At 45.2% G+C, this 288358-nt stretch overlaps 1 protein-coding gene and 1 pseudogene across 1 annotated transcript in view; one reads left to right on the top strand and one right to left on the bottom strand.

Moving 5' to 3' along the window:
* Positions 1 to 113832, top strand: part of LOC147725092 (uromodulin-like) — a 124283-nt gene extending 10451 nt beyond the window's left edge. Inside the window, exons 2-8 of the mRNA XM_086966539.1 lie at positions 4921 to 5138; positions 6207 to 6367; positions 31013 to 31255; positions 47340 to 47499; positions 104216 to 104285; positions 112277 to 112309; positions 112933 to 113832. Coding sequence (XP_086822665.1) covers positions 4965 to 5138; positions 6207 to 6367; positions 31013 to 31255; positions 47340 to 47499; positions 104216 to 104285; positions 112277 to 112309; positions 112933 to 112997 — 906 coding nt within the window. The 5' untranslated portion in view covers positions 4921 to 4964 and the 3' untranslated portion in view covers positions 112998 to 113832. The remainder of the gene's footprint in view (positions 1 to 4920; positions 5139 to 6206; positions 6368 to 31012; positions 31256 to 47339; positions 47500 to 104215; positions 104286 to 112276; positions 112310 to 112932) is intronic.
* A 6709-nt stretch (positions 113833 to 120541) lies between these two features.
* Positions 120542 to 268658, bottom strand: LOC147725091 (uncharacterized; annotated as a pseudogene).
* Between the last annotated feature and the right edge of the window lie 19700 nt (positions 268659 to 288358).

The raw sequence follows: 288358 nt of genomic DNA, 5'->3' as shown, positions 1-288358 counted from the left end.
TGGTCAGGTCATTGGCGACCTTTGCATAGAATAACATGGTCAGATCATTGGAGGCCTCAGCATGCAGTGACATAGTCAGATCATTGGAGACCTCAGCATACAGTGACATGGTCAGATCATTGGAGACCTAAGAATACAGTGACATGATCAGATCATTGGCGACCTCCATATACAGTGACATGGTCATATCATTGGAGACCTCAGCATACAGTGCCATGGTCAGATCATTGGAGACCTCAGCATACAGTGACATGATCAGATCATTGGAGACCTAAGTATACAGTGACATGGTCAGATCATAGGAGACCTAAGAATACCGTGACATGATCAGATCATTGGCGACTTCCATATAGAGTGACATGGTCATATCATTGGAGACCTCGGCACACAGTGACATGCTCAGATCATTGGTAACCTCTAAATAGATTGGCATGCTCAGGTCACTCGCGACCCCCGTATTTTGGATGTTCATGTCCTTTCCTGGAGATTGAAATATAGCTTACATGATAAGCTAATTGACAAGCCCTTAAAGGAAAATATGAAAATGACTAAAAGGGTGCAAGCTGAGTACCTCACTAATGAAATCAGAATGAATGCAACTCTCCTAGTGAAAGTTTCAAAGTGGTTAAAGCATTCCTGAAACCAAAAGCATATACACTTAGCATTTCCCCTTCCCAGAAGTTGTGTGGCAAGTTATCTTGTTATTATAAGACAACTTTGCGTCCATTCAAGGTAGCTTCACACGGGAAAATATCTGGCTCTTCTGTTCCCTAAGCTTTAGAGACCTGGGTGGCTCAAGCACAAACTGCTAGCGGCCTTCTCAACTTCTAGGAGATTTTTCTGGAAGAAAGGTCTTGAGCCATGTATCAGACACCTCTTGGAGCTGTCCTTTATGTCAGGAACGGTGCCAAAAAGATGGAATGAAGCAGTTGCCCTTCCACTACCTAGGAAACCACACAATAGTCTAGATCAAATAGATAATCTGCGTCTAATTTCCCTACTTCCTTACTTCGCAAAAGTTGCGGAGAAGGTATTTAATATGCAACTTCCAGCGCATATCGGGAAACACAATCTCCTTCACCCCACTCAGTATGGTTTTCGGGCCCTCCACTCCACAAAATCGGCCCTGATATTTTCTACAGAAACCATTAGAAAACATGTGGATGCGAGACAGACAGCGAACTTAATTCTATTAGATTTAAGTGCCGCTTTTGACACTGTTGCCCACCATACCCTGTTGCACTGTTTGAGTAAAGGAGGTGAATCAGGCAGCTCTTTGAGTTGGATGGAATCCTTCTTTTCGGAGCCCAGTTTTCAGGTGACGCAGGGCTCCTACTATTCCAAAGTTATCAAATTTAAACAGGGGGTGCCTCAGGGATCTACCCTGAGCCCGACCCTGTTTAATCTCTATGTTACACCTTTGGCGGAGATTGCAGAAAAATTTGGAATCATGGCTGTGTTCTATGCCGATGACACTCAACTGGTGGTTTCACTCACACAGGCACTGAATACGGCAGCTGCCAACTTTGTGTCATTTATGCAAGAACTAGCATTGTGGATGGCTAATAACTGCCTGAAATTGAATGGTAATAAAACGGAGGTACTTGTGGTAGGCAAAGCTCCATCAGTGTGGTCATCACATGGTGGCTCCAGAGTCTGGGACCCACCCCCTTGTCCTGTGCACAGGCTAAGAACCTTGGGGTATGGCTGGATACCAAGCTTGATTCCGGTCCAGGGAAGACATGGCTTGGCAGTTTGGTCTGGACTGTTCCCATGAGGCAAAGGGTCAAGACTGATTTGCATATGGCCATGTCTGAACTGGGGTGGCTTGATGAGCAAAATAACGATGGAGTAAACCCAGATCTGTGACTGGGGGTGAATGTTTTGCCATAGTGCAACATTCCGTCCATCATCTTGTGTGTTTTGCTGGATACCAAGCTCTCCTTTGAGCACCATACCAGGCGGGTGGCAAGCGCCTGTTGTGGAATCCTGCGGGGCCTTCGGAAAACCTTGGATGTGCTGTCTACTGCAGCCAGAAAGGCCTTGGTGCATGCCCTGGTGACATCGCACCTTGATTATGGTAATATATTGTACCTCTAAATGCATGCAAATACTCCAAGGTATCCAGAATGCAGCAGCTTGATTGGCTCTTATGCTTCCAAGGAGAGCCTCTTCTAAGAGGGCGCTGGCCTCCCTCCATTGGTTGCCTATTAGGGAGAGAGTTCTGTTCAAGGCACTGTGCGTTTGTCACCGGATCATACAAAGGACTGGCCCCTCCTATTTGTTTGATTTACTCACTCTCTGAGCACCAACCCGGCAACTCAGATCTAGGGGGACGGGTCAGGTGTGTGTTCCTACCATAAAGAGAGCAAGGATGGGAGGCCGTTCCTTTCGTTATGTGGCTGCACAGCAGTGCAACAAACTCCCCCTAAGCCTCCAGCGGGAGTTACTTTCCGAAAAAAACCTGAAAACTTATCTTTTCCCTTCTGTATAACCCCCCCTCTAGGATAGGTTTTAGCTGCCATATGCAGATTGTACCAGAGTGCGGGAACACACTGGCCTAGTGTACCCAGGCGCTTTATAAAATGTGTAATTGCCAAAGCTGTCGACTTTGGACCTGGGGGACCGGATTCGAGTCTGTGCTGGTTCAACATCCTGTGACTCTTAGCAAATCACTTAATTTCCCAGTGCCTATAAAAAATGAATGATTCCTTGTGTAAAGCGCTCCAACACCTTCGGGTCAAGTGCACTCTATATAAAAGCTGCAACAAAAACAAAAGTCAGAGGTTGGGACAAAGAATTCTGACCTTCTGGCTCATTTGTAGTGCTGGGTTGGGGCACAGCAATGGAAGGGAGGGGGAACAAACAAACACAGACAACGGGGGGGGGGAGCAAACAACAGAGCCACTCTATAGAGTGGCTTAATAAAAAGAAAAAAATTAGCTCCCAAAAGCACAAGCATAAAAATACAAGTTCTTGGGCCATGCCTTAGGAGAGTGTCACGTGCAAGAAGAGAGAAGTGCAACTGCAGAGCTAACCAGCAAGAGCTCAGCAATTGAGAGTGAATTTGAACTAATGTGCAGCCTCTAAGTTCACTAACAGTAAACAACATGTCTCACCTAGACAGCACTTTAGCTTTCTAGGTGATACCCAAAAAGCCTACTTTGCACGGGAGCCCCCTAAGACTTTGATACACCACCAGCATCACACTTAGTGCTCTGATGTCCAGAGTTATAAAGAATGAGGGGGCCAATTCACAGAACAAATCTGAGATAAACTTACTAATTTTGGTATTCACAGAAGACATTTAGTAGTAGTAAAGTTAGGAGTCCTAACTTTACTACTACTACATGCCTTCTGTGAATACCAAAAGTAGTAGGTTTAGGATTTTATCTCAGATTAGTTCTGTGAATCGGCCCTACTGAGATTCAGCTTTACTTGGGCTGAGTCTGGGCCACTGGAGTTGAAAAAATATGGCCTATTTAGTGGCAGCAGAATAAGGAGCCAGGCCAATCAGAATTGCTGGAAAGTGTGGGCCTGTATTGTATCAGTGGCATCTGTTGTATTCCTGACATAATGATTGCACTGCCCCTGTGTACCTGCACCAAAGAGCTGGTTGCCCAGGTAACATAGAGGCTCTCCTAGCACCCACTATGTTGGTAGTCATGGCTACCAACTACCGGGGCAGGAACCGATTAGCTGGTGGAAGAATGGGAGAGGGATGCAGCAGTTTAAAGGAATGGACGCCTTATAAGGGCCTGATTACGAGTCTGACAGTCAGAGGATTGCCAGACTCTTAGTGGCACAGTGGTGGCAGGTGCAGCCACTGCTGCTCCGACGGTCTGACCGCCCCATTAGGAGTTGGCCAGTTGGACCACCCTGGGACCACTGTAGCAGCTGTCAGAGACTGCAATATGCTTGGTGGGACAGACACGGTCCCGCCAAGCTTATTACAGGTTTCCTCTCCAAGGTTTACATGGAGGTTTTTCCTCCATGTAAACCTTGGAGGAGAAGAAACAAAGGGGGGCCTACAGGGCCCCCCTGTGCCTCAATTGCATGTGGATGATCACAGGGAGGGCATTTCAGGTGCCCCCCTGTGTGCATGTACATAAGTTCCTGCACAACATGGACGTTCAAATTCATGCCATGCAGAAATCTTGTAGTGCTGTCCCATTGCTGTGCTTTTCAAAAACACTGCCACCTTAGAAGAGGCACCGCCACGCCGCCCGCCTGCCAGACTACTTGAAAGTAGTAATCTGGCTGGCAGGAGAGGCGATCTTCGGCGGATCTGAGGCAGTGCTGTTTGCACCGCCACGCCACCATTCCACCGTAAAGTCATAATCAGGGCCATAAGTGTTACTGCCATGGCCGCCATTTCCCTCGATCCTTGTAGGGGAGTGGTGAGAGGGAGGTACTTCTTACCTCAAATATTGATCTTCTAAATCGCAAGGGCTGACATAAATTGTGAAAGATTGCACAAGGAGCTAAAGCCTGAAACACTGCCTCATTCAAGAAGATGGAAATGCCCGAAAGCCCATGTGTGTATGTCAATGTATATGTATGTGAATACATGCAAAGTGTGTTTTATAGGGTGCAAAGTGTGTGTGTGTGTGTTTGTGTCGATAATAGGCCTGCCCACATAGCTAAAGCTTCCTGTAGCAGGACCTAAAAAGAGGCAGTGAACAGTGCCCTGTAGGGGTGATGTCTGTGATGTACTGCTAGAATGGGCACCAAACTTTCAGACAACTGCAATGAAGCTGAAATATTCAACCAGGAAAAAACTGTACATTTTATGTTTATTGTGTTTCCATGTTTGCTACCCATTTAAATGAGATGCCTTGCAGAATGCTACGCTCCTGGAGTGGTAAATAGGCTGTTCGTGCATGTGAGTATTTCTCAACAGGTCTTGTTCTGGTGCAGGTCGCAGTGACATCACTCCCACTGTGCAGTGTGAAGGTTCAGCAATGACATTGTCTCTCAACAAGTGCCTCCTGGAGAGGTTCAGGTACAGCCTCACACAGATGCATTTTGCGGATACGAACTGCACAGTCACAACTTCGATGCTGGTGGTGGGAAATGAACGGGTGATCCAAGTTAAAGCCATTCCACAGGCAGGATGGTGTGGAAATGAGATGAAGGTAAGAAAGGACACACTCTCTGCACTTCAGGACTGTCAGCTAGTAAAGGAGGTGGTTGTCATATAGAAACTTACTTCATAAGCTGGAAATAAATGAGAAGGAATGCTAACTCAACTCTGGACTCCTCACAGTAGGATTCAGTACTTCACAGTCAATGAATCTTCAGCATGTATGTATGTATGTATGTATGTATGTATGTATGTATATATATCAGTGGCTGCTCCTCTGGTAAGGCGGAGGAGCATCGCCCCACTACCAGGAGCAACAAATAAAGGAAAAAATAAAATTCTAATAACAGAATGGTATTATCATTTAATTTTTTCCTCCTACTGCGGCAGTGCGTGAGGGGGTGCGGAGCTGCCTGGGAGGAGTGGAATACACTCCTGTGAGCAGTGACTCTTTGGTCGACCCTCTGGGGCCCCCAAAACAGTCTTGCACAATCACCTGTTCTCCATGCAGGCTGCAGTGCAGCCTGCATGGAGAAAATACCCACCCTACAGCCCCTGGCTGAGCGCCGTGTCACGGCGCTCAGACCAATCACAAGAGCATTATGATAGGCTCAGGGGTGGGGGCCTGACTGCCTGCTTCCTGTTCCTACCTGGAGTCAGATACTGGCAGCAGGAGAGAAGACGCAGGACCTGGCGGCAGCAAGGTACGTTTGAAAATGTATTTATTTTTAAGGCCTCCCGTGAACACCTTCCACTCTCGCTCCTCCACCTACGAGCTGTGCCGACCCCCCTGATATATATGTGTGTGTGTTCATGTTTGTGCGTGTGTACATATGTGTATATGTATATGTATGTTCATATATATCTATGCATGCATGTCATGATACTGCTGAACCTAACAAAAAAATCTTGTCCAATGCCCATCTTCACTTTGACTGCTGTTGTTTATTTTCTTTAAAGATCTTCAATGATTTGTTTCTATAAATAAAGTTGTAATTTTAAACAATGCTGAGCATTTTATTCTTCTGAGAAAATAAAATATGAACATGAGTAGAAGTTTGTCTGATATGTTTCACAAAAATTATCTTTATTATCTCTATTCCTGTCATTTCTTTTCTAGATACATAATGATAAGACGATGACTCTCTACAATGTCCTCTATATTCCCCCTGACAATTCAAGTGGCATTTTAATTAGCAGCATCCTGATGTTCACCTTCTCTTGTACATATAACATGACAATGCAGACCAGCCTGCTCACGGCGCTACATCCTATTATCGGGTAGGTGTCTCTGGAAAGGGCTGAATGTAGAAATATAGCCATGAGTATTTGTCGATCTTCAGATTTTTTTTATGTAGATTTGTAAACCTCCTTTACTCTTCACCCAAAATTGCTGTTACTTTCTCCTTCTGCTCTATTATGTTTTGTCTCTTTCCATTTCTTTTTATCTGAAGCATTTCCTATGGCAATGTAGGCACTGTGCATTATGTTTAATGGCAGAATAGGGTCCTCTCAGGAGTCCACAGACTGTAGTTTCCCAAGACTGGTAGCCAATGATGCTAACATTCAATATTAAAAAGAAAATGTAAAAGAAAATACTGTGGCAGATCGCTTTTAAATGGATGATGACGAGACAATGTTAGCATGATTCAACAATGAATATGCAGTGCAAGAAAACTACCTTGGATCATTTTTATCCATCAGATGCCTCTGAGCATGCCTAAGAATAGGGAGGAGGGTGGGATTGGTGAGGAATCTGCAGGTAGAATATCCACCAGAATTGTTGGTACCATAGGTAAGCTTCTTTATATTCTGATGGATACTTCTACCCGCAGATTGCTCACCTTCTCAATAGATACCTTAGCAGCACCCAATCCTAGGCGGTAGGTCTGAAAGAGTAGTAATATCAAGAAATCCTGATGCATTGAACATGCAAAATGCTCATCCATTCTCACTATCCGATCCAAGCAAAAATGCTTTGTGAATGTGCATGTGAAGGGAAGGTCTGGTCACCACGCAACATTTATCTGCTATGGGCACTCCTGTGGCATCGCTAGGGTAGACGTCTTTGCTCTGTTGGAATGAGCCTCAATTCCTTCTGGTGGATCCTTTTATTGCAATGCAGAGGACATCCCATGGTAATAGGCTACTCTTTTAGAAAGCCTTGTTGTTCTAGTTGGCCACATAAAAGACAAAGAGCTATTTTTTTTATCTAAATGTTTTCATCCTGTCCAAAACTGACCACGCTACAAAGATGTAACCTCTCCTCCTCTTCCGTGGGATGCAGTGATTGAAAAATTTAGAATGTGTGGTGAACGGCCCAAAATTCAGTAGTTACCTTAGTGCTCAGAAATAGCTTGTTTGAGTGACAGTAAGTAACAGGTAGTGATGCAGAATGCCCCCCTTGGCCAATAGGACAGCCACTAAGAACATGGGGCCTATTATGATGGCGGTCGGATGAGTATCCAAACCCCATTATTGCGGGAACTGGACCGACCAACAGGTAGTCGGTGGTTCCGCCCTCCATGGTGGTCAGAAACATGCCTATTTTTATTGAGACTTATTCTGTAGCCTGGAAAAGGGCAGCGGCACAAGCCCCAGTGCAAAGAGGCATGTGTTCAAGCATCCCTGCATCCCTTGGCAGGCACCATGCGCTACCTGCCACACGATGCCCCCCAGGTCCCATAGCGGAGGGCCACGGGGGACAGGGTCCCTGCTAGGGAACCCAAAAAAAGCTTTCCCGCTGGCCTTTTTACTTCGGAAGAACCGACGTGAAATGGCTGGAGGAATGGTGGATTGGAATCCCCACGCTGGTGCTTAAAAAGTCACTGTCTCCAAGCTGGAATAATAAGGTCAATAACCTCCAGCAAAGATTAAATCTGTTCAACAGTCCCTGATCAGTCACTGATCTTTCTCCATGCATGAAGGTGGAGGCTCTGGATAATGGTGAGCTGCCTGGATGAATGAGAGAGGAGGTCAGCTCTGAAATACTACTAGAGCAGGGGATACAGAGAGAGAGTCTCAGGGGTCTGCACACCTTCTTTGACCAGTCCGGAGTGATCAGACTACCTTGGACCCAGTCCTGCAGCTGCTTCCTCAACATTCAATGACTCAAAGTATGAGGAAAAATGCATAAGGGAGTAGAAAAACCAACATCAAACCTAACGTGTCCCACAAGGGTCCCTGTAATAGTAAATGTATTGAAGGCACAGACCTGTGGGCAATGTGCAAGGATGGGATAAGATGTCTTGAACCACCTACTGTTATACACATCACACATGGTCTGCAAGATGACACCGACTCAGGCTGCCAGTTCTCATTTTCAGGAAGCCTGCCATATGGTTGATGACCAGCCAGGTGCATCCATCTTCACTCAGGACAGGAGACTCAAAGCTTCCCGGTAGGGAAGACAGGACTCCACACCTCCATGTTTATTGTTAGAACACATTGCCTTTTTGTGGTCTCTCAACATCTGGATGAATCACTTGTGATTGGTAGGCAGCCTCTAATCCCCTGGCGCTCACTCTACCCTAAGATGGAGGCAACCATCACTGCTATGGTGACTGCCGGTGATGGGCGAGTTCTCCTTTGCCAACCACTGGAAAAAAACTGAAACAGTGTCTTAGGAGACCCCTATGGTGTTTGTTATAGTAACTCATGTTGGAACAACTACAGACAGAAGCCCCACTGGAAAACCATAATGTGCCAGCACGCTTGGGTTACCAGTAGAATGCAGGAAGTCAGCATACCTAGCATATGAAAATGAACCAGGGCTGGGACATTTGGTCCCTCAAAAACATCCGGATCATATCCACAATCCCCCTTATCCTCTAAGAAAGAAGGATTATCAGAGGGTGTTATGTCTGGTACAGCCCTTATGAACAGGCATTGCTTAGAAGTCAGTAGGTGACACTTGGGCAGGTTGACGTAAAAGCCTAAGCCAAACAACAGAAATACATTGGCCTACAGATGGTCTAACATCAACTACTGCATGCTCCCTATGAGCAACCAATCACCCTGGTTAATAGATAACTGAATGTAGATGTGCCATCACCATCCCCTTGGTGAAGACCCTGGGGGCATATATCAGTCCAAATAGGAGAAGTGTCATAGATTGAGCCTACATTTAGGTTCAGGTATCTGTTGTACACATCCTGAAAGTTGGGGGACACCATTCAGTCTTCTACTTTCAGAACAAAATCAATTGAACTAGGGATAGCATATAGTACAGTTTCTAAACTTCTATTAAGGGAAAGTGGACATAACACAGAAGGGAATATCTATTTTGTTGTCTTCCACCTGGACTATATTATATTATTTTAGTCCTTCTTCCCCATCCTTCCCAGGACTCTTATTGACTATTGATGACACTTCTCCTCATTCCTGACATCATGCTGGTGAGGTCAAGCAACCGGTACTGAAAACTCATATTGAGGAGGCTGTACTCCACAAATCTTATAGCGCGGGGATGCCCTTGGGTCACCAGGCGCTTTAGAAATTGTTATTAAATTAAATTAAATTAAATGTGGAGAGGTTGGAGCAGCATCATTTTTAGGTTAAACTTTCTCCCGGCAACAAGAATGTTACAGTCACATCTGAAAGCTTTGCCACAGAAAACCACAAATGAGCAACACTGTTCCTGGACTTTTGTATGCACGAAACATCAGTTCATGAGAAAAAGTAGAGAGTCTGGGATATGGAAGTCCTCCAATGTCAAATATCCCTCAAAATTAATAGGTGCCTTGATATTGAACTAGAAATCTTGGTATCTCTTGATATGCCTGTGAATCTTGAAGTTGTGTTCCTCACCATCAACCTTCTGCTCAAACTTGAGTGGCTCAATGTTGACCACCTGCATGTCAATAAGAAGTGCCTGTGGTGACATGTTGCTACCCAAAGGCATTCAGAAGTTGCGTACTGGGTGGATGAGAGGGCGAAATAGTGGCCTTAATGCCTGAAATAGATGTGCACACAGTAGGTGACATGAGGCTCCCAATTTCCCCTTACTGAACACTAAGGGAAACCCCCTTGCAGTATCGCAGCCTCCCCAAATGACATATTTTTTCAAGTGCCACAATACATGATGGGGTGAGAGTCAGAATTCAAGAAGACACACCAAACTGACATCATGGTTGTCTTTCCTCAAAATCCCTCACCCCAAAACTCCAGGCCTAGCACTTATCAAAATGTTCCTTTATAGTGGTCAGAAAGAACAGGGAGGTGATGACAAAACAAGGGAATTCAGGCGAAAACATATTTTCTAGAAAAGTCTTTATGTACAGGTAATGTTCTAAGACATTGATTGAAAGCTAAATACATTCAAATATGTGGTTTTAGTAGCCCAAAATACTTACAGTAAAGTAGGATTGTTGTTAGAAATTTGGTGTCTGGGGGCAGAGGTATACACCCTTTCCAAGTAGGAACCACAATCCTAGTCAGGGTAGGTTACTTAAGAGGCAATGTATCAAGTATTTGTGCAGTTTTATTATATTTTCTGAACTAAAAAAGACAACATTTCTATATGTATATACAAGGTTATGCATTCTTAAACATTAAATGAAAATGTAGTGCTTAAAATCTTGATACACCAACCGGGACTATCTAGTTACACTAAACTGAGGTAAATCCAAAAGTTCAGGTTGACCATGATGGAGCGTGGGTCAGATACAGGGCCCAGCATTGGACTGCAAAAAAATAGCTTAGAAGAGGTGTTGATGGAGCTGAACTGTGAGAAGGAAACAGGCGATACGTCGTCGTTTAAGCACAAGCTTGAGGGCAATGCTTCAAAACCAAGCTGCACAAAGTCAGATATGCATCGGAACCTGGAGGTGATGCATAAGACAGTCAGTTCTGCGGTGTCCATGGTCCTAGCTGCAGCAGCAGCAATGCATCGATATCGAGGGCGGCAGTCTCCGATGGTGTGTTCCCAGCCCATGTAGCAGCAGAATGCGTTGGTGTAGAGAGTGATGCACTCGTTTCGATTGGCACAAGGGAGTCGATGCATGGGTTCTGTTTGTTGCAGCACTTTATTCTGACTTCCAAAAGTCCAGGGCTGCATTGGCACCACTTGACAGGGCAAGACTTGCAGCAAGCAAAGTCAAGACTCCGTTGTGCGTTAATGGGAAGTCTTTGATGTCAGTGAGAATTACAATAGTGGGCAAGTTAGCAGAAGGGGACGCACAAGCATCTGCGGCACCTTCTGTAATTACAAAGTGCCCCGGGGGTAGGAAAGCCAGTGCAAACGCCTGTTGGACTCCCTGGGCACTTATGTAAAATGGCCGCTGGTGTCCTAAGTACATCCCAGAACCCTACCCTATGTGGCATCTGCTGGCCTTGATAGTCAGGCCAGCCTTCTGCAGGGCCTGAAGCACTTTCTGCAGGTGAAGAGGTGGTCTTTCCAGCTGCTGCTGAAGACAGCTATGTCAACCACCAAGGCAGCACTGAAGGCCTTCATAGCAGCCAAAACCTGTTTTGTCAGTCTCTGAAAGGTAGCAGGGGCAATCTTTAAACCAAATGTATCACTCTTATTTTGTAGTGGCCCTCTGGAGTGCAGAAGGCTGATCTCTCTTTGGATTCTGCAGTTAGGACAATCTGCCAGTACCCTGACCTAAGATCAAATAAACTCAGGAACTGCGAAGACCCTCCCTAAACTACCAATTAGCTCATCAGCCGGGGGATGGGCTGAATTGAGCAGAATCTGAGTTTAGGTGTAATGCACAGGAGGGCAACCTTTGGTATCAGCACCACAGGGCTGGACCATGGGCTACTGAAGGATTCAACCCCCCTCCCCCCCAACTCAAGTACTTTAGAAACCTCATGTTTGATGCTGGCCCTCACTTTGTCAGACAACCTATAGAATTTTTTTCTTGACAGGGAGGCTGTCTCATGTGTCCACATCATGGATAAACAGATAGGTAATCCTGGGAGTAAGGGAAAGATGGAAGAGAACTGCCCCAGTACCTGGTGACAGTCCATCTGCTATTCTGAAGTTAGGGTAGAGGAAATGTTTTTTGGATAGGATGTGGCATAATGACCTGAGCTACAGATTGTGGAGCTGGTAGAGCCTTTTTGAAATTGTGGCATTGGCAGCAACGTCCTGTGAATCTAGCAAATCACAAAATCTCCCTGTGCCTACAATTCAGCATTCTGAGACTCTCACAGGAGATTTGCCAAGCCTTACAAATACTAGTTTGATTGGATTGACCTTCCACTGACCCACCCTTCTCTTTAGAGGCTATTCTTTTCCTCTCCTATATCTGTGCACCAGTGACATGGGGACCTCAGAGCTCTCAATGTATTGGTTTAGGTGGTTGATATGGAGCACCCTCTTGGGTGCTTGGGGGTCTTGAGGTCCACCAGGTGGGTGGACTCCACCTTTCTCTCAAAAATTCTCATAGGGCCAAGTCTAATGGTCTTGAGGGCCCAGAGCTCCACGGGTCCCATCTCCATATTTTCTACCCAGGCTGAAATTGCACAGGCATAGCCACTTGTTCATGCCACTGCTTCAATATTTCCTGGCTGGCCTCCAAGTTGTCAGAAGCTTTTTTCCTTACCTTTGCCATCTGGCTCAAGAAGGCCAGCATGTAGCTAACTTCATCATGGGGAGGTTTCCAGGGAGCTTGCTCCCACTCATTGTCACCAGACTGAGAGGCCTCCTTACAGAATGACCATACAAAAACTCAAAGGGTCTAAATCCTGTCATGTGGTACCTCTCTGTAAGCAAAAAGATGGTCTAGCAAGAGGGTGTCCCACTTATGCCTTGAGTTCTTAGGCAGGCCCTTGATTAAGTCTTTGAGGGTCTTGTTCAATCTTTCAACAAGTCCATTAGTTTGTGGATGGTAGTGGGGTGGAAAACTTGTAAGTTACTTAACACTCCTTCCACTTTGACTGCAGGTATGAATTTGAAAGCAAGGGTGCGTCCTTGCACCAATGTTGTTTAATGAATTAATGGCAGACATGTCCAGGGCTCTCAACAACGCTAACCCAATCCCTCAAAACTAAGATCACAATATTACAGTACACGGATGACATAGTTCTGTTAAACAATTCAAAAATAGGACCACAGAGAGCATTAAACTCTCTGCACCAATACAACATAGCAAACAAAATGATAATAAATGCCTCCAAAACAAAGGTGTTATCCTTCGGAAGGACGCAAAAACACGTAAGTAGCAACTGGTCTCTGGGTCCCTTAAAAATCTCAGGAGCCAAATCCTACAACCACTTGGGTACATGGGTCTCTGCAAATGGTGCATTTACAGCACACAAGTGCCACTTAAAGGATAAGGCGGCATTGATAACAACTAGACTCTGCCAATTACAAACAGACCTTGAAAATCCCACTTCAGCCCCAATCAGAAAAGTGCTCAGGGCCGTATTACCATCTGAACTCACGTATGGCAATGAGGCCTTCCCAGGCCAACTCATTAAAACCATCGAAAAACTAAACCTAAAAGTCTAAAAAAAGAATGTTCAAAATCCATATTACATTAGGGGATCCCTGGTGAGACTTGAATTTGGCCTGGAGGGTATTGCATGGTCCAGTATGGGGTCCTTTCTAAAGTACTTCTACAGATGCATCAGGCACCCTGAAATTTATTTTGCAAAATATATTCAAAAACAATAATAAACCGTGGTCTATCTACCTAACAACGCCGGCAGCCACCCTTCTCATCGACTTGAACACCCCACTACTTACGAATACTGCAGTACAAAGCATATTAAAAAAACAGATCAACTTCCTCTCAAAGTCTGCAGACCTAGAAAATATTAAGTCCACCTTGCCACTAAGGGCCCTGGCACTATCATACAATAACGACAGCCAAGTCGGTCTTCAGGCTCAATCATATCTCAATTGCACAATCGGAAAAGCCTGCTTGACCCAAATTCTGGCAGTAAGGATGTTGGCTTTACACATTAAAGACTTCAACCCCAACTGGCCAATGCTTTCCAAGATACTCAAGTGTATACTTTGTGGCTACAAATCCGAAACCTTTTTACATTTACTTTGCAGTTGTCCGGTGTTGCTCGAGCCCGAACGAAAATTATTAAAGCCACTTTTATTAACCCATGGTATAAGAACATGCAACAATGCAATGAACTGGATTTTTAGTACCATGGTTCCCCTTCAATTGGCAAGAATAGGCAAATTTTTTAAAGCTGTGCAGGACCTTGTTAAAAACACACAAGTAAGCAAAGAGATGATTGTGGATTGACACATCTTATTTCTTGCACCTCGGACATTAGGCATAGTATTGTTTGACCTCCTTGCACTTGAGTTTTAATGTCTGTCATGCATTCACCTTACTTTGTGGTTGATATAAAAACATTTTGTTTTACTTCTTGCATAACAATTTTTTAACTAGCTTTCTTATAACAGTTTTTAAATAGTCAAACACCTTAAATTAAATTAAAACTGTCTGCATACCTGGAATGTTACGTTTGGGCACCAAGTGCAAGCCACTGCACGGACCCATCATTCTCCTTTTTTCTTAGCCTAATATTTGTTTTAAATGTTTTATATTGTCTTAGTTTTAAGTAATCCACACAATAACCTTTGAATTGAGTTGAAGTTGATTCCCCTGTCAGATACTGCGTCCTTGGGGAAATGTCAGAACTCCTAAACTGACAGTTAATGCTACCTCAACCTTCAAATGCAAAATGCGCTGGTTTAACAAGAGAAAAGGTTCCTTGAACAATGCTTGGAGGTCTCTGACTCATCGGCAGAATTCCAAGATGGCAACCGATAAAGTGACGGTCTAGTTGTTATGTCTCTCACAGGTGTTTGAGCTACGGTGATGCGCGCGAGCACAAACTAATGCGCACTTCACTAAAGAATTGGTCGGGCAAACGTTATATGAGCTCTGAGGCAAATTTCTTCGTTTCTGGGGGAAAGCGGTATTTCGACCTTCTCCTTTTTTGCGCATATAGAGAGAGCGCGAGTAGAAGGAGAATTTCTTGAGAAAACTCAGTGTACCTGTTGTAGGAAATGTGTTCTTCTGAGCAGCATCTTCAACTTGAGGCCTCCACCGGCAGCTGACCCTCAGGAGAAGAAAATAAATTGAGATAAGTGAATTGATTCTATTTCCAAAGACAAATGACAATGATAATTGAATTTCAACGCCATAAAAGATTAAAAAGGAAGAGACTTTCTTGAAGAAGAATACTTACCTGAGAAAAGTCAATTCTTGAATACCCTAAAGAAGAAAGAAAGAAAAAAGCATAATTGTTAGAAAATTCCAAGTTAAGGACACAGCACATAAGTCAGGTACATTAAGGTATTTAGATTAGATTAGTTAGCCCGCATAGTAAAGATTTAAATAGGTAATTAGGATAATTTATTAGGCTCACTTAATCCTAGTAATTGGTTTAGTGTTAAAAAATCTTATACTTTCAGACCTATTTAAAAAGAATATAAATTGAGGAAAGGTCTACTAGCAAACTACATGGTAAGAGTACTAGTAATAAGATTATTCAAAAGGGCAAATTGAAGGTAACCCTGAAGTAATTATTATTTGTTAAACAGCTGTCATCATTCAAGAAGAAATGAGAAAGACTAGAGAGAGAGCGAATAATAAAAGGAAGAAGAGAAGCAAGTTATCTGGAACATAAGGTATAAATAGATAAGATAAGAGATAGAGAGTAGTGTAGATCAGGAAATATGTTAATGTTATTTCTTTAATATTATTCAAGGTTTGTCCGAAGTTTATGTCTGCAGCACGGACTAAGCAAGAGAAGCAGTAGAACAATTTTAGTGCGGTCTCTTCTTTTATTTCTTATTTTATCCACTCCCCCTTCCCCCTGAGGGGTTCCAAAAGGTCACGTTTTATAACGAACTCTGGGACATCCCTTTAAAGGAGTTGGAAACTAGCGACTATGTTCCTGTGCAAGTCTTGGCGGTAAGAGTTTCACTTAGACCTTTGCCAGAGTGAAGTGCACACGTTTAATATTTGCACCCGCACAGAATGGCTGAGGGCATTAACTTTCAGTCTTAGAGGCTTTTCAAAAGGAATTGGTAGCAGTTAGAGAATATAATTGGAGTCTTAGACAAAAGATGATGAATTCCAGGAAAGAAACCGCTGAGTTAGCTCAGAGAGTAGGACAACCACTAGGTTCAGGAAAGGAAAATGTGAATACCCTAGCTGAAGGTTCCAATAGACTAACTACACAAGTAATTAATTCCTTATCCCCAGTTATTCCTTTAGCGCCTCCCAAACGATTTAGGGGGGACCCCCAAAAGGCACAGATATTGTTGACTTAATACTCACTTCACTTTATGTGCCGTCCTTCCATTTTCCCCGATGTGTAGTCCAGAGTGGCGTTTGCTTTATCATATCTGAGCAGTGACGCAGTGTCATGGTCAATGCCATTGATTTCCAGAGATGACCCCATTTTCCATAGTTATGATGAGTTCAAAAAAGAGTTTCTGTGAATTTTTGACAGACGGAGAATCTCTCAAGCCGTCAACAATGAGTTACTGAAACTGCGTCAAGGTAATCGTGATTTAGTGGCCTACTTGGCCCAGTTCAACAAACTGGTAGTTGAAACAAATTGGCCGGGGAGTAAGAGGGCTGCAGTGTTTTATCGTAGACTGCGTGACGAACTCAAGGATTTCCTAGCCCAAATACTTAACAGACCTACTGACATTTCCGAATTAGTGGATTTGATATTAGAAATCGATTTAGGCCAAGGAGAAAAAGAGGCGAAAAAAGAAAACATTTTAAAGCAGTTATACCAAGATTTGTTAGAGCAAGAAGTGAGAGTAATTGAACCGGAGATGAACCATCCAATCCAGAGCCGATGCAGATTAGAACGATCAGGGGTCTGTTAACCAAAGAGGAAAAAGAGAAAAGAAGAGCTGGAAATCTGTGTATGTATTGTGCCTCCAACTGACATTTCATAAGAAATTGTCCAAAGAAACCCAAGACATCATTTAAACCAAAGGAAAACTTGCAGTACCACCTGTAGGAGGAGTTGGACAGGTGGATGCTGATCTAAAATCAACTCAAAAAGAACACCGGTTGGCGAATACCTTGCAGTCCTCTTCACCCCACTTAATTATATCCGTGATAATCAAATTTCGACAAATCACCTTGACTGAAGTTTCCGTGATGATTGACTCCGGAGCTACCGGGAACTTTTGTGATTTAAATTTGCCGCTAAGATTGGATTGAGAGCTATAGAAAAGGATAAGAGTGGACATGTGCAAGCAGTTGATGGTACTAACCTCTCGTCCGAACCAATTGTCAGCCATACTGAACCGATACAAATGATTTCAATTGATGGCCATGAGGAGATAATCCAATTCAATTCAATTGACCCACCACAATTTCAGCGGAATCTAGGATTACCATGGTTAACGGGGCACAACCCTACCATCAATTGGAGTACAGAACAATAACTTTGGACTCTACTCACTGTAAGGAGAATTGTTTTGGAGAAAATGAGAAGTGTTGCGAGATTAATCCTGCGCAATCCTTATGCATGACCGGGGCATCAGTGTGCATAATAAACTCCCAGGAAATTCCTCTGGAATACCAAGATTTTTCAGATATCTTCGATGAGAAAGAAGCCGAACAATTGCACCTCCACCAAGCATACGACTGTAAAATTGACTTGGAGCCTGGTGCCAATCTGCCATGCAGCCGAGTCTATGCATTAACAGAAAAAACATCAGCACCTGAAGGAATATTTGGATAAGTACTTGGTGAACAGCTTTGGTGTTCCCGTGCTTGTTTTTCGTAACATAGAAGGAAGGAGATCTAAGAACCTGCATAGATTATCGTGCCATAAATAAAATCATGAAGAAGAACCGTTACCCACTCCCCCTCATCTCAGACTTATTATAGCAAGTCAAGGGAGCTCAAATCTATACTAAATTAGACCTAAGAGGAGCCTACCATTTGATCAGAATGAGAGAGGGTGACATGTGTAAGACCGCCTTCAGAACAAGGTTTGGGTTATATGAATACCAAGTCATGCCATATGGTCTGTGTAATTCCCCAGCGGCTGTTCAGCATTTTATCAATGATGTCCTCAGAGAATACATCGACCAATGTGCAATAGTATATATTGACGACATTCTAATTTACTCTAGTGACAAATGCATGGACCTAGAAAAAGTGAGAAGAATTTTGCAAAGGCTCAGAGAGAATAGACTATTTGTGAAATTGGAAAAGTGTGTGTTTAATGTCTCCAAGGTCGAATTTATGGGATTCGTTCTTTCACCAACTGAAATGAACATAGACAAGAAAAAGATCAAGGCAGTAATTGACTGGAATTACGCTGCAAGTGTGAAAGAGGTGCAGAGTTTTATTGGCGTCACCAATTTTTATAGGAGGTTTATCAGTGAATTTTCATGGAAGATACTATCTCTCACAAAATTGTGAGGAAAGGGATTTATTTCAAATGGACAGAAGAAGCTGAAGAAGCCTTTAAATTGTTGAAGAAAGGTTTCACCTCGTCTCCAGTACTTCTGCATGCGGATCCATCAGAACCATTTTATGTAGAAACTGATACTACGGACCAAGCTATTGGTGGAGTATTATCCCAAAGACACAAGGAAACAGGACAACTACATCCAGTTGCCTACAGATCAGGAAGTTAACACCAGCAGAAGTGAACTACACGATAACTGAAAAGGAGTTACTAGCAATTAAAGATGCATTCAAGGAGTGGCAACATTATCTTATGGGAGCTAGGCATCAGGTAACAGTCTTTACCGATCATCGGAATTTACATTTTTGGAAATCAGCCAAAACTCTAATGCCCAGGCAACTCAGGTGGTCACTGTATTTTTCGGAGTATGATTTCGTTATCACCTACCGACCTGGGGCTCAGAATGGAAAAGCAGATGCCTTGTCCAGGTTGGGAAGGAACATCAACAAGCCTCGAGGAGAAAGTCAGACAATAATACCAGATTAAAGAATCATTTGTACCACTACACCCGTCACGGTGAAGGAACAGATTGTCCACACCATGAGCCCAGAGGATATGCAGAAGTGGGTCAAGGAAGTACCCAACAGAGAAATTCAAAACCAACTCCCTTATCACAAAGGAGCCCTGTACATACCCACTAAAGAATTACAACATCACATACTGCACGATTGCCATGACAACCTCTTAGCCGGACATAGAGGTGAATCTAAGACTAGTCAAGAGACACTATTGGTGGCCTCAAATGGGAAGAGATATTGAGAATTATGTGAAGACCTGTGAAGTCTGGTCTGCGCACAGGGAAAATAGGTCAACAACAGACCCCGAAAGGGTTGTTACAGCCCTTGCCCACCCCTCCAGGTCCCTGGTATACTATCACGTCAGATTTAATAGTTGATTTGCCTTCCAGCCAAAGGTATAATACGATTTGGGTGGTGGTGGATACATTTTCCATAATGGCACATTTTTGGGCCTTAAAAGGGGTCCCAACTGCTAAGCAGCTAGCCAATCATTTCAGTAAACACATAGTCAAAATTCACGGTATTTCAAGGGTGATCATCTCAGACCGAGGTTCTCAATTCTTGACTCATTTTTGGAAGGCCTTTCTGATGAGTTTAGGAATTGCGGCTCGTTATTCCACCAGTTAACATCCCGAGATGGACAGTCAGACAGAGAGGGTAAACCAAGAATTAGAGCAGTATCTCAGGTTTTTCCTTTTGCAACAGGATGGTGATTGGTCAGATTACCTCTGGGCGGCTGAATTTGCACACAACAATGCTAGAACAGACACTGCCTTGCTGGCAGTAGTGGAGGAGGCAAGGAGCACTCTAGATACAGGAGGGTCAGTGGCAGTGATCCTCCTGGACTTGAGTGCTGCCTTTGACACTGTGAGTCACCAAGTGCTCCTCCAACGTCTGTCAGAGGTAGGTGTCTCAGGGACGGCCCTGAAATGGTTGGGATCTTTTCTCTCTGACCGTTTCTACCAAGTCTGGGAAGGGTCAGAGCAATCTGCCCTAATCCCTCTTCAATGTGGAGTCCCGCAGGGCTCATCGCTGAGCCCTACTCTATTTAATATATATATGACTCCACTTGAAAGAGTGGTCGCCCCCTCGGGGGTGAAGATCATCAGCTATGCTGATGATACTCAGCTGGTGGTCGGCCTCACTCAGCTGGCGGAACAACCTGAGGTTTTACACGACTGCCTCGCCAATGTTTATCGTTGGATGTCTATCTCTGCCTTAAAGCTCAATGGAGGTAAAACCGAGCTGATGCTCCTGGGCAATCCCAGTCCCTCCATTATTGCGACCTGTTGGCCCCGGTCTCTTGGTGACCCACCATCCCCCAAGAAGGAGATCAAGTCCTTGGGAGTATGGTTGGAAGAAGATCTGTCCTTCAGGACTCATGCCAGGAAGACCGCAGGGGTTTGCTTTGGCTTACTGAAATCAGCCCGAAAGGTGCTACCTTTGCTTCCTGATCCAGCAAGGAAGCTGTTGATACGTGGCCTAATTCTATCGAGGCTCGATTATGGGAATGCGCTGTTTCTCGGTGCCCCCGAAGCGACCTTCAAAACCCTCCAACAGGTGCAAAACACAGCTGCGAGAATCCTTATGGATGTTCCCAGAAGGCAGTCTGCTGCTCCTGCCCTCAGAGCGCTTCACTGGCTCCCCGTGAAGGAGCGGGTGAAATTTAAAGCGCTATGTACAGCCCATAAAATTTTACATGGCAAAGGCCCCCCTATCCTTGCTAATATGGCCCGTCCCTATAAACCTCCACGTCTGCTGCGCTCGGACCAAAAACACCTTTTGCAGTCAGCGAGAGTAAGAAAAGCTCGTTCTGGGGGCAGGCGTTTCTCGGTGCAGGTGGCGTCTCTTTGGAACTCTCTGCCCCACAGGATTCGCTCAGAGCCCAAGATCCTACCATTTAGGAAACTTCTTAAGACCCACTTGTTTCCACAGTAGTGATTAGCTGAGTCTCCCCTTCTGGTCTGTTGCGCCGGGACGCCCCTGGGTAAGCTGAGCGCATTATAAATTTCATATTATTAGAAATGTTTCTACGGGTTACTCTCCATTTGATCTAAATTATGGTAGGCATCCCATTTCTACTGTGATCCATACCGAAATCTCTGTTCCAGCAGTAAGCGATTTAGTAACTCATTTGAAAAAGATTCATCAGGCTGCTTCCCAAAATGTAGAACTTGCTAAAAAGAAGTACAAGGTTTATGCAGACAAAAAGAGAAGTCAATGGCCTAAATTACAAGAAGGTGATGATATTTGGTTAAGTAATAAAAATCTGAGGTTAAAAGGGAACAGAAAGTCTCTACATAGATTTATAGGTCCATATCCAATCGAGAAAAAGATAAATCCTGTAACCTATCGTTTGAAACTACCAGCTAAATGGAAAATTCACCCTGTTTTTCATGTTTCCTTGCTAAAAAAGACATCACCCAAATCTATGAAAAAGCTTACCATCAAAGCCTATCCAATTTGAGTCTGGAGTTGAAAATGAAGTCAAGGAAATTCTGGATTCCAAGAAGGTTCAAGGACAGGTGTATTATTTGGTGGATTGGAAGGGTTATGGGCCTGAAGAACGGTCTTGGGAATGCTGGTCGGATGTCCATGCTCCCAGATTAGTGAAGGTTTTCCACCAAAGATTTCCAAAAACGCAGAGAATGGAAGGATCTCCTTTGTTGGGGAATACTGTCAGAACTCCTAAACGGACAGTTAATGGTACATCAACCATCAAATGCAAAAAGTGCTGGTTTGACAAGAGAAAAGATTCCTTGAACAATGCTTGGAGGTCTCTGACTCATCGGCGGAATTCCAAGATGGCCGACGATGAAGTGACGGTCTAGTTGTTATGTCTTCCACAGATGTTTGAGCTACGGTGATGCACGTGAGCACAAACTAATGCGCACTTCACTAAAGAAGCGTTCAGAATCAAACGAACATTAACTGAGCTCCGAGGCAAATTCCTTTGTTTCTGGTGGAAAGCAATATTTCGACCTTCTCCTTTTTCGCGCATATAGAGAGAGTGCGAGTATAAGGAGAATTTCTTGAGAAAACTCAGCGTACCTGTTGTAGGAAATTCGTTCTTCTAAGCAGCATCTTTAACTTGAGGCCTCCACCGGCAGCTGACCCTGAGGAGAAGAAAATAAATCGAGATAAGTGAATTGATTCTTTTTCCAAAGACAAATGTGAATTCTTGAATACCCTAATAAAAGAAAGAAAAAAGCATAATTGTTAGAAAAGTACAAGTTAAGGACACAGCACATAAGTTAGGTACATTTAGGTATTTAGATTACATTAGTTAGCGCGCATAGTAAAGATTTAAATAGGTAATTAGGATAATTAGTTAGGCTCACTTAATCCTAGTAATTGGTTTAGTGTTAAAAAATAATATTCTTTCAGACCTATTAAAAAAGTATATCGATTGAGGAAAGGTCTACTAGCAAACTGCATGGTAAGAGTCCTAGTAATAAGATTATTCAAAAGGGCAATTTGAAGAGAACCCTGAAGTAATTATTATTTGTTAAACAGCTGTCACCATTCAAGAAGAAGTGAGAAAGACTAGAGAGAGAACAAATAATAAAAGGAAGAAGAGAAGCAAGTTATCTGGAACATAAGGTATAAATAGATAAGATAAGAGATAGAGCGTAGTGTAGATCAGGAAAAATGTTAATGTTATTTCTTTAATATTATTCAAGGTTTCTCCGAAGTTTATGTCTGAGGGACAAACTAAGCAAGAGAAGCAGTAGAACAGTTCCAATGCGGTCTCTTCTGTTGTTTCTTATTTCACCCACTCCTTCTTCCCCCTGAGGAGTTCCAAAGGGTCAAGTTTTATAACAGACTCTGGGACATCCCTTGGAGGTAGTTGGGAACTAGCGACTCTGTTCCTGTGCAAGTCTTGGCGGTAAGAGTTTCACTTAGACCTTTGAGAGGAAACTCACTCTGGTAAAAATACCTATTAAGGCTTTAGCCACTGCAGGTGCAGCTGCAGTCCTTAGAGGTTGTCTGGGGATCCATGGGCCTTACAATGTCAATGCCATATCCTTTTATGGCCTTCCCTCTGGCCTGGCAAGTCTAAAACATCCTATAGAAGGTATTTTAGGAAATCTTCATCAGGGACCAATAGAAGTAGGGGACAATCCTCGTAAAGGTCTTCTCCTCAAATATCCTGCCTGGGGTATCTCATGAGCCAGATCCAGTAGGAAGGCCTTGTAGCAATGGCGAAGGACCAGTCTCTTTGTTGCCCCATACATAGGTACCTTAGTCTCACTGTACAGTAGGTTACCCCCCTAGTAAATGTGGTGATTTGTAGAAGCATCACCTGCTGCCTTGGCTTCAAACTCTTGCCTCATGCTTTCCAGAGTTGGGCACTCCTTCTTGTGCATTGCAGAACTCCTTCCTGGTGCCCCCCCTTCTATTTGACATCCAGCAAGTTTAGATAGGTTACCAAGGGAAGCAATGTCCTCTTCAGTGGGCTAGGGTTGTCCTCCTCTGGTGTCTAATCCACCTCAGCTGGAAGAAATTTTGGGGCTAGTTTCACACTCCCCGTACCCTTCTCATTTGTGGCAGCTATCTTGGTAATTGGTCAGGCTCCAGACTTTCTTAACTCCATTCCTGGTCAGCCATCGACCTGGTGGTTGCACAAATCCGCTCAGGCAACCATAACATTTCCAGATGTGACTTAGGCCCTCCTCCCTTCTAGGTAGTGTGCTCAATATCATTACCTACCAAAGCAGTCTGCAGGCATGGCAGGGGTCACAGGAACTTTCAGAAAACATGAGGCCTCCACACTCAAATAGAATAAGAGCCACTGAATAGTGACCCTTGTGGTTGTCAGCTACCAGAACCTGGTGAAATGCATTGGATACAACTTGCTCTTGGACCATAAGCAGAGACTCCTTACCATAGTCATACTGGCTTAAATGTCCATCAGAGCCTTACCACCATGCCCGGTTATGGTAACCCACTGCCCATGTGGGTTGAATGCATCATCTCAATGTCAACCTGTGACACTAGGTTAACCTCACTGAGTTGCCCCCACTTCCTGGTACGAACCCATCCCCAAGCACTATGCTCAGCACCTCTGGTGTCTTACCTGCAGTGGGAGACTGTGCTGTTTTTTGGCACTTGGGATCCCCCTTTTAATGCCCCTACATGAGACTTTCACAGCATTAGGAAGTTTTGTTCTGACTCTTGTCAGGAAAGCTCCTTTTCTGGTAACCAGGTTGGAAATATCACTCGTTTGCCTGTGAACTGTTTTAGAGGCCATGAGAGAAGTCCTTCTCTTTATCTCCCCTCTCTTTCTTCTGTTGGGATCCCTGACCACCCTTTCCGGGTTTTGCTACAGCTCTGGAGAACAAATATCAAGCTAGTGCTCCTTCACAATTATGTTGTGCAGCCCAGTATAATCATGTATCTTGCTGCCCCTCATCCAGCCCGTCAGTGCTTTACTGGCATAATTTAGAAAACCCACCAAGGTGTGTGATGAAATTGCGGGGCTGCACCTGAATCTTTGCCTATACCTCTGAGGTGCCAGCCCAAATTAGTTGACAGCCATGGCTTTCATGGCAATGTAGTGTTTTGTCTTTCTCTTCCAGTGTTAAGACTGTGTCCCTCCCCACTGTTAGCATGCACCTCGACAAGCTACCCACAGGACTCCTCTGGAACCTTGTGCACCCTTACAGCCACATAACTTGGTATCAAATATTTTGGGTTGTGGACTCTTCATCCACCAGTGGGCACCCTAGAAATGCTGCCATAATTGCTTCTGTATTCCATCTGTTTAGATCTGGGATCCAGCTCCCTGAGACTGACCTTATGAGCCATTCTGTGCTTTTCTATGACCATTCTCTTCGCCACTGGAGCCTGCTCCTTTTCCAATTGTGCAAGCTCTAGTTTTAATTTTCCCTCTTTTCCCCTGTCCTTTAACTCATCAGTGGACAGGTTCCTAGATGACACACTGCTTCCTGCATGTGAATGAACTTCCAGTCTGAGAGGATGTTTCTGCCTTCACCAGCAGGTCGCATGTCAAGCCCCTCAGGCAGGTCTTGTTGTAATTGCTCCTCAGATTCTGACCCTTCCTCCTTATTGTTTGTGCGGGTCTTTTGGACCTCTACCCATACTCTTAGTCTTTTGGGGCTCTGATTTGTTAGCGCTTGCTTCGGTAAGCACCCTCTTCTCCTGGCAAAATCCCTTAATGTGGACTATAGTGTAGCTCTCTAAGTTGGCCAGCTCAAATCCCATCTTGGCAAGTGAAGTCACAGACGTAACAGAAAATATGGGATTTGGGAGAATTTGGGGAAAAATCAAAAAGTGTATATCAGAGAGAATTTAAACTCATGGTGGTTCCTGTCCAAGCAGTAACCATAAACCTAGTTAGGGTAAGTCAGATACGCACCATAAATTAACCAGTGCCCACCCTTTGATAGCTTGGCTCGACTTAAGAGGCAATGTGTAAAGTATTTGAGCAACACTTCAAACAGTAACACAGTGAATACACCACAAAAAGACTCCACATCAGGTTGAAAAATTGCTTATATTTTTATGAACAAAACAAGATCAAAACAGAAAAAATCCAATAAGTATACAGTAGTTATGATTTTTTAAAGATTAAAAGAAAATGTAGTGCTTAAAAGCTTGAAGCGCCAACCAGGGCATTATGATTGGGCTAGGCCAGGTTAAATACAAAAGTTCATGCCAACTGCTATGGAATATGGGTCAGATTAAGGAACCAGCCTTGGCCTCTGGAAAGCACCTTAGATGCATTGTAGACACAGTCAAAATGCTTGAAGCAAAAGGCAATGCATTGTTGTCAAAGCAGAGGGTTGAAGGCAATATGTCGACGCTTAGCCGTGCAAAATTAGAGATGCATCAAAACCTGTAGAAATTGGAAAATGTCTCAATAAAAATCTTAAATTAATACATAACCTGTAGGAAATGCAATTTGCAGTCTTTGGTACAGTGTTAAAAGTCCTCGCAGCAGTGACTGTCATCAATGCAGAATTTGGGATCCTTGCAGCAGCAGCGATGCGTCTAGGGTGGCAGTCATCGGTGCAGTGTTTATGGCCCTCGCAGCAGTGGGGATATGTCAGTGTCAAGGGAGAAATGCCTGTTCCGATACAGCAAGCAAAGTCTTAGAGACTTAGAACAGGGGGCAAGCCAGCTGGCCCTGGCCATTGGGGTCACTCTGGATTCAAGTAAGATGGATCCAGTCTTTCCTCAGCAGGGCAGAGGATAGCAGCCAGCAGGGAAGCACAGCAAAGCACAGCAGAAAAGCAGTTCTTCCACAGCAGAATTCCAGCAGAGTAACATACTAGTCCTTCCTCCGGGCAGAGTTCTTCACTGGTCCAGCAGTGAACTGATTTGGCAGTGTCAGAGATCCAGGTGTGCCTTTGAAGTGGGACAACTTCAAACAAGGACTTTGAAGTGCACTGATGTCTTCCCTCCCAGCTCTAGCTCCAGACTTACTAGATGGGGGTATGCAGCACTTTTGTGCGAGGGATAGGACAAGTCCTCCCTCTCACCCAGCCCAGGATGGCCCATCATGATGCAGATGGCCACTTAGTCATACCTAATCTCCCTTTGTGTGTGGCTCTTTAGAGGTAATGCACAAAGTCTATCTGTGACCCACCCAGATGTGTATTGGAGGCAGGCTGCAGGCATGCCAGGCTCAAAGCAGAAAAATGCCAACTTTCTAAAAAGTTGTAATTTCTAAAAGGGTAATGGTAAATTAGTCTTTACCAGCAAAGTGAATGTATCATCACTATTCCAGTGATATGAAACATGACAGACCTACTCCTTTCCAATTATAGCTTATAATGTTTTTAAAGGAATTCCCAATGCTAAAATAGGATCTAGGTAGGCCTCACAGTAGTAAAAAATGAATTTAAATGTTTTTCACTACCAGGACATAAGAAACTTAAACATACTTGTCCTATGTTTTGATTACACAGCACTCTGCCCTATGGGCGACCTAGGACTACCTTAGGGTTGACATATATGTAATAAAATGTCTGTTTAAGGCTTGCTAAGGGGTTTTAAATGCCACGTCGCCATAGCAGTGTAAACTTCACACACAACATCTGTAGTGTCAGGCCTGAGGCATGGTTAATAATAATAGTAATAATAATACAGACACTTGTAAAGTGCAACAGCTACCTCGAACAGAGGTGTCCCGGCGCTAAAGCAGACAGTAGTGCAACAATGGACAGCTAAAGGTCAAGCCATCGGGCTTTTAGTCTGCCCTGAAGAGCCAGGTTTTAACTATTTTCATGAAGAGGGTCTCAGTTTATAAGGTGCGGAAGTTACTAGGCAAGGAGTTCCACAGATTTGCTGCACCTAGCGTAAAAGATCTACCCCCATTCAAGCCTTCTTGAAATGGGGAATGCACAGTAAATGTCGTGAATTGGACCTCAAGGATCTAGACTGCTTATATCCACGTTGTCTGTTTTTTAGGTAGCTGGGACATTTGACATGCATGACTCGGAATGCCAGCGTCAAGGCCTTAAATTAAATTTGCTTGGCAACTGGGAGCCAATGAAGCGCTTTTAGATGCGGAGACATATGCTCGCGAATGGACACTCACCTGATCAGTCTCGCAGTCGCATTTTGCATCATCTGCAGGCACTTACTCAGGTATTTAGGCTGACCCAGGTAAAGGCTGTTAGCATAGTCCATCCTGGATGTCACTAAGGCATGTACTATGCTTTTCCGTCAATCATCAGGCAGCAGATGCAGAAATTTCTTCAAATTTCTCAGTTTACAGAAGCAGGTAGCCGTCACCTGACCTATCTGCGCCAAAAATGAGAAGTCAGCCTCCCACTTCACAGCCAGGGTTTTTATACAATCTTCTGGGGAGGGAGGGGAACCCATTTCTATAGGCCACCAGAGATCCGGAGCTGGCAGTGGCTCTTTCCTAAAGAACAGCAACTCTGTCTTTCCTGTGTTGATCTTGAGTTTCTTGTTGTTCATCCATAACGCAATGTCTTTCAGACACCCTTTGAAACTCTCAAAGGCGACCTTGGTCTGTTCTTTAATAGTGAAGACCAACCAGGTGTCACCGCATAGGAGATCGTTTTTACCCCCCAGTTGGCTATCAGGGTGAGCCAGGTACATATTAAACAGGAGAGGGCTCAGTGCTGACTCCTGGGGGTCTCCAGACCAGAGCTGTTTTGGCTTAGACATAAATGGTTGGAGTGCAACCTTCTGTGTGCGATTAACCAGGTAGGATTTCAGCTAGGCCTGAACTGTGCCTCCAATGCCCATTTCCTGCAGTCTCTCAGACAGCAAGGTGTGGTGAAAAGTGTCAAATGCCATCGACAGATCCTGGAGCACCAACATCGTAGAAGCCCCTAAATCTGCCGCCTGATTCACCTGCGCTTGCTTCCTCAAGCACCAGTAGCTGGTTGTTGGTCGCATCTCAACTACCCGGATCCACTCCATCTCAGCTAACTACACTCCCCACCCATGCAGTCTGGAATAGCCTGATTGAATTCATGGAATCCCAGCCCTAATCCGATCCCTGTTTTCTCTTACAATTGCCCCCGGTGATTGAATGCAAGGATTTCTTGATTGAATACTGGATATCCAGCCCATAAGCATCATAGAAACTGTGGACCTTTTCCACATCCTACCGGCTCACACGTCTTTTTGTCCTGATGATGATCTCTTATTAAGGAGATCGGAACGCCGGTTACTCTCACACCTAAAACGCCTCTAACATAACATAATTCTGGAGTTTTTTACAATGGTGTTAATGTGACGTAAATGTTAAGTCACCGGCACCTATCACTTCACACACTTTTCACTGTTTATGTGTGAGTATCAGGACTAGCTACTTAATAGTGGATGATACTCCATTTATGATGTTAATAAATGCAATGTCATTCGTACAACCTTGCGTCCCTGCATACATTGTTTTTCCGGTTCTACCTGAACTCCCTCTTCATTATTAAAACCTAGACGTAAGCTACACTTTAAATAATAGTAGCCCAGGCTACCTGAGGAGCTCTGTGGCCTCTCCCAGACCTTTGTCCTTTCAACTACATTTGTGAACTTTGGTCCTAATAATGGGGTACCTTTGTTCTCTTCACTATGCCTAAAAAACTCAGCCAACTCCAGGAGGGGTGTCTCTGTACATAATTCCAACCTAAAGCCGGATTGGGTATCGTGTAAGATGCCCTCCCTCTCTATAAAGCTGGACATTTGCCGCTGCATCAATTTTTCCAACATCTTTGCAGGTGCTGGCAGCAAAGAGATGGGCCTGTAATTGGTCGGATCCCCAGGATCCCCATTCGGTGTTTTCCTCAGCAGGAGGAGAGTAGCGTGTTTCCAGATATCTGGAAAAGTGCAAGACATCAGGGAAGAGTTCCAGATATGTGTCAGTGTGTGCGATAGGCAGTGAGCCCACATATTCCAAAGTTCGGGGGGGTCAAGGATCATCATGTGCCCCCGTCTTACATCTAAAATTTCTGCTAGGGCGTCCTGTTGGGAGATAGTGGTAAACTCCGTGAGAGACGGCTCGGTAACTTGTGCTTCCTTATTGTCACATTTCTCCGTCCCCGACGGAACTGAGAATGATTTAGACACTTCCTGATTTTTTTTGTCAAAGGAGACGGCGATACTTACGCACAGAGGGAGTGAAGGGTGCACAGTGGTATCTATATCTACAGCTCTGGGTTTGAGGAAGGAGTTGATCAATGTGAATATGTCTTTAGTAGGGTTGTCAGCCTTGTAAATGCAATCAGCCAGGTTCTCCCTTCTAGTTACACTAATCAGGTTATGGAGTTTTTTCAGAGCATTTCTATAGATGTTCTTGGCGGACTCACAGTAGCCTGACCACCACTGCCGATCAAGCTTAAAGTGTTACTTGTCTCATTGCACAATCAGTGCAGCAGGACCACTAATAGCATTTAATTTATATGCCATTGGCACATGTAGTGCACTCTACTAGGGTCTTATAAATACATATATGCCAATTGTGTATAGGGCAATCAAACCATGATTAGGGGAGAGAGTTCACGCACTTTAGCTCTGGTTGGCAATGATAAGGTACTCAGAGTCCTAGGGTCAACAAAAAGAATTCATCAAAATTGGAGGCAAGCAGGCAAACAGTTATGGGGAAGAGCATCCCGAGGCTAATAGGTCTAACAATTGTGTTGAAAACAAGGTAATGCCGAACTATAACCCTGCAGGTCATGATAGGAAATAGACAAAGATCATCCTGCCGGTCATGAAAGGAAAGCAGTGGAATCTAGGGTTCTTAAAAGGTTCAGTTGTGTTTGTGCTAGGTGTACTATTTACATTGCAACACCACTAAATGTTTTTTTATTTTGTGTTACTTGTCTTATTTTGAGTGGATTTTTTTTAGCCGATTGCATTGCTATTGTACTATTTTCTCTTACTGGATTGAAATAAAAATAATAAATGTAGCTGTGTAGCTATTAAAGTATGTTTTCGTTTATTGATTGCGTTAAAAATATGAGAAACTATCTTTATATTTGTGTATTCCTGTATCTTGCACATGCTCTGAAAAATCCCGCCATTCATTAATATGAGAAGAAATCCCCTGGTGAAGAACTAGTTTTATAATAATGTGGGAAATGTTGCATGCAGCAAGGAATCTCTTTACAGCAAAGACATCTAAATGCACCAGTCAAATATGTTGTATGATCTGGTCTTATATTTCATAAATTCGAATGAGAATAGCACAGTTCTTTTAATCCTCAAATGTATGACTTCCCTTGCCCTTCTGTTAAAATCAGCACAAAAATCTCCCTTGAAATACCTCAGGGTCTGTAACTCCCCTGAATCAGGTGCATCATCAATAGTCGCGTAAGTTGTCCTCAAGCCTCTTTCTTAAGAACTAAAGCGAATAACACTCAGGGTGTGTTAATCAATAATTCAAATTAATAAATCATACATCTCTTTATGTAATTTGCATAAACTCTCTTGTACGTATTCTGAAATCTCTGTTTTCTATATCCAGCATAGCGACTCTACCATCAGTGAATGGCTCTGGACAAACTACTGCCACCATGGCTGCCTTCAAGTCTAATTCCTTTACTGATCCGCTCACAGAAGATGACACCCTGACAGTGGGCACACCGCTTTACATTGGTATTTCAACTACATTCCCTGAGGGAGACAAATTCACATTAAGGGCAGAGAGGTGCGTAGCTGCACCTAGCAACAACCCGGCTGATCCCAGCGTTGAACTCATTGCAGGCGGGTGAGTGACCATTTCTCAATACTGTTCTACCTCTCTTCTTCTTCTTCAATAACATATTCACTGTCTGTGCCCAGTGCAATGTGAGCACCACAGTATGATTGCAATAACCCGAGTTTCAGCAGTGAATGTTCTGGATTAAATAAAAGAGGACAAATGATGAACAAGGGATTAAAGGAGAAATAAAATGACAGTAAAATGAAGGAAAGTGCAACTAATGCGTGTATGTAAATATTATCAAGAACGATGAGTCTTGTTTTATAATGGAAGTAGAAAGCATGAACTTTGAGTGAGATAAGATTGCTGATATACATGATGGTGGGTTCATGAGGGTAAATCATCCCTTTGTGTGAGGGCAGGACACAGTCTATACAAATGTAAAGTGTGAACCCCCCTCTCTCTCCCAGTCCAGGAAGAATATCAGTATGCAGATGTAAACCTGTCACGCCCAACCCTTCCCGTGTGAGGGCTGTCCAGAAAGTATGCACAAAATGCAGCTGTCACTCTGCCCTCGACGGGGATTGGAGTCAGATTGCAAAAAGACTAGTTATAAGCACAGATAAATGCCCACTTTCTAAAAGTCATCATGATGGGGCACCTTCGGGCCCCAACTCGCGGCACAGCATTATTCTGAAATTGCTTTTGCAACATATTACATCCTCAATCGCTTATAACTTATTGTCTTCTGTTTATCCGTTTTTTTTCCTCCATTTTTATAAGTTCATCACATCTTAACATCCACATGCAAAGAAAGGCAATTTCCAAAGTTTCTCATGCTCCTGTGGGGCCATCCAAACCTCTCCCAAGAACACGTGCCAAAGCCAGGTCCGTTAAAAAGCAGTTTATTAAAACCCAATGCCTTTTAGACCTGAACGGTTCTTCGTCAGGGGTAACTAAAAAATGGACAATTAAACACGTATTAATTCATAATGCACTAATGTTGAAAGCACAATCTCAAACATTTAACAATTTGCTTATTGTTATTAACTTCACAATACTCCATCAACTGACTGTGGGCGATCTCTTTCCGATGCTTCCCTCTCCCTTGTAATTAACAGAATATTTTGTCATAAACTACTTCTTCCTGGAAACTATCAAAGCATATATATGTCACTATCACGCTTATGTTATTCTCTTCATTACCTCCCTTGAATCCCCCTTCTGCATCTCACATTATCGTACCTGCTCATAGTTTCACAACTTCCTCGTGCTCGATCAAAAACAGAAATGCCGTTCCCTACGCATTCACCCTGCTTTAAGTTTCACTCTTGCTCCTCCTCCCATCATCTTACTGACTTCCTGCCACATGATCGCCACCTGAAACTTATTTCACCTCCCATGTTTGTCCAAAAATCCTTCAAATCCCATAATGCTGTTCGTGACTGTTTCTTTTTGCCCAACAGATACCTAAGTCGAAGTTTGTTAAATCAGATTTGTAAATCCATGATACAACAAGAATTTCTAAAAATGCTAATCTTAATGTTTGTATTGCTTCTTAGAATGTTCATCTTTTAAATTTCAATCTCCTTCCGACTTTCCAAACAATAAACTTGCTCCTTAGACCACGATGTTTGTGCTTTGCAGGCGGCGACTATCGTATTTCTTTTTGTTGTCCTCTGCATGCTGCATGCAAAGCACAAACATCTTGGTCTAAGAAGCGAGTTTATTGTTTTGATGATTTAAGGCATAGAATGAAAATGGTTAATTAGAACAGATGTGCTACCCCACTTATATGATGTTGACCACTTTCTAAAAGTGGCATTTCCAAAAAAGTAATGTACACCATTAAGCAGGATTTCTCACTACCATTCTAAACATACCAAACATGACAGCATCCCTATTTTCATTTCTGGAATTACCACATAAGCATATATAAGGAAATGCCCAATGCTTGCCAATAATAGGAGTAGGCCTCACAGTAAAGAGAAACAAAGTAGGCTGTTTGCCACTACTAGGACATGTCACACAATAAGGAAGCATGTTCTAGCTTTAACTTACACAGTACCTTGTCCATAGTAGTTCCTAGGGCTTAACATATGTAATAATAGGGAAGTTTGAGGCTTAGCAAGTAGTTTTGAATACCAAGTCAAAGTGGCAGTAAACTGTGCACCCTGGCTCTGCAGTGACAGGCCGGAGTCAGGTTTGAAAAGCTAATTCTGTGTGTGGCCAAGTAGTGCTGCAAGCCCACTTCTAGCATTTAATTTATAGTATAGGGGATACCACTGTACAAGAGACTCACAAGCAAATTAAATATGCCATACATTTTCAAACCAATCATATGATGTTTAAAGGAGTGAACACGTGCATTTTAGCACTGATTAGCAGTGGTAAAGTGCCCAGACTACGGAAGTCTACAACAAGAGGGACAGAAAAATAGGAGGAGAATGGAAAAAGGTTAACCCTGCAAAAAGGGCCAGGTCCAACAGCCTGTGTCAATAGTTTATTAAACTATGGCCTGGGATACCAAACTACCCCTATACAGTGACTGTTCTATTCCCTTCTGCATCTCAAGAAAGGAAAGAGCCTGGTACTAAACTGTACTCCGCTTGGGTTCATGATAACAGAAAAGTACATGTGCATCAGGAGGACATCTTCAAGGCAAGCTGTAATGAGTTAACCAAAGTGTCAAAATGTTGAATTACTAGCTACTGCACAACACTGGATTATGGTCAAAATTTACAAAGGATATTGTGAAGTTCCTGAAAGTGTTGCTAGTATATTCCAACCAGCATACTAAGATATGATAGGATAGGATAAAGTTTATAAAGCGCTCTAAAACCCAAGGGTGTCAAGGCACTAAACAGGCGGAGGTGAAGGGATGAGCGTAAGACAGCCAATAAAAGCCATGTTTCAGCAGCTTTCTAAAAGTGGAAAGAGAGTCCGCTTTGGAAATGGGGGAAGGCAGGGAGTTACAAAGTTTAACAGCCGCTACCAAGAAGTAGCTCCCACCCCACCTGGCCCTGTGGTATCTGGAGAGATCAATTTTTTTAGGTTGGAGGATATCCGACCTCTCCTGGGAGTATGCCATTGGAACATTCAACATTTCGACTGCAGCAAGCCTTTACTATGCATGGCTTTGTAAACTGTGCTCAGAACCTTGAAGGAGATATCCGGCTTAATAGGTAGCCAGTGCAAGGCGTGAAACCCCCTCCCTGGCAGATAGTAGCTTTGTAGTGTTTAGGATCAGCCTTGCTTCTGCATTCTGAACAACCTGGATTTTGTTCAGAGAAATTGTATTGATAATGTGTAAAGCATTGCAATAATCAAGACGGGTGGTGATAAGTGCCATGATGGTCAACTGATTTAAATCAGGTGGGATACAGGGTAACACCTTTCTGAGTATCTTTGGTATATAGAAACATGTGCTGACTGTACTTTTGACCTGAGTATCAAAGGTTAGACTCATCAAAAATGACCCCTAGATTTTTTTACTTTCTTAGCTGAGACAGGAAGGGGGCCACAATTTGCAGGGTACCAGATATTTGACCAGATAGAGTTCTGTAAGCCAAAAACCAGTATCTCGGTCTTTTCAGCAGTAATCTTAATGGAGTTACCCTTCATCCAGCAGATAATGCATGCCTTAAACTGGTTGAATTGAAAACCATTAAAGATGGAAGCAAGGATTTGAGTTTCGTACGAGATCACCTGAAACCCAAATAATCTCACCAGCTCATCCAGGGGATTCACATAAATGCTAAATAAGGTTGGGCTCGAGGAGGAGCGCTGAGGGAGCCACATGGAAGGCTGAAAGCCTTGGCTCTAAATCCTCCACAGCTGATGATATTCCTTCTTCCCGACATGAATGAATGGAGGAGCTGAAGAGCTTTATCCCCAACTCCCACTTCCTGCAGACGCTGGACCATGCGCATCAGTGAGACTGTATGGAAAGCTTCCAATAGGTCAAGCATAATCAGCACTGCAAAGTCTCCCTGATCCACCTGCTTGCGGATATGGTCAGCGGCTATAAGGGCGGACCTGGTGCTGTGACCGGCACAAAACTAATTCTGAGAGAGGTCTAAGCAATCCGGGGACTCCACATGGATCTTCAGAAACAGTTTTATGAATTCCTCTGCAATCTTGGCGGGCGGGGAGAAGGGAAATAGGCGGAACATTTTTCACCTCTGAGGGGTCGAATTTTTTTTTTTTTGAGTGATGAGACAATAGTCTCCTTCCAGTTGTCCGTATGATTCCTGGATAGAAGACTGTTGATAACCTGGCACAGGAAATTGGCTACTGGTTCAGAAACCAATGTAAAGAAGGAGGGCATACAGGGGTCTGAGGGAGCACTGGATTTAAGGCCCATTAGAAGATGTTTGGTTTGCTGAGCAGTAATTTGAGGGAAGGAAGGGCAAGCTTCTCACTGCCCTGAGTGTGTCCTCAGCATCATTTGGAGGCTGGGTTGTGGAAGGAGGGCAGGAATTAACTACATGCCTCTCGCAGGCCTGAGAAACCTCTTTGTCCTTAGGGTCTTCAGTTTTAGTAGGATTAAACTCCTGGAAGATATTGAGAACCTTGTCTTGAAAGTAGGTAGCTACGCTATCACAGAAATCTTGGGAGGGGGTTAGCGACAGATTTCCTGGTGGCTCAGAGGTCTCCTTGATTACCTCGAAGAGCATACTAGGTAGAATCTTTTCAGGAAAGAAGCAGGATTTGGCTTGAAAAATTGCATATTTGTATTTCTCTAGCAGGGATTTCTGCTTAGCCTTTTCCCTAGAACAGGTGTCCCTACGTCATTTATGTTCTTGCCTCCAGCACTCCTGCCTAAGGGATCTGAGCTCTTATGAGAATCATGGGACTGATGGGGCTTTGAGAGATGCAGTTTTTAAAAGAGGCAGCAATATCAAGAGCCTTGTTTGTCCAGTTGTCGAAACCCTCTGCAGTGGAGGGGAGCCGAGTATGCTTCCTCTCCCAGGCTGTACACAAAGCAGCCTCCCATTTAGTAGCTGTGAGCTTGCTCGACCCCTATAATGAAAGGTCCTCAGAATAGAGCTCTCCTTCCCAGTAATGGGAAGGGTGGGACAGACTCTAAATTATATTAACCAATGATCCACCCAGCTGGGAGGCTGAACAGCCTCTATCCCTAAATTGTTGTGGTTGGTGAAAATGCCGTCCAGATTGAGGTCGGTGGTGTGGGTTGGAGATTTATTTGCTCAAATCCCGGAGATATCATGAGCTCAATGAGGAACGCTGAATCTTTATCTTGTTTGTTTTCTAGATGGGAATTAAAATCCCCTAGTATGGTAAGATGAGGGGAGGTTACAAATGGTTCCAATATTTTACACCATGACTCTGTAAAACCTGGTTCTAGGGCCAGGCGGGCACAGGGCCAGACTGGGAACCAAAACCGGCCCTGGGGGAGGTAGGTTGGGGGTGCGACCTCGCTCCTTGCCAGGGCTGGTTTTTCTGCTGATTTTGTTACAAATCAGCTCTGCTGTATAAACGGCCCTTTAACAAAAACGGCCCCCAGGGGCCCAAAACTGGCCCCCACCCGTGCGGCCCACTGGGGGATTGCCCGGTGCCCACAACGGCCAGTCCGCGCCTGGGAGGGCGATATACAAGGAGTCCTGAGAAGTTATAATTATTGGATAGCTTAATCCTGAACAAAACTACCTCCAGTGGCGAGCCAGAGTCACCATCCATCATGCACAGAGTGCATCTAAGAGAACTCTGAGCTACCAAGGCCAGTCTGCCACCTCTACGGTCAAGGTGGTCACATCTGAGAATGATATAGCCAGGTGGGACAGCATCTACCAGGTCTGGACCAGAGTTCTCCCTGGCCCATTTCTCAGTGACAAAGAGGCAGAATAAGTCAAGAGTTTTAATAATCAAAGCAATTTTGGTTTTGTGTTTAGGCAAGGAGTGTGTGTTTATTGACGCTTCTCGAAAAAGACTGGATTTGGAACCAGTTTTGACATTAGTCCCAGAGACAGAGACCGGACCATGTGTGGGTCTGAAATTGCAATGCTGACAGTGTTCAGCCTCCCCAGTAGTACAGACAAGTTTATTTGCACACCCCCACCTGGAGTGGTTTGGAAAGTAGTATGCCTTGGAACATTGTCGTGCTCATACTCTATAACTTTCAGTATATAGTTCTCCTGTGAGCTAGTTGATGTGGGATGTTGTTTAATGCTTTAATAAAGTTACCTTGATTTTGAAAGAGACTCTGACTCCGTTTTTATTACCAGGTGTAGGTAAGTGGAGTATTATGTCCTAGTGTTGTAGCAAATAGCAGCTAGGCTTTACTAGAGGAAAATGTGTTAGGATTTCGGAGTACCATAATGGCTATAAGTAATTGACATGTCTCAAAAGAAATCTGACACCAATTCATAAAAATGAGGCATATTTGAATATATTTTTAGACACTAAAATACACACAGTTGGATGCCTATAACCGGACTTTACCATTGCGGTCAATGGGAAAAAGCAGTAGTACACTAAGCACTAGTGATAATCGGTCACTTGTAGGCTGAGTTATATGGAACACACAGAGGGTTAAGGCAACGTGGGTTCTAAAACGAAGCCATAACAGTCAGTTCAATTTTATCTGGCGCAAAAGGCCTGGGTGCAGGGTTGTCTTGGCTCGCCTTGCTGCTGAAGCGGGAGCCGTGGGAGAGCTGGGTTTACCTCTTGGATGACAACGGTGTTGCATGGTTCCCTCTTATTGCAGCGTCGAGTAAAGGAGTTGGTAACCGAATAGTCACCAACCATTCTTTGTAAAGGTAAGTCCAGAAAGATGACATTTGAATGTCTGGAGGTCTGGGAAAAAAATGGTACCTGCCTGAAACTTGCTGGACCGCAGGAATACTTTCCCTACAATGTGCTGGACCATCTTCTTTTAGGCAATTCCTCAGAGGGCCCCAAGGTCAGTGATTCTTGGGTTTTCTTGTAGGGGATTTCTATGTATAGTCATAAGTCACCATTTTGCAGCCCTTCTTCTGCCGGGGCCACCCAAGGCTAAAGACTGAGCCCTGGTAGAGGATTGACCCTCTCTTCCTTTGAACTCCCACTTGAAGACTTGGCCTGCAGTTTTTTATGTTCGTCTGCTCCTTGATGCCTCATCTTCTCTCTGTCATACAGAGTACGCTTAGAAAAGGTTTTACTGATGGAACAGGAATCATGAATATGAGAAGCAGGAGGATAAATTAAGTACACTTTGTAAGAATCGATCTTGGCCTTCTTCCTACCATATTCTGGACACTTGTCAGAAAGAGATGGCATTTTTGAGCGATAAACTGCAAACTTTCTGTCAGAAAAACAAAGAGTAATACCAAAGTCATTAAGTGTAGTAGTTATCAGCTAAATTCAGAAATGAATTTCTGAAGAAAAACATCAAATTGGTAGAGCTCAAAGCTCTGGGGTCCTTAAAGCAGGAGCCGAAAAAATGAGCTGAGGTAACTGCCACTGGCTGGGCATGATGGGATACTGGTGGTCTCTGGATTCTTAAAGAGACAGCTTCTATTTTCAAAGACAAATAATGGCAGCCTATGGGGCTTCTCTGTTCTTTCTCTTCAGCTCTATAATGAAAAAAGAGGTTTTGTGAAGGAGATTATTCTGTGTGTTTAATACTACAAACAACTACACAAAATGTAGTATACTGGCTTCCTTTCTTCAATTCTAGTGATAGTGGTATTAAGCTTTATTATTCAATTACTTAAAATCGTTACAATATACTATCAATATAAAATGGAAAAAGAGTAAAAATCCCACACAAATTGCTACAAACTAGAAGGGAGTAAAACATTGAAAACTGATGTCCAAACTGGCAGTAAAGTGGAGGTGCAAAAAACTTAGAGGGGAGTTCGTCCAAGTCTCTCTTGCTTGCAAGCCGGGTAGTTTCTTTTTGTAACTCAATTTTCTGTGTCAGTGCGGCCCGGATTGATTCTGTAAATTTCCTTAGCCGCACAACTGTTTCAGCTGTTTAGCAGAGAAACACAAGTCTGATGCTTCTTTGCATCTTACAAGACCGTGAGACCGGAATATGGGAAGTACAAGTCGGTGCCGCTCGCTAGCTAACTTTGGGCAATAGCACAGCAGATGGAGCCAGGATTCATGGTGGTAAGTACAAAGTCAACTGTCAGTACTTGCTCAAAGTAGGTCAGTGGTTTTCCCACTATGTAGGAGGTGTCCCGTGATGAGAGATTGGGTTGATGGTTTAAGCTTTTCAGGTCTCTTTCATGGGATATTTTCTTGACCTGTGTATTCACTGATCTTTTCCATGCAGCTGTAGAAATGTTTAAGTTGTGCAAGTTTTGAACGTCTATGTCTAACAATTTTATGACTGCTGCCAACTGAACCTGCCATGGAAATCCACCTTCTTCGAAGACTGTTTTAATTTGTGTTTTCAGAGAGGTGCTGGAGCATGCAGGGTGCTAATAAAGTATTTTAAAATGTCCCCTGAACAGGTAATGTCCGGAAGGGTGAGTCCCAGCTCCAACCTTACTCTTGCTTTCCTGGCCTGTTGTGGGATGCCTAAAACCTTGTATGGAGAAATTTGGTTGTTCGTAAGGAACTTGGTGAAGGCTCCAGGGAAGGCTGGATGGCCGTAGTTAAGAGTGGGAACTAGTTTTGCTTTTAAGACTTTCTGGATGGGTTCTGCAGTCGGACTGTGTAGTATTTGATTGAGATTTCTCAAACTGTAGATGATGCAGGCCCCCTTGCTTCTTAGATGTTTCAGATGGGCTTTGGGTTTGGCCCCTTCCGATAGCCTGAGACCCAAATAGTTATAACTTATGCATGTTCTAATTTGCAGGTCACCTAGGCGCCATTGTGCTGTCTTCTTTTGGTGGTACTTCCCAAAGATAATTATCCTGGTCTTCTCCTGGTTCACCAAGATATTGTTCTTTTGGTTAAACCTGTGCAAAGCTTCTAAGGCTTTCTGTAGGCCTGTCCTAGTGTGATCCATTATAACTATGTCATCAGCGTATTGGAGAATTTAGAGCGGCACATCTCCCAGCCTTGGTGTTAGTAGATTTGCCCCCTCCAGGGCTTTTCCCAGGTTGGCTGTATAGAGATTAAAAAGTAAAGGGGCAAGAACGCTCCCTTGTTTGTCCCGCAAGAACATTTTTTAATTCAACGAGAGTGCTTTCCAGAGCTCCAAGGGGGATACAGTACTTAGGTCTGTGGAGCTCGACTCTTTATGTATGATCCACTCCAGGAGTTTTGGATCTAGATTTGTTCACCATTTTATTCTGCTCAAAACTTTGTGGTGCTCTTCTCCAGTTGGAACACCCAATGTTTCCAGTTCTTTTGCAGATTACCCGTTTAGCTGAAGAGATACCCTCAGTGGTCTGTGATCGCTCTCGTCCCTATTTCCCACTTCAAATTTGTTAAAAAAATTTATCAGGTTATCCGAGAAAAAGATGTAATCAATTATGGACGTACCCCTGAAGGTGGGGAGAGGAAACCAGAGAGGATCCACAGCTTTTTTGATTGTGTGGGCAGAAACCATATTTTCCGTGAAAAGGAGCCACTGAACAGGGGCTGATTCAGTCTGTTTTTTAAAGTCTGTTTTTGAATGCCCCAGCTCCCTGGTGTTCATGTCCCCGACAATAATTGGAAAGTGTGAGACATATTTATTTATGAGGTGGTCCATATTTGCTGTCAATATTTTTAGTACTTGTGTTTTTTTGCTGAGAGGCAGGGTTGACATAGCAATTAGCAAAAGACAAATTGCAATGTTGTTGCTTTTTAATTCGCAGATCAGTACCCCTTGCAGATTGGCGGTGTTTGTTGTTAATAATGTTGCCTCTATTCTGCGGGCTTGATTAATAAAGATTGAGAGCCCACCAGATGCTCTCCCAATGATGTTATGTTTTATGGCTGCAGAGTGAAATTCGTAAAAACCTAGGGGTTTGGTGGCCCATGTCTCTTGTAGGCTTAGGATGTAATTTTCTTGAAGGTAATTGCTTACTGAATTGCACCCAAGCAATCTTTTTAGCCCAGCAACTCTCCAGGATGTGATCGACAGCTGAATATTGTTTACCGGTGTTCTGTTTGTGATCTGTTGATGAGCAGCATTTATTGTGTTAGAATCGCCGGCGTGGTGGCTGTCCTTCTGGACCAGTCCGAGTGCCATGCGTGAAGATAGTCTTTGGCCCACTGATGTGGACTGTCCTGTGGTCAAGCCTACTTTTTATCCTGTAGGCATTGTAAAGACTTGGCTCTGCAACTGAGCTTTTCCCTGGTTCATTGCTCGCTGTCCTCCTTAGAACCAAGTGAACCTCCTTCGTTGGCAGTGATGCTGCTAGTACGTGTGGGTATTTCTCGTGTATTAGGAAAGTGATGTCAATGCTTCAATCAGACATTTGAGCTATTTCTTCTGGTTTTAGCCCCACCTGGGAGTGGCAACTCAACCCTATTGAGGTTGATTCCCTGGAGAGACTCAGGAACTTAATCCAAGCTAGGTTGTCTGAGTGTGTTTCTGTAAGGGTCGGGATATGCTTAACTAGTTGAAGTATTGCCCCTGTTTAGGATGTCATGTTGGCATTTAATGAAGTATTTAGGGGTAAGGATTAACTCATGAGTAGTTTTACCGACTTGGTTGCTTTGGGCTGGATACTTAGACCTGTCTGTACAATACTTAAATTAAGTCTTGGGGAAGGGTCCCGTTGTGGTGGTACTGGATGGTAAATCGGCTCGACCTCTGGGAGATCGAGGGTAAGACTCCCTGAGATATATTGTTCCGGATATCGAGTCCTTGTTCCTTGGTTGAGAATAATAGACTTCTCTGCTTCTCTGGTGAAGTACTACTATTGTTTGTCGGGCGATGGTGCCTCCTGTTTGAACTTTTAATGAGACTGCTGGGTCTGTAAAGGTTTTTGGCAGTGTTGCCCATTTATCCATGAGATCTACACACAAACAGGTGAGAAGCTGGTTATTCTGATTGACACCAAGCGTGTTCTTTATGAAGTCCACCTTGTTGCTCAAGTCCACTAGAATTTGTGCAGTGGTGGTTAGCTGGTCGATTTGCATTTCCATTTTGTTTGATTGCCAGAGTAGTACCCTGACCATGGTGCTCGCGGCTGACTTACTGACTGATTTTCCCTGGGAGCGGCAGTGGAGAGGAACCAAACTCCAACACGACGGTTCACGGTTGAATGGTCCCCGCTTGCTGGCTTGAATCTGCTTCATTGACCAGCCGTCCCTCGAATTCTATTTTGCAAGACAGCCTGCAGCACCAGAGCCAAACATGTGAGCCGCCCTTACAACCAAGATTGCACCGCGTCGCGGGCATCGTGCCTTCTGTCAATTACCTTGTCCAGCACAGACTTTCATTTTGAACTGCGGTACACCTACACTCCGGCAGCCTCCGTGCCCGCTGTGCAGATTAATCCCTTCCCAGTTCCTGTCCTGAGGAGAACCTATTACATCCAAGGTTCGAAACGCGTTGACATCCCCAACCTGTGGCAAAAGCAAAGGGTGCAGCTAGGGTGTAAATCATACCACTTCTGCGGGCCCTAGCTGTAAAATCCTGCAAACATTCGATCACAGGTCCTGTGAGACAGGCAGGCACCTTCATTCCACCTCAGTTCCGCCTGTCCATTGGTTTTTAGTTCTAAGGACTGGTTTTCTTTTCCTTTCATGCCCAAATAATGCACTTTCCTTAACAGCATTTTGTACTTTGCAATCGATTTGGATGGTTATGCGTTGTATCTTTTTTGGTGTGATAACATGTTCATTGTTTGATTCTTCACCTTAATTGTTTGTATATTTGTATATCTGTATATATCGTATACACAATTGCATGTTGCTGAACTAACTGTACTGACAGTCTTCCGTTTATATCTGTTGTTTTTGAAATTAATGAAATTTAAGTTTAAATGATAATAAATTCTTTTGGAATACAATTCTATTGGCCACGTAGTACACATTGGCTGCGTGGGTCCAAATCTTTTTGCTAATCATCTTGACCAGCCAACTTGTTCTGTTTTTCCACTTGTTGAGATCCGGGCTGGCCAGTTGTAGGATCCAGTACCTTCACTGTTCCACACTTCCTTGAGTTGGAGCAGTGGTGTCAACAGGTGGGTCACTTGCATGTCTATGTTTAATTCCTGGGGGGCTACACGGCCCAGAGCATGATTGAGACAGGCGTCTTTCGATGTTTATGCTTCCGATTTATGTACTTTGCACTTGTATTGCAGGGAACGAGGTTGCTCTCATCATTAGGAGGAAGTTTATATAAAAATTAAGTTATGAGACATGCTGCTGGGACGTTAAAAAGTACTTTTTGTCAGAGACTGCGTCTGCTCTCCTTGAGATTCTGGGTGATACTTTAGGCGGGGAAGGACTTTACGGGGGCGTTTCTTGGCGCTGAGAGGCTTTTTCTTCTTTTGTCATCTTTCAATAGGGGTGCCCGGTTGTCAGTGGCCTTATAGTCCCTCGGTAGACTTAAACTAACTCCTTTGGTAAGGCAAGTATCAGTGCCCTGGGTCCTAGCGGGGTGGCTGAATGATCTTTGGGCCACTGTCTTTGCCTGCTGATTACCATCTTAAGCCACACCACCGCTAGCCACACCACCACCCAAGGACGGGGATGCCAACTGTTCACCCGGCATCCCACACCGGGGTCCAATCCTTGTCCCTTGATTTCATGCGACCTCTGGCCCCCTGCAGCCCACCCAAACTATTAGCCCTCAGGGTGTGAGCCATACAGGATTTACCTCAACAGGGGCTCTGAAAAGCCCCGTGAGGGCACGAAGATTCAGAGAGAGTCAGTCCTGCTTCCCATGACATGCAGAGCTCATTTAATTTGAGCATACCTCTCTGCTGGTCACCATCAAAGTGCTGCACCTCTCTGCCACGGTGACAAGGACGGCGGATAATGGACCCAAAAGCCCCTGCTCCTGGCCCCGGGTGCCATTAATGCTCCCCCACTGGGGCGGCTCCAACCAAGATGGCCACCAAAAGTCCGATGGCAGGGGCTGTGGGCCACACCAGGCCTCACCAGGGTCTAAGTGGACCTGGCTTCTATTGCAGCAGTGGCTGCAACGAGACATGGGGTTGATTCCGGTCACTGTTTATAGAGATTGCAGGAAGAGCAACAGTTTGTGGCAGTCTGGGCATGAAGGGGGGAAGAGCGGAAAGACCAGGGGGCAGTGCTTGAGCCTTGTTGCTGCATCGGTCGCGGTCGGTACTAATTCACTGACCACTGGAGGGGCCCTTAAAATAACCACTGGGGCCGCGGGAACTGTTGGGCTGCAATGAGGCCCGGGCAAACCCCCTCGTTAACATCTCCGCTCTTCAGCTACCATCCACCTCTCCGCCTTCTTGTTTCCGCCTCTCTGTTTCTGACTCCCTCTCGCAGCTCACTCTGAGTGGTACGGGGTGGTACAGTGCAATTCGGTACCCCCACCTACTACCGCTGCTGCTACTCACGTCCTGCCGCCGCCACTGCTGCTCTGATGCGCCGGGAAACCTGGACTGCATCATAAAGCAAGGAGTGCAAGATGAAGATGTGGCCAGTGTAGCCTACGTATTTAGGCTGCATTATTGTCTTTCTATCTCTTAAGTGTCTTTGCAGGCCTTCCTGAAAAACCCAAACCATACAAAAAGGGCATTGTCTTACCCTGGGTAACTACCAGAACCTGCCAACCAATGAAAACGCTTCTGGAGACTTTCTGGTCCCCTACATGTCAATACAATATGACAAAACTCTTTTTTATCTCGTTCTTGAGTAAAAAACAAGGTTTATCAAAGATGAAAACTTTCACTGGATGTCAGCATCAGTGCCACTCCGCTTGCATGACACTGCCCAGGTGAGTGCCTCAACCTCTTCCAGTGACTGCAGTTGTGCTTCCCGTGCTAGCATTCAGAATCTGAGTTTTTCCCCTGTGGATATTGAGGCTAAGTTGTGCTCATTTGATTTGTCGGTCTTCTCTTGCATCTGCTGATGGGTATATGAGAGTAGGACCAGGTCATCTGAAAAGTCCAGGTCATCGAGCTGTGTCCAAGGTGTTCCCTGGATCGCCTTTATTTTTCTTGCTGCGGATGTATTCATGATCCAGTCTATTGCCAGCAATAATAGAAAAGGCAAGAGCAAACAACCCTGATGGACTCCGCTTCTCACTTTTAAGGTTTCTGTGAGTTGTCCTCCATTGACTATCTAGCAGGTCATTCCCTGGTAAAAGTTCCTAAAGATTCTTAGGAGTTTATCTAGTACACCATAGTAGCGGAGGAGCCTCTAGTAAGTCCCGCTGTCCATTATGTCGAATGGCTTCTTGCAGTCAATGAAGAAGACATAGATGGAGGAGTTCTATTCCATCGACTGCTCAATGAGGATGATATGCATGACTATACACAAGGTCAAGATACCTATCATGGAAAATCGACGCAACATACACTGTCACTGCACAACTATCTAACTCACTACATACATTTTGGAACAAGGGCACAATGGGAACATAATGAGGGGGCGGAAATTGAAAACCCCAAATGAATCAAATTATTCCTGATTTAAGTTGGCTTTCTCCTACTGAAAGAACAGCAGTGGGTGTTTGGACTCAAGACCCACATAGTCGGACTCAATAAAAAAAATCTTGTGGGGGATGTTGTCACCAACATAACTCCTTCACATACAGGGAGGTATCCAGACTTCCTCTTCCATGTATATGGCCTGCCTCTGGTTCAGAACCTCTGCAAACTCAACCCGGCCCCAAGGTTACCCCTTGTTTCAACATTTACCTACTCTGTTTTGACAGATAGTATGTACTTGGCCTTTTTGATTATAATATCTATGAAGGTCTACTTATTTTTTAAATGATTTTTGTATACATTATGGAACATATATTGAATAGTCACCTTCCTGCCATGAGATGGATGAAAGAGAGTGGGTAGGAATGTGCAATATTTAATGTTATTCAGCACATTCCTGCTCTCTGACTGTGCTGGTGCACAAACTGATGCCAGCGCCAATGCAGGTACCTTTGCACCATGGTGCAAGGGTGCCTGCATTGTAGGCAGGATTTGTTTTGTGCAGGAACGAATACCTTCCTGCACAAAAACAATCCTCTACATATTTCTTCTCATTACGCTTCCACTGTGGAGGTGCAGTATTTTGACACATTTCCAGGAAAACTACTAATGGTAAATCTAGGAATGCACCAACATCCATTGTTGGGAACATGGGAACACCCGCGTTCCACCTATGGAACGCCTGATGAGGCAGAGTAGCACCAAGTAGTGAATTGTGCTGCCTTGCATTACTCCACATTTACCACAAGGTGGCCCTGTGAAGCTTGGTAAATACAATTCTGGAATTTAAGGCATCCTTGCACCCCCTTTTGTTAGAAATATGGTGCTAAAATATTAAGAACTGTTTAGTACCCTGATCTCCACCCTTTCCTCCCCTTATATTCTATCCTCCTTACAGTAAGCCCTCAATAACCAATGTAAGTTACATAGCCTGCTCCTTGTAGCATGCTACGTTTTCGCCTTTAAATTATGAAACAAACTGCCATGGTAACACATAGGCATGGGACTACATTTCCAGTGGGCCATAGATGCTGATGCAATAGTGACATCACCCTGTGCAATCAGCATCTTAGATTCTAACTGGATGGGAGCCTCTGTGTCTCCCCACCCAGGTGAGACTCATTTAAACACAGTGGAATTGCAGGCAAGCTGCAACAGTGCTTTTGGCGGCAGCCCCATGAGCCCAACTGACTACAGAACCCCATCAATACTATATATAAACCCGGAAGGAGCAACACATTAATAGAATGATTGTTAACACACATGCTGGCTTTAAGTCCCCTTGTGCCATTAAAGTGGAACTAGAAAATGGAAAGTGAAATTTGTTTATACATTATTCAGAAGCAAATAATCTTATAGTCATGTCACTAATAAAAAACGGAAAACCAAACGCACCCTGAGAACTTATTACTTTGTTGGACATCAGTTTTGATTTTATAAAAAAGACTGAAAATCTCTTTCACTTTCATACACTCACACAATATCTGTGCAAGAAGGACATCTCACCCAGTGCCCTTGTAGGGCAATTAAGCACACATCGTGGGTCATCTACCTTTAGGTATGTTGTGCTTTCTAAGCAGGCATTTAATTTTACCTTCACAATGCTCTTCTCTTTACAGCTGTGCAGTGACCCAGGATGTGAACGTACATGTGATTCAAAATGGCCACTCCCTGCAAGTCATGTTTGAGATCGAGACCTTCATGTTTAAAGACCAGTCTGAAGTATATATGAAATGTGATGTGTCCCTGTGCCCAATCTCACGATCAAATAACTGCCTGGTAAGTGATGGGGGTTGATGCAGAAAAAGAATGTAAATTCTTTTTTAAACAAGCAGATGCAAGAGCCCAACTTGAAGTAGGTGTGAGAACAGTCAGTGAGCTACTGGCATGAACGGTGGGACTTTTCTCAGTGAGGAGTTTGCGTGAGTACAGAGAGACATGAATGGTCAAACAGAATCAACGTATTCATTATTTTCCTAATTTGGGTTGGGGTTTTTATTGTGTTGGTTCATGACTTTACTACAGTTTGGTACTGCATAAATACTTTCCTTCAAGTTAAGCCTGACTGCACTACCATGAAACAAGCTCAGTTATTTTTGTTGACTTTAGTAGTTCACCCTGACAAGGAATTCAATTATAACTTGAACTAGGTACTCCACCACCTCAACTAATGTGTCACATTGTGTAATTGGTTAATAGGTAGTAATGTTTTCAGGAATTGAAATTTGATGAGATATAACCCTTAAGCAAAACACTGGGTGGAAGACTATGCGCCCCATTAGGATGGCGGGCGGATCGCCCTCGCCGGGCCGGTGGTAGCCACCCCCGGTTCGGTGGGGGAGATCCGCCCGCCATCCTCACATTAAAGACCCCGACATATTACCATGGTGGGGGTCTGTGGCGGACGCTTTTCCGCCCGGTTGAGAAGTCGACCGGGTGGAAAAGGCTTTAATATGGTGGCGGTGTCTGAAAGACACCGCCAGCCATATTATGATGTGGGGTTTGAAATACCTTTCCGTGGCGGCATTGCCGCCACAGAAAGGCATGCGGAGTCTGCTTGGGGGGCCTGTTGCGTGCCCCCAGGGACTCTGGGGGGGTCGAGGGTGCACATGGGGGGTACCTATGGTACCCCCCTGCACTTCCATAGGCAACATGGCAGGCACCGCGCGATGCCTGCCATGTTGTGCATGGAAGTGCACAACATACCTTCCTGGCATTGTGGTGGACGGTGCTGAGTGCAACGCCCGCCACAATGTCAGGAATGCTGGATGCGCTCGCCACTGTGGCAGGCGCATCCTAATGACAGCCATGGGACCCCTGACCTTATGGCGGGCGGTCTCTTTGTACGACGGGATGGCGGACAGACAAAGTCCGCCCACCATCCTAATGTGCCCCTATGTCTTAAGGGTGTTTGGACAAAATATTGAAAAAAAACCTAAGGAAAATAAAAATATTGTGTCTAGAATATCTGCATGCAAAAATATCAACAAGAATACATTTGAAGATAAAACAATTCTTTTAAGAGATGTTTGTAATATTTGTATGAAAAATGTCAATTTAGCAAATATAGCTTTATGTAATATCATTTGTAGATTGTAATTAGTATGTAATTTATTGTAGTGTGTTGGTTTTTGCATGTTTACACATTTTTTTATTGTTTTCTTTGAAAGAAAATATATGAATCATGAAATTTTGGAAATTTGTACTTTATGTTGTAAAAATAAAGGTGTTCTACATGTTTTTGAAGTGGCACATTCGGTTTTTATGGTATAAGGTTGGGGCAAATTAGTGAATTTTCAAAAGTACATTGTAGATGAATTTTTATAATGATATGCAAATTAATATTTTACTCAATTTTACATTTTTTATTAAACTGATTATTGGCATTTATTAGAATCACATATTTCAATGCAATTAACTTGTCCGATATATATCCTGAACAGATGGTACAGTTAAGCACAATACTTTTCCTATAGCACCCTCCCTCACTCTTGGATTGTATTTGGAGTTAGCCTTGTTGGCCCATGCTCTAGCATCAATGGGGAGGAGCAAGTATTGCTTCAATATATATTCCATTTACCCCACATCTTGTCCCACTGCTTAGGGCATCCTCTATTTGTGTAGACTGCGCATTCAGCCAACATGCACCCATCAAAATCCTGTTTCGATCCAACTATATCTAAAGACTATATTACGCTTCGTTAACATAAAGTCAGTGGCTGCCCATATTTGGTCTATTCGATTGAAGTCTGCGGCGTCCCACGTATTGAGCAGACATTACTTGGGAGATAGTTCTAAGGCTATCCTACAGACTTCCCTGATACATTAATAATTTTGAAAAATTATAATTTTTAATGAAATAAACTACATATGAATGGCTTGACATTTAACAAATACATGAAACAAAATACAAAATTTAAAAATATATGCAAAATTATTTGAAAAAAGTAAAATAATCTTACATTTTCCTATATAAGATATTTACATTTTATAATGTATTTTTTTAATTGAATGTATGATTTTGTGTTGTTATGATTGTTAATTATGGATTATTATTTTATTTTTTATTTTATGGTGTTAAATTTATTAATGTTAGCAGATATGTTTGGTAATATATAAATGATTATTAGGAATAATACATATCTTATATATGTTAATTTTTAAATATGAATATGAAGTATTGTAGTTCCGGTTATCGTATTTTTAGATTATATTTATCTTATTTTATAGATACAAAATTGAGCAGGGAGTATTAATTGTGCATATGACGTTTTTAATTGTTTTACCTTTTTTATATTGCAGTGGAAATAGTACATTTCACCTTTTTAGTGTCCAATACCTTCTTCAAATTGGCTTAGAGTGGAGTGGGAATAGGTAATTTCACCCCTTTAGTGTTCAACACCTTCCCTCAATATGGTTAGATTGAAGTGGAAATAGTAAATGTCACCCCTTTAGTGTCCAACACCTTCCCCAAATTGTACTAGAATAGAGTGGGGATAGGAAATGTCACCCCTTTAATGTGCAACATTTTCTTAGAACTGGTTCATGTTATAGTGTAAATATTACATTTTTTAATTTTAGTCTTGAATCCTTTGTTTTAATTTTTTTTGTATGCAGTAGAAATAACTGTTGGTCTATCGAAATACCATTTTTTAATTTTTATGTTTGTAATCATTAATATAATGAAATACATTTTATGGAAGAAATACATGTATCACATTTGTCTTGAGTTGTTATTGTTTTCAAAGTTTATTTAATGTATAATTTTACATTTTTAAACATGAATATATCAGCTTAAAAATAAACATTTACATGTAGTGAAATTACGAAAAAAAAAAAAATGATGTTTCAATAGTATTGTATGTTGTACATGTTTCACTTTTTCCATTGATTAACAGTTTTTAAGCTGCTTTAAATACATCTTTCCAACATAATTCTAACATACATTTTTCAGTTCATATTGCATAATTGTATCTTTTATGATTTATATTTCTATTTTGTTAACATGTTTAATATTATTTTACATTTTTCATACATTTATTAAAAATTTTAATTACTCATTAGGCTGCAATTTTTATTTTAAAACTACCCTTTATTTTGTAATCTATGTGTGCTATTTTAAATCTATGTTCTTGCGTTATTTTGTTGGATTTTTTACACTTTGGTATATTAGTAGTACTGTTTTTCACAAGTTTGTAGTTTGGGGTTTTAGTGATGTATTGTTATGTTTTGTTAAATCGTGTTATGCTACTTATATTTTGAAAATTAAAGGCCTGATTATGATAACAGTGGGACCGCCACCAACAGCCCATCATTAGCAGTCCTATCACCATCCCAATGAGGTTTCCCGCATGCCACATACCCAGAAATCGTATCGGACACACTACGATCCTGGAACCACAGTCCATTGTGGCTGAACAAATCAAGGGAACATTAGCACAGCTACGGCTGTAGCGTGCTGTAACAGGAGTGACCAGCCCAACATTATATAAAGTGCACGCCATGCCTCACATAGAGAACCCGGCCGGTTGCTCATGAGAGTCACTTTTATTTCACTTTTCACTGTGGCACACTTTCACCAAGGCTGCGCATTTACAAAGTCTGATGTCCCTGCAACCTTAGTCCTGAAGAGACCCCCCACCCACAAAGGGGTCGAAACGCCATCGACAATCACAAGAGAATGAGTCACTACCCAAAGTGTATCATTGTATACTAATGCTGTCAAATATGGATGTATAAATGGTCGTTCTTGGAACTCTTGGAAACCTTGTATATAATGGACCACGTTATGATTCACATTTAGGTTCCATTTCACATGGGGTCAAAATGCACCAATGTTACTTTATTCTTAATTGTAAAAAATGTATATAAGACTATAAATCTTGTTATAGCAACCTTCTGTGTGTATGTTTTCTTGCCCCCTGACATTACTGTACCTTACATACTGCCATTGAGAATTTCTTTTACATTAGAATGGCGGTCAGATGGGTGGCACGGATCCGACGGGCTCGACCATCGGAGAGAGTTGAATTACCTACAATAGTGGTGGTGCCTGCCAGGCACCGCTATAGAGATTACGACATCCCTTTCTGCCCGCCGTTTCATTGCGGTCACCCTGCCATGAAAAGGCAGGGGGAAAGGGACTTGGGGGGCCTGTCTCCTTACCCCTGGACCACAGATGTGGATTCTGTGGGGTACCTATAGTTCCCCCCTACATGCCCCTGTACCATGTAGCAGGCACTGCATGGTGCCTTCCACGCAGTGCAGGGATATGTGTAGTGTTCCCTTTTTGTACTGCGGTATGTCCTGCAGCCAGCAGCATCCGCTCCAATGCAAAATATAGGCATTGTGACCCCCGTGATGGCGGTCTCATCCTACTGCCTATGGCGGAATTGCCGACAGCCTGTTGGTCGGTCCCATTTGCTAAAGGTTGCTACCCTAATCAGACTGTAAGTGTGATGGCTATATATTTTTCTAAATGTAATGTATTCTGGGGGTGGGTTTTCATGTTTTTTTCAGAGGTTTATGTCTACAAATGCGTCCTATGGGAATTGTTAGTTTTCATTTTTTTGTTTAAAAGGAAATAACTTTTCGTTTAGAGTAACCCAATGTTAAAAGAGCTTTTATTCATTTAAAGACTTTTTTGTTTTTTGTCCTATGGATCCTAGGTACTTTGGATTGCTTCTAGAGATCCCTATTGGATCATTTTTTTGTTTGGGGGGTGCATTTTGGACAAATTTATTCCCATTTTTGGTGGAATATTATTTTTGACTATGTCCATACAGAGAGAAATTTGCAACTATAGAACAGAAAGTTATATTTATTTAATTTCTTTTGGGTAAGAAATGCTATATATAATTGTTTGTTCATATATTATGTGATTGTTACTTGAAATTGTGAGGTTTATGTGTTGCATGTATTTTATGTGATAGAGTAAATTTGTTTTCCAGTTGGGAATGTTTACATTTTTTGTTTAAATCATGTACATGTTTAAGTTGTATTTAATTGTTAGACTGATGTACTACAATAAGATTATTATTTATATTAAAATATTTTGTTTACATTTTCAGGACTTTGATAGGTTACTATTGATTTTATAGTATGCCTTTGGCTATTATTTCTAAGTAACCTACTTCTTTGTTGCATTTGATGAGTTTGACTTTAAATTGTAGAATGTCGTAAAATATTTGCTAAGTTTAGGTGCAATTTGTTTTAAAAATTCCTCCAATCATAGTTGTTGGTAGCTGAGGTCTCTTTATAATGCTTTTATAAATTTATAGAGGGTATGTTGGGTTCTGCCTAGTGTAGACTGTGAGAAGTTGGCACCTTGCACCAGTCTAAATGACCCTTATTGATGGTAGCTTAAAGACAACCTTTATAAAAAGTTATCCAAGTGGTAGCTTTGGAGAGCAGCCTTCAGGCTAAGTCTTGAAAGAATTTAAAGTCGCTTGTTTTACCAGTCTATAATCTCGTGAATGACCAAATGAAAGGAGAACCACACCAGCTATATATTTAAAGTATATGTATTTATTCTAAACACTTCCCACTAGTCTCTATTGAGGCTAGAGGCAAAAGTACATTCAGTAAACTTAATATCACACAGTAAATTAGCACAATATATGTTGAGCCCTAGCGGCGTACCATACCATATATTAAGAAAATGCTATAAGAACCACCACTTGCATAGACACAAGGCCTAGAGCCTTTAGAACCGCTGGGGCCACCAGGAACCACCCAAGGTAGTGACACAGGGGTCCCACGGGGGACACGTGCAGTGAGTGAACACAGCCGCGAATCGCCATTAACTTCTAAGGGAAAAGTTGCAGTTTGAATTTTAAAGATAAAGGACACTGAGAAGAGGACTTGGAGAAAACCACTTTAGAACTAGGAGGTTCTAGAGGCAACACCCACGGGAGCACCAGAGTACTCGAGTTACCTCACCCAGGGAAGACAGGTGCTTATAGGTCTTTTGGTGTGTGTTTTGTCGTCCTTTTCAATGGCAATCTGCTGCAAAGTGTTGCTGGCGTCCAAGTGGAAAGTGTCCGGTGTGATTCAAGCCTGGAGTGAAGATGAGAAGAACATGAAAGCAGAGGGGACAGAGTCTGGGTTACTTGCCAGTGACCAGGGGCGCGATAGTCGAATGCCCACCAATATTGGGTGAATTCAGGTGAAGAAGGTGAAGCTTGACTCTTCAGCCATGAGGACCATAAGGCATCGGCGAAGACTAGGACCTGGAAATAAGCTGCCCCACAAACGATGTCGAGTGCTGCGGTGTCGGTTTCCAGATTGGACCCAACAAGCCTTTGCAACAGCAACCCACACAGAAAGCAGAGATAGGCTTCGGTGCAGACCAGCAAGGTCTGAGGGACTCACCACTTGGTAGGGAGTGATGGCATGTCTGGAGCAACCAGGACAGCCCAAGGAAAGGTAGAGTCTTCTTCGAGGGGACCCACCAGTTGACAGACCATGGATCGTGAAGGAGCATCATATGGAATTGCAAGAAGCGGGCTCATGGAACACACATGGAGTGTAAGCCCACAATCTTCTGTGCAGATGACTTCAGGAAAGCTCATAAAGTTAATGCACTTAGCAAATGTGCAAGGTGTCCAGGGGTTCTGGTTCCACATCACTCGTTAGGGCTGCGAGTCTCAGCTTTGCTGGGGACTCAGATCTGCTTTGGAGTGCCTGCTTGAGTGGATGAGTCACTCCTTGACCCCAAGGGAGATTCTTCCGTCCTCTAGACTTTAGTGGTAAGGTCAGCTGTCATCAGAAGCTAACCTCTTTGTTTTTTAGCTGTTTTAAATCAGATTTATTTTTTTGCACTGCGCCATAGTACTTAACTATTTGGGGGGTTAATCAGTTCTAAAGGTGATTGCGAGTATCATTTGTGTACTTTGAAGCTTTTGAAAGGGTGAAATAGGAAATCACAAGAACGCCTACCTCATTCTTTGTCTGGAAATTTCAGCATTTCCTGTGTCTGCTCCCCGGTCCACCACAGCTTTTGCTGATTGTGTGGAGGGAGTGCTGACGCGATATTTTCCCCACTTATGCCGAAGTCGCACCAAAGGCAAGCCCATCTGCGCCGTCCGCGCCCGAAACGTAACGAGTGCCAGCCACGCTGCCAGTTTACAGCCAGGTGGAATGCTTCCAGCCACGTATTTGCATGAATTAAATCTCAATAAATATTGTGAGCACTATATAGATGTGGATAGAATTAAAGGCCCCATATCATGTTATAAATGCAAAGCTCAGATATAATTATTTGAGTCGGAAAAAGTAAAAGAAGAAGTAAAGGGAGATAGATGCCAGCTGCATAATAGAGGAGGTATGATTAACTCACGATCATTAGGCCATCATGCCCTAGATGTCAAGGAATTGATTATGGATAATGACTTAGACTTTTTATGTGTAACAGAATCCTGGTTAAAAGACGGTTCTAACCTGGATATCCCGGTTGCTCTGCCACTTGAATTTACAATATGTAGGGTATACAGTGAATGTGGCGGGTCGGAGGGGTAGCCATTTTACATAGAAAGACCTTACAATGGAAAGTCTTTATGCTACCTGGACTTAGAGGGGCAGAACATATGGAGTTTTGCTGCACTATCAATAATTCCTTTTCCTTCTCTGGGATGTTGGTACATCACCCTCCAGGCAATAGTAAGGCATTCCTGGACTTACTTGTAGATGCACTTAGCAAAGCTATGCTTAGATATGCAAACTTTACGCTACTTGGGGATGTCAAGCTCCATTTAGAATGCTTTGACAGCCCAAGGGTTACATCCTATCTGGAAACGGTTCACTTGTTGGGTATGAAGCAAATAGTCTTGGGGCCGACACACAGGGCTGGGCATACCCTGGATGCCGTTTGAACCAACTTTAGCCCACTTCAGACAGGAACTTTAACTCCACAGGTCTGGTCTGACCACTGCTTCATTCCATTAGATATTCCGATCCCTGACAAGGATAGACAGAAGTAGGGGCCCCAAGGAAGGAGTGGCATCGTCTAATTACTAATGCCTCATTGCAAACAGTCGGACATGATAAGGTCACAATTCTCATAGGTGAACCAGGAGAGGACTTCCGCCGGTTTCACAACTGGATATTGTCTATAGGTGAAGAACTGCATCTTACTGAGCGTCCGGTCAGATTGAGTAAAAGAAAAATTCATAAGGACCCTTGGTTCTCAAAAGAACTAGAAGGAATTCACCTGTAGTCTAAACAGTTGGAACGCAGATGGAGAAAGGGAAATAATATATCTAATCTACTTTTTTTTAAAAACGTTTTAGGAAAAGATACCATTCAGCTATCAAATCAGCAAAAAAAGAATATTTTCATCATCAAATAACTCTGGCAAAGCATAATCAAATAGAGATTTTTACAATTGTAAAATCCTTTACAGATCCCATGGGCATACATGTAGAAATCCCTCCTTCCCAGAAACTATGTGATAAAGTCGCAAAATACTTCAAAGATAAGAGCAAGGCCATTCAAAAGAACTTTTTGACCTAGGCCTACTCAGAGCTTTTTGAGGGACAGGTGTCAGAAAAAGGAGGTGATAGATCTGGCTTTCAAGCCTTTTGACTGGCCACTCTCTCCCAGACCAAGGAGGCAATATTTGCCTGTAAATAGGGCTCTCCATTGGACGTCTGCCCTCCAACGTTATTACATCACATCATCGACATTGTCAACCCGGTGATCAATGATATTGTGAATTCATCACTTGCCATGGGGACTGTGCCAGATGAGTGGAAATTTGCTACAGTAAAACCCTTGAAGAAAAAATGTAACATCGATCCCTCAAATCTTACTAATTACAGTCTTATATCTCTTTTACCTATTCTAGGTACAATTACAGAGAAAATTGTATACAAGGAACTTTCGAGTTAGTTAGAGTCAGCACAGATTTTCCATCCCTGACAATCTGGTTTTTGACCAAAACATTTGACCGATTCGGCGCTACTTGAGATATCAGACACCATAAAATTCATAATGGATGATGGCAAGAAGGCAGTCTTAATCCTTTTAGACTTGTCTGAAGCGTTTGATTCCATATCACATACCATCCTGCTAGCCAGACCGAGATCTTGCGGTATATCTGATTCTGCACTGTCATGAATCACATCTTTCCTGTCAAATAGGAAGCAGGTGATTTCCTTGGAATCCTCCCTGTAACCAGCACGAGCCAACTCCATGAGTGTACCTCAGGGGGCATCTTTAAGTCCTCTCCTATTTAACATATATATGGCCCCTCTTATCTCGTTGATTTCGAACTATGGGATCGAAATCACGTCGTACGCCGATGATACCCAATTGATCCTGTCTCTAGACAAGAACTCTACCAATGTGGGAGAAAACTTTTAATCCTGTTTTACAGCAGTAATAAAATGGATGAAGGATAACCATCTCTGCTGTAACACTGATAAAACAGAAATCCTACCCATCGGCAAAAATAACCTTTTTCAGCCAAAGGACTGGTGGCCAGATAACACCACAGCCCCTCCATCGACGATGAAAGTTGCAAAAAATCTAGACGTGTTGTTCGATTCCGCCCTCTCATTTAAACCTCATGTTTTTAAAATAACTGGGACCTGTTTTAGGCTTATAAAAACCTTGAGAACGTTTTTTTATTTGATCCCATTGGCTAAGAAGACAGTGGCGGTGGCTCTTACGTTATTGCGGCTGGACTACTGTAATAGTCTCCTTGCAGGAATTAAAAAAAAACATCCTAAGGACACTTCAGGTAGTCTAGCACATTGCAGGCTGACTTGTCCTAGGACTGCCATGTAGGTTGTGAGCTTTGGCTGCATTGAAGACCTTTCATTGGCTTCCAGTCCATTAAAGAAGTCTGTTCAAACTTTTACTGACGACATTTAGAGCACATTGTCACCTCGGTCCAACATATCTTTCAGTAAGATGTAGGCCTTATAACGCTGTAAGAACACTGAGGACCAGCACTGCAAGCTTTGCTCAAGGGGCCTGTATTCAAACTAGCTACCAGAGGCGGAATATCAGCCACTGTTCTGGGAGCAAAAGCCTGGAATCGTATGCCAAAAGAACTTAGAGTAATTGAACAGGAGGGGCAGTTCAGAAAAGCATTAAAGACGTGGATCTTTGGCATACCGGATGCCTGCTGTCTAGACCTTATTTAGGTCTTGCTCTATAAAGCTGATTCTTGTCACTTACAGCGCCAGGAGACTCCAGTAGTTGTGGCAGTTGCGCTATAGAAAAACGTACTTTTCGTTTCATTTTATAGTAGAGCGTCGAAGTTCCAGGATTCAGTTTCAGAGTTTCATCAAGGTTTAACCTAAAGTCCTGTTGCCAGGGTTCCCTTACTTATACTAAGAAAAGGGGTTGGACATACTCTGGGGACCTACCTATGAAGGGTCTGGAAAAAGGGGTAGCTACACCCATTTCCTTTGTCCAGTTTTGCACCAGAGCAGGGGCTGGTAGACCCTGCAACTGGTTTGAACTGGTCTATGCACAGGGACACCAAATGTGCCCCCAGTGCAGACTTGAAAACAGGGTGCACCCACCAAGCCCCAATACACTAACGTCTGTCTGGGAGGGGGTTACACCTTCCTGTAACAGAAAACCTATTGTCCAGGCCTCCCCTGCTGGAGTTTTGGTCAGCAGCAGGAGGCCAGACTCATGTCTGTGGCCGCAGCATCCATTTTGTGATGTCAGGCCTCTTTTAAACTATTACCGGGCAGACCAATGTGTACATGTCTCGCCCTCTAGAAGGGTGGAATGCTATCCCTGCTGCCAGGACTGGTGGGGGGGGTAGGATTTCAAAGTGTTTAACACCAAAGACAACATGTTTCCATGCAGCCATTCCATAGTTAGCATTTACCACGAGGTTAAAATGCATTTAAGAGTATATGGTCTGGCTGCATCACAGAACAGCCACAGATTATAGGCTCAGAAAGCTGCAGAGGGGCTCTGCTCATGCATGGGCACTCTCTCACACAAAACCAAGCACTCTGCTTTCAGGATTGATAAGGCTTGCCATAGGAGTGGCTTACATGTGTCAGTGAATAAAGGTAGATTTAGGTAACCTATATCTTAGTAAAGGGTGCATGCACCTTACCCAGGCTGCAGTAGAAGTCCTGTGGTGCCATTTTGAATGGCTTCCCAGGGGTGGCATATTACATGCTTCTGCACCTGGTAGGCCTCTGGGGTACATATACCCTTAGTACCTAGCGTACCATATACTAGGGACTCACAAAGATGCCTCAGTATCCAAACTGGAGTGTAGCTAAAGTACAGGTAATCAATTTAGGGAGGAAGCAGCTAGGCTGGGGTCTTGGATAGCAGGCCCCTGCTAGACTAAGGTCGAAAAACAGTGAAACACCATCAAAAAGTGGGGGCAACCATAGTAAGCAGATCCTATCTCCTACATGGACTGGAAGGCATAATGCCATCCTTCCCCTGCTTTATTTGATTCTTTTTAATGTGAAAAGGTGCTGTCATAGACATTCCACCATGGTATTTGGAATTTCAGTTGGCATCTGTGTCTGATGTGATGCAGTCTGCCAACTCAAGTGTATTCAAAATAATCCATTAGAGGGCATAGTTTTTTTCATTTTGTTGGTAGAAAAGGATTTCTATTAACAAATTGTTTTGGTTGGCTATCTCTGTGACAGAGGCATAGACTAGTGCTATCATGTTCTTTTATTTCAAAAGCAAATTGGCTGTTTGTAGAACCTTGTACACTTAATGCACATTGGTTGGAGGTATTTCCTAATGCTTTGAGTTAAATGATAGTCAAAGACGTGCATGGCTTTGTCGGGTGCATATTTTAAATGATTTTACTCACGACTTGCTCAAAGTCCATGGTTATATTTTGTGGTTAGTAGTCATTTCTTTTAGGTCTAAAGTTTTGTAAGTTATGCTTTGTGTATTTCATTCTACTGCCTGAAAAAAGGGGTATTTGTATTTTGACATTATATGGTGTATATCTGAGTGAATGATTTGAAACACATTTTGAAGGTCCTTTCCATCATCCAGGTATTACAATGGCTTAGGCTTGGTAAGTTATTTGATGTAGAGAATTTTAACATTCAATCTTCATTGTTTAGGTTGACATATAAAAGGATCCTCATTATGGGCCTGATTCGATGCCCGTTGGACTGACTTCCACGGTCCTATTAGAGGTGGTTAGACCGCTGCTGTCTCATTAGAAGCAGTCGATGATGTATTGATCCAATATTCTAACTGACCACTGAAAGACTGCAGACTCCGACAACCTTTCTCCGACCTCGCAGATTGTTTTTGGAGGAAAAACAGCATGCGTTGAGCAGTACATGGATCTCCTACAGCTGTCCGGATTCTGATGTGTGTTTCCGATGACCCAACCATGGCGGTCCGACTGACTGCTTAAGTCGTTAAGCAATGGATTTGTTATACATATATGTGGATCCCTTCCTCCAGGTCCCCCCTACACCTCAGAAGTTGTACCCCAATGAATACGATACTGAGGGTACCAGAATCCAGATAAGTCCCTTAGCAGTATATATCTCCATTAACTGGCATATTGCAGTCATGTGTGTACACATTTGTAGTGACATATTGGGGGATATGTGCTCCACTGAACATGTGACCGACGCAGTAGCAGTAGTTGAATTGTAATACTGCGGGGGAAACGTCCTGGCTTTGGCAAATCGGAAAACGCCCGCCAAGACATCAGTCATAAGCTCAGTGTGATCAGCATTGTAATTAAGCGATATGTGTCACTGTTAAATTTTAAGGTATTTCTGGGTGCTGGTGTTTTCTAGAGACAAGAGGAGTATCACTGCTGGCTTTTTTAGTTCCTGAAATTAAACATTTTAAAGTGTTTATAGGTGGTAGTTGGCCTGTGATGTGTTCAAAGACTTCAAGCATATATTTTTGGAAAATGATGATTGTTGTTTCCTGGGAGCTAATGCTTGCTTCTCTTATACCCTGCAACACCTCCCTTACTTCTATGTCTGTCACATTTGGTGGATGGTGGTGTTTTCTTACATGAATGACAACATCATCTTTTGCAGTTGCCCTCCCATATCATGCATTAGAATAATTTTTGGCACATTTCCTGTTACATTTTCTGTTGATACCGTTCTTGGTTATAGGTGTAGCCTATGTGACTTAGGGGCTTATTATGATTAGAGCACTCTTTGGACTGCTGTACTCCCAATGGCAGTTCAACCACTTCAATCAGACAGTGGTATTTATAGCACCATGGTCATATTGTGAGTTTCCGTTCAGCAAGCTTTTTCGAGGTTGTGATCCTGCCATGAAAAAGCTGGTGAAAAGACAAGGAAGGGGCCCTAAACAGGGTCCCCAGGCAAATCTGCTCTTAGGTTAGGTGGGGGGACACATGTTGTGCACCCCTACACTTGCCCTTTGGTGAGTGCACCGTATGGCGTGCATGGCAAGGTATATGCCACACATTGTATGTACATATGAAGCAGGCTCTCTCACAGCAGCAGTCTGCTTGTTAGGCTATCCTTAGAGCCAAACAGACTGTCGCCGCACTGCCCACCTGCCTTGGAATTAATTTAGAATCTGGTGGGTGGATGAATGACAGGGTTAGCGGTCTTCCTGAGACCATGGCGGTGACTATCCCAGCCGAAGAAGCCAACTCAGAATAAGGCCTTTAATAACTGCTTTCCTGTCTGTGATGTTATGTATTTGGCTCTTTCTGTTATTGTGTCTGAAAGTAGTACTATATTTAAAAGTTATTTTACACTGTTTTGCAGCTTTACTGTATTGAGATGTTCTAATGTGGAGCAGGTGCTTTAATTTCTGTTTAGAGGAAATAAAGCATCCATTTAATTTTAAATGTTAATTTCTTGTTAGTTTGTAGAGGTTGAGATTGTCAGGCTTATTTTTACTCGCTATTTGGATATGTTTATATTAATTCATATATACTTACTGTTTTTGTTGGTTTGTGATACTTGTATCTTTTCAGGCAGTATGTCACTTTTTTAAGGCATAGTGTTTTATTTCAGAGGGAAGTTAAAGAATGTTTTATACAGAATTTGCTATTTTACATTCTTAAGTTTATTTACAAAAAAGATGTAGATTAAATATATGTTTTGCTTACTTAGTTAGGTATTTGTTATGTTGTATATATCTTTTTTACAGCAAAAGCAAACTCATTCAGAGATATAAGTTCTAGTAGAGCCACACATTTTTAAGCTGGGAATACATTAGCTAAGAATAGTAATATGTAAAGTATTGGAATACACTATTTACAAAAGATTATTGTCCGTTCCTTTCCATTTGTTGAGCTTTCTTGGTGTGCCAGGAACACACCGGCCCCCACTCTCATATCTGTTCACTACTCTGGAGAGAAAGCAAGCAGCCTCATAATCTAAATATGACATTGTTTGAAGCCAAATGATCATCTCTGTCTAATTCATCAGCACAGATAAGATAAGAAAAGACAACCATCGCAGGAAAAATGTGTGTGTGCGTGTGTGTGTATATATATATATTACTTACTGGCGGTCACCAGTAAGTAGTTATAGTTAGGACCTATTTTCCATAGGAAATCCGCAACCTTCTATCTGGAATAATTTTGTCACCGGTTGACGAATCTTCGCAAAATGTTTAAAACTGGTGGGGCGCTCAGGTCCGCTCCTATCCTAAAAGTCTTGGGGTGATTCGTGAAGCGGGGGCTGAGAAAACAAGGGAATTCCCAAAACGTGTTTTCCCCATGCAATTTTCAATAGGTACTATTCATCGTGGCTAAAGCGGAATGACAACAAATTTGGCAAAGTTTTGGTTCAGACTCGTGCCTTTTGCTTATATGGAGTAAATCTGTTCAGTAGTACCAGAGAAAATTACAATTAAAAGTACATATATATCTATGGTGGATGCACAGATTATAAGCGCACCGTCCTGATCACGCACAGAATGCTGATTGGCTGTCAAGTGAGTGTCAACATTCCAAATCAGGAAGTGTTGGCAGCCATTCTGTGCCTCGGTAGAAGCGAGGATCTAGAAAATAGTGGAACAAGTGTTTAAAATATATATATTCGGGCAGGAAATAAATATTTTGGCCTCTAAACCTGCTTTGGGGGTCCCACAAGGACCCATAGGGCAAAAAAAAGATTTTTTTGTTGTTTAAAAAACAGAGAAATGTGTGGTGGTTGCATGGATCTGCTGTAAAAAAAAATTAAACGAAGCCCGGGCTCCTGTGCTTGTTTAAAAATAAGCTACGTGGGAAAGACAAATCTCGGGGTCTAAAATATTGTATTTGAAGTGGGGACAGAGAAAAGAAGGGGGGTCCAAAACGTGTTTTCCCCATGCAATTTTTCATCGGAACCGTTCATCACGGCTACAGCCCAAACAGGAGAATGGAATTACACCTAGTTCGGCAACGTGGTAGTCCTTGGTTCAGACTAGTGACTTTTGCTTAAATGGTATAAATCCGTTCAGTAGTTCCTGAGAAAATTACAATTAAAACGACATGTATATCTACTTCGGTGGATCCGCACATCTTGTGCGCACTCTAAACGCACTTTCCCGATCACGTACTGAATGCTAATTGGCTGTCAAGTGGCTGATAACATTCAAAACCAGGAATTGTTGGTAGCCATTTTGTGCCTCGGTAGAAGCGAGGATCTAAAAAAAAGTGGGACAAGTATTTAAAAGGTATAAAGGGGGCATGTAAGAAATTGTTATGGGGTCCCACAAGGACCCCTAGGACCCCTAGGGTCCCCCCCAATTTTTTTGGGGGGGGAATGGAGAAATGTGTGTTGGGTGCATGGGTCCGGGGTAATAAAAATAAAAACAAAAACAAAGCTGGGGCTCCTTTACTTGTTTAAGCATTAGCTACCTGGGAGGGCCAAATCCCGGGGTCTAAAATATTCCATTTAATGGGGGTCCAGAGGGGCCCTGTAGCTTGGGGACCGCCATTCCTCAGTGCTCCAAAATTAATGGGTGCGGGAGCTCAAAGTTTCGACTAAGCCCCGGGGGTTACCACCTTCCGGGGTTTTTTATATTTTGGGAGGGGGGCACGTGATCTCCATTCTGGGGCAGTCGTAAGACTTGGGGAACACCACCGCACAGGAGAGGCTCCTCAGGGACACCGCTGTTTGCTATGGCAGGACAGGAGTCGAGATTCCCGCTCTGTCATAGCAAACTTGAGGATATATTAACAAGGGCAATTTTGCTGCAATTATTGTAAAAAAGCCAGAAATGCAGTGAAAATGATATTGCCCTATTTACTAGGTGACGCTAAGATGCATTAATGCATGTTAGCAGCCGTTTTGCTCAGTGCTCGTATCTCAAATGAGTTGCAATGTAGGTGTTGTCAGTGGGAAGGTAGGTGTTTCTATGAGAATATAAAAAGGAAGAGGGATGTATGACAATTCTGTTGTATTTACAAGGCGACCCTGGATTTAAGGACAGATAGGAACCTCTTGCTAATTGAGGTTTATGTTGGATCCTAACATCTGTTCTGAAGCAGACTTAAGCATGTTTAATATGCAAGGTGATTTAGAAGTTCCTTGTGTCACGATTGCATCACTTTTAACATGGAAAAAGTGACACAAAAGTGGTGCAAGGGGCTTGTAAATTTGCTACAAAGTGTTCTGTCTTAGTTTGCTTTCCTTTCTGTCATGTAGAGAATCCTGGATAAATATAACGGTTTCTGTACAGCCAATACCTTCCATCCCTACCTCCAAACGGCTTACTGCCTGTTACCATAGTAACAGTTCATGGAACACTTAAGTGAGCACAAAGGTTACAAGTTCACCCCATAATGTTGCTAATCAAAACAGTTACTGTGCTGGAGTTTTTAAAATGTTCCATAGGCATTGTTAATCCCAGGTACAGACTCTGGTAAAGAGCTGGTAAAGAGTTAGCCTCAGTATTAGACTTCTAGTTAAAAACATTATTTCTATTTTAATTATTTAATGTTTTGTAAGCATATGATTATCACACTAAATAATAGTGAAATGTTGTCAGAAAAAGAAGACGTATATAGTTTTTTGAATTAACTTTTAATAAAACAACAATAAATAACTAGAAATTTAACTTTAAAATATTAATATAATAAATAACTAGAAACATAACTTTAACATAACAATATAATAAACAAAATGTTCGATGGACTCCAATGCAATGAAGGTAGGTTAACAGCGAAACAAAAATGAAAATAAGTGTTTAAAATTCGATCGATGTGACTGAATGAGGTCAAAGATCACAAATTAACGTAACACTTGTCAATATTTGTTAATTTGCACATCTGTAGAGTGCCTGATACATTCCACATCTCTCATAGGGCAGCGTTCAAGAGGTGTCTGTACAGAAGTGCCAACTGCGTCAGATTTACAGTATGGACCAACAGGTTTTAAAATGATTCAGTGAGGAGACAAAATTAGGTGAGAGATCACGTCATTATGCAGGTCAATATTCTTTATTTGGAACAGATTTAATCTGAGGCATTGTGGGGCATGTTATCAAGGGCATTACCACGGCTTTAGCTGGACTTTTTCCCGTTAGAGCGGTGATAATTTTATCGCCCTATAAGAAAGCTCTCGCTAACAGAAGTTAGCAACAGCTTGCAGACGATAGCGACCAGTTTGAGGCCCGCTTTGCATGTCAGCAAAATTTATCGCTAATGACATGCACATCGCTAACATCGCTATCGCCTATTATCAACGCAGGCAAAATGATAAAAACATTTGCGCTAAGCGCGAATATCTCCAAAACCTCTGCTCAGACCTCTTCGTAACCTGTATATCCAATGGGAGGTGGATATTCAGGTTAAAACCCTATTGGCCATGATGCCTGAATATCGCTGGATTTCCAGTGATATTCACGCATTGAGCCGCTATCGCTGGATACTTTATTGCTTTTGAGATAAACGTTGCTAATAGCACGTTATCTCTGCGATAAAATCCGGTGACAATAAAAAAAATCGCTAGTATGCCCCTGTGTATCTAGGCCGCTCTGCTTACCTTGTGTAAACACTGTAGTGAACAGAGTTCACAACTTCAACTCAGCTTTGGGTCTACACTGCAGACTGTATTAAATTCAGCCTTGAGATTTTTATCGGCAGAGTGGAAAGCAGCGTCCATAACTTTAAAAGAGAAAGGGAAACAATGTGAGAGAGAGAGTGAAAGAGACAAAGTAATATATAGAGTAGGGGAGGTAGTGTTAATACTGGAGCTCACTTTTTTGCCTCCGTTGGTTGTCCAAGCACATGCCAGTTCATAGTGCACCCGCAAATTTAGTGATCTGAAAGATAATATAGAGTTAACAATAGCATAGTACATACAACTGCACAAGTACATTTTTGCTTTATGTCTTTGTACACTCAGGATACTGTATTTCATCAACTTCCACTGCAAGGAGGTGTTTGTGCGATGTTTTTCTTCCAAAGTACTATACCCCATGCACTCCCACTGCATAGGGGTGATTTCTCATTACTGCGTACCCAGACTGTTGCATCCCATTGACTCCCAGAGTCCGGAGGTGATTGCTTCTTCTTGTGCACTCAGGGGCAGATTTATAAGCTCCTTGCGCCACTTTTGCGTCACTTTTCCCATTTTAAAAGTGATGCAAAAGTGGTGCAAGGGTCTTGTAAATCTGTCCCTCAGACTGTTGCAACCTATCCACTCCCAGTGCCCATAGGTAATTGTACATTCATACGCAGTCAAACTGCTACACACTACCCACTCTCTACGCCCTGAGGTGACTTCTCGTTGCTTCGGAAACAAACTTCTTTGCTTACCTTGTGCCATTGGTGTTATTCAAAGAGGGTGCACCAGTGTCAAAGCAGCCTTCTCAGATGTTGTTACGATGGCCACGCATCATCGCAGAATCCTCGAACGTTGAGCTTTGGAGGTGTTGAGGGGAATGACAATTTGTGAAACACAACCTGTAAAATAAAAAGGAAGTTAATATTGTGCTTTATTTCTTTATCAAAGCAGAGAGGAAGTGAAAGAGTGACTGAGAATAATATTCGTAGCTCACCTTTCTGTCACCGGTGTGTCTTTCACCACGTGCCGGGACAGAATGCACCCTGAAGCTTTACATCTGAAAGATAGTAAAAGAAAGAAGTTATGATTGGTGATTGTTACTATCTTAATGTGAAGTAGAATTACATCGCCCTTTCATACACCTTCCTTAAAAAACAACTATTTCTACAGTTCCAACTTGTTTAATAGGCTTCTATATTGGTAAAATTACTATAGTAGTAATGTTTTTTATCCGTTTGTGAAAGCAAGTGGTGCGCAGTGATACACGTGCTTTCGATCATCACATGCGATGGACTTTTGATCGATCATAAAAGCTTTCCTGCAATGGGAAAAAAATAGAAATGCAATAACATACGGTATATAAGACTGCGTACACGTAAATCGCTGTATCACCTGTTTGTATTCAGTCTACTGCACCCCATCTACTCCCTCTGTTGACCACCCAGGCCTCACTGCTCACCTTTTCGTGGACAGGGCGGGTTCCTCACCCGCTCAGTCCTTGCAGTACCACTAACTCACTGACCAAAGAGTCCACGCACGTTGTGGCGGGCCCATTGTTTATTAGTTTCGGGCCTACATGAGGCATCCGAACAACTATGACGGACCATCACAGCGCGTGCGATGGGAAGAACTCTAAAATGGTGTAGAGCTCGTGCGCCCCATCTTTTTTATTGGTAGGGTCATGTGTGTAGTGAAATATGTGCTGGATGGGTGTGGTGTGGGAGTATAGCAGCCATGAGGGAATGTGTGTGCTGGTCTGACAACTAGATCTGGAACTAAGAAATCACTACAATGGAAATCTGGGCCATGTACATACCGTTGTTGTGTTTTCCAGGAAGAGTAAGCGGAGTGGGCTGGATTGACGTTTGACCTTGCTGTGTGAGGCTGTGAACGATGACTCCAGAGCTATGGTTGCGGTTCTGTCATGAGTTATATGAAAAATCTACTGATTTAGGTATATTGTCAAACTTGGTGCTGGAAAACATTGTTCGAGGCTCGGAGTCACGTCCACTTCCTGTTATACATAATCAACGCGTGCCTGAAAATGTACTGTAAATATGGTGCTCATGTAAATTGTTGATATAGTTTTAGTTTTAGGTCGACTTTGCGCTATATAATTATGATTAAAAAAAATGAAATAGTACACATTTATAAATTGACTATACAGTTTCTTTGAAGTATTGAAATGATCCACTTTGTACCTTCATATTAGTAGAATGAGCGAGAGAAAGTTATATATTTTTGAAGTTTTTGTTATTGACTGAGGTAAGATGGTTGCATTCTCTATTTACGGCACAATATAATGTGGTAGGGCGCATTAGCAGCATTTTACAAACATAATAAGTATACAGACACAGATAGATAGTTGAAGTGGGTAAGGACACATGTGCTCGACTCCATTTTATTACGTTGCTGTTGGTAACAAGTAGAATAGTCATCATAATATCATACACAGATATTCAATCACAAACTGTTTATGACCTGCTGTACAAAGGTAGGAGCACTGTTTGTGAAATTATATACAGAAGTTTCGATCGTAAAGGGTTCATGAGTTGTGGTACACTGCGGTAGGGGCGGTTTATGTAGAGCCTGCTACGATGCGTGGTTCAAGCAGAACACACTGGTAAGAATGTCTTTTAGCAACTGAATTTTGCCTTAATAAGGCCACGTGGCAATTATTTATGGTGCACTGAGTTAGTGGTATGTCTGGTGCTCAGTGTGTTCTCACCCTGGGATGATGCGTGGTTCTAGCGGTCTGTACTCAAAGCATTGACTGTTGTATACTAGACTGCATGAACTTTAAGGGGAAAATAAAACTACTATCCATGGTTATCAATTGCTCTGCAAACTAAGTCTAGTGATTGCTCCCCATAACAAATTAAACAGTTTCACTTCACTCAGTGCATTATAACTTTCTCAAAATGGGGAAGTAGGTCTGGTGGCGATGTTAAAGGTGATGCCCAAGAGGTACTTGGTATTGCCGGTGGTGGGGGTACAGTTAGGCGCAGTGTTCTACATTCTTTGTGAGCATAGTTCACAGGATGCAGGGATTTAAGGTGCTTGTGGACACTAGCAGTGCCATAGGAGTATTTTTTGTTTGTGCCTTTAATAAATGAAGGCTAAATTCAGTACTGTCTGTAGTGTAGATAGAAAGCTGAATTCAAGTTGTGAATCCTACTGTCCACAGTGTACATTGAAGCCACTAGTCAGCACAGTTATAGAAGAATGCTTTTTTCACTTATTTTAACAAAATCTGAATACATACAATACAATTGTCTCTGCTTTAAGTAAATCAAGGCTGAATACTCTTGTGTCTATAGTGGAGATGCAAAGCTGAATGTAAGTTGTAAACTCTGCTGTCTGCAGTGTAGATGTTAGGGTGGACTGCATCATCTGCAATCATGATTGAAATGAAAGATAGAACATGTATAGAATACATTATTAATATATATATGTTTCATGGACATTTAAAAGGGACAGTATGTCTCACCGTGACATAAAACTGTTCACTCTTCTTTGCAATGATTTATGGTGCACTGAGTTAGTACTATCTTTGGCACTGAGCTTGTATGTATCATGCAATAATGTGTAGTGCAGGGTGGCTGCACTGAAAGCAATGTTTTTGCCTAGTGAATTCTGTCTTAATAAGGCTACGGGGAGATAATTTGTGGTGCAGTGAGTTAGTGGTACCGAAAGAACTCAGCGTGTGTGCACTCTGCGATGTTTCGTGGTTCGGGGGGGTCGCAGTGGTATAATGTCTCTTGTCACCTGGAATGCTTCATGTACAATCGCCATTCTACCTGAATTGTGAGGCCTCACAATGTAGATCGAAGGTAGTATTGATCACTGACATCAAGAAATTATTTTTGTCGTATCTTTTAACAAAATCTGAGGACATAAAGTACAATGATCTCTACCTTAAAAAATCAAGGCTACATTTCATGCTGTTCATAGTATAGATTCAAAGCTGAATTCAAGATGTGAACCCTGCTGTTCGCACTGTATATTGAAGGCAGTAGTCAGCAGAGATATTGACAAATGATTTTTGTCACTTATTTTAATAAAATCTGAACACATACAGTACAATTGTCTCTGCATTAAATAAATCAAGGTTGAATTCCCTACTGTCTGTGGTGTACATGCAAAATTGACTTCAAGTTGTGAACCCTACTGTCCGCAATGTGGATCAAATGCAGTAGTTGATATCGCAGGAATGCTTTTTCCTCACATACTTTAACAAAATCTGAGGACACAGTACAATTGTCTCTGCCTTATATAAATCGACACTGAATTCAATGCTGTCTGTAGTGCTGATGAGCCACAGGTAACAAGTGGTAAATTCTGTTTATAGCAGTGTACATTTTAAGGTAGTAGTTAGTATAAATATTGAACAATGTTTTTTTGTGGCATCCTTTTACAAAATTGTCTCTTCCTTACATAAATGAAGGATAACTTGAATGCTGTCCATAGTGTAGATGGAAAGCTGAATTTGAGTTGTGAATCCTGCTGTCCGCAGTGTAGATCGAAGGCAGTGGTTGACACAGACATGGAGGAATGCTTTTTGTCACTTATTTAAACAAAATCTGAAAACATATAGTAGAATTGTCTCTGCAATAAATAAATGAAGGAATTATTTCCAACTGTGCATACTTTAACAAAATCTGAGGACAAAGTACAATTGTCTTTGCGTTAATTCAATCAAGACTGAATTCAATGTTCTCTGTAGTGATGATGCACCACTGGTATCAAGTTTTAAAATCTACTGACTGCACGGTACATCGAAGGCACTAGTCAGCACAGATACCGAAGAAGAATTTTTTTAACTTATTTTAACAAAGTCTGAGGAAACAGAGTAGAATTGTCTCTGCCTTACATAAATTAAGGATAAATTCAATGCTGTGCGTAGTGTAGATCCAAAGCTGAATTCAAGTTGTGAAGCCTGCTGTCTGCAGTGTAGATCAAAGACAGTAGTCGATACAGACATAAGTTTGCGGTGCTTTCTCAAAATGGGGAAGTAGGTCTGGTGGCGATGTTAAAGGTGATGCCCAAGAGGTACTTGGTATTGCCGGTGGTGGGGGTACAGTTAGGCGCAGTGTTCTACATTCTTTGTGAGCATAGTTCACAGGATGCAGGGATTTAAGGTGCTTGTGGACACTAGCAGTGCCATAGGAGTATTTTTTGTTTGTGCCTTTAATAAATGAAGGCTACATTCAGTACTGTCTGTAGTGTAGATAGAAAGCTGAATTCAAGTTGTGAATCCTACTGTCCACAGTGTACATTGAAGCCACTAGTCAGCACAGTTATAGAAGAATGCTTTTTTCACTTATTTTAACAAAATCTGAATACATACAATACAATTGTCTCTGCTTTAAGTAAATCAAGGCTGAATACTCTTGTGTCTATAGTGTAGATGCAAAGCTGAATGTAAGTTGTAAACTCTGCTGTCTGCAGTGTAGATGTTAGGGTGGACTGCATCATCTGCAATCATGATTGAAATGAAAGATAGAACATGTATAGAATACATTATTATTATATATATGTTTCATGGACATTTAAAAGGGACAGTATGTCTCACCGTGACATAAAACTGTTCACTCTTCTTTGCAATGATTTATGGTGCACTGAGTTAGTACTATCTTTGGCACTGAGCTTGTATGTATCATGCAATAATGTGTAGTGCAGGGTGGCTGCACTGAAAGCAATGTTTTTGCCTAGTGAATTCTGTCTTAATAAGGCTACGGGGAGATAATTTGTGGTGCAGTGAGTTAGTGGTACCGAAAGAACTCAGCGTGTGTGCACTCTGCGATGTTTCGTGGTTCGGGGGGGTCGCAGTGGTATAATGTCTCTTGTCACCTGGAATGCTTCATGTACAATCGCCATTCTACCTGAATTGTGAGGCCTCACAATGTAGATCGAAGGTAGTATTGATCACTGACATCAAGAAATTATTTTTGTTGTATCTTTTAACAAAATCTGAGGACTTAAAGTACAATGATCTCTACCTTAAAAAATCAAGGCTACATTTCATGCTGTTCATAGTATAGATTCAAAGCTGAATTCAAGATGTGAACCCTGCTGTCCGCACTGTAGATTGAAGGCAGTAGTCAGCAGAGATATTGACAAATGATTTTTGTCACTTATTTTAATAAAATCTGAACACATACAGTACAATTGTCTCTGCATTAAATAAATCAAGGTTGAATTCCCTACTGTCTGTGGTGTACATGCAAAATTGACTTCAAGTTGTGAACCCTACTGTCCGCAATGTGGATCAAATGCAGTAGTTGATATCGCAGGAATGCTTTTTCCTCACATACTTTAACAAAATCTGAGGACACAGTACAATTGTCTCTGCCTTATATAAATCGACACTGAATTCAATGCTGTCTGTAGTGCTGATGAGCCACAGGTAACAAGTGGTAAATTCTGTTTATAGCAGTGTACATTTTAAGGTAGTAGTTAGTATAACTATTGAGCAATGTTTTTTTGTGGCATCCTTTTACAAAATTGTCTCTTCCTTACATAAATGAAGGATAACTTGAATGCTGTCCATAGTGTAGATGGAAAGCTGAATTTGAGTTGTGAATCCTGCTGTCCGCAGTGTAGATCGAAGGCAGTGGTTGACACAGACATGGAGGAATGCTTTTTGTCACTTATTTAAACAAAATCTGAAAACATATAGTAGAATTGTCTCTGCAATAAATAAATGAAGGAATTATTTCCAACTGTGATATACTTTAACAAAATCTGAGGACAAAGTACAATTGTCTTTGCGTTAATTCAATCAAGACTGAATTCAATGTTCTCTGTAGTGATGATGCACCACTGGTATCAAGTTTTAAAATCTACTGACTGCACGGTACATCGAAGGCACTAGTCAGCACAGATACCGAAGAAGAATTTTTTTAACTTATTTTAACAAAGTCTGAGGAAACAGAGTAGAATTGTCTCTGCCTTACATAAATTAAGGATAAATTCAATGCTGTGCGTAGTGTAGATCCAAAGCTGAATTCAAGTTGTGAAGCCTGCTGTCTGCAGTGTAGATCAAAGGCAGTTGTCGATACAGACATAAGTTTGCGGTGCTGTGGCGCTGAGTTCGCAATCGGCCTGTATCGAGGAGGCACGTGGTCATGGCGGCAGCCACGTGGCAGGGTGAGGACCTTCGCTGTGGCAGAGTCTTTTCTCTTTGCAGAAGTGAACCACGCTCAAAGCGTAGGCTAATTATTTATAATCTTATGCTGGAGCTGTGTACTTTTAATCAGCTCACTTCAGTACTGCTTCAAGGGGAGGGAGACAACACAACGACATGACTGAGATATTCTCCAGAGTCTGAGATAATATGGTTGCATCGACTGTGCAGTACACATGTATCAATGGTATATCTACACACAAAAAGTTTTTGGTTTCTATAGGGACTTGCGTATAGCATTTCACTGGTAGTCTTGGCAATGTGTAAATTATTGTTGATGTTAGTGTTCTTTCCCTTATGCATAGAAGGTTACCACATCTCTGAACATTGAGCTAGTGTGCTGTTGAGAGGATGTATTGTTTTGGGAAGGTTTATTGTCCTGTTTTTCGCTGCTTCTGAAGTAGTAGAGGGGGAGAGGTCAGGAGGGGTGGTTGTAGTGGTGGTAGCACTAGGTTTTGTGATTTTGTTGGCTGTTGGCAGTGTATAATTAGTACCTGTATTACACATTTGTTTTTATATATGGGTGTGAGGTAGATGTAATTCATGCAGTACATTCTCCACATCCTTACACTAGTTAAATGTTGTATCACTAGGAGACTCCACAGCCTGTATTTTACGATTCCCATTTTTGTATTTGTGTTATGTGAATGAATTGGATTTTTTACCCTGATTTTAATGCCACTTACTTGCACACTAAAAATCAACAAACACCGCGTTGGGGCGGCTCCTCTTGCCACTCGAGAAGCTAGCAGCTTCACTTCGCTTGATCTACTCGATCTACTGCCATAGCGGCGGACATCTTGGGTGGGAGCTGAGGCTCTGCACGGTCTAGTCGTCACAAAGGCGCTAGACCGGTACTTAAACCGACCATGCTCACGCGCAGCGGTCACGCGCTGCGGGATCGCCAGAGCATCACTGGAGTCACGCCAGAGTCCAGCCCGTCTGCGCCCGTCCGCGCACGGGCGGGCTCGGGGGCTCGGACTTCTGACCACCGGTAAATTTATACGTCAGAGGAGCTTCATAGCTTAGATAACGGTCAGCTGTTACCCGATCATGGAGTTATTGCTAGGCTAAAAAAGTATGCCATACTGCGAGCCTACAATAGAACTCCTAGAGCCCAATACCCTGTATTAAAGATAGCTAGTCTGAATACCATGTCTCTTCACAGCCATCATGTGGAGATCTATACACTACTTCAGGATAAGGACCTTGATGTCCTGACCCGCACAGAAACTTGGATGGGCGAAAACTCCATGCCGGACATTATTGCTGCCCTTCCAAATGTCTATGACGCAATATGGCAGAACCGCGCTGGGGCGGCACGGGGGGGTGGAGTAGCGATTCTATTTAAAAAAACTTTATCTGTGGAGAGACTACTATCAGAAACAGTGGATCTAGCTGTTGTAGTAGGAGTAAAGATTTCCCTGAATAACTCCTGCTGGGTGATTCTGTCGATTTACCGCCCGCCCAACTCAACCCCACTTTTTTGAACCACTTTTTAATGACTTATTTGCTCCCATTATATCAGACCTTTGCACAAGATATAAGAAAATCTTGATAATGGGAGATTTTAATTTGCATTGGGATAGCCCCCACAGGGACGTGCCCACACGCCAATTGGACACCACTATGTCCGCCTTGAGTTTTAGTCAACTCGTGGAAGTACCCACACACATCAATGGTCATACTCTTGACTTAGTATGGACCACAGACCCAAATGTTATTCTTAGGGATGTGGTCCCCTGTGTCTGGACTGACCATTATTTGGTGACCTGTGAGGTAAATGTTAAAGACCACTTAAAGCACCTACCCCGAGGTACTAGAAGGACCCGCAAATGGATCGAGGTTGACTTAAAAACCCTGACCTTGGTGCTCCCGAAAGAGGCTTGTCTGTCGAATTCAGATAAAAGCCTGGATTTAGAATATGCGGACCTAACCCGGAGCCTGAGCGAAGCTATTGATCAGATAGCGCCGGAAAGAACTCAGTTAATAAAAGGACCTGGTAAAGAGGTTCCCTGGTTTACCTCACTATTAAGGGAACAAAAAAGAAAACTCCGAGCTCGGGAGAGAACTTGGAGGAAAACTAAGCAGGATACAGCAAGGAACCACTATGAAGACTCTCTCCATCTGTATAAAAAACGTATTTCACAAGCTAAGGCGGAGTACTATGAGTCTCGCCTAAAGAAGGCTAGGAATACCCAGAAGGAGACTTTCCAAATCCTGTCGGAGCTGAGTAAAAAACAGGAGAATTTTGAGTCTCCCATAAACTGTAACACCTTCCAGGGGTATTTCTTAGAAAAAGTAAAGACCATCATCCTGGAAATAAAAAGTAGTACGGTGAATAGTGGTACTATACATTCTAATGCCTATAATCCTGCTCACTGCTCTATAGTACAGTTCCCTGAGCTGGATGAGTTGAGCCTAGAGCAGCTGATGGGTAAAACCAAATCCGGTTCCGTCTGGCACGGCCTCTATTGGAAGATCGGATCATCTCTCTCCTCAATAAGTCCCTAGAAACAGGGCATCTACCGGATGATCTCAAGGAGGCTCGAGTTAGGCCCCTGTTAAAGAAACTGAAGAACTACAGGACGATTTCCCAGTTGCCTTTCCTCGCAAAGATCTTAGAGCAACACGTGCTGAAGTCCTTGTCCCTGTACCTGGAATCCCATGGTTTACTACATGAGCGACAGGCGGGGTTTCGAGCCTACCATAGCACCGAGTTATTGATGCTCTCAGTGCTAGATGAATTAAGAGGCATGGCTGACAGCAAGAAACCGAGCGCCCTGATTTTATTAGATCTGTCAGCGGCGTTCGATACTGTCAGCCATGACCTGCTCCTGGGAAGACTGGAGGCCTTTGGGATCAGAGGCCTGGCCTTTAAGTGGCTGCAATCCTTCCTTTTGGGAAGGACACAGAGGATACAACTGGGGGACTTGATTTCAGAGGTGGGGCTCTTAGAGTGCGGGATACCACAGGGCTCCACACTGTCCCCACTTCTGTTTAATCTTTACCTACAACCTCTGATTGCATCCTTGGCCAAGATGGGCTGTAGAGTCTTTAATTATGCTGACGACACTCAGCTTGTGCTGAGTATCGATAACACAGGGACAGCACAAATCCAAGCCCAAAACATCTTGAGGTATACCGTAGGATGGATGACGGAAAACCTACTAAAGATCAACCCGGACAAGACCGAGGTATTGGTAATTCCATCTACCACCTCACCGTGGAGTGATCTGTACTGGCCTGCAGAGCTTGGACTAGCCCCAAAGCCAAGTGTAAACGTAAAGAGCTTGGGGATTAAACTAGACTGTGATTTGTCAATGTGCAGCCAAATATCTTCCATTGTTGGAAGCTGCACGAACATCATTAGACAACTGAGAAAGTTAGCCCCCTTCCTCTCTCAATCTATGATGCGCTCAATTGTAGCAGCAACTGTCATCTCACGGATTGACTACGGGAATGCCCTGTACCTTGGCCTTCCAAAAATGCTGACAAACAGACTCCAGGTCGTGATGAACGATGCCGCACAATTGATCTTTGGATTACCCAGAAGAACGAAGGCCTCCCCTCTACTACAAAATCTTCATTGGATCCCTGTTAAGAAGAGGGTTGAATTTAAGAGCCTATGTATAGCTCACAAGGCGATTTACGGCCATGCTCCTGCCTACATTAAAGATCATCTGGAAGTATACAACCCAAAGAGAACACTTAGATCATCGGATTCCCAGCTACTGGTCTGCCCCCGCTACAAATTAGTGACCAAGGGAGGGAGAGCCTTCTCCGTTTTGGCCCCCCAGTTATGGAACAAGCTGCCTGAGGGGCTACGCAGGGAGGTGAATCTTTTGCGGTTCATGAAATCATTGAAAACACTGCTGTTTGGTAGAGCCCTGAGCGCAATGTAAACTGGTGACTGTGTCTCTCTGAGGTGTTGAGCCAAGTTATTGTAATAACATCGATTTCCAAGCGCTTAGAGACCTGCAGGTGATTGGGCACGCTATAAATCCAAAATAACAATAACAATAACAATATTAATTTGATAGAGGTAAGTGAAACTATTGCCTGTTTTTTAGGTAGCATTACAGATTTGGCTTGCTGTAGAAAATATGGGGAAGTGGTGATCTTTTGTTTTTTTACAAACGGAACGCCTACTTTGTATATCATTAATGTTAGTTGTGGTTCTGGTTTGAGGCAATGTCATTTGAGATGTCATCAATGATGTCACTGACCATGTCATGAATTATGTATTATGTGACATCATCAGCTTTGGATTGTGGGCGCACGAGTTATAGTGACTAACACTAACTATAACGGAGGAATTTCAATGGTTTTGTACGAGTTAAATGTCGAGCTAACTACAACACCCCTAAAACCTATGTTTTTTTCATTGAATTTCTAAGGTTTTTTAAATGCTAAATCCTAACTATAACGTGTTTGAAACCTATGTTTTCTTCAGTGAATTTTAAAGGTTTTTTTAAATGCTAATTCCTAACTATAACATTTCTGAAACCTATATTTTTTTCAGTGAATTTCAAAGGTGTTTTTAATGATAAATGTTTTTAGTGTTATATTTTTCTCCATATTGTTTTACTACATTTTTTAATCTATTTATTTTTAGATATCTTATTTTTTAAATTACATCACACATATTTAATAAAAATATATATTTTTTAAATTAATAATATATATATTTATTATTTTATATTCTTTCAAATATATTTATATTATTTTCTTCATTGGTTTTTTTCCAATTTTTGGGGGGAGTCGCGCACCCAATGCACACTTTTCTCGATCACTGTGCAGAACCTAGCTGCCATTTTAGGATTGTTTTGTAGGATCCGCGTAGGGTGTGCAACGGGTACGAATTTTCCTACGCGATTGCTGTGCAACTGGTACGCGACTTGTGGCGCATACGCCACATGTACGTAATAAGTTACGCGACAGTTGCACAGTTCCGCGTGACGTCATATGCATGTTGGACACGGTGGGTGCCCGACTCCCGTGAAACTTTTTAATGTCTAAACATATATATATATATATTTAATATAAATAATAAGGCAAGACATTATCTGAGCTAATCATTTAAATAATATTCTTTTACTTTTAATAAAGTTACATTACTTTTGAATGCAATTCTGAAAAGTCACGCTGGTTGCGAGCTGCATACGCCCACCCTACGCGGACCCCATGTGACCAGAAAAAAAGAGATTTGATTGGTTCATAACACTTCCTATTCTAAGTATTGAAGCATTTCAATCATATGGCTGAGATACCCGCCACCCCCTCTCAACACAAATCCCCAAGGATGGGAAACCGGAAACAATTCTGAAGTTTTTGGAAGTCGGGAGGGAGTGACCCTCCCGGCCGTATTTATTAAAATATGAAACAAAATTAAAACAAAATTAACAGTTTCATATTATGTACAATTTCATAACCACATTGCGATGTTTGGCTAACCTTAACATATTCTCTAATACAAAGGTCCTCCTAGCCGAACTAACATCCTACAAAACATTTACTTGAAATTTTGAAATTGTACATCCTAACGTTTAAGGGCCAACGGCAAGGTCGTAACCGGTGTCAAGATCCCTAACCCAGAAATATCCCCCTCACTTGTGAGGGGCGGCACAGAGGCGTACCTCAAGTGCAACTTACCAATTTCCCTTGACTTGACGGGGGCCCCAATAAAACTCGACGCCACTTAAAGAACGTACGAGGACTCGTGTGAGGTATCTAGAAGGTAGCGTAGACCCCCCCCAAACCCCACACAACTTACCATATCTGCCGTCGCAGACGTCCTGGCCCCGGGAAATTCCCCAGGAGGGGGCTGTAACCCCTCCTACCCAGGAAGGGGTCTTGACCGCCTTTCCTTTCCTTTCGGCGAACCATCCTTAGAAGGGACCGCCTCCCCGTTGAGGGGCCAATGGCCACCTCCCCCGCGCGCTCCCATCCGTAATGGGTGACGCCCACTCATAGGGATCTTCCAATTAGTGCTCACCGATCATGACCTTACCGCCCGACCAAAATAAATACGACAATGCTAACTAAATTACAAATGACTAATTCTAAAAGACAGTAGCAACAACAACTTTATTAAATGCATGCTTACTCAGGGACACTAAAGCAGAATTACTTCATTTGCAAAACATAATACCAATCGACCATTCTTTATTGCATACTCAAAGTCATCACGATAATACGACAACCTGTAAACGAAAAATTCCGAATTAACATCAAACTTTATCCAAAACCAATCGCTGTCTTCAGGGGCTGGTGGGTGGGTCAAAATTGGCTCTTCGTTCCGTCTCGAGCTCACGTGCAGCGAGGAGGTGCAGCTTCAGAGCACAGGAACAAGAGGATGCCTTCTGGTCTTACTTCTCCTTTTATCCGTCTTCAGGGCGGGCGTAAACCCGCCCCTGCCTGCCCAAGGGCGTGGCCAGCCGCGTTCGTGTCTAGGCCAACCCACTCTAGGGCGGGAAAAAGGCGCGCCCCGGCTACGCCGCTTCGGGCATACCAGCCGAGACTCGCCTCCCGCCCAAGATGGCTTCCCGGGGGGATCGTGGTACTCTGCCATACGTTCGGGGGGACCGAATGGTCGCCCCTTTCCATATGGCTGAGATACCCGCCACCCCCTCTCAACACAAATCCCCAAGGATGGGAAACCGGAAACAATTCTGAAGTTTTTGGAAGTTGGGAGGGAGTGACCCTCCCGGCCGTATTTATTAAAATATGAAACAAAATTAAAACAAAATTAACAGTTTCATATTATGTACAATTTCATAACCACATTGCGATGTTTGGCTAACCTTAACATATTCTCTAATACAAAGGTCCTCCTAGCCGAACTAACATCCTACAAAACATTTACTTGAAATTTTGAAATTGTACATCCTAACGTTTAAGGGCCAACGGCAAGGTCGTAACCGGTGTCAAGATCCCTAACCCAGAAATATCCCCCTCACTTGTGAGGGGCGGCACAGAGGCGTACCTCAAGTGCAACTTACCAATTTCCCTTGACTTGACGGGGGCCCCAATAAAACTCGACGCCACTTAAAGGTCGTACGAGGACTCGTGTGAGGTATCTAGAAGGTAGCGTAGACCCCCCCCCAAACCCCACACAACTTACCATATCTGCCGTCGCAGACGTCCTGGCCCCGGGAAATTCCCCAGGAGGGGGCTGTAACCCCTCCTACCCAGGAAGGGGTCTTGACCGCCTTTCCTTTCCTTTCGGCGACCCATCCTTAGAAGGGACCGCCTCCCCGTTGAGGGGCCAATGGCCACCTCCCCCGCGCGCTCCCATCCGTAATGGGTGACGCCCACTCATAGGGATCTTCCAATTAGTGCTCACCGATCATGACCTTACCGCCACAGGACCGGATAGTTGACCGGCTATCCGGACCCCCCACAACACTCCTACCTAAAGGTCATGTTTTAACGTTTTTAACCAAGCTATGAAGTCTCCTATGAGTAACTCATTCCCCACCCGAGACAGATGCACACCATCACTCAAATACATACTGTCCCCATTAATACAACCATGCGAAATAGAATGCAGTGTACTGGAACGGAACAACCTACTCACTTTGTTATTAATTTTCCTTACAGAATGATTCAAAGCTGAAACAGAAAACGCCCCCCGCCACACTTTCCGTGGGATCATATGGGACCACGCAATCGTGCACCCTGGAACTCTCCTTGCTAACCAACTTACAGTGTAAAGCATTGCCTCAAGGAGAAGTCGTCTACCAGTGGTGACCAAATCATTGCCCCCAAGATGTACTATGACTACAGACGGCGGTGACCTCATCCGCCCTAGCAAACCCTCGAAAAACGATTGAAACTGGTCAATACAGAGACCGCCCCTTCCGTAGAAGGACACACTGTACCCGTATTCCCCAGCCACGTGAATCATGTCACCTGTCTTGAATACGTCCGCGGCACGCCTCACGTATGAGTGGCCCACGACCCACACCTCCCTTTTCACAGCCGGTGATGTCTGACCGCTGGCCCGGTGTTGGGTCGACTGCATAGTCCGCCCCGCCTCGTAGGCTTGCGTAACTGAAAACCAAACAAACAAGAAGCATGAGTACATCATTACAGCTTCACAACATGTGCAAACGCACATACCTCTTATAACAATTGGAGGACCAACGCCCCACCCGTTTAACTTGTTCCACATTCAGACCCCTGGCTGTAGCCTCTGTAGCAGCCCCTATCCGAAAGGAATGGGTCCCAAACTCGCCCGGGTTCAAGCCCGCAGCTGTAATCGACATTGCAAGCACCCGCTGAAACTGAAACCTTGTCAGTGGGGTGGCGTCAGCGTGTCTCAACAAGGTCCCCCCCCATGATGCCACCCTTCGTGTTAAATAATCCTCTAAACACTTCACCGGGCACATGGAGGACCCGGGAATCCTGCGTATGATTATGCAGTCACCCATCCCACTCTGATCGGTCTTGGACCTCACAAACGAGACAGTCATTGTCTCCCCTCTGATCTGTACGTGTTCTGCGCACAGCCCTCCCGTCACATCCTGCTTGTTCCTCGCCACTAATTCGCTTACCCGCATAGCCCCATGAAATGCCAGCGTAAAAGCGGCCCGGAATAACACTGTCTCAAACTGAGATGAACAAGTTGCAGGGAGTCTGGATAATAACTGGGCCAACCTATCCAAACCTATCGGGCGCCTTTCGTCTACTCTGCGACCCTCAAGGCGTTGCCACCCACGTAGCGCTTTTTGTACAACGAAAGACGCTGTCGGGTCCTGGATCCCATGAGCCCTAGCAACAAAGGAAATGGCCGCCCGATGCCTCTGGGCCGTGGCCACCGATTTCCCAGCCAGATGTAAAGACATCAGAAAGTTCACTACCCATTCCTCCTGACCCCAAAGCTCCTCTCTAGCAGTCCCCAAGAAGGCAAAATAGGACCGGAACGCCCCCTCATATGCCTTCCTCGTCCTGGGTGCTAAACTCTCTCCCACGAGGTTACGAAGTTCGGGGCACCGAGAGACCAGAGAGCTTCGGGAAAGGGTGCCGGCTCCGGGTCCGCTGCGGGAAGAAAACCCCAGAAGGCCTGCATACGAAAACGAGAAAGGGCATCAGCCGCCTGGTTCATTACCCCAGGGACATGTCTTGCTTTGAATAGCACATTCAATTGCATACACAGTAATACGATTTCCTTGAGCAGCCTCAAAATCCATTTGCATCGTGCTGCCTGGCTATTGATACACTCAACCACGGTCATATTGTCAGACCAGAATACCACAGAGTGATCTCTGAACCCTTCAGGCCATGTTCTCAGGGCCACCAAAATGGGAAAAAGTTCCAGGAAAGCAATGTTACTTGTCAATCCACTGTCATGCCACCATGCCGGCCACTTTTGTGCAGACCAACGAGTGCCAAAAATGGCACCAAAACCTATGCTCCCAGCCGAATCTGTCCACAGCCCCAGCTCTTCAGAGGACACGGCCGGTTTGCTCCAGACGACTCGACCATTGAAATCCGCCAGAAATGCCAACCAAATGCGCATGTCCTGGCGGACCTCTGCCGAGAGCCTTGTGCGATGATGGCCCTCTTTCAGGCCGACCATGGCTTGAGTGATCGAGCGGGAAAAGGGGCGGGCCATTGGTATAACTCTCAGGGCAAAATTCAACTGTCCCACTAACTGCTGTAATTGATGCAGCTTAACCTTAGATTCACTTATACACATTTGCAGGGATGACCTGAACCTTAACACTTTGTCCCCTGGTAAACGGAAACAACCTTCTCCGGAGTCCAACTCGATCCCCAGAAACTCGAGGCAAGTCGAAGGACCAACAGTCTTACCTGGTGCCAATGGCACACCAAACTGATTCATTAAGACACAAAATGCAGACAAAGCCTGCCCACATTCCGGATCCCCGGCTGCCCCCAAGAACAAAAAATCATCGAGATAATGCATCACATGTTGGAAACCCGTCTTCTTTGTGAAGACCCATTGTAGGAAACTACTGAATTTCTCGAAATAGGCACAAGATATAGAGCACCCCATCGGCATACACCTATCCATGTAATAAAGACCCTGAAACATGAAACCTAGGAGACGCTGATCGTCTAGGTGTACCGGGAGCAACCGGAACGCTGACTCGATATCAGATTTTGCCATCAGCGCACCGGGCCCCAGGCGATTCAAAATGGCTACGGCCTCATCGAAGGATGCGTACCGCACCGAACACACTTCCGGGTCTATCGCTTCGTTTACGGAAGCACCACGTGGGGCTGATAAATTATGTATCAGCCGAAACTCCCCCGGGTCCTTCTTGGGGACCACCCCTAAAGGAGAACAAACAAAGTTAGCCACCGGGGGTACACTAAACGGACCGGCGACTCGACCTCGAGTAACCTCCTTCCGGATCTTTTCCTGTACCACGGTCGTATGCTGCAAGACCGATATCTGATTTTTACATTTCTCTATTCCTTGAAAGTCCCCCACTGGGATGCGGAAACCATATGAAAAACCGTTTCGTAACACCCCAGCGGAAGTACGATCCGGGTATTCACTGAGCCAGGGAATCATTGCCAAGGTATCAATCGGGGTAGGTAAAGGCGCCCCTCGGACTATGTTAGACCTGTTTGGCGCTTCCTCTACCCCCGTTATCACCCGTTTTGGCTCTGCACGTGGACTCAGGATGGGATGATTGCCCACACCCACTACATTCGTGTCTAAATTTGCACGACCCCTGGGGCCTAGTACATTTACCTCTGTTAAAGTTCCAACAGACCCCCCTTATACCTGTATTGCCGGTAGGCCTCGAGTGACTGTCGGTACCCGTACCTGATCGAAAGGGCGTCCCCGCATATTGGCGGGAGGGTTCGCCAACGCTACTCCCTACCGATGGCAATTTCAACATACCAGTATCCTCCATTTTGGACCAGGACACAGAATCATAACAATCCCAAGTTAAATTCTTATCGTGTTCTTTTGCCTTTCTGAACAGATTATCATAGCAGAACCAATGATTACCCTCGTGTGATACAGAGTACCCCATGATCCGTGACTGATAAATCGGCAATTCGGGTAGCAATTCGGGCCTTCGTTCCCCCAAGATCGATGTAAATATCCCCCACGCTTTGCCCCAATTGCCAATGTTTTCATTTACCTTAAAGGCGGCCATCTTTGCGCGCCAAACACTCGGATGCATGAGGTCTTTCTGGCCCTTAACATGCTCCATCTCATAATGATCAGTAAGCAACGAGAAGATGTTTACATACTCCCCTGCCCATATCTTTTCCTTAATAGCTACAGGGACATGCTGACCCAACTTTTCCCTTCGAGAGGGTGCTGACTCATCCCTCGCAATCGGCAATGGCCGCTTACCTGAACCGGACACTGTCTCTGCGACCGAACCAGTCTCCTGTGACTTCTCTACTGCCGCAGCCGGCGTGGATACCTTCGCTGCTTCCCGAGTTTCACGCAGTTGCTTCATCAAGACCTGCGCGTCGGCAGCCGTGGCGCCCTCGCTACCTTTACCCAACCACGCTGCTAATTGTGCTGCCAGTTCGGGCGGCATATCTTCCCCGGACACGGGAGTGACCACTACGGGAATCGGGTTCCCTTCTTCCGGCACGGGGGTGGGTGCTTCGAGCGGGGTACTGGGACCCACGATGTCTCCCCCAGTTGCTCCCCTCCTGGGCCTCTTGCCTTTTCCTCCCGGGGCTGCTCCCGCCAAAGGACGTTTCGGCCCCCCTTCCTCGTTTGTATCCATTCGCCTCTTTAGGTCAGTCATCTCTTTCATGAGAACGCGCAGCATCTGGTCGGTAGTCATTCGCTTTCCCGCCTTCTTCGGCATTCTCCGACAGAGTATCTGAAAAACAAACAAGAACGATTACAACGCTCATAATTGGCTCTTCGTTCCGTCTCGAGCTCACGTGCAGCGAGGAGGTGCAGCTTCAGAGCACAGGAACAAGAGGATGCCTTCTGGTCTTACTTCTCCTTTTATCCGTCTTCAGGGCGGGCGTAAACCCGCCCCTGCCTGCCCAAGGGCGTGGCCAGCCGCGTTCGTGTCTAGGCCAACCCACTCTAGGGCGGGAAAAAGGCGCGCCCCGGCTACGCCGCTTCGGGCATACCAGCCGAGACTCGCCTCCCGCCCAAGATGGCTTCCCGGGGGGATCGTGGTACTCTGCCATACGTTCGGGGGGACCGAATGGTCGCCCCTTTCCATTCTTCTTAGACATTCTTTGGAGCAACAACTCTACTTGGAAGAACCTATTTTATTGCTGTTTGGAGACCTGATTTTAATTTTTATTAAACAACAATGGCTACTGGACAACAAGAATCATCTGATTCTGAAGAATCCAGCAATGAGGAATTTGTACCGGAGCCTGCATGTCGTGAGAGATACAGTTCGATCGTATGTAAATATTTTACATTTCCTGCAGGACTAAAACAAGTGAATGCAACCAAGGTCACTTGTAAGATATGCAAAGCCGTACTCTCACGTAGATTTGCAAATAAAAAGTATTCTTTCGGGACCCAAAGCATGCTTAAACCTTTAAAAAGTTTACATCCCTTAAATATATAACATGGGGAGTGCTGAAGACTGAGAAAAAATCCACCACCAAAACAGCAATAGCAAGCACTTCGGGGACATCTTCATCAAGTCAAAATCTGGACATACGTCCACATTTGGCCAATTCAAAAATACATTGTATTAAGTGTAATAGGCTACTCTACTATGGAGAGCAGTCAGTGGACTTGGTTTGCTAGGCTTTAGAAAATCATGACTGCTAGTTTTTTTTTTGTTTTACCCCCAGAAGTTCATTGTTTTGTTGCTCCAGTTCTCTTTTTTTCTTTAAAAAAAGTGCAAAAAACCGTTCAGAAAAACACAAAAGAAAATTAAAAAAAGAAAAAAGAAAGTTCTTTTCAGAACTTACTTCTCTGGTTAAAAAAATAGCGATATTTTTATTATATTGTGTGAAAGTTTGGTTGAATGTATGCTTACTGGATAATTGACTGAAAGAATGCATTTGTGGTGTTTGGTGAATGTATAAATAAGCTCTTTAGCTGCAGCATGAGGTGGTACTTCCGAAGCACAGGCATGCAACATATGTATATATATATGTTGCAAGTCTGTGCTTCCCTCTGCACTGCTGCTTAAACTGCAGCCATGTGGTGACACAGGCACCCTTGCACCATGATGGAAGGATGTCAGTGTCATGTGGAGTATGTTTTCGTGCAAAAATACACACCTTTCTGCATAAAAACAATCAGTTGAAGACATTTTTCTCCTTCAATGTATGCTGTGCATTTTAGCATATATTCAAAGAGAAAAAATGAGCAGAAATTTAAATAATTCTCCTTGTTGTGCTTTGCTACACCAATTGGAGGATTTTTCAGCATTGACACACATGTCCAGATGTATCATTTCTGATAAATCTGGAGATGTGTCTTGTTCTATGAGTGTTCTGTGCAAAAATGCTCAGAAACACCTATAAAATGCCATTTTCAACGCAAAGTAGTATTTACTGATGAGGTCCTATTTACATGGAAAATAAAAGGCACATATACGGACTTTTCCTCTGTTTGTAAATAGGAAAAAGTGTCTTGCGATATAACTATGTTTCAAAAAGTAACATATTGTTGGTACACAATGATTCTAAAAGTGATTAGGTAGTGGCAGACTGTGACAAGAACATATTGCTAGTTAATTGTTTGAAAAATTGCATGAGAGTGATAGGAGGTAAACATAGATTTATGTCTACAAACATGCTCAAAGAAGAATGATTGAAATGATTGCGGTTCTTCAATAGGTGCAATAAAAAATATTATGAACCAGTCATATCTTTTTTTTTCAGGTCACACAATATCCTATGACAGTGAGAATTCCAAAACTATATTTGTATAAACTGAGTGTTTTCAAGACTATATTAATACTTTGTAGCTTCTTGCAGATTTGTTTGCATAGTAAATAAATAAATGAATTAGTACTAGGATTAATAGTTAGACCAATCCTTAACTATACAAGTAATAAGTACAGTAATTTCAGTACTGCAAACAGAAAAGAAGATAAATGTATTAGTACTTACGTTTTGGCAAACTGATAAGAGACGTTTATAGATTAGTGAAGGGAAGGGATGGGGCCTGATGAGACATGTGCAAATACACTCTGTGACATGTTTTAAGTTAAGGAGTTTTGTCTCTTTTAATCCTGAAAGTACCTCAGCCCTACTATTCCACCATGCCTCTCTATTAAATACCATATAGGTGCATGCAGAGAGGTCCTCTGAAGCTGTGTCCTATTTTATACCTCTCTGCAATGCAGCTCTCTGTCACTTTTTACACATATCTGGTGGGTTAGTTTGCCCCCAATGACACTCAGTATTCATGCTAACTTTATCCTGCAACTTAAAACACCCACAGAGCATCCTTCCACACATATCTACTCCGTCCATCTCCCCTTTCTTCACCTGTGTGCAAACTCAGGCCATTGTGTAGTTCAATACTTACTATATGTAGCTGAAAGGGTCACTATGGGAATGCAAGAGCAGTAACAGGGTGTATGCTGGAGTGTAAGGATACCAACTGGGGAATTGTAGGCCTGAAACACAAGTGAAAAGATGGTTACACCACTACATGCATTGTGCATAGGAGTTTAAAGCAGTCCATGTTAGATAGGGAGGACGGTGGTAGAGTCTCCCCGACCCGCTTGTACATCATTTGCTGACCGTGAGTGCATGAGTGCGCACTGCTCCTAAAAACTGCCTGATACCTCTGAGCTGTGTTATTTTAAAAAATTCGCTCTTGTAATTTTATCGTTTTATTTGCATTCACCTCTGTTGCTGATACTAATTCAGGGGGCACTAGGGGTCTATTGGAGCTTTTCCAGTTGTGAGAGGGGCAGTGCTCGATCTTCCACCTGCCCGCCCCAGTCCGACTCGGCAACCAGTGCCGTTGAGCGTAGTTCGGGACAGGAAGAGCCAGTCACCCAACCCCAGCCTCACGCGCGGTTAGCGATCTAGTTGTGCAGCCGGCAGGGCTATTAAGGCGGCGAGGAGCTGCAGGCAAATCGTGGTAGGGAGGACGGTGGTAGAGTCTCCCCGACCCGCTCGTACATCATTTGCTAACCGTGAGTGCATGAGTGCGCACTGCTCCTAAAAACTGCCTGATACCTCTGAGCTGTGTTATTTTTAAAAATTTGCTCTTGTAATTTTATCGTTTTATTTGCATTCACCTCTGTTGCTGATACTAATTCAGGGGGCACTAGGGGTCCATTGGAGCTTTTCCAGTAGTGAGAGGGGCTGTGCTCGATCTTCCACCTGCCCGCCCCGGTCCAACTCGGCAACGAGTGCCGTTGAGCAGAGGGCGGGACAGGGAGAGCCAGTCACCCCACCCCAGCCTCATGCGCGGTTAGCCCTCTAGTTGTGCAGCAGGCAGGGCTATTAAGGCGGCGAGGAGCTGCGGGCAAATCGCGGTAGGGAGGATGGTGGTAGAGTCTCCCCGACCCGCTTGTACATCATTTGCTGACCGTGAGTGCATGAGTGCGCACTGCTTCTAAAAACTGCCTGATACCTCTGAGCTGTGTTATTTTTTAAAATTCGCTCTTGTAATTTTATCGTTTTATTTGCATTCACCTCTGTTGCTGATACTAATTCAGGGGGCACTAGGGGTCCATTGGAGCTTTTCCAGTAGTAAGAGGGGCTGTGCTCGATCTTCCACCTGCCCGCCCCGGTCCGACTCGGCAACCAGTGCCGTTGAGCGGAGGGCGGGACAGGAAGAGCCAGTCACCCCACCCCAGCCTCGCGCGTGGTTAGCGCTCTAGTTGTGCAGCAGGCAGGTCTATTAAGGGGGCGAGGAGCTGCGGGCAAATCACAGTAGGGAGGACGGTGGTAGAGTCTTCCGACCCGCTTGTACATCATTTGCTGACCGTGAGTGCATGAGTGCGCACTGCTCCTAAAAACTGCCTGATACCTCTGAGCTGGGTTATTTTTAAAAATTTGCTCTTGTAATTTTATCGTTTTATTTGCATTCACCTCTGTTGCTGATACTAATTCAGGGGGCACTAGGGGTCCATTGGAGCTTTTCCAGTAGTGAGAGGGGCTGTGCTCGATCTTCCACCTGCCCGCCCCGGTTCAACTCGGCAACCAGTGCTGTTGAGTGGAAGGCGGGACAGGGAGAGCCAGTCACCCCACCCCAGCCTCACTCGCGGTTAGCCCTCTAGTTGTGCAGCAGGCAGGGCTATTAAGGCGGCGAGGAGCTGCGGGCAAATCGCGGTAGGGAGGATGGTGGTAGAGTCTCCCCGACCCGCTTGTACATCATTTGCTGACCGTGAGTGCATGAGTGCGCACTGCTTCTAAAAACTGCCTGATACCTCTGAGCTGTGTTATTTTTAAAAATTCGCTCTTGTGATTTTATCGTTTTATTTGCATTCACCTCTGTTGCTGATACTAATTCAGGGGGCACTAGGGGTCCATTGGATCTTTTCCAGTAGTGAGAGGGGCTGTGCTCGATCTTCCACCTGCCCGCCCCGGTCCGACTCGGCAACCAGTGCCGTTGAGCGGAGGGCGGGACAGGAAGAGCCAGTCACCCCACCCCAGCCTCACGCGCGGTTAGCGCTCTAGTTGTGCAGCAGGCAGGGCTATTAAGGCGGCGAGGAGCTGCGGGCAAATCGTGGTAGGGAGGACGGTGGTAGAGTTTCCCGAACCGCTTGTACATCATTTGCTGACCGTGAGTGCATGAGTGCGCACTGCTCCTAAAAACTGCCTGATACCTCTGAGCTGTGTTAATTTAAAAAATGTGCTCTTGTAATTTTATCGTTTTATTTGCATTCACCTCTGTTGCTGATACTAATTCAGGGGGCACTAGGGGTCCATTGGATCTTTTCCAGTAGTGAGAGGGGCTGTGCTCGATCTTCCACCTGCCCGCCCCGGTCAGACTCTGCAGCCAGTGCCGTTGAGCGGAGGGCGGGACAGGAAGAGCCAGTCACCCCACCCCAGCCTCGCGCGCGGTTAGCGCTCTAGTTGTGCAGCAGGCAGGTCTATTAAGGGGGCGAGGAGCTGCGGGCAAATCGCAGTAGGGAGGACGGTGGTAGAGTCTCCCGACCCGCTTGTACATCATTTGCTGACCGTGAGTGCATGAGTGCGCACTGCTCCTAAAAACTGCCTGATACCTCTGAGCTGGGTTATTTTAAAAAATTTGCTCTTGTAGTTTTATCGTTTTATTTGCATTCACCTCTGTTGCTGATACTAATTCAGGGGGCACTAGGGGTCCATTGGAGCTTTTCCAGTAGTGAGAGGGGCTGTGCTCGATCTTCCACCTGCCGCCCCGGTTCAACTCGGCAACCAGTGCCGTTGAGCGGAGGGCGGGACAGGGAGAGCCAGTCACCCCACCCCAGCCTCACGCGCGGTTAGCCCTCTAGTTGTGCAGCAGGCAGGGCTAATAAGGCGGCGAGGAGCTGCGGGCAAATCGCGGTAGGGAGGACGGTGGTAGAGTCTCCCCGACCCGCTTGTACATCATTTGCTGACCGTGAGTGCATGAGTGCGCACTGCTTCTAAAAACTGCCTGATACCTCTGAGCTGTGTTATTTTTAAAAATTCGCTCTTGTAATTTTATCGTTTTATTTGCATTCACCTCTGTTGCTGATACTAATTCAGGGGGCACTAGGGGTCCATTGGATCTTTTCCAGTAGTGAGAGGGGCTGTGCTCGATCTTCCACCTGCCCGCCCCGGTCCGACTCGGCAACCAGTGCCGTTGAGCGGAGGGCGGGACAGGAAGAGCCAGTCACCCCACCCCAGCCTCACGCGCGGTTAGCGCTCTAGTTGTGCAGCAGGCAGGGCTATTACGGCGGCGAGGAGCTGCGGGCAAATCGTGGTAGGGAGGATGGTGGTAGAGTTTCCCAACCCGCTTGTACATCATTTGCTGACCGTGAGTGCATGAGTGCGCACTGCTCCTAAAAACTGCCTGATACCTCTGAGCTGTGTTAATTTAAAAAATTCGCTCTTGTAATTTTATCGTTTTATTTGCATTCACCTCTGTTGCTGATACTAATTCAGGGGGCACTAGGGGTCCATTGGAGCTTTTCCAGTAGTGAGAGGGGCTGTGCTTGATCTTCCACCTGCCCGCCCCGGTTCGACTCGGCAACCAGTGCCGTTGAGCGGAGGGCGGGACAGGAAGAGCCAGTCACCCCACCTCAGCCTCTCGCGCGGTTAGCGCTCTAGTTGTGCAGCAGGCAGGGTTATTAAGCCCTCTCGTCGCTTCAAACGCGCAGCAGTCATGTGCAGGGGAGCGCCTTAGGACGCGCCTGAGACGAGCCCGTCTGCGCCCATCCGCGCCCGGACGGGGCCAGGGGCCATGACCCCTACATTTCCTGCGCAATGCCCGAGCTCTCTTAGGAGGATAAGCTATCCTGCCCAAGAACTACATAATTTACAATCTATCTCTCTTTCGAGCTGTGTGGAGGACCCATGGTCTCTACCGTATGGCCCGTTCTCGTGCAAGATTTGTAAATATCGGTCCATCCTCAGTAAAGAGCGCTTGGATAAGAGACTGCTGGAGAACCTTAAGATTTCTTCCCCCATAGGCAACAGCTTTCTTTGTAATGTTAGGTCCTTATCCAAGCACTACTCTGAGGTTTGGGACCTGATTCATTCTGCTCCTCCAGATTTTTGTTTCTGTACTGAGACATGGTTAAAACCGCATTTGGTCCCAGCTATTACGCTTAGGATTTCAGTGGGATATAAAATATTTTGGCTAGATCGCCCCATGAAAACTGGTGGGGGGGTGGCCATTGTCTATAAGGACATTTTCACGATTACCATCTTGGACCAAAGCTGTACCAGCGACATTGAAATTTCGGTTTTTAAGATAAGCAGCCACATGGGGACCAGCTGGAAGGGGGCATTGGTGTATCGTCCCCCTGGCCCCTGTGTGGCTGCCTCCACGATATTAATGGAAACTTTGGCACCCCACATCTGTATGGGGACCAACTTCTTACTCCTCAGAGATTTTAACATTCATAGCGAATTCTTGGACAATGTAGAAGCTCAAACTATGTTAACAGATTTAGCCACTTTGGGCCTGAAACAGTGTAATAATGGCCCTACCCATCAAGCTGGACACACTCTGGATTTAATTCTGTGGAACTCCCACATGCTGACCTGTTTTCCTCCCAAACAGGCAGAATGGACGGATCACTCTGTGATAGAATTCATTTTACCCACCCTGATAGAGAAACGCCCTCAACCTGCCCTTCTACCACTCTGGCGCAGACAGTGGTACAAAGTGTCTTCAGAGGTTCTTAAGGACACTTTTAAATCCCCGGGCATTCTTACCTCTGATACCTCTGACATTGCTCTCTCCAAATTCAACATGGCTCTAAACACTGCAGTGAATTCTATCGCTCCTTTAAGAGCGTGTAATCAGCGGCCCAATCACTGCCAGGAATTGTGGTACTCGGACCTGCTGCGATCTGAAAAGAAAGTATGTAGGAAGTTGGAGAAGACCTGGAGAAATTCCCATACTATAGTAGATAAAACCTATTATCACTCTGCCTTGAGACTCTATCATAGAAATATTAGAGCAGCACGGAAGAATCACATTATCTCTCAATTGGCTGAGGCAGGTAAGGACCCGAAAGTATTATATCAGGTTCTTCAAACGTTTACCAAACCCATAGCTTGTGAAAGTCCTGAGACTGTGTCTCAACAACTCTGTGACGATACTGCCAGATACTTCCTGAATAAAATTGAGTCCATCTACGAAAAAATCGCTCAATCAAGAATTGTAGCCGACACCAGTGATCCTCCCCAGGGCTAACTACAGGGGACTGAAGACATTAGTTCCATAAAAATGTCCTCTATACCAGAGATCACATTGGCTAATGTCAATAATCTGATTAGCACAGTTAAATCAGGATGTCCAGCGGATCTTGTCCCTGCCCGAGTGATGCATCTAATAGGAGACACACTCAGTCCGACTATTCAGACACTGATCAATCTTTCTCTATCTGAAGGTTCAGTTCCATCAGAGTGGAAGAACGCCCTAGAAAAACCCATTAGGAAAAACACATCAGTCCCTTGGTCTGACATGTCTAATTTGAGGCCTATCTCGCTCCTGCCTTATCTTAGTAAATTAATGGAGAAGCATGTCAATTACCATCTCTCGAGTTTTATTGAGCGGGTCGGGTGCCTGGACCACTCCCATTCTGGGTTCAGGCCGAAATATAGTACCGAAACCGCCCTACTAGCTGTCATTGATAACATACGTATGTCCTTAGACAGAGGTTTGTCTGTGGTGTTGGTGCTGCTGGATTTGTCAGCAGCATTCGACACCATATCACATGCCATCCTTTTAAAGAGGCTGGAGGATATTGGACTACAAAAATCTGCTCTGGCGTTGTTTGCTAGCTTCCTGACGGATCGTACCCAGAGGATGAACATGGGGGCATTTAGTTCTGCCTCATCCAAAATCACTAAAGGAGTTCCGCAGGGCTCCTGTCTGAGCCCTACGCTGTGTAATGTTTATGTTGCCCCTTTGGCTGGAATCATGAGATCCTATGGGTTTGTACCCATATCTTACGCTGATGATACCCAGCTGTTGTTCACCTTTAAAACTTTTACTCCTGCGGTAAGGCAAGCCTTCTCGAACGGCATGAGGGCAGTCTCCAGCTGGATGGCCAATAACTTTCTCTAATGTAATGTGGGAAAGTCCGAAGTCATGTTGTTCGGGGAAGCTAAAATTCTGTGGACTCCAGACTAGTGGCCTGCTAGCCTAGGAGCGGCCCCCTCTCCTAAACAGGTGGTAAAAAATCTGGGAGTTCGTCTCAACCAGGACCTCACACTTCAACATCATACTAACATCACTGTGGGGTCCTGTTTTCACATCATCAGTCTTCTTCGGAAGGTATTCCCCCTCCTACCTGATAGCTCTAGGAAGACTCTGGTTCAGGCTCTCGTGCTGAGTCGCCTGGACTATTGTAATGGTCTTTTTATTGGCGGCTAATGAGGGCATTTTGAACAAACTTTCGGTAGTGCAGAACACTGCCGCACTACTGGTGGTAAACGTCCCTCCCAGAACTCCGTCCCGGTCCCCTCTTTACCAGTTACACTGGTTATCAATTCGGAAACGTATCGAATGTAAGACCTGCTGTGTGGTGCATAAAAGCTTGCATAATCTGGGACCGCTCTATCTGGCTGATAGATTTGTCCCTCATCGCCCCAAACGCAACCTCCGCTCTAGTAACCAGTTGTTACTACAGGTTCCCCGAGTCAGAAAGGCCAGACAAGGAGGACGCGCCCTCTCTGTCATGGGCCATCTGCTGTGGAACAGGCTCTCTTTCACCCTTAGACAATGTACCAGCCACTTAATTTTCAGGAAATTTTAAAAACAGTGCTGTTTCAATACTAACGTCTCATCCCATGGCACTCTCCCCTTACAGCATTGCGCGGAGATACACCTTCGGGTGTGATTCCAGCGCATTACAAACCCATAAATAAATAAATAATCTAAAGCCTATCTCCCTGCATGAGTACATAGATACTTACTGAATGATTAGAGTACTACAAGGAGATACACTGGGAAAATGTATAATTAGTTGAGTTTTACGTTAGTGAATGGATTAGTACATAGTACTTAAAGAGTGACTATGGGATTGCAAGAGCAGTCACAGGATGTTTGCTGAACTGCATGAATACTGACTGGGGAATTGTAGGCCCGAAACACAAGTGAAAAGGTAGTTAGACTACTACATGCATAGTCCATAGGAGTTTTAAGCAGTCCATATCCTAAGGTCTTGCTCACTGTATAAGTACATGGCTACTGACTGAATGATTAGACTACTACAAGGAGAGACACTGGGTGAACTTATGTTTGTAGACATTAAATGGATTGGACAGAGAGGGTTAAAGTGATACCAATTGATTCCATTGGTTAAATCCTTTTTGCATCTCCAACACCCTGACCTCATAATTTTGCACTGTGGTGGCAATGACCAAGGCACTTTGACTGGGGTAGGTCTGGAAAAGCTTATAAAGGACACCTTTACAGAATTGATGTCACTTTTCCCCCAAACTGCCTTTGTCTATTCTAACACATGCCAAAGGCAGAAATGGAACTGGTCCAATCAATTTTGTCTGCAGATTGAGAAAGCTAGGAAACATGTCAATAAATCTGATTCTGCTTTTCTCCGAGATTATAAGACGGAGTCCATTTACCACAACAATTTGCATTTCAATGTGGATGGCATCTATAGGAGAGAAGGTGTACATTTTACAGATGAAGGTAACAAAGTCTTCCTCATCAACTTTAGACTCTGTATAGGTACTTACATGTAGGTACCAATATTTCTCAATAAACACAAGGGCTCTTTTTGAAGCCACCCAAGATCCAAAGAGGTTAGAGGGGCGAGTCCAAAGTTAGGGGGTAACCATATATCCTGTCTGCTTTATGCAGACGATCTGGTGATCATGGACCAGACGCAGATAGGTTTGCAGAGGAAACTAGATATGTTCCATAAATACTGCCTAAATAAAAAATTGGTAGTAAATATGGAAAAGACTAAAATCCTATGTTTCGGCAAAAGTAAGACCCGGTTCCCTTGGTATTTGGGTACGGAACTTCTTGAGAGAGTATCGGAATATAGATATTTGGGTGTATGGTTCACGAGTAACCTGAATTGGACCACCCATCTGGAGGCTTTAAAAATTAGGGCAGCAGCTTCTATAAAGGGCTTAAAAAGGTTTAATAGCTTTTACGGAGATTTGTCAGACGGGCCGGTTATTAAGGCCTATCTGGCAATGGTCCCCGCGCAATTCCTATATGGATCAGAGGTTCTCCTCCTCAGTGGGAAAAAAGGTTGGGATAAAGAGGAGGGTATGATCCTGAAAAGCTTATTCTCGTTACCTAAATCAGCTATGGTACAGGCAGCAAGATTGGAGATGGGAGTCACTTCCTGGGCAATTACAACCAGGATGGCACTAATACGGTTTTGGCAGCGTCTGGAGATAGGGGAGGCGCCCAGAAAAATATCACAGTGGTGTAGAGAGGAAATTACCTCCAGTGAGTTATCATGGGCTAAAGAAGTCAGACTCTCATTAAAGGAAGCTTATGGGAAGTTAGGAATAGAACTAGATGCCCAGTTAGGACACACCAATATAGGCAAAAAAGAACTACGGTCGTTGGGAGCGGATGTGTCCCGTACTTGTGATCACGAGTACCTTCGGCAAAAAATATCAGTGTCCCATATGATCCAAGTATGGAATTCAGAAGATCATCCTTACCCGTACTTGGATAGGTTGCCGAATCAGAAATTAAGAAGAGAGGTTTTAAAACTGAGAATGGGTGTAAACCCCTGTTATGTAAATACCAGGGTTAAAAACCTCATGATTAATAGTAATGGTAATTGCACATGTACATTAGGCTCCACCTGTGACATTACTCATGTTTTATTAGACTGCAGGAGGACCCTTGATATACGTAAGGAGATTTTAGGCCCGTTATTCAAAAAATACAGGATTACGAATAGGAAGCAGGCTGCAGAGCTCCTGGTGGGGATGGGAAACCTGGATATAGCCTGCGCCTTGGGGAAATACATGATTCGAGTTAGGGAGCTCCTCCAGAATACAGAGTTATAGGCATATGTTATCGAGATTGTACTCTAATGTATGTATTATGTTTGGAAGGTCTAGTCAGATATGTTTTCTCATGTGTTTTTAACATCTCAGGAGGATACTGTTAGAAATAATGTTGCCAGGGTTATCCTCCGGGAAATGACTGAATTGCAATTTTATAAATTTTAACTCGTGTTTTTATAAAGTTTATAAATGTATAGTGTATACTTTTATGGTTGTAATAACTCAAATAAAGTTTTAATGACTGACTGACTGACTGATTAGAGTACTACAAGGAGATACACTGGGAAAATGTATAATTAGTTGAGTTTTACGTTAGTGAATGGATTAGTACATAGTACTTAAAGAGTGACTATGGGATTGCAAGAGCAGTCACAGGATGTTTGCTGAACTGCATGAATACTGACTGGGGAATTGTAGGCCCGAAACACAAGTGAAAAGGTAGTTAGACTACTACATGCATAGTCCATAGGAGTTTTAAGCAGTCCATATCCTAAGGTCTTGCTCACTGTATAAGTACATGGCTACTGACTGAATGATTAGACTACTACAAGGAGAGACACTGGGTGAACTTATGTTTGTAGACATTAAATGGATTGGACAGAGAGGGTTAAAGTGATACCAATTGATTCCATTGGTTAAATCCTTTTTGCATCTCCAACACCCTGACCTCATAATTTTGCACTGTGGTGGCAATGACCAAGGCACTTTGACTGGGGTAGGTCTGGAAAAGCTTATAAAGGACACCTTTACAGAATTGATGTCACTTTTCCCCCAAACTGCCTTTGTCTATTCTAACACATGCCAAAGGCAGAAATGGAACTGGTCCAATCAATTTTGTCTGCAGATTGAGAAAGCTAGGAAACATGTCAATAAATCTGATTCTGCTTTTCTCCGAGATTATAAGACGGAGTCCATTTACCACAACAATTTGCATTTCAATGTGGATGGCATCTATAGGAGAGAAGGTGTACATTTTACAGATGAAGGTAACAAAGTCTTCCTCATCAACTTTAGACTCTGTATAGGTACTTACATGTAGGTACCAATATTTCTCAATAAACACAAGGGCTCTTTTTGAAGCCACCCAAGATCCAAAGACATGAGCTTAATGTATATCTGAAAAGTATTTTTTTTTTGCTTGGAGTCGCGCACCCAACGCTTCAGAGTCGTGAACCTAATGCGTAGAAGTTGTGCACCAAACGAGCTGGAGTCACGCACCCTATATGTGAAGTAGTGTGGCTCACTGGTTAGAGGCGGCAGACCCGAGAGCAGAGGACGGCCCGGGACCAGGGTTCGATTCCCGGCGCGGCAGGTTTCTGGACCAGGGTCAGCAGACTCGATAATTCTCTCGCCTCGGTGCCCACTCTGATCAGCGATCACACTCGGCAACTCTGGGCATTAGCTTGCCTCATCTTCACTAACGGCCCCACCAGACCGCCGGGGATGCCTGGTCTCACCCTGGAGATACCCATTAAGGGACCATCTCTCAGGGAAGCCAGGAAGGGTTTCGCAGCGGTCGAAGCGCCTTGGGACCCTACGGGTAAGTAGTGCGCTATATAAATGCCTATACATTTACATTTACATTTACATTTACATTTACATATATGTTAGTAGTCTTGCATCCAACACATGCACACCAGGGGGCCACACTGAAAAAAAATAGCCCCTATCACTAATTTCTATTATCCCCAGGGACCCCATCACCCAGGGCTTATATAAAATGTTGGGGACCATGGTTGGAGCCCCAATTCCCCCACTGTACCAGCCAGCTCCCCGCGTCCTTCGGGAGCCAGCATTGCTTTTCCACATGGTGAGCTGTAACATGAAGCTCCCCATGTGGAAAAGCAATCTAGTTTGGATTTTGAAAGAGAGAACAGGTTTCCCTGCTCTCTCTTTCAAAATCCAAACCAAGTTTTCTTTGGGAGGGCGGGAGCCGCAAGTGTCCTGGGGTGGGCACCACGGGGCACTGCAGGAGCTGGTCCTGGGGGTGGCTATCCCCAGGGCCACAACAACGCTCCAGGAGGGAGGCCACTCATCCCTCCTACAACAATTCACAAAGCCCCGGGGGTGATGGTCCCCAGGACTTGGGGGTGCCATTGAGCCACCCCCTCTCACGTATTTTGCCGGGGGCCTCTTTGGCTCCCCATTAAATTTAATAATTTTGCCCCCAGGATTTGACCCCCCGGGGGCTAAATATTAAAGAAGGTCAGTTTTTTTTTTTTTTTTTACAGCAGGATCCACGCACGCTGCGCGCACTTTGCCGTTTAAACAAAATATTAATGATTTGGGCACTGGGAGTCCTTGTGGGACCCCCTAATCGGGTCTAGAGGGTCAGGGCATTAATACCCTGCCCCCTTTATATGTTTTGCACACTTATTCCACTAATTTCTTCAGCCTCGCATCTACCGAGGCACAAAATGGCTGCCAACACTTCCTGGTTCCGAATGTTGACAGCCAATTAGCATTTAGCGTGCAATCGGGACGTTGCGCTTAGGGTGCGCTCAGGATGCGCAGATCCACCGCTGCCATCAAAGTATATACATTTAAATGTCATTTTCTCAGGAACTACTGAACGGATTTACACCATTTAAGCAAAAGGCACGAGTCTCTTTGCCAAATTTGGTGTAATTCTGTTTAGTAGTTCGGGTTGTAGCCGCGATGAACAGTTCCTATGGAAAGATGCATGGGGAAAACATGTTTTGGAGCGCCCTTTTTTCTCGGCCCCCGCTTCACGAATCACCCCGAGATGTTCAGGAAAGGAGGGGACTGGAGCTGGCCATTAGTTATGAAAATGTTGCGAAGATTCGTCAACCAGTGCCAAAGTTATTCCAAATAGAATGTTGCAGATTTCCTATGGAAAATAGGTCCTAACTATAACTACCCACTGGCGACCGCCAGTAGGTAATGTACATATATATATATATATACATATATATAAAATCCCCCTGCTTTGCTGTTTCCTCTGCCTCTTGTGACAGCAGCCCCAGCATGCTGGCAACCCCCTTGAAATCACTCCTTTCTTTTTATCCTTGAGAAAAGACAGCCAGGACACAAATTTAAAAAGGCGTTTTATTAAAGCAACACAAAATTCTCCTGAAGCAAAGCTTCTTGGTCACGGGTCAGTTTACAATTCACCAATGACAGATATAGGTACGTCTGATCTACCAACACCATAGAGATAGGACTTTGCCGGGCAAACAGTATTTCATCACTTTGGCGGCCATATTTTAACGTGGGAGCATACATTAATCAAACATGTTTGCTTTATTGATGCTATTCTATTTCTGATACAGTTATTAATACCATAACTTGTAAATATCTGTATTGTTGACAAAAATGCATATTAAATATTGTCCATCGTGTATTGCCCCAGTGGGCATATGAGCTCACAACCATAAACAATGGTTGTCCAATACTGCCCTAGTTGGCTACATACAGACAAATATTGATGATCCATCACCTTCTTACTGCAGGCGAAAGTTCCAGCTCCGCTATTCAGTAGCTCCTACAGATTTAAGATCTCTTGCATACTTCATGCCCTTTGTATCCAACAAAAAAGTAAAATAATATTAAATCTTCATACTCTCTTAAAATCAAAAAAATTTACACATGTTTTTCTTAGAGACACAGGTCAATGTTATTTCAACTTCCAACTTTACAATTTTAAAGTATCACAATTTAATTCACCCTAGATGCACTGATAATTCTTCATCCCTCTTCAATCCTTTGGGAAACATGGTATTGTATTTGATAATCAGTTTGGATTCTAATCTACGCAAATGTTGTAACCTATACCCTCCTCTTTCTGATATTGGGATTCTGTCCAGAAAGAAAAATGTCGCCCAGCTTGTATCTTTATTGCAGATGTTTCAGCACACATCTTTTGGCCTTTTATATGGTACTGCCAATGTAGTAAATGGAGCATGGGCATTTTAGTCAGTAGACACAGTAATCTGAATTACACAATAAATGTTTGTATATTCTGTAAGCAGGTATCTCTTTAGGTAGTTTTCCTTCAGTTTGGTTCGTACTGAATTTGCAAGCTTTGAATGTAGAGAAAGTAAAGAACCCTTTAATATTGTCCTGCCTTTGCCTTTCTAGCACTGTACTGCTACACAGTACATCTTTGAGTGACATACACCTTTTAAAGGTGACCTAGGCATGGTCGCCTAGTGATTTAACTAGTGGTTTATCTGCCTGTAGCATATTCCAGAATTTTTTCAGGCTCTTTTTTATCTCACATGCTCCTGTACTAAACTCTGTTATAAACCTTATGTGTTGTTCCTCATTTTTTTTATCCCTTCTCTTCAACACTTCTTCTCGCTGTGTATTTCTGAATTTATTACATACCTGTCACTTTACATAAATCCTTCCTTCATTTCTGACATTTCTTGTTAAAAATCTTCTTCTGTGCTGCAATTACGTCTCTCTCTCTAAGTAATTCCCCATACAGAATACTTTCAATAAGGTTTTTAAACAAGAAATGTTAGAATTGAAGGAAAGATTTACCCCTCAGTCGGCATGTGTTGCCAAACTCACAATTCTTTTAATGTTTCAACCCTTCAGTGAGCCTTTCAAGGTTAAATGCCAGAAATATTTATTGTTAACCTGCTGTTCTGCATAGATTAGCTCCTCTCAGTCCAGAGCGGACACACACCTTTATTCTCATGGTGGTGCTGTCTTGAATGGCAGGACCGCTGTTAGTATCATTCCATGTGTGTCCACGACACAAGACGCACTCCCCTGCAGGTTAGCAGGTGGAACGTCGGCACGGTAGGCTAGCAATAAATATGTGTATAGTTATGGAAGTTCCCATTAAAGAGGAATACTGAAAAAAGGGGATCTTTGTATTGAAGGGAAAACAATTCTCAGAAACCAGATATAAATTATCTAAAGTAGATGTTTTTGTTATGATGGAGAAAAGATTAATTCCACCTAGTGTGTTGAGAGAGAAATTGATAAACTTTCAGAACCGGGTCTTTTGGAAATCTCGAAACCGAAATTGCGACTAAAAGGCAGATATTGGTAAACAGACATGAATTTCGAAACAGAAACATGAGTTAGAGAACATATTGAATACTTGAACAGTGACAAAGTACATAAACAGAGTAAACAGTAAACATAAGGGAGAGAATTAAATTCAAAGCCCTGTGCTTGGTGCACAAAACCCTGAACAACCAAGGCCCTCCAATTCTCCGAAACTTCATCACCCCTTATAGAGCCACAAGATCCCTTCGCTCTAATGCAGAAAACCTTATTAATGCCCCAAGGTTTAGGAAAGCACGGTCAGGAGGAAGACGGTTCTCGGTCCATGCGGCCCGTCTTTGGAACTCCCTCCCGCGAGATCTTCGTCTGGAACCCCAATACCTCCGTTTTAGGAAACGATTAAAGACACATCTTTTCCCCTAGCCTTTATGCCCTTCCCGTAAACTCAGTCCTCAGTCATGTCTCTAAGGTTCCTCAGCGCTGGGATACTTCCGGGTGACTACGCGCTTTATAAAAATAAATAATAATAATAATAATAACAGCGAATGATTATGAGAAGATTTCCTAGTCGTCCATGAGGAGACTTGGCTCTAGTTATTATGGAGCCACTATGCAGAAAGAGTGGTCAATATTATAATATTTTTTCAATCAATATGTGTTCCAAGTGGCCAGCAATATATTTATCAAGCAGTGTGGAAATTAAAACTGCAATCAAGCTTTTACATGAGATATTCGGTACAGAATAAAACCAAGAAACTATATGGACTGACAATAGACTATCATTAGTTTGCAGGGAAATGGAGGAGTTTCTGGATTCTAGGGGTATTAGAAATATATCATCCAAAGTAAATGGTATGATTGAAAGACTAAACAGAGTGTTAAAAGAGACCATACAACTTTCCAACTTTGTCTCATGAGAAAGATTGAAAAGTAAACTATAACAAAATAATCAATAAATATACACTTTTCTCATTTCATCAGTCGGTTAGGAGACAGAAAAAATAGAAAGTGTAGATGGGGAGATGCATATTAATGACATTAAAGGAAGCCTTTCATTGAAATAAAATAATTATTCAATCGAACACTGTCTCTCAATGGGCAGGATACATTTTTGGTTAGGTCTGTGATAGAGTGAGCAAAGGGCAATGTAAGCAACCATGTGTACAGTGCTGATTGTGAATAAACTAATATAAGTAACCTTATATATAATGCAAAGTGGTGTTATTGTAATATAGGTCAGCCTGTTGTTCAGTAACCCTATATATGGTACTAAGGTAGATAGCCAGGTATACTGTGTAGATTGTGTTAATGGATTATAAATAACCTTTGTATTATTCATCCTGGTTTTAAGGTTATTCACTGGGATGGAAGCGAATTCACCTCAAAGAATAAGAAGTCAACTTGTCGTATGAAAATCATTTTTAATTATTTAAACCTGGTATTAGCCTACTGCTAGCTATTACTTGAGCAGACAGGCCTAACTGGCGGATATGAAATATATTTTGCAGTACCAAAACAGTTAAAAAGACAAATCAGCATGTGAGAAGTTAGCCTTGCATATGATGTCCACTAGTTATAGTGGGCCCCTTGTACCAGTCTAATCAACCCTTATTGATTGTGGTTGTAAAGTCAACCTTAAAGTCAACCTTATAGAAAGCTATCCTAGTGGTAGCGCGGATCAACAGTCTTCAGGCTAAGACTTCGTAGGTGATGTTAAGCAAGTTGTTTTCCCAATTATAATCCCTTGAGTACCAAATGGAAGTACACCACACTAGGTATATATCAAATATATATGTAGTTATTCTAAACACAACCCCTCTGCACTCTTTATGAGGTCAGAGGTACAAGTACAATACAGGTTACTCATTTAGCTGAGGGCTATATTTGATAAGGTCCTCTCAAAGGTGAATAGCTATTGGATGAGGTCTCACTGAGGCCTTTGGGTTTGACAGGAAAAGCTCACAGTGGGAAAAATCCAAAGTTATCAGATGCCGCAGGTACCACATTGGCCGCATACTTTTCACACCTTTGCCTGGTCAAAAATTCTACCTTAAATTTTTATGGAGCTCTGAATCTTCCAATGCGGCAAGCCTCAAGATATACCTGGCGAGGTCCGGTGGAAATCAAATACCTTTGCCACAAGATCCCACTGACGCTTCTGACGTCCACACATTTCTCAAATCTCAGAGGTTCTGTTGCAGCCTCTTGGCCACTACGACGGCATCCAGGACCTCAGGGACAGCACTTATAGTTTATAGCTCAATCTAGTAGGGGCCACTAGCAGTGTTCAGTTATTACTACTCAACTTATCACTTCATGGCTTTTGCAGCTTTTTCTCTGCCAATAGCCACACCGAAGTTCAGCCAACTGACTGGGTGAGCCGCTTTTGAGTGAGAAGTTGTATCTCAATCCTCTGTGTCCCACTTGTAAAGGGCTTGGATGTGAGAAGGTGCTGAATATGAGTACCTGTTAAAGACAAATGGTGCTTTTCATACTGGACATGGTAGGAGCATTTAAATAGGTAGTGTTCTAGATATGAAGGTTAGGATCGGTAGGAATCCCAAATTTGAGGGGTATGCCGGGTCATGGTGCCAAATGTGATCTGATTACAGAAATGAGGGGTGCCAAAAGTGAGTGTGGTGTTGAGTGTTGTAGCTGAAAGAGAATTCCAGATGTGATGTAGGCTCCAGATGTGAAGTGAAAAGTTAAATGTCCTTCATTTTCTTTTATTCCCTTTTAGTGTTCATCTTCATCTCGTTCTGCTAAAGTAGACACTGTAACTATTGAAATGGCTCCAATTGGGATTTCAGGTATAAACCATTGCTTTCATATTGTGTTAAACTGCACTGCTGTGGATATTCGGTATGTTGTTTACATAAGAAGCCCACCCAAAACACCATACTCTGAAATTATTTACTATCCGCTATTATACAGAAAATATGTACTTGAATAGTTGTTTCTTGTTATGTGTAAGTGGTTGTGGGACACAAGTGTGTAGGGTGCATGTGGTCCATACTGATGGGGAAATTGACAACTACTGTTGTGTAAAAGTCAGGACACAGAGGAGGATGGCCACTTTTGTGTATGTCTTGATGACTCACAGACCTCTGCCACCAGCATCATTCTCAGTTGAAGTGCAAAACTCTTCCCCTATTGGATAGAATACAATCAGAAACCAAGGAGGATCATGAGAAATTGCTGAGTCATCATGTTTTTGGACCGCAGAGGCCTGGAAAATGTGAGTAAATGCCTCTCCATCCTCTTTGCCACGCCTTCCCATTTGAGGATGGAGGGCAGCCTTTAATGATCGTACGCTCGAAAGGAGAGCTTGCACAGCACACTGACTCCAGGGATACAGCACTGAGCCCCCATGCCTCTGGTACCCTAGCCATCCACTCTGCAACTACAGATCTGTCCACATGGTGGAATATATGCTGTTACAATGCAAACATTTACAACGGATGCCTTTCCAACACCGTTTTGGACTCGCAATGTCCATTACAACGCATGATTTTACAACACATTTTTAGAAACTACATTTACAACGCATTCCATTACAACGCATACCATTACAAGACATACCATTACAACTCATATTAATTTTTAGGGCAATAGTAGGGTAAGTGTTGGATAGTGTAGGGGTACAAATGACTATTCCCACTCCTGTGAGTGCAACCATAGGGTAAGTGTTGGATAGTGTAAGGGTACGAATTACTATTCCCCATTACTTACCTTATAATGCGTTGTAATGGCATGTGTTGTAGTGACATGCGTTGTATTGACATGCATTGTCCTGACATGAGCTGTAATGGCTGCATTGTAATGGCATGCGATGTAAAGGATGTTGTGTTGTAATGACTGCGTTGTAAAGGTATTGCGTTGTAATGACTGCGTTGTAAAGGATGTTTCCCACATGGTGCAGCCTTAGGAGATAAAGACATACAGAGTAGACCATGTAATATAACCTGGGGTTATTCTGGCAGGCCATTGTTTCTCAGCACAAGGCTACAAGTGAAGATCAGGATAAACCAGCGAGCAGCATACCATCCCCACAACCATACAACAATAAGATGGCCTCAGTCAAGAACTCACTATAGCTTTTTCACCAGGTTTACAGGGACCCTTGGGGTCAAAACAACAAACCCACAGTCACATCTTCAGGATTATAAGTCTCAGTAGAGATTATTCTCAAAGATATATCTGTGGTAGGAGCGTGATTGGTGTGCTGTGTTAACAAATTAGCGGATTTCAGAACTGAAGTAAATTCAGTACAATCAGAAATTAGTATTTTCCCTCAATAAGGTGGATGGACTTGAAAAGAAATTAACTATGATGAAGAGTCAACTGGAAGGGGCTGACTCCTGGGGACCCTGGTGTTTAGTATCTTAAGCAGAAAGTGATTAAAGTTGAGGACTGGATATGACACAACATAAATGTTTTTTGGTCAAACATTTACCACATCTTACAGGATTGACTTACTTTCCACTTTTAGAACTTCCCAGGGCACACAGGGTCCAGGCCCAGATACTACCTAATAAAAACACACAGGGACCCAGGCTGATTATAGCATGTTTTCTCCAATATGAAACAAACATGGCAGACAGATATTATCAGCGGTGCGCAAATATGTACCATATGATTAGTAAGGCAATACATTTCAAATTGCTGCTGTCTTAGTAGAAACCAGTGCTAAACAAAATACCTTCCGCAGTATGGCCTTTTAGAACTAGCCATAATATGGATAGCCTTGGTGGTACATCTAGAGATTTTGAGTGCCCTTAGGAATGGTCAAAACGCTTAGACATAATTGATGAAGCAAGCATGAATGCCACACCACCGTCAATGCAAATAAATAGATCATCTGATAGGAACAAATTGGTCTCCCAATGACCATGGGGGAAACCATACAAACCTTTTCAGAACTCAACGGAAAGTTACAAGGATATAATGACTATGGAAGGGATTACACTAGGTAAGTTCTGAGACAATTCTAGATCCTCAATTAAATCTGCCATGTCACTAGATAAAGAATCTATGCTATAACACCCCAAAGGTTGTTACTGTGGACAGATGAGTATCCTTTGATCGAACCTTTGATTAGACAGCTTACCTGCCCTCCCAGTGACTTTTTATCAACATATCAACTCCTGATAGACTGAGTCCTAAGCTCAGATCTGTTGCTTTTCTGCTCACCGCCCCATTCCCTCCCACTATTCCAGGTATATACTTACCATATGCTTGTCGACCACATCCCTCCTCATCAGGATTGTCACCTATTCTCACTCTACATGGACCATGGATATATGATCTACTAATGTGAGATGTTACTGGAAGGATCAACCAGGTAGCGCACATGCTGGACAGTAGGAACAGTAAAGTACCCATCCAAGACCAACCTTCTCACCCTTCTGGAACCTTCTGAGGGAGCCCTTGCTTGCCTGTAGAAACTGGAGAGACAGGGAAGTAACACCGGCACCAGCAGCCCTTGCTACCCCACACCAACAGAAGGGAGAGGCAAGTTGAGGTGCAACCTGAGTGAGACACAAGGGTACCTGCCTGGGTGACTGGGACATCCTACTGAGTGGTCATTCTAAGCTTCAATGGGAATGGCCTATATGGAGAAGGGCTACATACACTTGGGTGGGACCTGGACTGCAAGGTAGCATCCAGGACTGGTGACATTCAACTCCATCCAATCTGGTCAGACCACTACGGGGACTCAAGCTTCCAGGCTGCTTGGTCTCCGCTCTACTGGGTGGCCTCCACAAAAGGCACACCCTTAAGTCAAACAATTATGGTCGGAAGCTTTTTGCTGAAACAGCAGCCAAAGCTAGAGAAATAGTCCATCCCTAAATAGACCAATGGCCCGATTCACAAAGGTAAACTAAGGTGAAAGTCTAACTTTACGACTTTCGGTATTCACAAAAGACATTTGCATGTCATGAAGTTAGATGTTTGTCTCAGTTAAACTTACGTTTTGATCTTAAGTTTAACTAAGACCAGGACTTTTGGTCTCAGATAAACTTAAGACCAAAGTTTAAGTTTAACGGAGACAAAAGTCTACCTTTATGATTTATAAATGGATTTTCACTCAACGAAACAGGGGAGCCCTGCGTGGGCCTACAGAACCTTGTCCTGCACTCCAAGTGGCACAGTGGGCCAGAAAATGGACAGAGCCTAAGGCCAAGAGCTTTTACCCTCCCACCAGCTGCAGCTCTGACTGGTGGCCTGTTGAGAAGTTCCTCACCTGGAAATGTGGGTGAAATGTCCTCGGGCCTGTAGGGCTCAATCTAGAGAATGGCGCACAGGGCTTTCCCCTCTGGGCCAGCGAGATCTCTGACCTTCGCCTCCCTGAGACTCCAGGATCCCATACTGGGCACTTTAAGACATGGTGGGATGGAGAATAGAGCCGAGGGCTGGGAACTTCCACCCGTGGTCCTGCAGAAGCTCTGAATTACCCAAGTGCCAATGTGAGGCTAATTTGAAGCCCTGACAGAGCCTCTTACTCTGAGCAGGTAGCGGAAGCCTTTCTGGGCCTGTGGGACCCTCTCTTTGCATGGGGGGTCCTTGATGTCCCACTAGCTGAACAAGTGAGAAACTACTCAACTCCTCACAAAGCAACATGGGGTGCCCTTGATGTACCACTAGCTGGCCAAGTAAGAAACGACTCCCTCCTCTCGATGGAACATGGGGTGCCCTTAATGTACCACTTGCTGGCCAAGCAAGAAACTGCTCCCTTCTCCAGATGAAGCATGGGGCGCACTTGATGTCCCTTAGCTGGCCAAGTGAGAAACTACTCCCTCCTCTCGATGAAGCATGGGGTTCCCTTGATGTCCCTTAGCTGGCCTAGTGAGAAACTACTCCCTCCTCCCGATGAAGCATGGGGCACCCTTAATGTCCCACTAGATGCACAAGTGAGAAACTACTCCCTCCTCCTAATAAAGCATGGGGTGCCCTTGATGTGCCACCTGCTTGGCCAAATGAGAAACTCCTCCCTCCTCTGGATGCCCTTGATGTCCCACTGAGAATTTCAATGATTTGAACCTCAAAACAATACAGAAAAACAGAAAATTAGGTGTACATCACACAAATACAAATTATGAAATATTTTATATAATTCACAAAAAATTTAAATATATTTTTATTATCTCAATGTGTGAATGAAGTGTACTTTAATTTCTTAAACATGGATCAATATGGCGTTCTCTAACATATCATTTTTTCATCACCATCACCCCTGCCGACATTGAAGGAAAATGGCTTACAAAAATCATGAGCAGTCTACACTGCTGTCACGACTATCACAGTGACAGTACTAGAGTATTGCTGATGAGTCTCTCTATCACACTACCGGGTCCGTATCATGACAGCACTATGGGTGAGGGATCAGTAGTGCATTTCACCCCTGCTTGTGAGTCTCTCTATAGCTCTACCGGAACGGCATCATGAGAGCACTGTGGGTGTGGCATCAGTGGTGTAATGTAGCACTGCTTGTGAGTCTCTCTATAGCAACTCTACTGCACTACCAGACTGGCTTCATAACAGCACTGTGGATGCGGCATCAGTAGTGCAATATAGCACTGCTGGTGAGTCACCCTATATAGCACTACTGGACCAGCATCATAATAGCATTGTGGGGTGCGGCATCAGTAGTGCTTTGTAGCACTGCCGTTGAAACTCTATATAGCAATAATGGTTAGGTCAGAAAATACCCACTTTCTAAAAGTGCTATTTTCAAACACAGAATGTTAAAACCAACTTCACTAAAAGATGTATTTTATCATTCTGATTTCAGGCATACTAAACTCGAATTTCTACCATTTTCTCTGGGTCAGTTAGGATCATAGGATTTAATGATCAAACTGCTCAGTCTGGCCTATGGAGAACAGGTAGACTTGCAATAGTGAAAGATGAAGTAGGCTGTAATTCACTACCAGGACATGCCACCCACAACAATGCATGTCATACATTTTACCTACAATGCACCCTGCCCATGGGGCACCTTGGATCTACCTTAGGGGTTACTCATATGTAGAAAAGGGAAGGTTTAGGGACTTGCAAGAGTGTGCACTTGCCAAGTCGACATGGCAGCCGGAGGCTGCGCAAAGGCTCTGCGGTGGCAGGCAAGGGTTACAATTTACGGGCTGTGTATGAGGGTGGCACAATCCAGTGCTGTAGCCCACCAACAGCATTTGATCTATAGGCCCTGGCACTTTACTAGGGTCTGACATATAGATCAAATAAGCCAAACATGGAAATATCAATCCATTAACACATTTTATACAGGAGCACTTGCACTTTCCCACTGGTCAGCAGTGGTAATAGTGCGCAGAGTCATTATACCAGCAAAAACAGAGTTAAAACTGGGAGGTCAGACAGCAAAAGGTCAGGGGAAAGACGCCAAAAGATGCCAAGTCTAACAGTGCGGCATCAGTAGTGTATTGTAGCACTTCCGGTTTGTCTCTCTATAGCATCATTACAGCCGCTGTGGGTGCGGCATCAGTAGTGCTTTGTATCACTGCTGGTGTTTCTCTCTATAGCACTACCAGAACGGCATCATGACAGCACTGTGAGTACGGCATCAGTAGTGCATTGTAGCACTGCTGGTGAGTATCTCTATAGCCTCATGACAACGCTGTGGATGCAGCATCAGTAGTGCATTGTAGCACTGCCGGTGAGTCTCTCTATAGCATCATGACAGCGCTGTGGATGCGGCATCAGTAGTGCTTTGTATCACTGTTGTTGGGTCACTCTATAGCATCGGGACAGCACTGTGGATGCGGCATCAGTAGTGCTTTGTATCACTGTTGTTGGGTCTTTCTATAGCATTGTGACAGCACTGTGGGTGCGGCATCAGTAGTGCATTGCTCCCCTGCTGGTGATTCTCTCTAGAGCATTAGCGGGACAGCATCATGACAGCACTGTGGGTGCAGGATCAGTAGTGCATTGTAGCACCGCTGGTGAGTCTCTCTATAGCAATAACGGGACAGCATCATAACAGCCACTGTGGGTGTGGCATCAGTAGTGCTTTGTAGCACTGCTGGTGAGTCTCTCTATAGCATCATGACAACTTTGTGGGTGCGGCATCTGTAGTACATTGTAGCACTGCCGGTGAGTCTCTCTATAGCATCAAGACAACGTTGTGGGTGCAGCATCAGTAGTGCATTATCAGTAGTGCTTTGTTCCACTGCTGGTGAGTCTCTCTATAGCATCTTGACAGTGCTGTGGTGCGGCATCAGTAGTGCATTGTTCCACTGCTGGTTAGTCTCTCTATAGCATTAAGACAACGTTGTGGATGCAGCATCATGAGTGCATTGTTCCACTGCTGGTGAATATCTCTATAGGATCATGACAGCACTGTGGGTGCGGCATCAGTAGTGCAGCGAAGCATTGCTTCTGATTCTCTCTATAGCATCATGACAGCACTGTGGGTGCGGCATCAGTAGTGCATTGCTCCCCTGCTGGTGATTCTCTCTAGAGATCTAACTAGACAGCATCATGACAGCACTGTGAGTGCGGCATCAGTAGTGCATTGTAGCACTGCTGGTGAGTCTCTCAATAGCACTAACGTGACAGCATCATAACAGCCACTGTGGGTTCGGCATCAGCAGTGCTTTGTAGCAATGCTGGTGAGTCTCTCTATAGCATCATGACAATGTTGTGATTGCGGCATCAGTAGTGCTTTGTTCCACTGCTGGTGAGTCTCTCTATAGCATCATAACAGTGCTGTGGGTGCGGCATCACTAGTGCTTTGTAGCACTGCTGGTGAGTCTTTCTATAGCACTACCAGGACAGCATCATGACAGCACTGTGTATGCAGTATCAGTAGTGCATTGTTCCACGTCTGGTGAGTCTCTCTATAGCACTTTTGGACCGGCATCATAACAGCACTGTGGGTACGGAATCAGTAGTGCTTTGTAGCACTGCTGGTGAGTCTCTCTATAGCATTAACGGGACAGCATCATAAAACAATGTGGGTGTGAAATCATTTGTGCTTTGTAGCACTGCTGGTGAGTCTCTCTATACCACTACAGGGACGGGATCATTACAGCACTGTGGGTGCTGCATCAACAGTGCATTGTAGCACTGTTGGTAAGTCTCTCGTTAGCACTATCGGATCGGCATCATAACAGGTGCGGAATCAGTAGTGCAATGTTGCACTGGTAAAGTGATTCTCTCTATACCACTACTGGGATGGCATCATAACAGCACTTGACAGTGCTGTGGGTCTGGCATCACTAGTGATTTGTAGCACTGCTTGTGAGTCTTTCTATAACACTACCGGGACAGCATCATGACAGCGCTGTAGTGCAGCATCAGTAGTGCATTGTTCCACTGCTCCACTGCTGGTGAGTCTCTCCGTAGCATCATGACAACACTGTGTGTGCGGGATCACTAGTGCAATGTAGCACTGATGGTGAGTCTCTCTATAGCACTATCGGACCTGCATCATAACAGCACTGTGGGTGCAGCATCAGTAGTGCATTGTAGCACTGCTGGTGATTGTCTCCATAGCACTATGAAGCCAGCATCATGACAGCACTGTGAGTGCGGCATCAGTATTGCATTGTTACTAGAGTATAATTTTAGCACTTCTGGAGGAAGGCCAGTGTAACGTTACAGGCCCAGTCTCCCAAAGAGCTAGTCTTACAGGATGAAGTTAGCGCTGTGTCTACAGTCTGACTATAATATTGTTAGTTCCCTATGACTACAGCAAGTTAAAGTGCAGTTCAAATCTACATTTTGACCAGAAGTGAAGAAAGGAAATATTAACCTTCTTCTTATTTTTGTTCATTTTCAGTGTCCCTGGATGTAAACTCTGGATCACACACAGGTAACCAACACATTGTAGTTAGTTCCCTTTCTTACTTATCACTCTCCTGGGGTTAAGGTTCATCCATCTAATCTCTGAAAGGATGAGGTTGGTCGTGTCTTTCACCTGATTCAGATGACATAAGCTCAGTAACAATGTATTAGATTTTGCTTTACCATAAAAATAAAAATCATATTTTAGGGTGTGGGTTTTGGTCTTTGAAGGAAAGATTTCTTTTTGCCAAGGCCCTGAGCTCTTTGCCACCATCTAAAACCTGGACACAAGGGAGTTTGCCTGGTTTGAACACAGTCCTGATATAGACATGAGGGCATCGCCAGGTTGGGATCACAGATCTGTTTATCAGTGACAAAGCTCTCTCCTCAGCAAAGTGGACATCTCTACTATAATGCATGCCATGGAATTAGCTGGGTTAAGGATAGTTGTTACTCTCAAGCCTCTCCTACAAGGAAAGCTGGGCACTGTAAAACTTAAAGAACAAACCCTACTAAGGTGGGATAGGCAAAGGGTTGGGGCTGCAGAGATCACAGGGAAGGCTGATGAGATGAAGCTGGTGTGTTCTAAGAAACTTGTATTTTCTTGTGTACCAAGACATCACATGAGCCTTTTTCCTTTTTTGCTTCCAGATGTCTCCATATTGGCTGTGGTAGGGAGCTCCCTGCTGGCACTGCTGAGTCTCAGGTTGATGTGAGGAGGACTGACCACACCCAAAGCCAGATATGGACCTGCTACTGACACCCACAATTATCATATACAAACTGTTTGATTCCAGTGTGTGTCTTCTGCCTGGGATAATGTGTATGGGAATCTGCTTTCTAATAATTTTTTTCCATAAGGTTTAGAATTATGAACATGTATGGGGCCTGAGTTATGGTTTGACAGACAGAGTAAATGCAGGCATCTCTCTCCCTTGGCCTTGTTTATGTCTCCGGCGGATTTAGACTTGCCTTCCCTCCCAAACACTGACATATATCCCTTTGATTGTCTTGTTTCTCATTCCTATGTCCTTGCCTCTCTCCTGTACATTGCCTGACACAGCGTTCCGTCTATCGATCTGTTCCATCTCTCTGGGTCTTGATTCTTCCTTTGCATTATCAGTCCTTGTTCTGTAGCTTTCATATTTGATCCTTGTCCTTTCTCAATGATGTTCCTTCAGTTTACACTCAAGCATGGCTTCCAACACTGATTTTGGATAGATCCCTGTGCCGAGGAGTGGTCTGTATGTTCCTGATGGGAGCACTGGCAGTTCATCTGCATACCCTCTTCTGTCCCCTATATACTCCCTCATTGATTCTTCTCCCGACTAAATCTCAATGCTGCCTCATTGTTCCTCCATCCACAGCAGCTTCACCTGTCTACTGATTCTCCAACCTATCCCACTCCTTGCTGTAATCTCACTGATGTTCCACTCATGAGTGCCTCTGATTTAGCTCAGTTTGCTGCTCCTCCCCATGACAACAATTCACACCACAGTTTTTATTCATCATTTGCTGCAACTCATTTCGCTGAAGCAAATGTTGCCCCAATGATTCCCCATCATTTGCTGCATTGTTTCCTGTGTCCACATATCTCCCCACCCATTGCTACTTCCCTCATCCTTCCCAAATTACTGTTCTTCCCTGTGCTGCATCTCCCTATTCACCCCTTGTTCATGTCCTTTTGCTTCCTATCTGGTTGTTGCCAGATTGATGTTCCACCCTTTGTTCATGTCCTTATGGTTCTTATATGGATGTCGCCCCATTAGGCCTCCACTCTGTTGCATTTCCTTATGTTTCCTATATGGTTGTTACCCCTTTGATTATCCACCCTTTGTTCATGTCCTTATGCTTCCTTTATGGTTGTTGCTTCATTCATTCTCCACCCTTTGTTCATGTCCTTATGCTTCCTTTATGGTTGTTGCTCCATTCATTCTCCACCCTTTGTTCTTGTCCTTATGCTTCCCGTATGGTTGTTGCCCCACTGATTCTCCACCCGTTGTATCATGTCTTTATGCTTCCTATATGGTTGTTTCCCCACTATTTCTCTGCCCTTTGTTACATTTCCCTTCACTTCCTATACAATAGTTCGACACTGGGCTGCTTTCCCTTGTGCCATCAACCCTTGATTACCTACACTCCCTGATTGGCTGTTTATTCTGCTGCTTATTTCTGTGACACACCTTCTGCCCACTGATGCTTCTACCCATGACCTATGATGATGCTCTCCCCCCTGGAGGTTGTGTTGTGCCGTGCCAGGCTGCTCCTCTACCCTTCGGCTTCTTTTCCTTTAGTGGTTGACTCCTTGCTCACCATTACTTCTCCCTTGTTCAGCAGCTTCCAATCATGCTATCCTACTTCTCTTAGTTAGGTTACCTGCCTTTGGAGCTGCTCTTCCTCTGCTCACCACCTGTTCTGCCTCTACAAACTGTATTTCCCTAAAGCTCCTCTTTGCTTTTCACCTTTTGCCTTCTCATAATCTCCCTGCACTTCTCTTCCAAGGAAGATCCTTCTCCCTGCGCTGTGTGACACTTCTGTTCCCATCCACATCCATCTCCAAATGCTTTCTGCTCCTTTCTGGCAGTCAGCTACTTCTGCCAGGCTTTATTCTGCTTATTTCCAGTTCACTTTCTTATCCTATTCTAACTGCCCTGTACATTCCCATTCAGTGACATCTGCCCAAGCATGCCAGTCCCTTCATTAACTCATCATCTACTTCTCTTTCGATATTTATTGTTACAGCTTTCAATTTGGATAATCTCAGTTTGGTTTTTTCTATGCCACTTTCTCTCTCATCTCTGCTATCGATTCCCATTTTCTCTTCCCATTTCTGCCAGTTCTCTCTCTTTAACGCCTCACATCCATTTATGTTTCATTCCACTCTCTACCAACTTTCACTCACGTTTGCTTTACTTTCACCACTTTTATTCTTCTTAACTTTGTTGCTATTTCTTGTTCTTTCTCCTCTTCTTCCTCTCTTTTCCTCTCCCTTTCTCTCTATGTGCTCCTTAGCTGTTTTTCCCCTCCAGTTTTCTCTTTCTTCCAATGCCCCGATCCTTCTCAGTCCTGCCACTGCCCCCTACTCTCCACCGCCTTTTACAGACCTGCTTAATGGCAGCAGCAGAATGAAGCAGCAACCAATGTACAAACCTGGCATGCTGCTGGTGCACTGAAGGCAAGCCACAGGAAAGCACATCTTTATCCATCCATGGACCAACTGCATCCAGCTCCAGGATCCCTAGTCCTCCTCCCACCAACCGCTACCCTGCAGTGACCCTCCGTGCCTCCACCCTGCCCGCCTCTCGCGGCACTCTACTGTATCGCACCACACAACACTAAAGAAGTGTTCTCCCGCCCCTCAGGCTCACCAAAGCTACCAGGACTGAGGCCAATTAGTACACAGAGGAACTCAGGATGACGAAGCTATATGGCACACAACTGGAGCCCATACTTAAAATGAGCTAAATCAATGAGGACAGGAACACCTTTCAATCCACCCTAGGATGTTATCACCAGCACATTCATACCATCTAACATTCTGCTTTCGAAGCCCCCATTGACACCTACTCGAACAGCTTCAAATAGATCTATACCATTGTGAAAGAATTAATCTCACCAGATGCCACCTCAACCAGCATCACCCCTTAACTGGACCTGTGCATTACACACATGTCTCTGACTATATGGCCGGCCATCTTTACAGACAAACCTCCGAACCATGCAGTCCATCCACCCTGGGGGCCCAGCTGACTGGTGCCCCAACCATGCATCTGATAGAGGACCTTAACCCGTCAGCACAGCTCTCATGTTGAACACATCTATTTCTTTGGCCACCTGCCCAGACACATGAATCATGCACTAGTTATCCCTCTGGTTAAAAAGCCCTCCTCAGACCAATTTATGCAGAGCAAGCTCCCTTCTACCATACCTAGCTTAAGTACTAGAGAAACTCACCAACCATCCTGATGACCACCAACTCCTTGACATCACAAAGTCTGGCTTCTGAACCAACCATGGCACAGAAACAGCTCTCATCGCTGACACAGACAACATCTGTAAGCTCCTGAAAAGAGGATAAATGTCCGCCCTCATCCTGATGGACCTCTCTGCAGCATTCAACTCGGTATCCCACCCCATCCTTATCTAAGGTATGTCCAAGATTGGAATCCAAGGACCCCCCTCTCCGCTGAATTTGATACTTCCAGACCAGAAGGACACAGTCAGTCAGCCTGGCCACCCAATCTTTGGTTGCCCAAAACGCTACCTGTGTAGTGCCACAGGAGCTTGACTCTTTTCAACCCTTACATGATCCCATTTGCTAGTATCATCCGCACCCACGACATTGACATCGCATGACCGACTTCGCAGACTAGATGAAGACCAACTGTCTCAAACATTACCCAAATAAATCATGATTTTCAGTAAGAAATCGTCGCCATTGACTCATGATAAGAACCTCTAGATCGTAATAGACAGCAAACTCAACATGACCATCCAAGTCAAAACGTCACAGCCTCTTGTTTTGTTGCACTGAAGATGCTGAGGTAAATCTTCAAATGGCCTCTGAACAGATCCCCAAAACTTCACCACTGTCTCACCACAAGCAAATCGAACTACAAGAACACTCAATGCTGTGATAAGCAAATAACTCTCCCTACAACTGCAAACCAATCTGCACTGGACAGCCCTAAACACAGTGAACCTTCCACACTTAACGTACATCACAGTGCACCTCAGGGAGCTCCAATGGCTTCTAGTATACAAAAAACAAGCACACAGTTCAAACACTTCACACAACTTCTAAGCACTATACAATTCTTCTCAGCCTATCTCAATAGTTGTATCTCCTTTGATAAATCTTCTAGACATCTCTGTATGGCAGGACTTCAACTTGCACATATCAACACGTATGCAATACCAGAGCCGTAGTCGCGCCTCTGCCGCATCGTTTCTAAAGCCTGGAACGGCCGTCTGATACATGTCAGAGCCTCCTCCTCCTTCTGGATTTCCATATGAAGATAAAGACCTGCCTCTTCAAATAGCTCTTCCTTCCTGCCCAAAGAAAGGCCAGACTCACTCATGCTCAGCACCAGGACACCTCCCAGGTGATAGGGCACAAATACACAGAACACAGCATAACATAAGATAACCAGCAGTTCTCCTCTCCCTATCCCTTTAAGCTGCTTCTTTACACGCCCCTCCATGCATATACACAGTTTAGCTACTCCATGCCATGTTCCTTCAATGTTTTTCCTCCATTCACCTACTTTTCCACAAGCTTCCAAGCCTCTTCTCTACCAGCTCATCTGTTTTTCTCTCTTTTCCTTTACATCTCCCCTCTTAAGAGGTATCTCTACATTCTCTCTCATAATTCTCCTCCATGGCATCCTGCTAGACTGCTCACTGCCCAAGTTCCAACTCTATGGATGGCTCTTTCCTGCCTGTTCCCTCAGAGCTGTCTCTGCTCAGCTGCCTTCTTACCTGTGCAGTCTCTCCATGCCCCTATAGCTTCTTCTGCTCACAGTTTAATTTCCTCTTTAACTGTTTCCCGAGAGTGTGCTAAAGGTGTAGCTTTTGCTAGAATATACTTTGCAAAGGGTTTTCAAAGCAAACAATATATATTGCCAGTAATTCCTTTCTCCATGATAGGAATGTTTCCTGGGGAGCAGGGTAGAACACCCTGCGATTAACTAGATATACATATCACTGATTTGAACAGAAGCCTGTTTTAAGGAGAAGAAACATTAACTGGTTTCACTGGACAAGAGGAGAAGGCATTGGGAGATGCATTAGCTGTATAAGGATATTGAATATTGGATTCAAATGATCTAAAGTCACATCACCAGTTTGTAGCCAGCTAGAATTGTATGTCAAAGTCTACATATTGAATCAATGAGAATGACTGACTACTTATTAACTATAAAAGACTGTAATGATTGACAACTATGAGATGCTAATGACTGTTTATTCTTAAAATGCCAGCAACTGTTGTGGGAAATCTCCTATGTTTCTGTAATAATGCAGATATCTGTTTCTTCTTCTATCAATTAAAGTATGCAATCATCACATTGATGTGGGTGTGTCCACTGTTTCTACCTTGGCGAATGTTATAATCATAATGTAATTTACCATATAATACCTCACTTTTTTCCTTTTTCTTTATCTTTACCATTTTGTATCTACCTTGGAACCTGCAGGTAGAGCGGGTTTCGAATGTTGGACTCCGGTCAGATGTGAAGCACTTTAAATTATATCTCTTGGCCAGCATTTTGAATTAAGAAAAGATCACAAACCTTTGGAGGCCCTTATAAGCTAAAAAGGAAATAGAGAAACCACACCCAGGATTTCCAAATGGGTAATAGGCCTGCAAGGTTATCATTTCAAAGTTAGAGTAGGGATATGAGCGTGACTTCCTCCCTTCCAGAGTATCTCTTTTCAGATCAAATGGATAATTCCTTTTAGAAATATAAGTCCAAGTTGATTAAGATAGAGATAGTTATTTTATTTAGAGTTCACCACTTTGTAGATTCATTATACATAGTTTTCACGCTTTTCATGGCTCATGCAGCAAGTTTTGCCAGGGCTTTCTAAAATCCATCCATTTGATCTTAAAAGAGATTGCCTGGAAGGGAGGACCACACGCTCATATAATAATAATAATAATAATAATAGTTGCATTTGTAAAGCGCCTGGTTACACTGAGACCAGTGTGTCCCCGCGCTACGGTATCAGCAGACCTAGCAGCAACAGCATCCACAAAAACCAGGGCAAGTTTTAGGAAACTGGGAATAAGTGGGTCTTCAGACCTCTCCTAAAAACAGACTCAGAACTTTCAAGCCGAAGTGCCTGAGGAAGCGTGTTACACAACTGGGCTGTTAAGTAGCAAAATAAGCGCCTGCCCATCCTGGCTTTTTTAATTTTAGGGACTAACACCCTGCCTGTTCTACTGGATCTCAACGATCTAGGAGGTACATAGGGAGTTAGAAAGCCAGACAACAACACGGGACCCTTCCTTTGTAGAATGCGATGGCTCACGCATAGAGCCTTGAATTTCACTCTTTTCCAAACAGGGAGCCAGTGCAAGCCCGCCAGTGCACTTGTCGCAGAGGCCCTCTTCGGAAGCATCAGGATTAGTCTTGCTGCTGCATTTTGAATGCATTGCAAGCGCCTCAGGCCTCTGACAAGAACAACGAAGTACAAGAGGTTGCCGTAGTCCAAACGGGAGGTTACCAGTGCATGAACAAGAATTTTCCTTGATTCCGTGGGAAGTGCGTCAAGGGTCTTCCATGGTCTCCTCAGAGTACCAAAGCAGGCGCCTGCCACCCGCCCGATATGGTAATCGAAGGACAACTTTCTGTCCACCCAAATCCCAAGGTTCTTGGCGTGTTCACAGGGTATAGGAGTGGGACCCAATGACTGGGACCACCATGCCGAGGACCATACTGATGGGGCCTTGTCTATAACCAGTACCTCGATCTTGCTACTGTTTAGTCTCAGGCAGTTGTTGACCATCCAGACTGCCAGTTCTTGAAGGCAGGATGCAAAGTTGGAGGCTGCATCCGGCTGGGCCTGGGTTAAGGAGACCACCAGCTGGGTATCGTCAGCATAAGACAAGGTGGTAATCCCGTAATTATCTGAGATTTTCGCCAAGGGGGCAAAATAAGGATTAAATAAGGCAGGGCTCCAAATAGAGCCCTGGGGCACCCCCTGGGCCAGCTTGATGCTTTTAGAATGGAAGTTACCCTGCATAACAGTGAAGCTGCGCTCAGATAGGACGGATTCTAGCCATTTTAGTGCTCCATCCGCTACACCCCCTCTCGCTAGATCATGAAGCAAGGCATGGTGGGCGACAGTGTCAAACGCAGCACTTAAGTCCAAAAGAATTAAGGCCGCTGTCTGTCCTTCGTTCACATGCTTCCTGATAATCTCTGCGGAGTAGAGTAGAGCCGATTCATTAGAGTCCAACACCCGGAAACCTGACTGTGAAGAATGGAGAAGATTGTTAGTGCAAATATGTGCAGTGAGCTTTATATTTACAATCTTTTCCACGACCTTAGCGAAGTAAGGAAGCAAGGAAATGGGCCGCAGATTGTCGAGCTGTTCGGTGCTGATGTGAGGTTTTTTCTGTAGAGGAAGTACCACGGCCTCCTTCCACATTGCTGGAACCATTCCTGAAGTAAAGGACAGTTCTAAGAGATACCGCAGAAAAGGTTCCAATACATCTATACTGCCTCTTAGCACTCTCGGTGTAGCAGGGTCCCTAGGTGAACCTGACTAAAGACAGGTCCCCACTCTTTTGAGAATAGCCTGGGAGGGTACAGTGAAAGTATGGAGACCTTGTATTCCAGACACAGCCAGACCTTCCGTATCGGCTCCTTTGCCCTAGCGAGCTGAATTCGGAAAGGAGGAATAAATCCTTTCAACCTTCTCTGCGAAATATTCTGCAACTTGATCACATGACTCTACAGAACCCACAATAGGCGCTGCGGCAGATGCCAAAGAGGATATCTCTTTAAATATCTTAAACAGCTCCTTTGTGGACTTCTCTGCTGTTTGAATCCTGTTATTAAAGTAAGTTGCCTTTGCCTTCCTGATGAGTGAATGGTAGTATTTAAGGCTAACTTTGTATTCAGCTTCCAGATCAACAGAGAACTGCTTTCTCCAATGCCTTTCTAATTGTTTATAGATCATTTTAGCAGCCCTCATCCCTTCCCTGAACCACAGGGCTGATTTGCATCTGTTAGTTGCCTTTTTTGTTGACCAGGGTGCCGTGCAGTCTAGAGCGGCAGTTATCCGCTCCTCGAGATCTTTACATGTCCCATTTACATCCCGGCCACAGGGCGGACCATCCCTTAGTAGAGCCAGGTTAAAGGCCTTCTGCAAAAAACCTGCCCATTTCCTCCTCTTTATATCAGAGTGAGCTATCTCCTGCTTTTTATGGAGGGGTAGTTTTATCACAAACGGGATCAGAGAATGGTCAGACCACAACACTGGGCTAGGAGGCTTAATTTCCATAGCATCCCAGTTGGCGAAAATAGGATCAAGTAAAAGTCCCAGTTTATGCGTCGAGAGTTCTGATTTTAGAAATATTTGTAGCACTTCAAGTCCCTGGCGCAAGCCGTGAGCCCCAGGGTCACGTGTATCATCAAGATGTAAATTAAAATCTCCCAGTACAAAAATGTTTTCGTACCGAAGAGCGGGTTGAATAAGATAATCGATAATACTCAGTATGAAGCGGGAGTGGGGTCCCGGGGGGTCTGTAAATCAGGAGCTCCTTAATAACATAATCAGTGGCTAACCTGATAGTAAAGGAACCTGCCTCCCCATCATCTATGTCCACAGGTACAAGGGAGCACCGAATGGCTTGCTTATAGATAATAGCGATACCCCCTCCGCGTCATTCGGTCTACTCTCAAGATCCCATAGCAGCTAGGAAGTACCTCTAACATTTCAGGTGCAGAATCTTCATCTAGCCATGTCTCCGTAAGAAACATAACGTCAATCCGGCCCTCAGATAATATATCATAAATCTCAATCCTATGCTTTCTCAAAGATCTGCAATTGATTAATGCTAACCTGAGTGCGGGGGTCCCCTCCCTAACATCTGCTTGTTCTGACACCCCGTATGAACAGTGATTACATTGCCAGTCCTCCCCCTCCACATGATACTATGCTTTTACTTGTTATCAATCGTTGGGCAGAGACCACAGAGTTTCAGGGGGCTGTAATAGCATCGTGGATGAGGCCCAGCAGGGGTACTGGCCCCTTGCCCTGGTCGGCCATGGACAGGCGCAGACGGGCTTGCCTTTGGCGCGCCAGTGGCCCGGCCGCTGCGCGCGTCCGCTGAACGGCCGCTGGGACATGAGAATTTAAAGGCAGAGCCCTCCCGACAACTAGAATGCTGCCCTCCCCAACAGGAAGTACCTGGCTCTGTCCCCTCCGCCCTCCGCTCAATGGCACCGCCGTGTCGGACCAAGGCAGTGTTGTAAGCAAACCTCAGCTAGGCCTACTTAGTGCAAGGGTTCGCCCTTCTCTACACAGAGTCCTCAGACCTTAGGAAGAAGTTGGCAATGAAACTGGAAAATACAAAAGCAAAGTTTATTAAACCTTTAAAGGTGGTACTACAGTCCACACAACACCCTTCGGTATTGTATCGAGTAGCACACCGAACTAAAGCACATGGCCCCTTTTATACACAATGAGGGGATTCAAGAGAAGGCGGTACAAAAGACAAGAGCAAATTTATGACCATACACGGACATTTTGGAAGGCACAATCGATGAGTGGGCGGAGTTAACAGTCCCCGATAACTGGTAGGCACATTTCTATCTGGAACCAATTAATAACGGTCACTGATCCTACTGCGCATGACTGGACATGCTGAAAGCGTAGACTACTAAAAATAGCCTGTTGCCGGGCAAACTCCAGGCGCGGTAAACAAGAAGGTAGGACTAAGCACATGACGAACACATGGCAATGTATGGCCTACAAAATGGCCGCTACAAATACAAGATGGAGTCGGCACATTTATTACGATAATGGTCAAAACGAAGCATGTCTTCTGCAAAATGCTTAATCTAATCGCTGCTGATTTACAACAGATGACCCTTTCAGCATTAGCTGAAGACATTCGACTTCCTAGGAAAGGCCAGATATTCATCTCTTATATCAATGGCCATCATACTAGCTATTTCCCTTTTCAGATCATTCTGCATTTTGACTTCTGTAATATTATTTTCAGTTGTTATACAAGCATTGACACACATAGAACAAATCATCAGGCTGCATTGAATACAGACGCAACAAGTGAAAATTATTGCAATTATTATACATAGGACTGTTAATGTTTTCCAGCCCCAGGCTGAAATCAGAGTCCAAAGCCACCCGGTAAAAGTCCATGTACCATTTTCTGTGTGAATGTCTGCAGCGATTTTATGAAGTTTAATAATCGCTTTATACACTGATGGAGTATGGTCAGGGATAAACATGCAGCAGCTACTACCTATAACACGACATGCACCACCTCTATCTGCTAACATTACATCTAGAACCATTCGATTCTGCAAAGCTACAATTCTTGCAATCTGCAATTCTTCAGTAATATTTCCTAAAGCTGCAGCTGTTTGATCCGTAACAGCTTCCACTACTCTAGTCAATCGTCGCACTTTCCTGCTATTTAATGCAGCACCTACAAAAAAGAACAATCCTAAATTGAAATCTATATATTGTTGTAGGCTAGTTTCAGTCTGATCAACATTATCAGTAGTCAACGTCCTTTTGTACCTATTCACAGTAATATTGTTGAACAATTTAAGATTTCGGTGATACAGTGGAGGTGCTAAAAACACAGGGGGCAACAGAAAAGAAATGTAGCAGATACCAGTCCATCCGGCTTGCAATTGATAATATCCACGATTTCCACACGCAAAATAGGTGTTGTGTGAAGCAAAAAAGGACTATTATTTAGACCATCTATATTCAATACAGTGATACAATTGCTGACTCCCATAGGGATATGTCCAATGCTCTGTACACATAGTTCTGCTTGCGTTTGGGTAACAGAAATGACAAAATGTTCAGCATTAGATGAGTCTCTCATGTTGGTGAAGATATATGGCATTGAAATATTGTCCGGTCGGTATTCCTCCCACTCCCATTTAGTTCCATTCGCTTGGGGATACCCATCTTTATCCTGATGGCACTCTTTATTTAACCGGAAAAGCAGTCTGCCCACTGTAGGATTCCTAGTCGCAAAGAGCAAAGTATACCAGGCTCGACAAGAGCCATTATACGAAAAAGGGAGAGGTATAAACGGTGTACCTCCTTTCTTTTAATGTGCAGGCATCATCCCACAAATCCAACAGTTTGTCGCATTAGTAGCGATGTGGGTATGATGCAAATTTTGAATGCATGTGTTATTAAGATAAGATTGTCGATGTTTCAATTCTTGATATGGGAGCGTAAAGAAATAATGCTCCTCTGGTGTAGGTGCAGTAACAACAAACAACTCTCGAGCAGGAGTTGTCTCCTCAACAGACCATGTTATTGTTGCCACAATCATCAAGGCAACAACGAACCCTATAACATAAAAAATCCTCTTCTCCATTCTTAGTCACAACACAAAACAAATCTTCCTGAAACTAAAGTAGTTGTCAGAGCTCTTACCCCTGGGTAGCCGTTGATTTCTTCACCACGGGCCAAGACAGGTGTCACTACTCTAATGCAGGGCTGACCCCCCCCCATGCCACATCGGCTCTCCGTTTCACTGACCCAGGGAATGCTCAGACAACTTTCATAATGCTGCAGATTTCTCTCTCAGCCTCAAATTATATCTTGTTGCTCCAGGGAGTTTTTGGTCCTGGAAGAACTCCTCAGATCCGTCAGGCGTCACAGCACAACCTCTCTCTGCAGTCAGAACCTCTCAGTGGTCGGTCAATACAGCAGGCTCCACCAAAGTCGGGAGTACTCGGCGACAATGGGTTCGGTGGACCCAGTTCTTCCGATTCGTGACTCGAACTGCTGTTCTTGTAGCAAGTAGCACCTGCTCTGGCCCACTCCACCTTGGTTCCAAACTGCTTGACCTCTCGAAAGATTTCAGAAGGACGAAGTCGCCAGGTCGGAGGTTATGGCCCTCTCCTGTGGATCTGTCGGGAAGTGCTTCTCGAACCTGTTGATGAATAGAAACCAAGTTATCAGTTAATTGTGCCAAATAGTCATTCATTAAGACACAAGGTCCATCATACACAGAACTTGGTTTAGAAATTCCCCAAATATTCATAGGTCTGTCGAAATGGATCTCATAAGGTGTGAGACCCATTCGAGAATGAGGCACTGATCTGATTGACAATAATGCAGGTGGCAACGCATCTGGCCAAGTCAGAGAAGTAGAAGCCTGTATTTTAGCTAATTTCAGTTTCAGAGTTGCATTGTATCTCTTCACCAAACCTGATGATTGTGGGTAGAATACTGCATTAAACTTTTGTTTGATCCCTAATCCTTTCAGGACATACTTTATAACGTCCCCTACAAAATGAGGTCCGTTGTCGCTCCACAAAAATCTGCAAACACCATAGCGAGGAAAGAATTCCTTCAAAACACCTTTGCCGTAGTAATTGCAGTATTGTCTTTGGTGGGGTACGCCTCAATCCATTTACTGAAGGCACATACCACCACCAAGACGTACTCCAAATTATTACAGCGTTCAAGCTGGATATAATCCATCTGTAAAACCTCAAAAGGTGCAGTCGGTGTAGCCAATCCTCCTGCTGGAGTTCGTGTTCCTTTTCCAGGATTAAATCGTAAGCAAATCACACAGGACTGTACTACTCTCTTAGCTGTGCTAGCAATTTCTGGATGCTCCCAAACTTGTGTAAGCAATTTCACTATTGCTGAAGCTCCAACATGTGCTAGCCCATGTGCCATCTGAACCATAGGTTGTACAAAAGCTATAGGCAACTTCCATTTATCCATCTGTTTTCTTCGCCAACAACCTTCATCATCCAACTCTCCATCTATGGACCATTGCTCTCGTTCTTTGTCAGAAGCGGTCCTCTGTATCTCTAATACTTCTTTCCTGGCATCGTGCCACCGCTCAGCTTGTCATTTCACTACATTCATAGAAGTAGTATCAGGCTGCATTGCAGTCTCACGTGCCACTCGATCTACAAAGGCATTTCCTTGTCCCACCTTATCAGTTACTTTCTTGTTTGCGCTACATTTTACTATAGCTATTTTCTTTGGATATGTTAATGCAGTCAAAAGATCATGCACTAGTTCTCCGTGCATTATCTGCATCCCGTGTGATGTCAAAAAGCCTCTTTTCTTCCAGAGCAGGCCAAAATCATAGGCCACTCCAAAAGCATAGCGGCTATCTGTATAAATATTCACACACAACCCTGTACTAAGCTCACATGCTCGTGTCAAGGCTATCAGTTCTGCTGCTTGAGCTGACTTCTGTGGCATACGAGCTGTCTCTACTATTGAGTGAAGCATGGTAATTGCATATGCGGCTGAAGTTGTACCATCCGGTAACTTCAGACAAGAACCATCAACCCACAGTTCTCCATCCACATCTGGAAGGGGCGTATCTTGCAAATCAATACGACCCTTTGTCTGTTCCTCAGTCAGAAAAATACAATTGTGTGTTTCCTGCGCCTCAGGCTGAGTCGCCGAAAATGGCAACACCTGTGGCTGGGTTTAGCGTTGCACATCTCTTCAATGTAATATGAGGAGCCAACAGCGTCAGCTCATATCCTGTCAGATGAGCACTAGTTAAATGCTGCGTCTTTGTTTGATTCAAAAGAGCATCAACAGCATGAGGTACCAACACCAACAGTTTATGTGATAAGACTCTCCCTTCACTCTGGCGTATTGACACAGCTGTTGCTGCAACCGAACGAAAACATCCAGGCAACGCTTGAGCAACAGGGTCAAGTACTGCAGTAAAATATGCACAGGGGCGTTGCTTATTGCCGTGTGTCTGTACTAAAACTTACAATGCACATCCATCCCTCTCATGTACGTACAATGTAAAGAGCTTCGTGTAAACTGGAGTACCTAACACTGGCGCTGAACAAAGGGCTTGTCGTAACTGTCGAAAAGCATCCTCACATTCATCTGTCCAAGGGGGGGTATTGGAGTATCTTTTGTCAACAGTGCTAACAAGGGTTTAGCGATATATGAAAATCCTGATACCCATTGCATACAGAAAGAAGTAAGACCCAAAAATGCTCGAACCTCTTTCTATGTGGAAGGTACTGGTGTATCTAGAATTGCTTGGATGCGATCTGATGTGAGTGCACGCCCCTCCTTAGACAAAAGGTGACCTAAGTAGGTGGTTACCTTTGGTCTACAATACTGAAATTTCTTTCTTGATACTTTATGATGGTGTGAGGCAAGGAAAGAAAGCAAAGACAGCGTGCATTTCTCGCATGGTTCGGGGGTATCAGCCGCTAACAGAATATCATCGACATACGGAATGAGCGCTACACCCTCGGGTAGAACAAAGGAATCAAGCTGTCTTTTCAATGCTTGGCTGTAAATACTAGGACTCTTGGTATAGCCTTGAGGAACTCTGCAAAATCTATACGATCGATTATTCAAAGTGAAACCGAACAAATATTGGCTATCAGGATGAATAGGGATCGAAAAGAAAGCGTTCTTCAAGTCTATAACAGAGAACGTAGTTGCAGTAGGTGGAACTAGGGTAAGAAGTGTCGTGATATCAGAAACCACTTGATATTGTGGCACCACTATCTTATTGACCTCCCGCAAATCAATGATAAATCTGTAGATCCTAGTATCAGTATCTTTCTTCAAAATTGGGAGGATCGGACTGTTACAAATGTTAAAGGGAACTTCCTCAACAACTCCAACTTCAATAAGATCTTGTATAATTCGTGTGAGTGCTTCCTCACCCTCCTGTGAAATTCGATATTGAGGCAGGCGCAGCAACACAGCTCCCTCCTTGACAGTAATATGCACTGGTGGAATAACCATCTGACCCACATCGGTATCTGAAGTAGCCCACAGAGTGTTAGGTAGGGAAGCTAATGCAGTATCTTCTTGAATAATACAAACTCTGTCTGTTACTGGGTAATTGTCATTCAAAATCACATGCACTCCTTCAGGAGAACATCGTATTGTTGCTCTGAAATACTTGAGCATATCAAGACCCACAATATTATCTGGCGTGTTCGGGGAAAGCAAAAACGGGCATGGAGCAGCAAACTTATCAACATGAAATGCAAGTGGTTGTTACAATGGGCTAAGGGAAGGTGTTCCATCGAACCCTATCGATGTAATCGCTAAGCCAGACAGCGGCGCCTTCAGAACCAATTGTTTAGACAAAGAGCTACGAGTAGCTCCTGTATCAACCAGAAACTGGTCAGTAGAACCCAAAACATGTGCTGTAACATAAGGACCCCTCTGATCTACAGGAACTTCAACTGATTTCCTACCCCATCCTACGCAATCCTATGCGTAAGCAGAATCATGCAACTCAGGCTGCGCGTAATCAGACATTAGGTATTGGTTGCGCCTATCAAAAGTATTGAACCCATTTTGTACCCTCACATTAGAATCAAACCTAGCACGATCATTCATGGCACCTCTAGGTCCTGAGTTCCCCGAGCGGTTCCTCATGGATCCTCGGCCACGGACATAGCACTGTGAATGCAATAATGGACACTCATCTGCCCAGTGACCACATTTCTTACAATACGCGCATTGATCAATAGCCAAAGAGTAACGAGTAGAGGAGGAATTAGAAAATCCTCGTCCGCCTCTATCGTTACCTCGAAGAGGTGCACCATAGCCCTGAGATAACATGACTTTTGTTTTTAATTCTTTAGTTTTCTTATCCTCATTGCCCTTCGCTTCAAGTTCCTGACGCTCGTAATATTAAGCCATTGTCAGGAGGGATGCCAGAGAAGAGGTTGTCCAAGAGCTTTCTCTGGCTTTCAAGCTTCTAGCCACTCCTGGTAATAGGTTCATAACATACTTATCTACGAATAAGTGACGGCCCGTATCGTCCGTTAGCGACTGGCCACTAAAATCCTGAAAAGCTTCCTCAAAACGTGTAAAGAAATCTGAAACCGATTCATCTGTCTTTTGTTTACAAGATGCTAAAACAGTCCAATCAATCTTTTTAGGGGGAATATTAGTTTTTAGCTTCGTTAATATTGCACCGGGGAGATCTAAAATCAACTGACATGGCTTTTTCGCTGGTTCCCTGTCCTCATCTTCCCTCTCTATGTCTTTTCATAATGCCCCATATGCTGTGCGATCATCGACTTTACGCACGGATCGCCACATATTGGGTGGCAATATGAGCCCGAAAAACAAATCAATATAAGCTAATGTCATGGTACAAGAATTTAAAGCTCCCTGAACTTCCTCATAGAAGGCGGCAGGATTTTTACGCGGATCAGGCAATGCAGCTTTAAGCACCATAACATCTGATCTATTCCAGGGAGTATACACCCAATTATAAATAAAATACCCTTTTGCATCTACAGAATATTTATCATCACTAGTACCCGCTCCTTTAGGAGGAACATATAAAGGCGCGGCCTCTCGCATAGGCTTTGCATGCACTATCACGGTCTTATCTGTTTCGAAAATAGATGATTGTTTCCCGTCGACCAATCCCACTCGGTCATCTGTTTTAGCTTTTCGTTTCTCTTCCCGTAGCCGAAGCGCATCATTTCAAAATTTAACCAGTCGCCTGATCATATCAGTCACCTGGGAAAGAGGAAAAGAACCTTTACGGAATTGCTTACAATCAATTGCCACATCATCAGGTTCGAGAACATCAGATACTTTTCGAAACATCTCAACAACTTCATCTGCAAAATTATCAGTAAAATACATCTGCTCTCTATCTTGCCATCCCTTAAAAGTCTCTAAAATATCTGAAACAGTAATAGTATCCTTAAGTGACTTCCAAGCCAGGTTCCTAAGTTCAGCCGCACGGTCGACCGGAATCATGGAGCGGGTATCTGGTTTCGATCGATCTGTACCGGAATCCTCATCGTCGCCGGATTGGGCAGACGGAACAATATACGGAGGCGGAGGACGATCTAACAAAGAAAAATCATCTTGCGGTTTATTAAGGACAGGATAAAGAGGTTGTCGAACAGCATATTGGCCAGATATCTGTAATCTGCGCTCCTTTTCCTGTCTCTCTTCCAACTCTTTCGCCTCCTTTTTCCTTAATTCTTGCGCTTTTTCATACACATTTCTCAATCAGTGCTTGCTCACGTTTCTCACACTCACGTACTTCTTTCACCCACATTCGCACACTTTCAAACATATCTTGTCTAGATTTTCGCTTAAACATACACTGTTCCACATACTCAATTTTTCGCATATCAAATGACCCATACTTCGGCCAACATAACTCAGGATCCTTTCGCGTGTATTTCCTCCACAACGTGCTGTACAATATAGAAGAAAGACAATATTTCACATACATCTCTCTATGAGGCGTCCCCTCTGGGGGAGCCGGCTGCGATTCCTCAAGTTTTAACCGGTTATTTCCACAAAAGCAGCACATCCTACGAAGTGCGCTAAAAACAGGCTGGCCAAAAATAGTGCAGAATATGCAGTATTATAATCAAAGTAGCACTTAAAGTATATGTAATACGTTGTGCCGTTCAAATCAAAATCGTATTATGGAGAAAAGTCTCCTCATTACCTGCCTATATGTGTTGCAACACATATATTTCACATACACATACACATCAGTGACTAGTCATTCCAAAATTGTCACAGCAAGCGTATCCTAAAACTGCCTTGCCACTCACAGGCTTCCAAAACCCACAGCAAGTACCGTACAACGGTTCTTACAACTCACAGGGTGTCCAGTCTCCAACTGCCAAGTTCTAAATTCGACCAAACCGCCACTGCACGGCAAACCAACAGAAGAGATCTCAGTCGAGGACCGGCACCACCTGGATGGTCAGATCAGAAAGAAAGAAAAAACGCCTTGGAAGCCAAGACTCGGGTCTCCTCTGCATGCGTACGCGTCCGCAGCGAGATTCCAATCCTTTGTCACGACCGCTCCTTCGGGCATCCGAGTTGCCGATGAGCCCCACGTGTCGGGCGCTAATTTATTGTAAGCAAACCTCAGCTAGGCCTACTTAGTGCAAGCGTTCGGCCTTCTATACACAGAGTCCTCAGACCTTAGGAAGAAGTTGGCAATGATACTAGAAAATACAAAAGCAAAGTTTATTAAACCTTTAAAGGTGGTACTACAGTCCACACAACACCCTTCGGTATTGTATTGAGTAGCACACCGAACTAAAGCACATGGCCCCTTTTAAACACAATGAGGGGGCTCAAGAGAAGGCGGTACAAAAGACAAGAGCAGATTTATGACCATACAAGGACATTTTGGAAGGCACAATCGATGAGTGGGCGGAGTTAACAGTCTCCGATAACTGGTAGGCACATTCCTATCTGGAACCAATTAATAACGGTCACTGATCCTACTGCGCATGTCTGGACATGCTGAAAGCGTAGACTATTAAAAATAGCCTGTTGTCGGGCAAACTCCGGGCGCGGTGCACAAGGTAGTACTAGGACTAAGCACATGACGAGCAAATGGCAATGTATGGCCTACAAAATGGCCGCTACAAATACAAGATGGAGTCGGCACATTTATTACAATAATGGTCAAAACTAAGCATGTCTTTTGCTAATGATTAATCTAATCGCTGCTGATTTACAACAGCAGGGAGACCAGATAATCGAGCTCAGGTAAGCATGTCCCCACTCAGATGCACCCAGGACTTATTTAATTTAAAAATAACTCAGTATCCAAAAGAAAGGTAACTTGTTTTTAAAAATGCTGCTGCTACCTGGAGAAAGACCACGAGCGGACTGAGAGCACTGCCACTGCCCCCCGTCCACAGCGCGGCCGCTCAACCATGTTGATTTTAAGGCAGAGCCCTCCCGACAACTAGAACGCTGCCCTCCCCAACAGGAAGTACCTGGCTCTGTCTCCGCCGCCCTCCGCTCAACGGCAACACCGCGTCGGATCGAGGCAAGTAGACCAGGCAATCGAGCTCAGGTAAGCGTGTCCCCACTCAGATGCACCCAGGAATTATTTAATTTAAAAATCACACAGTATCCAAAATAAAGGTTACTCGTTTTTACAAATGCTTATGTTGCCAGGAGAGAGACCACAAGTGGACTGAGAGCACTGCCACTGCCCCTCGTCCACAGCGCAGCCGCTCAACCACACCGTCATATCTCTCTCACTCTTCAATACGAGGCTGAAAGGATCCAGAGCCTCAAGCAAAGTTCCTCCAGCATTATAGGTATCTAAATCCAGAATCAGGTTCTCAAGACCTTTCCTCATTGTCTTGATATCATTTCAAAGTTGTATATGTTCCTTCATCTATAAACAGTGCAGCAGACTTACTATTGAGATTACCTTTGGTAAATAGTGAAAAATCCTAAAGAATCTATTCTTGAATCTCCAATTACTGCCCTTTCAGATTCTGAATGGGGTGATCACGTGAACAAGGATCACATTCTAGATGCAGAAAGACACTGTTGGAATTGGGGGCCTCTAGATCGCACAGGTAGGTACTTGTGACAAATTGGGACCCTCTCCTCTAGTCAGGATAAGGGGATTACACTCCTAAAATAAGCCCTGCTCACCCCTTTTATAACTTTGCACAAGCAGCAAGGCTTTATCTCAGAGGCGTTGTAAGTTAAGCATTTGTGACCACACACAGTAATCCCATGACAACACTATAAATGGACACCACACAAGGTTGTATATAAAAAATTAGTATATTTTATATAGAGTTACCACAAGACCAATAAACGACAAAAATGATCCACAGTACTATTGGATTTCAAGAGTTCTGGTTAAAAGGCTTAGATCAAGGTTCTCTGTGAGTTGGTAGCCTAGTCCGTCTACAGCGTTGTTGATATCACACAGAGTCTTGCAAATCCAGCGGACCGCGTCGGTACAGGCCCACTAAAATGTCGACAGACTCAGCCGCCGTACCTTTTACTGAAGGCGGCCGGCACGGATGTGCGAGCCGGTTCCGGTGTTCGTCGCGGTGCAGAAAGGAAGCGTTGCAGGATGCATTGTCCCTCAATGCGGTGCAGGCAGCGGCCCGTTGACAGAGTCAGTGGAACTAAGGCATGTGTCGCAGGGCGAGACAGTGCTTCGATGCGGTGCTTGCAGCTTGCGGTGCGGCGACAGAGCCGGAGTTCGGGAGCTGGCGTTGATCAGTCCAGACAGTGGTGTGAGTCGGGCGGTGCATCGCGAAGCATGCGAGGCAGTGCCTAACTCCGGTGTGTTCACAGGACTCGAAGTCAGCAGCAGTGACCGTGTCAGTCAGACCAGTACGAGTCAGTGTAGTGAGGCGTTGCACGTCGTGGTGTCCACCAGTCGCGGTGCAGGCAACGGCTTGGAGTCAGTGAGCTCAGAACTTGCCTTGTTTGAGGCGGACGTTGGTTGATGCAGTGCCTACAGGACACCGGGCCGGTCGTGAGAGTCGGTCACAGCTCCCTGCCTCTTTAGCCACTGAAACAGTGTTTCCAGCAGCAATCCACAAAGGCTGGTGAAGTCTACTGGTCCTGAGACTTCGGTCAGGGGGCAAGCAAGCACGTGGAGATCATTTTACAAGTTGAAAGTAAAGTCCACAAAGTTCTTTTTCCTCTCTTTGGCAGTCAGGCAACCACTGCAGGTTAATCCCCCAAGCAGCACTTCAGCTTGGGAATAGTCTCTCCTCAGTTTCCTCAGGTTCCTCTCCTCAGCAGAGGTTTTGTCTTGTAAGTCCAGACGTGATCTAATTTCTTGGGATCCAGGTCCCACTATTTATACCCCAAAATCCTTTGTTCTCTGAGGGGAGAGGGGCCTTTGCCTATTCCAAACCAGTCCCTGAGCACTCTGTTTACCAGACCTCTCCTTTCCTTTAACAGTGCAGGGCAGAGACATCAGACGCCCCACAGGAGGTGGAGCCAGCATTGTGGAAGGCAAGTACAGTCCCAGAGCACTTTGTTGACAGTCTTCCTTCTCTTCTTTCAGTGTGCAGGGCAAAGACATCAGACGCACCACAGGGGGTGGAGCCGGCATTCTAGAGGGAAGGACCAGCCCTATTCAGGTCCCAGGTGCAACTCCTCCCTCCCATCTAGATGCAGATATCTTTATTCACCACTGGGCTGCCCTAGCCTGTCTCCTGGAATCCCCCAGTCCTGTCACTCACAAACCCAGACAAAGAAATACACAACCTAGCAGAGGCAGGCTTGAAAGGTTAGGCAAGCAAATACCTACTTTCTAAAAGTGATATTTGCAAACACAGAATATTTTTAAAAAACTTCACTAAAAGATGTATTTATTATTCAGAGTCCAGGCATACAAAACTCGAATTTCTACCATGTTCACTGAGTCAGTTAGGATTATAAAATGTAACAATTCTAACTGCCCATTCTGGCCTATGGAGAACAGGTAGCCTTGCAATAGTGAAAAATGAAAATGGCTGTAATTCACTATTAGGACATGCCACACACACCAGGACTTGTCCTACCTTATTCTTACAATGCAACCTGCCCTTGGGCCTACCATAGAGGTGACTGATATGAAGAAAAGGGAAGGTTTAGGGACTGGCAAGTGGGTGCACTTGCCCAGTCAGCATGACAGTACCAGACTGCACGCAGGCTCTGCAATGGCAGATCGTAGACACATTTTACAAGGTTGCCAAAGAGTATTGTAGAGTGGAAAAAGATGACTCTATTAATGGCCTTAGGAAGAAGTTGGCAATGAAACAAGAAAATACAAAAGCAAAGTTTATTAAACCTTTAAAGGTGGTACTACAGTCCACACAACAACCTTCGGTATTGTATCGAGTAGCACACCGAACTAAAGCACATGGCCCCTTTTATACACAAGAGGGGGCTCAAGAGAAGGCGGTACAAAAGACAAGAGCAGATTTATGACCATACAAGGACATTTTGGAAGGCACAATCGATGAGTGGGCGGAGTTAATAGTCTCCGATAACTGGTAGGCACATTCCTATCTGGAACCAATTAATAACGGTCACTGGTCCTACTGCGCATGTCTGGACATGCTGAAAGCGTAGACTACTAAAAATAGCCTGTTGCCTGGCAAACTCCAGGCGCGGTGAACAAGAAGGTAGGACTAAGCACATGACGAGCACATGGCAATGTATGGCCTACAAAATGGTCGCTACAAATACAAGATGGAGTCGGCACATTAATTACTATAATGGTCAAAACTAAGCATGTCTTCTGCTAATGCTTAATCTAATCGCTGCTGATTTACAACAGCAGGGAGACGAGGTAATCGAGCTCAGGTAAGCATGTCCCCACTCAGATGCACCCAGGACTTATTTAATTTAAAAATAACTCAGTATCCAAAATAAAGGTAACTCGTTTTTAAAAATGCTGCTGCTACCTGGAGAAAGACCACGAGCCGACTGAGAGCACTGCCACTGCCCCTCGTCCACAGCGCGGCCGCTCAACCATGTCGATTTTAAGGCAGAGCCCTCCCGACAACTAGAACGCTGCCCTCCCAAACAGGAAGTACCTGGCTCTGGCTCCGCCGCCCTCAGCTCAACGGCAACACCGCGTCGGATCGAGGCAGGGAGACCAGGCAATCGAGCTCATGTAAGCGTGCCCCCACTCAGATGCACCCAGGAATTATTTCATGTAAAAATCACTCAGTATCCAAAATAAAGGTTACTTGTTTTTAAAAAATGCTTCTGTTGCCTGGAGAGAGACCACAAGTGGACTGAGAGCACTGCCACTGCCCCTCGTCCACAGCGCAGCCGCTCAACCACGCCGTCATATCTCTCTCACTCTTCAATACGAGGCTGAAAGGATCCAGAGCCTCAAACAAAGTTCCTCCAGCATTATAGGTATCAAAATCCAGAATCAGGTTCTCTGGACCTTTCCTCATTGTCTTGATATCATTTCAAAGTTGTATATGTTCCTTTATCTATAAACAGTGCAGCAGACTTACTATTGAGATTACCTTTGGTAAATAGTGAAAAAATCCTAAAGAATCTATTCTTGAATCTCCAATTTCTGCCCTTTTAGAGTCTGAATGGGGCGATCGTGTGAACAAGGATCACATATACTAGATGCAGAATGACACTGTTGGAATTGGGGGCCTCTAGTTGGCACAGGTAGGTACTTGTGACATATTGGGACCCTCTCCTCTAGTCAGGATAAGGGGATTACACTCCTAAAATAAGCCCTGCTCACCCCCTTAATAACTTGGCACTGTTGAGATATAAAATTATATATATATCCATGATTAGCCCACTATGAACCATATAACTGCATATACGCATTACTAACTGCATAGCAATAAACAATGTATGTCACTTTAAGGAAAAATTTATGAAGGCCCGTTCAGACCTATTGGTATAGTCAGGGCCACTGTGTTTCGTTTTCTTTCGAACATGTACTGTTTCCCCGAAATCACATGGTTTAGCTTAGGATATGAAACCCGGCTTAATTGCTTAGTCGGCTTCTTTGATCCTTTGTGTGTAGCGCAGGGAAACCCAAGGTCGCACCTGCCCCTCTTGTGGGATGCGTGCATTCTAGCAGAGCCCATTCCTGTACTCCTTGGGCTCCAGATAGACAAGAGGGCATCTCACTGACCTGCCCCCGGATAAGCTTCAGCTTAGCTACTATCAATCAATGGTGCCTTATATGGGTTTTCCTTCTGGCTCACTGACAACTTGTATTCTTCCTTGTAGGGTGTTAACCTGAATGTGTAAAAACGTATATATGCTTTGTATCTCTTGCTTTTCGTCAGTCTCCTCTGCGCACCTCCATGGGTCGTGTAGACCGAGGATCCCCTGTCAGGGATTGTATTTGATTGAATAAACGATTCGACCTCCTCCATTGCCGACTGCCTTATTATTCTTTTATGTGTATTTGGGCTATTGGTAAGTAGTGTCCGACCTTGTAAAATTTGGATTCCTTGAGGCACGAGCAGCAAGGCTTTATCTCAGAGGCGTTGTAAGTTAAGCATTTGTGACCACACACAGTAATCCAATGACAACGCTATAAATGGACACCACACAAGGTTGTATATCAAGAATGAGTATATTTAATATAGAGTTACCACAAGACCAATAAACGACAACAATAATCCACAGTACTATTGGATTTCAAGAGTTCTGGTTAAAAGGCTTAGGTTCTGTGTGAGTTGGTAGCCTAGTCCGCCTACAGCGTTGTTGATATCACAAAGAGTCTAGCAAATCCAGCGGACCGCGTCGGTACAGGCCCACTAAAGTGTCGACAGACTCAGCCGCCGTACCTTTTACTGATAGTGTGGAAGGGTATACTCAGATGGGAGTCCCTTGCTCATTGCACCATCAGGATTCAAGCAAGCCGGGCCGACGACGGCTGAAATGCCAGAAACCGGTCCCCGCAAGCTTGTTTCCTTCCCAGTGTAAGAATTGTCTTGGTAGTTTGGTTTGCCCTGTTCCCATCATACACTGGGACAGGAACAGACTAATTCGCATATAGCCAGGTTCTGAGCTGGGATAGTGCAGTGAGCTAAAAAACGGTGTTGGATCTAGCCCTGATCTCTTGACTGGGTGAGAGTATTCTGCTTAATTCAGAAACTCTGTCCATCACCACCCCTTGTTGTTAAATATGTACCTTTTACTGAAGGCGGCCGGCACGGATGTGCAAGCCGGTTCTGGTGTTCGTCGCGGTGCAGAAAGGAAGCGTTGCAGGATGCATTGTCCCTCAATGTGGTGAAGGCAGCGGCCCGTTGACAGAGTCAGTGGAACCAAGGCATGCGTTGCAGGGCGAGACAGTGCTTCGATGCGGTGCTTGCAGCTTGCGGTGCGGCGACAGAGCCGGAGTTTGGGAGCTTGCGTTGATCAGTCCAGACAGTGGTGTGAGTCGGGCGGTGCATCGCAAAGCATGTGAGGCGGTGCCCAACTCCGGTGTGTTCCCAGGACTTGAAGTCAGCAGCAGTGACCGTGTCGGTCAGACCAGAACGTGTCAGTGTAGTGAGGCGTTGCACGTCGCGGTGTCCACCAGTCGTGGTTCAGGCAACGGCTTGGTGACGCGTCATGACAGAGTCAGTGAGCTCAGAACTTGCCTTGTTTGAGGCGGACGTTGGTTGATGCGGTGCCTACAGGACACCGGGCTGGTCGTGAGAGTCGGTCACAGCTCCCTGCCTCTTTAGCCACTGAAACAGTGTTTCCAGCAGCAATCCACAAAGGCTGGTGAAGTCTACTGGTCCAGAGACTTAGGTCTGGGGGCAAGCTCTCTTCCAAGCACGTGGAGATCTTTTTACAAGTTGAAAGTAAAGTCCACAAAGTTCTTTCTCCTCTCTTTGGCAGTCAGGCAACCACTGCAGGTTAATCCCCCAAGCAGCACTTCAGCTTGGGAATAGTCTCTCCTCAGTTTCCTCAGGTTCCTCTCCTCAGCAGAGGTTTTGTCTTGTAAGTCCAGACGTGATCTCATTTCTCTGGATCAGGGTCCCTCTATTTATACCCCAAACTCCTTTGTTCTCTGAGGGGAGAGGGGCCTTTGCCTATTATAAACCAGTTCCTGAGCACTCTGTTTTACCAGACCTCTCCTTTCCTTTCACAGTGCAGGGCAGAGACATCAGACACCCCACAGGAGGTGGAGCCAGCATTGTGGAAGGCAAGTACAGTCCCGGAGCACTTTGTTGACAGTCTTCCTTCTCTTCTTATAGTGTGCAGGGCAAAGACATTAGACGCACCACAGGGGGTGGAGCCGGCATTGTAGAGGGAAGGCCCAGCCCTATTCAGGTCCCATGTGCAACTCCTCCCTCCCATCTAGACGCAGATATCTTTATTCACCACTGGGCTGCCCTAGCCTGTCTCCTGGAATCCCCCAGTCCTGTCACTCACAAACCCAGACAAAGGAATACACAACCTAGCAGAGGCAGGCTTGAAAGGTTAGGCAAGCAAATACCTACTTTCTAAAAGTGATATTTGCAAACACTGAATATTTTAAAAAACTTTACTAAAAGATGCATTTATTATTCGGAGTCCAGGCATACAAAACTCGAATTTCTACCATGTTCACTGAGTCGGTTAGGATTATAAAATGTAATAATTCTAACAGCCCATTCTGGCCTATGGAGAACAGGTAGCCTTGCATTAGTGAAAAACGAAAATGGCTGTAATTCACTATTAGGACATGCCACACACACCAGGACTTGTCCTACCTTATTCTTACAATGCAACCTGCCCTTGTGCCAACCATAGGGGTGACTAATATGAAGAAAAGGGAAGGTTTAGGGACTGGCAAGTGGGTGCACTTGCCCAGTCAGCATGACAGTACCAGACTGCACACAGGCTCTGCAATGGCAGACCGTAGACACATTTTACAAGGTTGCTTCGAGGGGTTGCACAACCAGTGCTGCAAGCCCACTAGAAGCATTTGGATGTACACGCCCTGGGCACACTCAGTGCACTGTACTAGGGTCTGACAAGTAAACCAAACATCCAATCATAGAACCATTAATCAATACATCAATTTACAACAGGGAGCACTCGCACTGTGGTACTGGACAGCAGTGGCATAGTGCCCAAAGCATCTAACACTAGCAAAAACACATACGGCAACAACAAAATGGAAGGGAGACTCACACCAATGGTGCCAGGTCTAACAGACACCATATAGTTGATGGTTTGCCCAAAAAGTGTAAAGATCTACCTTTTTGGAACATAAAGGTTGGATTATCCCTAGAATGTAATATAATCTTAAAGTAACACAAAATCCTACCAACAGCAGGTTTAAGGGAACACCTTGCTAACATAGCACACAAGAGCCATTTAGGGAGAAATCTCAGAAAAGCCACAGTGAGAGCCGAATATTGGTTCCCTTCCATGAACCAATTATACAAGAAAAGGTAAAAGTTTGCCACGCCCGTAGCTAAGTGACAAATCCAAGAACACACACAAGACACTGTTGATACATTTTGCAGGTCCTGTTCAAGTGCGAGGGTTCCAAGACAAATATATCCTAGTCCTCATTGATTATTATGCTAATTGGATAACCTTCACCTACCGGCCCCAGAATCAGCCCCCTAAGTCGGTTGCTTGAAAAAAAGAGGTTTCCATTAACAAAGAGGTGTTGAATGAGTAAGTTGAGAAACTTCAAGCCACAAACAAAGAGTGGTATGATAAGAAATGGGATGTGAGAAAACATGAATTAAAAACAGGGCAATGGGTTTTAGTCAGAAAACCCAACTTAAGCCGGAACAAGTTCTATACATTCCACAAACCGAAGAAAATCAGGGAAGTTGAAAACAATGTTGTAATTCTTGAACCTGAGAGCATGTAGAACATGGACAGGTTAACATCATGTCCAGGAAACATGCTTCCTGCCAAAAAGTACTGTAGAGTGGAAAAAGATGACTCTATTAATGTCAATTCCAGTCAAAGACCCAAAAAGGCAGGTCCATCCTCCAGTATGGCACAAAGACTATGATGTGTGTTAAGTCCCACCATTTATCTGTATGCTATTATTGCTGTTTCTCTCCTCAGAGGTTTTGGACTTCCGAAAAATAATATGATGGCAATTTTTAATATTCTATGTTGGTTTAGAGTTTACTTATATGCAGAACATAAGCTATTTTTTAATGTGTATTTTCTCTGCTATACGGGGGATGTGTTATAATCTGAATGTAAGGCCTAGCATTATGCCTCACCTGTTTCTCCCTCCTTTATCTCTACCATATGGTTTCTTCCTTAAAACCTTCAGATAGAACTGGTTTAAATGTTGGGCTTGTCTGTCACTTGTGAGGCAGAGTTGCGCTAGCAAGACTGGCGGTGTCATACTCTTTATATTTAATAAAGTATATCTAAGTTATGCTGCCTAAGCACTGTCTTTTCACTTTGTGTTGTAATTGTCCACCTATCTACAGTTCTTGAGTTTGTATCACTGGGAATAGAAAGTGACCATAATATTTTCAAAACAAAATATATAAATAGGGCCAGACCAGCGACTCAGCTTATAGCAGAAGAATATGTTGGCTTTAATGTACTCTAAAGTACCCGTAATCTTCCTAAATCTTGTGTGAGTATGAGGAGCCAAGGGGGTGTTATTTGGTTATGCTGGCCATGATTACCACACTCTCCCTTAATGTTTTACTCCTTGAACATCTCCGTTTCAATGCATCATAGTTTTCATGCCGTAAGTTCTGTTCCTTATATGCAATTTCTATATGCTTTTAGTTCATGTACTTCTCCTTTCGGAGAAAGACATTATTGTTTTTAAGGACCCGCAAACAAAATCTGTCACATTACTGATGCAGGCATCAAACAATGGAACATTCCAGAAGATTTATCTTTGGCGATTGTTAGCTATGCAGGGCTAATTAAAAAACAAAACTTTAGACTGTGACATCATCAAACAAAGTAATTATTAGATGTAGACCTGGAAGTATTAGAGTGGTCTTCCCTAAAAATGTTATGCCTTCTCCACTCCTGTTTTGCTGAATTTGCTTTTATTGCCTCAAGACATTTTGCACTTTACTACTGCTAACCAGTGCTAAAGTGCTTGTGCTCACTCCCTAAAACATAGTAGAATTTGGCTTACACCCAATTGACATATTTAATTTATTTAAAATTCCCTAGTCAAGTGATATACCATATACCCAGGGCAATAAATGAAATGCTACTAGTTAGCCTGCAGCACTTATTGTGCCACCCACGGAAGTAGTCCTTAACCCCTCCCATGCTGGTGATGGAACCGCTCCGTCACGCCCCTCGGGTGGACTGTGCTGGTGACAGAACGGTTCCGTCACGGCCTGCTCGCCGCGCCTGCGTGGCGCTGATTTCGCGCCTGCGCGGCTCGTTCTATTGAGCGGGCGGGCCGTGACGGAACTGTTCCGTCACAAGCACAGCTCATCTGAGGGGCGTGACGGAGTGGTTCCGTCACCAGCGTCGGAGCGCCGCATGGTCCCCCCCGCCCCTTAGCACTGTGGCGGAATAGAAGCCGCAGCGAAAGGGTTAAAACATGTCTTATGCCTGCCATTGCAGCCTGTGTTCAGTTTTTAAATGTTAATGCAACTTGACAAAGTATTCCTTTTGCATAGCCTAAAGCTCATTTTTTAATACATATTGTTCACCTGAAAGGAGGCCCCAACCATCCAATAGAGAAGCTTATTTTGAGGTCACATGACTAAGTGTGGTTGTCAGTTGGCTTTTGTGTGTTCCTCCTAGTCACAATCGGGGGACTGGGTGTTGGCAGAATGGGCTCACCTGACAGGATGTGAGGGATGGAGTCTGCACCGCCCCATGTGCACTTCAGAGGAACTGCCCCAGACAAACACAACCAAAAAATTCAGACTTTCCGTTTGCAATTCAAGACATTCTGGGACCAGGGCAGGGTGGCTGAAAATTCCAGGGGCTTCTTGGGGGGGGAGAACTCCAGATGTTTAGTGTATTCCACTTCAAAGCTGGCTCCAGTTACAAATGTAAGACACCCAGTGCTAGCGATTTACAATAGGAGGCCTGGACCTTAGATACCGCACCTATCAAATGTGGGAATGGTAACTAAGAGTGAAGCTTTGAGCACGAGGAAAAGCCTCCTAATCACCCATAAGTGGAAATTGTCCACAAACGTATGCACTGGAGAGATCAGCACTCACTGTCATTGGTTTTCTTTGGTAATATGTCTTAATTAAGGCAGTATTTACAAATAACAATTTGAGAACAACACTATTTATTCAAAGTAGTTCATATCCACATCACACTGGTTTCAATTAAATGTATAGCGGTGCATTGCCAGTTGCAAAATTCTTTATTAAAAAATTCTCATGCCAATGTAGTCAACGCGTTTTGTCCCTTTCTCAAGACTTTTTCAGGGCTTAGGGCCCGATGTAGGTAAATCCCATTTACCGATTTTGAAATACCGAATCCTACCGATTCGGTATTTCAAAATCGGTAAATGGTATGTAGGTCCCAACATCTGGATTCGATACCGAATCCTTAGCAATTCTTTAATTACCGATTCGGTAAATACCGAATCGGTAATGCCCATTCATTCCTATGGGCTTTGAAGCCCATAGGAATGATTAGGCATTACCGATTCGGTATTTACCGAATCGGTAATTAAAGAATTCACAAGGGTGCAGGGGGTGTCACTTTGACACCCTCTGGCACCCCCAAAACAGGCACAGGTGCCATGTGGCAGGCATACCTGCCCTAAGGGCAGGTCTGCCTGTCACATGACATAGGTGTGCATGCACACATGTGCATGCACACCGGAATCGGTATTTTACCATGGATTTGTATTCCATGGTAAAATACCGATTCTGTAAGCCATGTGCAGAAGGTACATTGCTTACCTACATAGCATTTTCGGTAATTTTACCGAATCGGTAAATATTACCGAATCGGTAATTATTTTACCGATTCGGTACATATTACCGAATCGGTAAATTTACCGATTCGGTAATGATACCGATTCGGTAAAATTACCCAAAATGTGCCCCTACATCTCGGTAGCCCTTTACCGATCGGAAACGGCCGAAAATCGGTATTTTCGGCCGTTTCGGATCGGTAAAGGGCTACCTACATCGGGCCCTTAGTCCTTGTGTACTTAAATCTCATGTCACTTGTATGTATACTGATTCCCAAGATTAATATTGACAGTTGTTATTTGGCTGATGCTCGATGGTCCTAAAGAGCAGTCATGTTCACCAACGGTAAATTCTGGGTCATTCTTGGCAGTCAAAAAAAAAGTCAAAAGTGAGCTTTATTCGATTGTTAACAAGCAATCATATAAAAGCACATAACGTACATAATTACTACAACGTTACATGTGTCAAATTCATTATATTAAGAAAAGTTTAACATTCCATGGGGAATAAGTCATTATTAAATTGTCAGTTCATCTCAAGTTAAAAAGTAATATCGATACTATACATGAAGCAGGTTCATATTAACCTCATTAAAACTAATGTATATATTCCCACTGTAATTTAAAAGAACATTTAGATAAGGATTTGTTTCCTTAAACTAAAAACCTTTTTCAGGAATAAAGCCATCCTATAAACGCTATGCACATTATCTAGATATTGTAATGCAATAAGGGCTGGACGACAGTGACGGAACCCAAGAATTTTCAGCACAGGGAGCAGACTTAATTTTCTCACTGAAGAATAAAATTTACAAAAATGGATAACATGGAGCAAAGTTTGTTCAGAAATGTTATCACAAGGGCACGGCTGGAGGTTTTGAGACCAGTCATTTACGGTAGGAAAAGTGACTAGCCAGGGGGAAAACCCCCAATCGAATTAGAAGGAACTTATCATATGCCCCGAAGACATAAGTGAGATAGAGTTGAATATTATAAGTACTTAAAATCGTCTGATTGTGTAGGACAGTGGGCTTTACTATCTCAGATGTCAATCTGATAGCATCCAACATAGATAAGGACAATTTTTTGAGATCCTTCCTAGTTATGTCCCCAATGGAGCTAGGATTAGTAAAATATTCTGGGTGGCCAAGATTTTGTAGAAAGTTACGAACATAATTTAACCATGGGATCCTCAGAGCCCCATCCAAACTCAGGACATCCAGAAGTATATCTCTGTTTAATTTTGCCTCTTCTTTTGAACAGAGTCTGTGCCATAACAGCGCAGGCTTAAGTTTAATCAAATCGGAAATAAAAGTGAGGCCAGGCTCCGCATGACATATGTATGTTGAGGTACCATTTGGAACGGATAAAATATATTTAAAACAAATAATGTTCTACTTTTTGAATGGGAAGCAAGTCAACTGGCACCCATACCCCAGTCCTGTAAACAGCTGCAGAGGCACATTTTGCTTAATAAATCTTAATAAGTTCCTCCGGAGGCCTCTTGCCTAGTTTTTTAGCAAAGGAACTAATAGCAGATGTACTACGTAATAGTACTAGTTTTTTTGCAGCCACAGCCTGTGTCCATAAATCATTGTTGGCAAAAAGGATACCCAAATAAGAAAATGTTTTAGTAGGACTTATCTTTTGTCCAGATACAAACATGTCTTTGGATTTTATGTTGCCAGAGCTGCAACGCATTATAAATGTTTTTGAGGAGTTAACTCTTAACCCTAAATCATTCATAACATTGGTGAAATTATTTAGTACCTTCTGAAGTCCTCTTGAGTGCGGGACATAAGCACCGCATTGTCTGCATACAAGAGGGCTGGAATCGGGCGTCTCGAAACTTGGGGAAGGTCATGATTATCGTTTAAAAGGGCCTCCCCAAGTCCGTTAATTTACAAGTTAAAAAGAAACGGAGCAAGAACACACCCTTGCCTAACACCACTTCTTATATGTATGGGCGCTGATCGTTCACCCTTTAGGCCAAAGCGTACTCGCGCATTAGCGTTGCAGTAAAAACGTTTAAGAAAATAAATAATCTGTTTGTCAACCTGCATTGCTTTTAAAATTGACCAAAGTTGGTTATGGATCACGCAATCAAATGCGGCTGTAAGGTCAACAAATGCTAAAAATAGGCCTCTTCCTTGCCCTTGTGTATTTACCTACCAGGAGAGACAGATTTAATCCTTGCTCTACGGTTCCTACACCAGTTCAGAAACCTTATTGCAGGTCTGACAGGACAGAATTTTTTTCCGCTCAGTCCTGGAGACGCTCAAGTATTAGTCTACCCGCAATTTCCGTTATGGCGTCTAATAAGGAAATTGGCCTATAGCACTCCGGATCTTGTTTGTCCCCCTTTTTAAAAATGGGCAGAATTGTTGATCCTGGCCAGGTAGGTAGAAAAGCTGCACTGCAGCTAGCGTTTAACACTTTCGTTAAGAGAGGGGCCCACTGTCATTGGTTTTCTGAGGTTATATATCTTAATTAAGGCCGTATTTACAAATACCAATTTGAGAACAACACTATTTATTAAAAGTAGTTCATGTCTACATCACACTGGTTTCAATTTAATGTATAGCGGTGCATTGCCAGTTGCGAAATTCTTTTAAAAAAAATGCTCATGCCAATGTAGCCAACGCGTTTTGTCCCTTTCTCAAGACATTTTCAGGGCTTAGTCCTTGTGTACTTAAATCTCATGTCACTTTTATGTATACAGATTCCCAAGATTAATATTGACCTTTGTTATTTGGCTGATGTTCGATGTTCCTAAAGAGCAGTCATGTTCACCAACGGTAAATTGTGGCTCATTCTAGGAAGTCAAACCTTTCAGTATGCTAGCATGTATGCAAAGTCTCAAGGCTTGAAGTAGGACACTCCGACCTACTCTTCACCTCTGAAGCTGCAGAGGACTCTCAGAGAACTGCTTTATTGCCTATGGCCTGGTTTGTACATCAGAGGACTGCCCTATTGGCTATGGCATGCTGTGAACTTCAGAGAATTGCCCTGCTGCACTAAGAGGACTGCCTTGATGCCTAAAGCTTGCCTAGTGTCCTCAGGGGACTGCCCTGCTGCTTGGGTTTTTTTTGTGTTTGAACGCAGAACTACCATAGTTACTCCAAGGGCTAGTTGGCTAGCTTCTTGATCGGAGCCTTGAGGGCAGAAAAGGCTACAACTATCTTGAATCCATTGCTGGAACCTGCCTCAGTGAGTACTGAACCTCTAAATGTGCTAAGAAAATCCTGGACCCTTGGAAGTGGTGCTGAATATGCCAAAACATGCTACTTTGAAGCCTTTCTACCAAACAGTGCTCTAAGAACCCAAGAGGAGACCAGGACACCTGCTCGCCGATACGCCCGAGGTGCACAGCCTGTTTCATTGTTTTCTGCAGCAGCAAATCCTGTTCATTGGGTCCTCATTGGAAAGGTATCTGGAGTACGGGCTCCCTGGTCAACCACAGCCTGCTGCTTTGCTCCACAGGAGATTTTAGACTTCTAAAAAAAGAGACTAATTCCGAAGTCGAAATTTCCCCATGACTGTGTCCTTCGGCTCCCCGATGATGACTCCTCCTCCTCGAACGTTGCCAGCTTCCTTACTGGCTTAGCTTTACCTTCTCAGAAAGTTTTCTCCAAAATTCCAGAAGTCCGAAAGTAAGTGGAGACCAGACCAAATCCACTTGTATATCCAAGCCAATCTCTATTGCGGTCGGCCATAACGTTTGACTTTGCCCCGATATTGCGCAACTAGATGTCCACGGTTAGTACTTTGTTTTTTAGGTGCTATTTTTCCTTTTAGGTTTAAAAACTATTAACTCTCTGTCTACAGCTTGGATTTTTGTTCTTTTGGTGTCACATAATTTATGAAATTTGACTTTATTTCTCTAAAATAGTGTGAGTTTTTTCTTTTTTTATGTTTTCACTTTAATTCTGTTGCTAAATGAATTGTTTAACAATTGCCTTTAATTTAAGCCTAACTGCTTTTGTGCCAAGCTATCAGAAGGTAACGCACACGTTAATTTAGTGACTTTTGAAGGTTTTTATTTTGTTAAGTACCTTCAAGTTGAGGAAGGCGCTCTTTGCGGTGTTTTTGATGTGTTTAGTCATGGCGAGTTTTGGGTCAGGGGTGATTCCCACCGATTTTGCGGAATCTGCCAGGGTGAGAGTACTGTTTAGAGCACCAATTGCTTTTAACCATTCTCTGATTTGGGGGTTCTCCTCTTTTTTGGAGAAGAGGCGGATTCACGTTTAGTCTTTGTTGAGTTTTAGATGGTTTAGTGATAGCCAGTTTTGGACTTCTCTTAGTGTGTTGTTGAGTCTGTGAATCTCATTAATGGAGAAGGTTTTAAGGTAGATCTGTGTGTCGTCTGGGTAGACGTTGAAGGGGATGTTTGTCTTTCTAAGTATGTTGGTGAGGGGTTCCATGTAGATGTGGAACAGTTGAGGGGAAAGAACTGGTCCATGGGGAACACCCCTGCTGACGAGGTGTAGGTCTGATGAGACATTTCTGATATTTATTCTTTGGGTGCGGGTCTGGAGAAAGAAGGAGATCCACTTTAAAACGACCTCTTCTGCACCTACCCTTTCTTGAAGTACCTTGATAAGTAGGTTGTGGTCCACTGTGTTGAAGGCAGCCGATAACTCATGGAGTATGAGTAGGGAGCATTGGCCTGCATCGCTTGATTTGTGAAAATCATCGATGACATTGATTTGAGGATCAATGTCTCTGTGATGCAGCCTTTTCTGAAAACTGATTGGTGGGTGTCTAAGAGGTTGGTGCTGCCTATGTGTTGAGTCAGTTGGAGGAAAACACACCTTTCCAGGATTTTAACAAGTAGAAGAAGATTGGAGACAGGTCTGAAGTTATTCAGATCATAAGTGTCTAAGCCCGTTTTTTTCAGTAATGGCGTGACTCGGCTGACTTTGAGACAGTCCGGTATGACTCCGGTTGTAAGGGAGTTGTTAATGATCCTGGCCCAGAGTGGGGCTAGCAAGAGATTGAGCTTTTTGGCCAGCTGGGCCGGTATAGGATCCGAGGCGTGTGATGAATATTTGGAGGTGGAGATCATTTTGGATATCTCTGCTTCAGAAAATGGGGTTAAAGGCGTTCCAGTGTTTGTGGGGAGCTTGGTTGTGATAGCTTCTGTCCCTCGGGATGTGCTCCTGCAAGGGGGACTGTGGTTGACCTCTAGGGAGAGCTCGATCTTGGTGATTTTTGTCATTGAAGAAGATGGGGAAGTTCTCACACAGGTCTATGGAGGCCAGATCTGAGGATGGAGTGGGTTTAGAGCTTTGTTGCCGAATGAACTTGAAGAGTTCCTTGGACCTATTATTTGCAATGTCTAAAGCATTGCAAAAGAAAGAAGTCTTTTCATTCTTGATGTGATTTTTGTACTTCCCGCGTATTGCTTTAAGTTGATCTTGCAGGATTGAGAACGGGTTGTTCCACCAGAATATTTCAGCAGCTCTTAGTTGTCTTTTTTGAAGTTCATGTCAGTGTTAAACCAGGATCTAGATGGAGCGTTCCTGGCTCTTTTTTGTTTCAGTGGCACTATTTCGTCTAGAATGTCACTCATAGTTGTGTTATCATGGGAGGTGAGTTCTATTGTGGGGAGATCCTCTGTGGAGATGGGAAGGAGAGAGCGTATCCTTTCCTCCAAGTCAGCCAGGGGAATATGAGTTAGATTTCTCACCCAGTGAGGAGAGTCTGCGAAGGGGGCTGGTCTGGGAGCACCTGGTTGAGGTGGAATAAGATGATGTGGTGGTCAGACCAGTCAACGGGCAGGATTTGGTAGATCTACCACAGTGCCAGAATCAGCAGATGTCATGACCCGAGTAGAGAGTTGGAAATGGTGGTGTACCATAACAAACAGTCTAAACCAACCCTCACAACTCCCAATATATGACAATGACTTGGACAACAAATTATCACTTTTATGAGTAACTGAGGGGAGCAATCCACAAACCCACTTTAGTGTATTGGACACGGCATGAGCTTGGTGTAACATTTGTATGAGACATTACCTGTGTAAGACGTACAGTGTAAGACTTACAGTGTTCTCTTTTGTGAGGGACCAAAGTAACAGAAATGTGTAGGGGGAATGGGCGTTGTACCAACCAAGGAATGTATAGGACACTTCTCCTCTAGAAACCAAGATATTCCAAGCATCACTCCTAGTGCAATCACAACTATTACTGCAAAAACGATGTAACTCTTTCTAGACCAACCCCGCGCTGGATGTCGTGGTGCAATTGGCTGTTCTTCCTGATTAATAGGCCGACCAAATGGATGCATTATGAAGCAAGAAAGAGACCGTAGTAAAAATGTATAACAAAGGCAATTGTTCCAGTGTCCATCTGAGCCTCACTTGTACAGGCTGCTATTGTTCATCAACGTTGGCGCTCTTGAGCACCGGTGGTGGAGCTTGCTCAGCTCTGGATGAATCCTACGTCGATCGGGATAATGTACCCCCCTTCGAGGGAGCACGTTCAATCTATCCTGTCCAATGTCAGAACAGTGCACCAACCTCGCCTCACCCTAAACCAAACCTGTTAGTACTATAGCAAAGTACACCCTATCTTGCACAGTCCATTCCTAACTAATCTGACCTTTGGTGCACCATTCTTCAGCTAAGGACTTACATTGGACCTGGTGACTACAGGCATAGAATGGGTCAGCAAAGAGGGGCTTTTTAATGGCTTGAATTTCTGGAGGGACATCTGCATTCAGTACATCATCGTTCTCAGCATCCGTTTGGGTCTATATAAGCTGTGCATCACCAAAAGGGACAAACTGAGGTACCTTCTCACCCTCAGCATTCCAAATGCCCTCCTTTACCCATTGGTCATAGGGCAAGGGCAAGGGTATCCGGCGATAATGGCTGGAATGGATCAAATTCTTTCGGCCGGCAACTTTCAGAGCAGTCCAAGTTGCAAGGAGAACCTGCTCGGGCCCCCTCCAGCAGGGCTTCGAACTCTTCTTTCGCTGAGAAATACGCAGCAGAATCCAGTCTCCCGGCTGGATATTGTGAGCAGACCCCCATGGAATGGGTAGGAATGGCCCACGAATCTGTTGGTGAATAGAATGCAAACTTTTAGTTAACAGATAATCTGTCAACAAAGTATATTCAATCTCTGAGAACCTATGCGGCTGTGGGCTGTGGGTGCCCCAGACATTTGCGGGGCACCCAAACACAACTTCGTAGGGTGACAATCCTGTCCAAGAATGTGCTGTAGTTCTCATTGACAAAAGAGATAAAGGCAAATCATCTGGCCACTGTAACCCTGTTGTCCCCTGAATATTTGCTAATTTCAACTTGAGAGTAGCATTGTACTTCTCAACCAAACCTGCTGATTGGGGGTGATTCACAGCATGACATATTTGTTTTATGTGTAGACCCTCACAAACTAACTGCATAACCTTGGCATTGAAATGACTTCCGTTATCATTCAAGATCAAACAGGGCAAGCCGAAGCGAGGAGAGAACTCCTTCAGGAGTACCTTTGCAGTCTCAATGGCTGTATTTTCCTTTGGCGGGTAAGGCCTCATTCTGAATCCTGATATGTTTATTATTTGAATCCTGCTTCTCAAGCCTCTTTTTAGATATGCTTGAACGTTGCTTGTCTGGGCGTTTTGGGCCTCGTTTTGAAAGAGCGCATCCTAAACATTGACTGTGGAGACAGCTTGGGTTCAAGTCATGCAGTAGTATGTTAGTGCCGCGGTAGCAAAGAAAAGCCTACCCCTTGTGGATCTTTCTAATGAGTGCAGGTGACTGGTGAGTGCCAACTACTTCGATCTCCTTACATTAAGTGAGCTGTGTGGCATTACAGACGCCTCCATCAGTATCAAAGCGGCTGTGTCTGCTCTGCTTCACCCAGCATTAGTGCTTCCCGCTAGCTCCTCTAGTGTAGCGCTACAGTGCAGCAGCCTGCAGGACTATAGCCCTCAGCATTGTTTTTCTTCTCCTTTACTACCATCTTCTGCATGCAATGCAACTGGGTTCCAGCAGCCTGCTGTGCACCCTTCATTCTCTGCTGCAGGGCTGCTACAAAATCCATTTTCTTGGCCACCATCTCTCTCCACTACAGGATGCTGCACCTTCTACCAAACCTGCAGTGCATCTCTAGGCACCTCTGAGCAGCGAGCCAAAGTCCTAAACATACTTCTTTTGGTATTCACAAAAGGCATTTAGTAGTAGTGACGTTAGGGTTTTCTATTAAGTTAGGATTTGGTCTTAAGTTAGGATTTTGTCTTAAGACCAACACTTAAGACAAACTTAAGTTTAATTTAAGACAAAATCCTAACTTAAGACAAAATCCTAACTTTACTACTACTAAATGTCTTCTGTGAATACCAAAATTAGTACGTTTTGGATTTAGTCTAAAATTAGTTCTGTGAATCGCCCCCCTAGAGTCTATTGGACCCCGGCGAAGCTGGCTAAGGAAAGCGGAGAGGGTGAGTCTAAATATAAGAATTGTGAGGCTCAAGAGGCGGGTTATATTCATATGTTTGCCAGCTGTCCTGCCCTGGAAAGCATCTGGAGAAATATGGGTAAGACAATCTCTGACACCTTGGAGTGGAGGTAAGACCTGCCTTCATTATGTTTGGTACTGTACAGAAAGGATTCGTATTTGGCGACCTTTTGAAGCTTTAAAGCCAACTGATATTTTATTTGATCCTCCTGGCTAGGAGGGAGATATATAACATGTGATACCATCCCCTATCCCCAACCTGGAGGGAATGGTGGAACTCAGTGAGATATTTCAGGGTGCTGGACAATAGGAGTAATTGGACTAAGAGGAAGCTAGAGTCTGGGTCATTTTGGTATCTGTTGGAATGTAACAGAAGTTCATGATGTTCGATACTTATACCTCTTGGTCTGCTCTTGATGTATGGCGCTGGGTGGTATCTTGGCCTAGACATTAAAGGAAAGCAGACCTCGATACAATCACAAGGGGCAGCTGATATGAGGAGGGTATTTGCGTATTTGAGGTGATATGAGAACTAAAACAAATAATTAGGAATTAAGAATGTGTGCTCCGTTCACCACTTGACTTCTACATATGGATAGAATCTGATTGGTGCCCAGTTAATCGTGTAGATCTTGGCATTTCCATACTGAACACCTGCCATTTAAAAGTGCTTTTCACCCTCCCAAAACACAAGTTCAGAATTGCTTTAATGCAGCTTTATTTCTTTATATTCTGCAATGATATGTAAAATATCCTTTTCCAACAGATATAAGTGTGGGTGTGTGTGTTACCTTTCTTTCGCTTTAGGACAGTTCTAGCGCTGTGAGCTGCTGTCCGCAGAGATAAGCAAAGAAAGGGATGATTAGGGGTAATACTGCAGCCACTTGCAACATTAGACTTAAGTAGCCTGAGTAGGAGAGGTACTAGCAGCATAATTGTCCTAAAAGGAAAGGGGATCTAGGCGTTATGATGCCATACTACTGTACCAGTGGTTTATATCTGTGCAGGGCTTAATTTGCATAAAAGTGTAGCTGCTCATAGTTTTGTTTTTAAGTCTGCTGCCGGCACTGCTGATTGCAGAGTTTGTTGAAGAACAACAGTTACCTAGTCTGGATTCCACCTCATGACACCACTATGCACAGGCTGTCTCTTTCACTCTCTCTTACATGTTCCTTTTCATTCCTCCTTTCCCACTTGGATTTAGGTGCTCTTTCAATGCAAATGAATGGGCAAATATGGGAAAAAACAACATTGCTGCTGTTCTTTCCAGTAATGTCTGAACCATCCACAATTCTTTTTAGACTGTTTTTTCACCGGCTAAGGTCTACTTGAAGCTGCACTGATCTGTCTGTAAGATCTATCCCCCACACACTTCCTAAACCCATGCACCCCACTGTGCAGTGTTGGAGTGGCACATGTGTGTGTGTAGAACAACTTTGACCCTCCAATGCACTACTCTGTTTCACTGTATACCTTTCTCAATATATCTTCTACCTCCTCTCTCTGACTCATCCTGCACCTCATTCTACCATGAAGATCTCCAAAATGAACCTTTCTAGACTCTTCCCTCCTGCATCCCTCCTTGGCTCACCCCAAACCTCATTTTACTTTCATCATCTCCCAAGCCACCCTTTCTAAATTCTTCCATTGTGTAGCTCCCCTTTGGCTCATCCCAAACCTTTTACTACTATGGTTTTCCTTATCCCTTTCTAGAGACTCTTCTCTCTTCCATCTCTCCTTTACCTTATCCCAAGTCTCATCTTACTACTATGATTCCTTCATTATCCTATTCAATACAACATACTGGCTTGCATGTCCACCATTCAAATTAACACATATTTCCCTATACTAATCTACTATTAATCCTTTTTGGGTTCCGGAGTACCATAATACCTTACCAAAAAACGAGTTGAAGCCTCGGCAGGGTTAGTAAGTGGTGTATAAATACAATTACGATTACAAAATTTTCCAGGTCAGATTGGGAGCTGCAACAAGTAAACTACTCAATAGGACACTTTACGTCTGTTCTTGTGTTGAAGTTGGAAGGTAGGGTCTTCATAGAAGAGTCTGCTGCCACTCAAGTAGGAGGCAAGTTCTTTTATAGCAGATAGGTCCTGTCTGGGCTCCATCGTCCCTTCAACCCCCCTATCTCTCAGCTTCCACTACACACCACACCAACCTTCTGTTACATCATTCATTGTCCGCATTTTAGACAACTCGTGCATACAGCGCGGGGGGCACACAGCATATTATGAACCTACCTTCTTACAAAAACAAAGAACAACCGTTCCTCAGCTCATGCATTACAGGATTAATCATTTACGGCCGCTGAATCTCACTCATTTCTAAGATACACATTCACCCAATAATACCCAGTCAAACTCTCCAATACTGATAGAGCCATGCAAAGACAACAAATAGCACTTACAGAAACTGTGCAAAAGGGAGAGACATGAAGCAACTCCACCAAACGACAAACAAAGATATAGTACAACTAGGTTAAGAATGCCACCGTACAATGGTCCAAGATATTAAAATGGACATTTTATCAGTCTTGTCTCCACTTGGATAAATTCTAACTCACAGAAATTAAATGCTGACAAAGCTGAGGCTATGGTACTGGGTAAGAATCCCCAGCTCTGGGGTCCACAACACTGGCCTGCTATGCAGAGTGTACCTCCATTCTTCAATCCAACCACAAGCCACACATGGCTTCAGGCGTCCATGGTGGGGGTTTGCCTGTACCCAGATCCTGTGGCCAATTCCCCAAAATCAGCCAACCTGAAGGGGGGATAGAGCTTACCTCCCTTGATCAATTTTGGCCCAACAGACCTCATCCCCTACCGCCTGCCACATTTTCTTCAGAGGAGGGGATACAACGCCCCAATCTCTGGGTTGCATTTGGCCCTAGGGACCCCAACCCCAGGGCCCACCCCTGTTAATATGTGGAAAGGGAAAGCAGGCCGGATCCCCTGACCAACTTTGGCCCCAGGGTTTCAAACACCAGGGGCCTGGCCAGAGTGTAAATGGGGAAGGGGGCAGACATCCTCCCCCTTTCCAGGTTGGTTCTGGTCTCAGAGCCTCCATCTCCGGGGCTTGGCCATTTATAATGGGGAAGGGGGCAAGGAGCCCCAATCCCTGGGCCAATATTGTCCCCGGGAAATCGATATCCTAGGTCCCATCTAATTAATAATGGGGGTCGTTGCAGTTCCCCTCTCTGGGTGATTTTGGCTCCAGGAACCCCATTCCCTGGGTCCCGGACAATAATTAATGGGGAGAGCAGCATCCTCCCAGGCCGATTTTGGGAAAACAATATGTCCTGGGAGTAGGCACCCTGGGACAAAGCTGGAGCTGGCCCTGGTGATGGGGTCCCCAGGGCCATTAAAGGCTCCTGGAGTGACACATGGGCCCCTGCCATTTGCTTGCACAGCCCTCAACCCCTTTTTTTCAAAGCTGGTCCTGGAAGGTGGTGGTCACCAGGGTCAAATAAGCCCTGAAAGGCAGCCACAAGCGCCCCTTCCCCAATTATAAATATAATTATCCTCAGTGACCTGGCCCAGCCAGGAGGCATTAAAAAAAACAAGTGTGGGAAGTCCACACATGTTTTTTAAATATAAATGTTACCACATATTTGCTAATTCTCTGGAAATTTGTGATAACATTTTAAAAGAAATGTGTTTGGTCCCAGGTTAGGTCCCTCAGGCCTAGAGGGTTTAGGGGGTCAGGTTAGTTTCTGGTTGAAGTGTTGGCAGACAATCAGATGACGAATCAACAGGAAACTGTCAAGACAGCAGCTGAAGTGAATGTCAAACTAGTTTTGATCATTTTGTGAAGATTAATCAAACAGTGCCTGTAGGAAGCTGGCTGTGTATATGGTATGCCACTATGTGGTTATACCATGCACAGAGTCCAAGGATTCCCCAAAAGTGTACAGGGCGCCATGCAAACCCAAGATGTTTTATTAGTGGTAGTGTGGTCGAACAGCCTTTGACTTAGCACAGAGGAGTGTAGGGCATTTATTTCACACACATGAGCAATAATTGTCTGCGACTCAAAAAGGAGATCCACATAAATTGTATTTAAAAAACATTATTTGTTTATATTTTATTTTAAGATCAAGAACTTCTCAATAAGGTTAGTATATTTTTAAGGGCGGCCAGGTGCCAGAGTCAAAATCAGAGTAAGGCCCAATGAGTTTCAATGGAGACTGGGGGTGCTCAAACCTGTACTGACAGGTAGGTAAATCAGTTGCAGAGGCCAAGCTTGGAGCTAAGAGCAAGCACAGGGGTGGGGGGGGCACAAAGCAGCACCAAACACACAGCACCAGCAGCACAAGGGCGGCCGGGTGCAGGGTGCAAATACAGCGTTGGGAGACCAATGCTTTCCAATGGAAAAATTGCTTTGGACAAACAGGCTGCAGGTGTTGCGCTTGAGGATGCAGGCGGGAGACAAGCAACAGCAGAGTTAAGTTGAGATGTAGGGGTTGGTAGGGGCAAGATTGATTCAGCTCACCAAGGCCCAGGGGCTTTGGGTGCAGGGGTGCCTTTAGACGTAGGATTCTTCGTACCAGAGCTGGTCGTTTTCAGAGGAAACCTCTGGATTTAGGCAGCAGGCGTTGTCATGGAGTCCAGGAGGGGTCAGCCAATGCTAGACTTGAAGTCAGGATCACTGGAGAACTTGTTCTGGGTTGGCGGTCATCCTGGATATGGGCCAGAAGCATCGGGAGCAGAGTGGGCAGGACTCCTGGATCCTGAGAGTCCTCTGTGTTGGTTTCCTGGGGACAGAACCACTGGCCTCTGGAGTTCAGTTCAAAGTTCAGGCAGTCTTCTTCAGGTTTCTGGAGATCGCTGGCTGCAGGACAGGCTTCGCCTTCTTGCAGGTTCTTTGAATCTCGAGACAGGCTGGTAGGGCTGGGGCCAAATCAGTAGTCACCTTCAGGCTTCACTGCATGCAGTTTTCTTCATCCTTCTTCTTAGGTCTCAGGTAACTAGTTTCAAGGTCTGAGGGACCCTCCTGAAATACTAGATTTAGGGGGTGTTTTAAGTGAGTAACAGGTAGGGCCAGGGGGCACCTCACCTGTTGTGACAGCGCCCTCTACCATGCCACCCTCTTGTGGGACAAGGCATACTCCTAGCCCTGATTGGAGGAATTTCCTCATCATCAAGATGGAAGTATCAGGGCACACCTTAAAACGTGCATAGGAACAGAGATGCTATGTTCCTGACTCCCCCGAAAGGTACTCCAGGAATCCAGGCAGCTCACAATAACCCGGAACCTAGAACACCTCTCACCGGGAAGGGGGAAAATAGATAAAATAATAAACAAGAAGAGACTGGTCCTGGAGCTGGTTCTCTTGTTTTCTGTTCTCAGCTAACTTCGGTCTGACCTGCAGACTATCTTTTCTATGAGAACCTTTATTAGAAAAACACAATATATTTAACTCTTGTCCTACTCTATTCTAGTTCTACTCTATTCCTAATCTACCTTACATACCCCTTATGTCCAAGAACTGAGCTCCTCTTCTATCGCTTATACAAATTCTTCTTCTCTGTATTTTCTGCGTGACTCAGTAGATACTAAACCTACAAAACAGTATTTATGTTACTCTCTGCTCTTTCTTCCTACTCTCGCTTGATTTTACTGCTGAAGAAAGGATTTACTCACTTCTCTTACTGATTTACTATCTTGTAAATTTCCTTCTTAAGTGTTTCTTCTTCTTCTGTTAATTTTCTAATGACTATGAACAATGTGTCTTCTCAGTCTTATTGTATAACTAATATCTTGTTCTCTTTCTTTCTTCTAGTACCCACAGTACTCGAATATTCTCAAGGCAAGGTAAGTAATTGTCCCAAACTATGAATTAAGTACTTAAACCATCTGTCACTCTTACACTATGCCACTTAGCTCTATGTTCTTTTCTTCTCTTCATTCAATGCTGAATTCGGGGCTCCTTCTCCAAGGAATTCTCCTGACTCCTCCTGGTTCAATCGGCTCAAGAAACTCAGCAACAGAGCGTCTTCTATCTTCAGATGTGAAAGTAACTGCTTAGAGAGTCCTACTCCCGACGGGAGATGCAGACGAAATACCGGGCGGGACCCAATGCTAAAACTAAGCTTTTTAACACTTGGGAAATGGAGCTTCAAAATACGGATAAACTCTGCTGAGAATCTCTGGTGAAGTGCGCAGCATTTAATCAGCTCGCGCTTCAAATTACCTCAGGACACCGGTGCGCTGAAAAGAAACAACAACTAGACCGCAATCTCGTTTTCGAGATCGGCGGCCATCTTGGAGTTCCGGGAATGCTGTAGGACCGACCAGCTGCTGCGTCTTGCCCACCTATTCTTTTTCTGACTAGAATTTCTTTGTGACCAAGTACCCATAACTGTTTGTAGACCATTTGAGGTTCTGACAGTACCCCCCAACAAAGGAGGTCCTCTCGGTCTTGGTTTTGTAGGGAATTGTTGATGAAAAGACTTAATCAACCGTGGAGCATGGACATCTGACTCTAATTTCCAACACCGCTCTTCAGGACCATCACCTTTCCAGTAATACCATTTTTTAAACTCTTTTTGAATCCAAAATTTCCTTGACTTCAAATTCAATTCCAGGCTCTAAATGGAATGGCTTCGGGGGAGAGTTTTCTCTCAAATCAGGTGATGCTTTCTTTAACAATGAGATATGAAAGACTGGGTGAATTTTCAATGTAGAAGGTAATTTTAATCGATAATTAACTGAAGATCTTTTCTCTTCAATTAAGTATGGTCCTATAAACCTAGGTTGAAATTTTCTGTTACCCTTTAACCTAAGAATCTTTGTACTTAGCCAAACTCTATCTCCAATCTCCAAAAGAGGACCCTCTTGTCTCTTTTTATCTGCGTGTATCTTGTACTTTTTAGCTAATTCCAAATTCTTAATAGCTTTTTGGTGAACCTGTTTTAAGTGAGTAACTACATCTTTGACAGCTGGGACTGAACAATCCACCAGATTCAAAGTTTAGTTTGGGTGTCGGCCATAGTTTAGATAGAATGGCGAATAGCCCGTGGAAACATTTTTCACAATATTATATGCAAATTCTGCTTCCCACACGTAGTCTGACCACTCCCCATCCTGTTTTAGGAGGAACAATCTCAAGTATTGCTCTAGTTCCTGATTTAGCCTTTCTGTCTGCCCATCCGTTTCTGGGTGATAGCTAGTTGAACATTTGGCTTCAATTCGCAACTCTTTCATGAAGGCTTTCCAAAAGTGAGACGCAAATTGCAACCTTCGGTCTGAAATCACAATCTTTGGGATTCCGTGTAACTTCACTATCTGCGTACTAAAGTGAGCAGCCAATTGTTTAGCCGTGGGAACCCCTTTTAGAGCTAGAAAATGTGCCATCTTGGACAATGCATCCACTACTACTAAGATGGTGTTGAAACTCTGACTAAGATGCAAATCTACAATGAGATCTAGTGTGACTGTGTGCCATGGGTAGGGTGGTGTGGGTAGTGGCTATAACAACCCCTTGGGAGCTTGCAGTTCCGATTTTCCCTGAGCGCAGATTTCACAAGTCTTGACATACTTCTCGATATCCCCAGTCATGTGGGGCCACCAATATTGCCTTTTGATTAGTTCTTCGGTTTTAGCTTCTCATTTTTGTCCAGCTAACATGTGATTGTGACACTCAAACATAGCCTGAACTCGTAGATCTGAGGTTGGCAAATGCAAAGCCCCTTGTGATAAGGCAATTGATGCCGTAATTCTCTGTCGGTTTCTCCCTGGACCCACTCTTGCATTGTTTCCAGATTCATACTTTCTATTGTTTGTTCCTTCAGGCTAATCGAAGTTATAGCACTAACGATTTTTGCACTTGGAATAATAGTCTGACTGTCCATTTGATTCTTCTGACCTTCAGTTCCAATTCTAATCAACAAAATACAGGGACCATCGAAGTTGTCTCAGTGTTAAGGTTCTAGCAGATTTCAAGAATTAAAATTTTGATGATCGGTGAAAACTGTTACTTGGTGTCAGGTTCCCATGAGTTGATACTGTCATTCCTTAAAGGCATCCTTTATAGCCAACAATTCTTTTTCTGTTATCGTATAGTTTACTTCAGCAGGCGTTAATTTCCTCAACCTATAGGCTACTGGATGCAGTTGACCGGTTAACTTATGTCGTTGGGATATCACTCCCCCCACTGCTAGATCAGAAGCATCTGCCTCTACGTAAAATGGTTCTGTAGGATCTGCGTGCAGAAGGAATGGTGCGGTGGTAAAATCTCTCTCCAATCATTCAAAAGCTTCTTCTGATTCCTTAGACCGTTCAAAATGAACTCTTTTTCTTAGCACCTGAGTAAGTGGAAGAATCTTTCGCGAGAATTCACTTATGAATCTTCTATAGAAGTTTGCGAATTCGATGAAGCTTTGAACCTCCTTGACCCTGGTAGGGGATTTCCAATCGATTACAGCCTTGATTTTTCACTCATCCATGTTGATTCCAGTTGGCGAAAGTACAAATCCCAAAAACTCCACCTGAGAAACACTGAATGCACATTTGTCCAATTTCACAAACAATTTGTTCTCTCTTAATTTTTGCAAAACTCCTCTTACTTGTTCTTGATGTTTGCTTGAGTCAGATGAGTAAATCAAAATATCGTCGATTTACACAATCGCACATTGGTCTATGTATTCACTGAGGAAGTCATTAATAAAATGCTGGAAAGCAGCTGGTAAAGTAACCAAAGCTTGAGCAACCCAATATACCCTTGAGGGTTTTAGCAAAAGATATGATAGGGTATAAGTACCTTCAAGGGATTTTGTTATTATATATTTCTAACAGAATTACAAACAATACTTGGCGGCCCTATACACATGAGACCGATAGTGCAAAGCAACAGTCAGCAAATGTTCAATCAATATACATAAGTCACTTCAAGTGATCCAATATAGAAGAGAGGAGAAGGTGTGTATGAAAAAATATAGTATTTAATACTCAAAGATCGATTTGAGACAAGGGTACAGAATAAATAACAATGTTATAGGAAGAATATTTCAGATGTAGCAATCAAACAAAAGCCTCTCTATAACAATTGTATGTGCTTATCTGCCTGTTCACAGTTGATTTGTTGATTAAGCAGACAAAGAGTATATGTCAATGTTTCGGTCTCTAATCTTGAGTTGGTGAAACCATCCTCAGGACATGTAAGTCATATCTTGAAAACCTTAAAAAACAGAGTTATAATTAAAAAACAATCTCATTCCCCTACACTGGGACAGAAAGTAATATATACATATCACACCAAACCTCTCTATAGCATAACACAGTAATTACATATCTAACTCAATTCAAATGTACATTTAAGACTTCAAAAGAACACTTAATTCACATTTACATTAAGGCTTCAATTGACCACTGTACAATGTGACATGATTTCAAAGACCTGTACATACAATCACATATTTACATCACATACTATGTATATACATCCTGGCCATCATTTATGGAAGGCCCTATTTTAATACTCACATATCTGAACCTTGTTTTCAAAAGGAGTGTCTACTCATCTTGTGGACACTAGTAAATTGTATACTACAGCATAATCAGTTTTCTCTTACTAAATTGATGACCCACTGGAATTCATTTAGCTGATGTTAATTAGGATAGCGTGTATCTCAAGGGCACAGTTATTGATCTTCCATTTAATGTAATTTTGAACTATGAGGAAATATAAATTTTATGGTCAAGTTGTGTTCCCTAGCGCGTACCCCACCGTCTCCATGTACCAGCTTAAAGTGCATGTAACTTCCCTCCTGTGCCAGCTATGAAGACGCAAATACATTTGCGTCCAACGTTAACATGTCCTCTTTCAGACCCACCCTGAATGGGTTGAATAGTCCGTTCCTAAGTATGCTATGCCAACGTCTTTTTGTAGTGTACCTTACACGTTTTTCAGCTCTGGCAAAGTAGGCCCTGAATTTCTGCCATCGAGCCTTTTTTCTGGCTTCTGACTCTGAAAGCCTCAGCCCAGGCTGCCTCTGTACCCGTGAACTCTGACTTACTCCCAGCGCGGCCCACCGCGCTTAGCTCAGCCTGCTGCCTGCCAAGACTGACTACAACCTTCGAATTATCTGTTCCGCTCCTCGAAAATACATTCCTGCCTACTAGTTGCAGTAAACATCCCCTCAGCTGCAGAGCCAAAGGGCCGGCCTGTCTCCGTGCAAGTAATTCATAGCCTCTGTTACCATGCTCCCATGGAAGGCCCTGTGCCCCCACGCTTCTCATGCAGACACTTAGGCGCTTATACACGCACTCACAGTCAGTATAGAATAGCTTCTGCCCCAGAGACCTTTTCCGTTCAGATAATATGGTTCCCAAACATCAGATATCAGATATGATAGAAGTACGAGTTGATCTGACATGCCAGACTTCTGTCTCTTTCCGTCAGTGTAAATGTCAAGCCCCCTGCACCCTCCAGTTTCACGTCAATCACACGTCATGCAGCTGCGCGCGCATCCAAGCTTCCGATTTCTGCTGACATTGCAACATTTCTGTTTAGTGCCACCCCTTTGTGACACCTACCTGTGACGTTTCTAGCACACACCTCTAGTTCACGCCTAGTCCACGCCTTCTGATTACGTACTAGTAACACGTGGATGCTGTTATCTTGTCTTCTCTCAGCTGTTATGCCTCCTATATTGGTTTCTATGGTGTAAATTAAGTATATAAGCTATGTATTGTCAATAAAATGGGGCTCTATCCCTTCTTCCACCCCTGTGGTGGGAAGAACATGATATCCAGGTCTTGACCATTCCTTTATAAGGAATAAAACCCCTAAGAACTCTAACACCACGGACTCTGTTTTTTTCTTTCCGATTTGAGTTATTATTGATTAAGTACTTACCTGCATAGAAATTAAGACGGTAAATTATATATTTACAACATTTTGGCGCCCGAATAGGGACCCCTCCCCCACCTCACGCGCCGGTTGGTGCGTTGCAAGCTCTGTCCCCTGCCATCAGTTAGAAGGAAACTACGCGTACCGGCAGGATTTCCTGCATCTCCCTCTGGCCCACGGAGGTGACGAAGACTGCGATCAGTACCCAGACGAGGCGGTGAGGAGTGCGGAGGATCCCGACCAGAGCCTAGCCGAAAGAAGCAAGGTCCGAGGTGTCAAGAGGCCCACCAGTTTTCCGAAGTTTTCCGAAGTATCCACGTGCCGAGCCGAGTCCAGTCCAGTCGAGTTTTCCGAGGCCTTCTGTTTCCGTGCTTCCCGGTGAGTACCATTGCTGGGACGTATCTAGACGGGTTTGGGTACACAAGTCCGGTCTGCACTGTTTTTAGACAGTGTATCTGTACTGTTTAGCAGTACATCCGTTATTTCAAGTTTCTGCACTGTTTTAGCAGTGTATCTGTGCTGTTTAGCAGTACATCCGGTATAGGGGGTAGTCATATATGTCTCAAATGTCTTCTTCATGTGATTAATGTCGTGGTATGAGTGTGACTGTTTTTAATGTGCATTATTGTGTTCTTGTATAACCAACTATATCCAGTATTAAGTAGTTAGGATTGAGCATTCAGTACTAAGTAAACAAGATGCCGTTTTTTAACAAGTTAAAGCAGATCGGAGCTAGAAAAGGGATACTAGAGGAAGAAATTCCTATCCCCCCTAGGGACACTCCAGGAAATTTTATGTACCACAAGCATGGCATAGATGCCATATTATATCTAGATTTATGGGCCGAGTATACTAAACATCTAGACGAAAGACACAGATGGCCTGTTACCGGAACATGGGATGCCGAGTGCATCATGAAGGTAGAGGAAGCACTATGGAAAAAGAAAGCCAGACAATCTCAGAAAGACGCCATAGAATTTTGGCGTAAGGAATCACATAAGCGTGCTGAAAAAGAATTACGTAGAGAAGATAGACTTAGAGAATCAGATAAGGCCCAAGAAAACGAATTAGTTACTGAAGGGATCCGAGTAAAATCAGAGCAAGTAGACCGTGCACGAAACAATCTCGTAAACGGTATGTATCTCGCGGCCGAGGGTTCGCCTGAGGCCATTTCAGAAATACCGAAAAATCTGCCGCCACCATTGGTTCCAACTAAAGTAACTCATAGGACCACTAAAGACATATTCCTGAATTCCTATCTAGAGGATGTAGCACCCGCTTACACCAATCTGCCTGTCCGCGCCCTGCCTAACGACAGGGACGGGGGTGGTAACCCGCCCCAAGATCATATTCCGCCAGTACCACAACAGATTCCTCCTGTTCCACCACCTCCACCACTTCCCGTACCTAAAGTTGATTTACCGAAACCACGTCTACCTGATCCTACTAAAAGACAAATTCAAGTTCAGATACAGACTCCACAGAGAGATAATGTTCAAGCTTCCGCCTCAGGGGGTGCAACCGGGGGTCTTCACACCCCGCCATTAACGCGCAGGTTACAGCTCGGGGACTTGCAGAGTCCTTTCACGTTCAAGTCACCCCGTCTTGACATACTCAAAGAAAACCTTTCAGTTTGCAGATATGATCCAGTGCCTGGCAAAGACGATAGAATGATGATGGCATCATTACGGTTAAGATCTGCTACTGATTTCCTACTGTACTATGCAGGAATGAAGGAGCGCCTCGATAGAATATATCAGTTTATTCAGACTGGGAAAGACCCTGACAGTATTAAGGATGCCATGGAGCATCAGAAAGTTGACGTTCAAGCACAGATACTACGTTTTTTCATAAATTGCCTAATAAGAGAACGAGACAGGCCTGGGACAGATCAGAGTGAATTAGATGCACTGAACAGGTGGGGTCAAAATATATCTGAAGGAAAACACGACAAGGGGACTTGCATAGCCAATATGTACAAGAAAATTAGAAAAGCAGTGATAGAAATACACGAAAAAGAGAGAGAAAAGGCTTCCTCCGAGGAGGAAGAAGAACTTGAAGAACCAGAAAAGACTACAGACACTATAGCGTATGTAGGTAAGGGAACTTACCTTAGGAAAGGCATCCGTCCAGAAAGCAAGAGAGTTTTTCTCTCTGCCTTAACAAACCCGAATTCTTCTGAACATCAGTTCCAGGAGACTGATAAAAGGCTCCGAGAGAGAATGGGGTACCATGTACTCAATTCTATGGATGAACAAGAACTAGCCCGGTCAGCCATATTATGGACTGAAAATCCAGATATATATAATGATGACACCGTAGCGCAGACATTCCTGAACCTTTCCCCAGACGAGCAGAAATTAGCAGGTGTATACATGATTCAGCATCTCCTCACGAAATACAGAAACCAACATTCTGATCCAGGTCCCTTACACGAAACATTAGAAGCACTACTCATGGATAGATGGAGAGGTCTCAGTACCAAGTTAATACAAATAATTCTAGAACAACGACATAGATATAACACTTTCATAAGCTCTGAATATGTTCCCGCTCCGCCCCCAGAAAGAAAAATGTATCATATGGAACGCCTGAGTGGCATTGAAAGTCAGAACCCTTTTCGAGAAGTGCATCCAGTTATGGGTGAAGATCATATCTTGAAACGTGTGTATGTACACACGCCACTGACTAAGTTAGAACTGTTAGAAATGAAGAAACTAGTCCCGTGCCATGATAAAGACCCTGCAGGTTTTCACCGAGAGCTTAAAGACATGTTACTGATGGGGGATTACACATATGAAGATATCATGAAAATGTTAAAGGTACTGCTGCCCACGGGCATCTACGAGAAATTAAAGGAAAAGGAATGGGAGGTGGGAGAGAAAAAGATTGTATGGGCAGAAATAGAAGACGAAGAGAACAAACGTATCCCAGGGGTAGGCCTTGAGGACAAAACTAAAGCATTACCAGGTTTGATAGTACAGGTTCTGCCAAGATTATTGACAACTAGAAAAGAAGACTGGGATGCGATCTCAGCATGTAAACAGAAACCCGACGAAGATACTAGTGACTTCTATTCAAGATTCGAGAAATGTTTTATTATTAATAGTGGTCTTAAACCAAGTAGCGAGTCGTACCCGCATCTTTTTGTATCCAAGTTAGTTGAGAATTCCCTGTTAGCAGTCAAGAATCGTGTATACAAGGTTGAGAGTACATGGCAAGCAAATACGCCATCACAGATGTTACAAATGTTACAATACCATCAGAACAGAATTAGAGAAGAACAGGATCAGGAACAAAAACGTATGAAAGACACGAAAATGAAAATGTTAGTAGCCCAGTCGGTCCATACCGACGGAAACAGAAAGGGTACGACCCAGACAGGTCACGCCGCAGCTCCCGTTAAAGGGACATGCAATTATTGCAAGCAGCCAGGTCACTATGTACATGAATGTCCAGTTCTGAAACATAACATATCAACAGGTAAAACTAAAGAGAGACCGCATCCACCAAGACAAGATCAGGTTCAGCAACAGACCTCACAGAATGTACAGCCCATGCAGAACACGCAGCCTATGCATGCTTCATCCCATACAGCACAGACAGTAGCGGTATCACAGCCACAGCCTTTGGCCGCAACTCAGCAAGTTTCTCAGCAGATGTACCAGTATGCCCAGTCCGCTTACCCCGATTACCAACGATACGCATGAAACAGCCTAGAGAGGGAGATGGGTTTGCCTCTTATTGAAATTCCTGTAGATCAAGATGGTCCTTATGTACACAGTCAAGTATTGGGAAAAGACAGAAAGTTTTTAATTGACACAGGGGCAAGCCGCACCACTATAAGCCATGACGAAGTCCCAGGGGCACCCCTCTCAGGCTCACAGAATGTTTCCCTTGGTTTTTCAGGACAGCCCATTGTAAATGAAGTATCAGAACCAGTCCCCCTGGCTGTGGGTCCATTATCACGTGTTACAGACCTGTTACTCACGAAATCATGCCCAGAAAATCTGTTAGGAATTAAAACGTTGAAGGCTCTAGGAGCCATAATTTGCTGTTCCCCGGAGGGAGTTAGACTCTTTCTGCGGGATTTCAAGGGTCATTACGTTTTACGAGAGTTTGACGTCAGATTGAAAAATGTACCAGATCACTTGTGGGCAAAAGGCCCAACTGATGTAGGTTGTATGCATATCACACCATACCGTGTTACACTCAAGACAGGAGTTGTTCTACCACGAATCAGACAATACAAGTTACCACCCGATGCTGTAGTGGCTTTACTGGAAATCATTGAAGAGCTCATTGCCCAAGGAGTGGTCGTAGAGACCGACTCCAATATCTGTAATTCACCCATCATTCCAATTCTTAAACGTACTGATCCCAATGCACCGCCAGTATATCGGCTGGTGATTGATCTGCGAGAGTTGAATAAATGCATTGTACCACAGTACCCTGTGGTCCTTGATATCTCTTCCCTATTGACTGCTATTGATTCAGAAGCAACGTTCTTTACTGTAATTGATCTCAAGAACGCTTTCTTCAGTGTACCTATTGATCCAGAGAGCCAATATCTCTTCGGATTCAGTTTAAATGGACGAAGTTTCAAATTTTCCCGCGCACCTCAAGGATTCACAGAAAGCCCCAGCATCTATAGTCAAGCACTGAAAAGACAACTAGATTGTATTCAAATGCCAGTTAACACCGCTTTACTGCAATACGTCGATGATCTATTGATCACCGCACGAAGTGAGCCCGAATGTGAACAAGCATCACTGACAGTTTTACATTTCCTGGCAGACAAGGGACACAAGGTGTCCCCTTCGAAGCTACAATTCTGTGTTCAGCAAGTTGTGTACTTGGGTCACTTGCTGTCCAAAGTGGGGAGACAGCTCACTCCCGATCGCATTCAGTTAATTGTAAATATGCCACAACCCCAGACACAAAAGGAAGTGCGGGCCTTTATAGGCCTCACCTCGTACTGCAGACAATGGATTCCTCAATATGCATTTCTAGCTAAACCACTCATCCAGTTAACGACACAGGAGGCAGAGACTTCGACTGTCCTTCCTTGGACTCAGGAACACACACAAGCCTTTGAGGAATTAAAGAAAGCATTATGCCGAGCACCAGTTTTAGCAACACCATGTTACAGCAAACCGTTTACACTTTTTGTTACAGAACGTGATGGCACAGCATTGTCTGTCCTCACTCAAGACCAAGCAGGTTCACATAAGCCTTGCGCTTATTTTTCAAGTACATTGGATTCAGTAGCCCAGGCACTCCCTGCGTGCTTAAAGTCAGTAGCAGCAACAGCACTAGCAATTAGACAGAGCGATTCAATTGTTTTAGGCCACCAGTTAACAGTACAAGTTCCACATTCTGTAGAGGTTCTTTTAAACAGAACCCAGACTCAGCACTTGACCATAGCACGACTGACAGGTTACGAATTAACACTATTCCAGCCACACATAGAAATCAGACGCTGCAGCATTCTGAACCCCGCAACACTGTTACCTTCAATTAGGACAGATCCAGCCCCGCATGATTGTATAGAAATCATTAATGCAGTAACAAAGCCCCGACGAGACTTAACAGATGTTCCACTGACAAATCCAGACCTGACACTTTATGTGGATGGTTCATGTATGCAAACAAGTACAGGAGAATTAGTGGCCGCATATGCAGTGACCACTGAAACCGAAGTAAAAGAAACACATCGTATTGACACACTGTCCGCTCAAGCGGCAGAGCTTATTGCTCTGACCCGAGCCTGTATTCTAGCCAAGAACAGAAATGTCAACATATACACTGATTCCTGTTATGCGTTCGGAGTTGTACACGACTTCGGAATGTTATGGCAAGAACGAGGTTTTCTAACCTCTCATGGTGCCAAGATCCAACACGGTCCCCTCATTCAAGCACTGTTAGAAGCAATACATCTGCCTTCAGGCATATCCGTCATGAAGTGTAAAGCACATACTAAAGTTACAGATTCTGTTTCCCAGGGTAACGACCTGGCAGACCAGACAGCAAAACATACAGCACTGACTCATACTCAGACAACTGACATGACAAAGACAATAGGACCGACAAATTGTATGACAGTCAGGGATCCCACACTAGATGTTATCGATATTCAGACACATGCTACCCCAGATGAAATAAAGAAATGGATTGAACTAGGAGGGATCCAGACAGATCAAGGTTGGATGACGAAGGGAAAATCTACATGGTTTCTCCCTGACTCTATGGTTCAAGTCATGATTAATACAGCACATAGTCCAGCACACCTAGGAGAAAAAGCGATGTTAGACAGTTTACAAAATCTTTGGAGCAATAAACACTTACGAGCAGCAGCAAAACAGAAAGTGCGTACTTGCATGATCTGTTGTCAGTTCAATCCAGGTAAAAGCGTCCCTGTAGAGCAAGGTGGATTTCATCCTCCCGATCACCCTTTTGAAGTCCTCCAGATGGATTATATCCAGATGGACCGTTGTCGAGGATTCAAATATGTCCTCGTAATTGTTTGTGCACTGTCCCGTTGGACCGAAGCATACCCAGTCCCAGATTACACTGCTCCGACCACTGCCAGGCAGCTGGTTCGTGAATTCTTCCCACGGTACGGCATGCCTCGTGTCGTGTACTCAGATAACGGTCAGCCATTCTCATCCGAATTAATGAAGCAAGTTTCCTTGCTGCTAGGATATCAATGGAAATTCCATTGTGTCCGACATCCCGAAGCCGCAGGCCTTGTCGAGAGGCATAATCAGACATTAAAGACCCGCCTTGGAAAAATATGTCAAGAGAAAGGGGTCGACTGGATAGTCGCTCTGCCAGTGGCACTGTTCTATATGAGAATGGTTGCCCACTCGAGATCAGGACTATCCCCGTACGAAGTGGTCTTTGGTAGACCACCGAATATGTGGGGGACGCCCATTCCTAAGAAAATTACTGATGTTGATTGCAATATGTTGACAGATTACCTTGCCTCCTTGATGTCTGCACTCCAATCATGTCGTTCACAGGTTGCCGCAGCCTTCCCTGACAACACTGATGTAAAGCCGCATGATGTCCGTCCAGGCGACCTGATTTTAATAAGGAACTTTGACAGGAAAAGTCCGCTGGAGCCCCGCTGGAAAGCGCCGAAGACCGTTCTACTTACTACGAGGACAGCGGTGAAAGTGGAGGGCCGAAAGGGGTGGATCCACACGAGCCATGTTAAACTATGCAATGAACTGAAATCCGACCCAGGCTCGTCCACCCCTTCCAAAGACTGTATCGAGCCCAGTGACTTTAAAGTTTCCGAACGAGAGAAAACTCCACAAGAAGAGTACAGATCAAAGCTCCGATCTAGCAAGTCAGACAGTTTAATTGTTTAAGTCCTCCCCTAGGTGAATCGGTTAAATAGTTTCTGACATGTATCCCCTAGATCGAGATAGAGAGAGAGAGAGACAATTCAAGAAACGTACATACTGCAAATCACTGCGTAGTCACTGTATAGTGACATTGTTAATAATGTTTTTTCTAAGTCTTCTGATTATTGTTGCAAGTATACTTCTTCCTATCTATTGCCCTATTTTCAAGCGTGAACAATCTGCTTACAATGTTTCTGCTGAACATACTTTTAGCGAGTTACCTCCACATGAACTCTCTTACAGACTTGCGCTGCGCAACAACACTTTCATTAGTATGCTTCATCATTCCCATCAGACTAATAATGCTACAAATTGCTGGATATGTGGCCGACTCCCTCCCTACCAGAATTACAAGGGAGCTCTGCCCCTCTTTCCGTACCCGTTCACTCGCAATGGCTCCTGTGGTGCATGGTTTAAAATAATTAATTCCTTAGATCCTGATATTGCTGTTTTCGAAGGGAGCTGGGTTTGGGGAAACTTGAACTTGGTTCTGCTTGATGTCTGTTACCCTGATAAGGAGGGACTCCCCATTAGAATAGGAACTGATCTAGAAAATGAAGTATATGGATTAAGTAATTACACAATTAACCTTATGATTCTTACTGTTGAATCCGAAGCTGCACCAGTTCTGCCCGCTATGTCAGTATTACCCGTCACTGGTGAATTATGTGTCAGGAAGAAAGGTTCAGTACACTTAGCTCAGCCTGCTGCCTGCCAAGACTGACTACAACCTTCGAATTATCTGTTCCGCTCCTCGAAAATACATTCCTGCCTACTAGTTTCAGTAAACATCCCCCTCAGCTGCAGAGCCAAAGGGCCGGCCTGTCTCCGTGCAAGTAATTCATAGCCTCTGTTACCATGCTCCCATGGAAGGCCCCGTGCCCCCACGCTTCTCATGCAGACACTTAGGCGCTTATACACGCACTCACAGTCAGTATAGAATAGCTTCTGCCCCAGAGACCTTTTCCGTTCAGATAATATGGTTCCCAAACATCAGATATCAGATATGATAGAAGTACGAGTTGATCTGACATGCCAGACTTCTGTCTCTTTCCGTCAGTGTAAATGTCAAGCCCCCTGCACCCTCCAGTTTCACGTCAATCACACGTCATGCAGCTGCGCGCGCATCCAAGCTTCCGATTTCTGCTGACATTGCAACATTTCTGTTTAGTGCCACCCCTTTGTGACACCTACCTGTGACGTTTCTAGCACACACCTCTAGTTCACGCCTAGTCCACGCCTTCTGATTACGTACTAGTAGCACGTGGATGCTGTTATCTTGTCTTCTCTCAGCTGTTACGCCTCCTATATTGGTTTCTATGGTGTAAATTAAGTATATAAGCTATGTATTGTCAATAAAATGGGGCTCTATCCCTTCTTCCACCCCTGTGGTGGGAAGAACATGATATCCAGGTCTTGACCATTCCTTTTTAAGGAATAAAACCCCTAAGAACTCTAACACCACGGACTCTGTTTTTTTCTTTCCGATTTGAGTTATTAATGATTAAGTACTTACCTGCATAGAAATTAAGACGGTAAATTATATATTTACAACAACTACACACTATATGTATAATCAATGACCGTCATCCTGACACATTTTGCAAAAGGCTAGGTAACACAAATGAGCCTATACCATGTACTAGTCTATATACAGAGGTGGGTGTATACAGGCACCCATCCTGCTGCAAAAAAAACTCAATTGACTGACTTTACAAGAGATAGCAACACTCATAGTTATTAGTTGTTCTTCTATTTGGACTAGCATTGGAATAAAGCCTGTGCATTATATTCTTTAGCTCAATCCACCACCTCAGTTCAGACATGTCCATATGCAAATCAGTCTGACCATGTGCCTCAGGGAACAGTCCAGCCCGAACTGCCAAGACATGTCTTCCCTGGACCAGAAACAAGCATCCTGGGACCGGTTTCAGCTTCACAACCCTCATAAGCCAGGCTTTCTTGAATCCAGTGGCACAGTGAGCAAGGGACCCATGTCTGGGCATACCCTGCCAACTTACAGCGAATAAAGCGATACAAAAGGGGATGATGGCCGAAGCGTTTGAGCAAATCAAACACTCACCTCCAGTCAACTGATCTGGGTTTAATCCATTGCCATTCTTTAGCTCACTCCACCACCCCAGTTCAGACATGGCCATATGCAAATCAGTCTGATGGGGTGGTGGAGTAACATGGCTTGGCAGTTCGGGCTGGACTGTTCCCATGAGGCACAGGGTCAGACTGATTTGCATATGGCCATGTCTGAACTGGGGTGGTGGAGTGAGCTAAAGAATGATGATATATTAAACCCATATCAGTTGAGTGGGGGTGAGTGTTTGAGTTTCTCAAATGCTCCGCCCATCATCCCATTTGGTATCGCTTTGTTCAACCTTTCAGTCAGCGTCTAAATCGGTGCAGCAGCTTGGGGCTCCACACCGCGTAGTTACAGTACAAAAGGCCTTCGTTTGCTGGTGACCGCGGTGCTCCTGAACGAGGGGTATGTCAGATTCTGGCACTACCGTAATAAAACACATATTCCCCAGAATGTATGCTCCACAACCATCAAACAGGGTAAAACAATCCCTGGCTCACCATTTTAAATCTTTATTTGTGTGGCCACAAGTAACGCGTTTTGCCTGGCGGACCTCCCTTTCTCAAAATAGTAAAAGCCTTTTAGAATAGCATTTATATACATGTAACATGTTCAGGAACAACAAATGAACATAGAAGAGACACTCATTTAATGTGTCCAACAGTAACAAATTCATGAAGAACAATGTGTGATCAAAAATAATTTCCACTTTGAAATCCAACACAAATCTATCTTTCAACACATTTAGATATTTTCTGTACACAATATATTAAAACAGTTGATTATTATTTTATAATTAACACAAAATCGTGATAGATATTATTTGATGCACTGGGTATGCTTCAAATGTATGAATGTAGGTCTCTGACCAAATATACATTTTTCTGTATTCTTTCAAAATCCTGGACCAATAGTTCTGTGTGAACACTAACCCAGCATGATGTACAGTAACTCCATCTTGTGAACAAACTTCATTTCATACAAAAGAGATACCTAAGGCAGAAATAGACCAACCAGTAAAATATGTGCTGAATCCAGTGTTTCAATGCAGGGGCTAGTCACAGGGTTGGAGTTGGGACCGTTGGTGAATAGAACACAAAGCGTTCCAAGAAATAACTTACTGACCTTATCACTCAGCTGAGCATGTATGGCCTCGAGGGAAGTAAGTGGTTAGCTCAGACATGAAAAACAGACACTCACAGTGCAAGCAGGATGGTGTGACTTTTCTGATCAGCAGATGTGCATGTGGTGAGTAACAGAATATATTCTGGGAGCAAACCATTGTATTCAAAAGCTAGAAGAAATCTATACAAGGTATGAGCAGTCAGATATGCTTTAAGGCTTGCTGAATGTGTCTTTGCATGCAATACCTCTGCAGGTTTTCTGGTTGTAAATAAAGGTGATCCTAAGAAACCAAGATGGAAGACTGGAGTGGTTGTTGATGGGCAGAGGGAGATTAGAGGCCAAATTTGACATTGGCACCCCAGATGGGACACTTCTTTCAGTCAGACCTCAATGGTCAAATCCACAGCCTCCCCTTCGCAGATTAAAGAGTGCTCAAATAAGTAAGCAGATACCCGTATTGTACTAAATCTGCCTTCAAGAGGGGGAGTGTGTCCTCGTGGTTCGGGGTTGTAGGTGAGCCCAAAACAGTGTCCGAATAAATGTATGACTTTTTTAAAACAGTCTTTCCCTTTTTGAGCTTCTTGGAAGGTGCAAAAGGCACATTTTTGTATTTGTATTTGTATAGGGTATTTATAGAGCGCTAACTGTCGCTCCGAAAGGAGCATCCTGGCGTTACGGGGCATCTGAGGCAACAACCGTGAGGGTTAGATAGCATCCATTACATATGCATCAGAAAGATTGAAAATCCTATTTTTTAATTGTTTCCTAAAGGAACTCTCTAGATTGAGAAGTCTGAGTTCTATGGGCATGGCATTCCAGGCTTTGGAGGCCAAGACCGTGAGGGATTCCCCCCCTTGGTTTTGTAGCGAAACCTTGGCATGATAATCAGGTTGCCACCTGCTGATCTCAAAACTCTGGATGGCTTGTAACAAGTGAATCTCCTTGAGAAATAACTTGGGCCGATGTTCCTGAGAGCTCGAAATCTAGTTAGAAGGATTTTAAACAAAATCCTTTTGTGAAGGGGCAACCAGTGCAGAGTCCTTAGGGCCGTGGATGCGGAGGACATTCTAGGTAATTTAAGCACAAGTCTTGCAGCTGCATGCTGCACACTCTGTAGTTTTTTCAAAGTGGCCTTTTTGACCCCTGCCATAAGACCGTTACAGTAGTCCAAACGGAAAGTATGAGGGCCACTGTAACCACCTTTCTAGAATGAGTAGGAAGAAAGTCAAAAAATTTCTATTGAGATTTAATGATACTAAAGCAACTGCCAGCCACATTCCTAACATGGTGGTCAAAGGACAGAGAGGAGTCAAAAAAGACCCCTAGGTTTCTGGCTACTTCTACTGAGCTGGGCGGCGCAGTGGAGCCTTCTGTCCACCATTTGTTTTGGTTAAAGTTGACATGTTTCCCCATGGGCAATATCTCCGTCTTGTTAGTATTACATTTCAGGTGGTTATCGTCCATCCACAGAAAAAAATCTGTTAGACAATTCTGGAAATTCTGTCCGGCACTGGTGGTGTTTTTATCTAATGATACAATCATTTGTGTATCATCGGCATACGAAGTCACAAATATCCCATACGATTCAATTAGGGTGATGAGAGGCACCAAATAGATATTAACTAATAGTGGACTCAGAATGGAGCCTTGTGGAACTCCAGATGTTACTTTTTTTTTCTTTGAGAGGAAGGGGCCTAATGAGATGGTTTGTGTTCTCTGGGATAAAAAAGAGTTTAACCAGTCAAGGGCAACTTCTGTAATGCCATTAATTCTCAGCCTGTCAATCAGAATTTTATGTGAGATGGTATCGAACGGCGCCGATAGGTCTAGTAATATCAAGATGGCGTTCTTCCCATCATCCTGTAAGAATTTGATGGAGTCTGTGAGTTCAATGAGGGCTGTTTCAGTGGAAAGCCCGACTGCTGAAGATGTAGAATATTGTGTGTTTCAACAAAAATCTTCAGTTCTTGATGGACCATGTATTCTGTTATCTTCCCAAGAACTGGAAGAAGGGATATGGGGCGCAAATTGGAGAGATCAGTGGTACTTTTATTTTGTTTCTTCAAAAGCGGTTTACCTATTGCTTTTTTCCAATCCGGCGGGACAATGCCTGAACTGAGTGAGGAGTTGACTATAACATATATGATGGGGTTGACAACATCTATTATTTGGTGGAGAATCAGTGGAGGACAGGAGTCAGAGGGCGCTCCTGATTTACAAACCATGATGGCTTTGCGTGTTTGTAGGAGAGACACAGGGGCAAACCTACTAAACGTATAAGCCGTTGTCCCCATCATTGCATTGGAGCCCTGCAAGGGAGGAGAGGAGATGGGCGGAAAGTCTACCTGAAGAAGTTTAATTTTCTCCTCAAAGTAATCAGCAATCTGATTACAAAGACCTTGAGACGGCGGAATGACAGATATTGAAGATCTTTAGGGTGGGTAAAAGATTTCACTATGGAGAAAACAGTTTTTTGTTTTTGTTGAGCTTCCTTGATAGCTGTAATGTAGTGGTCTTTTTTTGCTACTTTGATACTCGCAAAGTATGCATTCCTGTGTTCTACATAAAGAGCTGTAGCTGTTGGGTCATAAGTTTTCCTCCAATTGCGTTCACTCTTTTTACACAAAAGATGTTTGTCCGCCAGGCACTGGGTGTACCAAGGGACACTGACCTTTTCCCTTTTCTCCATTGAGGAGGGAGGCTTTGGGGGAACAAAGTCCTTGATAGTGTGTCGCATCCAAGTATGAAAGGTTTTCGAATCTTGGACCACATCACCAGACAGGCTAGGAGACTGCGACTGCAGAGGAGGATTAAGCTTACTTATGGCGGCGACAGCTTCCAATTGGGATTGGATGAAGGTTGCTGAATTACCTTTGCCCCTTTCCCAGAATGGTGCACACTAATGCTAAGGGGGATAAAACAGCGGTCAGTCCAAATTTGCGGAATGGGAAAATATGTAGCCAGTAAAGGGAAGTTAGAACAAACCCCATCAAGAGTGTGACCTGCACGGTGAGTAGCCTGGGCCACTTGTTGGTGGAGTCCAAAGATGTCAAGTGTCTGATAAAAATTGATGACCTGGGTATCAGTTTTAGACTCTAATTGAAGGTTGAAGTTGCCCATGAGTGTGAAGGTAGGATAACGCAATAACAGTTGACCAAGGGATTCTCCCTGGGTGACCACTTGTGCAACAACTTTAAGATGGTGAGAAGGGTACCGTGGGTGGGCAAGTCTCAAAAAAGTATGGAAGGTGATTGTGTTGTGGTGAGCTTTAGATCCCCTAGATTGGTCAATGATATTTTAAGGCAGGCGGGATCAGTATTTATTCATAGCGATTGTTTAAATGTTCTCCCGCTGGGTTTCTTCTATCCTACTCGGAACTTTGGTGCCATACGTGCAGGTCAGGCCAGTTGGGATACAGTCCCCCATTTTGATTTAATTGCGACAAGTAATAGATTTGGGGTTCTGAGTTCGCTGGATGCCAACGACTGACATATGGATAGATATATCAACACATGGGGAAAGGTAGGTCCAGGTGTTGTAAATATAGGGGGTTCAATATTGGAATCTGGGCAGCAAAGCCTGCTGGTACAGCAAATTTCACCTAGTAGGGCTAGGGGGCCAGAGGCAAATGAGATTATGGTCATAGCTCCTGAACCTATAATGGGAGGAAATGGGTTGGAACCCGGTCACGTGGAGACTGTGGAACGAATTAGGCCCAGTGGGGGAACAGAGCATGCTCATGATGTAATGAGAGACATTTCCTGGAATATAGCAGGTCTGGGAGCCAAATTCAATAACAAAGAGTGGCGCAACTACATTAGCAACTTTCATATAATTAGCCTCCAGGAGACATGGGCCCTTGATAATAGCAACTTCCACATCCAGGGGTATAAATGTTTTTTCGTCCCGGCGCAAAAATCGAGATCGGGGAGAGCCATGGGAGGACTATCTGTATATGTAGATTTGAACCTCCCTGGCAGCTGGTCCACTACGGACTGGAACTCACACGCTATTCAAGCAGTACGTTTTTAGGGGAAGGGGCTAAGACTAACTGTTTTTAATATTTACAACAATGGGGTAGGGGGAGACCATACCTCATTTGTAGGAGAACTGGATGATAGATTGGGTCAGGAAATCACAGCTAGGAAAGCGGCACAGGTACCTGCTCTACTGGTCATGGGAGACTTTAACTGTCACCTATGCTCGGCATTGGTTCCAATAGATGCAGAATGGTCTCATTGCCCCGTAGAGAAAGGGCTGCATTTCTCCCATACTCCGGAGGGTTTAGCTTTTAGTAAACTCCTTCTCAACCATGACCTAGAGCACACTATTAATATGATGGGTGTGCAGAGGGATGGCAGCCTACCACCAACATTTAAGGGTAGAGGATGCTCCTCTTTTATTGACTACATTTTAGTTTCTAGACTTTTAATATAAATAGAATCATCAGCGTAGGGATAGAATGGAGCACTTTTAGTGACCACAATCCCCTTGTATTGGGGTTGCTGTATCTGACGGGTCCAAGAATCAGATACCAAGGCACAATTACTGAGAAGGTAACAGACCAGGGTAGGAGATTAAGGTGGTCCAAAATAGACGGGGAAACTTTCTATAAATCCTTGATGGACTCTGGAAAACCTGCCATGGATGATTGTTTAGATATGGGTGTACAAGGTCCTCGGTTGCTTGAAGCATTTGGCCAGATTGCTGACCTTATAGATGGTCTATTAAAAACTACCGCGCCTATAAGGAACCATTGTAACCCACGATGGTTTGATCGAGATTGCTCAAAGGCTTTGAGGGAGCTCAAAAGCAGCCTCAAAAACAAACCAAGGGATATCCTACAAATTGCTATGTGTAGGAACAAATATTAGAGGGAGACTAAGAGGAGGAAATTAGCTCTACAGGGAGAAGCGTGGGCAGACTTAAGAGAAGCGGGGGAAAACAGGGACATGTCCGGGTTCTGGAGAATTATCAATCAACCAACTTTCCAGGAAAACAATGCCCCGGAGATAGTATCAAACATCCTACCAGAACAGTGGGTCTCTCATTATAAGGGGCTGTACAATCATGAGCCAGGAACAACTGAAGAGTATGCAGGGAGCTCACACCAGGGCACACCAGTAGTGTTTTCCATTAAGGAGATCACTGCTGGAATAGAGGGCTTGACAAAAAAAAAGCCCCTGGCCTGGACGGGATCCCCCCTGATTTGTTTCTGAGCTGTGTAGATCTGTGGGCCCCCATAATGACTAGGGTCATAAATACTGCCATTACTTGCGGTTTGCCGCCGTCCTGGTCAAAGGCCATAATCTTCCCTATTTTTAAGAAGGGCAATAGGGACGATCCCCAGTGTTATCGCCCGATTTCCTTGATTGATGTGTCTGCCAAACTCCTGGGAAGGGCGATCCTCAACCGACTGTCCGAGTGGACCGAGGAAAATAACATCTTTTCGGACACTCAGTATGGATTCAGGACGGGGAGGTCCACCAGTGACCAATGTCTGAACCTCTATATGCTGACTGCCAAATACACCATGGCCAGCAACAAAGCCATCTATATGGGGTTCATGGACTTGGCAGCGGCATTCTATCATGTAAATAGGGAGAAACTCTGGGTCATGATGTCTCTTATGGGGATCGAGGTTGGCCTAATTAATATTTTAAGGGAACTCCACAGTGACACCTCTGCAAAAGTCTGATTAATTAGAGAGGGTGGGCTGACCGACTCATTTCCTCGTAAGAGTGGGGTACGGCAAGGCTGTATTCTTGCCCCATTTTTATTTTCACTCTATATAAATAACCTGGAGCAGTTCTTGTTAAATTTAAAGACAGATTGTCCAAGGGTGGGGTTGCGTCATATCCCCGTTCTGCTCTACGCAGATGACGTGGTCCAGATTTTGATTGATGGATTTGTCAAGTTTATGGGCTCTTTAGATCTTTTTGTCAATTTGGGCAAATCATATGTGTTGTTGGCTGGTAACAAACCATGCACCAAATTTACGTATATGATAGGAAACCATAAAATAGAAGAGGTCAAAACATTTTCCTATCTAGGTCTAATTTTTGATGGCTCTTTACAATTTAACTCCCTGGTTGAGGAGCGCTGTTGCAAAAAGATTGCTACTAATGGCGCTATTGCAAGTTATGGTAGGAGGGTAGGTAGATGGAGTCCCGAACAGGTAATGAACCTGTATAGCTCCATATGCTGCTCCAAAGTGATCTATGGGGCAGAGGTATGGGGCTTTGCCAACACTGTGAAAATACAGCGGGAAGAAAATAAATACTTAAGAACAATCTTGAGAGTACACCCAAGCACCGCTGGCTTCATAGCACACATGGAACTAGGGAGGCCTTACCTAGAAGATCTGGTAAAACTTAGACCAATAGTGGCCTAGTTAAAAATGTGGGTCAACCCTGAGGCGTCTCTGAGCAGGGAAATTTTAAATGATTGCTTAGAAAGAGACAAATGTATGAGAATCCCATGGCTCAATTATGTAAAGAGTACCTTAGAGGCTCTTGGCTACAGTAACCTCTTTACTGACCCGGTAGCAATTGTATCCCAGCACAAAGCGTTAGTAAAAAAAGCTTTTTTAGCCCAAAAAGCACTACAGAAAGCTGAGGTTGAAGGGTCCAAAAAGACTGTGAGGGCTCATAACCTGGTTAAGAGCACCGAGGGAATGGAGCCATACTTGTACCTCATGCATGATGCTCAGGACAGATTTCTGATGTGCCGTTTTAGATTAAATCTACTTCCGTATTTATTGGCATCACCAGCAGGGTTTTTAACTACAACTGAGCAGAAGGGAACCTGCGGCTGCGACAATAGGTCTCTGCAGGATTCCCTTCACTTTGTACTCTTGTGTCCTTTTTATTCAATGCCCAGGCGTAGATTTTAGTGGAAATTTTAAAACAAGCCAATTTGAAACATGCTAGAGAGGCCTTAACCTATTTACAGAAAGCATCTGATCCTTTAACATTGTGTTGTATAATGAATTTTATTAAAGTGGTTGTCCGACTAAGGGTAACCAGAGGAGAGGAATGATTCCCAAAACTGTTATTATTTTTTTAAAGTGTCACTTCCCCTTCTCCTTTTTTGTTACATGTATAAGTAACTATTATAATTAGGATTCTGATAATGATTTATTGAAATTTTTTAATCATGTATATATGTATGTGCTTTTATGGTGATTTTTAATCATCGAATAAAGAATCCTTGAATTGAATACTGCTGGCGGCGACAGCTTCCAATTGGGATTGGATGAAGGTTGCTGAATTACCTTTGCCCCTTTCCCAGAATGGTGCACACTAATGCTAAGGGGGATAAAACAGTGGTCAGTCCAAATTTGCGGAATGGGAAAATATGTAGCCAGTAAAGGGAAGTTAGAACAAACCCCATCAAGAGTGTGACCTGCACGGTGAGTAGCCTGGGCCACTTGTTGGTGGAGTCCAAAGATGTCAAGTGTCTGATAAAAATTGATGACCTTGGTATCGGTTTTAGACTCTAATTGAAGGTTGAAGTCGCCCATGAGTGTGAAGGTAGGATAACGCAATAACAGTTGACCAAGGGATTCTCCCAGGGACTCCAAAAACATGGTGGCACTACCAGGGGGACGATATATCAAGCCTCCAGTGAAGGACGAAGCCGCGTTGATCCTGATAGAAAATCCCATGCCTTCGGCGCCTTTAAGGGGGCCTAGATCAAATGTATCATTTCAGTGAGCTTCTGATGACTATGGCTATTCCACCGCCTCTCCCGCTTGACCTGTTCAATCTAAAGATGGCGAAGCCAGGCGGAAGAGCAGTTGCCAGGTTGGGGTTGCTGGAGTCATTAAGTCACGTCTCGGTTAAGAAAAGAAAATCTAGAAGGTGGTCAAGGAATAATTCCTTGACATCTTGACTATGGCAGCACATCGACCGTGCATTAATAAGCCCCCCTTTAAAGTTGAGAAAGCTGGTGGGAATGGTCTCTCGTTGAGGACGGCAATCAAGTGCGGACCACGGAGACGACCATCTACAGGTTCGACATGAAAAGGGACCCAATACTTGATCCATAGGGATGTGGCACAGACATTTGTTAAGAAGATTGAGCCTGCAAAGGTCACCTGAAAGATAGGACAGTGCAGACGAAATTTTTGCAGCATGGCCTCCGCCTGTCACGGACGTAGCGCGGACGGGCGCAGACGGGCTTGCCTTTGCCTTTGCCAATGGCGCGTCTGCCACATCCGTGCTTAAGTAGGCGGCAGGAAGTGGAGGGTGGCAGCCAGCAAAGTGCAACACCCTGGATGACAAGAGCACTAATCTTCAGGCGGGTCAGGGAAAGTTTCTGTTCCCGCGTTAGTGCTCCAGAAGTCACAGCTAGGGGTCGAGATGAAACGCTATGCAGGTGAGGTAGGCAGTGAATGAAATAACAAAATCCATCCCGGGCGCATGGAGGGGCTAAATAGGTATACCGCCTAAACTAACCACAGAAACTAATATGTTTCTTCTACTGTGGCCTCCCTTCCCTCTAATCCTGTGCAGCCTAATGACCTCTGATTAGGAGTTTTTTGGCTATTTTACGTAACCACTCCTGGGTTACCGTTTTCTTGCCCAGTAACTAACTTTGTTACTAGGGAACAAAGGATTGCAGGTATGGCAGGGCGTTAGTGTACCCTGACCACCCAATTCCTTTTTGGTCCTGAAGAAAAAACGGCATTTTCCACTCGGTTTGAAACATGTTGATTTTGCTCATATATTACAGATACACTTGGTCATAATAAAACCTTTATTGTATCGACACAAACTGTTTTTATCATTGTCCGGTAGTCTTAAGAATACATTTTACACATATAAGCCATACCAGGACAATTTTTTACTCACATACTTTTTTTCTTGCATTCATCATTCACATACCCGCTCCACTGTATTCCAGGTGTCGCAGCACACCTTGATGGCACTGGGCTGTCAAGGTGGCCCCGATGATGAAGCATGCACCGACCAGGTCGGTGAGTGAGGGGTTTATTAAAATCAAAGAAGGACTTCTTCTTTTTCCCACCAAAAATTGTTCTCTGAGCATCTTTTTATGGTGGTACTCCTTCTTTTTGTTATATAGTTACCTATCTTGGGGGATCAGGAGTACTCTTCCGTCCACCGAGGTGGATAAAAATCCCTTCACTCTCTCCATTTGTTTATTATATGATGCTGCAACATGTCCAGCAACCGCAACAACAGGTGCCACAACCAAGATGGGAGGAACAGTTGTTCATGAAGCCATCTTTCTGCTCCCTGGTATTGTGCTCCCTCCCTTGTTTGTCACCTGTGCCCCTGGTTGTTTTCTGTTCCTTGGTCCGCTTTTCATTTCCTTGATTTCTGATTTTGTTTTTATTCTCTGTACCACTGTGTCTCTGTCACTGTTGTTTTTCACTTTGTGCCTGATTGCCGCCCGCTCTTTCCCGACGCTGCTTCCCTGCGGCCCCGTCCCCACTCACCCATTCTCATCCCTGCTCCCACCTCCCAGTTGCTCCTCCCTCGCACCTCCCCTTATATGGCAGCTGCTATATAAGGGGATATGCACCAAAGGCAAACCCGTCTGCGCCCGTCTGCACCTGGACCGTGCCCAGTGCCAAAAGCCCTGGCCACTTAGACCACCACGATGCCCATCTCTGCTACGACACCAGCACCTTACATGCACACACCAGACAATCACACACCTGCTGTTTTTTTACTCCCTGAAGCGTACCCAGGGACCCTTCTCCTGCCAGAACTGCAGCTTCACCAGCATCCAGCCCACCAACCCACCTACAAGAGAACCCAACTACCTCAGATGCATCCTCCTCAACATCAGTTCTGCATGCAAACACACCGTTGAACTCTGGGACCTATTTGACTCCAACACTCCAGACGTCGCCTTCCTGACAGAGTCCTGGCTGAACCTCTCCTCGGCACCCAACATCGCCATAGCAATCCCAGATGGCTATAAGATCACCCGCAACGACCACACCAATGTAGTACGAGGAGGAATTGCCATCGTCCACAGGAACACTCTCAAAGTCTCGACAAACACCAACAACACCCTCAGCACCGCTGAATATCTACACTTCCAGATCCAGACTGACTCAAACACCACCCTCAGAGAACTTCCAGCTTAACTGCCTCAAGTGCAACTCAGATAAATCTGAGGTACTCTGTTTCGGTTGTCCATCTGATCCTGAGTGGCAGGAGTGGTGGCCGGTCAACATGTTCCCTCCAGCGGGTTCGTCCCAGCTGGCAAAGAATCTGGGGGTCAAGATTGACAACGGTCTGATGTTAAGATCTCAGATCCTTGGCCTTACCGGAACATGCCTTGGCCTCCTCAGGATGCACCGTAAGTTCCTAACGCTGCTCTCTGAGGAGCACAGGAAGACGACGGTGCAGGCCTTAATAGGCTCAAGATTGGATTACTCCAACGTCCTGTATCTTGGCCAGCCGGAATATCTCTTGCAGCGGATGCAGGTGGTCCAGAACGCGGCAGCAAGGGCCATTTTTGGTCTATACAGACTTGCCAGGGCCTCTGGCTTGCTGCAGTTGCTGCATTGGCTGCCTATCCGTAAGCGGATAATGTTTAAAGCTCTGACTTTGGCCCATAAGGCACTTTATGCCTCGGGAGCTAAATATCTCCAGAAGAGGCTTGCCTTTTACCATCCGGCCAGATCTTTGAGGTCTGAAGCATTGTTCTTTGCTGTGGTCCCACGAGTTAAGAGGGCCCGGATTGGAGGTCGCTCTTTTAGGTTGCTGGCACCACAGCTTTGGAATACTTTGCCCCTTGCATTACGCTCTACCTCTAATCTGTTAAACTTTAGGAAGGGCCTTAAAACTTGGCTTTTTGCCCTTTAGGTGGCTCTTGTTCTTGTTATCCTTGGTCTGTTTTTTACTGTGTTGTGTTTTTATCTTTTACTGGTTCGTCAATAAAAGCGAAGGGACACTCTATGGAGTAGCCAAGCGCTATAAAAAAAACAAATAACATAACATAACATAACAACCCTTGTCTACAGCCCCCCTGGACCCCGATCACAGTTCATCGACTCCATCGCAGACTTCATCAGCACACACCCTCGCCTCCACGGACTACATCCTCCTCGGGGACCTGAACTTCCACCAACTCCACCACCCTGATCGCCAACCTCGCCAACCTCAGACTCGTCACAACACCCACCCACTCCACTGAACCACATGCTTGACCCCATCTTCTCCCCAAGCTCCCATGTCTCCTTCAACCACACCTCGAAACTGCACTGGACCAACCACCTGTGCATCCACTTCACCTTACGGAAACCCGACATGCACCACCGCACCCAACAGATGCCGCGCTGCTGCTAGAGCAAAGTCACCGAAGACCAGCTGTCCACCACCCTCGCCCGGAGCCCACCCGCAGACCCGACAGACCCCGACGCCGACGCCCGCAACTTCACACAGTGAATCAATGACTGCGCCAACGCCCTCGACCCGCTCAAGAACCCTCCAACAGCCACATCAGCAAGAAATCCAGCTGGTTCACTGAAGACCTCCAGGCCTCCGAGCAAACCTGTAAAAATCTGGAGAAGAAATGGATCCGTGAACAAACACCGGAAAGCTATGCAGTCCACAAGAACGCCACTCGCAGACACCACCACCTCATCTGATCCGCCAAAAGGGCCTCCTTCAAAGACCGCGTAAACAAAAACGCACACAAAAGCAAAGACCTCTTCAATATTGTGAAGGAACTCTCCAACCCCAGCTCCAACACCAACGACATCCCACCTTCGCAAGACTTATGAGACTCACTAGCGACCTTCTTCCACCGCAAGATCGCAGACATCCATGACAACTTCAACAACACAACCACCACAACAGCCACTGAGACCCCCACCCCCACAACTACCATCCGTACCAACCCCCTGATCTGCTGGACCAACATCACAATGACACCATGAAGATCATGAACACTGTCCACTCCGGATCCCCGTCAGACCCTTGCCCGAACCACATATTCAACAAAGTCAGCACCACCATTGCACCCCATCTCCAGAAAGCCATCAACATCTCCGTTGAGACAGCGACCTTCCCGGAGAGTTGGAAGCACGCAGAGATCAACCCCTTACTCAAGAAACCCAAGGCGTAGCCCAAGGACCTCAGGAACTTCCGACCCATCTCCCTGCTCCCATTCCTGGCGAAGGTCATCCAGAAGGCCATCAACAAACAACTGACCAGCTTCCTTGAGGAGAAAAGCATCCTAGACCCCTTTCAGTCCGGGTTCTGCAGCAACCACAGCACCGAAACTGCCCCCATCGCCACCACCGATGACATCAGAACCTTGCTAGACAATGGAGAAACTGTGGCCCTCATCCTCTTGAACCTGTCAGCCAACTTCGACACGGCCTGCCACCGCACGCTACGATCATGCCTCTAGGACGCTGGAATCCAAGAGAAGGCCCTGGACTGGACCACCTCCTTCCTCTCCGGCAGAGCTCTGAGCGTCGGTCTCCCCCCCTCTCTGCTCCGAAGCCACAGAGATCATCTGCGGCGTACCCTAGGGTTCATCCTTCAGCCCAATGCTGTTTAACATCTACATGGTACCGCTCACCCACATTGCCCGACTGCACAACCTCAACATCATCTCCTATGCCGACGACACCCAGCTGATCCTCTCCCTCACCAAAGACCCCCACACCGCCATTTCCAACCTCCACAAAGGAATGAAGGCTGTCGCCGATTGGATGAGGAGCAGCCAACTGAAGCTGAACTCGGACAAGACGGAGGTCCTCATCCATGGTTCCACCCCCTCGGCCTGGGACGACTCTTGGTGGCCGACTGTACTAGGAACACTCCCGACACCCACCGATCACGCAAGCAACCTAGGGGTCATCCTCGACTCCTCTCTCGCCATGACGAAGCAGGTCAACACTGTCTTTTCCTCCTGCTTCTACATCCTCAGCATGCTCCATAGGATCTACAAGTGGATCCTCACCGAAACAGGAAGGCCGGTCACCAAGGCCCTTGTCAGCAGCAAAATGGACTATGGAAACACCCTCTACTCAGGAGCCACTGCCAAACTCCTGAAATGGCTCCAACGCATCCAGAACGCCGCACACCTGATCCTCGACATTCCTCACCGCAGCCACATCACACCCCACCTGAGAGACCTGCTCTGGCTCCCTGTCAACAAGAGGATAACCTTCAAGCTCCTTAGTCACGCACACAAGGCACTCCACAACACCAGACCAGCGTACCTCAACAACCGACTCAGCTTCCACACCCCACTCGTCAGCTCCGCTCCGCAGACTGCACCCTCGCCACTATCCCCTGCATCCAAAGAGTGACTGCCAGTAGCAGATCATTCGTCCACCTCACCGCTAAGACATGGAACACCCTCCCCATCTGCCTACGGCAGACCCAAGACTTACTGACCTTCAGAAGACTCCTCAAGACCTGGCTCTTCCAACAGTAGCAGCACCCCTCCCCCCTTAGCGCCTGGAGACCCTCTTGTGTATGTAGTGTGCTTTACAAATGCTTGATTGATTGATTGATTGATTGATTGATTGAAATACCCCAGTGAAATTCCAATTCAGGTGGGAGATTCCGTAGTATCTGCATTATTATTCAATGTACCTCAAGCTGCTTTATATTTAATATCTACATTCAGTTCTGAAGGGATAATGCTTTGTTCCACTCCAGGAATACTGTCCATGTGTATGGTTTTATGTACTCCACCAGACAAAATTGAAGTCCTAATTAGAGGAATACCTCCATGATACAGAGAGGCATAATGAGATTCATCATGACAGAATCAAGTTTGCGAGGAGTTAAGGCTGCCTTCAATATCGAACATGAGAACATGCATCAGTGTTTGAGACCATGCTAATATGAGTAACTCAAGGGCCACTGTCAGAGGATGAAAGGTGAAAGCATTGCTTTAAAGGCCTTTTCCTGCTGCTACATGATTTGATAAATCCAGTTTGCCCACCTAAGCCCTAGGTAAATGAATAAACCCATTCTTTTAAAGAAAGGAGATATTGGGTAAATTATCACTTCCTCATAATAAGGCATTACCACCTTCCAGTATAATAAATATCTTCCAGCTTTTTATACTTCCTGTGACCAATAATTGTTGCATTTATTCTATCTCAGTAGTGGAGCTCTTAGACTCTGGAGCAACAAGAATCATAATAAATAAATACTGGGCTTCAAAACATCAAGTCCTCAGTCAAACTAAAGACACAGTTGCTCTCATTCATACCTCTAGTTTCTGGCCCAATGACACAATGAATATTTGCATTGTGTGTATCAATATTTAACAGAAGTGTAGAACTGCCTTTTGACTTGATTATTATTCCAAACCATCCAGTCATATTAAGAGTATCTTTGTATATTCTACGGGAGCAAGGAGCAAGGTGCACAGGTGTGTGTATCGTTGTCTCTGCACGGCGCCAGTCAGAGTACTGAAAGCTTCCTTGTCTCGGTCATGTGATTGTGCAATCAATTTAATTCCTGGGGCTGAAGTGCCTTATGGATGAATGTATTCTTTGACTGAGCCAGAGAGAGGTATTTAGGAAGTATATTGATGAAAATCTCAAAAATTGATGAATAGTACCTTCCAAGTCCTAGCTGGAGCGCCTCATTATTTTTCCTGAAAATTCAAAGCAGTTAAGCCCTTGCATTGACTTTAGGGGATTAAACAAGGTTACAGTCAAGGATTGTTATCCACTAGCTCTCATTAAAGATAACCTAGAATGAGTTAGCATCTCAACAGATTTTTCCAAACTTGATCTTGAAGGTCCTAGCATTTGCTAATTATTAAACCTGGTGATATATTGAAAGTACCTTCTGGACACCATTACACCCTTTCAAATACTGAGTTGTGTCCTGTGAGCTCAGTAAGCCTCCTGCATGGTTCCAACAGTGCATGTACAGTGTCTTCTCTGGTATTCTAAACATTTGTGTGATTGTATATCTGGATGATATCTTGTTTTATTCCAGGTAAATGGAAGAGCATTGCAATCATGATCGACGCGTATATCAGTGTAGTGAAGACATGGTTGTGCTTGCACTCACTGCTATGTTAGCATAAGTGAATTAGATGCTTAAACTCCATTTGCCGCTTTTGCACACAACACTACATGCCTCTGTTCTTAACCCCTTCCATGCTCATGACGAGCTCAGCTCGTCATGAGGCACAGTTGAGCTGTGCTGATGACGAGCTGAGCTCGTCATGAGCAATGGTAAATCTGGGAATGCAGCGCAGAAGGAAAATATCGCTAGCAGCCAAGGTGTTAAAAGACAAACTGCTTGCTTTTCTTCACATGAGAACGGTCTGTTTTTCACATCTCTAGATTTACACCGTGACCTCAAGTCTGTACAGAGTGTTCAAGATTAAATAACAATGTATGCTGTTGATTCAGGTAGATCTGCCCATGCTCAAGACATAACATGCACACAGCTGCAAATAACTGAAACTCTGGTGCTTTATAATATTGCATTGCATGCATGGTAAGACATACTTGGAGAAAACCTTTCCATCGACAGGGAGCTGGGCTGATCTGGTAAGTGATTCACTTAACCTGATCTTGGAGGTATTGGGTTCCCTGTTGTAATCTAGAGATCTTCTATTATTATAAAAGCTATTGTTGTGTACCATTTTAGGACCCTATTGTAATTTTCCCCATTCATGCCCTTATATAGGTATAAACCACTATGTCCTTATATAGGCATAAGAATCATAACCATATTTAGACATAGCTCATGCATTCTAAATATGGCAGGGCTACTTCCACTAGTTCCGAAAGTCTACAACGGTGTCTTGGAAAACTTGGTTTTAGCAGCTAGGGACTTTCCCTTGCTCGAGAACTGACTTGTCCAAGAACTCATGGAGTTTTCAAAGAACTGAGACTCTATGACGTTATTATGTCCACCTTTACGTCAAACTCGGCAACTTCAAGGTATAAAAATGCCCACACTTGCCTTAGCAAACACACAGTGGTTTGGAGCAGTTCGACTACAGAGCGACCACTGCGCCTCTGGCCTGGTCGCCCCCCTGCTCCTCTCCGTGCCTGCCACTGCAGCCCTGACTACCTGCTGACCCTTCGCCGACGCCGCCAGCAGCGCCCCAGCCACTGCTGGGCCGCCCGCTCTGCCGGTCCCGTTCCCGCGCCTCCTGCCTGCGGCCCCGCCCCCCCGCCACACGATTGGTTAACCCCTTCCCGCCTCCCAGCGGACCCCCCCTCCCTGCTCCCCTCTTAAGGGGACCTCGCCTGCTTCTAGGGAGCGACCACTGCGCCTCTGGCCTGGTCGCCCCCCTGCTCCTCTCCGTGCCTGCCACTGCAGCCCTGACTACCTGCTGACCCTTCGCCGACGCCGCCAGCAGCGCCCCAGCCGCCGCTGGGCCGCCCGCTCTGCCGGTCCCGTTCCCGCGCCTCCTGCCTGCGGCCCTGCCCCCCGCCACACGATTGGTTAACCCCTTCCCGCCTCCCAGCGGACCCGCCCTCCCTGCTCCCCTCTTAAGGGGACCTCGCCTGCTTCTAGGGAGCGACCACTGCGCCTCTGGCCTGGTCGCCCCCCTGCTCCTCTCCGTGCCTGCCACTGCAGCCCTGACTACCTGCTGACCCTTCGCCGATGCCGCCAGCAGCGCCCCAGCCGCCGCTGGGCCACCTGCTCTGCCGGTCCCGTTTCCGCGCCTCCTGCCTGCGGCCCCGCCCCCCCGACACACGATTGGTTAACCCCTTCCCGCCTCCCAGCGGACCTACCCTCCCTGCTCCCCTCTTATGACGCCCCCTCAGCGACCGCGCAGCGGACGCGCGCAGCGGGAGCGCCGACTGAGCGCCGAAGGTGCGCCAAAGGAAAGCCCGTCTGCGCCCGTCCGTGCCTGGACCGCGCCCAGTGCCAGGACCCCTGGCCCCCGCAGTTCCCAGCCCACCCGCCGGACGTACGACGCCGCCACCCTCATCGCACTCAACGACGGCCGAGTCCCGGGATGCTACCGTGCAACCCCGAGACCCTCCCACGGACCCTTCTGCTGTACCGCCTGCAAGTTCACCTGCATCCGGACCTGCCTCGCACCAGCACCCGCCAAGACGAACACCAGCAGCAACCACCTCAAGTGCATCCTGCTCAACACCCGCTCAGTCCACAGACACGCCATCGAACTCTGGAACCTCCTCGACACCACTGCTCCTGACGTTGCCTTCCTCACGGAGACCTGGATGAACGCCTCCTCAGCACCCGACATCGCCATCCCAGAGGGCTACAAGATCACCCGGAGGGACCGCACCGCCAACCAGATAGGAGGAGGCATCGCCATCATCCACAGGGACACCATCCGCATCACGACCTACACCGACGACATCCTGACTACCGCCGAACACCTACACTTCCAGATCCACACCGACCCGAAGACCACCCTTAGAGGCATCGCCGACTTCGTCAGCCCGCATGCCCTCCCCTCCGCTGACTACATCCTCCTGGGGGACCTCAACTTCCACCTGGAGAACAACAACGACCGCAACACCACCACCCTGCTCGACAACCTCGCCAACCTCGGACTCAAGCAACTGGTGACCACCCCCACCCACCTCGCCGGACACACACTCGACGCCGTCTTCTCATCCAGCAAAGACATCGCCTTCAGCCACGCCACAGGACTCCACTGGACGGACCACAGCTGCGTCCACTTCACCTTCAGAAGAACGACGACCCACCACCACCAGCAGCAGGTCGCCCGCAGAAGCTGGAGCAAGATCACAGCCGACCAGCTCGCCGCTTCCCTGAGCCAGCACCCTCCCGCCAGCTCAGCGAACCCCAGCCAGGCCGCCGACAACCTCACGAAGTGGATCAGCAACTGCGCGGACGAACTCGCCCCACTGAGGACCCCGCCCAGCAGACCTCCTGCCCTCACCACGTCTTCAACAAGGCCGACGCCGTCATCGCACCCCACCTGCGGGACATCATCAACACCTCCTTCACCACCGCCACCTTCCCTGAGAGCTGGAAGCATGCCGAACTCAGCGCTCTACTCAAGAAACCAACAGCGGACCCCACCGAACTCAAGAATTACCGCCCCATCTCGCTGCTCCTGTTCCCAGCCAAAGTCATCGAGAAGACCGTCAACAAGCAGCTGGCCGCCTTCCTCGAGACAAACGGATCCCTCGACCCCTCACAGTCTGGCTTCCGAGCCAACCACAGCACCGAGACCGCTCTCATCGCTGCCACCGATGACATCCGAACCCTGATGGACAACGGAGAAACAGCGGCCCTCATCCTACTAGACCTCTCCGCGGCCTTCAACACCGTCTGCCACCGCACCCTGGTGCAGCGCCTCAGCAACGTCGGAATCCAGGAGAAGGCGCTGGAATGGATCATCTCCTTCCTCGACGGAAGAACACAGAGAGTCCGTCTACCAACGTACAAGTCAGAGGCCACCTAAGTCATCTGCGGCGTCCCTCAAGGATCCTCGCTGAGCCCAACCCTTTTCAACATCTACATGAGCCCCCTCGCGGCCATCGCACGCCAACACAACCTCAACATCATCTCCTACGCCGACGATACCCAGCTGATCCTCTCCCTGACCAACAACCCCGCCGCCGCCAGAGCCAACCTTCACGAAGGAATGAAAGAGGTAGCCGAGTGGATGTCGACCAGCCGCCTGAAGCTGAACTCGGACAAGACGGAAGTCTCATCCTGGGATCCTCGCCCTCCACCTGGGACGACTGCTGGTGGCCCCCCGCCCTGGGCACCGCACCCAAACCGACAGACCACGCACGCAACCTGGGCTTCATCCTGGACTCCTCCCTCTCCATGACCAAGCAAGTCAACTCCGTCTCCTCGTCATTCTTCAACACCCTGCGCATGCTACGGAAGATCTTCCGGTGGATCCCCACCGAGACAAGGAAGACTGTCACCCAGGCACTCGTCACCAGCCGACTGGACTACGGCAACGCCCTCCAAGCCGGAACCACCGCCAAGCTCCAGAACGCCTCAGCCAGACTCATCCTCGACATCCCACGACACAGCCACATCTCCGGTCACCTAAAAGACCTGCACTGGCTCCCGGTCAACAAGAGAATCACCTTCCGTCTCCTTACCCACGCACACAAAGCTCTTCACGACCAAGGCCCGAGCTACCTCAACAACCGCATAAACTTCTACGCTCCCAAACGACACCTCCGATCAGCCAGTCACGCCCTCGCCGCCGTCCCCCGCATCCGAAGAACGACAACAGGAGGAAGGTCCTTCTCCTAACTGGCCGCCAAGACATGGAACTCCCTCCCGAGTGACCTGCGCCTGACCCAAGACCACCTCGCCTTCAGGAAGAAGCTCAAGACCTGGCTGTTCGGGTAGCAGCACCTCCCCCCCTAGCGCCTTGAGACCCTCCGGGTAAGTAGAGCGCTCTATAAATGCCTATGATTGATTGATTGATTGATCTACTTGACCAACGCATCCTGCTACTGCAAGTGCCGAAGGAAGCCAACCCTCCAGCAGACGCACTGAGAGAGACACTGTCTTTTCTCCTGCCTAGAAATCCAGCTCCAGTGTTTCCAAGCTACCCTTGCGGGTTGTTGGGAAATGGAGTCCTGAGCCTGACCTTCTTCTTTCCAAATCAAAGTACGGAGCTGATTAGACCCTAAGAGAAATCTTGGACAGATACTTGGCAAAAGAATACTACATTTATTCTACACCTCACTTACATCTTCCCTCGTACGAAGCTTAGGATAGGTACATTGGGGTAGGCGTATTTTAGAAGCACCAGTTCAGTACTTTTAACCTCTGTTATTTATGTATGTGTTTATCTATGGTTTAGGAACCATACAATGCTCTTACAGTATTATTTTATTCTACTCTTTCTACTGTATGCATTATATTTTACAACCAGTTTTATGATTGTAGCAGTTCATTTCTTATGCTTGAGAGAGAAGACTGTTCAATACAACCTTTTATTGAAAACGCCCTTCTATCTATTTCTCTGCACCTCTGGTGAAACGAAGCATGCACGATTGACTAACTGAAATATCTATTTATTGTTTCCATGACTCTGAAGATCAGTTTTATCTTGGGGCAACAAAGTTGTCATGTTTATGCGGTTGTCAGAAACTAATCTCTTCTTGTTTATTCGAGAAAGTTTCTAGTGACCTGTGAGCTAGCTGGCACAATTAGGTCTAATATATTTCGATATAACCTAGTAGACCTAAATCCTACATCACATCTATAGGATATATTATTCCAATGCGTAGAGCCTATTGGGAATATAGGAACTACACTACACTATCCCCTAGCCCGGGAAGGGTGGTACACAAGCACTATAGACCTGGTTCCACAATCATTATAATAGGATTTCTCCCTTTGTATTTTATGGAATTGTAACAATGCTGATTTTATGCATCTTTTTACTGATGTTGGCAAAGATACTGCATCTTGGAGCACATAGTTAAAAATAAACTTTTTAAAATATATTGTGTCTCTAATTACTCACGTTGTGGACTTGTATGAGAATAAAAACAAGAGAGTGTTCTTGATTCCCACTATTCCTGAACGGTCACTAACTTGCTTGTACTGGGTTGTCTAATCATTGGTAGTTCGCTGTAGTACGTAGAACGAATGAGACACTGATGCTAGTCAGAATGGGGTTCTGGACAATGAGGTGGGTTTTTGGTTCACCACAATACACCAAGGTCATGGTTTCCTGTGCATAGTTCTGTGCATGAGCAGAATCCCATCAATGTGGCGCACCTAAAGTTTGGTCTTATATTTGAATACCCTCACTCCTGTTTCCGGTTAACAGTAGTGACGGATCAACCTACCTATATGAATGTGTTATAGGTTCATTCAAGCTTGAGATTTAAAAAGGTTCACATTTTGAATTACTACCCTTTTGTTCTACAATTTACATAATTTGTTTTTCTCTTCTTTGTCCTTATGGGTGATATTGAAATAGCTCCGCAGAGTCGTGCAGCACTCCAGCTTCATCTGGTGCTGTATTGAGTGCCTGACGATGGGATGTCAGTAATCTTTGTGGTGAGTGCGGATGCAGCATTCCCCTATAAGCTTTTCTACTCTTGGGTTACGTTTGCTGTAATAAATGCGGATGATGAAACGTTCCACTCCTACACTCCCACCGCAAAACCTGCAAATTATACTCCTTTAGAAATGAGGATCTCTAGTTCGCTACGGCTGGATCTGAGGTCCAAATAGGGATCCTTCTTACTAAGTCAGAGTAAGGGGGCTACACCCTTTGATAACCCCTGCTCAACCCTGTGGTAGTGAAGCATGAGCAAACAGGCCTATCTTAGAGAGAGTGTGTGTAGCATTTATGACCATACACAATAACGCAGGAAGGACGCTACAACCGGACACCACAAGTAGTTATAGAAAAATAGTTATCTTTATATAGACTGAACACGAGGCTTAAAGGCACTCAAGGAGCTACAATGCACGTAATTACAGATTCACTTCAAAGGAATAAAGGCACTCAAAAAGGGTGTGGAGCCAACCTAATTTGAGGCCGGGGTCTCCACGACCCGGTGATGCACAATGTACCTGAGATTAAAAGGGACACGGTACCCAGCCTCACAAGGAATCCACGATGATGACAGGTGGATTTGCAGTGGCCACAGCTCTCCACTGTAACGGTCTGCAGTGGACACTCACAATAATCCTGGGACGGGGCTAAAACCTGGCACCCAGCGGTACACACGGGTGATAACATGATCCTCGAAGTGGTGACTAGTGCGGGCACTCAGCAGCACAGCTCCTCGGCTGCAGCGGCCCACAATAGTGATTGCAATGATTCTCATAGGACGGCAAATGCGGGCACTCAGCGGCACAGCTCCTCGTCTGCAGCGGCCCACAATAGCAATTGCAATGATCCTCGTAGGACAGCAAATGCAGGCACTCAGCAGCACAGCTCCTCAGCTGCAGCTGCCCACAATAGAGATAGCGATGATTCTCATAGGATTGCAAATGCGAGTACTCAGCAACAGCTTCTCAGCTGTGGCAGCCCACAATAGCGATAACGATGACTTTGGTAACACAAACAAATGTGGGCTCTCAGCGGCAACAGCTTCTTCAGCTGCAGCGGCCCACAATGGCGATAGCAATGACTTTGGTAACACAGGTAAATGTGGGCTCTCAGCTGCAACAGCTTCCTCAGCTGCGGCGGCCCACAATAGCAATAGCAATGACTTTGGTAACACAGGCAAAGGAGGGCGCTCAGTGGCAACAGCTCCTCATCTCCGGTGGCCCACAATAGCGAGAACGATGATTTTGGTAACACAGGCAAAGGCGGGCTCTCAGCAGCAACAGCTCCTCAGCTGCGGCCGCCCACAATAGGGATACAATGACTTTCAGCCAACGTTCCCCGCAATAAACCAGATGCTCTGAAATTCTCAACAGAGGCCTCACCTGCGAGTAGTATCCCCCTCAAATAAGAATCCGGATGGCTGATGGGTGAAGTCTAATGTCCCTGAGACTTTAGCAGGAGGCAAGCTCAAATCAGGCCCTTGGGTAGTTGCTTCAGTAAGATGGATGAAAGTTTTCAAAGTCCTTTCCCTCAGGTTACACAGACAGAGGTTCATCTTGACATCCAGAAAAAAAACATTCTTCCTCCAGGAAATAATTAAAATATAGTGCTCACAGGGCGCAGAGAGCCATTGCTCCAAAAGCAAAAGTCCTCAACAATCAAGGGGGCAATGCAGGGCTCAGGGAGGCAAGCCCTCATGGCAGTTCCACCGAGGCCCCAGCAGAATCAGGAACAGCACATCATCCTAGAAGAGCACTATGGAACTGAATAATTTCATGGGGTCACAGTCCCTTTCCTTTTACCACAAAAATACTTTGTTCTCAAAAGTCACAAGTCACTGTACCCAGCCAGAACAAGTTTGATGTGGTCCTGGAGCACTTTGTTTACAAGCCTGCATCCTGCCTTTGAGGAAGAGGTCTGCCATAAGCCGCACAGTGGGAGGTGGAGCCATCATTCACCTTGCCAGGCACTGCCCTGCTCAGATCAAAGGGTCACCCCTCCCCAAACTTCAACTGCAGATCTCTTTATTCAACCCATGTCTGGTTCAGCCTACCCTGTCCCTCCAAAACCAGACATACATTTCACATCAGGCAGGCGGAAACATAGCACGCAGAAATGCCAACTTCTAAAAGTGGCATTTCTCACATAGTCAAAATAAATCTGCACACACCATTGTGCAGCATTTATTCTGACAATTTCATCCATACCAGACTTGACCATACTCCTACTCCCATAACAGGAATTACCACTGACACACATTGAGCAGGGAATCCCCCATGCATTCCTATGGGAGGGCAGGCCACTCTCAATCCCACTAAAAATAACAAAGAGTGCACACACTGTACACTGGACCACAGGACTGAAGTGCCCAGCGGCCTAAAACCACTAACACTACACAGAGAAAAGGGCTGGGAGAAATGCAAAACGTTTAGGGGTGAACCTGCAAAAAGGGCCAAGTCCAACACCACCCCCTTCCAGCCAAAAAGCAGGGAAGACCAATCTCTACCTTGATGAGCATTCCTGCTTCTGGCGATAGAACACGGACGAGGGCCCACACTGCAGGGACTCCCTCAGGTTCTACACCACTCTGAACCCACGTGGTTTCCTCTGAAAAAACTCTCAGGCCCAACTAAGCTACTCCACTGGTACTCGCTAGTTGTCCACGGCCATAACCAGGCCCTAGGCCATCCACATGTCATTGATTCTTGCCAAAGCACAGAGTGGGGGGGCAGTAGCCCCTGGAATATAATAGCCATTCTCCACTCTCCCTCTCAGTGTAGTTCCAAAGTACCACCGATCCTTCAGCCCAGGGTCCTCACCCTCAGGCTGACCAGAGTTCACAGGCGACGCATCTCCTCACCATACCACTACTTCTGGGGTGCCACACTCTCCCAGGAGAAGCTCTCACCAGAACGCAACTCTCCCACCAGTTCAGGACCTCTCTCCATCAACTGTCCTACCACCTGGAATCTACATTTACTGGCTGCAACTGGGTCAGAGGCAAGGACTACCTCCCTCTGCATCCCCTTCCAGAGCCCTATACCATCCCCTCTGAAGAGCAGGGTCCCTTCACTCAAGATGGGTCCACCTGCTCTCGAGGTAGTACTACCACACTCAGCCAGGGACCCTAAAGATCTCAGCTAGGCCTGCACCACCCCTCTGGAGTGGTACCCCTAGGAGGCAAACCGGTCAGGACACTGATTACAGTTGTCCTGCTCTCCAGGTCAGGAAACACCTGCTCCTGGCTCCCCAACCCAGGGACGGTACCCTTTGGTCAGCTTGTAGAAATCAACAAAGGTTCCTAGGGGTCCCACTGATACTTGGTCCTTTTAAACCAACAAAGAAGAAATTGGCACAGAAGCTGAAATATAAAAGAACTATTTATTAGAGGGAGACTATGTCACACAGAAGCCTTAGCGACTGAATGAGACAGTCTGAGGAGTGCAGAAAACACCGTCCTTATATATGCTTAGGGTTACATAGTAAGCATATGACCAAGGGGCAGTCCTGGCTCACGTAAGCATGCAAAATGACTAATATGGGTATACAAGATCAACTTGCTCAACAAAGTGGGAGGAGAGTTACTTCTCCATACAGCAGCAAAAATAGCCTGACAGTTATACTAGAAAAGCAGGTGCATTCTACTAGCTAGGCCCTTCTGAGCATGTGTGAAGGTGGAAGATGCTAAATATAGTTTGTCTCTAGGCAGATAACAAGAGAGGGTAACAGGATGGTAGGACAGAGCACATGGCGAGCACATGGCAAACAAAATGGCTGCCAGAAATACAAAATGGCTTTCACAAAGTGGATAAGATAACTTCTAAATACAAGATGGCTTCTGCTAATGCTCCCATTGCTGCCAATTTACAACAGACAACCGTTTTAGCATTAGCTGAAGACATTCCTATGATCGAGTAGGAACATAGAAAATATTTGCTCATTAATTTTCATAAATTTATCAATATCCTAATTCATTGCTAGGTGAGCATTTTCCATTCTAAACATTTCATAAGCGGGTAAAAGAGGGAATACAAAGAGAACAAAGCATTGGGTCATAATTAACATACAGATAGCAAGAGAGAGTAATGACCACTATTACAAACAGAATTATCATCTTTCTAGTCCTAAGCAAAAGCAAATCCTTAATTTCTCTAGTAAACATTTTCATGGCTCTTATGCATTTCAGTGACTATCAATTTCAGTTTCAGAATAGCTAATAGGACATCTCTAATGAAAATATCTTCACTAGATTGTTCCATTTTCTTTTTATGAGGGCTAGAACATCAATGTAATACATTCAAGGAAAGGGCAAAGTCACATTTTTCAATTGCTCAGAATTTTTTTTTCGTGCATAATAAGTATAACTAATGCAAATATTAAAGCGACTAAACATATTATTACAAAAACAATCCTGGCTACAAGGGACCAGGAAGAGCACACAGGGCCGTAGGAAATAGAACGAAGAGCTGCAAAGGGCTGCTCCTCCTCAAAAATGGGATGAATAAAGGGATACATTATTGACAAGAAAAAGAAGAAATCCTTGGGGAAATTAAAGCTGCTGTACAACCAAGCCAGAGGGGAGTCTTCTCCCTCTGTCCGTTTGAGCCTCACAGGCAGGCTCTTGTTGTTTCCACGGTGGAGCTGCACAACTCGCAACTCAAAAATCACAGCCCAGTTTCAAGGAAAAAGTCTCTTCTTTCAGGATAGTGCAGTCACCCAACAGGTAAATGATCTTAGCGATCCTGCCAGTGTCTCAGGCAGTGCACCCGGCAGTGCACCAGTTTTCTTCACTTCAATCTAACAAGCACCAGAGACACAGCACCTGTACCCTAATTTCAAGTCCTTCCCTAACTCCTGTATTGCTCTGCTGGCGCACTGCTCATTCGTTGGGGCAAAACATTAAAATAATAATAATAAAGACATTTATAGAGCGCTATGGTTACGCCATCCCGGCGTGTCCCCACGCTAAAAGAGAGAAGAAAGCTCGCCAGGGGAGAGGACAGTGCAAGGCCAGAGATATTAATGTAGACTTATAAGGAGTACAGATGTGTTTTCAGTTGATGGCGTAATTTGGTTTCCGAAGGCTCCAGGCGGAGACTGATGGGAAGTTTGTTCCAGCCTATAGCCACCGCCACTCTAAAGGACAGACCTCCCATTTTTTCTCTCCTATAGCGGTGGGTCACAAGCGTGCCCATGCCGCCCGACCTAAGCGGTCTGCGTGGCTCATACTAGGTAACCAGACCCGCCAGATTGCCGGGAGCTTTATGCCAGAAGATCCGATGACATATTAGGAGGGCTTTGTACATTATTCTTTTTTTCACTGAGAGCCAGTGGAGGGCCTCCAGGGCGGTTCTGGAATTGGCTCTTCTTGGGAGTCTAAGTACAAGGCGGGCTGCAGCGTTTTGCAGTATCTGGAGTCGTCCTATGCTTTTACTAGAAGCTCCCAAGAAGAGGACATTCCCATAGTCGAGGCGTGACGTAATCAGTGCCTGGGTCATAGTGCGCCGAGCCTCCAAAGGAAGGAGGTCCAGGGTTTTATTGAGAGTCTTTAGGACTCCAAAGCACTTGCCCACTAAACTATTGATGTGTGTCTCGTAAGAGAGTGTGGGATCCATACATATCACTAAGTTCTTAGCTTCAGGACAAGATGTAGGCATAGAGCCTAAACAACTTGGCCACCAGTCACATGTCCAGAGCCGTTGATCACCACCAACCACGAAGACTTCTGTCTTGGAGCCGTTCAGTTTTAGACAGTGATTATCGATCCAAGTGGCCAATGCTTGCATGCAGGCTTGGAAGTTATTGGCTTCATCTGCAGGTGTTTGGGTGAGGGTGAGTAAGAGCTGCGTATCGTCGGCATAGGAAACAATCTCTACGCCGAACGATTGAACTACCTCAGCCAGGGGGGCCATATATAAGTTAAAACAGGTAGGACTCAAAGCTGAGCCCTGTGGCACCCCCTGTTCCAATACCATCTCCTCAGACTGAAACGAGTCCCCTCGGACCAGAAAGCTTCTGCCCGTCAGAAACCATTTTAGCCAGCCGAGTGCTCTATCAGTCACACCTCCTCTGTTCAGACACTGTAGCAAGGAGATATGTGCTACAGTGTCGAACGCTGCACTAAGGTCTAGCATGACCAGTGCCATGGTTAGGCCTGCATCACCTCCTTGACGTAGAGTTTCGGTGGCTCGTAATAAGGCCGTCTCAGTAGAGAAACCCCTTCGGAACCCCGATTGGGAGGAGTGCAGGAGATTAGTCTTCTCCGCAAATGCCATCAATTGCACATTTGCAATTTTCTCTGCAATTTTCGCAGTATAGGGTAGCAGAGAAATGGGTCGTAAGTTCTCCAGGACATCATGGCTTACATTAGGTTTTTTCCTAATAGGTAACACAATGGCCTTTTTCGAGTTTATCGGAAGGGTCTGGGAGTCAAAGGATGTTACAAGGACATGGCGGATGTAAGGTTCTAAAGCCACTATGCTTGCACCCAGGACCCTCGGAGGAGCGGGATCTCGTGGAGAACCCGATTTTATACTAGTACAAATGGTTTCAAGTTCTTTACTGGGCGGTACGGTAAAACACTCTAACCTCGGCTCAGAATTCAACAATGCCACTTCCTTCAGTTCTACGAAGGTTTCTCCATCCGCAGGACATCTGGAGAAAGAGCTGTAGATTTTTTTAACCTTGTTGGCAAAATATTCTGCCACCTTATTGCATTCCATGACGGAGTCAGTCTCCGGTATATGAAACAAAGGTGCTTAGCTTATTCAAACATAAATACAATACAGTATAGGAACACAATGGAATACTATACGATTTTAGGTTTCCTAACCCAGCCGGGAAAGGAATTTATTTTCAGAGAACAATGTCAAATATTCAATACATTTAGGATAACATGACACAAGCCTGTGCCGTACCAAAAGAGGGAAAAGAAAAATAGGAGTAGGGTGAAAGGGTGTTTTTCAGGCAAAGGAAGAGAGCAAGAACAGGGCACTGTAAATAAATCAAAGATCAATAGCAGTGTCGCCTGGAGTGGAGTGTACACAATCTCATTTAACAATGTTGTCAGTGTGAACCCACTCATGGGTGTCGACGTTTCGATCCCTAATGCTCAACTAGATACATGGGATCATCATCAGGACTTTAACAATAAACAAAGCATGCCTGAATGAAATAAAGCCTCTGTTGTTCGAGGTGAGGAGCCTCACATGGGAGGTTTCCTACACTTCCCAAGTTGTTGCGGTAATTGTCACACAGGGCACGGGGTTATCTGTCGTAGTGGTCCTTAGTAAGGTCCAGTTGAATTGGTAGTTTCTAGGAATTGCAACTCGTTACCCGTTTTGGTTGCGTCTGATGGTGATACTTTTTTTAACTCTTCATGAGAGCGGGATACGGGCTTTACAGTGTAGGCAACATTGGCCATACGCGGGGCGCCAACGATTTGGCGTTCAGGCGTCAGTCTGGATGAAGACTCGCCTCTGCCCGGGATACTCGGTCAATGCCGGTTTCCATCCGGAACATTGGAATTTGAGACGGCTGAGATTTCTTTATATATTTTAAAGAGTTCTCTAGATGAACAGTCCGCCTCACTAATTCTGTTTCCATAAAATGTGGCTTTAGCAGCTCTAACCTGCTTTTGGTAACTTCTCTGGGCTGTTCTATACTGAAGTTTAGTGCGCTCATTCATATCCCTGCGCCAAAGTCTTTCCAGCTTTTTACATTCTGATCTGATTGACTGCAGATCTATAGTGTACCATAGGGCCGATCTCCTAACTCTGTTCCCCTGTTTGGCCGTGGATAAAGGGGCTACCCTGTTCAAGGCATCAAGGATCCGCGTGCATCCGGTGTGCTCAGGCACCTCTTGACTAACAATCAAAGGTGCAAACTTGTATTCACTTTGGGACCAGGATTCAGAGGCCTGATGCTAGGATCTCTGAAGTAACCCTTGTTTCAAAAGGGGTCACCTCAAGCAAAGCCTCTTCACCATTCTGGTCGGTCTGTGACTCTCAGCTGAGCATCAACCACAATTTCTCCTTTCTGATTTGTGACCCCGTCTTTTGCCCAAGACAGTGGTAGAGGTACACAATTAATTCCAGGGCTTCCGCCTTCACTGAGGTCCTAGTTGCCAGCAATGCCTGTGCTGGTTACCTTCACTTTGGCTTCAAGCTGGACTTGTGCTGACACTGACTCCCCAGGCTGAATCTGATGTCCAGGCCCTTCTGGTAGTGGTTGTAAAGCAGCAAATATCTATTGATGGGCAGAACAAAAGGTCTTTAGACAAAGCACAGAAACAGTCTATCAACAGAGAGGATAGTCTTAGAATACTTCCTAGTCTTGGGATGCCCCATATATTAGCAAGGCACCTAAGAACAACTTTCATCTTATCTATGAGAGAGTAAAAAAAAAAAACAACAGCCTGGACCTATTGGCAAGTATAAAAGGAACTCTTTGATGAACAAGAGTAATACATTACCCAATCCCAAGCAGCCAAGGAAGTCTGTGTTAATTTACTAAACTCAGAGGAAAACAACACAGACATACTCCAAATCCTTATATTAGTGTATTCCTGTGTACTAATCTGAAAACCCTCAAAAAAGGAAATGTTTTACACTTTTGCTCATAAACTTTACATTACTTGTACAGGACTGCAGACACTTCTAAAGCGATTCTTTTTAATAAAAAACACCTACATACCTACATTGTATGCTTAGGACCATGCTCTCATGTTATAGGAGCAGCAGGAAAATCTAAAACTTCTAATTTAACAGGAGTTTCTTACCTAGCGTTTAGTCAGAATTTTGGCCCAAGCCCCTACTGGATTGGGATGGGGCTGTTGACCTGTTGATCTGCTACCAACTAAGTTGCTGCCTGTTTTTTCTGCTGGCTCTGGGAGTCATAGATTAACCATGTTTGAGGCTTTCCCCGGGTTTATCCCCTCGCCGCAATTTCCTATTCCTACCTCGCTTTGCGCCCCGCAGGGGGCCTCACTTGGCGGGACTCTCACTGTCGTTTCTTGCACCTTGGGGGTATCGGTGGGCTTATCCCTAGATCTCCATTTTGGTCTTAGATCTCCTTCACCACGAACTTTTGGAGGGCCAACCTTAATGAATAATGACCTGAGGATTGTTAGCTGGAACATTGCGGGCATCTCCAGGAATTTGGAACTTCCAGATTGGAAAAGCTTTATCGAGTCTTTTGGAATATGCATCTTCCAAGAGACATGGTGTCTGGAGCCATGCAATAAAGTCGGATATATAACTTACTTTGTCCCTGCTTTCGCTTCCTCCACAGGGCGAGGACGCCCTTCGGGCGGCCTGCTCATTTGGATAAGGACTTCCCTGGGCCTTCAGATTAGGAACAGAGACTCTAAGTCTCCAGACTTGCAAAGATTATCAGTCAGGGGGCCTCTCAGAGGGCGGTCTTTAGAGATCTTTAATATTTACGTTAGAGGTCCTGGAGCAAGCTTGCCTTCTCCTACCCTACTACGGCTTGGAGAAGAACTAATTCAGTGTAGCCCGGAAATTTATATTCTGCTCGCGGGTGACTTTAATTGCACCTTTGAGTCCTGGCAGCAGATGACATCCTTTGTACTCTGGAAGAGGAGTTAAGGATGGGTATTCCCCCCTTGTCTATACCTCCTATTAAGAAGTGGTCTCAACGGGCATTGCAGCTTAACGCCCTAACATTGGAATTTGGCTTGAGGGTGGTGAATGGAAGAAGTCTCTCGGATTCTGGTGGAGCCCACACCATCAAAAGAGTAGACCACTCTTCCAGAATTGATTACATTTTGCTGGACTTCAAAGTGTGGGCCCAATTGCGGTATATGGTAGTACTCCCCTTGACGGACAGTGACCACAATCCACTATCTCTCTCCCTGTCCTCAACGTGGTTGGAGTACAGAAGCTCTCAGGAAAAAAATCTGTGTTGCAGTCAACTGGTGAAGTATGTCCTTCGAATTGTGGCTGGCGCCTGAATTGGCATAAGGTTGCTCTGGATGAGGGGAAGGTCCTAGAAATTGGATCAATCATGGCAAAAGCTTTAAGCAGGCTAGAAACCATTAATTCAGATTACCTGAAGGTTTCCTCTCTTTTTAGTGACACTACTAAAGCCCTTGGTCAGTTATTTCTAACGCATAGCAGGGGTTCTCCCGACAGTGATCGACGGCAATTCAAGGGCGATCCGGGGTGGTTCTCCGTGAACTGTCGGAGAGCGAAAAGGCTCCTTATTGAAGCGGTTAAAAGCAAGGGAAGTGAGCGGATTGGCGCTGCCCGGAAGGAGTATAAACACGCTATCAGTGTAGCCAAAAAGGAAAGAGATAATCAGTTTTGGTGCAATTTGAAAGAGGCTAGCACCAGTAGGGATTATAGGGGTTTCTGGGTCCTAGTTAGGACCAGGAATAGGCCAGTTGAGATGCTGATAACTTGTAATATCCCAGAGGTGTCATGGTTTAATCACTTCTCCCTCCTTTATACTTCCACCAAGGAGCATAGGATGGGGCTGCCAGATTTTCCATCAGTGGGCTACTCTGGGTTGAGTGAGGACCTATCCTTTTCTGTTAAGGAAGTAAAGAATTTGATTAGAGCCCTGGTCCCAAATAAAGTCTCAGGACCCGACGGGCTCCCAGGGGGTTTGTTACGCCTCAAATTAATTGAATGGGGCAAACTTATTTCTTCCCTCCTTAACGCATCCTTTCTTGGTGCCACTCTCTCTGATTCCTGGATGGGAGCTGAGGTCATCCCGATTTTCAAAAAGGGGGCTAGGGACGACCCAGCAAGCTACCGACCTATAAGTTTAATTGATTCTTCACAGTAGGTGGCAGGAAAGGTGGTTCTTGGAAGAGTGTTTCAGTGGGCAGAGGACAATAAAATACTTTCTGACCTTCAGGCTGGTTTTAGGACAGGCACTGGGACCATCGAGCAGACTTTTAGACTTCTGCTCCTCTATTGGAAAGTGGTCGTAATAGGCAAGGGCAGCCTGTACCTTGCCTTTATTGATTTATGGACTGCTTTCAACCTAGTGCCCTGGGTTTGCTTGTGGAAGGCATTCCGCCAGGGATGTGTCCTTGCCCCCATTGTACGTGAACGGAGTGGTGGAGCATCTTCTGAAACACCCTGCTGACGCACCATCCCTGGCGGGCAGGAGAATACCCACTTTACTATTCGCCAATGACACTCTCCTGATCTCAAAATTGCCGATGGGTTTACAGAAGCTCCTTAATAACTTCCAATTCTTCGGTGAGACTAGGGGGTTAAAAATTAATACAGATAAAACCAAATATTTGGTCTTGAACCCTCCAAAAAAGCTTGGCCGGGCCCCTGCATTCGTCTTAGTGACACCATTCGGTAGGATTCCCATATCCAAAAGATGCTATTGAGTCACAAAAGGGTGCTGGGGGCTCTTCTTATGGAACAGAGGTCATCGTCCTTTAGGCCTATTGCCCCTGTGTTGGATATTTATACGGCTAGAGCCGTTAGTGCGGCTCTCTACAGGGCGGAGCTTTGGGGTTCCTTGAACACTGACTTGTTAGCCTCCTCAGAGAATACATTCTTGAAAGATCTGATGGTCCTCCCAAAGAGTACACCCACACTACCCTTGCTTTTGGATATGGGCTGCCGCTCAATTAAAGACCAGGCCGAGTTGCGACCCCTTCTACTCTAGTCCCGCCTATGGAGAGTCCCTGAGCTTTCCAGTTATGCGGAGGGGTTGAAGGAGGTCCTACTGATGCCCGGCTGGTCTAGAATAAAATAGCTGAGGGGTGTCAAATCCTTGCTTGAGGATTTGGGCTTTGGGGAGGCATGGCAGTCTAGAACTGCTCCCCCTAATCCGCTTTAAAGAGAGCTTATTGGAACTGGGTAGCGGGCAAGAGATTTTCTGATTCCAACCTATGTAGATCCTCCAGCGAGTTTATTTTGGTAAAGGAAGCCCCCCTCTGAGAACCCTATCTCGATCTAATTTCGAAACCAAGAGATAGGGCGTTGTACTTTAAATTCAGGGCAGGAGTTCTTCCATTGGGGGAACTGACCGCGCGCTGGGAAATCCCGGCCCAAACTACTCCCTTCTGTTCTTTCTGCACACTCAGAACTGAGTCAATGGCTCACTTTTTATTCAAATGCACTGCCTATAAATTTCCCCGATCTTGGTGGCTGAAACCCCTGTGCAAGGAGTTGGGTACCAGAAACTTTATCGAGGCCTTGCGGATTTTGAAGTCCAAAACCTGCCCCTTGTATGTATGTGATATGGCAAAGTTTTTAAGCTGGGCATGGGTGATTAGGTCAAAAAGGCTTAATCAAATTGTTTAATTGTTGGTGCCTTGGTGATGAGGCCACCGCAGCTTGCACCACACATTGCCCGCACCAATGCTGCCAATATCAGACCTTACACCACCCCTAAACACCACACTGCCACAAGTGCGAAACTTCAGACTGTTCAAGGCCCCCAAGCTTTAAAAGGGGTTTGGGCGACTTGGAGTAGTTATTTTAAACATGTATTGAATTATTAAATAACTAGTGTTTTCCTGCCCATCTTTAAATGAGCAACTGTTCCAAGTGCCAGCAATCAAGATCAGACGGCTCTCGGAGCCTGCTCACACCCCTCTGTAGTGTCCTAGCATGGACACGTTCTAGTGTTCAGGTGTGATGTAACTTACTTTACACCCACCCACCACTGACGTCATGGTGTCACATGACGCTGCCAATAAATGGGGCGAGCGCACGTGCTCGTGGCCATTCCTACTACCCTCATCTGGTGTCTGTGTCCATCATTGCTGCTCTCCTAACATGCGGGCCTAGGGCCCTCCACCCCAACTTTACAATGGCGACGAGGCCGGTAGTGCAGCCCATGCGTGCCACTACCCAGAGAAAAGAAAAAGGGGAAGAGAGCTGCCCGCCTGCAGGGCACCCCCTGTAGCAGGGCGCAAAGCGCCGGAAAGCCGGTGGGCACGTCTGAGCCCCACAGCCTGCAGCGACCGCGAGGCCCACCGCACCAGCCTTGAAGGACGAGCCAACCGGTGCCCACCCGCGTCGGCCGCCACCATCCAGAGCCACCAGGAAAGAGCGGACCGCCCAGTGCCCACCTGAGACGGCCGCGAAGCAGTGACCCCACGGAGAGGTGCACCGGCCGGGCGGAGCCCACCCGCTACGACCGCAGCCCAGGATCTGGCCCGTCGGCCGAAGGTGAGCCGGGAGCGAAGGTGACTCCCTCTGAAGACTGTGCACCAAAGCGGAGCCCACCCGCTATAGACATTAACTCTAATGCCCAATTATAAGCAGGACCAGCGGAGTTCACCCGCGGCATGCCGAGGGCCCCCAGTGGAAGAACATTCACCAGGCCAGCGGAGCCCACCCGCGGCCCGCCGGAAACACCCCCAGCAAGGAAGGACAAAGCAGAGCCAGCGGAGCCCACCCGCGGCCTGCCACGAGCATGGCTGGTCTCCGCCGCGCAGCGCGTGAAAGGTGAGGCTGCTGCGGCGGGAGACCGTGAAGAGCGGAGCCTGCCGTGCCGGAGAACTACCAACATTCAGGTAGGCAGAGCCGGCGGAGCCCACCCGCGCCCTGCCTCGAGCGCCCCCGCCCAGGGAGGAGTGACTGGAGCGACGCGCTCCCCCGCCTGAGAGAAGCATCAAACCCCCCCCCGCCCGCGTGATGACTGCCGCGGGCCGGGAGGGGAAAGCAGGAGAATAAGGAAGCGCCTGCATGCGGCCAGCGCTGCTGCGATATAATGTGCCCCCACCTGGTGGGCTCCATGTGAGGAACAAAGTGCCGGTAAGCGGCCAGCGCCGCCAGAATAAACTGAAAGTGTGCCAAATAAACTTTCAAAGTGTGCGAGACACGGAGCCTGCACACCACATACCCACAGAACTGCCTGCCATCATGCCTGCGCCCTCCCGCCCCCAAAAGTACACAAAAGCAGGGAAGGAACTCACCAGGAAGGCAGCGTGAGGCCAGGTGACCAGCAGCAGCTCCAGCCCCCTCATGTGCACCAACATAATAGTGCTCAACAAGGGAAGACAGTCGTGAGCAAGGAGGAAGCAAGCATCACTGCCACCCAGGGGCCAAAAGGAAAAGTGCACCTGCATCAATAAGAAAGAAAACAAGCATCGCACAATACCAGTCAAATCAGCAGCAGCAAGGGGTAACAGACTGAGTAACGCCCCCAAGGAGAATCTGCTACCACGCAGCAAGTAAGTGCGCAACCACGCAAAAGACACCCACACACACCAGCAAGGAGTCGGCAGATGCCACTTCCAGCGTGACGTGGGAAGAGGTACGAACGCCTCACTAAGCATCCAAGCACTGACAGAACGTCTGGAGGAAACAACTGCCAAGTACTGAAAGAACGTCCAGGGAAAAGACTGCCGCGATCAGAAGACGGAGAGAGCAGTGACGCCTAGTGGCCACAGGTGTTCACCGCAGCATCAACGACTCCCGCCAACGGTCGAAAGCAGCAAGTACCTGACGTCAGCCAAAGCAGCAAGTACCCGACGACAGCCAAAGCAGCAAGTACACAACGACACGCAACAGGTGTCCAAGAGCCCTGAACAGCAAGTGCGCAGATAACGCGCCACGTGGCAACGCTCAGCCACCGCAAGGAGAAAGAAGAGCGCAGGCTGCGCCACCGCGCAGAACAGTTATCGCGAACGACCACAAGACGTGGCGCCTCCCAGAAGCCGATCCACAGAATGATCGCCCACCAAGTGCTGACCCGCGACAGGTCCCCAAACACAAAAAAATTGTTAAAGCACAAAGTCCGACAGGACGACCGAAGATAACCTGCCAGACATCGGCAGAAGTGGACCGCCAAACGGTCCAGGACGTTCAACCAAGACAAGGTCTACGGACGTGGACCCACGAACGTCACCAACCAGAATCAAGAGAAGAGAGTTCGCGACACCAACTCTGGCTGCTGAGGAAGAAGGAGAAAGTGTCTCCGACGGGGACAAGACCAGGGGTACACATGCAGCGGGCGTGCCCTGCATGGAGGAGCCAGGTCAGGAGAGAAGACACAAGATCGGACCAAGTGATGTCGCGAAGCAGGAAGGAAGAAAAGGAGAGATCTGAGTGGCACATCTGCCACCGCGAAAAGGAAGGAAGAAAAGGAGAGATCTGAGTGGCACGTCTGCCACCGCGAAAAGGAAGGAAGGAAAGAAGAGATCAGAGTGGCACGTCTGCCACTGCCAGAGTGGAAGGAAGTATATCCACGTTGGCCTGTTGCCACAGTTAAGAGTGGAAGGAGAAGTCAGTGCGAAGCAACGTCCCCACAGTGAACCAACCAAGGAAAGGGAGAGGAGTGCAGGAAGACCTCTCACACTCCCGAAGAGAAGGAAGGCGACAAGTGCCAGGACAACGGTGCAAGGAGCACAAGGCCGGAAGAACACCAGTGGCAAAGAAGACCAGGCCGGAAGAACACCAGTGGCAAAGACCAGCTGATCTGAACGACGATGTTTCCGCACACCCAGGATCTGCGGAGAGGAGCAAGCGAGACCGTTTGTGAGATCCACCTCTGGGGTCACACGGACACTGGACAATGCCAGCCGTGGTGGCCCAGGGGCAGAGGCCTCCGGGACGACAGTCCCCGCGACGAGAGATGGTCATCTAACGCCCATCCGAAAGGTCAGGGGAGGGCGAAGACATCCTAAGCAAAGACAGAAACCAACAACGACCTTGGGACGAGGCTGCGGAATCTGAGGTGAGGCACATCGTCTCCTCCATACCCCCACTGACGGCGGCGTTAGAGCAACTGATGTGGCACATCCAGCCCAGCGCGAGTCTGAGAAAAGAGGACCTCAAGGATATCCCGTGGCAGGGGAACACCAACGAGAGAAGTCATCCTAGTAAGAGGGATGCCTTTCAACACTTCTGACTTTGCGAAGTAAGACAAAGACCACAAGTGAAACCAAGGCCGAGACCGGTATGTGAATATCATTCCACGGCGAACAACAAGAACTCTAACTGCACCCGTTGCCACGGAAGTCAACAAAAGAAAGACTGTGAGGACAATTTGGTTGCAGAGTCGTCAACAGACTGTTTCCATCAAGCACCACAAACCGGTGCCACTGTGAACTGATGTTCCCCGCAACAGATTGAACATCATCTGTGATTCCAAGCAGCGGCAGATAGAAAGACACTGCGGAAGCTGAACACTTTACTGCATCCTGATACATGTTATTTTCCCCACAGGTTGATTTCTGAATGTGGGTCTTTGCAATTAAAAAATGGGAGGGATGTAGTGTCCTAGCATGGACACGTTCTAGTGTTCAGGTGTGATGTAACTTACTTTACACCCACCCACCACAGACGTCATGGTGTCACATGACGCTGCCAATAAATGGGGCCGAGCGCACGTGCTCGTGGCCATTCCTACTACCGTCATCTGGGGTCTGTGTCCATCATTGCTGCTCTCCTAACATGCGGGCCTAGGGCCCTCCACCCCAACTTTACACCCTCCACCCGCTGAAGGATGTATGGGGAACTGCTGGCAGGCGTGTGGGGGGTTGATAAGAAAAAAGCAATCTGTTCTTAAAGATATTTATTGCAACAGCCTGGAGAAACGTGGCCACCGCCACCTCTGCCAGCTTTACACCATCTGACAAGAATTCATGTTCTCAGTGGAGTTTACACACCACAGCTCCACATGTAAAAGACATGCAATCACCATAGATGCTTTGCGAACCCTTCCAGAGTGCGCCCAGGCGGCGTCAGATGCTGCCCATCTAGCGCTTCGGGCGGATTCCTCGCTACACTCCGGCTGCCAGGACCCGCCAGCGGCGCAGGCTCCCCAGCTCCCCGCCAGTAGCGCGCCTCGTCTGTGCAATCAGCGCTGTATTGTACTAGGGCTGATCACTACAGGAGTTCACTACGGCTGAAGCCGCATGCACGTCGCGCTCTGATCTCTGGCCCACCGAGTAGGAGTCGCGCAGCGAACCCATAAAAAATGAAACTAAGAATGAGACAACTAGGGGACCAACTGGCATGGGTGCAAATTTAGGACGGCGAGTTAAACATTCAGGACAGAAGGTCAGAATTAAGGACAAACATTCGGGGCAAAGGGTACGTTTTTCAGACACATCAGAGGAGTTTGCACAACTGTATGACTGGAGTCAAGCTATCCTGGCTGATGAGGTGTGATGCCCTGTAAACCGATCCCAGCATGCTTGTTTCTGGTCCAGGGAGGACCTGGCTTGGCAGTTCGGTCTGGACTGTTCCCATGAGGCACAGGGTCAGACTGATTTGCATATGGCCATGTCTAAACTGGGGTGGCGTAGTTGGCAAAAGAACAATGGATTTAACCGAGACTTCTTGTCTGGGGGTGAATGTTTGATTTATTCAGAACCTTTGGAATCGTGAAGCAACAATGAACGCTGAAAGGTGGTGGGGGCCGAATGAAGCGGTGAGGCTCCCACGAGGGTAGCAAATAAAGATGTGACTCCTGCAGGACATGCACTCTGTGAATCTGTGCTTGTGTAGGATAAGCCAGATGCACAGGTGACTCACTGACATAAAGGCATGCAACAGAAGCAAGCATTTGCAATGCAATAGGTCGCACATTTGCAAGAATTTAAGCTATTGGCATTGTAATGACAATGTCCTTTATAATTTACAAACTAACACATAAATAAAAGGCATTGTCATTTGCAATGCGAATAGTGCAAAATATCGCAAATGCGAGACCTATTGCATTGCAAATTCTTGTCTGTTCTCCAAAGGGTTCCTCTAGAATTCGACTGAGGGCTGCAACATGAACCCAGAGACATGATACTTCAGATTAATATAGAATACAAGAACCTGCACTTTCAGGAACTAAGACCCCAGAAGTATACCATACGATGACCAAAAATAAATTAATCCCAATATCCTCACAAAAATGACTACCTGTGCTTTTCGACCTCCAAGCTCCTCCTCCTGCTTTTATCTCCCTCTTGTGTGTTACTGCTTTTTATTATACTCTATCCCACCCGCACCTCTTTTTTCCTTCTCTTATTCTCCAATGCAAATAACTCCTTGTCTTTTTTGTTTGGTCTCGTGTGAGTTTGCTATTTTTAACTCATTTGAATGTTTCATGGTTAATGAGCCACTCTTTGACCACTGCTCAAAAGAATAGATCACCAAGATGGTAATCTGTCTACCAACATTCACTAAGCCGGCAAGTCATAGGTCAACATATATGCAGGAGAGTCCGATTCTCTATGAAGAATATTATACAGAACACAATCCTCGGCTTATAATACCTACAAGGCAGTGGCGGCTCCTCGAGGGAGCGCTGCAGGGCGGAGAGGTGCAGGGTGGGGGGTAGTAAACTCCGGCATACGGGCAAACAGAGTTAAGTATATAAATAAATAAATAAAACAAATTACATTATGCACGCTGCGTTCCCATTGCCCCACCGCCCGCAGGACTCTCTCGAGCAGCCGCCACTGCTACAAGGGTATATCAACCTAGACACAAGTGAGGCCTGCTAGTGACATATCATGCAGGTGCAATGCACAGAGATTTTTTAGTTTCCGGGTTTGGGGAATTTTCTATTCCCACTGCTTCGATGGACTCTTCCGAGTAGCCATGAGATGAGGAGGTAAAAATGCATGACCGGTAAAGCAATCGTTACACAGGAGGAGTCTCTTTAAGATAGTACAGGCTGACATGCAAACAAAGCATTTGGGGATTTTTGTAATGACACTGCAGCGCTATAGAAGACCTGGATACTTAGGACCGACACCTTTCGTTCACGTTGGTTATCTGCTTCCTTCAGAAATCAGAATGACAAACGGGCAGTCCAGTCACCGAAAGTCTGTTAGCAATGTCAATCAATCAAAAAGCATTTACAAAGCGCAACACTGTCACCCCTAGGGGTGTGTTGGCCTTGTGTCTCTGTTGAAGATGCTCTTCCATATATCTATGGAATTATTAGAGTGGATCGGCGGGGGGGGGGGGATTTCCATTATTCATAAATTAACAATTCAATGTACCTTAGAGCCAACGAACATTGAGGAAAGTGAAGCAGGCTTGTTCTCTATAATGGCAACTGCTTGCTATATTATAAAGGGGTTTCTTATTTAAAGACCTCCAGGGCCCCCCACCCAGTTTGTTCCAAGACTAATAGAGCAGGTGATTCAACCTGCTCTGCGCTATGACAAAATGCCTCTGTTGTGGGACCTGAATCTTCACTTTGACGAGCTGACGAATACCGGAGTGCAGGAGATCTGTCAGGAACTGGCTGCCCTCCAACTGACATTTAGGCCACTGCCCTCCCTACTCACCATTTAGGCCCACTATTAGACCCGATTTTCGCCAATTGTGGGGCCCTAGGAATTAAACATCCAACTGCAGTTCCCTGGACTGATCACTGGTTAGAGGCAGCAGACCCGAGAGCAGAGGGCGGCCCGGGACCAGGGTTCGATTCCCGGCGCGGCAGGTTTCTGGACCAGGGTCAGCGGACTCGATAATTCTCTCGCCTCGGTGCCCACTCTGATCAGCGATCACACTCGGCAACTCTGGGCATTAGCTTGCCTCATCTTCACTAACGGCCCCACCAGACCGCCGGGGATGCCTGGTCTCACCCTGGAGATACCCATTAAGGGACCATCTCTCAGGGAAGCCAGGAAGGGTTTCGCAGCGGTCGAAGCGCCTTGGGACCCTCCGGGTAAGTAGTCCGCTATATAAATGCCTATACATACTTTGTGGTTCCCTTTAGCGCTCTGTTGCCCTATACATATACTCCCAAGATGTCTAGATGTCTGGCGCTGGGAAACCGCATAGGAAGTGGGCTAGGTTTTCATAGGCTTGCTTTAATCTGGCCCTCCAACAGGGCGGTCCACCTGGTGGCAAAGATATTGACTCGGCCTGCAGCGCACTAGACAAGCGGATTACGGCGGCATTAGATAGTAATACTCCATGGTCCTCGAGTGCGCCTGGGAGAGAATTAAAAACTGCACCTTGGTTTAATGATGAATAACTACGTCCTCTTGTAAGCGCCTTGAAAGGACATGGAGGAAAGACTTCTCAGATCACAAGAAGACTGAATACAAAACCAGTCTCAAACACTATCACTCCCTCATAAGGAAAGACCAAACTGTCTACTAAAGTGATAGGATTGAGGCAGCTGAGAATTCCTCGAAGGAACTCGTCACTATTTTTAAAGAGATCTCACCACTAGCAAGAACCACAGCTCCGAGCACCAGCTCCGTGGACTCTTGCACCTTGGTGGCAGACTTCTTTGTGGAGAAGGTAGAAAGGATTTACTCTACCTTCCCAGATGAAGCACGTAATGGGTGCTCTGATAGTAATGGGACATCCAACATCGAGGAGGAGGAATGCCTTTCTGGTTTTGTTCTCCCCTCCTGTGACAACCTCATAGACATAGCCTCAAGCATCAAATCAGGCTCACCCAGGGACCCCACTACTCCTAAAGTGTTAAGAGAGAGCCTAGAGGTCCTATCGCCCTACATCAGCCACCTCCTTGAACTCTCTTGTACTTCGGGAACGGTCCCAAAAAGGTGGAAAGAGGCGATTGTCCTCCCCATAAAAAGAAGCCAAATGTAAGCATGAGTCAATTGGAGAGCCTGCGTCCAATTTCACTTCTGCCTTACTTTGCCAAAATAGCAGAAACAGTGGTCAACACTTAACTGATAGCCCATATCAATAAACACAACCTACTTCACCCTACACAATTGGGTTTTCGAGCAACCTACTCTACTGAATCAGCACTGCTCCTATCCACAGAAACCATCTGCAAACATGCAGACGATGGCCAGACGGTCGCATTAGTCCTCTAGGACCTCGGTGCTGCATTCGACACTGTAGACCATCCAACACTTCTACAGCGCCTCAGGAAAGGAGGACTGGCGGAACAAGCCCTAGAGTGGCTGTGGTCGTTCTTTCATGACTGCAGCTTTCAGGTGTCTCAGCAACCATATTTTTCTAGGAGCATTAAGCTGGCCCAAGGGGTCCCTCAGGGCTCCATACTCAGTCCCACTCTCTTTAATCTCTATATTACCTCATTGGCAGAGATTATTGGAAAATATGGCATCAGTGTTGTGTCAAACGCGCATGACACGCAACTGGTGGTGTCATTAGCACAAGCCCATGACGAGGCAGCCATCAACTTCTCGACTTGCCTACAAGAACTGCCGTCTTGGTTGTCGAACAACTGTTTACAACTTAATGGCAATAAAACAGAAGTTCTGGTGGTAGTCAGAGCCCCCTCAATTTGGTCCTCCTCATGGTGGCCTCAGACACTGGGACTTACCCCAGTGAACAGGTTAAGAACCTAGGGAAGTGGCTAAACACCAAACTATCTTTTGAGAGCCAAACCAGACGGGTGGCAGGGAAATGTTTTGCGATAATGAGAGGACTCCGGAAGACCCATGACAGCTGGAAAAACCATGGTCCATGTTCTGGTAACCTCACATTTAGACTATGGTGACCCACTCTATTTGGGGGCAAGTAGCACATGTATGCAAAGACTCCAATGCATTCAGAACACAGCAGCTCACCTCGTTCTAATGCTGCCCAGGAGAGCTTCCTCTAACCAGGCCCTGGCATACCTTCACTGGCTTCCGTTGTGTGGGCGAGAATTCTCTTTAAAGTCCTGTATGTTTGTCATCGCATCTTACAGCAAAAAGGGCCTACCTACTCACTTCTCACACTCCGACCCTCCTTTTGAGATCAAGTGGGAGCGGAAATATTAGAATTCTGGCCATCAAAAGAGCAAGAATGGGTGGCCAATCCTTCGTTTCCAGGTGGCCAAACATTTGAATACCTTCCCCCTGGATCTCCGGATGGAGCCTTCGGAGACACTCATTCTGAAAAATTCGGCTTTTTCCGTCCTTAGGCCTCCCCTTGTAATGGTCCCACAGCACTGCTTCTAAACGAGTTATTTGATGCCGCAGCATGGGACACAATAGTCAGTGTAGCCATGTGCTTTATAAAATTGTTTATTATTATTATTATTATTAATATTATAGGTCTTGATTCTCTTTCTGAAGTCAGCCAGCGAGGGGGTTGTGCGAAGATGGAGGGGGAGGTCGTTCCAGGTCATGGTGGTGATGTAGGCGAAGCAGCAGCCACCGCTGCAAGGGATGCAGAGGGTGTTTGCGAGGGTGAGTTAGGAGGAGTGCTGGGATCTAGTTGGTTGGTGGAAGTTCAGTTGATGGGTGTGGTAGGCAGGCCCTAGGTCATGGATGGCTTTGTCGGTGTGCGTGAGGATCTTGTTCTGTCATCTTTTCGGGATGGGAAGCCAGTGGAGGTCTGGCGTGAGGTCGTTTGGGGAGGTTCCAGATGAGTCTGGCTGCCTTGCTCTGTATGGTCTGGAGTCTTTTGAGGAGCTGGGTGGAGACGCCTGCGTAGAGGGCATTGTTGTAGTCAAGGGAGCTGGTGTTGAGGGCCTGTGCGACGGTCTTTCGCGTGTTGATTTGCAACCATTTGGAATGTCAGAAAGGCTGGGCAAGGATCCTAAACACAATCAGGTGTGCCTGTGACCCACCAGAAGCAGGAGGGTTATAGCAAGTGGGACCAGCCCGCCTAGTGATGTGTGTTCCAAGCTCAGAAAAATATGCAAATGAATTGTTAAAGATCCTGGAGCTTAAGCTTAAGAGACAATGTGAAATATGCGCATTTCTCACACTTTCTAATACAGGAACCCCTACAATGTATGAAACCAGAGGCATTTAATTTCGAAAGCCATATGTAATTAAACTATGCAGTCCTGTGGACTGTTAACCCTGAGCAGCAGAAATTGAAAGAAAGGTCGAGGGTCAGGTGACAAGTCATGGTCTCTCGCGCTTCAAGAGTTTGAAGGTCTGAACTTTTTCAGTCTTTCCTTAGGAGAATCAGAAAACTGGAAGGGGAACCCTGGGCCAGCACTTTATGTATGCATGAGGTATCGGCAGAGTGTAAACCTAACTGAGCTCGAGCGATGTACAGGGGTCAGAGGCGAACATTCCGGCAATACGTGTCTGGAGAGGTAGATGAGTTCAGAGGTCAGGCGTGGACTGTTCCTGTATCCAGATGAGGTTAACGTTCTTTAAAGAGGGTCTTAAAATGGGTCCAGTTGAGGGCAGTCCTGATAGTCCTGGGCGCATAGGCGCTGAAGCTTCTTACCTGGTTGTTGCCTTCCTTTTCTTTTGCACTCGTCGTCTGCAGTCTAATGATACCCTGGGCGTGGAGAGGACACCTTCCGCCATGGACATCTTGCCCTCCAGACATTCTACATTCTGCCTTATGAGGGAGAGTATCTTTACATTCATGTCTCTTTGACCCCTTCACTGCGGCGGCTATTCCGCCGCAGTGCGTAGGGGGCGGGGGGGCCACGCGGCGCGCCCATGCTGGTGACGGAACCGCTCCGTCACCAGCTGCTGTTGCGCTGTGCTCATGACGGAGCAGTTCCGTCACGGCCCCGTCCGCTCAATGGAACGCTCAGCGCAGGCGCGGAATCCACGCCGTGCAGGTGTGCCGAGAGGGCCGTGACGGAACCGCTCCGTCATCAGCACAGCGCGACCACGGCTGATGACGGAGTGGTTCCATCACCAGCAGGGGAGGGGTTAAATACCATTAAAAAAGATACCTAACTAGTAAGAGAATATCGTCAATATTGATCTTTTTAAAAAGCTAAACCATAAAATAAAAGGAGCCGTAGCTTTCTTTCTGGAAACAGCTGTCTATCGGCGCCCAGAGTGGCACCCACAAAGGACAGGGGTGCGCTGTCATTAACGCCTGTGATCTGGCGCAGAGTATTGGCTTCAATTATGCGTTCCTTGGGGGTCGGGGGGGGGTACATAGACCGAATACAGAATTGCAGAGGCGCAGTCCCTCAAATGACAACTGTTATTCGCGGCTTTCTTTGTTTTGAGTCAAGTTTGAGAGATGTTCACGTCAAGTCAGTCACATCTCTGGGGTGCGATCCTTCAGTTCAAACTGTAAACAACTGTGGTTCTCTGATGCACACTTTAGTACTGCTGGAGGCAAACTCCCTAAATATTAATACAAATAAGGAAAATGCTGGCAGGGGGCGCCCAGGAAGCAGAGCGCGGCCTAATGCAGGACTAATCAAAGAATTTACTCTCTGAGCAAACTTCCAGACGCCAAGGATTTCACACTTTGAGAGAAAACTTACGCTCTGAATGATTGTCTCCAAGGTGAGAGATTGTTATTGCTGTGGTATGACCACTGTTCAGGCACTTCGGCCCACATGCATCATTGTTACATTTTGCACTTCCTAATTTGCGAAAAATAAGGAATTGCAAATTAAGAAGTGCAAAATGCTATGCATCATTGTTTTCGGTATTCAATTGGGATTCGGTAAAAATCGCAATTTTTACCGAATCCCAAATGAATACCGAATTCTTAAGTGCATTTTCGCAATTCCTATTGATTCCTATGGGCCAAAAAACCCATAGGAGTCAATGGGAAGGCATCAGCAAATTGCGAGTGGCACTTTGAAAATTTCATGGGTGCAGGGGGGGGTCCAAAGGACCCCCCCATGCACCCCTGAAATGTATTTTTCGCATCATGTTTCACACACACATGTCCTAAGGACATGTGTGTGTGAAACATGAATGTAGAAAAAAAAACATTTGCAGCATTTTAAACACTTTTTCCAAATTTACCGAGTGGTTCAACCACTCGGTAAATTTGGCACCCTAATTGCGACTTTGCACTTGTGAAAGTAATGATGCATTGCTTTTAAGAAATCGCACATCTGCGACTTCTTAAAAGCACCCGCAATTTTAGAACTCGCAACAATGTTACGAATTCTAAAATTGCTTCATGCATCCCAAAAGGCACTTTTGCATTCGCAAACGGCCGATTTTAAGTAATCGCACCGTTTGCGACTACAAAAATGCTTGATGCATGTGGGCCTTCATTCCAGGCATGCTGGCGCAGCGCTTATCACTGATGTTTAGCTTCTGTTCTTGTATTATTGCTTCCTGTGACTCCCTTCCCACAGTGGCCACCCCGTCTCTTGGAAGCGGGCCTCCCCAGTTGCCGACCCAGCTCTGCTTCTGCAGTTCAGCTCCACACTGGCCCCAGAGAGACGCCGGGTTCTTATAAGTGTTTTATAGCACATTTCACAGACTTGTAAAACAAGCATTTACAATGCAATGACAGGCAGGTCGCTCCCCCCACGCTGCGCAGCTCATCCTGACTATGCCTGCTTCTCAGCCCAGATGCCGTGAGTTCGAGGCCTGCCTCCACCCGCAGGCTACCACCTGTGCCTCATCCCTGATGGCTTTGTTTGCCCTAAGTTGGCAGGGTATGCCCAGACGTGGGTCCCTTGTTCACTTTGCCACTGGATTCAATCTAAACAGGCTGATTAGCCAGAAACCGGTCCCAGGATGCTTGTTTCCGGTCCAGGGAAGACATGGCTTGGCAGTTCGGGCTGGACTGTTCCCATGAGGCACAGGGTCAGACTGATTTCATATGGCCATGTCTGAACTTGGGCGGCGGAGTGTGCTAAAGAATGATGATGGATTAAACCCAGATCAGTTGACTGGGGGTGAGTGCTTGCAATGTTCAACACTCCGTCCATCATCCCCTTTGTTTTTGCTTTGTTTGCCCTAAGTTGGCAGGTTATGCCCAGACATGGGTCCCTTGTTACCTGTATTCACTGTGTTCAGCTTTGTTTTTTACATTGTTTTCCCCCTTTTCTGCCGTGCCCATTCTCCTTCTGTGCCATCACCGGTCCCGCTTCCCGCCGCTGTGTACCCTGTGGCACGCTGCCCCGCTCCCATTCATCTGATCGCCCCCAGCTGCTCCTTCCTCCCACCTCCCCACAAACACCAGGACACCCGACAGCGCTACAATGCCAGCACCCTCCACGCACTCAACGCTGGACGTGAACACACCTGCTACCAGGCCACCCCGAAGCGCACCCAAGGTCCCTTCACCTGCCGGAAACGCAGCTTCACCAGCACTCAGTCCGCAAAACCACTAACTGAAGGACCCAACTACCTCAGATGCTTCCTCCTCAACACCCGCTCCGCCCACAAACATCCTGTCGAACTCTGGGATCTTCTTGACTCTACCTCCCCAGACGTCGCCTTCCTGACGGAGACCTGACTGAACCCCATCACACCCCCCAACATCTCCATAGCCATCCCGGAAGATTACAAGATCACGCGCAGGGACCTCACCAACAGCGTAGTAGGAGTATTGGCATCGTCCACAGGAACACCCTCAGAGTCTCGCCCAACACCGACGAAACCCTCAGCACTGCCGAACACATGCACATCCAGATCCATACCAACCCTAAGGCCACCCTCAGAGGAACCCTTGTCTACAGACCCCCTGGACCCTGAGCACCGTTCAGCAACTCCATCGCTGACTTCATCAGCACACACACCCTCGCCTCCATGGACTACATCCTCATCGGGGGCCTGAACTTTCACCTCAAGAACAACAATAACACGAACTCTGCCACCCTAATCTACAACCTTGAAAACCTCGGACTCAGACAGCTCAAGACAACAACAACCCATGCCACCTGCCACACGCTCGACCCCATCTTTATCTCAAGCCCCACATCTCCTTCAACCACACCACCAAACCCCACTTTTTTTGACCATCACTGCATTCACTTTACCTTCAGGAAGCCCACCACGCACCACCACACCCAACAGATGCCTCGACGATGCTGGAGCAAGGTCACAGAAGACTAGTTAACCACCACCCTCGCCCAGAACCTACCCGCTGACTCCAACGACCTCGACACCGCTGCCCTCCACCTCAGACAATGTATCATCAACTGCGCCAACACCCTCGCCCCACTCAAGACAACCTGCAACACCCACACCAACAAGAAAGCCATCTGGTTCACCGAAGACCTCCAGGCCTCCAAACGAACATGCCGAAAACTGGAGAAAAACTCGCTCCTCGAACGAACACAAGCCAGCTACGCAGGCCACAAGAACACCTCCTGCAGACACCATCAACTCATCAGAGCCGCCAAGAGGACATCATTCAAAGACCGCCTGGATAACAACACACACAACAGCAAAGAGCTCTTCAACATTGTGAAGGAGCTCTCCAACCCCAACCCCAACACCAATGACATCCCACCTACGCAAGACCTGTGCGACTTGCTGGCCACCTTGTTCCACCACAAGATCACCAACATCCACAACAGCTTTAACACCACAGCCGCAACCCCCACCCCCACGACCACCACCTGCACCAACTGCCTGCTCTCCTGGACCAGCACCAATGATGAGGACACCTGCGAGACCATGAACACCTTCCACTTCGGATCACGTTAGACACATGCCCTTACCACATCTTAAAAAAAAGCGGAACAGCCATCGTACCCCATCTCCGGAAAGTAATCAACATCTCCTTCGAGACCGCAACCTAATCGGAAAGCTGGAAGCACGCCAACAATGTCTTACTCAAGAAACCCAAATTACCGACCCATCTCCCTGCTCCCGTTCACGGTGAAGGTCAACAAGATAATCGTCAACAAACAACTGACCCGTATCCTTGAGGAGAACAGCATCCTGGACCCGTCCCAGTCTTTGTTCTGTAGCAACCACAGCACCAAATCCGCCCTCATAACCGCTACCGATGACATCAGGACCCTGCTTGACTATGGAAAAAAGCAGCACTCATCCTCCTGGACCTGTCAGCTGCCTTCAACACCGTCTGCCACCACACACTACGAACACACCTACACAAAGCCTAGATCCAAGAGAAGGCCCTGGACTGGACCACATCCTTTCTCTCTGGCAGGACTCAGAGCGTCCGCCTCACCCCTTCCTCTCCATTGCCACCAAAATCATCTGCGGCATACCCCAAGGCTCTTCCTTCAGCCCAATTCTGTTCAACATCTACATGGCACCCCTCACCCACGTCGCCTGACAGCACGCCCTCAAAATCATCTAATACGCTGACGACACCCAGCTGATCATCTCCCTCACCAAAGACCCCCACACCGCCAAAACCAACCCCCACGATAGAATGAAGGCCGTCGCCGAATGGATGAGGAACAGCCGACTGAAACTGAACTCTGACAAGACATCCTCGGCTGCACCCCTTCAGCCTGGGATGACTCCTGGTGGCCGACAACTCTAGAAACAGCCCCGACACCCACCGACCAGGCACACAACACAGGGGTCATCCTCGACTTCACCATCTCCATGATTAGGCAGGTCAATGCCTTCTCCTCATCCTGCTTCTAAACCCTCTGAATGCTCCGCAGGATCTTCAAGTGGATCCCCACCGAGACGAGAAGAACAGTCACCCAGTCCCTCATCACCAGCAGGTTGGACTACAGAAATGCCCTCTACGCAGGAACGTCGGCCAAGCTCCTGAGACAATTGCAACACATCCAGAACGCTTCAGCACGCCTGATTCTCAACATCCCTCTCTCCAGCCACATCACTCCCCACCTGAGAGTCCTGCATTGGCTCCCCATCAACAACAGGATAACCTTCACACTCCTCATCCACGCACACAAAGCTCTCCACAAGACCGGCCCAGCACACCTCAACAGATGACTCAACTTCCACACCCCCATCCCCTAGCTTCACTCCACCAGCCTCACCCTTGCCACAGTCCCCCACATCCGAAGGAACGACTGTCGCGACAGATCCTTCTCCCACCTCGCCGCCAAGACCTGGAACACCCTCCCAACCAACCTATGGCAGACCCAAGACCTACTGGCCTTCATAAGACACCTCAAGACCTGGCTCTTCGATTACTAACAGCACCCTCCACTTCCCCCAGTGCCTTGAGACCCTCACAGGTATGTAGTGCACTTTACAAATGTCATTTATTATTTATTTATTTATTTATTTATTTTGTTTTAAGGTTTTATAGAGCGAGAACATGACCCGTGAGTGTATCAGAGCGCTTTACAGATACAATAGAGTAATACAGGGTCACGGCAGGTCATAGCACAACATAAACAGGTAAAAACGAAAAAATTTGTACATAGGAGAGCTTACAGAAAATCAGGGGGATGAAGGAGGGACAGGGTAGCAAACAGGTACTGTACCTCGGGGATAGGATAGGCTATACAGCAGGACACATATAATACAATGAAAAAGAAAGGTAATGTACAATATGCAGGATAAGGCACTAGTCATACAGGTGGCTGAGGGAACGAGATTAGCCAAGGAATTTATCCATGAGAAAGGCCTTTTTCAAGCGAGGCCTTTTTCAAGCGAGCAAAGGAAGAGATTTTTCTAATGTCGGGAGGGAGGGAGTTCCATATTCTTGGTGCAGTTCCGACTAAAGCCCGATTGTAGGTTTTTATTTTCCTAAAGCGTGCAGGCCAGAGTAGAAGGGCCTTGGTCGATCTTGAGTTTCTGTTTCCTCCAGATAACACAAGCTTCTGTGCAAGATATGCAGGGGAGTTAGAGTGAAGGGCCTTGTGCGTGATGCATGCCAGCTTGAGGTGAATCCTCGCCTCGAAGGGGAGTCGGTTTAGCGCTTTCAAGTGAGGAGTGATGTGATCGAATTTTTTTGAACCTGTAAGAAGTCTGGTGGCTGTGTTGAGGCAGACTTTTAAGGGTGCCAGCGAGATCTTAGGTAAGCCACAGAGGGTGGAGTAACCGTATTCCAGTCGAGAGATGACTAATGATTGGACAGCGAGTTTTAGGTCCGGAGCGTCTAGAAAGGGTTTCAATTTCCATAGGTAGCTCAGGTGGAATCTGGCCGATTTCGCCATTGTGTTGATGTGATCTCGCATATTTAGGTTATAATCCAAGGTAATTCCCAGAGATTTGGCTGAAATCACAATGGTCGGCGAACAGTTTAAGCCTTTGATGGCTTTAATCCATGTCTGGATGTCGGGGTTGTTCTTGGGTGGGGAGATTAGAAGGAACTCAGTTTTCTTGGCATTTAGTTTTAGTTGATTGGAGGAGAGCCATCTGACGGTCAGCTTCAGGGCTTCATTCAGGCTAAGGATCTCTGCAAGAGATGAGATTTTTCTGTAGATCTGAGTGTCATCAGCGTACATATGGAAGGAGATATTTGCATTGCGCAGGACTTCGGGAAGGGGTTCCAGATAAAGATTGAAGAGGGTGGGGGACAATGTTGATCCCTGAGGGACTCCCACCGTGACCACGGAGGGAGTGGACAGTTCACCATTGACTAGAAATCTCTGAGATCGGTTATGGAGGTAGGATCTGAACCAGTCGAGGACTGTGCCTTCTAATCCCATCTTGAGTTTAAGGCGTTTGAGTAGCATCACATGGTTGACCATGTCGAAGGCCGATGATAGATCAAGGAGGATCAGGAGACAGGTTTTGTGTTGGTCAAGGGCTTGAAGAGCGCCATCAACGATGTGGAGCATGGTGCTTTCGGTGCTGTGCCCCAGTCGGAAGCCTGATTGACAGTCATCGAGTAGATGGTAGTTGTTGATGTGGTGACTTAGCTGTAATTGTACACACTTTTCCAGCACTTTCGCCAGGAGCGGAATGTTGGAAATTGGTCTAAAGTTGTGTGGGGAGGCTGGGTCCAGCGACTTTTTTTCAGAATGGGTAGGACTTGGCCTGTTTTCAGCGAGGTTGGTATTGATCCCTGTCGTAGGGAGGCATTGATGATTGCAGTCCAGCTAGGAATTATGGATTTGGTAACGGTTCCGAGACAGTTTGAACGGAGCGGGTCAATGAAGTGGTGGAGGCGGGTTCAGGGAGGCAAGGATTTTCACGACAGTGTCTTCGTCATAGGATGCAAATTCGGAACAGTGAGCTAAATTCTTTGGTAAGGATCGTGGCGGCAAGGAAGGAGGAGGCAAAGGGTCAAAGTTCGGAGGGGGGAAGGAGGCGGCCTTGAGTTCAGTATCTAACGTTTTGAGGACTACCCCAGGCATTAGTCCTACTTGACTTATCGGCGGGATTCGACACGGTGGACCACAACATCTTACTCCACCGTGTCGAGTCCGCCGGAGTCCGTGGGCTTGCTTTGTCCTGGGTTAAGTCTTTTTTAGAGGGAAGATCTCAGGCAGTTAGCTTGGGTCCTTTCAGCGCCACCAGCATCTCGTCATCCTGCGGGGTCCCTCAGGGATCCTCCTTGTCCCCCCTTCTATTTAATTTGTACCTTCAACCCCTCCTTCACTCCTTAGGTAGATGGGATATCTTCGTGTTTAACTACGCGGATGATTTGCAAATTATTTTCCCCCTCACCTCCCCTGACGCTGTTACCAACTTTCAGGCGGCCATGACACACATCCAGCACTGGATGAACGAAAATCAACTCAAGCTCAACCCTGGCAAAACTGAGCTTCTCCTTCCTGGGAGAAGTGCCCCTTTTTGGGGCCCCCAGTATCGTCCTATTGAGCTTGGTACACCTCCTTCCCCTGCTGGTTGTGTAAAGAGCCTCGGGGTCATTATTGACTCTGGGCTTACTCTCAAGGCCCAGGTGAGCTCAGTAACATCCTCCTGTATGTTCCAGCTATACAGGATACGGAAAATTGCTCACCTACTGACTCCCGAAGCCTTGCTACAAGTCTTAATAGCCCTGGTGATGTCCCGTCTGGACTTCTCCAACTCTATATATCATGGCCTCCCCAAATCCCTTGTCCAGGCTACAGATTGTCCAAAACCAGGCCGCCAGACTTGCATTTAAAATCCCCAGGTGGCAGTCGGCCCAACCCTTATTACACCAACTTCACTGGCTACCAGTCAATGAAAGAATTGCTTTCAAGGTCCACTGCCTGGTCTTCAAGGCTCTCACCGGTCCCTCCCCTGCTTCCCTGAAGTCCCTGATCACTCCGTATTGTCCCCCTCGCACCCTGAGATCCACCCGCCTTCAGCTCCTAGTTGTCCCCCGTTTCAAACTCACTAAATCTGGTGGTCGCAGCTTTTCTCACCTGGCCAGTAAGCTGTGGAACTCTCTCCCACTTTCACTCAAGACTTCCTGCTCCCTTCTCTCCTTTAGGAAATCCTTAAAAACTTTGCTCTTCTCTCATCCTCACTAAACTCCTACTGTCCAATCTCAGTATCCCATCAGCGCCAGGAAACTCATGGTGACAGTGCGCTCAATAAATGCCCCTTAACATTAACATTAACATTGATTTTGTTTGTGAAAAATGAGGAGAAAACCTCAGAGGAGTTGAGAGAATTGGGGTTTTCTTTTACTGTTTTGGACAGTTTGTTTGACTGTAGTTTAACCATCTCAAAGAGTTTGCGAGGTCTGTTCTGGGCATATACTAGTTCCTCTCGGAAGAATTCTTTTTTTGAGTTGACGATGTTCTTGTTGTAGATATTTCTGGCCGGGCGAATGAGTTTTAGGTCGTCTGTTGAGGGGTGCTGTCTCCAGGTTCTTTCATGATGTCGGAGGGATCTTCTCTCATCGTTGAGGGAACCAGTGAACCATGGGTTTTTATCTCTGACTTGAGATCTTTTTAGTTTAAGAGGGGCTTTTTTGTTATGTGGTCTGTCAAGCCTGACAATGTTGAAGTTAGGGGGGATTAAGAGGTCGAGGCATGGGGATGAGGATTCATTAAGCCATGATTCTGTTAGAATGGCTATGTCGGTTTTGTTGTTCAGAATGAGTGCGGCGACATCGGCCGCATGCTTCACTGCAAAACGACAGTTGATTAAGAGACCTGTCAGGGCAGGGAGAGGAGTGGTGGCGAGGGTCGGCACGGACAAGGGCGCTGGCGTAAGTTTGTTTCTGAGCATTCTTCTGTTACTGGTGGGGGCTGATCTGTGTGTGTCGATGGCTACCGTGCGGATGGGGTGTGTGGCACTCACGCCACTCACATCAGGTAGACAGGGAGAAAAAGGGGCTGTGTTAAGGTCCAGAAGGAGGTCCTGGAATTCCTTTTCAGTGAGATGTACTGCATTTGGCATCTGTGAAAGCCTTTCTGTTAGAGAGCATTGTGTAAAATAAAACCCAAACCTTATTATAAAAAAATTGTGTTTCATGTCTCCTGCTTTGCCATGTGTTGAGCCATCATGTGGGAGATTCTGTATTATCTGAAAGGCCAAGCAAGACATAGGACTCGCATTTATGCGAGACCTATTGCATTGCATCACGGATAACGGGGGAAGCACAGACAACAGGAGTGCAGGTGGGGTGAGGGTTGGAGAAAGCATGGACTACAGCAGTGGGGGAGGGAGGAGAAAGCATGGAGAACAGGAGGGTGGGTAGGGGGTCGGTGGAGAAAGGGGGTGAAAAGGCATGGACAATGGGAATGCAGGCGGGGGTGAGAAGGCACTGAAATTAATAGTGCTAACAGCCTAAATAACACGTACTTGTACTGTGTAACACTGGATGTAAACGGCCAGTAGCCATGGAAGTATACAAATGCCGACATGGCCATAATAAGGAGGGAATAACAAGCCTCATCAAGCCAATCAGAAGACAGCATTTATGAAGGACAAAGACACAAGCCAATGAAAAAATTGGCGGGGCTTCTCTCACTGTGGTGAACTACTACAGATCTTCCCTTGAGCAGCGCTTGCGTGCTGACTCTAGGCTCGACCTAAAAAAGAAAAATATTTACACACTTATAGAGACTCACTAACCAGTCATGCAAAAATGAGCAAGGTTGGTTCCATTCTAGCATCTTTTGATTGGCAAAAAAATTACCAAGAGGAGTGGATTGTAAGGTATGCATCAAGGGCAGTGTGAATTCATGATACGAGCATGCTCTTTGCCTTTACTAACCATACATTTGGCACCATTTCTAATGCTGTCACAATGAGGCACTGTTCCACAGTGACAGGAACCCCCAAACAAAAGCAGGGTGCCATGCCCTGGGCTCTTGCAGGAGGAGGCCCAGCAAATGCTGTCATTGCGCAGAGGCCCATTGTCATTCTGTATGTGATAATTAGGCCAACATACAGAATGATGATGGGCCGATAGTAGCCTGTGCCCGGTCAGGGAGGGGCTCCTGCAGGCCCTTAAGATCACAGCAGGAGCGCATGGAGTGAGAGTTACAGAACTCTTAGGCTGCTTGCCCCTGACAGCTCGCTCTAATGTTAAAAATTACGGACAAAATGAGTCTGTGAAAGAATTAGTCACGGACAACGGACAAGAGTCCTAAATAAAGGACGGTCCATGATATTTACGGACAATTGTCACCCTAATCTGAACAAGCCTTTCAGGACGTGACAGCTGCGACATTCCACGTTGAGTGTGCCATCACAAACCCAAATCACTAGCTGCAGCACATGCGTTGAAGGAAGGCCCTTCGGCAACAGGGTACAGGAGAGTTTATTTATTTCATGGATTTGTATCTTTGACTGCTATACACACTTGTATAGTAAAGCACTTTGAAACATTTTAATGAGACAGTACAATATAATGACAAAAGTCTACAAATAAATATTAAAGAAATCAATAACAACATGAGATCTGAAAATAAAGGTTGAGGGTGAAAAGAAAGGATGAAAGTCGGTTCAGCATGCTGGTAAATAATAAAGCCACTGCAGGCTGAATCATCAGGGTAGAGCAATGATAACTACTAGAAAGTTAATTGAGAAAGTGGAATTTCCACTTGCAAGTGGAGGTGTGCACCTCAATTTCCTGACCTAGATGGTCTTATCACAATTTTTGCATCTTTTGCATAATAAAATTCTTATAGCTTTTTCTTGATTTCAAACATGATTTATTTTTATTCTTTGGTTCTTCAACAAAACTTGAATTCATCCATTCATCTTGTAAAGGTTTTTTACTTTAACATTCGACATCTACTCAATGCATTTCGGGTCAGAGTCGACCCTTCCTCGGGGGTCTGTGTGGGAAAACAAGGATTACAATGAGCCAAACAGCTACTAATTCAATATAATTATGTTCATACAGTCATTCCATCAGGTGGTATCTAGGATATTATCTACAGTCATTGCCAAACAAAAATACATTGAATGCTCAAGCCATATCTAGTGCCTCATTCCATCACAATAGTAAACATTGCCTATCGAAATCTTTGCCAAAAACGAAACCATGAACCCCTGTTCGTGAGTTGCTAGTGCATTTAATATCCAAACTTCAAAAGTTTGCTACAAAATAAACAGTGCTAACATTCTAAACGTGACTGTTTATTTTGTAGCAAACTTTTGATGGAATGCTGCCAGTTATAAAAGAAATAGGAACATGAGAAACTTTTAGTGTGTGCAGAGATGCAGATTAATGCTGTTGGATGCTTCAAAGCACAAAGTGGGACTTGAAAAGGACCCTTGAGTAGATGGAGAGTTAATGGCAGGCATTTGTAGTGACCCACCCTATCACAGCAGAAACTGTGCGGCCTATTTCAGAGCCCCTGCATCACTTTCACACAGCTTTTGCATCACTTGTTGTGATGCAGCGGTGGTGTAAAATATGTGCCACAATACATCTTATTTACAAAGTGACACATCTATGCAGATGCATCACTTGCGTCAGGTATAATATATACAGGGTGGGCGTTGCCGTGCATCAAAGCCTCATAGAAGTGGCGCATTGAAATCAATAAGATTTCAGTGTGCCACTTCTAGGGCGCCATTGCGTGAAAACCTTATGACTGCCTCATGGCAGGCGTAAGTTGAATGCTGGCCCTTTCAGATGTGGCTTGCACCATGTGTAAAAGAACATTGCTGGAGTGGCGTCATGCTTCTGAAACAACTCCAGCAATGTGTTAGTATTGGGCCGACAAATACGTCATTAATACTGACATATCTGTCATTACTTGCAACATGATACGTCATAGAGTAAATATGACACATCCATCATGTCGCAAGGATGGTACATTGAGAAGTGACGCATCGCTGTTTTGACGCAGCAATGTGTCACTGCTCATAAATAAGGCCTTTTGTTTGCTAGACAATCCACTGGCTGAAGATGCAGCAGATGGCCCCCAGCAGAAAGATACAGTCAGCACACAGTTTATTTCCCACTTTATAATTGCTCTAAGTGCAGTCGATTCCTAGCAGCACTATTCACCCTCAGTCTCCGTCAGATTTGTGCAAAAGAACAATTAATGGACAGAATGCAGAACAATGTCATACATTCACCCCAGTACAGAGATCTGGGCCTAAATCAATCATTTTCTTGCTCACCATGCCATTCTAGATTGGACACAGCCATAGGCAAATCAGTCTTGACCCTGCGCCCAATAGGAACAGTCCAGTCCGAACTGCCAAGCCAGGTCCTCCCTGGACTGGAAACAAGCATCCTAGGACTGGTTTTGGGGTTTAAGCCCTCATCATCCAGGATAGCTTGATGCCAGTGGCATGGAGAGCACAGGGCTCAGGTCTGGGCATACCCGTCCCACTCAGGGTGACAAATGCAAAAGAACAATCGATGGACAGAATGCAGAACAATGTCATACATTCACCCCAGTACAGAGATTTGGGCCTAAATCCATTGTTTTTTTGCTCTCCATGCCATTCCAGTTTGGACCCAGCCATATGCAAATCAATATTGACCCTGCACCCAATGGGAACAGTCCAGCCCGAACTGCCGAGCCAGGACCTCCCTGGACGGGACACAAGCATCCTAAGACTGGTATTGGGCTTTCAGCCCTCATCAGCCAGGATAGCTTGATTCCAGTGGCATGAAGAGCACAGGACCCATATCTGGATATAACCGTCCCTCTTGGGTGACAAATGCAAAAGAAAAATTGATGGACAGAATGCAGAACAATGTCATACATTCACCCCAGTACAGAGATCTGGGCCTAAATCCATCATTGTTTTACTCACCATGCCATTCTAGTTTGGACCCAGCCATATGCAAATCAGTCTTGACCCTGTGCCCATTGGGAACAGTCCAGCCCGAACTGCCAAGCCATGTCCTTCCTGGACAGGAAACAAGCATACTAGGACCGGTTTAGGGCTTTCCCCCCTCATCAGCCAGGATAGCTTGATTCCAGTGGCATGGAGAGCACAGGAACCACGTCTGGGCATACCCGTCCCACGCAAGTTGACAAATGCAAAAGAACAATTGATGGACAGAATGCTGAACAAAGTCATACATTCACCCCAGTACAGAAATCTGGGGCTAAATCCCCAGTGTTTTTTGCTCACCATGCCATTCCAGTTTGTAAATGTAAATATAAATGTAAATAAATCAGTCTTCACCCTGCGCCCAATGGGAACAGTCCAGCCCGAACTGACAGCCAGGTTCTCACAGGACTGACCTCTCCTTCAGGAAGAAGCTGAAGACCTGGCTGTTCGAGCAGTAGCGGCTCCCCCCCCCCCCCCCCCCCCCCACCACCTTGAGACCCTACGGGTATGTAGCGCGCTTTATAAGTGTCACTGATTGATTGATTGATTGACTGGAAACAAGCATCCTAGGACCGGTTTCGGGCTTTCAGCCCTCATCAGCCAGGACATCTTAATTCCAGTGGCATGGAGAGCAAGGGACCCAGAGTCAGATTGATTTGCATATGGCTATGTCTGAACTGGGGTGGCAGAGTGAGCTAGGGAATGATGATGGATTAAACCCATATCAGTTGACTGGGGGTGAGTGCTTGCATTGTTCAACACTCCGTCCATCATCCCCTTTGGTTTTGCTTTGTTCGCCCTAAGTTGGCAGGGTATGCCCAGATGTGGGTACCTTGCTCACTTTGCCACTGTATTCAAGCTAGCCTCGCTGATGACGGCTCATTAGCAAGAAACCGGTCCCAGGATGCTTGTTTCTGGTACAGGGAAGACATGGCTTGCAGTTCGGGCTCGACTGTTCCATGAGTCACAGGGTCAAACTGATTTGCATATGGCCATGTCTGAACTGGGCGGGGGCGGAGTGAGCTAAAGAATGGTGATGGATTAAACCCAGATCAGTTGACTAGGGGTGTGTGCTTGCATTGTTCAACACTCTGTCCATCATCCCCTTTGGTTTGGGTTTGTTCGCCCTAAGTTGGCAGGTTATACCCAGACGTGGTTCCCTTGCTCACTTTGCCACTGGACTCAAGCTAGCCTGGTTGATGACGGCTGATTAGCCAGAAACTGGTCCCAGGATGCTTGTTTCGGTCCGGGGAAGACATGGCTTGGCAATTCGGGCTGGACTGTTCCCATGAGGCACAAGGTCAGACTGATTTGCATATGGCCATGTCTGAACTGGGGTGGCGGAGTGAGCTATAGAATGATGATAGATTAAACCCAGATCAGTTGACTGGGGGTGTGTACTTGCATTGTTCAACTGATTTGCATATGGCCATGTCTGAACTGGGGTGGCGGAGTGAGCTATAGAATGATGATGGATTAAACTCAGATCAGTTGACTGAGGGTGAGTGCTTGCATTATTCAACGCTCCGTCCATCATCCCTTTTGGTTGTGCTTTGTTTGCCATAAGTTGGCATGGTATGTCCAGACGTGGGTCCCTTGCTCACTTTGCTACTGGATTCAAGCTAGCCTGGCCGATGACGGCTGATTAGCCAGAAAACGGTCCCAGGATGCTTGTTTCCGGTCCGGGGAAGACATGGCTTGGCAGTTCTGGCTGGACGGTGCCCATGAGGCACAGGGTCAGACTGATTTGCATATGTCCATGTCTGACTTGGGGTGGCGGAGTGAGCTATAGAATGATGATGGATTAAACCAAGACCAGTTGGTCCCTTGATCACTTAGCCACTGGGTTCAAGCTAGCCTGGCTGATGACGGCTGATTAGCCAGAAACCGGTCCCAGGATGCTATTTTCCGGTCCAGGGAAGACATAACTTGAGGTTCGGGCTGGACTGTTCCTATGAGGCACAGGGACTGATTTGCATAAGGCCATGTCTGAACTGGGGTTGCAGAGTGAGCTAAAAAATGGTGATGGATTAAGCCCAGATCAGTTGACTGGGGTGAGTGCTTGCATTGTTCAACACTCCGTCCATCATCCCCTTTGGTTTTCCTTTGGCCGGTTCTCCGGGTCACTACGAAAAACACCACAAAGTCTCTCTGTGAAGAGCTCTGCAGGCCTTTGAGCTGCTTGCCAGTTCTTCCAATGAACAGGACACAGCCTTTTATTTGTTTTAAAAAAAACATTCCTTAGCTTCTCCTGCTGAACTGGCTCTGTGAATATGCAAACTGCTTTTCCCACTGGAAAAACTGAAATCAGCCCTTTAGCCCTTTCTGTGGTCATGACGGCCTGAAGCCGTCATGATGCCCCGTGGTCGTGTGCTCTAGGCCGTCATAACACTTCGCCCCGGAAATCCCTCTGGTGCGGACACCAGAGGGATTCCCTTCACACCAAAAGAGTATCGGGAGCTATGGAAGAGCTTCCCTAGCTTCCGAGGCCCCCCCTGGTTTCCCGGAAATGACGATCAGCGTGCACGTCGCTCTGATGTCATTTCAGTGAAACCGAAACTGAAATGAGCATGGAGGCTCATTTCAGTTTCCCTGCTTGGGGATTGCCACAGGAGGGTAATCCCCAAGCAGGGATCCACCCACTAGACATTAGGGCTGGTGGAGCGGCCTCTTGGGCGAGGGCCTTTGCTCCCCCTATATCAAATTGGCACAATTTAGTCTTTTTGCCCCTTGGGGGGCAGATGGGGGCAGTAGGGATTTTTGTACCATATAAAACTAAGGGTGGGGGCTGCCCAAAAGGGGTATCACCCTGCATTCAATACAGTATTTATGCCCCTATGCCCCCCGGGGGGCAGATGGGGCAGTAGTCCCCAAACTGCCCCCGGGGGACAGAAGGCCCACTAAACACCAGGGATTAAAATGTTAAAGGACACGCCCTAGTTTATCTCTCAACATTCAAAATGTGTTTTAACACAAGGGAAGGCATCCCTTAAGGATAAGACCCCTCACTCACCCGAGGGTGACATGCTTCATCCTATGGGGCCTCCTTACCAGTGGGGAAAAACCTAGTCGCCACTGGGAGCTACTACTTCTGGATTTTAAGGAAGGAGCTCAGAGATGTTTTGAAGAGGTAGGATGGTAATCCCATATGTGTGATGATGGGTTGTAGTGAGGAGTTATGCAGCGCTGTGTGAAGGAAGGGTGTGGATTAAAACTGCCTAGATAAGATCACCAATTAACTTTTTTAATGTGTTCTACCTGACAGGATTAAAAATGTAACAGCACAGTGGTATTGATATAAACCACTGTTAATGATAGGTCGACATGTTTCAGCCTGTTGATCAATTTACGTATCTGCGGCTTTCTTCAGGACCAGATATTTTACAATACTGCTGCAATAATTGTGTAAATAATGAAAATAAATTTCTAATACACCACCAGTATTCCTGCTCAATTCTTTTTCTTTTGTCAGGCCATACTCTGCGTATCTGTAGAAGAAACACAAAGTATAGAGGTGGTTTTTAGGAAAGAAGGAGAGAAAAGAAGAAGGGCACATCAACCTTTATGTAATCTAATCACATGTTGAACTGTACACTGTGCTCATGTCACTATGTCACAATTCATTATTCTTAAAGTTATAAGAATTATGGACTTAGCCACAGAAGTTGGATAACCCAGCCTCACCTCTATCTGTCAAGCCGCTCAGGAAGAAGGCCCCACACTGCAGGAAGAGAAAGGCACTGTAGTAAACCTAGCTACAATGTCTTTTACCTCAGAAAAACTACTCATTTCCCTAATGTAAGGGACATAAACACTGCAAGCCATACCTCGCTGGATTTCCCTGGGTGTATAGTTTTCAGAAATGTGTGGGTTTAGTAGGTTCCCCTAGATGGCCGCCGAGCCTGGGGCCAAAAACCCAGGTGACCCCCCCTTGCAAATCCAGGTTGTTTTGTGATAGATAATTTTGATGTTTCCTCAATACGTTTTGGACCCTTGCCTGTCGTGGGTATTTGACCCACCCATGTGATTGAGGTACCATTTTTCTATCGGGAGAACTGTGGAGCACTGGGTGGTAGGAAATTTGTGGATCCATGTATTTTCCTGAATTTTCCCACACAGAAATTTGAGAAAAAGGTGTTTTTTCAGCTAAATTTGAGGTTTGCAATTTTTTAAGAAAGCATGGGATTCTGGGTAACATAACCTGGTGAGAGGCAGTCAAGTCACCCCATCCTGTATTCCCCTGTCTGTCTAGTTTTCACAAATGTGTAGGTTTGCTAGTTTTCCCTAGGTGCCTGTAGAGCTTGGGTTAAAAAACGACAGCTATGTACTTTGCCAAAAAAGGGTAATTTTTCATTGTGAAATTGTGGTGTGCCCATGTTCCGTTTTGTGCCGTTTCCTGTCATGTGCTCTTGGCCTCCCCACAGAAGTGAAGTATCATCCTTCTTGTAAGACTTTGGGGAATGCGGGGTTGTGGAAATTTGTGAATCCACGCAGATTCCACAACTTTCCACCACAGAATTGTGAGTAAAATGTGTTTTGTTTTGACAATTTTTTAGGTTTGCAAGGGATTCTGGGTAACAGAACCGGGTGTGAGCCAGTCAAGTCACTCAATCTAGGATTCAACACGGTGTCTAGTTTTCAAAAATGTATAGGTTTGCTAGGTTTCCCTAGGTGCCAGCAGAGCTAGGGTTAAATAACGACAGCTAGGCACTTTGCAAAAAAAGAGTAATGTTTCATTGTGAAAATGTAGTGTGTTCAGGGTGCATTGTGAGCCGTTTCCTGTCGTGGGCAGTGAGCCTACCCGCACAAGTGAGGTACCATTTGTATCGTAAAACCTAGGGTAATTCAGATGTGTAAAGCAACTACTGTTACGCATTGACTTCCGATGCATTTCTACCTTTCAAATGAAAGACAATGTGTAAAAAAGAAGTAATTTTGAAAAATGATCGATAATTCTCATGCTAGTGCGAGTATTCCCAATTTCGGAAATGCGCAAATATCTACTGTTTCTAAACTTTATATTTTCTTCCCATTTCAAAATACCAAGGTGTCTTTCATACCGATTTTTCCATGTACACATTTTCCCTGAAAAATTGTTATATACCCAGTACATAATAAAAAAACTATTGCAAGTTGCTGCTCAGTTTTTGGCTCTGGGTTCGTCGGGTTCTTGGTGAACCTACAAGTCCTATATATCCCCACAACCAGGATAGTTCAGTGGATGTAACAGTATATTGCTTTTAAAGAGGTGCCATAATTAAAAGAAATAACATTTGAAAACGTCGACACAAAAGGCTGTTTTTTTCAACTAATTTTCAATTTTTCTAATATTTAACTGTTAGTTTCCACAAAGATGCCTTGAAAGATCAACACAAAAGACCCCTTTATGAATTTGGAATTGTGTCTACTTTTCCAAAATGTATAGCTTCTCTGGATCCACTGTTGCTTTCATATCCATTTCTACCATTAACTAGAAGGAGGTTGAAAGCACAAAAAAATAGCACAAAAAAATAGCAAAAATAGGCAATGTCCCAGAAAAATGCCAAAACTGTGTAAAAAATGTTGGTTTTCTGCCAAAAGTCAGCTTGTCCCTGAAAGCTGAGAAGATGGTAATATTAGCACCACAACCCCTTTTTAGATACCATTTTCAGGGAAAAAAACAGATACTTTCATCTGTAGCCCTTTTGTCGCATTCTTCCCAAAAAACAAACAAAATTTAGCTGTATTTTGGCTAATTTCTGAGTCCCTTCCAGAGGAATCCACAAACCCTGGTAAGAGTACATTTTGTTCCACAGTGGAGATGAACAGAGAACACCCAACATGTTTCTATACAGATTTTTTAAAATAATGTCTTTTATAGACAATGAAATAAGACATCAAAAGTGTATTGCAAAGTATTATTACATCAGATTATCTAGTCTAAACTATGCAACTACGATTCACCCAATAAGAGCACCAGTTGAGATCAATATAGCACTGAGACAGTTACACAGGGGCAAGAGTCCAGGCCGCGGGGGGCTTCTACAAGGCACTGCAGGGGCAGCTGACTCCACATCTTTTCTAACTTTACCATGAGGACGATCAACCGACTACCAAAGAAGCTGTGTTGGTTGTGCCACCAATGACGGGTCAAAAGCCCCTAAATGTTGGCTCCTGTCCCCCCTTAACTCTACTCAGTTATGATTCCACCCCTAACAGGGCCTACAATTCCTCCCCTAATCGGCCTAGAATTCCTCCCCTAAACGGCCTACAATTCTTACTACCAATACCCCTGAAATATACTCTTTTATTGAACATTCCCAAAACCTATTAGTTAATTCGGGATTAGCCAAAAGAAACAATCGAGTAACTCCGGTCAGTATGCTCCAGTGTAATTTTCAAGAGGAGACTATTAGTATAGGCCCGCTCTTGCTAGCTCTCGGGGCAATTCCAGCCTGAGTATACTTTACTGGAACACCGCAGGTTTGCGCTCTAAGGTGGCAAACAATATTTGGCTTAGTTTTGTTCATAAGTTTAGCATTCTTTGTATCCAAGAAACGTGGGCTACATCGGAGATACATTTAGAGGGCTATAAAACCTATTTCTCCCCAGCACTACCATCACCCTCTGGTAAAGCAAAAGGTGGCTTGATCATCTTTGTTTCCATCTCATGCAGATTATGAAAATCGTTCCAATTAAATTGGAACCCAATTTCCAAATATTAATTCTGTAAAACAGACTTACTTTTACTGGTCAATTTTTATAACAATCTCCACTCGGGTGAGTTAATAAAAGTGATAAAATAAATCTTCCTCTCCCTCCAGGAATTAATTAATAAGGCCACTAAAGATGTGGCAATTATTTGGGGAGGAAATTTCAACCAAACCTTGTGCAAGAACAGTGATATGTGGTATACACTAAAGGATGGTTTGTTAGTAACTGCACTAATTATGGTCTATTTTACTGGATATGGGGGTAGAGCAGCCCCTCGTAAATTTTTTGCATTAATTATACTCCGATGCCGTAGCCAGAGTGAGGTATGGTGCTGGTGGGGAATTAACAAAGTCATTTGGGGTAGAGAGAGGTGTTAGGCAGGGCTGTGTCCTGGCCTCCTTTCTTTTTACACTCTATACCAATGGCCTGGAACAGGACATGGTAAAAGGGTACCAGGACCTGCCCACCATTAACAATTGCCCAATACCGGCTTTACTCTACGCCAATGACGCTGTGATTTTAGCCCGTACCCCCTTAGAACTACAATGTGCCCTTGTAAGATATAGCACTTTTATGGCCAATCTGGGCCCGAAAATTAATATTAAAAAAACCTTTGTTATGTCTTCAGGTCCCAGAACCAAGAAAACTAAGGCTATTTTTATTGACAATGTAAAACTTGAGAGCACAAACACATACCCATATCTGGGAATTGTAATAGATCGCAAATGTTCTTGGAGGCAGGCCATTGAGTCGCGGAAATTGCTTTTTATGAGGGCAACAGTTGTGTTAGTTAATTGGGAAGAAGGCTCCCCACCGAACTCATTGAGATATATAAAGCTAAATGTGTAGCCATCGCAACTTATGGGGCTGGCGTGTGGGGATACGGGAAGGTTGAAGCCTTACAAAATGTTGAAAATATTTTTTTAAGGTTTCTCCTTGCTGTCCCACAGGGTACTGCAACCTACTTGTGCCACTTGGAACTTGGTCCGGTCTGTCTTATCTGATAGACTTAGTTCAAATACAACACCTCCTTCTATGGCACCGTATTTGGTCATCAAATAAAACTATTTTTTGTCAAAGGTTCATACAGGACTGTATTTCTCTATAGAACGCTCACAAGATTGGATGGATAGCCTACATTAAAAACTTCTTGTATGATCTCGGTATGGCACAATATTATTATTCTCCCATCCTAATCTCAGAACTCTCCATAAAAGTTTAAAAAAAACTCTGCTTGACACACCTAGAATACCTGCGACTGACTAACGAGGCCAGTAAAACATCAGTACAACATATGTTATTAATTCAAACAACTTTGACCATTCAACCTTATGAAAGTTAGTTATGAAAGATTTTTATTAACACGGTTCAGGCTGGATATTTTCCACTGTTTGGACACTTTCCCAAAAACTCACGATTGGGCAAAGATTTTACAAACATGCCCCTCTGCCCCTCTGCCCCTATGCCTCTGCCTAATCCTCAATCCACATAATTCTATTCTGTAAGTTTTACTTTGAACCAAGGAAACGCTGGCTTATGCCGATTTTAAAAACTATGGGTTTTCAAAGGTGTCTCCCCGCATTTCTCTCTCTTCAATTTTTGGATGAAAAGTGTTCTGCTAAAGCCATAGCTAAATTTCTGAAGTTTGTCATCATACACAGGCCAAACTTAGACTTAGCTGCGACAATTATATGCTAGGATTATACTCCACTATATTTGCTGTATAGCTTAAGATGTTTTGGACTGTTTTTAACTGTTTTCTATCTTTGCACTTTATGAAATGTGATGGTTGTAAATTAATCTTTTACATGTACTCTAGTAGATGAACACATTTTTAAATGTTAACATTATTCTACTTGTGTAAATTTTTAAATGTACTTTTATGGTTTTTCTAACAAATGAAAGCCGAATAAAGGACTATTTGGTTTGGTTGGTCAGTCTTGATTGCAAGATATTGGGTAAGATCCTGGCTCACAGGGGGGTTTGCATGCTGCTGTTTTTTGTACACCGTGATCAGAATGGGTTTGTCACTGGCTGTAGCACAATATTAATGTGAGACGGTTGTTTCATGTTCATAGCAGGGTCCCAGCTGGATCCGCCAGAGTAACTGCAGCCTCCAGACACTTGAAAACACGTTTGGTGCTCTTCCTGTGGTCAGTGGTAAACACATGGGCTTTGGGAATGATACAAATAAATGAGTGCAGGTTGATCTCATTATCTGGTGGCGCAACACCCGAGTGTGGCAGGCAGTGGCAGTCTTTAATTGGGGCGTGAGGGTCTTGCCCCTTCCTGTTTGTTTTTGTTACCCCCAGGCCCTATATTAAATGTTTACTTTAGAATTATTCCAATTTTTTAAAAGTCTCTGTCCGCAGCATGGCCTAGGCAAAGTTTGCCTTTTTACAGAACAGTGATGGGAGGGGAGGGGGGGTTTGAATGCTTGACAATGTCATAGTTCTAGCTGGGTCTCATTGAGGTGAAGTGCACATGTCCAGTTGGACAAGTGCCTAGCTCTGACTAGCCCGATATGTGCACTTGAACCCTCGCCTACCTGTGCAATGTTAGGAGCCAGAGGATTACAGCCACAGCCCCCAAGTTTTCTGAGGAGCGCTGGCAGCGCCTGACCAAGCCAATCCTTGCACTGCTCTCATGCTGTTCATTAACATAAACAGCAATAGAGCATCCTCTAGAGTGGCCCAGGAGTCATGGGGGGATTGGAGGGCAGAGCTGCCCACAGCTTTCATGCATGCCTGGAGGCAAAGCCACGAGTGTTCTTTTCTTTACTAGATTGTACGGTGAGTTTTTTGTGTCACAGAAGGTGTAAGGCTGGTGATTGTTCATGCTTGATTCCCCTGGGGTAGTTATCAGTCGTAGTTTTTAGTTAGGCGACTGCACACAACAAGCATTAGAAATGCAATAGGTCTTGCCTTTCTTTAAGTTAAAGCAATTTGTTTTATATACAGTACCATTAGCAAAGCAAATGGCTTTAACTTAATCAAAGACAGGACCTATTGCATTTTTAATGCTTGTTTTTATATTCCGAAAGAGGCATATGTGATTTAAGCCCTAAGTATTGGGGTGTCTTCTTTGGATTCATCACCTCAACAAGAGCAGTGGTAGGAGTTAACAAATCCAAAGGTCTTCATGGTACCACATAGCTTGCGTGTAGAGGCAGTTAACCCGGAAACGGGTGAGCTGTTCAAGTGTACACATTCTCACAACAAGATATCCAGCAACAGAGGTCGCCATCAGCAAGAACACATGAAGGGAGACTGGGCCATTTTATGTGTGACCTTTTACCCAGAACAATAGCCCCCTGAGCTCCCTCTGATAATATAGATGGATCATCTCTTAAGGAGTTGCTGGTATCCTCCATGGTCCCCCTGCCGGTAGGTGCGGACAATGCAGCGGCCACTTATGCCAATTGGATTGACCAGGCTTGCACGACCATGGCCCCACCAAAAAGGTGCCGCCCTAACTGGACCACCCCGTCGGCCCCCTGGTTCTCTGAGGAGCTCAGAGAGTTTAAGCTTGAGTGCAAAAAGCTAGAACGGGTATGACGTAAAAACTATAGTGAGGTGGATAAAAAGAAATTCAGATTAAGTCAGGGGACCTATAAAGAGATGATCAGAAAGGCCAAACAAATGTACTTTACTGAACGTATCCTAGGGTCTAAGAGCTCGCCCAAGGAATTATTCTACACTGTTGCGATCCTGGCAACTCCTAAGCTAATGTCCATGCCCCTTAGCATGGAACTTTGCGAGAAACTAGCGCAGTTTTTTATGAGCAAGTTTCAGAACATCTTTGCGTCCTTGGAAGTACAAGTCAGGCATAGCTTGCAAGAAGCCACGTCTAGAACTCCACAGCAAATCCACAGGAGACCAAATTGCTTTCCTTCGCTCCAGTCAGCGCAGAGGAGATCAAGAAACAGCTGCTAAGCATAAATTCCGGCTAGCCTCATGATCCCTGCCCGGCAACGGTGGCGAAGCAGGCAGTGGCCCCTAAAGCCGCTATCCTGGCCAAGCTATATAATCAGCTATTTGAGACTGGGGACTTTCCATCCAGCTGGAAATTGGCCTTGATTATCTCTTTACTAAAAAAAACTAACTTGGATATCGCAGATCCCAATAACTATCGGCCTATTGCCAGATTACTACTTCCGGCCAAACTCATAGAAAGAGCTATGAACATCCAGCTCAGTGCATTCCTAGGAGCTACACAAGGTCTTCATATTTCGCAACACAGGTTCAGAGTAGGCCATAGCACTGAATCCACTTTGATCAAATCGACGGAGGAAATCCGGAAAAGTATGGACGCAGGGGGTTGTGCGGCCCTGGTCCTGTTGGATTTGTCCGCGGCCTTCAATACGGTTCACCAAACTATCTTGGTGGACCGTCTGGAGGACTGCGGGGTACAGGGGAAGGCCCTCAGCATTCTGAGAGCCTTCCTTACCAACAGGGTCCAGGTGGTGGCACTGGGGGAATTTGAGTCAAAACCATTTTTACCACCTTGCGGGGTCCCCCTGGGATCCTCATTAAGCCCCACCCTTTTTAATATTTATGTCTCCTTTCTCGCCCCGGTTATTCGCTCTTATGGGTTCGAACTGACATCTGATGCAGATGACACACAGATTGTGGTGTCTCTGCTTCCAGGGAGAGAGGATGACGTGGCCTGCAAGTTTCAGGAATGTATGGCAGCAGTTGGTACCTGGATGTCCAGGAACTGCCTAAAGCTGAATTCGAACCGAAGTACTACTTTTCGGCTCCAGAGTCAACTTCTGGAGTCTGAAGTGGTGGCCTGAGGAGATGGGGACACCCCCCATTCCGGTTAATAAGGTTAAGAACCTAGGCGTCGTGATCGATGACAAGCTCTCTTTCAGACCTCAAGTAAATGCTCTATTCTCATCCATCCATTGGACATTGAAAACTATCTGGAAGATCCTCTCTTACCTACCAGAGGAATGTAAAAAAACTGTGGTGACAGCCCTTGTGTTATCACGACTTGACTATTGTAATAGCCTACTCCTCAAAGGCCCAACAAGGAGTGATCAACAGGCTACAGATACTGCAGAATGCTGCAGCCCGTCTTTTCACAGGCCTACCAAAGTTCGCTTCCATTTCACATGAACTGGTGAAGCTACACTGGCTTCCAGTGTGGAAGTGGATATCCTTCAAGGCCCTGTGTACAGTCTTTAAGGCAGCCCACGGAATCGTCCCGCCATTCCATAGACAGCATTTTCAGTGGTATAGACCAGGTAGGCTTCTCAGGTCAGCGGGTCTTGGGCTGATCAAGATCCCACGCATTAGGAAAGTGTGCTGGGGGGGCAGAAGCTTCATCTGAGGGGCTGCCTTAGCCTGGAATGCCCTCCCGGTAGCCCTTCAACAGACTACTGACCTGATGACCTTCCGTAGAAGTCTGAAAACGTGGCTGTTTACAAACTAAACAGTAGGCTTAGGCTAGGGGAGCTATCATTACAGCGCCAGGATACCGTTCGGTAACAGCGCGCTCTACAAATGTTATAAATAAATTAATAAATAATGTTTGTGGTGGCTTTGGGAATTGCCACAAACTCACAACTCATTGGGAATCAGCCGTTCTGCTTGCTATTGGACACATTGTACCACCGTTGCAACTTTTATGCTTCTCACTAGCTTACACCGGGGCCGCGGAAGCAGAGAGAGGCATTTGCCAAATGTATCCAATGTACATCTCCCTTGAAAAGATCTTGCAACTTCTAAGCACCTTATATTTTAATGGCTGCATGAAATAATGCCCACTGGCATTTAAAGGTGAAGTGATTTGCCCAGGATCTCAACATTTGAACAGAGGAGAAGTTAAGATTAAAACTCTTACGGTCAGCAAATTAAACCTTAAGACCGAACAGAATGCAATTCTAAGACTAACCTAAAACAAAACAAACGTTGTGAGGTGGAAATGGATGAACAAAAGCAGATAACACACATACAATGTACCCAGTGCGAGTCGTCACAAAAGCACTTAAAACACAGCAGAATAGGATCATTTTTTGGACGGTGATCTGCCGCAGATCTTTCGTGTGTGAGACAGGGTCCTGGCGCGAAGTGCCCTGGTCTTCCTCCTCACGGAAGAATGACAAAGTGAAGATGCGCGACTCACCAGCACATCTCCTCCCAGCTCTACTGCGCCTAATTAATGCAGCAGTTATCTATAGGAGCTTTTCATCTTGAGTTACAAAGTACTGCAATGTCCCTTTAGTTAACCTGCAGAATTCAAGGAAAGGTAATGTGCCCTTTCTTTAAACTCCACAAACAGTTTTACTAATATTGTGAAAAATTAACAGGGGATAGTCATTTTTCCATTTAGTAATAGCAAATCTGGGGGTACCTGCCCTTGTCCACGATGTACAATGATGTTTTTTTTGTGTTGTACTGCATTGTGATTAAAACTGTCTGTGCAGTGTGGCAATACAATCTTTAGAATACACATCCATGACCATCATTCGCCTAGTGCAAGACTGTTTTAAAGGAGGGGAAAGAAACTCACAGAGCAAAACAATTAAACAAGCACAACCGCCGACATTGTGTTTATGTCGGGACCCAACTAGTGAGCATTTGTGTAGGGTGGCATTGAAACAAAACCTGAGCTACCCCCACAACTCCACCCCTACCCCCTGCACCAGCAGAAGAAGGGAGGGCTGAGAACAGCATGAGGATGGAGAGACAGACTCAGAAGAAGAGACAACGGGCAAGAGAGACGGAGGGAAGTGAATAGGCAGGGAGAGGCAAAGACATATTCAGAGGGGGAGAAGAAATGAGCAGAGGAGGAGAGACAGAAAGTATGGGGCAGGTGGAGAGCCAAAAACAAGTAAAACGGAAAGGAAGAAAGAAAATGAGATAGCTGCCAAGCAGTAAATAAGAATGGAAATGGAGACAGCAAAATTTAATTACACTGAAGAACAAAAATTTGATAGTAGCCGAGCAGTAAATAAGAATGGGAATGAAGACAGCAAAATTAAATTACACACTGCGGAAAGGGAGAGAGAATGAAGGCAAGATGGACTAGACAAAATAAAGAGAAAGCAAGAGACAGACAGAGAGAACAAGTGTGTGGACGGCGCTGCAAATTTAAAAAGAAAAGTCCTTACTGTCCTTTAAGGGAAAGAGTGTAAATCCGCCCGTAAAAGATGCAATCCCGGTGGGCAGGGCCAAACGCGGACGGGGTGGTAACCAGGAGGGACTAAAGAGCCTCCTGAACAATCAGTACACCCCGTTTAGCATAACTGATGACATCTAATGACGCCCACCAATAAAATTTACAGCCGGAACCGAAAGTGAACTTCGCAAACCGTATTGATTCCAAAACCTTGCATAGCGATGTAGCGCATTCGCACTGCTAACGCCAGCCGAGACCTAAAAATCATAGAAGTATTACAGAAACATACTAAGCCAGCTATGACATTCTTACTAATTTTCCCTATGAACAATCTGTCTTTAGCTCTGATTTAATCATTGCTGTGGTACTGTTTTGCCTGGAAACTGAAAAGAGTTTTGCTGCCAACCTTGGGTCATGCATTCTCCTGTCTCTGGATGTTACTGTTGGCCAATAGGCAATGTGCATTATTCAAGAGCATGCACTGGCCTAAAGACGTTTATCTGGGCGGGACAGTCTGCTTCTGAGGCGCACCGACATCAAGGCGATGAGTGCTGCCCAAAGGCAAATTATTGTTTCATTCAGATGTTCTCCCTCAGTGATAAACATATCAGTCAGAGGCAAAGGAGAAATAAGACCTGATTTGTGAGGTGAGTCTTTGCACATTGGAGTTGTGGCATAGAGCATGAACCTTCACTGACAGATGTTACAGTAGGGTACAAAAGAATGTAGTACTTAATGTTATATTATCTTCTGATTGAAAGAAACCCTTTAGGGAAACAATGGTGGTATATTTTTGATTAGATGTGCCACTTCTCTGGAGATGAGAAATGACAGAAGCAAGTGAACTGGTGTTTAGAGATATCTTCTAATTGCACGCTTGATGAGAATATAGGAAGGCCCTGGGTGGCAATAAATGGCAGTTAAGGGAGAGGTTAGAACTGTTACACGTTGCAATTTACTTTCAGATTCCCCAGCTACTAGACAAAAAAAGCTCTCCCATTCTTACTAATCCATGGTTTTGATCAATGGTTTGCTATTCAGAGGCATCACTTCATCACATGATTTTCGATTAAATAAATTATCTGTGTTTTGTTGATTCATTTATATCCCAGTAGCTCCCTATCTGCTGCCCTGCTCTTTCTTTATTGATCGCATGCTCGGCCGGACATCTATATCAAGCTTGGCTCACTAATCCTTGGCCTCTCTGCTGAAGAAACAGAGCAACTTATTCCAGTTGCAATTGTGATTCTGTGAAACTGTTACCAAAATATTGAGAAGGCAAAAGTAAATGAAATACTGTGCTCACAGGTGAGTTGGTAAGTTGTGTGTTCAATGGTTGTAATCTGAAGAAGATGTGGGTACGTGCATTCAGGAGCCAGTGAAAGGAGGCAGCTGAAGATGATAAGCTGTGCATACTGACGAAATGTGGAAAGAAAACGGTGCACATGTCTAACGTAGAATGAGCATAATGAGACACTCTGAAGAACACTACCCCTTCCTCAGGCCTCAGTAATATTTAATCCACAGTCTCACAATTTTAAAATTGAAATATTTTCAATATTATTTACAACAAAATCATTTTTACTCATTCATCCTAAACAGCTAACATCCACTTACAAACCCAAATGTCCAGTCAGGTTTAAAATGTATGCCAGTTGCTGGGTTATATATCTGGATGCAATAACTGAAATCTCAAACAAAAATCAAAATACCTTTTAGGTGGCACACTATAGGAATCACAGAAATGTAGTTTAGTTGTTTTAAGCCATGCCCTAAATCGCATAGGTCATACCCCTTTGCTTCAAGGAAAATCAGTGTGGAGAACCAAAAAACCTCAGCTTGGAGGACTAGATTCTAACTCTTTCAAAGGGTAGTATGCATTAACTTGACTTTGTAGAATAAGTTATGTGTTTGGCTGCCCCTAATATTTATGTAATAATTTTCTTTTTTGCATCTGGAAAAGCCTGAAGACCTTTACATACATTTTGAACAAAGAACAAGAGAGCACAGAACCCAACCTCCTTTGCTGCTCTTTTACCAACACAACACAACCCCAGTGTTTAAGGTTAGGAATCTGATGCTATAATATTTTTACATAGTAGTTAAAGGAAATGTATGTGCAGGTGTCTACATGGAGGTGGGGTCACAACTGTATCAATATGAGGCATGGAACTGTGTAATCAATAAAAAGTGATTGGAGTTCCATTGAAGACAATGAATTGGCTCAGGTATATTAACGATTGATACAAGCTGTCTGCTCCAACATTCCAATGTTTGTCTTTCTGTTTCTCCCTTTTTAGGTCTCACCTAAGCAGCGTGCATTCGCTGCATAGAAAAAAGACCATTAGTAATCGGCACAGCTTTCCGAGCAATAACGTGCACGTGTTGCATTGTTTTGAATGGCAATGCGTGCCTACCTAAACCGGACAAGCTGTTGAGCGCAGAGCTATTAAGCACCAGCTGAGTTCTGACTGATGGTGTTCGTTTTTCCTGCTCCGTCCATGGTGAAGACAGACAGTGAGAGGGGTGCCCCGGAGAGGCTCAGGTACTGGATCGTAGCTGGGAGCAGGGTCGCAACTCACGCGTAAACAAGGCAGCAGCCTTACAGCTCCCTGTACTGAGGTCTGTGTACTGTCTCTCTACCCCCAATATGGCTGCTACTGATCCCTGCTACTGCAGCACGGTCTTTTTAGACAGACTCTAGTAGCCTGGTGGTATCTGGGTCCCCACCTGTCAAAATGGAGTTCCAGCTGGCCAAACTTGAAGAGTATACGGTGGTGCTGTTAAGGGAATTTTGTCAGGGGATGGGGGTGCCGGTTGGGCGGAGAGCCGCAAAGGAGGATCTCCGCACCGCTTTGAGGGCATGGGTAAGGGCCCACCCAGAGGGGAGAGGGGGCAGCGGACAGGAGGGGCAGAGTGCACCAGGGGAGGCGGGCACTCCAGAAGACCAAGGCCTACTCAACATTGATGTGTCTGACAATGTGTTGCCAGGAAGACGTTCAAGGGCAAATAGTAGTGGGTCTGGTAGGAGTACGTCGTTGCAGGAATATGAGGACAGGAGGGAGGAGAGGCAATTGAAGTGGGAGTTTGCCAAGCTAGAGCACGAGAGGGAGAGAGAAAGGGAAGATAAACAGTTTGCATTGGAAGAAAGGAAGTTGGCGCACGAGCTTCAGCTGAAGGAGTTGGAGCTGAGAGCATTGCAATTAAGTACACCAGGAAGGTGGCAGCGTACCAGGGGCTCAACACAAGCCTAGGTTTTGGTTACCAAAAGAGGTGATAGCGAGTTACACTCAGGGGGATGACATCGCCAAGCGGTTGGAGGCGTATGAAGTGGCCTTGACAGCCCATGGGGTGCCTGAGAGCCACTGGGGAGGTGGCCTGTACCAATACATACCCCCCAATGTCAGGGACACCCTCCTGTACCTAGATAAGGTAGATAAGTTCAGGTATCCCCCCATGAAGGAGACGCTACTTAAAAAGTTTGGCCTCAACCCCGAAAGGTATCGCCAGAAGTTCTGTGGCAGCCGTAAGTTGTCAATGCAGAATTGGGTGGATTTTTGAAGATGGACAGGGTTTCCGCCAGAAGAAAGAGGGGGGAGATAGTTTAGTTTAGTTTAGTTTAGTTTATGACATTTGTTGAGCGCTTGGTTGCACAGAGAACAGTGCGTCCCCGCGCTGACGAACCTATCTACAACTCTTCGGCTTAGCTCACAGAGGGGAAGCATAGGAACAAGGGAGAACTATACTGAGTTTATCATGGGAAAAAGATGGGTTTTCAGCCTCTGTCTGAACCTGGTTTCAGACGGCTCCATCCTCAGTTCAATAGGCAGATTATTCCATTTGTTGCTTGCATGGTGTCTGAATGAACGTCCTCCCATCCTTGCTCTATGGATCCGGGGCACCACTAATAGCATGCTACCCATCGACCTCAAAGGACGTGAAGGGCGATAAACAGGAAGCAAGTCCTGCAGATATGGAGGTGCTTTTTTGTGAGATATACGGTGGGTGATGCACATAGTTTTAAATTTAATTCTCTCCCTTATTGGAAGCCAATGAAGGGAGCGTAATGCATGTTTCCCAGAAGCTCTCCTAGGGAGGTTAAGGACCAGCCTCGCAGCTGCGTTTTGTACGCGTTGTAGCTGTGACAGGCCCTTTTTACTAAGTCCACATAGGAGAGAGTTCCTGTAATCTAACTGGGAGGTGACCAGGGCGTGTACCATAGTTTTTCTGGAGCTCGGGGACCTTCAAGAGTCCATAGCATTTTCCCGCGACCTTACCCACGTGATTGGTGTAGGCTAGATTAGAGTCCAGAAGAAAGCCAAGGTTCTTAACTGTGTCTACTGGGACGGGGACAGAGCCCAGTTCCGTGGGCCACCAGGCAGAGGTCCAGATGGAAGGACATGGACCTACAATAAGAACTTCCGTCTTGTTGCCATTAAGGCGGAGACAGTTCTGTTTCATCCAGCCGTCAAGTGCAGCAAGGCAAGCCGAGAAGTTCTCAGCATCCACAACTGGATCACGGGACAGATTGATCACCAGTTGTGTGTCGTCTGCATAGGAGACTATTGCCACACCATATGACTCCACCAGTTTGGCAAGGGGTTCCATGTACAGATTGAATAATGTAGGGCTCAGAATCGAGCCCTGTGGAACCCCTTGCCTGAGAGATCTTACACTGGATTTGCATGGTGGGCAATGCACTTGAAATCTCCTGTTCTTAAGAAAGGATACCAGCCACTCATGAGCAGATCCGGTTATTCCCTTTTCCCTCAGTCGGTCCAGTAGTGCGTGATGTGATACGGTATCAAACGCCGCACTTAAGTCCAGTAGGACCAGTGCGGCCGTGTGACCTTCATCCGCCTTGCTCCGCAGCAATTCTGTTGATAAGAGGAGGGCGGTCTCAGTCGAGTGTTTAGCTCTAAAACCCGATTGAGACGTGTGCAGGAGCAAGTTTTCTCCATAAAGTTTACCAACTGTCGGTTAGCCAGTTTTTCAACTACCTTCGCGCAGTAGGGGAGAAGGGAGATTGGTCTTAGATTGTCTAATTGCGCTATGCTTATGTGGGCTTTCTTTTTTATTGGGACGACTTGGGCTAGTTTCCAGCTCTCCGGAACAAGACATTCATGGAGTGAGAGCGAGGCCAAATTGCCTATATGCTTCGCCACCTGGGGAAGATGATATCGAAGAATTCTCGCTGGTACCGCATCTAGGGGAGAGCCCGAGTGAATGTCCGATAGGATATTGATAAACTCCTCAGTTTGGGGAACCACAAATTTCCTAAGTTCTTTACTGACCTTATTACCGTAGTTAGGGTCGGGCAGATTAGTCGCATCTAAATTAGTCTGAAACGAAGCATAGATCTTTTCTACCTTCCCTATAAAGAAGTCTGCGATCTCGTTGCATGACTCGGTCGTGGGTGGGACTTCCCCTGAACTCGCGGGCTGGGCAGAGAGTTCCTTCAGGATCAGATAAAAAGAAGGAGTTCTCACGAGGCCCACAAAACAAACAGTTTGGGAAAAGAGTAGGTACCCCACCTCAGTCCAGTTCCCTAAAGCCCACTTACCCTGACAAGAGTCAGCAGCCAAGATTTGTTCGGTGCTACGAATGCGGGGAGGTTGGACACTACAAGGGAGATGCCCAGTGTCGCAAATGACCCCCAGCCCCCACAGGTGGCAAGAGTCCCGGGGTGGCTAGTGTAGCTCTTGGGATGGAGCTGCCCCTAGATAGGGAAGGGGAGTGGATAGGCCTGACCCTGGTTTCGCTTGGGGATAAAGAGATGGTCCCAGTGACGCCCTTACCATCTAACACTGCTAAGTACCAGCAGAGGGTGAAGGTTAACGGGGAGGAGGTGGAGGCTCTGAGGGACACAGGTGCCAGCATGACCACTGTAGTGAGGCGGCTGGTGTCCCCTGAGCAAGCGGTACCTGATGTATTCCATCCGGCCGTGTTGGCTGATGGCAGTCTGAGCTACTATCCCGTGGCTCAGGTTCCCTTTGAGTGGGGAGGAGTGAAAGGCCTGTTGAGAGTTGCGATAAGCCCTGCCTTGCCTGTGGACTGTCTGCTAGGAAATGACCTGGAACATACCGCCTAGAAGGAAGTAGAGTTTAAGGCCCAAACTGAGATGCTGGGGTTACCAGGATGAACTTGCGTGGTCGCGAGGTCCATGGCTGCCTGGCAGTAATCTCAACCTGGATTGGAGCCTGAGACAACGGCCCAACCCCGTGCTGGTCCCGAAGAGGAGAGTGATGTGGAGGACACACCCTGTGTGATGGATGGGGAGCCTGTGGAGGTACCCCCGGAGTCCGTGGAGGTAGATGTTGTTCCCGTGGGGGACTTGCCGACCCTTGCCGAGTGGCATGTGGAAGGAGGGCCTACCCGGGAAGAGTTTTGTAGGGCGCAGAGAGAGTGCCCCACGCTTGAAGGCATGCGGCGACAGGCCGAAGCCCAAGCGACCAATCAGGAGACTGGCAGTTTTCACGTGTACTGGGAGGATGGCCTCCTTTAAAGTGAGCCTAAGGTTCCGGTGCATGGATCCTCGAGGGACTTAGTGGGCCCCCAATGCTACTGGGCCTTCCTATTGGCATTGGCGCATGAAATACCTTTAGCTGGACACCTGAGTCAGGTCAAAACCTTTGCACGGTTCATCCCGCATTTTTATTGGCCCAGGATGAGAGTTGCCTCTGACACCTATTGCAAGACCTGCAAGACTTGCCAGGCAAGTGGCAAGACTGGGACTAAAGTGAAGGTCCCTTTGGAACCGCTCCCGGTGGTCGGGACCCCTTTTGAGTAGGTCGGCATTGACATCCTTGGGACGTTGGACCCTCCGACCTCTGCGGGACACCAGTTCATCTTGGTGTTAGTGGACCACGCCACTCGGTACCCGGAGGCTATTCCTCTGAGGACCGTCACGGCACCTGTGGTGGCACGGGCCCTGATGGGGATATTTACCAGAGTGGTATCCGCCAAGGTCGTGGTGTCAGACAGGGGCACAAGCCTCATGTCGGCCTACATGCAGGCCATGTGGAAGGAGTGCGGAGTGACCTATCAGGTCTCCACTCCCTACCACCCCCCAGATTAACGGGCTCTTGGAGCGCTTCAACAAGACCTTGAAGGGGATGATCTGGAGCCTACCAGATGATATGAGGCGGAAGTGGGACGTCCTCCTCCCTTGCCTGCTGTTTTCATACCGCGAGGTGCCACAGCCAGATGGCCAAGCTGTGAAGGAAGCCTCAGAAAACCTGGAGGCTAGCCAAGCCGTCATAAAGGAGTGGTATGACCCCAACGCTCGGACGGTGGAGTTGGACGCTGGCCAGAGGGTGTGGGTCATGGAGCCTGGGGAACTTAGTGCCCTCCAGGACCGGTAGACTGGTCCGTACAGTGAGGTAGTGTGGCTCACTGGTTAGAGGCGGCAGACCCGAGAGCAGAGGATGGCCCGGGACCAGGGTTCGATTCCCGGCGCGGCAGGTTTCTGGACCAGGGTCAGCGGACTCGATAATTCTCTCGCCTCGGTGCCCACTCTGATCAGCGATCACACTCGGCAACTCTGGGCATTAGCTTGCCTCATCTTCACTAACGGCCCCACCAGACCGCCGGGGATGCCTGGTCTCACCCTGGAGATACCCATTAAGGGACCATCTCTCAGGGAAGCCAGGAAGGGTTTCGCAGCGGTCGAAGCGCCTTGGGACCCTCCGGGTAAGTAGTGCGCTATATAAATGCCTATACATTTACATTTACATTTACAGAAGGGAGTTGGGTTTATCCCCTTTGAGCTGCTCTATGGCCATCCCGTTAGGGGGCCCCTCAGCCTTGTCAAGGAGGGGTGGGAAAAGACTTCGAAGAAGCTTCCCCGTGATGTCGTCAGCTACATGCTGGCATTCCGCAGCCAGATGGCCAAGCTGTGAAGGAAGCCTCAGAAAACCTGGAGGCTAGCCAAGCTGTCATAAAGGAGTGGTATGACCCCAACGCTCGGACGGTGGAGATGGACGCTGGCCAGAGGGTGTGGGTCATGGAGCCTGGGGAACTTAGTGCCCTCCAGGACCGGTAGACTGGTCCGTACAAAATTGTGGAGCGTTGAGGCCAGACCACTATGTCGTTGATTTGAAGACCCCCCATCAGCCCCATCGGGTGCTCCACATCAACCGCCTGAAGCCTCAACATGAGCGATCTGAGCTTGCTCTCCTCATGGTGACGGATGGGAGCGAGTAGGAATAGAGTGAGCCTTTTCCTAACCTTCTGGCGGCTCAGGAAAAAGATGGATCAGTGGAGGGAGTTCTCCTCTCCCCAACCTTGACCCCAGAGCAACAGAGGGACTGCCGCCAGGTGTTGGAACAGTTCGCCTCGTTGTTCTCCCTCACGCCTGGAATTACACATCTGTGTACCCATGATGTGGACACAGGGGACAGGACGCCTGTAAAAACCAAGTCTTACCGGCTGTCCGATAAAGATAAGAACAGCATCCAGGGTGAGGTGGCCAAAATGCTGGAGCTGGGGGTGATCGAACCTTCCAGCAGCCCTTGGGCTAGTCCGGTTGTGTTGGTGCTGAAAGCGGCCCCACCGGGCACCACACCAGAGCTTCGGTTCTGTGTGGACTATCGGGGATTGAACTCTGTCACCAAGACAGACGCTCACCCGATCCCACAGGCAGATGAGCTGATTGACCGGCTGGGAGCAGTCCGGTACCTCAGCACCATCGACTTGGGTCACTTTCAATTCAGATTGATGCCCTTCGGGTTCAAGAATGCTCCGGCCACTTTCCAGTGGTTGGTAAACCAGGTGCTGTCTGGCCTGGTGTCCTTCTCAGCTACGCACCTGGACGACATAGCTGTCTTGAGTAGCACCTGGGAGGACCATCTGCAGCATCTCCAGGAGGTGCTACAGGCGTTGCAATGTGCTGGCCTGACCATAAAGGCTAGCAAGTGCCAGATTGGATAGGGATCTGTCGTCTACTTGGGACACCTGGTGGGTGGGGGTAAGGTGCAACCCACTCCAGGCCAAACTTGAAACCATCTTGGCCTGGGAGCCCCCCAAAACCCAATCTGAGGTCCGAGCTTTCCTCAGCCTCACTGGATATTACTGCTGGTTCGTCAAGGGATATGGTACCATCGTAGCCCCCTTGACTGAGTTGACGTCCAAGAAGCAGCCACGAAAAGTGATCTGGACGGCTGCTGGCCAAGAGGCATTCGAGACACTGAAGCACGCGATGTGCACAGCTCCGGTGCTTGCAACACCTGACTTCTCGAAAGAGTTCATTGTGCAGACGGACACCTCTGAGCACGGCATAGGCGCTGTGCTTTCGCAACTCAACAACGATGGCCAAGACCAACCTGTGGCCTTTATTTCCAGAAGACTCTTCCCTCGGGAACGACAATGGAGTACCATCGAGCAAAAAGCCTTCGCTGTGGTCTGGGCCCTGAAAAGTTGAGGCCATACCTTTTTGGCTTTCACTTCCTGATTCAAACCGACCACCAACCCCTTCGCTGGCTCATGCAGATGAGAGGCGAAAATCCCAAGTTGCTAAGGTGGTCCATTTCCCTACAGGGGATGGACTTTCGGGTGGAACATCGACCCGGAGTTGACCACGCCAATGCTGACGGTCTCTCCCAGTTTTTCCGCCTTAGTGACAAGAACTCCCTAGAGGTTGGGTAGCTCTCCACACTTTCAGCTGGGGGGGAAACATGTTAGACCTGTCAGCCCTAGGGTGGTATTTCCCCATTTTTTTCGCCCTTGCCTCATTTTTTCCACCTTCTTTTTGTTGGCCTTAGGTCTCCGAGCACCTTCCCATTGCTAATCAATGCTAAGGTGCAGGTGCTCTCTTCCCTCAATATGGCTGCCACTGCTCCCTGCTACTTCAGTGTGGCCTTTTTAGACGCACTCTAGTAGCCAGGAGCTGGCTGGAATCCCTAAACATTGTTGCAACACCAGCCTACCTTCCCTGCCCAGCTGGAATCCCTAAACATTGTTGCAACACCAGCCTACCTTCCCTGCCCATAGCTAGAGTGAGAAAGCTGCTGGAACCTTCCGGAAGAGGGGAGTGGTCACTAACTGCCATTTCAGAGAGTGGTCACCTGACCTGGGACTATAAAAGAAAAGGGAGGGAAACTTTCCAGTCAGTTGGGGCATCACTGACCTGGGGGACCCTACGCAGGAGACTTAGGCGGTAGGGCCTAGTCAGAAACAAACCACTGGGGGTGACAGGGTTTAGGCACTGCCCACCAAGCTGAGTAAGGAACAATGAACTAGCCCACTGATCTGGCCCGGCGGGAGGGGAACCCAGGGACCACCTGAAGTGACCTGCTGAGGAAACTTTTCAAGCCTTCAACTCCAACCCTCCCCCCTTCAACTAACTACTTTCAAAGGACGCCAAAACCACCATGCACCAAGAAGAAAACCACCTGTGCTATCCAGGACATCTGGGGATCAACCAGATACCGGGCTGTGCCATCTCTACCCCCTGGGTCCCTGCGCTACCCTGCATCATCCCCTCCGCTGTCCTGCCTTGACTGAACTGACTGGGCTGCTAATCTGGCTGCCCTACCTTCCCAGCGCTCTCCTACTGTGCCCCTGAGAAGCTCTGTACTGGTCCCCCAAGCGCTGCAGCCTGCCGTCCTGTCAATTGCCTCTAAAGCACTGTGAACTGCCCCTGAGGCGCTATAATTTACCAGCGCTGTACTGCCTGCACCTGCGCTGCACTGATCGCTGCCCCGTCTTGTGAGGAACTTAGCGCTGGGGCTCAGAAGCGCTGAGGCAAGGCCAGACTCACCGCTGCGGCCCGGGAGTCCTCGGGGCTTCCCCTGTCAGCGCCGTGGCCTGGCGCTCCCTCCTTGGGGCCAGCGCCATCAACTTTGCCCCCGCGGCTGCCCCAGTGTCAGGAGAGGGCCGCCGGAATTTCTGACAGGCCGCGCTGGGCCGTGCTAGGCCGTGGAAGGCCCTGAAGCCTGCGACCTGTGTCACATGAGGGGGCGCATCCTGGACTCCGGCTGGGCTTGTTGCACTCCTCTGCCGGCCGGATTGGCGGCCGGCTCCACACCTCCCAAGGACCGTCGGGGATTGGCCACGAGATGCCGGGAGAAACCCCAGATCACCAGACCAACGTCGGGGCTGTGGGGAGGCCCGGAACAGCGCCAGAGATGTGCGGGCCTCCCCTGATCGGCCCAATTCCCATCAAGGCTGAGAGTACCAGCGAGGGGGCTCCAGAGTCAGCGTGAGCCCTCTCCCCCTACCAAACACGCTGTAATGCCCAGCAAGGGCCCAGGAGGGCAGAAGGTAAAGGTCATCCCCGGGGAGGCGGGCGGGAGGCTCCGAGTGTGCCCCTCCCCTGGGAAAACTAGTGACTGGGCCCGTTGGCCCCCAATTAGCCTACGAATGTGTCAGAACTGGGGCCAGAGTATGCAGTAGGCCCCCGTAACTGTGGGTTACTGGAGTTACCTCCGGAGATGTTACCGGGGGTTACTAAAAGAGCTGTACTTGCTACTGCAGACAATGAGATGTTCTTTCTGGCTTCATGAGAGGTTTGCTGAATGCCCACAGTTATATAGTGTAATGGTTGCTTTACGTAAGGAAATGTCTATCCTGGGCTGATGTGACGTTCATATTGCTTATTTATTGAGAAGCTGACTACGACCTCATGCACCAGATCTGCCCCTGCTAAATGCAATATTGATGGTGGTTTCCACTAATGAATTTCTTGCAGGTGCTGACTAGGAACAAGGCTGATGCCAGGCCTACAGTTATTTAATATTTAATATTTATGTATTTATATACATATGGCTGAGAATTTAAAAGTATGCTTTTTAAGGAAATGTGAATTGAGTTAATGTTACCTTGAAGACTTGTTCACCCTGAATGAACTTTCAACCGTGATCTTATTCTAGATTAAAGTACATTGTTTAATCAACCTCACTGGTTGCCCTAGTCTTTGCGTGCATTTATGGTTTAGGTGGATGTGTGTGCTGTGTAGTCACTTAACTCCTAAGCTTTTGGGTGCCTACCCGCTCGAGCCAGGCTACCCCCGGGGAACTGGTGACCCCAGTTCCTACAGACAAATACTGTCAAAAATGTCTATGGTACTTTTTAACTGGCATTATGAGGGCATGATGAATCTGAAAGTTCCTCAAATCCCAATATATTCAGAGGTCTTGTGGATTTATCAGCAAGCATAGACAGTGGAATAGAATTACATTAAGCAAGTGCTAAGGTCTTCAAGGGCACCTCAGACATGATTCAAATTGAACTGCTGGAGTGTTTGTTAGAGATTATTAGAAGCTATATTGTCCAACAGTTGAAAACCACAGACTCTGCCGCTATTGAGGCTGATCACCTCACTGATGTGGACATCAAAAAACAGTCCATATTACATTTTATTGGTACTTTGACAATGACAGTAAAGTGGTAGAGTGGTTCTATGGTTTCATGCATTTAAGAGACCATTGCTTCATCCATGAACTGAACTTGATTTTTCTGTGGCCGCCTCAAAAATAAAAACGTATTGCGCAGAGCTACAGTGGTGCTTCAGTAATGAGTGGAATCCTTGGTGGAGTACAAAACAAATTGACATTTGTACCCTTACGCTCATTACATCGGTTGTTATGCCCACCAAATGAATCTTATTAAACAACAAGACATAGCTAAGATATCCGGGGAACAAATGTTCTCTTTTTAGACGTAGCAGAAATGGCAGCATTCTTTTCACGTTCACCCAAAAGAACAGAAATACTTTAGGACAATATGGCACGAAGGTTTTCAAAAGGATCCCGAGCTTGTTGTAACTTTCAAATCCACACAATCAAGCTAATATTCCAGTATAGGGTTGATCTTGATAAATGGTTTAACACCATTTGAAGCCTGGGTTGACTTTGAATGCAAAAGTCAAAATGAAATGAGGCCCATGACTTTGCTAGAACAGTACAAGACAAGAGAGTTTCAGTTCTCTATCTTTTTGTTTCTTGAAATAATGCCTCACGTCAACATATTATATAACCAGCTACAAAAACGAAAACTAGATACTGTATTTGTGAAAAGGGCTAGTTTGTTAGCACCATGAACAAAGTTGGAGAAGGGATTGACACTTTAGACAGCAGACTGCCAAAAGATTCTCACTTTTCAAACTATAGAAAAAACATCAGTATTCTGATCAGAATTGCAAAGTAAATATTTGGCACAATAGTCGTGCATGCAAAGGAACCTTTTTCTTCCACAAAGCATTTGGTGAGTGCCACATTACTGCAAAGTGACCAGATTGCAAATTATGATATTTCCTTTCCTGAGCAAGTGTTGAATGAGGCTGTGGGAGCTTATCCTATGCTCAACAGAGAGGATCTAAGAACAGAGTAACTGTGCTGTATGGAATGCAAGTGTATCGGCAGGTCACTGGTGCCATTTCTATGCTGGCTTTAATGAAAAAACTTAACACAGAAAAATCACTTACAGAGACACTGGCTTTACTAAAAATAGTCATATCCACTCCAATGACAACAGCATAGCTGGTATAATGTTTTTCAACTTTCAACAGAATCTGCCATACAACTGTTCAGGTAATTCAAAGAATAAGATATTACAATAATCTAGTCTTGAGGCTATCAACGCATGAATCACCAACGCCTTTGCTGAGAAGGACAAGAAGTGTAAACATGTTCTCAAGGAATGTGGATTTAACAGCAAGCAGAGACAGTGAAATGGAAGCACATCAAACAAGTGCTAGAGTCTTTAAGGGCACCTCTGAAAGACAGTAGTAAAACAGGTTTTAATCTGAGCTCCTGGCAACTCTTCTCCCTTGCCACATGAAAACAGCAACAGCGCATCGTCAACATGTGAGATAGCTTTTTCCCCCAACCTAATATCCCCATGGCACCGATCACTTTATTTTAAGCTACCATATGGATGTCGACACTATTAAAATTAAGTAGACACCCATAATGGCCTTTTAATTCACTGTATATTTTTCTTTGGGCCCCCACTTAGTTTAGAAGTGCATCCCTGTCGTCAGGTGTATGCCCGCCCTCTATCAAACCAAGTTTTTAGAGGGCGAGGATGCCAGCACTCACAAAATTTTCATATGCCATCCTTTTCATGACATCATAACTACAATTTCACAATTGGAGTTGTGTGGCTCACTGGTTAGAGTGGAGTAGTGTGGCTCACTGGTTAGAGTGGAGTGGGGTGGCTCACTGGTTAGAGGCGGCAAACCCGGAAGCAGAGAATGGCCCAGAACCAGGGTTCAATCCCCGACGTGGCAGGGTTGTGAACCAGGGTCAGCGGACTCGATAATTCTCACCTCGGTGCCTACTCTGACAAGGGATCACACTCGGCAACTCTGGGCATTAGCTTGCCTCATCTCCACAATGGCCCCCAAAAACGCCGGGGATGCCTGATTTCACCTTGGAGATACTCAGGAGGGAACATCTCACAGGGAAAGCCAGGACGGGTTCCCCAGCGGTCTATAGCGCCAGGACGCCTCTGGGTAGCAGTGCACTTTACAAGACACACACATTTACATTTACATTTACAATTGATTTATTAACATTCTTGCTTTCTCAAGTTTGCTTGAAAAAGCACCATTTGCTAATTTATTTTGAAAATTTACCATAGTTGGAACCCCCTCAAAACCCCTTTCTTACAGTTGCCACAGGGTACTCATCCTGAACTTTTATGCCCCCACCACTTGCAAAAGGCATCAGCTGCCACTGGTAGCAAGATAGTTTAGGCCTGGGGCATCCTTTGAGTTTTCCTGTGTCAGAGAAGTTATCCTCCACACACTTTGTAAATATGTTCTTTATATGCAGTCTAAGGTCCGGGATACTTTTATCTTGCCTCAGGCAACATGATGCAGTTGGAAACGGTAAATATGCAAGCAGGCTGATGGGACCTTATACTCCAGAGAGCCTATTGTGGGTGCTTCAAAGGTTATAACATGTAGCACGAAGGGTGGTCAGGCCTTCTTGGTCTAGTGCAGGGATAGCCTTGAGCACCCTACATAGCTGCTAAGGTTACAGATTGCTTATGAGTGACATTTGTTATAATGTCAGTATAATTTGGAGTGTCCTTCAATGACTATGAGTGAAACTTTTACCAGGAGTCAAAATCAAGCAATCAAGACAAGGGAAATATATAAATATCGAAATTACACTCATTTGAGTAATGAGAATATCTAAGATCTTATACCTGCTGCTAAGTACCAGAAATGGAAGAGCACTGTGTAAGAAACTGGCTCTATATATACTACACCAAAATGAGGTATAGTGTGTATAGAGTACAAGTGTCTCCAGAGGTAGGCAGAGGTTAAAGTTAGATGGAACCTTACTCTCTAATAGTGGTAGCTTGGTCGAGCAGTAAGGCAATACCAGAGGACAATGTTTAGCATTTGATGTACACACTCAGTCAGCAAATTAATTCACACACTCAAGAATTGAACTCTAGGGCAATTGTGTTTGTATAAACATATACTGTTGTTTATTTTTAGAACCCAGCAAGCCTGGTACAGGTAAGCATTAAATACTTTTCAGTAATACGTTACTGGATATAGAACAGTTTGAAAATGCAATAAAAATTGTACTTTGTTTGATTTACAGGGGAGCAGTAATATGCTAACAGAATGTCCTACTCATTGAGGCTGTCCTCAATGCCCTCAGTAGGACCTGAACCACCTATGTGGCTTCTAGGTTCCAATAGGTTAACTCTTTGAAGTAAGGGTACAAGGACCCTTTCTTTTCTAGGAAGTGATGGAGGTGGGTACCAATCTCCATCCTCCTCACCTCCTTCCTCTTCTGATTGGTCATCACCAATCTCAGAAGGGTGGGGCCTTAGCATACTCAGCCAATGGCTCCTTGAGCTTTTGTTTGGTTAGATGTAGGCTCAGAGATACATTTTTACTTCTGAATAAGGACCTTAACTACTGAAAATACATGTGAAGGTAAGGGGTGAGGTCAAGCTCCATCAGCCATGTCCCCTATGCCATTATGGGTATCTTCACTAATAGCTGGGATCTGTTTTTGAGACATTCTAACAAAAAGTTTTTAACCCCTCTACCCTTGACTATAGTGATTTTTATTTTCTAAAATTCTAAAAGGACTTAAGCAAGGCCCTAGCAATATTTATTAGTAGTTTTGGAAAAAAATGGCAATTTGAAAAATCCGAATTCGAAAGTCAATTTAAGAGTTCTGTTGTATAATCAGGGGGTAACCAAGTAGTCCAACAAATGCAAGTTGTGTATCCCACCCCTGATCCACCAATGTAAGAAACTGGCTCTATATTTAATACACAAAAATGAGATTTAGTGTGTATAGAGTCCAAGTGTCCCCAGAGGTAGGCAGATGTTAGAGTTAGACAGAATCTTACTCTGTATTTGTGGTAGCTTGGTCGATCAGTAAGGCAATATCAGAGGACAGTGTTAAGCATTTGATGTACACACTCAGTCAGCAAATGAATTCACACACTCAAGAACTGAACTCTAGGCCAATTGTGTTTGTATAAAAATACACTGTTGTTTTTTTCAGAACCAAGCAAGCATGGTACAGGTAAGCATTAAATATGTTTGAGTGATAAGTTACTGGGTATAGAAAAGTTTGAAAATGCAATAGAAATTGTACTTTATTTGATTTACAGGGGAGCAGTAGTATGCAACATGTAGCAGATACAGTACATTGAAATGAATAGGCTTTTTCATTAAATTGCAGGTAAGTTACTTTTTACCTTACTTTTTAAACTCAGTGCTGGATACCTATATTCAGCACTGGGACATGTACTAGAAACAGGTAAGTACTTTTTAGTTACTTGCATGATTTTTAAAGAATATTGGAACACTGGATTCAAGATAGCCGGGCTGATGAGGATTATGAATCCGAAACCGGTCCCAGGATGCTTGTTTCCGGTCCAGGGAAGACATGGCTTGGCAGTTCGGGCTGCACTGTTCCCATGAGGCACAGGGTCAGACTGATTTGCATATAGCCATGTCTGAACTGGGGTGGCTGAGTGAACTAAAGAATGGTGATGGATTAAACCCAGATCAGTTGACTGGGGGTGAGTGTTTGATTTGTTCAAACGCTCCATCCATCATCCCCTTTTGTATCGCTTTGTTCGCCCTAAGTGTGGCAGGGTATGCTCAGACGTGAGTCCCTTGTTCACTTTGCCACTGGATTCTAGATAGCCTGGCTGATCAGGATTATGAATCTGAAACTGGTCCCAGGATGCTTGTTTCCGGTCCAGGGCAGACATGGCTTGGCAGTTCGGGCTGCACTGTTCCCATGAGGCACAGGGTCAGACTGATTTGCATTTAGCCATGTCTGAACTGGGGTGGCTGAGTGAACTAAAGAATGGTGATGGATTAAACCCAGATCAGTTGACTGGGGGTGAGTGTTTGATTTGTTCAAACACTCCGTCCATCATCCCCTTTTTTATCGCTTTGTTCGCCCTAAGTGTGGCAGGGTATACTCAGACTTCAGTCCCTTGTTCACTTGGCCACTGGATTCAAGATAGCCTGGCTGATCAGGATTATGAATCCGAAACTGGTCCCAGGATGCTTGTTTCCGGTCCAGGGAAGACATGGCTTGGCAGTTCGGGCTGCACTGTTCCCATGAGGCACAGGGTCAGACTGATTTGCATTTAGCCATGTCTGAACTGGGGTGGCTGAGTGAACTAAAGAATGGTGATGGATTAAACCCAGATCAGTTGACTGGGGTGAGTGTTTGATTTGTTCAAACACTCCGTCCATCATCCCCTTTTGTATCGCAGTTTTCAAAACTCCCCATGTAGAAACTTTTTTGGAGCAGTACATTGAATTGAATGGGTTTCAACAATAAATTGCAGGTAAGTTACTTTTCACGTTACTTTTTGAACTCAATGCTGGATACCTAGATTCAGAACTGGGACATTTCCTAGAAACAGGTAAGTTAACGGTTCTCAGGTAAGTAATCGACTGTGGGAGTTAAGGTTCTGGGGTTAGACTCAGGGGTCTCCCAGGGCCAGTGATGCACTGTTGTTGCATTCTCAGCAGCACTAGGACGCCGGGTGCAGAGCGTTGAGCCCCAATGTTATCCTATGGAGGATAGGGGGTCTCCGGTTGGTGACTGCTGGCAAGCAGGCCACGAGGTTGCAGGAGCAAAGCTCCTAGGGTTTAGCTCAGGGCAAGTTGGGGCCCAAAGTAGCACCAAAGGTGCACCCTTAACGGCACTAGGGCAGCCAGGTGCAGGGTGCTGTTTTGAGGTCGGGTGTCCTGTTGTTTCCAAAGGAGAACCTCTGGGACAAAGAAACAGAGCAGGCCTGGGGATGAGGGTCTTCCAGGTGCGACCACCTGTTTATGGGGTAAGTTGGGATGTTGAGGGTTGGTTGGGCACCGTTGGTTTAGGCACATTTGACATTCAGGAAGGCCTTAAAAACGCATCTCTTCCCCGTGGCTTAGGCTCGAGTTTCTTGGTCTCAGCTTGTAGTAAGCACTGGGATGTCTTTTTGCTGAGGCAGCTGTTGGGCTATACAAATTGGACTAACATAACACAAGGCTGTGGGGCGTCGGGTGCAGGGGTGCCTTGGGATATCAGATTTTCCTACCCGCTCTGGTCGTGGTGGGGGGTCCTCTGCATTGAGGCTGCAGGAGTTGTCAGGAGGCTTGAGGCAGGTCATGGGTCGCCGGATCTCGGGTCAGGATCGGATCACCAGGGGGACCTCCGGCCGGGTTCAGCGGGTGCAAAATGGTCTGGATTCGCGGTTTCTCGCTGGCACAAGAAGCTGCACTTTAAACATGTCCGGTTTACATGGGAGAAACAGTCTTGAATGTAAAGGCAGGCAGGTTTGTGAGGTTGCTGGCTTCAGGACATGCCCGGGTTTCGCAGGAGCAGGTTCGAGGGGATACAAGCCTGGAGGGCTCGGGCCAAGTCAGTGGACGTCATCCTTTTGTTAGCTCTGCATGGCTCTTCGTCCTTCTTCTTCTTTTCTTCTTGTAGGTAGGCTGGATCTGCCTTCTTGGTTCACTGCTGCCCCCTAAATACTGTATTTAAGGGGTGTTTAAGGGATCTTGAGAGCAGTAGCCACGTGGGGGATTGAGCACCATCCTAGTCCTGATTGGGGAGTGCCTACCATCTGCAAGATGGCGAGCACCATAGAGTGATCTGCCCCTCGCCTCCCCCACCTGAACGGTGGAGTTGGCAGAGGTGGGCACACCTCCTGGACTGGCTAGTTTTTCCCGCCTGTCTTCCTTCCCAAAAAGAAGGGAGCCAGGAAGGGGGCCTGCCCCTGATAGCAGGAGAGGATGGGGGTTGCATTACAAAGACTGTCAGGCCTTTGAAGCTCCCTTGCCACAGATGGCTCTTCCTGGCCTGGGGAGGTGTAAACACCTCCGCCCAGGAAAAGCTTTGTTTCTGGGCTCAGAGAGCGTAGGCTCCCACCCTTGGGGTCCAGAAACATGTCTCATGATGGCAGGCTGGTGTGTACGAGTCAGGGAACCCACCAGAGGCTGGTTGTCTTTCAGGAGGCATCTCAAAGATGCCCTCAGTTTACATTTTTCATTAAATCCCACAGTGGCATCAGTGTGGGTTTAATGTGCTAAGAATTTTGATACCATAATTCTCACTTTTACGTGTAACCATTATGGTGCTGTGGAGTTTTTAAGGACAAGCTCCCATCACCTTATACTCTCAATGGCAACACTGCACTTACGATGTTTAAGAATGGACATAGACACTGTAGGGGTACAGAGCTCATGTACCTGTACCCTCACCACTGGCATATGGCACCCAGCTAGAGGGGTTACTGATCTATGCCAGGGCAGTGGGTTGTAGGCATGGTACAGAGGAATGTGTGCCATGTCGACTCTTCATTTTGTTATGTACCAAAACACGCAAGCCTGCCAAGGCAGTGTGTGTGAAAAGGCACAGGGCATAAGGGTGTCATAATAAGTGCTGCAGCCCTTAGAGGTTATCCCTGGTAACAGTGCCCTGGGTACTTGTGGTACCATTTACCAGGAGCTAACCTGTGGCTAGAGATGCCAATTGGGTTAGTTTTGGGGAAAAAACACAGGTCCTGGGAAACTGATTTGCAGGGACCCAGGGTATACAAGAAAAAGTACATCAGTAGTCTGGCAAAAAGTGGGGGGGTTACTGCAACAGAAACCCACTTTCCTGCTAACTGTGGGACTCAACTATAGCTGCCACATTTTCAGACTGCTTGATTGTGACATTTTAATGATTTCAGGGCATTTATGAGTGACATTGAATGCCAAAGTTGTGGCACTTAGAGTTGCACTTTTCTGCGAGTAAACCTTAACAATTTAATGCATTAAAAGAGATAACAATCATAAAATATAACATTTTGGAACCTATTAGAAGCTCTAAACATGTTTTGAAACTGGTGCAAAACTTCTAAAATATAAGGTCTGTAATCTATAGCCTCTTTCTGTGTTAAAAACTGAATTCTGTAGTGTTCCCTTTTAATGGCTACTTATTATAACAAGCATTGGTAATTGATACGTTTCGCTTATTTGATGAATAATAATGAAGCTGGTTTTATCAATCACTGTCCGGGACAAAGAAAAGAGCTCCCTGACAAGTATAATTGGAGTGGAGAGGATGTGGCGCAGTGGCCAGAGCTGCTGACTTGAGAGCTAGGGGTCCTTGTTCGACTCTCAGTGGTGCAACATCCAGTGATTCTGGGCAAATCACTTAGGGACCGATTCCGATGTAAGACTGACATTGGTCAGGAACTGGAACTGAACAACCTCTTGTCATCGGTTACAGACCTGCAAGTAGGATGTGACCAAACCCTGTTCGGTCACATCGTTAAATGCAGAGGTGGCACCCCAAAATGCCTGCCACCACATGGGGGAATCAACAAGGGGGTACCATTGGTGACCCCGAGGCTGCCATTTGGCGGCCTTTCACCCAATGGGGCCCTGCTGGGGGCCCCCAAAGACAGTATTCCAATGCCTTTCTGTGCTGGAAGGACAGCCACAGAAAGGCAGTGGAAAACTGCCATAGTACTCCCTCTGCATGAAATAGCCGGGTTTCCGGATGGCGGACGGCCTCTCCGAGCCTGTCAGAAGCCATCCAGAAGCCCAATTTGGATTCCTTTCTGACTGAGCCCATTAGAATGGCTTAGTCGGAAAGGAATCCAAAAGGGCAAGTCCGATGCGGATAGGATGGCTCCGACCAAGGGTCGGAGTCATTCCTAACCGCATTGGTATCAAGCCCTTAATCTCCCCACTATATAAATCTGCTGCAAGACAAAGTAGCAGAAAGAGGCAACATTTATTTAAAAAATTCTCCACCAAAGCAGATGTTAACAGTATTTTGGCTACAGGAAACTGATAAGAGAAGCAGACGAGGAACACGCATTTGTGAATGCAGGAACACATGCTACAAGCAATCGAAATGGATAAAAAGTAAGATAGAATCACAGGAAACAATAAAAATCCAGGAAAGAGAGGGGGCAGCTTTTGAGTTTATATTAAAAACAATAGATTTCACAAACACAGCACAAGCACTGTGCGGGCAAAACCTGTGCTGTCTGTAAATGACAGTACCATACTTTAATAATATATTGGTGACTGTGTGCTTCAAAGTTAACACCAGCTAGCTACATACCACACCTTTACCACTCTTGCTTAGGTCACTTTGGTGATGTAACATTTTTGGCAGCACCCCCTTTAAAAATTGTTCCAGCACCACTGTATACACCTGTCCAAAACTCCAGGCCAACAAACACGTCTCCTTAAGAAGCGTTTGATAACCCTGGGTTTCCGCACCTGTAGACGCGCCGTCACTGAGTGCAGGAAACCAACAAACATGATACTCAACGCAGGCTTTGAAAACTCCTGGTTTGCTAAACAGACTGAGCGTGCATGCGCCAGTTACATCCAGACATGCCATCTAGTGACTTGCGGAACAGTGAACTATCTGACAGAACTAAAACAAGACCCCGTTGTTACACAACTAGTTTTACATGGTATTTGTTCTGAATTGGGGGCCCATTTCCTGGTAAACAAGTTTTAAGAAACACACAATTTATTTGCTCGTTGACTGCACAGATTGTAAAGAGAAACATTAGAAGTGACTCCCCCCCTCGGCAGGAGTCAAACTATTCACACATTATTATCACTACACTTGGCATTGGGAGTGTTAAAGTCTCATTGTAAGCTGAAACTGAGCTAATTTTCACCACACAACATGCACTTATGTCTTGAGATTTGTACATGATTGAATGTTGCCCCTTGAAGATCAGGTTACAACGTTACCCAGGTTGCACAGAAGACGGAGTAATGCTTTTTCAATTTTAGCTTTGCAAAAATTATACATGTGATTGTTGTTTTTTAGTTTACAGCAACTTAGGCATTTTCAAATAAGTCCAGGTGCATTCCTGGAAAGCTGTGACTTTCACAGCTTCCCAGGAATGCTCACACATATAAACATTTCTGCATAAGAAAATTTAGCATGTCTTATATTACATAATCTAAATACAATGCTGAAGTTCTGTGGTACGATAGCGAGTGAGAGATGTTGTTTTGTATATCGCACTAATCACCCGAGAGGGTATCCAGGTGCTTGGGCAAGTGTAGGTGTGTGGTCCCGACGGTTCTTGCTTTTATGAAGAGCCAGGTCTTGAGCTTTTTGCGGAACTCAGCAAGTGAGGAGGATTTCAAATTTCCCCTCCTAAAACTCCCTCCAGGTCAAAAGTTGCCCCCTTTTCGCCCGCTTCCAACCGAACAAACTGTTTTCCTCCTAACCCTTAAATTACCACTGACAACTTGCTTTGGTACCTTAAAATATCGCAGTTTATTCAACATCATATGTTTATACATTTTTGCAAAATTCATTGTCATAGGCTTCAACTTGGAGGGTGTCCGTCTGGACCTGCCCAGGCTGCAAGTGCCGTCCCGCTCACCCTAGACCCTTTCATGGGCCCGCTCTTCTCCCAGGGGCCCCTGCCATGTGGCATCTCAAGGACCTTACTTGAACATATACTCTATCTTTTATGAGGCTGAGTCATTGCATTCTACTCCATCAGAACCCCTGCTGTGAGGCATCTCTAAGGGTCCTGTGGGTGCTTCACATCTATTCGTTCTCTGAACGCACATCACGCTTGGCTCTCTCAGTACCCCTGCCATGAGGTATTCCAAGGATACTGTGTGAGCCTTCCATCTACCTTTAAGTAAGTTCTCTCTTTTTACTATCTTCCTTGTGTTTGTTCCGCCATATTACCTCCGATTTCCCAATCGGAGTGAGCTCCCCCTACCCTGATCTCCCCTTTAGTTCTTAGTTGAAATCCATCTGTTCCAGCACCCCCAAAATTTTCAGTAGGAACATGTCAATCCCTACCCCTGTCATCCAGGTGATAACCTGGAGACCTCAAGTTTATAAAACCGTGGCTAATGAAACCCCATCCATTGGCCCTAAAAACCTTCACCATGGTGATATTGAGTTTATGTCTCGATTTCTTCATCGCCCTCAAGTCCATTGCCCCCGCCAGGCCTTTCACACTATTATTTCTGAAAAGCCTACTTCTGCTGGGCCCCATCAGAAGTGCAAAGGATGTGAGTTTTTTTTGCATATTCTCCAGGAGGACCCGCCTACCCAACACTGACAAGTCATTTCCTCCCAGGAGGACCACAAACCCATCCGGTCTGCCACCTTGCCTCATTGCTTGCAGCAGCCATATCCCTTTGAATTTCCATGGATTGTTCGGACCTAGACGGGGGAGGAGAAACCAGACTCAGTACATTGTTGGGCATACATAAGGCTTGAATTTGCTGGTTGCCCAGAGCCCTATCCCCTTGATTTTTTCACTGTCCAAACCTAACCCCATGACCGTAGCGGCTGCCCCTATTCTGAATGAGTGGGAACCATACTCTCTTGCAAGGAGCCCCACCGCCTCCAGGGTTTTCCTCATCACTGCTATGAACTGAAAGCAGCTGAGGAATGACCCGTCCCTGTGCATGAATAGAGGACCATTGCTGCCTTCCCCAGGTCCCAAATATTCCTGCAGTAAGCACACCGGGCAACATGCTGAGTCCCTGATGTTGTTTATTCTGGTCTGTTTTCCCCTGCCTACCTGTTCTATTTTGGACAGAAGCAGCAGTATCTCCATGTCCCCCACGCCCATTTCTACGTCCCCTCTGATGATGCATGCTGCCCCTGGGTCACTAACTGATTGAGCTACCAGCTTGCCTACCCTTTAGGCCCCAAAGAATGCCAGTTTTTAACGCTGCTCCAAAGAGCGTGGTCTCTTGCCCCGAGGAGCATACAGCTGCCAGGGCCGCCAACATCCCCCGTAGCCTTCCCAGCCTCTCATCACCATCTTGCATTGGAAAATCTTAGTTGGATCCTCCCTTGCTGTCATCTTAGTGTAATATCCTACTGCGTTCATGTGTGCCTGCGCCTAGGTTTTGGTCTTGCTTGACATGAAGGCCTACTCGATGAACCCCAAGACTTCCTCCTGTCTGGCCCACAGGCCCCTTTCTTGTCCTGTCCTGGCCATGAAGGTTGTCCAACAATTACGGTAACAGGTGTCTGTCTTTGGAGCCAGTGCATTGTCCAGACACTCCTTCAACCCAGGTCCACCCATGACCACGCCCCTCTGGCATTGGGGGTCATCCTTTTGTCTGCGTTAGGGAGAAGCTTTCGGAATTTCAACCACACTCTCTGTCACCATCCTGTCTTCCACGACTTTCCTGCTGGGCTGCCGTGCTGGCTACAGACTCCTCGTCATCACTGCTCATGTCCGCCTTTGAGCTAGACACCAATTCTGGAGATGGCACCCTCTTTCTCCTAGCTTGTGGGGGGTTGCATCCCCCTTGCTTCACTCCCTTGTTGACCTTTGCAGGGGCCGCCATTTTGGCTGCAGGCCCCTTACCCCAGCCTTCTTAGGAGGCATCCATGCTGGGGATGCCCGGCTTGGCCTCTTTTTCCCCTGAGCCACCTCCTAAATCTGCTGGTCCACCAAGCTCTGACCTGTCAGAGCAACCAACGCCCTGGCTTGCTCCAACATTGTTTGCAGGTCGTTGTCTAGCTCAGGCCCGTGTCTTCTTCGTGTCTCTTCTAGCCCTTCTTTGTGGCCTCTGGCAGCACCTGGACCTCCCTGAAGCAAGCCGGTGGCTGTGTTTTTCTCCAGGCTGTCCCACGCTTGTTGGCCATTCTCGCGGGATCATGTGCTGCCCCTGTTTCATTGGTCAACTTCCGCCCCACAGCCCAAGTGTCTTTCACTGTTGTAAATAGTGTTCAAAGATATCTTCTTGCAGCAGTGTTTGTTTTTATTGCTTTGCTACTTGGTTTGGTTCCTTATTTACCCTTCCTGGGATGTGCCTGCTCTTGCCACACCAGTTTCTTGTGACTGAGGTTGTTCCTGGCAAAAAGGGCTAACTCCGGTTTTCTTTCAGGGCTCCGCCCTTTTGTTTATCCGCCCAACAACTTAATACAAAGAAAAACTGGCACACGTACTGTTTGCGACTTTTTTCCCTTGCACGGCAGGAGACCTCCTATTGGCCCCTGTTTCCCCACCACTCCTGCTGCTTGCAGGCTCTACCGGCCTGAGTTCCAGGCCGGTCGTGGGCTGTTTTTTAATCCCCTTGTCCGCTGATGCAAGTGCAGCCGCCCTTACCAAAGTCAAATACTACATTTGGTTAATAACCTGTCTTTTTATAGCATTTGAATACTATTTTATGCAATTTTTATTATTCAATAGTGGTTTTTTTGGGAAGGCTAATGCATGAAGACTACTGATATGTGAGGGGTACTTCTTGAATACTAACAGAATACTAAGCACATACTTATTTGAAATCGCATAGTCTTCATTTACAATGCAGAACATTTAGTGAATGCAAACAATTTGAATACTACTGGACTTTACTCAAACTACTATTAACATTCTATTCAAGCTGCATGCTGAATGGTAGATCGGTGCCTTATTTATCACCTTAGCTGCTATGGAACGTCCAGCTCCAGTGCTGAACGTTCCATTGCGCAGGTGCAGCTGAAACGTCCAATGGCCGACGGCAGCACTCCCGAGGTAGTGGTGCCGTCGGCCGCTGGTATAGGCGCAGCGCTTATGAGGTTATTATACTATTGTTATGCTTTATTTATTATACTATTGTGGTGTTTGTGTAGTGTACGGTGATGTCATTTGAGATGTCATCACGATGTCACGAGTGATGTCACTGACCATGTCATGAGTGATGTATTATATGAAGTCATCTGCAGTACATTGCGGGCGCGCAAGTTATAGTTAGCTTAACTAACTATAACGGGAATTTCAATGGTTTTGTGTGAGTGAAATGTCCAGCTAACTATAACATGTGTCAAACCTCTGTTTTATTCCGTGAAATTGCAAGATTTTTTCAATGCAAATTCCTAACTATAACATGGCTGAAACCTATGTTTTTTTCAGTGAATTTCAGAGGTTTTGTAAATGATCATTTTTAAAAGTATTAATTATTATATTTTTATTTCTTTTTATACTAATTTCTTATATTTTTACTATAAATATTTATATTTATTTTATTTTATAAATTATATTTCATATTCTTAATGTAAAATAATAACAAAACAAAATTCCTTTTTTTATAATTTTTTTTTTCAATATATTAAAATAAAATTCTATATAATTCCTTTTTCATAATTTTTTTGGGTAATCGCACCATAATTTGTATGGTAAATCATCCTCTGTGTGTACCCGCGCACACTTTGCGGATACACTTTGATGTTGCGCGTCGCATCTACGCTTCCGCCTGACATCTTGTACGGCGCCCCGTACATGCACGCCGCAAAAGTTTCTCATTGTTCAAAAACTTATATTCATGTTTTTAATGAACATATTAAGGAAAGACATTATCTGGGATAATCATGAAACTAGTTTATTTTACTTTTAATAAGCATATATTACTTTTAAAAGCAATTACGCAAATCACGGCGGTACGTCGTACGTACTCGAGTCATAAGAGCACCGTAAGTGCACCGTGAGCATACGCAAAGCCATGTGACTTTCAAAGAAGAGATTTGATTGGTTCATAACACTTCCTATTCCAACTGTTGAAAGACTCCTCCCATTTTAATCATTCTTCTTTGACTTTCTCAGGAGAAGCATATCTTTTGTGAAGCTCCAGTCAATTTAGAAACAACCTTCACCATGGCTGCATTTCTGGAATCATCTTCTGACCACTCTTCAGAAGAAGAATTTATTGCTGAGCAGCCTCAACCAAAACAAAAAGAAGCTGTAATTTGGAAGTTCTTTACCTTCCCTGAAGGTGAAAAAAAGGCAATGCTCCAAAAGTCACTTGCAAGACATGTGACACAACTCTGTCCCACAAGAAGATATATTCATTCAGGAAAGTAAGCATGGTGCGCCATGTGAAAACTCTGTACCCTAATAATTATGCAAGAGCTTGCACCCAAAGACTGCAGGACAACCCTCCACCTACTGCTCCAAGTGCTACAACTGCATCACCACCTCAAGCAACCAGTCTGCACCCAAAAATTCAACCTGATTTTGCGGATCTCACCATACATTGCAAATTTTGCAAAGAACTGTTGTGTTATGGTGAGCAATCAATCAATCTTATTATCCGATGGAAACGGGAGCATCGTTGTCCACAAGTTTAAGTTTTTTTCTTGCTTTGTTTTTTTCATGTTGAACACTTTTTGGGTTGCAGTTTAGTGTTTTTCTTTAAAAAAAAAGAAAACTTGTTTATAAAATACAAAAAAATTACAAAAATAAAAAGACAAAAAAACAGTTCTTTTCAGAACTACTTTCACTTGTCAAAGAAAGATCTATATTTCTATGATAGTTTGTAAAACTTTGTCTGAATGAATGTGAAGTGCATAAATGAATAAAAGAATACATTAGTATTGTATGGTGAATGTGAAAGTGTACAACTATAAGGAATTGCTATAGCATAAATCTATAAGGTGTTTACCTATATTATACTGAAGTACTTCCAAAGCACTTGAATGTAACATATGCACATAAATATGTTACAAGTTTATGCTTCAATCTGCACTGCTGGTGAAACTGCATAGGTGAATTTATATGTGTTACGGGTGGATTTACAACCTCCTTGTGCCTCTTTTACACCACCATTGCATCACTTTTCTGATGCAGCGGTGCTGCAAAAGATGCGTCATGGTGTGTGGTATTTACAATGTGATGCATCTAGGAGATGTGTCACTTTATAAATTCCTGTATCTGAAAGAGACATTCCTGCATGGAGGGGGGGGGGCGTTCTGGCACAGGGACACCTCCTAAAAGTGGCTGAGTGAAATCTACAAGATTTCTCTTTGTCACTTTCGTAGTCATGCTGTGTCAAAAACCTGCACCTGCTTGAATCAGGCATAAGGATTGACACAGCACTTTTAGCATAGGGCCCCCAGAGTATTATTGGAGATGTGTTGCACTTGCAACCCAACTCAAGCAATGCGCCACCTTCACGGCACAGATACATCAAATATCTGTGCCTTTTTTGCCGAATCGTGCACCACATTGTAAATACGGCGCATCCATGGTGGTGGTTTAACAGAGCACAATAACTGCCATATTTCTGGGAAAGTGCCAGTTATTGTACATCTGCCCATTAGTGTTTTAATGTAGTAAATGGATTACTACACACTAATGAATGACTCACTACAAAACTAAAACAACAGTGACAGAGTGTTTAGAGGAAGTGTATGAATACAGATTAGGGAATTGAAGGTATAAAAGACGAGTTGCAGGTACATAGAAGATTGTATGCATAGTCTATACAAGTTTAAAGCAGTCCATGGTCTAAGGCCTACTTTGCACCATGATTACTTGGGTACTGACTGGATAATTACACTTTTGCAAGGAGAGTGTCTGACTGAATTTAAAACACCTTCATGTATAGCACAGTGCATAGATAAGGACATTCTGCTGAATAGCTCAGTACAATACGGAATCAGCAATCACAGAGACTTTGCTGGAAGTGAAAGGATATAGACTAGCAAATAGAAGCTATAAAAGACAAGTTTGCCTGCACATAGAAGAGTGCATGCATAGTCTATAGGGGTTTGAAGCAGTCCATGTCCTAAGGCCCACTTTGCACCATGAGTACTTGAGTACTAGCTGAATGGTTACAATTCTGCAAGAAGAGTCTCTCAAACCATTATTATTATATACTAATACATTTAATCTTGTAACATCTCATAATTTAATAGAGCTTCTAAAATAATTTCATCAGGTATTTTATTTTCTTCATTATCAATTTCAAAAGTCATATGATCAAACTCAATGTCCTCTAATGCTTCCACAAAATCAGCATCCAAGGTTTCATCTAAAAAATCACAGCTGATATCGGCAGCACTAATATTTTCATCTTCATTCTCGCTGCCCATGAATGGTATATTTAGCTCTGCTATGAGAGTGTTACTAATTTCGAAACCGCCTTCTATATTGTTCTGTTCTTCTTCCATCGTGAATTTTTTATGTTGTAGATCCTTGTACAAAAACATAAAAACTTCCTTTTATAATGTTTCCTATTACATAATACAAAACTAGCTTCATCAACTATTTTGCCCTTTTAAAAAATACTATGCAAATACCATTCTCAACTACTTTATAGGATTATATAAATAAAATTACTTATATGAATTTTTAGTTATAAAATGTTCTTACATTTTCAAACCAGTCACTTATTATCACTATAGGAAAAAAACTAAGGCTATTATAATAAAATGCAGTACTAAAAAAACTACAATATGTTTATTCACCTTACCAGTCCCAAAGTAGTAGATGTGTTGTAGTAAAATGCCAAGAATACAGGTACGCTCAGCATATATATTTTAATTTCTTCAAATGTGTTTAAAAGATGCAAACCACCTTTACACACTTATGTACTCCATCCACATTTTGTTACTTCAGCTCTGTAGAAGTACATCCAATCGATCATTTTTAACATTTACTTATACTTACCTTCAAAAATAATAAATAAAAAAAGTATATATTACAAAATTAGCATCTGTAGAAGACAAAAAATACAGTTACAATATATCTTTTACAACACAAAATAATTTGTAAAACATTTTATTTGCCTTCTTTGCTGTTCTCAGAATATATTGAATTTCACTAGAAACAGTGAGTTCAATAGTACTCATCACATGACAGCAGGCAAAAAAAGACAATCAAGAAGATTATCTTAAAAAAACATTCAACATTCTCAATAACAATCTAAAAAAATAGAATAAAAACATGTTAAATGTTTTTTCTAAAACTAATTTCTTACGTAACTATGAGGTATGTCAAACAATTTTAAAATAACAAAACACTATTAATAATTTTCATACACTGTAGATAATGATACTTACAAATATATGCTGACAACATATACAACAAAAAGTCCTTAATGGTTTCAGATACTTTCCCTCATGGCCAAATAGTATGTGTGAAATTCTTAGTTTGAAAGTTGTTCAATAGTAATCCTGAGCGCCTGCCTCCCAGCCTTCTGATCCAAAACCACTGACATAATTTGCACCATCCCCCAGTGCTCATCCCTCAGCCCGACACTATTCATCATCTCCATGGCCACCCTCACATAAGTGGCCCGCCATCACATCCTCAACATCATCTCCTACGCCGACGATACCCAGCTCATCCTCTTCCTCACCATGGAGCCACTTACCACAAAAACCAACCTCCACAATGCAATTAAGGACGTCACCAACTGCATAAGGTGCAGCTCTCTAACCCTGAACTCGCACAACATGGAGGTACTCATCCTCAGACCCACCATCTCAGCCTCGGATGACTCCTGCTGGCCAACTACACTGTGAACAGTACCAATACCTACCGACCATGTACACAACCTATGACTCATCCTCAACTCCTCCCCCTCCATGTGTAAGCAAGTCTACATCATATCCTCATACTGCTATAACACCCTCCACATACTCCGCAACATTCACAAGTGGATCCTAACCAAAAGAAGAAGAACAGTAACACAAGCCCTCATCAGCAGCAGACTGCATTGTGGCATCACAATCTACACAGGCATTCCAGCGAACCTACAACGACTACAATAAATCCAAAACACCTCCACCTGACTAATCTTCAATGCCCCCTGCTGCAGCCACATCACCCAAGACCTGATACACCTACACTGCCTCAACATCAACAAGAGGATCACCTTCAAGATCCTCACCCTCACTTACAAAATACTATACAACACCAGACTAATCTACCTTATCAGCAGTTATCCAGATAGGCCAAATTTTGTTCTTAAAATTTTGGCTTTAAAAATATTAGGTAAGAATTTGGTAACTCATTAGGCAAATGTTGCTTAAAAACTAATTGACTATCATTACAATGTATCCAACCTTTCAGACATTTTAATTAAACAGTGTAATGTCCAGATGTTGTATTGATAGTTGAGTAGCTACACATTTTTTTATTAAAGATTCCAATTTTCTTCCATCAGCTCTACAACGTTGCAGCATTAAAATTACATACTGTCCATATCTTTGTATAAATAATGTTGTTGACATTTCTGATTAAATTGGCTACACTCCATGTTTTGCTCCTCTAACTAGATTGTTAAAAGACACCGATTCACAGTCTGGTAAAGTCAAATATATGAATCTTTCAGTGTCTATGTTAGTGCTACATGTAAACAAACAATTTTTACAGTCATGTTGCCATTTATAAGAAAGGCAAAAAAGGTTTTCAATATCTATACCTTCATCTTCCAATACACTAAAAATTTCTGACAATCTTGCTGAATATTCTGCGTAAATTGAGTAGAACAGAACATATGTCCAAAGCATTTCGAATATCAGAAACACTTTGTATTTAACTTTTATCACTACTACATTTCTCATAAACAGAATACAACATTGAACAGAATCTTTCGTCCCGATTTTCAACAATTTGATGTTGCAAACTTTCAAGAAAAAAAACAACATTAACAACTACATTAGCATAGCAGTTGACACCACAACTATTTTCAAACCGATAACCAACATTTTCTTCAATACTGTCCTTTTTAGGTTTCGAACCTGGCGAGGGGCACGAAGTGCCCCTCCCAGTTTGAAAACTATTGTCTTCAGTAGGGATGTCGGCCCCGCCTCTGCCTCTCATTGGCTAGCTCCATAAATGGAGGATAGCCATTGGGAGGCAGAGGCTGTCAATCGCGCTTTCTCCAGAAAACGCGATTCGGGGGCGTTTCTGGTGCTTTTTTTAAGCCCCGCCCCTTTGTCCCGGGCCGCGCTGCGATTGGCTGCCGGCCCGGGACACCCCCGTGACGTCATTCCCGGGCCGCGCTGTGATTGGCTGCCGGCCCGGGACACCCCCGTGACGTCAGCCAATCACAGCGCGGCCCGGGACCTGACTTGTTCCTGGTTGTTTCCTACAAACGAATCGCCGTGGAAGAGTGTTATAAGGAGTCTCTGAAGCTGCCATTCAATAAGATACTGCCGGGGGATAGACATTCGTTGAAAAATCATGTTTAAATGGGAAAGGCTGCTTGTTTTTTTTTGCCTTTCATGACCGCTGGGAGTCTGGCATTGTTATTACCCCTCCACCTCCCCTTAATCCCTCCTTCTAAGCTTCACATGTGCATTCGTCTGATTTTGTTTAGTCTGCAATATTTTGTTGTGGCATTTTTGGCCCAAGAAATTTAACTGTGCTGTGCCCCACTTCAATTCAATCTGAGGGGGGGGGAACCAAAACGCCCCTTCCTTTCTATCACCGGCAACCCTCCTTTCATCATTTAGAGTTGTTGTTGGGGCTTGTGTTTGGGGGCTGGCAGCTTTATTGCGCCTACCTAAGCCTGTAGGGCGCCTCGAGGAGCTTTGGGCTGGACAGCAGTGCCCAGCAGCTGCCCGTGCCAGCTTCTTCCGTGCCATCTTGCCTGGTCTGCAAAGAGTGCCGGCTCTCACCTCAGGTAGACCCGCTTCTTGAAAATCAGTGCTTGTATATTTTGGTGTTAAACGCTTCTAGTGCAGCACAGTGTGCACGCTTTAGGGGATTTGTGGTGTGCACGAGCATAAGCCACGACCTACATACACACACAGATCCGCAACACAAAGGGCTTTAGTCTCTGCTGCTTAATGCGTTCTGGATCGGCACAATGCCCCCTGCCCCCTCCATCCACGGAGCTTGAATGCTGCCGGCTGTGTGAATTGGCTGCATCGGTGACTGGCCCCCTGCTCCCTTGATATGCATTTTAGACAATGGCTCAGCCGTATGTCCCCTCCCCCTGTCATCACTACTGAATGTTTGAGGTGGCTGATTCCTTTGGTCTGCAAAGCTCATTCTGCCAAAAGCGCATCCGTTACTTTTGTACAGATGGGGGATGTTTACCGATTTGCCCAAGATCAGACTTTGATCGGGGAGTAGCTGGGATTCTAACTCTAGACATTTAAAGTTAGACCACGTGTCGTGACTATCGCATCCAGTTCCTTTCTGCCTCCGTCCTAAGGGGACGATTTTTCCATGAGGAATCAGGAACTCTTTGTGTAGAAAAAAAATGTCTGTGGGGGGGAGGGGAGGCGGGCTGAGGGCTCCCACAACATGAAGTGGCATTTAAGCGGGTTGGAAATTAAGAATACGTATGTTCCGATTTTTAACAGGAGAGGTGTAATGTTCAGACACCTAAGGGTATCGCCTCCTCTTCACCCATCACTAAATTGTGTCAAGCCATCCGGCAGTGTACAGCACGCCTTTTCACGGATATTGCATTTAAACGAATTTGGCACGAAGTTTATCGACGGACCATGTCTGGGTGAAAGGCTGAGACAGTTCTGCCTGGATTTATGCCAGCGACTTGCACATCACACCCAGCTCTCACTTACTAGCGTTTATTTCGTTGTGCTATTTTTTTATGGAATGAAGTAGGTCTGTGTTGAACATAGGAGAGCTACATTTTATTTAACCGCGAGTCTTCCTAAATCGTGAAATGCTCACATATGGGGCTTGGGGAGGTCGGTTGCGTAGCCACACTTTTGCAAGCGGTAGCCGTTGCTATAACAAGGGGGTGGGTGTATGTTGCATCTGGCAGAGATCGGAGTCGCTATGCCTGAGGCTGCGATATTGTGCCAGCCCTTCACCCTTGCATTTGCTACTTGAATCTCTCGCCAGTCTGGAAAACAGATGTGACACTGGGAGGAGCAAGGCTTTGGCAGCCCCCCAACTTCCTCCCTCGTGGTATCTCAGTTGATTCCTAGACGGGGCACGTGCGACAGAGCCTACTGTCCGTAGAGAAGGTGGTTCCGTCCAGCACGGGGGAGTCCGTAGTTACCCCACCAGTGCAGTGTGGGGTTGGAGAACTTTCAGGGATGTCAGAGGTTCAAAAATATCATTGACAAGTACTTAAAGCCGGGCATGTTGCTGTGCGTCCAGCATCAAACCAATATGGCGATTTCTGTCTGCTGTGGCTGTCTGCAAACTGAGACGGGGAGGGACAAAGGGATGGAGTTTGTAGCCTGCGCCTTTGGCTCCAGCGCGCCTCTGATTGGTCCGGGCGGGCCGTGCCTGCATCAGATGGTACCCATCCGTTCCATCCTACCTGCCACGGCGTGGGTCTGGTGCAGGGCTGGCCACCGGAGCCCTTGCTTATGCTGTGTTCACCTGTGGAGGCGAGACGCTTTGTGTCTCGGCAAAACCCGGTGCCCCAGCGGCCTCTCCGAGCCCCCGGCAGCCGTGCCTGCGGCCACCACTAACGCGCGCTTCCATGCTGAAACCCCATCCACCCGCACATCTGTTCCTCATCTCAAGCCCTGGCGGGCGGTGTCCGGCTGCAGTGCAAACACGCGCTCCCTTTGTGTGGCGACGGCGGCTGCACAAAGGGCAGTGTGACTGGAAACGTGGAGATTGTGGAAGAAATGCCCGTCTGGGCTATGGTGCACTCGGAAACGTGGAGTGAGGTTCGCGTTGAAGCGCTGTAGTGGGTAGGGACCAAAAGACGGTGTGTGTAGTACCAAAAACAATTACTGAAACGCAGTGGGGTAAGATGTTAAGTTTTATGGTGCACATCGATGCCCCCAAATTATTATAGACTGATTATTTCGCTCCACTGACAGACCATCACCTCACTTCTTGACATCTGTCAGTCTAACTCATGACTAGCCTTGCACTCCGTTGTACTGCCCTCTGTTCTGTGTACCTCTCTGTAGCCTTCCATGGAGTTACATTTGATAACGAGAGAACCGCGTCCCCTTGGACATCAGAGCATCCTGTGATTTACCCCGGAGGTGCCACCCTCTCCACACCCGGACGGCACCCACCCTGCAGAACTTTAGAAATGGGCTAAATAACTTGATGTTCCACTGACCACTCCCAACCGCAGCCCCCTCTTCCACCCCCAGTGCCTGGATACCTTCACGGTTGATGAGCAGCGCTATATAAATGCATTGGTTTAGATTCGCGTCCACCCGCAGCCAGTCTGAGCTCTGGAACCAGGCCCATGGGCTCTGGCATGGTGTCGCTGTAAAGTGGCCCGACGAGCTTAAAGCTTCCTGGGCATCAATGAGAACCTGAAGACAATAAGACCACACAATTAATTACAGGTTATTCAGGGGCAGTTGGCAACAAGGTGCCTTAATCTGGTTGCCCACCTGAGCTGATACCATCCACTGGATACTGGATGTGGTCCTTTTTGGTGTTCACCCCACATGTCCGGTGAAGGTTGCTCCTGCACAAGGTCGAGGGGTACTAGTCCACCGCTGCACCTGCTCAGGAGTGCAGTTTTCCAAGCAGAATATGTGGGCTCTTACTCCAATCTGGTGGTCCTGTAGGGGGGAGGGGGGGTCTGGAGGTGTTGGCCTTCTTAACAACAATTGTTTGTTTTGCACCAGTAACCTGTAGATCACCCTATACTCTGCTAAACCTCAAGGATGGCTGTTGCCACCCAAGAAAACCACCCCTTTGTAAGACTGCTCTGCCCCAGGAAACACACGTGGTACTGCGGAAGAAAAAAAGATTCCTTTGTGACTGCAGACCTATGTGGCATCTATATAACAATAGGTGCTATGGTGGCGAGAGTTATGTTAGCGCAAACTCAATCCCTAGTACCCTACAGTAAATCACAATCAATTTGAGGTGCTCCAATGAGACAAAGGAGCAGCCGCACCAATGCTCCTTAAGTTCAGGAATTCCTGAATCAAAAGATAACGGATCTTGTGCGCACACCATGACCAGTAACTTATGTTTTGTTCACTGTAGGGTGTTTTAGATCTATTTGCCAAAACTTTGTTCTTTCTTCAATGCACCTCCTAGCCAACATGTTTCGTCAGACTTCATTGCTTTGACTTCTTCAGGGCGTAGTTTGGTATAAATTCCTGAATAAGTGTCGTAGTCTTCTAATTTCTTGTCAATGATGCTCAGAAAATAAACTCTCATAACTTCTTACGATCAGAGCATCATAATTATCAAAACTCAATCTTATGTCCCTTCCTGTCGCTGAATCACTATGTAAGTATTCATCACCAGTGTCATTTGTGTGTTACCTCCTCTTACTTTGCAATCCTCAGATCGAGTAAACAATACCGCTATTTGTGAGCTGATAGGTCTATTTCATTTAGCCGCCCGTCCGCACAGTGTCTGCCTGAAAAGTTAATATATTGGGCATCATTAACAAGAATTTATAAGTCTACGACTCTTTAGATCAATTCAAGCCCTGAGGAAGTCAAGGCGACGAAGCTTGGCAAAACACGTGTTGGCTAGAGGATGTGTAATGAGGAAAGAGGCGCAAAGTGTTGAAAGAAGGAAATGAAGGGTTCTACAGTGAACAAACCAAAGGTATCCTAGTGTGTTAACAAGGTCTGTTTTCTTATGCATCTCTATGGTATACAGGAGCAATCCTGTGCACACCGGTGCCGGGACGCCTGTCCTTGGAAGAGGTTTGACGTCCGAGCTCCAGCTCCTAATCCTATCTCTGGCATCTTGGTTCAAGATCACAAATGAGAACACTGTGTGACTCTTGGGGACCACCCCACAATCTGCATACGACTGCTCCTTTTTAGGTTTCGCTGGTGAACGGAGCCGTTAGGCTCCGCCTCCAGAGAAATCTATTGATTACAGTAAGCACTCTGGAACACGCCCCCCCGTCCCATTGGCTAGCTCCATAAATGGAGGCTAGCCATTGGAACAGAGAGGCGTCCGTCATGGCCGGAGGAGACTCGGGGGCGTTCCCGACATTCTTTGGCTTTTGGCTACGTCATGATACGTCAGCCAAAAGCCGGGAACGCCCCCGAGTCTCCTCCGGCCGGGCCGTGCTTGCTGCTGTCCTGGGCATCGTGAGTGTTTTTCCCCGGCACGTTTCCCGCCTCCCTCCCGCCGTTCGTGTCCTCTCCCGCCCCCTGTGTCCTCTCCAGCCCCCCTCCCGCCGTCCTTTCCTCTCCCGCCCCCCCGTGTCCTCGTAGGTGCTGCCGCCATTTTTTTTTTTTTAATCATCTGCCGGTGAGGATCGTCATTTCTCGTCACAAAAGAACACTAAAAAAACGATGAAATATCATGCATGGTATAACTGGGAACTTGCTGTCTACGGATGGGTATTTAAAGCTGGGCTTTATTGAAAATAAAACAAACGCTGGGACATACAGCATGAAATGAAATAAAAAGTTTCTCGCGCGACGCCTCAATAATAACATCCAAACGAGATCTGTGCTGAAAGTAAAGCCTGCGTCGCTGAAGGGAGCCACAGCTCCGTACAAACAGTTCGAGGACGCTAAACATGCGCCCCTGCGACCCGTTGCAAAATGGCCAATCTTTTGATTTTTGTTTTGACTTGTTCCGGGATAGACTGGGATTTACACCGGATGTAGCACTTCGTGGTATTTCCGGGTTGTGGGCGCGTCCGGAAGTGCAGTAGCGGGTGCAGGGCGGGGCTGTTACCGTTTCACTTCTCCGGATACCGAGCTTAGAACAGAAGCTGCAGTCATGGGAACCCGAGACGACGAGTATGACTACCTTTTCAAAGGCAAGTGGGGGTATTGATGGAGACAACCAATTCTACACGTATGGTTATTTTCTCCTTAAGAAGGTGTGATTGTTAGTCTAAATAGGGTGGGAGATTGCATAGAGGAAAGGGTATTGACTCTTATTCTGACTATGGGTAGGTCGGATGGGTCTGTTGGCTGATGAGTATTATCTGCTCGAAGGGGCGAGAGTAAAAATGGCAGTCTGTCACTGGGCGCACAGAACAGCTACTGTCACTGTCGCTTCAGATGGTGCAATGCCTTGTTGCAATGACTGACGTTTTAGAGTCCGTTAAGTGAAAAGGCACCTGCCCGCGATTTGTGCTACGATTCAACCAGGAAGGAGGAAATGAGGTACTGTAATAACGAGTACTAGCATTATATTTAGAGGGACTGGAGATGCCCCTTTTTTTCGGGACAAAGAAAATGGCATTAGTGTCCAATTGGTGTCGATAGGCTATTGGCCCAAGTATATAATCTTCGGGTCTATTGGAAGTTTCTGGTATTAAAATTTGGTACTTTCTTGATAAAAAGTTAAATGTATCACCGTGTGATAGTTGAGGAGAAAGGGTCTGGGACGTGGGGAGTGGATCTCTGGGATGCTCTGTCTTTACAGCCCCCACCTGTCTACTTCAAAGTAACAACCTTCAACTTTTCGTCAGGTGTAGTAAGCTCCAGATAAAAGCAATTTAAACCTCCCGTGTCCTAGTGACGTTAACAGAGCTCCGTTGTGTGAAGCAATCAGACCTACGCTTGAAACCTGTTCTGTGAAGACTTTCCAGCTCATCGCGTTGATTTGCCTCATCATTGTGTGATGAAGTGTGAATCCGCGCGAGTTGACAAGTTGTGTATTGTTATAGATGGGTACCTATTACTTGGGGCTTATTTTGTACTCGGGCACTCTGACAGCTCCCCACCAAAAATATGAACGCCCTTTTTAACTATTTTCAGCCGACCCCTGCTTTTGGGAAACATTAGTATATGCTTAGTTCATTACTTATGCGTTTCTAAGATGATGTGCTTTGACAATACACCATGAATTTTGGTGGAGCCCTAAGTATCACTGAAGTTCAGCCTTAAAAGGATAGTGGGGGTATTTCTGACTTTAGGAGGCGGGCCCGGGTGTGTTTCTCTGAGGCGGCAACGCTTCACCTTTTGGCTGAAGAGGAGTGTCTCCAGCATGTTTGAACTGGATATCGGACTTGGTTAATGGTTCGGGGAAGGCTCATCTGACTCCACAGGGCCGGGCGAGCAGCAACACATTGCAAATACTTTCAAATTGGACAATGCTGCGCGCTGTCTCCTCTCATTTCCTCGCGTGGCACTGGAAATTGACGTGGCTGTGACCTTACACTAGTCCCCGTTGTGCGAGAAGGGTGGGCGGGTGAGGGCGAGTTCCAGGAGGCCTCCTGACTGGGTTCATGTTCTTTGTAGACCCCCACCCCCGTCAAGTTTAGTTGCGCCACTGGAAGATGAAGGACACGTTAACAAGTTGTGTGTCTGTCTTGTATGAGGATACAGCTACCAGTTTGAGCGACTGATGTTGTCATCTCCCCATCCACAAAGTGATCGAGCACGGTCCGGATCGGGCTTGTATTTGGGCAAAACTGCATGGTATAATAGTATAATGGGAGGTGGCATGCACAACACTGCCTTTCTTTTCTTTTCTTTACTTTACTATATTCGATGTTATCCAATTAAGATCATAAAAGTACAGAAAACAACTACAAAAGCAACAACAATCGATATACAATCCCCATGCAGCCCACGTTCCTGTATTGCCCTCCTCCAACTCTTCTCCCCCCGCTTTCTTTCTTTTTAATTAATCCACTCCTTCAATGCTCGCCCACCCCTCGCAGTCCTTATACAGCATTTTAAAAATGAATATTACATTTGCTGGTGGGCCTGGCAACTCCGGTTTGCTACTAGCCACTACGTTTCCAGAAAAGGCACTTCGATCGAATAGAATTTTTTTTACACATATTTTCTGCAGCAAGTGGCGTTCACCATCTTGGATCTGTAAATTAAACAAGCATTTACAATGCAAAGGTTTCGCCTTTGGAAAAGTTAGAGCTATTGCCATTGTAAATGACAATGCCATTTATTTATCTGTTTTCAAAACCAACACATAAATAAAAAGTTTGTCATTCACAATGCCAATAGCTCAAACTTTTGCAAAGGCGAAACCGTTGCATTGTAAATGCTTGTTCTTTTTGCTTGCAGGCGGAACTTCATCATGTATTTTTTGTTATTCTACAGTTTCACTATAGATAGTCTCAAATCTTCTTTTACTACCTACCACACGCTTTTCAAATACTGGATATTGACCAAAATTCGGTGCATATTCTCTTAACCTATTATACTGTTTCACCCATTTTGCATCTGCACTAATCTTTGTCTCATCAAAATCAATCAAGTACAATCCAGATAAAGTTCTCACTCAAGACAAAGCAACATATGCCATACCCTCTGTAAACACGGTACTTACAATATTCACTAAAGAACTATCTACACCTAAACCTTGAGATTTAGTACTGGTCACTGCAAAAGCCAAAGAAATAGGAAACTGTTTTCTGCATACATACAAATCTTTTACAAGCAAAAACCAAGCTGAACAACGACTAAATTGTTGCACTTCAGCAATTTCATCAAATTTGATTTTCAAACATTCAATCCCATCTCCATTTACATATTTAACAAAATCAACAATTTTACCCATTGCTCCATTTACTAAACCTTTTTCCACATTCAAATTACGTCGTAAAATTACCCAACAGTTTACACATGCATACAAATTCTTTTCTAAACCAGCAGTTTTACTTATCGATTTCTCTAAAGAATACAATTTCCTCTTTAACTTTTCAGTCAAAATAATAGTGATTCCTTCATGTTCTATTTTATCAATAGCTTCCAATTTTATAATTTCTTCATTTTCCCACTTTAACATTTCTTCATTGAATATAGAACATTCACGCAGTGTTGGCATTAAGCAGATTACAGATTTGTTTTCTGCAATTCTCTTATATATTTTCTCTGGAACAATGTTTTCATTTGGAAACAAATTGGGAAGTAATCGTCTCTGTAAAGCTTGTTTCTCATGTTCTATCACTTTTCCAATTCTTAAATCTTGAAGAATATTTCCATAATCTGCATCATTTGCCTGACGCATATTTGTAATAAGTTTCTTATATTCAAAAAATGACCAAATGTTAACATTCCCAAATACTCCCCAAAGACTTTCTGGTATCATCATGTGCCAGTGTTTTAAACACTGGTTGTCCTTTTACAGGAGTAAGTTGTAGAAGATCTCCAAAAACTATGACGTGTTTTCCTCCAAATAATACGTCATACTGTGTTTTCAGAATTTGCTGCATTCTTAAATGCACAAAGGCAAGCATTACGTTTGATACCATGCTTACCTCATCAATAATGAGAAGTTTCATTTTCTTCAAGACTCTTGAAACTTCACAACAAGCTTCTCCAGATAGCTTGAGGTATTCCAATTTGTTTTCATGCTCTACTGGTAGCATTAATAAACAATGTAAAGTAATTCCTTTAATATTGTGTGTCGCCAACCCAGTTGGAGCAGTGACAACACAAGACAAATGTGAATCAGTTGTTTCGTGTAGATAAGTTGAAATTACTTTATTTAAAAAACTTTTTCCTGTTCCAGCTTGTCTACTCACGTACATTTGGATAGGTTGAAACGATGAGCAAGAACACTCTTGCTTTTCATGAAGTAATCCTTGGTTAATCTGTTCACTCACCTGGTTATATATTTGTTTTTGCTCAACATTTAGTTGTTCTTCCAAGTTTCCTAAGTTTGTTACAACTTCTTGAGCTTGATACATTGCTGTTTCCACCTCTTCCATAGGAGTTGCTGCTTCATTTTGAATTAATTGGTTCTCCTAATGGATCCTGACCTAACGGAGCAGAAATTTGACTATCTTGAGAACTGTCTCTAGCAATCTCAGATGCAATTATAGCTTCTTGCTCAATTTCATCATTCAACATTTTCACATAATTAGCAAAAACAGGACCTTCTATAGTATCTTTGCTTGTGTTGAAGGAATCTTCACAGCTCTCGAAATCTCCAAGTAATTCCAATTCTGAACGCCATGGCTTGAAAAGTTGCAAAAGAGCTAAATAGTAAAATTCCCTTTTGTTAAGTGTTTTGCAACTCAGTTTCCAGTGATTAATAAAATGTCCTTTTCTTTGTTCACCAAACATCCTTCAGAATCAATCACGGCACATATACCATTATTGATGTTTTCTGTAATATTCCGTTTAAAAATATAGTTTTGCAGCACTTCATAGACGCAAATGTTCTCAAGATGATGACTTCTAATTGGATAATATGTATCCAAAATATTTGTTTTCACAATATCTGTACTTTCTGGCTCTTTTTCAGCTAAATATTCAATTTCTTGTACATATTTAAGTACTCTGTTTCGTGTTGCAGCAAGACCTAAACTCACCCAAATGATTCTTCTAGATTTGGAGTATAGACTTGCAGATGATAAGCGATCCGAGCATAAATACACTCCAATTTCTCGATGGGATAATATCTTCAAACTGTAAGTATATAATTTCTTACTTAGACGAGCAACAGCAAGGGAATTTTCCGCAACATATTGAATATCCAAATTAGCATTCCACATGGACAAAAGGTCTGGGTTACAGTCATTTATGTATTTTGATGCTTCATTTCTTCTTAAGTTGTAGGTATTTTTTTGAGAATTTCTTGTGATAGTATGTCACAAAGATGACATAAAAGTGTTCACTATTCCTTTCTATATTACAGGATGTGGAAATCCAAAACAGCATTTGTGGTAGAATTTGTCCTTAGATTTGTACTTTCAACGACAGTATTTCCCACAACGATGGCTTTGGAATTGTAAGACTTGTTGTCTTGTAAATGTAAATGTATGTGTAAATGTATTTGAGCTTATATAGCGCACAGCTACCCACAAAGGGTTTCCCGGCGCTTGCTTAGGGAACCCGTCCTGGTATTCCCCTGTGAGATAACCCCGGCAGGGTATCCACAAGGTGAAAGCCAGGCATCCCGCCGCGAGGGGCCGTTGTGGAGATTAAGCAAGCTATTGCCCAGAGTCGCAGAGTGTGAACCCGTGAGTTGAGAAGGCACCGGAGCTAGAATTATCGAGTCCGTGGAATTTTTGAGCCCAAGACCCGCCGAGGCGGGGAATTGAACCCTGGTCCAGGGCCGATCTCAGCTTCCGTGTCTGCCGCCTCTAACCCCTGAGCCACACTTCTCCACAATGTCTTAAGTCCTTATCTTGTGTACTTTTGGGTAAATCGCATGTAGCATATTCTTCCATAAAAGACAACACAGTATCATCTGAGTCTGTTCCAAATTTGGGAGCATCTTTGATCCATATTAGCATATGTATGTGAGGAGCACCTCTTGCTTGATACTCCTTTCTCCCCAAAAAGTCCAGAACCTCTCCAAGAGGAGGATTTTTTTTATTAGTGATAAAAGACATCATAGCTTCAAATCTATGATTGAAATACCTGCATACATTAACTGGATCCAAAGAGCACAATTCTCCAGGTGTCTTCTATTCAATGTGTGGTATATTTGGATTTGCCTCTCGAACAAATTGAAGTAAGTCGCCCCAAGCATACTCAGCACAGCTTAGAGTAAGGAACCATGTAGGAGTTCCTAAGTTCCTTAGCATACATTTAAGTTCTCCACGACGAGGGTACCAGTACTCATTATTACCACGCTGACATGCAATGAGATTAATTAGCTGAGATTACAAAGCATTATCTTTCTGGTGTACTTTATCCATACATTCCTTTGCCAAAACATTTTGCAGATGTACATCTGTTTTCAATATATGGTTTACTGCATAAGAAAGTCCAGAC

Source organism: Lissotriton vulgaris, chromosome 4_1, assembly GCF_964263255.1.
Source record: "Lissotriton vulgaris chromosome 4_1, aLisVul1.2, whole genome shotgun sequence".
In the NCBI taxonomy this organism is placed as follows: domain Eukaryota; kingdom Metazoa; phylum Chordata; class Amphibia; order Caudata; family Salamandridae; genus Lissotriton; species Lissotriton vulgaris.
The sequence above is the reverse complement of the archived record's forward strand: the minus strand, read 5'-3'. Positions and strand labels throughout refer to the sequence as shown.